General features: G+C 45.4%; 1 protein-coding gene across 1 annotated transcript; it reads right to left on the reverse strand.

Moving 5' to 3' along the window:
- Positions 1–74,486: 74,486 nt before the first annotated feature.
- Positions 74,487–211,789, reverse strand: EPHB1 (EPH receptor B1). The gene is made up of 13 exons (XM_058550348.1): positions 211,645–211,789; positions 186,932–187,267; positions 167,327–167,451; positions 159,924–160,086; positions 156,217–156,325; positions 155,277–155,341; positions 142,361–142,483; positions 130,022–130,269; positions 122,157–122,372; positions 88,444–88,593; positions 81,164–81,357; positions 79,175–79,330; positions 74,487–75,899 (listed from the first exon to the last, which is right to left on the reverse strand). Exons 1-13 carry the CDS (start codon positions 211,784–211,786, stop codon positions 75,791–75,793), a joined length of 2,136 nt encoding a protein of 711 aa, XP_058406331.1. The 5' UTR covers positions 211,787–211,789; the 3' UTR covers positions 74,487–75,790.
- Between the last annotated feature and the right edge of the window lie 56,439 nt (positions 211,790–268,228).

Genomic DNA, 268,228 nt, shown 5'->3' on the forward strand with positions numbered 1-268,228 from the left:
TCTCGCAAGTTTCTGTTGGTACAGCGATTCTCACACCGTAGCGTGCATCAGAATCCTCTTGGGCTTGTTAAAACGCAGATGGCTGGGCCCCACCCCCAGAGATTCTGATTAGTGGGTCTAGGGTGGGGCCTGCGAACACGTATTTCTAACAAGCTCCCAGGGCATGCTGATGCTGCTGGTTGGGGACCAGACTTTGAGAACCATGTTTTTCCTCCTTACATTCTCTGAGAGCAGGTCTTAGTCATGCCATCTGGGTCCCTCTGCCCTTTACAACAGAGAAAGCAGAAGCACTGTCCTATTTCATTTGGTGAAGGCGGGATCCAGGTTGACTCTCGCACATGGGTGCTGAGCAGTGTTCTCCTGACTTCTGGGCCTGGGAATGCTCTGAGGGAAGTGAGCATGGCTGGGAGACACTGGGAGAGACTGGGAAATCGGGGTGAAGTCAGGGCAGATGCTAGCCCTGAGATCTCCTGCACCGACCTGCAGAGCCGCATGGTCACTTTGCATGCTCCTTCATCCCCTTTTTGGTCTCCTCTCTCCTGATATGTGGGAAAATCAATGCCTGCAAGGTATTAGAAAAGCCATCGAATTGCCCTTACCTGCCACCGGGTGACACCTGATATTGATTTCGCTTATGAAAGTGATGCACTGGTTTGCTAAAGCCTGGAAAAGATCAAATGTTAGGAGCCTCATGATCCTGTCTTCCTTCTCTGCTCTCAGCTAACAGTAGAGGAGGTAATTGGGAAATAATAGACCGAAGGAGCTTTTTTGGTGAGCTCACAAGGAGAACAAAATACAGGAGAATGATTTCATTGGGAGAGAAGGGATTTTAGTATCATTCGTTTTTATTTAGGGCAATTTTCTCTTTAAGTACAACATCCTCCAGACTTGACCATTATAGAACAATAATTTTAACACAACCAGTAAATCAAAGAAAAAAATTACCATGGAGGGAAGATTTTTACAGATGTTCTGATGGTTATGTACCAGGCAGTTAGCTTAGAGCTGGCAAAGGCTGGAGTCTGCCAGAGAGTCTGTGCTGAAGCTGCCCAACTCCTTCAAGGAAGCTCTCTCTCTTTTTAATAGGGGAAGTACTGGTGATAAGACAAATATTTACTAGCTTGTGTCTCCAGGCAACTTCAATGTCTCTGACTCTTGATTTATAATAATACATTATAAACTTCTTTGGTAGAGTTGTTGTGCAAACTGAAATAATGAAAAGTGGCCAGTGCCTGTTAGCAAGTGTTAGGTGTTGCCGTCGTTGTTATGGCATTAGAAGTAACAGCTATGGAAATAGCAGCTGTAGCAGGAGGGCGGAGTTTGCATTTGTTGAATGCTGTGACACCGCAGTGATTTGTGGCCTCCATACTATTTTGTCTTCTTGGACACACAGGAGAACCACATGCCCCAGCTTCCTTTGTAGTTAAAATCACGTGACAGAATTCTGACCAGTGGGATGCTGGTGGAAGTGATGTTATGAGCTGGCTCCCAGCTCGCACTTACAAACATTTTATAAAATCCTACAAACCTTTCTTTCCTGGCTGCATTGACCTTGAGATCACGAATTCCGTGTGTTATAGGCACAAGATGGAGGAGGGCTACCAGACCTGCATGGCAACTTATGTGAGCAATAAATAAACGTTTTCATGTTAAGACCCCGAGACTTGGGAGTTAATCTGTTACTGCAGCATTGCTTATGCTATCCTGACAAACACAAATGTCTACTGTGTGTGAAATAGTAAATTAGACACATGAATACACAATATGACCTCATTTAATCCTCACAGAAACACTGCAAGACGCTGGACCCCTAACCAGCAGCTTCCTGCCTCAACTCCCCTCTGCAGACATGCTTCATGTTCACATCTGCTATATATTACAGAGAGCTGCTATCGATGAGAAAGAAGGGTTTCTAAAACTGGCTGCTTTTTTGCCTAGAATTTCTTTTTCTTATTAGTAGAAGACAGATCGGCCTTCCTTTAACCATCAAGGAATTTCATGTTCTTAATCATGCAAGTTCCAGGATGGGATCTCTGTTGATAGTTCATGATTGTTGCATCTTATTTCTAGACTGTTCCTTTTACCATTTTGTGCAACCATTTTTACTCCAATTAATTATTTTGCCTTATATAATATCTTGAGTGAAATGAATATTGCTACATTAGCTTTCTTTTGTATAAAATTTGATTAAATGCTGTTATTGGACAGGGCTTCACTAACTTCCTCTCTAAAATAGTATTCCCAGTTACTCTAGAGTCCCCACAGCACTCTTTTATGTATTATACACGTTTATTTGTTCATTGCTAATTGTCTATATCCCCTCACCACTAGGACCTATGTATGTCAGTACCTACGGTTGAGGTTTTCATAGATCTGTATGCAATTTTAAGTGATACAATCTCTTGTACATTTTTCCAAGTTTTCTCCAATATTTTGCAGAACTACTGTATGATATCACATCCAAGATACTGACATTGATACGATCGACCAGTTGGATGCAGATATCCCTGGTTTTACTTGTACTCGTGTGTGTGTGCGTGTGTTAATTAAGTTCAATATAATTTTATCATTTGTGTAGGCTTGTGTATCTACCACCACAATTGAGATACTAAATAGTTCCAATATCAGAAAGATTCTTTCTGTGGCCCTTTAATAACTACCCGTTTCCCTCCTAAACTAGCCCTCCTCCTGCAACTCATAATCTATCATCCATTTCTAAAATTTTGTGATTTCAAAATTGTTATGTAAGTGGAATCATAGAGTATGTAATCATACAGTACGTAACCACACAGTATGAGACTGGCTTTTTTTTAAAAGTAACATTCATATAACATAAAATGAACCATTTTAAAGTGCACAATCCAGTGATATTGAGTACATTCACAATGTGCAACCACCACATCTACTAGATCTAAAATATTTTCATCACTTCAAAAGGAAACCCACATCTACCAAGCAGTCACACCCCATTCTCCTCTCCCCAGAGCCCCTGGAAACCACTAACCTGCTTTATGTCTCTATGGATTTACCTCTTCTGGATATTCTGCACAAATGGAATCATACAATATGTGACATTTTGTATCTGGCTTCTTTCACAGCATAATGTTTTCAAGGTTCATTCATGTTGTATCATGTATCAATATTTCATTCATTTTTATGGCTGAATACTATCTCCATTGTATGGATAGACCATATTTTGTTTATCCATTTATGTTGATGGACATTTGGGTTATTTCTGCCTTTTGGCTATTATGAATAGTGTTACTGTGAACATTCGTGTACAAGTTTTTGTTTGAATACCTGTTTTCAATTCTTTTGGGTACATACCGAGGAGTAGAATTGCTGGGTCATATGATAATTCTATGTTTAACTTTTTGAGGAAGTGTCAAATTGTTTCCACAGCTGCTGTACCATTTTACATTCTCACTAGTAATATGAAACATTCCAAATTCTCTGCATCTTCACCAACACTTGTTAGTTTTCGCTTTTTTATTACAGCCATTTTAGTAGGTATAAAGTGACATCTCAATATGGTTTTGATTTGCATTTCCCTAATGACTAATGATGCTGAGCATTTTTTCATGTGCTTGTTGGCCATTTGTATATCTTCTTTGGAGAGATGTCTATTCAAGTCCTTTGATCATTTCGTAATTGAGTGGTTTGTCTTTTTGTTGTTGAGTTCTTTATGTATTTTGGATACTAGACATTTATCAGATATAGTGTTTGAAAATATGTTCTCCCATTCTGTAGGTTGTCTTTTAATTTTCTTGATAGTGTCTTTTGAAGCATAAAAATTTTTAATGTTGATGAAGTCCAATTCACCAATTTTTTTTCTTTTGTTGCTTGCTCTTTTGGTGTCATATCTAATAATCCATTGCCAAATCCAAGATTGTGAAGATTTGCCCCTAAAGCTGCCTACATTCCTTGGACTGGCACCTTCCTCCACATTCAAAGCCAGCAGTGTAGCATCTTCTCCCTTCTCTGACCTCTGCTTCTATCCTTATATCTTCTCTCTCTGACTTTGATCATCTTCCCTCCTTATAATGAGGACCCTTGTGATTACATTGAGTCCACTGGATAATCCAAGATAATATCCCCATCTCAAGATCCTTAATTTAATCACATCTATGGGGCCCCTTCTACCATGTAAAGTGACAAATTCACAAGTTCTGGGGATTGGGACATGGGCATCATTGGGGGCTGTTATTTAGCTTCCCACAACTGGTACCAACATTTTACCACTTCCACTGAAGTGTGGAAACCTCACTTCCATTTAGATCACTTTACCTTCTCCACTTTTATATATCATTGTCTTTAGCATGAGAAGCTGTTATAATTTTTTTCAATCAATTATTATTTATAGAACTTATGAGGAAAATGGCTACTATATGTGCCCATATTTCTGTTCTTTCCATTGTTCTTCTTTCTTGAAACTCCAAGATTCCTTCTTTTTCATTTCCTTTCTGTTGGAAGAAATTTCTTTAGCTGAGTTTTAAAGATGTTTGCTAATGACAAATTTTAAAAATTTTCCTTTGTCTGAGAACATTTTTATTTCCCCCTCATTCCTGAAGGATATTTTTACAAGATATCAAATTTGCAGTTTACAATTCTTTTCCTTCAGTACTTGAAAAATATTGTACCACTTCTTTCTGGTCTCCATGGGTTCAGATGAGAAATCCGCTGTCATTCAAATGGGTCTTACCCTACAGGTAATGTGTTCTTTCTGTCTGGCTGTTTTCAAGGTTTTTTTCTGTATCTTTACTTTTAAAAAGTTTAATTATGATGTGTGTTGGCATGCATTTCTTTGAGTTTACCTTTTTTGAGGTTTTCTTAGTATCTTGGATCTGTAAGTTTGTCTCTTTCACCAGATTTGGAAAGTTTCCAGTCATGATTTCTTCAGAGACTCTTCCAGCCCCACTCGCTCCTCTACACCTGGATGGCAATCACTCTATTTAGGTTTAGCATGCAAGTCTTGGCTTACGTTTGTGGGCTGTGTTTCCAAGGGCAGATTAATTAATCAAAAACTTTGTGCTGTTATTTTGGTCTGTGTGGTCTATCTGGTGCCACTTGGGTTCCCACTGGTCCTTGCTGGTGCTGCCTTAGCAGGGCAGAAGGTGCTTCCCCAGGTGGAATCACCAGGTGTCTCTAGGTGGGGGAGGTGTATAATGGGATCACTCTACCAGTGCCCCCTCACTCCTCACTCCCTCACCAATCCCCCATCCCTGGGTGTCTCGGTGAGGGAGGAAAGTCTTGAGCTCACGGGGACAAAGAAGCTTCCTAGATCAGGTCACCTGCTGTAACTATGTCTCTCCTGCTGGATCCACCTGCCCACTCCTTATATCTCTTTGTGGAAAAGGAGAATCTCAGGCCTGGGGAAGAAAGAGAATGTTCCCTTGGCTTCTTATTCTGATGGGGCTCCCAATCAATTCCCCTTGCTGGTGGTGTTGGGCTCATCTGATGTTGTCAGAGGGCCTCCTGTTGGATTCAGGAGAACCTGCCTGGGTTGCCTTCTACTGCTATGCTGGGGACCCGGAAATACCAGGTCTGGGTAGCTTTTCTGTGTTGGGTGGGGGGTGCAAGACATCCTGTCTTTGTGTTGTTTTCTCTAGTCTTGAAGTCCCAAACCAGTTAACCTTTCTTTTACCACCTTTCAGAGTTCTTCTTTGGTTGTCTCTTGCTCAATTTCCAGGATTTGTAGCTGTGCTTAGAAGGGAGGAGGTAGGAAAAACAGGCTTATACCACCTTGTCTGGACCGGAAGTGATTCCACCATTTTTCTTTGATGATTTCCTCATCTTCATTGACTTTGTTCTCTTCTACTGGAATTCTTGTTAACTGCATTTTGGACTCTGTTTCCTTCCTTATATTTAAAAAGTCTCTACTCTTTTATTTTCCATCTCTTTTTGCTATGGAAGATTTTCTTATCTTCCCATTCACTGTTTTGGTTTTAATTTATGTTTATTTTTTTCCTGCTCTGCTATTTAACTTTTACTTCAATTTTTAATAGTTTTTCCCCCCTCTGATTGCTCCTTTTCTTAAATTACTCTAAGAATCCAAGTAAGAAGTACAATTTTTAAATTGCTTTCATTTCCTTGATTTCTTTAACTTGTTGTTATTGTTTTGGTTCATTTTGGCTTCCTCTTCATGCTGTTGATTTTTCTTAAAGTCCTTGTGATCCCTGGCTGACTCTTCACATTGATGACTGACAGACAAGGCTGTTTGGTACAGATGGCACACAAGGGACACTTTGTCCCTGTGTGCAAGGCTTTGGGAAATGTGTTGATGTTGAGCTTGGGCAGACAAGCAGGTTCACAATTCACACCCCTGCCTAAACCCATTGGCCTTGACCCTTGTCACACCACTTTACTGTAGTTTAGTCTTGAGCAAAGCCATCTCCATTTCTGGTTGCTGGTCTGCCAAGGAGGTTGGGAGATGCCCAATCTCTCCTCTGCACATTCTCCAACATCCACATGTGGGCCTCAAGGACAGCCAGGTACAGATGCTGTAGCCAACTTCTTTGTGACTCAGGAAGGTACAGGGCCAACTAGCCCAAAGGATAAAACCCTAGTTGAATGCTAGTAGGTGCTCTCCCTAAAGGTTATGCAAGTTGATCCCCTGGGTGTGCAAAGAAAAGCATAGAACTTTTACTGACATGAATTTTATTGAAAATATGAAAGACAGTAAGGTTTACTAATTTTAACATATGGGTTGTCATTCCTGACATAAGAATAAGAGTTCCTTAATCCACTTATTTGATTGTCTTGTGATGAATTGCCATTTATGTCTTCTTGGTATATTTATGGATAATACATTCCATTAAAAAAATGTAATCCCTGCAAAATGCTTAAGTGATTAAAAATTCTGGCAAGAAAATGTGACTCAAAGAGAATTTAAAAAAATGCCAACAGGAGTAAACAACTGGAAAATAGCAAAGCTGATACTTCTAACTTTCATTCACTGCATTATGTGATGAAAATGATGATTTTATGAGATCTGATGAGAATTTGGTCTCTAACATTCAAAACTATCATGAAGACTGTTTGGAAGATGAAGTCTCACTCATGATCATTAATGATTAATCTCACCTAAATGTAAATTGTGTTGAGATATTTGCTAATGAGTGTAGTATATGTATATAATTTATAAATAAATTTGCATAAATTGTGGATGTATGCTTATTTTTTTAAACTATAAGAGTATGTGACTCAAAATAATTTGGAAACCACTGCTATAGATAGTCCTCCAACTAATGATGCTGATTATCACTCCACAGCCAAACTCAAGCTGGGATCTCCTCTGGGCTCCCCTGGGAAGCACTGCCCTTACTGCTCCTAGAGGCTTCTCCCTCATGGTTTCGAGTTGCAACAATCCAGCCACATCTGTATTCTATTGTCGATAAATTTTTTATCATTTCTGTTCCATCGACGACACTCTTCCTTATATTTAAGGGCTGCCACGGATTTATTCTTTTTTGCCGAATGTCACTGACACTTCTGTGGGATCCTGCAGGGGGAAGGCACCATGCATATGCACAGGCCACCATCCCAAATCTCAAGCCAAAAGGTTGCTATTCAACTTGGTGAACAAGAAATTCCCTACTGAATATCTCGTCTGTAAACAATATCTTCGTTTTATTTTCTGTCGGTCTTTATTAAAACAAAAGTCAAAACAAACAAAAGCAGCCTGACTCGGGAATCAGGGGACAGAGCGTGCAAGCTTAGATTTTGTAATGCAGGAGGAAATCCTGGGGCCTGGACGTGGCTTTGGCATGTTGTCCAAGGGAAGGTGAGACTGAAGGAGGGAAGGGCAGATTGTTATTAATGTTAGGTGGTGTTATTTAAAGAGGAAGGACTATTTCTTCCCACCTAGAAAAATCTCTCCACCAGCGTGGGGCTGACATCAGAATTAGAACCAAGCAACCCCCAACCCTGACCACAATGAGTCATCTCCTGGTGCCCTTCCCCACTTAGGTCCTTGGAGGCCCCTGGGTTTGCTTTTAATGAGGGAGGCTGTTTCTCTACAGCAAGGCCCTCCTATTGCTTGACTTTATGATGCACACACTCCCTCCTAAATATGTCATGTAGCACATTCAACACAAAAATGAATTTAAATTAATTGGGTTTGAGATTCCTTTTTGGAGAATTTCATGAGGCACTTTGAAATAACAGAAGTGTCACAAACATGGGTTGGGAAGCAGACATCAGGTACAAAGAGTACGCTAGAGGAAGATACAGTTGTCAAAAAGGCATTTTTTTCCCCCTGCAGTGACAGGTGGCTCTGACAGCTCTGGTTTCTCATCAGGCAGACACATGAGGATGAGGGGATCAGAAATGAAAGATGCCAGTGAAAATAATTCCTTCCGTGGCTGTGAAGTGATCATGACATTGCTGTATCATAACGCAGCACAGAAGACAGGATCAAAATGAAATCTCTCAACCTGCAGAAGAAATTTTTACCTGATAATACCCGCCTTCCAGCCCCTTCTATATTTACTGGTGTCCCTTGAGGGTGAATGGGAAGGGGCAGATTGAGAAGATGATCTGTCCGTGTCCGTGGATTTCTGGAGGCTGGTGGCTGCTTCAGACAGGGTGTGGTTTTCAGGCTGTGTCCCTGAGGGAATGGTCCCAGGGAGGCTGGGAGCAGGAAGCACCTAGGAGGGTGAGGTAGGTTGTAGTGCTTAGGGCCCAGCACCAGGGGGAGACCTACCTACCAAATCAAGAGGCACAGACACCTCCATGTGATGGTCCATTTGTACTAAGGCCCTTTCCCATCTTCTGAGGGTTGCAGGTTGTGGGAAGGGTGTTCACTTTCTTAGAAAAGGACGTCTTAGAGAAATACTTTCTCCTCAAGGCTTCTGGAAATAGCTGATGGCTACTGTAGTTACAGAGGCTGAGGGCTATAGCTGAGAACATAGGTAGCCACAGAGTCCTGGATAAGTTTACCTAGACACTGGGATGCTTCCTCCATCAGCCAGCCACAATGATGGAAAAGCAACTTCCTGCTGGTCGGAGGTGAGGCAGCTGTTGTCAAGAGCCAGAGGGGCTTTTGGGGTATTAAGCTCAGAATGTGGGTGAGTGCATGAGCCAAGGGCTGTAGTGGGGAAAGATGGGCTCCTGGATGGGTCCTAAACGCCTTCTCCCTTATGTGATCTACTATGGCTCTGCTTCCCAGAGTTTTTCTGAACATTTGGGAAAACAATTGTATGTAAATCAATAGCCTTTTTCCATTCTTGTGACAACGAGTTTTCTAAGTTCGCTGTCTACAACGGGTAGAAGTTCTTCTTTTCACACCTTCAAATTTAAGTCTACTGCTGTAGAGTTTGGGGAAAAAGTTTATATTCATCCTAGCACTGCATATTTTTGGAAAACCTGGCAAGTCTGCATGCTCACTTCCCATTGGTGACTGTGGGCTACCAATTCTAGCCTTAGATATCAAGCCATCATTTTATCTGTCCATTGAAAAAATATAGGAATCTTCTCCAGAACCCTACTTAAATAATATTTTTTTAAAAGGCATAAACCTTCAAGGACAAAGAGACTATGAGAGGAGCAGTAACAACAACATTTTTGAAAGCTGGATTGCAGGTTTACAAGTCACATTTGACTAAGCGTCAAGAAAGCTGAATCTAAAGGCCATGATGGGGAGAGCTAAAAAGCAAACCAGTTTCCAACCCCAAGCTCTCAAAAGGCTCAGGACTCATTGGTCCTGGTAGCCCTGGGAGTGAGAATGAAAACAGACGTAAAATCAGGATGAATGTGGTTCTCTAGATCCCTCCCACTCCAAGAAGGTGAACGACGGCCCCTTCTCCACCCTTTCAGAATACTGGAGGCTTATTTTCTGGAGACAGGAGAAGAGAGGGTCCCTGCCTAGGGGGCATCAGGCCCATGCGAGGGCAAGGTCACCATGATGGAAAGAGGGATTACATGCAAGCTTGTACACCAAATGTGGAGGCTGCCAGTCCCCTTTTCACTCTCAGCTACCAGGACTCTGGCAGCCAGACTTAACCTTTCAGAAAGGAGCTCAGAAGAATCTTCTCTGAGGAATCTGATCAGTCTAGTAGGACAGACCTAAAGATAATGGAATTGAAGTTTCTCAAAGAAAAGTTCAGCCAGCATGCCACAGAGTGACGTCCACAATGGGAAAGTCCTAGCCACTTGCACAGAGCTCCCAATCAGACTTTCAGTTTCCTAATCCTAAACATAGGCAGACAATCAAAGATCACCAGAAAGCTGGAGAAGTCCTCTAATTTAAAACATTGAGATCGAAACAAGTGGGAGAAAAAACAACTTGGAGGAAATGCAAGAATAAGAAAACTTAAAAAAAAAGCCCTATCATTAAGACCTGATAGCTAGTAGAAGATATTATCTCCATGAAAGAAAAGAAGAGAAGGCTATAGACATTAACATCCAGGAAGCAAAAATGTCATCTTGAAAATTAAAAATATGATGACAAAAGTGAAAAACTCTATAGAAGGACCAGAAGATGAAGTTATAGTATCTCCCGGAGAATAGAAACAAACAAAAAAAAGAGATGTAGTTGAGGAGAAATCATAGAACATTTTAGGAATGTCTCAGAGATCCAAAATCTAAATAACAGGAATTTCAAAAAGAGAGAACAGAGAAAATGGAAGGGAGGTGTTCATCGATGAAGAAATTAAGGAAACTTCCCTGAATTGAAGGGCGTGTCTTTCCAGGTTAAAAAGACCACTTGGGCATCTAGCAAGAAACAGAACCTCATCATCATCATCATCATCATCATCACTATCATCATCATTGTCTATAAAAGTGAACAAATACATGTGATTATTTCCAGCATTGGACAATAGGCAGAGCAGAAGTGTTATCCTTGAGAGAGGAAAAATTCAATGCGTGCTGCTCCCAAGTTCACCTGACTTTCCATCTGGGGACACTTTCCTACCGTAGTGCAGAGAGCTGGAGCATTATCTCACTCAACTGAGGAGGCAGGTATTGGGGTTTGAAGCTGCTGACATGGCTCGGAGGGATGGCTATGAACACACAGAGCAAGGACCTGTAAGGCTCGGCAGGGAGCAGACGCTGCAGGGCAAAAGCTGAACAGAGGTACCTGAGGTCCCACAGTGTTGGGAGACATTAGAATTTGGACCTAGTAGGGGTAAAGGGTCCTTGTTGAACCTCTGGAATATTCCAGAGACCCCCCAAAAGGCCATATCTTAGCTATAAAGATCACACACATTATAAGAAGGAAAAAAAAATAGACACAAAAATCCTTAACAAAATATTAGCAAATTGGTACCTGCACTATAGAGAAACAGTAATACATTTTGGCCAAGTGAGATTTATCCCAGGAGTACAAGTTGGCTTAACATTTCAAAAATAATGTAATTTACCACATTAACAAAATAAAGGGAAAATGTGATTATTTCAAGATAGAGAAAAAATATTTGACAAAATTCAACAACTATTCATGATAAAAATTTTCAGAAGCCAGGAACAGAAGGAAATTGCCTCAATCTGATGAAAAGCATCTACAAAAAATTCCTACAGTAAACATTGTACTTGATGATGAAGTATTCAACACTTTTCAGCTAAGATTGGTATCTAGGCAAGGATAGTCTCTCTCATCACCTCTATTCAACAGTGTAGTGGAGGTTCTATCCATTGTAATAAGGCAAGATATAGAAATAAGTTACAGGGGCCGGCCCGGTGGTGAGGCGGTTAAGTTCGCGCCTTTTGCTTCTGTGGCCCAGGGTTCGCTGGTTTGGATCCTGGGCGTGGACCTACTCACCCCTCATCAAGCCGTGTTGAGGCGGCGTCCCACATAGAAGAGCCACAACTCTACAACTATGATACACATTTATATACTGGGGCTTTGGTGAGGAAAAAGAGGAAGATTGGCAACAGATGTTAGCACAGGGCCAATCTTCCTCAAAAAAAAAAATAAGAAAAATGAATAAGTTAAAAAGATGAGAACAAAGCAAAACTGTTTTTATTCACAGACAATGTTATTGTTTGCATAGAAAATCTTGAAGTGTGCACACACCGAAAAACAATACAGAATCTTATTTAAGTTGGCAAATTACAAAATATGTCGATACAGAATGCAAATGAATATCTATATAATAGCAGTAAATAATAGGAAATGAAATCATAGCATACACATATATTATAATCCAAACTTTAAGACATGATAGATAATAAATAGATATATAGGTGATAGATTACATATATAGATAAAAGGTATCACAGGATAGGAAAAAAATAGATCACAGGAATGTATATGAACGTCTCCCCCATGAACAGAACAATTTCTCTTCCACCTTGTTTTTGCCGCTGTAATAAATGGCGCCTCTGTCTACCCAGTTGGCGGCGCCAGAGGTCATTCCTGACCGTTCCTCTCTTTCAAGCACACATCCAGACACTGTGGTCTGGTAGTTCTTCCTTCAAAGACGGCTTTAATCTGTCCACTTCTCTCCGTCTGAGTTGCAATCAGCTAGTCCAAGCCATTATCATTTCTCACTGAGACTGCCTCCTAAACCCTTTCCCCAAATCCAACACATTTTCCACAGAACAATCGTTGTGATCTTTGAAAAAAGTAAACTGATGATTCCCCCCCTGCTTAACACCCTTCAAAGCCTTCCAATTGCCTCAAAAGCCACCCAAACTACTAGATACTCCTTGAGGCAGAGACAAAGGGGGAGAACTTGCCCAGCGTTTCTCTTCCTCCTGGCCTCCACCATCCTGTCAGTCCTCCCATTGGCTGAGCCCTGCCCGAGGCCAGTGGACAAGGGACGGTGGAAGACACACCTGCAGGGACCAGGCTCCCTCTGCCCCCGTCTCCAAGATGCAAAATATCAGGGGAAAGATAAGAAGTGGATCTGAAGGTGCACAGGCCCAGGATCTACTTTATCTAGAGAAGTCGGGGAGCCCTCTCAGGAGGTGACTTCCAACTGAGCCCTGAAGGATGAGAAGGACGGGGGAACATAGGGTCCCGGTAGAGGACAGCACAGGAAAAATACTCAGGCTGAAAAGGGGCACTGTGTTGTGTCTGAGGACCTGAAAGAAAAGTATCATGTCTGGGGTGTGGTGAAAGGGGCAGAGAGCCAAGACGAGGCTAGAGGGAAGGGCCTGGGGCTATGATGCAGGGCCTCGCAGACTGCAGTGGGGCCTCTGGACTTGATCATAGGTGGTACAGTCTGATGAACACCCATTTGGGGAAGATTCTTTCTGGCTGCTGTGTGCAGAGTGGATTGGCCTGGGTCACGATGTGAGGAGGCAGGGAGACCCAGGGGAGGCTGTGGTAGCCTTCCAAGCCAGGAGGTGGCAATGGAGATGATGAGAGCAGGTCGAGTTCAGGTAAATTTCCTTTCCCCCTTGGCCTAGTGAGAGCAGAAGGTGGTCCAGAACTCCCAGGGCATCCTCTCAGTCTAAAGATAACTTCTCTCCGGGCCTTGCTCCTTGATTACTGAGGCTCTTTCCTCCTCATCCTGAGAGCTGCTGGGCTGGAGTTGGGGTAGCCCATAGCCCTAAAACCCCTGCTGATTCATTCCTCCTCCCTGGAGCTTTCTGACTGTCTGGACCTCTTCCTCCAGAGACTGGGGCAAAATTCACCTAGGGCCAGAGGCCACTCACGCTGATTGAGTACGAAGTCTGTGGACTCAGGGGAGGGAAAGAGAGAGTGCCTGACAAGGGCTGGGACTCTCCCAACCTGGGCCTTGATTCTCTCATCTCCTGAAATTCCTTACTAAACTGCCTGTTTTCCAGCCCATTTCTTCTTCTCTCCCAGGAACTGGTTAGAGGCAATGGCCCACTTGCAGCCCAACTCTGTGTATGTGTAACACACATACCAAGGGCACAGTCAGTGACGACAGTCCTTCCACCTCTTGTGTCTGTGAGTGGAGCAGTCTTGACTACCCAGCTCCAACCAGGAACCTTTCATCCACTCAGTCCTCACAGCCCCCAAAAGACCACAAACAATCCACTCACCAGGCCCACTAGCCCATTTCTTGTGCCTGGTTGTACATCTGCTCTGTTTCCAGCTCTAGGCTCCTTCTCTAGGTTTGAAGAGCATTTACTGGGTTTTAAGGGAGGTGACTTCCACAGTCAGGAAGATGCTCCAAGCACATCAAGGAGGACTTGGCACAAAGCTGGGCTATTACAGCTGAGGAATCGGGCCAATTTGGAGCTCACAGATGGCTTAAGGCCGATAACCTTTCAACTCATTTGCATACTGTGGACATTTACTGGGCATTTTCTTTGTGCCCATCCCTGTTCTAAGTGCTATGGGGAATAGAAATTAATCTCAAGGTGGTTCTCACCTCTACACGTGACCTGGCAGAATAAGCCCCTTATTCATTCAGCAAACAGCAGAGTATTTCCTGCCTAGAAAGGCATCCTGCACCTCCTACCCCAGTGAAATCTCACCTTTTGGTGGCTCTAAGAGCTGTAAGGATTCAAAGGAACCCCAAGGGACTGCCAGGGTAAGGCTGCCTTGGACTGGTGAGCGAAGAGGCAAATCTTTGTCAGCCAAAAATTAGAATCCTACCCTAATCTGATAGAATTCCCCTCTAGCATTCTCCTTACAACGTTCTCAGGAAGTGGCTGGCCAAGCATCCTCAGCCCTCCCACCTGCAACATCAGGTTCGCTGTCTGCTAGGGTTACTCACTCTGTGCTTGGGCAGCTCTGTCATAACGTTCTGTCTTATATTGAGCACAAACCTGCCTCCTTGTACTGTGATTGTTCTGTCTTCCCAACTGAGTCAGAGCAAACCATCCCTTCTTCTGCATGAAGTACTGAAGAGAAGGCTGCTCTCATGTGCCTTCTGAATGTTTTCTGGGCTCAGCCACCCATTTCTTCCCCTTCTCCTTCCTAAGACTTGGTTTTGCTTTCACTAACCATCCTGGGGGCTTCCTATGGACATACTCCTTGTGATGGGGTCAGAGCCCAGAACCAACCACAGCCCTCCAGGTTGGGGAAAGGTGCTCACCTGAGTTCACTGGGGTCATCAACCCATCCATGGGACACTCTGCTTCTGTTATTTCACCTCTCTGTGTCTTACTTTCCTGATACATCAAAGGAGGATAAAAATAGTACTTACCTCATAAGGTTGCTTGAGAGTTAAAGTAGATAATCCGTGTAAAGCACTTACTAATGACTAAACATGGTTAATCAACTTAGCATGGATCACTTCTGGAGCCTGAGATAAAAATTTGCAGACAGGAAGTTTACTTTGGGAAAAGATGGCAGGGAAAAGAAATGTGGGACTGGGAGGTCCACTTACTGGTCCTGGGAAGAGTGAACCAAGAAGGAGGGCAGACCAATACATGGTATGTGCTTGGGTTGGTCACCACAGGTGCCAGCTGGGGCTCAGTCCTGCTGGGATCCTCTGCAAGGCAGCGCATCTTGGAATTGTCCACCTGAGGGATGGAAGAGGGGAGCATTTATTGTTGCCCATTGGCCAAAGATGGCCTTCTTGTGTGTTAACTTTCTCATACTTTCTGATGGCACATGGAAGTTACAGCAGGTTCCCCAAATGTCCCACACTCAGGAACTTGAGAATCCCTCAAAAGCAGGAGAGACAAGGTGCAGCTGAAGCAAGGCACTGTCAGGTTAACTTGCATAGAGGTGGCTGACCTAGCAAAATCTGGAGGAAAAGACGGGCTAAAAAGATGTGAAGGACGGCACAAGAAGCGCCCAATACATAGTGCCCAATGAATCTTTGTTACTTTTCTTCTTATCATCATCATCAAAATTAATGCAAGCCCAAGGTCACATTCACTCTTTGTCAGCCGCACGCTGGTCCTGGTCATTCTGTTGGCACAGAACCGGGTTTCCCCACTAACCTCAGATCTGCACATAATGACCTCTACTGTCTATCAGCACCAACTTCATACAAATTACATGCTCAGCAAAGCATTCCATCCTCCTGTCCTGCAGACTGTCTTTGTGATCCTAGGATATCCTATGCTCACTGAAGCTGAGTTTCCTAATCTACAAAATGGGTAGTTAGGAGTGTGAGGAGGGGGGCATCACAGAGCCTTTTTCCAGGTTGGAAGAAAGGGCTTTTCAAAGGCACCTGCAAGCAGGAACTATGGAGCAGTCTTCCCCAGAAGAAGATGGGGCACCCTCAATTTGCCATTGGTTCCCAGAGGACACAGAAGTGGCCTTCGATGGTCTCTTTAGAGCATGGAGAGAATGAGTAGGAGGCATCAGCTCGTAGCTGCTGAGGTGGACACCAAGGGAGATGGTAACACTCTCAGGAAGAGTGTTGGGCACACTGACCACTGGCTGACATACCCCAGAGGCGGGTCACACCCTCCTCAATGCAGGTGAGAATTATGGGGGCCAGTGAGAAGCCAGAACACACCCTCTCCTCCCCACTTCAAGTCCCCCGTGGCCAAAGCCTGGCCTAGGATGAGAGAAGGGGAATCTAAAGTTGCAATCTCAACCGAAAATGACCAGAAAGCAGCAAATTGCCCAAGATATACTTGAAAGATGGGAAAGGGTGATTTGACAAAGCACAATTGAAGACGAGATTGGAGGAAAACCTCTTTGTGTGCGGGCCCTGCAGAGTTCAGACGGTTCAATTAACCAGTTACATTTGTGGAGCCGAGTACCAGAACGAACCACCATGGGCCAGTTCGCAGCATGCCTGCATCTCTGCCTTACTCTCCCACAAAGCGGTCCACGGAGTGGAAAGGGTCAGGGCAGCCTTCCTGCCCAAATCAGAACGTCATGCTTGATTGTCTTCATTCCTTCCCTGGAAACGATGCTGAATAAGAATCAGATGGAGCCGCTGTCGCCTACTTTTCTGTAATTTCACCCGGGAAGGCGACTGGCCAGGGTGGGGTAATTACCCCTGGCCTTCCCATCTGTGCTGGAGATGAGGCCTGGCACTCAGCCACGGGTGCTCCGATCTGTGCTCCAGGCAAAGGAGCTCCTGACAAGCAAACTGACACTTCCATTGCTCTCATGCCAGCACAAGGCACAACTTTAATTAAATGGGGTTGCTTAAAAGTGCGGCAGAAGAGCTGGGGCTCAGACGGCCTCTTCTCCTATGACATCACCCTGCTTGCGGGCGTTCTTTCTCCTTTCCTCTGGACTAATCTTTCCTTGGCAGCCGCTGTTCTCTGACTTCAGACCACTGAGATTTCTTTAACTTCTGCCTTCAAAGCACTCTGCAAAAATAAATTCTGAGGCCAGACCTGGTGGGGAGTAGGGGCAGAAAGAGCTTCCTCTCGGTGAGTTGCCCTTTGGGAAGAGTAAATTCTTTCTGTACCCTCTCCTGCTCACCCCCTACCCCTGTCTGGTTGTGTTTGTTTAATAAGAGTAGAAAATGTGAACGTCCAATTGAGCATTGCACGCTGCCTAAGAGGTATCTAACTTGATCATATTCTATAGGCATGGGTACACTCTATGGGGAAAATAAGCCATGTCTCCCGGTAACCACATGGGTGTGATGTCCACAGGGGCCTGGAGAGTCCTTCCAGGGCAGAGTTGAGGGGAAAGCTTGATTCTTTGGGGCCTTGGGGACCTCAGTCTTAGGCTGCTTCCTCAGCACAATACTAGGAGCAGCAAGGGACGGGGCCTGGGAGAATGGCAGGGTCACATTTCCATACAGGTTTGGCCGAGTTCCACTTGGCTGACCTCCCAGGCATCATGGCCAGGCACTCCTGCATTGCTACTCACTGCCCACTAGAACCAGGATGGGCTTTATTTTTGTATTTAGTTGTTTTAAAAGAGTGTCTCTCTTTGCTTGGAGGTGGAAATGTCTTCCCTCTAAGTACGATATTGTAATTCTGCTCTGGCTTCTTGAAGTTGATCTTTTGTAGGCTGCCATATTTGAAGGAAGAAAGAAAAACCGAATAAATAATCTCACTGTGCTTGATAGCTAGGTGTCAGAGATGGATAGGGGAAGATAAGGCCCTATTCCTGGTGGCTTATTCTTGGTATGAAATTTATCAGGACAGAGAGGAAAGCCTCGGAGAGAATGTTTAATCAGAGGAAGCAGTGAACGATGGGCAGACTCATTACGTCCACCTTCTGCAGCATGATCCTAAGGAACGGGGACAACAGTGCCTTTGCCTGTCCCTCTTAACGGTTTTTAATTTTTAAATGCATTAAAATTCTTTTTAAATAAGTGAAGAGTTCTGAAGGTTTGTTAATAACTCTGACTTGACTAAAAGTTGGATTGAGAACGTAATTTTTTTTTTCTGGAAATTTTCCCCAGCCTTTGAAGTACTCCCAACTATATTCTCCCTTCAGAGAGAAAATGGTTGTTTTGAAAGTTGCCTTTTAAGCAGCAACGCTGTTTTTTCTGTGCTGAGAGCTGCTCTTGTGCACTTCAAAAGCAGAGCATGTCAGCCTTCTCCACCCTGTTTCTCCCCTTTGAAGTAAGTGTGGGGGCAGCCACTGTGTCTTAATCACACTCTTTGGCATTTCCATGGCACTTTACAGTTTTCAAAGCTCTTTCACAGCCATTATCTTATTTGAGCCTCCTGACAACCTCTGAGGTATTCAGGGTAGGTATCTTTAGCCCCATTTTGCAGATGAGAGAGCTGGGGCTCAGAGAGATGGAGATTTGTCCCAAGATGACAGGACCTCCAAACTAGAGAAGACTGGAGCAGTATCGAGCCTTCGATGGCTACTTTAGGGCTCTTTCCACCAAATTACACCACCTTGCCTTGTTGACATTTGGGGAACCAGGGATTGAGAAGCTGGAGTAACTGAGATAGTTGACGTTGACTCTGTCCAGTGTATGAGATGTATGTGTTCTCTGAGGCTTTCTGTGTGCAGTTCTGGAGACTGTGCTAGACATAGACCCATATGAAGACTTATCCTGCTACAATGGAGTGAAATAAAGTCAGAAATAATAAAGTCAGAGATAAAGCTGAGCACTGACAGCTCTTGTTCCATGCTCCCATGCCCCATAAATTCCAGCATCTGGTTACTTCTCTCACCACCTCCACACCCAGCCCAGGCCTGGCCCTGGGAGCAGGAACATCACAAGCTCTGTCTCATAGGCCCCTGGCTCAGAAGCTGCTGGTCCAACTAGTCCATGGTGATATGGTCTTTCAGTGAATGAACTTTAGCTCATTTTGAACCCACTCCAGTACATTATTAATTTTTGTCTACAGCTGGATGCCTATGTGTAGGACAGAATGTAACTCAGAATTCAAGCTTCTGCAACAAGCAGAAGCTTGTTATATATATTCCCTATTCTACCTGTACAAGCAGTAACTGAAGCTTATGGAAATTTCTTTCAATGTAAACACTTCATGCTCAAGACACTTCATTTATTCATTTCATTGACTGGTTTATCCAACAAGCACTTTATACATAGTAGGTGCCCTTGAGACTTTGGCAAAGAAATGAGTTAGTATACTGTGAAAAGACACACAGTACTGTGCGGTGGGAGTGCCAGGATGGGAAGGAGATCAGGTGCTGTGGTCATCTCAATCCAGAACTGGGATCAGAGAAGGCTTCCTGGAGAAAGGAAAGGCCTGATCTGGCTCCTGAAATGTGAGTAGATGTAAGCCAGGCAAAGACAGCATGGGAAAGGGAGCAGTGAGAGACAGGGCATTCTTGGAGGAAGAAGCAGCACAGAGAAATGCCAGAAGGTGAGGGGAGGGTGCACTGGGGGCTAAAAGTAGCTCCGAGAGACTAGAGTATAGATTTGGGGGAAGAAGAGAGAGGTAATGCATGAGTCCAGAGTGTGAGAGCTTAGTTATAAAGGAACACATTAAGAATCTTGGACTTTATCCCAAAGGCAATGTGCAGCTTTAATAAGGGTTTTTAAACAGGATAATGTCATGCTCAGATTTGCATTTTAGAAAGATCTTTCTAGTTGAAGTCTAGAGAATCCAGCACAGATATACAGAGACCCAGCCCTTCCCACAGGCCTGCTCAAGACTTAAGCAATTTGAAAGAGACAGTCAGAACAGCATGCTAGTTCCCCATTTTCCTGGATTCCCTAAGCTCTGTGCTCTTATTTAGCAAGGTAATCAGAAACCAAGATGCTTGGCCTGGGCTGTTTTAGTTCTCTCATAGACATGCCATTGCAGAGCTCGAATTTAATGATATTTCATCTATATAAGAACCATCCATTCGGAAAAGGCTCTGTGTTTTTGGCAAACTGAAGTTGAAGACATTGTCCATCAAGTAATCAATATGCTTTATTTGAGGAGCCTCCCTGTTAGAACTTTGTTTTATCTGGCATCAAGAAAAACGTTCAACACGGCTTTCCTATACATAATATGGGGATCGTGTGATTACCTTTCTGGGCTGTTGGGAAGGTTGACTATGACCACAAACATGAGGATTCTTGGATCCTCTTGAGTATTAAATAAGCGTCTGCTAACTTCTCATGATTTACACATAACCTTTAATTCTAGGGTGGTGGATTGATATGGGCCTGGAGCCAGGTACCCGATCTGAGCTCAAATCCTGGCTCCGCCACTTTCTATAGCTGAGACCATGGGCTAGGTGTTTAATTTCTATGAACCTCTGCTCTCTTATCCCTAAATCTTGGAAACTAACACTCACTCCACTGAGTTACTGAGAGGAGTGAATAAAAGGGTACGTGGAAAGTGCTTGCCACATAGTAGGTGCTGAATGAATATTGATGCCTCTTCCTTCTGCAAATGAACCTGTGGGCTTCATTTCACCAGGGTGTGAGACTATATAAATCTTTACTGCCAGGAACCTCAGAGCTAACTCAGGGCTCAACTACGGGCTCCTGCCAGCATCTATTCTCGTGCTCCTTTTTTCAGATTTCTGTTTTTTCTCATTTTGCATCATTCTCCTTTGTATGTGTTTATGTTTTCTAACCACCTCAAACATGCTTTTGAAGCTGGCAGATTTAAGTCCATCATAGGTTTACTAAGTAAATTTATTTGGTTATCAGCACCATATTAGTAAGATCTAGCTTCTGGGTTTGATCCTGGTCTTTGACCATAAGCTTAAAATCCAGCCTTAGCCCTAAATGTAATGGTAGGAGAAATGGTGGATGATCTCCTATAGAAATAGCCATCCATCTTGTAACAGATCCTACTGTTTGATGCTAGTTCTCTGGAGCAATGTGTTGAGTAGATACCAAAAGCAACAGGGTACGCTGGCCCAGCAAAAAGGGAGCACAATCGTGTTTTGCCTAAGGACCGGGATACGTTCTGAGAAATGTATCATTAGTTGTGATATTGCAGTTGTGCCAACATCATAGAGTATACTTACACAGACCTACATGGTATAGCCTCTACACACCTGGGCTATATGGTACTAATCTTGTGGCATCACCGTCGTATATGCAGTCCATAGTTGAGTGAAATGTTATGTGGTGCATGACTGAAATGTTGTTATGCAGTGTATATGGTTGATGACATGGAAATGTTCTGGGATAATGCTGGTTTTAGGCAAAGCTTGATTGGGGCTCATACAGTGTCACCAGGGCCTGGATTGTCTCTGTCTCAGCTCTGCTCTCTTTCATATGTTGATTTTATGCTGAGAATCGTGTTCCAGCAAGATAGTGATAGTAGCTCTAGTCTACAGATTTTCAGAATCAACCTTAAGCTTCCTTCTGCTCTTATTCCAGAAAGCTTCGGAAAGTCTTCATGCATCTCATTCACTCTGATTGCATTTTGTTACATTGCCTCTTTGTTCTTCCTCATTGTGACTAGAGTGATGTGATGCTCTGATTGGCTTAAACCCATCTAAGCCTCATCTCTGGAGCTGGGGGTGGGTCATTTTACCTAACTTGCATGGACTGAAAATGAGGAAAGGGTGGTTTTCCCCAAAATTAATGTTGTTGCTTTATCCCAGAGAAGATGAATGGATGCTGTGTGGTGAAATGAATAAATGAAACAATGCTAGGGCTACACCAGGATCAGTTATTCACCTACTGTATCTCACCTCCAAGACCACTCTTTCATGCTTTGCTCTGTGATGCTGGGGCTGAGACTCTGCAAACTCTGCTTCTGAGGCTTCCTTGTCTGCTGGCTTCCTATTAAGTTCTGCCAATGGGAGGTACTAGAGGAAGACTGGAGAAGAGAAGAGGGAAAAGGGGAATTTCTTTTCATTTTCCAGTTTCCTTCATCTTGCCTCCAATAATAGCAGAAGGTTGGTGGCTCCAGTCCCAGCTTCCTCTGGCCCTTCCAGTACCATCCCTGCCTGAGCCATTGCCTCTAGTTCTTCATCTTAGTTATTTCTGAACATATATCTTGAGTTATGTTACATGTTCCAGAGGACAGATGCAAAGTCTGTCCCACAGGGAAATAACTTATATGCCAAGATAACTGGAAGATTTTGCTAATTTACATAAACTGAGACCTGGAAAATAGTCTGGTGATGATTTATAAGGTGATAGAGCAAGAAGGATTGTCCATAACTGTGGATCAGACTGAATTTATCTATATGGTTCTTGGTCAGTTGACTGAAACCGGAGCTCAGTGACACTGAGATGCTCAAATTTCCCTGGTACAATATAGAGGAAAGAATCAAAATGCTTAAGAAATAAGAATGTTGAGGTAGATTTATCTTATGTAGCCTTCACGCTTACTCAGATCCGCTAGGTTCACTGAAGGGTCCAGCTTGCACTTCCTTTTTTTTTTTTTTTTTTGAGGAAGATCGGCCCTGAGCTAACATCTGCCAATCCTCCTCTGTTTTTGCTGAGGAAGACTGGCCCTGGGCTAACATCCATGCCTATCTTCCTCCACTTTATATGGGACGCTGCCACAGCATGGCTTGCCTAGCCGTGCGTCGGTGCGTGCCCGGGATCCAAAACAGTGAACCCCGGGGCCGCCGCAATGGAGCGCGTGCACCTAACCACTTGCGCCACCGGGCCGGCCCCTCCACTTCCTTAATTAAGATATTGAGAAGAGCATTGGCAAGGGAACACCAGAAATCTTGACTAGTTCTATTCTGGCTGAATAGAATCTGTAGGCTGGAAGGTGCTGCCACTGAGATGGTTTCCTGATTTCAACGAGGTTGATAGAACTCTGAAGTAGCAGAACTCGAGTGATAACAGCAAACTGCCAGAGACAAGGTGGACAGAATTACCATGATGAGCAGCAAAGATCAAGGGGTAATCATCATTTGTATAGTTTTAACCTGCAGAAATTTTTGGCAGTGGTTAGTTGATCACAATTTCCCTAGGAATGAAATATATGGGCAGGCTATTAAAACATTACTTAATTTATGTAACAGGAAAAACTACAGTCTGGTGGTCAGACACCTGGAGAGAGATGCCAAAATGGAGAATACTGATCTCCTACCCAGTTTCAAAGCCTAAGTCAATTCACAGACCCAGAGTTCCTTGGTTCCAGGGAAGACTGAGTTCTCTTGAGACAGATCCCTACACTATCACCTCCATGTATGCCTCTACAAATTCTCCAAAGGGATATGAAGCCATTTACTAGGATAAGAGTACAGGGGCTAATGGGGCTAATGGGTAATACTGAGACCTTTCAGGAATTAACTAGATACTGGCTCTGATTGAACATTAATCCTTAAGGATTCAAAATGCCACAGTGGTCCACTGGCAGAGTGGAAGCTTGTGGAGGTTTGGTGATAAATTGGGTCTCAAAGCAATCTGATGGTCTGTAGATCCTCCTTGTGTTTAGGTTCCTGGGTCTTTAACATATAATTAGAATAAACCTACTCAGTAATAGTAGAATGCCCACATTGGCTCCCTGATCCAAGGAATAAGGACTCCTATGGTAGGAAAGGCTAAACAGAAGCGTCTGGAACTTGCCCTCCCTAGTAGGATAGTAAGCCAAAAGGAAAACCATGTTTCAGGGGAAATTGCAAAGATTAGTGCCGCCATTAAAGACTAGAAAAATACGGGAGTAGTAATTCTTTTGCCCATATCCCATGGAATTTGATCTGCCTGGTTTCTGTAGAAGGTGAATGGATCTCGGAGAATGACTGGAATACTGTAAATTTAATCATGTGCTAACACCAATTACAGCTGCTGTTCCAGATGTGGGATCTCTCTTGAAACAAATCAATACAACCCTTGGAACCGATTACACAGCTATTTGTATAGCAAATGCTGTTAGCACTCTATCAATTTACAAGGGCTAGAAGAAGTGGTTCTCTTTCCCCTGGCAGGGGCTGCAGTATACCTTCATTGTTTCCTCAGGCTATGCCAACTCTGCTACTCTATGCTATAATCCAATCCAGAGATAGTGATCATTTTGAAAATCCACAAAACATTCACACTGGTCACTGGTGGTCCCATAATCAGAAAGCATCAAGTATCTTAGAAGTTTTAGTAAGATTAGTGCCAGAGGATTGGAGATAAATCCCATGAAATTTCAAGGGCCTATAACCTCAGTGACCATATGCGATATGCCCTTCAATATGAAAGACAAGTGCCTGCACCTTGTACCATCTCCCACTAAGAAGATGGAACAGTATTTTGAGGGCTTCTTTGGGCTTTGGAGGCAACATATACCACATTCGAGTGTGACGTTCAGATCCATTCATCAAGCAAACTAAAACTTTTGAGTGGGTCTCAGAGAAAGACAAGGCTCTGTAGGAAGTCCAGGCCTCAGGACAAGCTACTCTGCTGCTTGGTCCCTATGACCTAGCAGATCTAATGTCACACAAATTTTCTGAGGCTCATGTGTCTTCTGGAAAGAATCACTGTGGAGAGCCTTAGGATTTTGGAGAAAAACTCGTCTTTCTTCTACAGATAAGTATTCCTTTGAGAAATAGCTTCTTGCTTGCTATTTGGCCCTGGTAGTAACTGAATGTCTGACCCTGGGACTCCAAGTGATCTGAGCTGCTCATTATGAATTGAGTATTATTAGACCCTTCAAGTCATAAGGTTAGGCATGCATAGACGCAATTCATTATCAAGTGATCAAACTCAAGCAGCTCCTACAGGCCCCAGTAAGTTGAATTTGCCGGTGACTCAGACTCCTACAGCATATAGTCCAGCTGCATTGCCTCCTCTCCTTCAACACACATCTACGGAATCATAGGAAATTCCCTATGAACAACTGGCCCTCTCTCCCCTCTAAAAATTGGGGCTAGTTTACAGATAGTGTTCTACATGATATGCTGGCACCCAGAGGAAGTAGACTGCTACAATTTTACCATCTAGATAGTTTATATTACTGCTCTACCAAATATTCTGGCTCGTGTCTCCACAGTGTCCCTTCTTGTTTGGAAGTAGGCAGTCCATGATCTTTCTGTTTTTCCTCTTCACCATCCTTGGCAGGTTGACTCATATCGTACAGTGGCAAGATGGCTGCCACACTTCTAGACATCATTCCTAGTCAATGCAGGAAGAAGTGATAAAGTAAATGCCAGCTGGCTTTCCCATTAATCAATAAAACAAGCTTCCAGGGAACTTCTTCTTAAGTCTCCTAGGCCATAACTGAGTAGTATGACCACCTCTAGCTGTGACAGAGGATGGGACAGTATTTAACTCTTCATCTTCTTGTAGTGAAAAGCGGCAAGGGAGAAGGGGTTTGGAACGGCTGCTGGGTGCACCAACCAGCAGCGTCTGCCACGGGCATAACTAGTTGTTTACTGTTCTTAGCGACAGAAACGGCTTCGTGAGACGGCCCGCTCCCCCCTGCCCACCCCAGGGAATGTTACACCATCCTCAGACAATAGATGCTGGCCACCTTTTTCTGCTACAGAAGACAAAGATAAACTCAAATCATCTTAAAACTATCAGAATGAGTGTAGGGCGGAGATATTTTTTATGTCATTGGTAATTTTGTGAGAAATAAGGGCATTTATTGCAGTTGGACTCCTGCATTAAAGTCTTTGAAAGAGAGTTAAATAGGCTTGGGTCAATAATGAGATTGCGCAGCTTGGGCCAGGTTTGATTTCTGTCTGTGGTGTAAACAGTTGATGACAAGATCAATACATGCTTCCAGGTCTTAGGTTATCTTTACTTGCATTTCCAATTAGTACCTCACAGAGTACTTCAGATTGAAGTCCCTCAGCTTATAGTTTATCTAAAACAAAGCTGGCACCAACTCTGAGGATACTTTCAATGGTCTGATGTATCTAAAATTTGGGGGAGCCAGGGATTACCCTCTTTAGATTCATTAAATAGACTTGGGGTCAAACCTGCCCAATTATCTGGAGAAAAGAAGAGAAATCAGAGTCCCCAACCCAGGGCGGGTTTAAGGGAACCCTAGAATCAGAATTCATCTCAAAAGCCTTCTTCTTTGGCTTCAGGCAGTTGATTAGATGTGTGTCCCCATTGAGAGAATTCCGTACCCCATTGGCCTGGAATGGGTGTTGTATTGCCGCATATCTAGGAGCTATGTTTCACCCACACACCCTATGTGATCACTCTTGCAGAGGCCTTGCCACAAGCCACCTTTCTTACATGCATGTGTGGCAACCATTATTAATTGTTTTTATTGGAGTGTAACATACATATAGAAAAAAATCACAAATAATAAATGTTCAGTTTGGTGAATTTTCATTATCTAGACACAAGCATGTAACCTGCACCAGATCAAGAAGCAAACCATTACTAGCACCCCAGAAGCCACCCTCTTTGTGTTTGCCTCTTCCTGTCAATACTCCCCCTTCCAAGGATGACCATACTCTTGATGTTTTTTTTTGCAGTTTTATTGAGATATAATTGACATATAATACAGCTTATAAGCTGTATAAGCTTAAGGTGTACAACGTTTGATGTATTTATATATTGCAAAATGATCACCACGATAAGTTTAGTTAACAAATATGCACTACAGTATTGTTAACTATAGTCACATGCTGTATATTACATCTTCTGAACTTACTTATCTTATAACTGGAAGTGTGTACCTTTTGACCACCTTCACCCAATTCCTCTACCTTCCACCCTCTGCCACAAATCTGATCTCTGTTTCTATGAGTTTGTTTCATTTTTTTTTTTTTTAGATTCCACATGTAAATGAGATCACACAGTATTTGTCTTTCTCCCTCTGACTTATTTCACTTAGCATAATGCCCTCAAGGTCCACCCATGTTGTCATAAATGCCAAGATTTCCTTCATTTTTACAGCTGAATAGTATTCCATTATATATATACACACTTTCTTTATCCATTGATCTGTTGATGGACATTCTCTTGACTTTTAACAGCATATGTGTATTCACCTGCTTTTGAAATTTATGTAAATAGAATCATAGGGCATGTAATTCTCTGTGCCTAGTTTCTTTCACTCAATATTATGATGGTGGGATTCATCCATGTTGATGCATGGAGTTATAGTTCATTCATTCTCATTGATGGGCAAAATTCCATTGAATGAATACACCATTATTGCTTATCCATTCCTCTGTTAATGGTCATTTGGATAGTTTCAAGTTTTAGGCTATCATGCACAGATTTGCTATGAATAATCTTGTACATGATTTTTGATGAATTTTGGATGTCTTTTTGTTGGATGAAATCGGTATGTCACGGAGTATGGGTATGCTCAGCTTTAGTAGACACAAGCCGCTTCCTTCCCAGAATCAACAGTCACTGTTAGCCCTCAGGGCTCTGGGCTGGGTCTTCCTCTGAAAGCAGTAGGCTTTCTGGCTTTTGTGGGAGAGAAAGAGCTTCTAATATAAAATATAATGAGTTCATGGCATCTTCTTATAAGCTCCTCTTAAGATTCCATGTTGCTGATTTTCCTAGATTTTTACTATTTTTGGATATTTCCTGGAAATTCTCATTTAATCAGCCTCTTTACTGCTTATATTTGGGACAGTCACATGCATACCAAATGCCAAACCCTGCTAGGTCCTTAACCTATTTTATTCCATTAAACTTCATAGCAAGCCTCTGAGGAAGGCTTGTTTCTTTTGTAGATGGAAAAACCCAAGACCAGGAAGGGGAGTTGTGGAGCAAGTACAGAGACCCAGGCCAGTCTGCTCATCTCTCTCTGTCATCTGATATTGCTTCCCAACTTATTCTGATACCTGGCTTTCACAAACTTGAAATTTACTAAAAATGGAAAGATGCATTTCATAACTCTTCTCCCAACCTGCTGTTCTCTGTCACCAGAGACAGTGTGAGAAGACTGCTGGTAGAAAGTTAAAGCTTTGAAACTATTTGAAAATCTACAAAGTGGCATCAAGGGAATGAATAAGAGGAGGCTCTATAAAGCTGGCAGTGTGGACCCAGTTAGACTGAAGACAGGAGACTGCGCTTGTGCAAGTCCCTGCATCGGGTCCTGGATCACGGCATTATCCTGAGCACTCAGGGCATGGGCGGCGCCACCCATGCACCCATTCATTCAACAGATGCTTTGAATGACTTTCACCTCAAGCACTAAGCTGGGCCCTCAGGATACAGAAATGTATGGCATCTGCTCTGGAGGTGCTCACAGTGTACTGTTGGGTGGTTAAGCAAATAATTGCACAAAAATGCTAAGGTGCTCTAACAGAAGTGGGGGATAGACTGGGGCACAGATAAGTAGCCAGTTCTCCTGGGGAGAGAGACTGAAGATTGATTAGGAAGGATCTAAAGAGGATAAGTTTGAAAGATAAATAGTGGATGGCATGGTAGCCAAGTGTGAAGGGGAGAAGGAGGCTGGAGTGTAGACAGGGACCGGGCGTGAAGGAAGGGGGAGCCATTATAGGCTTTAGCAGGGAAGTGGCAGGTCAGATATCTTAGAGTTAACCCATGCCATTAAGTAATTGCCTAGCGGAAGATTCCTGGAAGGGCTCCTGACCTGTTTCCTGCCAGCATTACCTGTGGAAGGTAATAGGGTAGAACTGCTGGTCACACAAACGAATCTTTGGAAACTTACAGGAGTTTTGGCCATGGGGAGTTGCCGATCCTCTTCCAGGCTGGGATATGGAGCTTTATGGGTGTTTGTCCTCCAAAGTATAGTGCTCCCTGGAGCTCGTCCTCCCTGTGCAGTGTCTAGGGGATGCATATTGTCAGTGAAGTGAGCTTTCACACTTCCAGGGAGGAAATTTGATACTATCAGTGAACTCAGATGGGTTCAGTCCTCCCAAGAGAGGCTGCTGCTGGTAAAGTGTTGAAAACGTTTCTTGAATGAAACCTGCCCCCTTTCCAAGTGTGCTAAGGGGGTTCATCCAGGGGTGTGTTAATTCCGCCCGATGGAAATAGAGAATGGCATCTTTCCTGACTATGATCTTTTAGCAGGGACGGAAAAGAGAGAGCCTGAATCTCTGCCCCTGCATCTAGGGGAAGAATCCCACCTGGTCTGTCTCCCTGCTCCAGGTTCCTGCAGTGCATGAGATACTTGTTGTGCACATGAAGGCAGGAGAATCTGGGGGGCTAAAGAAGAGGGGCTCAGAGGAATTCCTTCAAGGCAGGGCCAGGATGAGTGACTTAGGGGGTCCCTGTGTCTAGGGTCTCAGAGATGCAAACCTCTCCTCCAGACTAAGGGCCTGCTTATTGCTAGGCAGCCTTGCCCCCCACCATATAGCACTGGCTCAGTGGGAAGAGGAGTGCTCAGGGGAAAGGGGCATGTGGCTTTGGGCTAGGTGAAGGGGTGAGGCTTTCCTACATGGACACCCATTTCTTCCTCTTCTGTTGGCAATAGATTCTAACTCTTCCTAGGATTAGGCACATGGTCTGAGCTGGACTAATCTCTTATTCTATCCTGGGAAATATAATTGTGGGGCACAGGAAGATGAAAAGTTGGCATATGTCATCTGAGAAGGTCTCTTGCTGCTGCTGAGATGCAGAGGACAGCCCTGTCCCTGAGATCCCCTGTTCTGAGGCCAGCTTTTCATTCCTCAGTTCTGTGAGCTACCTCAGGATCTTTCCAATTAATCACACACACAGACTCCCCTCTTTCCTCACAGGTTTTTTTCCCCTGCTTAAGTCAGTCAGAATTGGTTTTTGTTGTTGCAGCAGAATCTTGGCTGAAATAGAAATTGGTTACAGAAATTAGTTGTAGGCAGCAGGCCCTCAGGCTATGTGGAATTGGTCATGGGCCCAAATGGAATGCGTGTATATACAGAGAAGGAGTAGCTACTCGGTTACCTGTTGTGCTCACCTGAGATGACATGAGCCCAATGGGAGTGCAGCGCTAGGGACCAGCAGCCCTGCCATAGAGCACATAAGGGGATGAGAGAGGGGGATGATGGGTCAGATGCTTCTGAGACCATCTGATAGCCCAAGCAAGTGTCCTAATCTCACCTCAAACATCAAAAATCTCTCCTTAATGTAAATAATCTCTTATTACTTGTGGCTATTGGGCTTATACTCCTCCAAAAATTTCAGGGATTGAGTCTTCCAGTTTCTGAATGACAACACTAGTTAATTCACAACCTAACGAACCAGGGGTGTGGGTGGGCAGGACATTGGGATGGGGACATCTGTGAGCACTGGAGAACTTGAGGACACTGCCTCCTGAAACCCCTCTGAGTGCTGCCCTGCCCTTCTCCTGCCTGCGGAAGTGGTTAACACTGCCCCCACCTCATTGTTGCTCTCCAAATGAACAAGAGTTGAACTCAACATGGTCTGGAGGGTGAAATGGATAATCAGGGTACAGAAGAAAAAGTTGTGCCTGGAAGTAATTGCAGGTCCATCATCTGAGGTAACTTGAGGGCACACATTTTGAGAGTGTGTAACTAATGAGGGTGAAATGTAATTTTAAATGAGGCAGAATATATCATCATAGGTGAGACCATCAGACACTGTCCTGCTGTGTGCCTGCATGGACAGTCAGTTGGATTCCAACAATTGGATGCTTTCATTAATGAAAATTTCTAGTGAAGACTGGCACATGCAGGGTGAAACCAAAAGGCCAGGAAGCTCTGCAGTAGTGTGGAGAAGCGAATTCAGAGACCCACCCTCTTGCTATATCCCTTGACAGCGCCCCAAAGACTCTTCTATCTCCCTTGGCTTGAGGAATAGATGGTAAGGGAAATGCCAGAATCTTTTTAAAATGCTCTACTGATTGTCCCCTTTGGGCCAAGAATACTGTAGATGGGGCTCACTCAAAATGAGCCCTTGGTATCCTTTGGGGATGGAAGAATCTTAGAGAGGCATGACCCAGGGAACAGCTAGAAGCAAAGCAGTTTTCGTTCTCATAACAGGCAGTTTTGTAAGTGTGGTAGTCAGGTCTCGGTGAATGGTCTTACATGCAGCAATATCTAGCTACGATCAATCACTCATGTGTCCTCAGAGACTGTGACCACCTCAGCATCTGTACAGCTCAGGTCAGGCCAGGTTATGCTGCAGTAACAAACAATTCCTGCTATCTCCGTGGCTTAAAATAACAAAGATTTAAATCTTGATCATTGAGCACCATCTTCCACTGAGGATTAGTCAGGGGAGGGCTCCAGAGAGGGGCTACGACTGTTAGAGTTATGTACGGGCCCAAGCTGATAAAGTAGTCACCGTGTCAAATGATGCCAATCACACCTAGAGGGAGAGGAGACCCTGGAGGGTCTCATATCAGCAATGAAAAATACGCAGGCTCAGAGGAGGGACACATGATGTCTCACTGGGTAGAACTAGTCACACAGTCCAACTCAGCCAATAGAAGGCCAGGAAATGCAGTCTACTCTGTATTTGAAAGTGGAGAACTTAAAATATTTGGGAAACAAAACTAATTCCTACCACATTATCCTGTTGAACATAACACAGACCTATGACTCCGTGGGGAAATTCCCTGTGACCTTTTAAATAGCAATGGGAAAACTTACAGCTTGACTTTTGGGTGGTTCCAACAGCATCTGTCAGTGCCACCAAGAAGTGAATGTTGGGGAGTTACACCTCCACTCAGAGATGGCCTGAAACACCACTGGGGAAGGGAAGTCCTCCTGGCAGGCCAATTCTGCCTGGAAGGAGAGATGAGCTGAGGTAAGGATCTGCACAGTTCCTAAGCAGTGGCTGCTAGATTGGGTGGGTGGTTAGAATCTTGGAAGGAGCAAGACCAGAAAGTTTTGGATATAGCGATGGATAAACTCTCCAGATGGGTCCAGAGCCTGAAAATACCCACAGCCTTAGGAACACACTCCAGAAGGCCCTGGATTATGTCCTGCATCCATAAATCAGAAGCAGGAAAGAGAGCAGGAATGGCTTGTTGAAGACTCCATTTCAGACACCAGCTGGGAGATGACACCCTGCAAGAGGTGGGCACCATCCTGCAATATGTGGTCCATATGGCATTTCTCTTAGATTCCAAATACACAGGTCCAGAAAGCAAAAGGATGGCACTGCTTACGATCCCCTAGTTTTGCTTTTCATCCTTATGATTCAAAGCTCTGTTATATTTTTAAATTTTTTACACATACTGTAAAATTCACTCTTTGAGATGTAGCATTCTATGGGTTTTGACAAAGGCATAGAGTCATTTACCCACCACCATGGTCATTGTACAGAATAGTTCCATCACCCCAAATTTCCCTCCTGCTGCCTCTTTGTTCTGCTAGATGTTTTATTGTCCAAAGGAAGGATTCTTCCACTAGAGAACACAGTAATGGTCCTGTGGCTGACCTGGCCATGGATGGGGATTCTCACAGCAGCTCGTCCATAATTCTCTTCTATTAGGGACTGGTGGGAAAGGCATTGGCAATGGGAAGCAATGTGGGAGTAGGCTCCGTGTATCTGGGGTGAAAATGGAGAAAGGACAAAGGAGCTGACCTTGTCCCCAGAAACGGCTGAGGGCAGGGCAGGCCTGGAACTCATGGCTGAGCCTTATCTTCTTTTGAGAGGCCAGAAGGGCCTTGGGCCAGGAAGGCGATTCTGCAGGCTGCTGAGCTCAGGCCCATTCTGCTAATACCCAGTCAAGACTGGGCTGTGGTGAAGGGCTTGGCCTTCTTCCCAGACTCTTGAGCCCTGGCCCACCCCAGCTGGCCTGTGGGATCTGTGACTACCGGTGTTTCCAGGGCACTGCCCTCCCTGAGCTATACACAGATCTGGAGCTGCTAGGCCCACAGACCCTCCCCGTACTCTGCTCAAAGGAGGCCCTATAACTTAGCACTCTCACAGCCTGTTGTGCCATTGTGTGGTCTGCAGGAGTAGGGGAACAAGAAATAGCAAAATGAGTGTGTCCCATGATGAACAATTAATCTCGTCTGTCGGCCACAGGCCACCATTGGGCCTGGCCCAAATGACGAGTGAACAGCCTCATTCTAGCGGCGTCTGAAGTCACAGAAATGACAGAGAGAAGAGGGATGCTTAATGCTGGGGTAGCTCTCTCTCTCTCTCTGTGTAGGGGATTGAGGTAGTTGGAAGGGAGGAAGAAGAGCAGGAGGAACTGACATGATGGTGCAGAAGCAATTGTCTCACACTGGCCTCTGGAAGGAGAAAAGAGGCCTCAAGCCCTGAGAGAGAGAAAGATTTCTTGTTGGATGATCAGAGAGTGGGACATAACCCCTGATTAATGATTTGGTAATAGTGGCTTATAGATACCTGCCTTTCTTTCATCAGGGCAAACTTATATTCTACCAAGGTCTAGGTACTGACAGCAAAAAAATAAATACTGTCTCTTGCCCTGGACACATCTTCTTAGCAAAACCTCTCATGGATAAGGATGACTCCCACTTATGTGTTTCTTCATTTCTTCGTTCATTCATTAGTTCACCCCTCGGCGTGTGGGACTCCTCCCCAGTGCCAGACCCTGACTATACTTGGATGACTATGGGTAGGCCTCACCTTCCAGAGCCACACAGTTTCCTGGAGTTGTCATAGCAGGGCCCAGCTGCCAGGGAAGGGACTGATGGGAATAAGGCACCATGTCCAGGCCAGAGCTTCCAATCCACAGCGGGTAAGGAGGCTTCTCTGTCTCTTGGATGACTGGATTAGGATTAGCCCAGAACCAGGCAGAGTGGAGGAAGGCAGCCTCAGGACCAGTCTTGGGGGTTCAGACCTGCAGTTTCCTGCCCAGGGTATGGGGAGCCATTAGAGACCCTTGAGGAAGGAACAAAGATTTCTAGATTGGTGGCTCAACCCCTGATGGCCAAGTGCTGGGTTACTTGCTCTTATAGTGAGGTAACTGTCCTCTAAGCCTGCTAAGGACATTGGCATGACATGGCATGGTTTATGGTCTGAAGGTTCTCTTGGTAAGGCTCAGACTGCTGTCCAACCGTGCACACTTCCCAAAGCCACTCCAGCCCCAAGGAGAAGAGCCTGGCACAGTGAACGTGGAGCCCGGGCAGCCTGTGGGGAAGGTCATGACATTGTGGTGTGTGCTGTCAGCCAGCTCCTGAGTGGCATCCACTTAGGGAGAGAAGCAGAAGTGGCTGGTCCAGGTCAATTGGAGATTGATTTACTTGACACGTCCCTGTTATATGTCTATTGGATTTCCACAGATGGCTGATCTGCAGTTGATATCACACTGGACAGAAGCAGAGTGACAAGATGGGCTGCCTGCTCAAATCCTGGCTTCTGTAGCCCTCCCCTGCAACTGGACTGTTTAACCTTCACAGGCAGGCACAGCCCTCCCAGTCTCAGGGACCATGTACAGCTCCAGGCAGTTGCTCTGTAAGGAGCCCAGGGTCTGTGACTTCTTGGCTCAGGATTCCACCAATCTGGTTGTGGTGCCCTCTCAAGTGTTCTGGATTACAGACCCAAGATATTCACCCCTTTTCTAGGATCAGCCTCTCCCTTTAGCTTCATTTGACCCTGTGGACACCAGCCCCATCCTCTATGTGAAACCTCATCTGTGGGTTCCAGCTCCTCTGACTTGTGGTAGGCTCTGGTTGACCTCAAGCCTTCTGGAGATTTGTCCTGCTCTTGAGTCTATGTCTGGGACCCTGTCGTCTCTCAGCTTTTGTCTTGTTCTCAGCCTTTGCCTCCCTCTGATCCCCACCTGCAGGTTCCATCCCATCCCTGGACCTACCCATTGATACCCCTGAATGCTTGCACATCTGCCCATATTGCTCCAGACTTGAACCCCTGTACCCCGTCGTCATGTTAAATGTCTGCCCAGACTATATCTCGGAATGCTGTACCCACTCAACATGTGCTTATCTCCCTGCCCTCGTGGTCTAGGCTCTCAGCTCCTAGTGGGTGGGTTCAGTGCTACCTCCTGGCCTCTTCCCACCATCCTGCCTGCCGAGAGATATTGGCAAGACCTCTTCCCACCCACTGCTGCCTGCACTGACCCCACAATCTACTGGCCTTGTGCTGTGCCCCATGCCTGTGGGTTGGGTCTGAAAGGTAAGGCCAACCCTCTGGACAGTTACCCAGATGGCAGCTTTATATAGGCCAGCTGGGGAGGGGACACCACTTGCCTCTCTGGAGGTACCAAGAGGAACGATATTTTATGTCAAGAGAACTAAGCTGTGCTTTGAGTTGTAAGGAGTACTTTGACGGTCTCCACCAGCAGGGTGCAGACCAGCTAGCAGGAAGGGCTGGAGCCATGAGCTCTCAAAAGTTGTTTCTATTTAGTAATTGATTACCTAATGCCATGTTACAAACATTGTTAGAGCACCTACCGTATCAAAAACAAACAGGACCATCCTGACTGCAGGGAGGGGTGTGTGGTATCTTAAGCAGCAAGCAAAGTCTCGTTCCAACATTTCAGTCTGGTTTTAGCCATATGAGGTAGGGTATAGGATTTCCATTTGGGCAGGAATATGCAAGAAGAAGTCAGACCACCTGAAACAACCAGATGGAGGTGGCATTGGCTATTAGTGAGATCCCAAAGGAAAGAAGATCCTTGGGGTGAGAATCTGAGAGGACTGATTCCACTATCCCTCCCGCTTGGAGGCCCACCATCCCGAGGAGGCTGGTGGTGGTGGAGTGGTTAGGAACATGGGCTTTGAGTACAGATGGACTCAGGTTACAGACTCACCTCCATCACTTACCAGGTTTCTGATCTTGGACAATTTACCAAATCTCTCTATTCCTTAGTTTCCTCACTTGTAAAGTAAAAACTCTAACACTTATATCACAAGATTACAGGAATTAATTGAGATAATGTATACAAAACAGGACAGTGCCTGGATCATAGTAAATTCTTGGTAAATAGTATCTATTAGATTTAATCTATTTCTAACTGTGGGTGACTTGGGTTTGTTTTTATTCAAGATGGAGGCGATTTCCTTTTACTATACTTCTTGGTCAATCCTCTGTCGCCTGATGCTTGGACCTGCAACTTTCCTAGGGCCTGAGGATGGGGCCAGTCTCTGGGTTATGCTCAGCCCACTGTTCCACCCTTCCCTTCATCTGCTGGGCCCCAGCTTGGAAGATGCCAGAGACCATGCACACAGAGTGTGCAAGACCTTCCTTTTGTGCTCTCTATTCTTTGAAGATGTCTTGATAACGCATTTAAACTCTAACATAGCATTCATGTGAACTAAAGGGCTTTGTGAACTTCCTGTTAAGGAAAATAATATAAACTGAATGCGTGTGTCAAGAGGGGTGGGGAGACATAATAAGATACAGTCCCTGGCAAATAGTGGGAAGATCAGGCTGACACCCAGCTCCCTCCCCATTTCAACCAAGAGTTGGGTTTTGCAGCTTGAGTTTCATCCTCTTTATGCATCCAAGTTGGGCTTTATGCAATCTATCCCACTCAATACTAATGAAATGTGCATGTGAGCTATCATTTTCACACCCTCTCTTCTTTGATCAAAATTAAGCATTTAATCATCTAATAAATGTGTTTGCAAGATAATCAAAGGGAAGGGGATCAGTGCAAGGCCAGGGAGGGCTGTAGGAGGGACTCAGAACCTAAAAATAAATGGGGACACGCAGTGGGGTGCTGGTGAGCCCCTCCACCCCATCAGTGTGTGTCCACCACTGAGATTCAATCTGGAGCTTCATCTGGCCAGCAGCTCAACACACAAGCTCAGTTAGGAATTCCTCCTGACTGAATTAGGTGTTAGCTAGGGATCATTCTCCTCTCTTTTCTTTTTTCCTTTCTCCTTACATCTTTCTCCTTCCCCTTGTGGTAATAAACTGAACAGAAGTTTCCTTGTTATGTCCCATTGTTACTCATGCTTCACATTCACTCATTAAACATATGTTCACCAGGAGCCTACTCTGTTCCAAAGATGTTGGTTATGTCAAGGTGAGTAGCTTTGAGCTGGGGCTATGTATATTTTGACCATTTTGAGCACAGGGAAGAATGCAATGTGTGCTCAAGAAACACCTTCAGTTGATTTACTTAATGTTCCTGTGCTTTGGCCTCTAGAGAAATGATAAATATTTCTCAGATGGTAGTGAAAAAGAAGGCTCACCCAAAAAGTTGGTCTGCTGTTATGAGGGATGAGGACTTATCACATGTCAGAGCTTGTGCTGGCAAGTTCCACACTGCTATGCTGGCCCTTCTTTGCCCTTCCCTTTGATCCAGAGAGTCAGTCACTCAACAAGATTTTGCTGAGAACCAGCTCTATGTGAGGCACAGAACCACACACTGTGGATACAAGACAAACAGGGGACAATATCCACTCTCAGAGACTCACCACGAGAAGATAAACATGTGAAAGACAGGCCCCCTCACCCAGACCCAGGGCAAGGCAGAATGGTGTGGGAGTGTTTCCTGCTTTCCTGTTTTCTCTGTCCTTCGCTGCAGTGTCTGTGAACCACTAATAGTGTGGTCTTTTGCTTTCCTGACACAGTCTTCTCATTCCAGCACCTTAGATAGTGTATGGAAGGACATCAGTCTTGATTAGTCTTAATTCTGCAAAGCATCTCACTAACCTTATACTCAGTTTGTTTTGTAGCAAAAATGATGGACAGGAGAGGAAAAGGCTCTGCCTGGTAGGTTTTGTGTTGGGTTGAGAAGGAGAGAGATGGTTCTAAACTAGGAGAGAGAGTTGTCTCTCAGGACAAAAGTGGTCCAGCTGTAGGATATCACAGACAGAGTGTCTCTCTTCCGGCCACCCTCCCCACAAGGCCAGACTCTATAGCTCTAGAATATCTCTTCCCCTGCTGGCTTTAGCACTGCTCCAATCAGAGCTGGGCCTGTCCCTGAAGCCCCCCTACTTACCCCCTGCCTGCTTCTCCTCTTTCCTTTGCCCTTCAGAAGTTGCCTAAGGACCCTAATAATATTCAGCTTCCAAGCAGAACTAGGACAGGAAATGTGGTGTTCTTCCTTTCCCACAGACACACAGCTGTTCCTGCTCAGTGGGTGGAGAGCCAGGCCCGCCACTTAAGGAGAGGAGTGAACTTAGGTGCCACTGACTTCTGCCAGCAGGAGGATGAGGTGTCTACACTCCATTGAAGGACGTGCCCAGATCCTTCCTGGCCACGTGGTGAGCAAAAATCTGTCACTGAAGTCTGCTGCTTTGGCAGTCTACAGGCTGAAGTTCATGGAGAGACCAAGAGCCAGGAAATGAGTTAGAAAGCGGTGTGACTGCAGGCAGACTTGAAGAGTCTGGCACTGTGAGGGACTCCGAGGCAGAACAATCCAGCCATGTGACAAGGTCTCACTACATATGCTCAGGGCAGAAGAAGGCCCAGCAAGACCCAGAGGGGCATGAAGAATATCGTGGGGACCCCGGGCTCCTCCTTGACAACATTCAGAAGGCTTGTTTCCTCTCGATGTGCTCTCTTGGAAGATCCCCTTCAAGCTGCCACTGCATGTGGGGACATTCATCCACACATCCCCTTTGCTTTGCTGAAAGGTGTCAGCTTTGTTGCTGTGGTAACTGGCCAAGCCAATGTTAGTTTACAGACCCCTAGTTCACAGACCTGTGGAGATAAATGGGATCTGTAAGAAAGTTCTTCCTTATATCAATGGAAATTTTTCCTCCCTACAATTTCTACTTGTTAGTCTGAATTCTGAAGTTCCAGAAAATTGGCTTCTCTTTTGTGTGACAGTCTTCCCAGTATTTGAAGGCACTCAAGAGTCACAACATCCATAGTACCCAAATTACCCCTTGTTTCTCCAATGACTGTTTCTAAACCCCTCTTAATCCTCCTATTTTCACCAGATGTTTATAACTTGCTACTTCGAGTGTGGTCCACCGACCAACAGCATTAGCATCCCCTGGGAGCTTGCTAGAAATGCAGAGTCTCAGGTCACATTCTAGACTTCCTGAATTAGAATCTGCATTTTAACAAGATCCCTAGGTGATTCATATACACATTAAAGTTTGAGAAATACTGGAAGTACCGATTTATAGCATCTTCATAGCAACACACACATGTACATGTTTATACGCAACCTCTATGCCAAACAATAGGAAAATGATTAATTAAATTATTACATATTTAGGCTATGAGATATTATGCATTATGCATAGAAACTGTACAGAAACTACACAGAAACCTGAGGAAGTGCTAATGCTAATAACTAACATTTAAAGAGAGCGCTGACTACACCCCAGACTCTGTTCAAAGCATGTTAGTGATTACCTCCTTGAATCATCACTATAACCTCACAAGGTACGTAACACTGTTATTCCCATTTAAAAAGTGGGGAAAGAGGCTCAGAGAGGGTGAATAACTTGCTCATGATCATACAGCTAGAGCCCTGGTAGTTTAATCCCAGAGCCTCTGTGCCTGACCACTGCCGAAGTCAAATGATAAAGCCGTAGCTACAGAATCGTATATAAGCTATGATCACAACTCGGAGGATATACACTGACTATTCTCCAATGTTGTCATGTTGTGTTATTGTAACAAAAATAATAAAAAGCAGCACACCCCAAACTGAGCACATCTTCATCCAGCCCCAACAGTATTTCTATCACCTCTCTTACATTTTCTTTCAATTTAATCAATGTTTACAATATAAAAATAATATACAGTAGTGGTAAAAAAAATTTCATATACATGAAAGCACATACAATGAAAAGTGAAGAACTCCCTCCCAATGGGCCTCCTCCACTTTGAGATATCCTCTGTTAGCAGTTTCTCGTATATCTTCCAAAAAGTATATCCTGCATTGAAAATAATGAACACACACATATAGGTACACATGTGATGCACATACCATCCACTCTTAGCTTGGCTACATCTGTGAAAGCAGCCTTGTGATTGGCTCCTGTTTTATTTATGATAAATTGGAACACCCAGATCTTTCACACATGAAGTGTTATTAAGTTTTCATCTCTCCATCTTGTATAGTTTTTTTTTTTCTCACCTAAATGTAGGATATTTTATGTCTTCTTACCAAGTTTCATGTAGCTGGTTGTGTTCTAGCATTCCAGCGAATTAAATCTTTTTTACTTCTGCCTCTATAGCACAGAAGCTTTCTCCTCCACAAGTCTAATATGTGCACCCTGATTTTCCAGCCTAAGGAAACAAACACAAGGCTGGGGGGAGCGGGGAGCAGGGCTGGTTTAGGAGGGTCGCTATTAACAGTGAACCAAAAAATATACCAAAATGTTAGCAATGGTGTCTCCAGATGGTGAGGGTTTTATTTTCACTTTTTACTTTTCTATGTTTTCCCAATGTTTAAAATGAGCATGGGTTAATTTTGTCATAAAAAAATAAATAAAAGCTGGAGTTTTATGGATGGGCTATTGTTTCCACCTCTTCACTGTCTTCCTGAAAGAGATGACATGTTCATTCCTTTGGCTGGGAGATGGTAGTGGCCCTAGTAGAGTAAGCAGTGTATACACGTCTGATCTATTGATGCTGGACCTGACCATGGGACTTGATTTGGCCGATGTGATATGAGCAGACGCGTTAACTCATTTGTGTGGTCTGGTTTCATCATCTGTGCTTCTGCAGCCCACCCCCCACCATGAGACCAGTATGCCCTAGGTAGCTGTTGGGCCCAGAATTGAGAGACCTTGGAGCAGAAGTGAACCTGGCCTATAGCCTGAGATAGAGATCCCCATTCCCTCATCAACCCACAGAGTGCTGGATGAGAAAAGCAAAAGTAATTTGGGAATTTTTTTTTTGGACAGCATAATTACAGTAATAACTGACTAGAAGGGAGAGTCGGCTACTCCCATGCTGACTGGTGTGTCCTGACGGTAGTTACCCACCCTCCTCCGGCGGTAGCGGCTGCCATCTCCTTGCTCTGCAATTTTCCCACCAGCCACTCCAGCTATGCTCACCCATTCCTGCTCTTAGTCACCTGCCTCCTGTCACCATCTATAAGACAGGTCATGAGGTGGAGGGCACACTTCCTGGCTAGTCCTAACACTCTTTTCTCCAAAAGTTCCTATACTGTGAAGTAGGAAGGGCTTTGGCCTACAGCTTAATTAGGAGTTGTTATGAGTCAAACTGTATTCCTTTAAAATTCATATGTCGAAGTCCTAACCCCCAGCACCACAGAATGCGACCTTGTTAAGAAATAGTCATTGCAGATGTAATTAGTTAAGATAAGGTCATACTGGAGTAGGGCGGGCCTCTAATCCAGTATGGCAGTGTTCTTATCAAAAGAGAAATTTAGACACAGAGACAGACATGCACACATGGAGAACACCATGTGAACATGAAGGCAGAGATCAGGGTGATGCTCCTAAAAGCTAAGGAATGCCAAAGATTGCCAGCAAACCACCAGAAGCTAGGAGAGAAGCAGGGAACAGATTCTTCCTCACAGCCTCAGGAGAAAGCAATCCTGCTGACATCTTGATCTCAGACTTCCAGCCTCCAGAACTGTGAGACAATAAATTTCTGTTATTTAAGCCACCCAGTTTGAGGTACTTTATTATGGCAGCCACAGGAAGCTAATCCATGTGGTCGCCTCAGATTCTGCACCCAATTACGATGTGTAGGTTTTTCCCTCACTCCCAGCAAGTCTCTGACACCAGCTGGGTTCCTGCAATTCAACACCAGTCAGGAATCCAGGTTGTCCTCCAAGGCTTCTGACAAACTGGCTGTAGATCGGAGGTTCCAACAACCCTGACCCTCTTTGGATTTGATTAATCTGCTAGGGCAGTTCACCGAACTCAGAGAAACATTTTACTTACTAGATTATCTCGGTTTATTATAAAATATTTAACTCAGGGATAGCCAGATGGAGGAGATGCATAGGGCAAGGCATGGGGAAAGGTTGCAGAACTTTTATGCCCTCTCCGCGGTGTGCCACTGTCCCCAAATCTCCATGTGTTCACCAATCCAAAGGTCTCTAAACCCCATCCTTTTGGGGTTTTATGAGGGCTTTATTACATGGGCATTATTGAATAAATCATTGGCCACTGGCCATTGATTCAACCTCTAGCCCCTCTCCCTTCCTAGGAAGTCAGGAGTGAGGGGAAGATGTGAATGAAAGTTCCAACCCTCTAATCACATGGTTGGTTGTCTTGGCACCCAGTCCTCATTCTTTAGTGCTTTCCAAAAGTCACCTTATTAACATAACAAAAGACACTTTTATTACTCTCATCAAGGAAATTCCAAGAATTTTAGGAGCTCTGTGCCAGGAACAGGGACGAAGATAAAATATATATTTCTTATTATAAATCACAATATCACACCACAGCCAAGTCTCTCTGTTCCTTTCAGTGCCCCTGGAGGTACAACTCTGTCACTACCACTCCCTGCCCCCAGCAGCTGGGTCCAGCTGACGTTGAGGGTGAGTGACCAGGTGAGATGTTCTCTCTCCTCTCCTTATTCTTCAGAATTAGTCCTTTCCCCCCATACAGGATGCCATGCCAAAGTTACCCTCACCTCCCATCCCACTCCTGCCATTCAGGAACTCAGTGCTGGAGTCTAGGATCTATTCCCCAAAACGCCTTCATTGTGCCTTCATTCTAGTGACTGCCTTTCTGCAAAATGAATCCCAAGTACCTCTCTGCAGGTCCCATGTGGATGCACTGATAACCCTGTCATAAAGACAGAGCTAAGTACCTCACCTGCCTTCCATGTTGTCACAAGCCCATGACCTTACCCAGGACTGTTCAACCAGGAGCTGGCCTGCCTTCCAACTCCATGCTCCGTCTTACCATGTGCATAATCATGAAAGACCAACCAAATACAAATGCCCTGAGAGCACAAAAGTACAAGTATCTGTGGGATATTAGAAAGTTAGAGCTGAAGAGAACCTAGAGATCGTCAAGCTCAAGCCTCCATTTTACTGATAGGGACCTGAGGCACCAGAGAGGAAATAACTTGGCCAAGGTGAGTTCTTGGCAAAGCCAAGACTAAAGTATAGGTTTTCCAGTTCAGTTTTCATAAGACCACGTTAACAAGACTTTTTTTTTTGGAATCTGTGATGGCTCTAATTGATCACTGCTTTATTTTCTAATTGTTCCTTGATCATTGGTTTAATAATCTATTTCACTTTTTTTTATCACAGAAGCAAACATGTACATTGTTATACAATTTCAAACTGTACTGTAGAGTCCACTATGGAAATTGGTGACCCTAGTTGTCCCCCTTCGCCCCAAACATACAAGTCTGTTTCCCTTGGGTTAGCCACTTATAAACTCTCCTGTCTGTAGCATTTCTGATGGTTATCCCTCTATCACTAAATTACATGCTCTTTTAATTGTTCAAACTTCAGACAGTATTAATTTTAGTTTTTAAAATTGTTACCTTTGTTATTAATATAATCAAACCTCTATTTTTTTACTTTCAGCTTTAGACATTATCTATTTACTCCCCATAATATATGGAGAAGAAGTTAACATTCGTCTCTCTCCTGCACCTTTCACGTCGTCAAAGTTTGTAACATTTATTTTTATTCTCAAGTATAATTTAGTTCTCTTAGCATTGTCCATAAATTAATTCCAAAATTAAATAAATAGCACTTACAATAATATGAATACACAAATATTATTCATTGCAGATCCCAATGCTGTGTTTTCTATCCTCAAAAATATATATTCTCCTTTGTCATTAAGGAAGACCACTCAGAAGGAAAAAGCTATCTTTGCTTACACCCCTTGTAGCTCATGACCATGCCTCATTTCTAATTTGCTTTTAAAGACAAGACCATGTTTTTTTAGGCAGTCTTTCATTTTTCCTAGATGTCCTAACTGAGATTCTTTTCACATTTGAAGACCTTTAACAGTCCTAGTCATGCTGTTGATGGAGTGAAATCCCCTTTTTTGCTTCAAAACATTCTTATGGAAGTCCTCTATGCCCCTGTTTTTATGTGACTGATTATGTTCTAGAATGGCTATACAGCAATTATCTCATTTTGGGAGTCCATGTTTTCTTCTTTCTTTTATTTCCTTTTTGGGTATATGGAATACATCCTTGAGTATTTTTGTTTCAGAAAATATATGTGAATGGAATGTAGACTTTATGAATTCTGGAATGCCAGAAATGTCTTTATCTCACCCTCACATTTGACTGATCATTTAGATCGGCATGAAGTTCTGGATTCAAATCATTTTCCCTCAGAATTTGGAAGGCATTCCTCCTTTGTCTTCTGGAATCTGTTGTGGCACATGCGAAGTTGGGGTCGGTTTCATTTTCTTATTTTGACATAATCTCTTTTATGTCTCTCTAGGAAGTTCTAGGATTTTCTCTTTCTGTTTGGAGTTCAGAAATGTCACTCAGATTTCTCTTAGTGTGAGTTTTAAGCATTAATCCCTGTCGGGATTTGGTGGAGCCTTTCAATTGGAAGAAGCCCGTCTTTCTTTAGCTCCAGATATTTTCTTCTAATAGTTCCTTGATAATTTGCTATTATTCTTTTTTTTTCAGTTTTCCCTTTTAAATCTCTTCTGTATAGATCTTAGAACTGCTACATCTGTCTTTCAGTGACTCAATTTTCAATTATATTTTTCATTTTGCTCTATGTTTTGAGACATTACATAACTTTATTTGCAGGAGGACCAACTTTGTCTTCAGCTGTACTCTTATTATTCAGAATGCAATTTAATGTTTTATTTTTACAATCATATTTGATTACTAAGAACACTTTTTGTCTTCTGGTTGCATGTTTTAAATTATTCAGTTCTTCTTCTATGAGTACAGTTTCTAAGTTGTTAGGTATACTAACAAAAATTATTTTTAGGCGTACAGTATTCTGAACCTTGGTCCTTTTCACTAGATGTTTTATCTTGGCAATTGTTGAATGACAATATGTCGATGTTGGAGGGTTACTTCAATTTGTTTTGGTAGTTACATTGTATTTCATTGTCTATTTTACATACGTGTAACTCTTAACAAGTTCTTTAATAATGGATATCTGGTTTAAAAACAAGAATTGATAGTACACAAACAATTTTGAAATTATTCTCCTTGTATGAATATCTTTGCGCATATAGGTTATTATTTCAGTAGAATAAATTCCTAGTTGTAAAAAGTACTGATGTACTGCATGTACAGCATGGTGACTATAGTTAATAATACTGTATTTTATATTTGAAAGTAGCTAGGAGAGTGGATCTTGAAAGTTCTCATCACAAGAAAAAAAGATTATGTAACTATGTATGGTGATGGATGTTAACTGGACTTATTGTAGTGATCATTGTGCAATACATACAAATATAGAATCATTATGTTGTATACCTGAAACTAATATAATGTTATATGTCAATTATATCTCAATAAAAAAGAAAACTTAGCACCTAAACAGTACACTAAACAAACAAAAAGTGCTGAGTTGAAGTGTATATGCACTGCTCATTGTGATATGTATTGGCAAATTATCCACTGAGTTTCTATCTATTCGCATTCCCACAAAGAGTAAAGAGAGTTCTATGTCCTACCCCCTCCCCAACAAAGTATGCTATCAGTAAAAAATGATATCTTAGTGTAATTTGCATTTTTGCTCTTATGAGTGATATAGATCAAATTATTATACCTTCAAAAGTCTTTTGCGATTCCACTTTTGTTAACTATTTAGTTAAACCTGAACCACATTTCTATTAACTTATTGATATTTTTAAAGTTTTACAGGAATTTTTTTATGTGTTACAGAAATTAGTCTTTTGCTATCATGTGAGTTAAAAGATTTATTTGGATACTATATACAGAGTTTTGGCCACCTGAACTTTCAGCAAACTTTTCAAATTTAGAATACTTTCATATTTAAAGAAAATAGTGGATAGTACAGAGTTCCTATATACCTGGCCCCAGTTTCCCCCATTATTAACATCTCAGATTAGTATTATTCAATTGTAACAATTAATGAATCAATATTAATATATTATTATTAACTAAAGTCCATACTTTATTATTCAGATTTCCTAAGTTTTTACCTAATGTCCTTTTTCTGTTCCAGGATCTGATCGCATTGCCTTTAGTCATCCTGTCTCCTTAGACTCCTCTTGGCTGTGACAGTTTCTCAGATTTTCCTTGTTTCTGATGACCTTGACAAGTTCTGAGGAATATCAGTCAGGTATTTTGTGGAATGTCCTTCATTTGGGGTTTGCCTGATGTTTTTCTCGTGATTAGACTGGGAGGAAGACCACAGAGGTAAAGTACCATTCTCACCACATCGTGTAAAATGAACATCCTATAAACACGACTTATCACTGCTGATGTTAACTTTGATCACCTGGCTGAGGTGGTCAGGTTTCTCCACTGTGAAGTTACTCTCTTTTCCCCCCTGTCCATACTTGACTCTTTGGAAGGAAGCTGCTATGTGCAGCCCACCTCTAAGAAGTGGGGACTTATGCTCCACCTTCTTGAAACAGAGTATCTTCATGAAATATTGGCAATTCTGCATTGCAGATTTGTCTATTCTCCTCCCATTTACAATTTATATAGATATGTACTTTTTTTATTTTTTATTCAATGATTTATTTATGTCAGTATGGACTCATGAACATTTATTTCATACTTTGGTTTATAATTCAATGCTACTTTATTTATTTTCTTACTCAAATTGTTCTGCTTTGGCCATTAGGAGTTCTTTCAGCTGGCTCTTGTGTCCCTTTGACATACCCCCATTACTGTGTGTCTTTTAAGCACTTCCTTACTGCAAGATGCTCCAGGCTCATCTTGTATATTTCCTGCCCCAGTCCTAGAATCAACCATTTCTCCAAGGAGCCCTATTCCTTTCACTGGAGAATAGTATTAAAAACCAAGGTATGGGTTCTAGGTGTGCTCATTTTCATTGGAGTGTTTTTGCTTCTAGGTCCTTTCGGCTGATAGAGCAAGGAAATATTTGTGTGTATACTAACACGTGTACATATACATATCTATAAATATTTCTATATGTAACCATCTGAATATATTAAGCTAAACATGAGTTCATATTGATGTCTTCAACTATAATCCAGTACCACATGGATCTTTCTAGCTTCATCCCTTGCTTATCTGTAAAATCCTACTTTAACAGTGAGAAACCTGGCTTCCACAAGATATCCATTTACTTAACTGTTCAATTCCAGCACATGTGTACAGTGTTTTCAGAATTGTTCACCTGTACCCTCATTGGAAAAACTTCATCAACTAGAGTACGGTGTTTAATTACAGGTCCTTCTGCTTCTCGTCTTACAAATTCTGCTCGTTTCCAAAGTTACTTAGATCAGCACGTTTTCCCTCATCCTCGTCAATGAGATTGTTCCCTGCATTCGCAATACAGTTAGATTCTTTTGTCACATTCTACTTTCCATCTTAGGACCTCCCAGTCTTCTAAATAATTTTTTAAAATTCGCATATGTTAAGGTTTACTCTTTGTACTGTAAAGTTCTATGGGTTTTGCCAAGTGTATAGTGTCATATAGCCACCATTACAGTATCATACAGAATAGTTTCACCACCCTAACTATAATCTCCTTCACTTCACCTAGTCAACCCTCCCTCCCTGACCTGAACCACTAGGAGCCACTGACTTGTTTACCATCTCTGTAGTTTTGCCCTCTCCAGAATGTCATATAAATGGAAAATACAGTAAATAGTCTTTTCAAACTGGCTTCTTTCACTTAGCGATATGCATTTAAGATTCATCCATGGCTTTGTGTGGCCTGATAGCTCATTCCTTTTCAGCAGTGAAAATTATGCCATTATATGGATATACCACAGTTTGTTTATCCATTCACCAACAAAGGACATCTGGGTCACTTCCTGTTTGGGGTAATTATGAATAAAACTGCTATAAATATTCATGTGCAGGTTTATGTATGGACAAAAATTTTCAAATCAGGTGGGTAAATACCTAGGAGTGTGATTGCTGGATAACATAATAAAAGTATGTTTGGCTTTGTAAGAAACTGCCAAACTGTCTTTTTTTTTTAATTGATGTTTTAATAGTTTATAACATTGTGAAATTTTTGATTGTACATTTTTGTTTGTCCATCACCATGTGCATGTCTCCCTTCACCACTTGTGCCCACCCCCTACCCTCATTGTCCCTGGTAACCACAATACACTTTTCTCTGTCCATGTGTTGGTTTATCTTCCACATATGAGTGAGATCATACAGTGTTTGTCTTTCTCTTTCTGGCTTATTTCACTTAACATAATACCCTCCAGGTCCATCCATGTTGTTGAAAATGGGACGATTTTGTGTTTTTTTTTTAATGGCTTAGTAGTATTCCATTGTATATATACACCACATCTTCTTTATCCAATCATCAGTCAAGGGACACTTGGGTTGCTTCCACTTCTTGGCTATAGTGCATAATGCTGCAATGAACATAGGGGTGCATAAGCCTCTTTGGATTGTTGATTTCAGGTTCGTTGGATAGATTCCCAGTAGTAGGATAGCATTTCTATTTTTAATTTTTTGAGGAATCTCCATACCGTTTTCCATAGAGGCTGCACCAGTTTGCATTCCCACCAGCTGTGTATGAGGGTTCCTGGCCAAACTGTCTTTTAAAATGGCTGTACCATTTTAAATTCCACAAGCAATAAATGGGAGTTGCTTCATATCCTTCTCAGAAATTAGTATTGTCAGTTTTTGGGATTTCAGTCATTCTAATAGATATGTAGCGGTATTTCGTTGTTTTAATTTACACTTCCCTAAAGACAAATTATGGTGAACAGCTTTTCAATTGTTATTATCTGTATATCTTCTTTGGTCTGTTCAGATCTTTGGCCCATTTTTAAATTGGGTTGAATGTTTTCTTACTGTTGAGTTTTAAGCGTTCTTTGTATATTTTGGACACTAGCCCTTTATCAGATACATGTTCTCAAATTATTTCTCCCAGTCTGTGACTTGTCTTTTCATTCTCTTAACAGTGCCTTTAGCAGAGCAGATATGTTTAATTTTAATGAAGTCCAATGTATCAATTTTCTCTTTCATGGGTCATACTTTTGATGTTGTATCTAAAAACTCATCACAAATACCAAGGTCATGCAGATTTTATCCTATATTTAGTTTTAGAAGTTTTATAATTTTGTATTTCACATTAAGCCTATGCTCCATTTTGAGTTAATTTTTGCGAAAGGTATAAAGCTTTTGTCTATTTTCTTTCTCTTTGCTTTTTTTGCGTATGAAGTCTATTTCTTCCAGCCCCATTTGTTGTAAAGACTATCCTTTCTCCATTGAATTGCCTTTGAATATTTTTTTGTTTTTAGAACTATCAATTTTTCTAAACCTCCTGGTTTTGTCTTGTGTATAGAAAGGCCTTCAGTTTTCAAGATTATCTTTTAAACTCCTTCATGTCTTTGCTTAGTACTCTTATGTCTTTGCTTAGTATTTTATATGTTTAAATTTTTGATCCAAATTTACATAAATGTAAAGTGAAATTTACATAAATGTAAAGTGTGAAGAAGAGATTCAGATTTATTTTCTTCTGAGGGTGTCAGAGCTGTCTGAACACCATGTATTGAAGAATTCATCTTTTCTACACTGATACACCCTCCTCATATACAAAATTTTTGAATGAATATTGGATCTATTTCTCCATTCTCTCTTCTATTCCATTCAGATTTTCCAGTTGTATCAATAACACACTATTTAATTACTATTCATTTATAAAATGTTTTAATATGTGTAAGACTATTTCCCCTTATTGTTTTTATTTTTCAGAATTTTCTTAGAGATTCTTACATTCTTATTCTTTCATATCAACATATGATTCAACTTACCTACTTTAAAAATAGTCTATTGCTTTCATAGGGATCAAATTGAATTTAGATATTAAATTAGGAATAACTGAAATCTTTATAATATTGATTTTTTCTATCCAATAATACAGTAGCCTTTCCATTATTAAAAACTTATTTTATGGGGCTGGGCCCATGGCATAGTGGTTGTTTGGCATGTTCTGCTTCAGCAGCCCGGGTTTACGGATTTGGATCCTGGGTGCAGACCTGCCACTCGTCAGCCATGCTGAGGTGGCGACCCACATACAAAAGAGGAAGATTGGCATGGATGTTAGCTCAGGGCTAATCTTCCTCACCAAACAAAACAAAACAAAACTTATTTTGTGTCTCTCAATAGTACTTTAAAGTTACCTTCATAACAATGTTATTCAATAATCACATTAAATGCAAATGGTCTAACCACTCTAATTACAAAGTGGTCAGATTGGCTAAAAAATAAGGCCTATAAGAAACGTACTTTAAATATAAAGACATAAGTAGGTTAAAAATGAAAGGATGCAAAATTATACAGCATGCTAAAATTAATCAAAGCAAAGAATATTACCAGAGATAAGGAAGATGATTTCATGATAATAAAGGTATCAATGCGTCAAGAGAACACGACTCTAAATGTTTATGCCTCAAATAACAGAGCTTCAAAATACAAGCAAAAACTGACAAACTTCAAAAAGAAATAGAAAAATCACACAATTACTGTTGTAAATTTCAATACGTTTTTTAATAATTGACTGAACAAGCAGACAGAAAGCTAGTAAAGATATGGAAGACTTGCACAACACTATCAACCCTCTTGGCCTATTTGACATTTACAGAACACTCACTCATCAACAGTGTAACACATCTTTTTTTCAAGTGCACATGGAATATTTACCAAGACAAACCATACTATGGGCCATAAAATAAGTATCAATAAATTTAAAAGGATTGAAATGATTAAAAGTTTTTTCTTTGACCAAAATGGAATTATTATCAGAAATCAATAAAAGAACAATATCTAGAAAATGCCCAAATATTTGGAAGTAAATAACTCATAGGTCAAAGAAAAACATCAAAAGGTAGATTAGAAAACAATTGGAACTAAAAAACTTGAAAGCACCACATATCAAAATTTGAGATTGTAGATAAAGCAGTAATTAGGGGGAAATTTATAGCACTAAACACCTAGAAAAGAAGAGAAAAGATCCCAAATCAATTATCTCAGCTTCTATCTCTAGAAACTACAAAAAGAAGTGGAAATTAAATTTAAGTAAGGAGAAGAAAAGAAACAACAAAGATCAAAGTGGAAATCAATGAAATAGCAAACAGAAAAACGGACAAAATCAATGAAAACTAAAGCTATTTTTTGAGAAATTCAAAAAATTGGTCAACCGTTAACCAGAGAGATCATGAAAAAGAGAATGAAGACACTATCAATATCAACAATGAAATATGCAGCAATACAGATTTTTTTGCTATAAAAATGTTTTTAAAAAAACATTGTAGAGAGTTTATACCAATATGTTTTTTAAAATTTAGATGGTAAATTTCCTTGAAATACACAAACTATGAAAGCTTTTTCACAAAATAGATAACCTGAATAGCTCTATTATTAAAGAAATTGTATCTGTAGTTAAAACCCTTCCCACAAAGAGCCCTAGGCCTAGTTCACATCAATGGGGAATTCCATCAAGCATATGAGGGAGAAAAATACCAGCTCTGCACAAATTCTTTTTGAAAATTTAAGAGGAAGAAATACTTCCTAACTAATTCTCTGTGGCCAACATTACACTAATACCTAAACCAGACAAAGACATCACAAGGAAAGTAAACAGCAGAGTAATACCCCTCATGAACGTAGATGCAAAAATTCTTAACAAAACTTTAACAACCTGAATATATAAAAAGAATAATACATCATGACCAAACTGGATTTATGCCAGGAATGTGAGGCTGATTTAACATTAGAATGTCAATTGATTCAATTCACTGTGTCATAACCTAAAAAAGAGAAATACGTGATCACCTCAATAGACGCAGAAAAAGCATTTGGTAAAATTCAATATCCATTCATGATAAAAACACTCATCAAACTAGGAAAAGAAGTGAACTCCCTCAATCTAATAAAGGGCATCTAGAAAAACCCTATAGCTAACACCACACTTAGTGTGAAGGACTAAATGTCCTCCCCCTAAGATCAGGAACAATGTAAGGATGTCTACTCTCATCTCATCACTTCTGTTCAATGCTTTACTGGAGGTTCTAGGCAGGGCAATAAGAAACAAAAACAAGAGAGAGAGAGAAAGAAAGAAAAGGCATCCAGATTGGAAAGGAAGGAATAAAACTGTCTTTATTCACAGATAACATGAGTGTCTATGCAGAAAATCCCAAAGACATACAAATGCTCCTAGAATTAATAAGTGAATTTAGCAAGGTTAATATAAAAAAATTTAATTGTATTTCTATATAGTGGAGATGACCATTTGGAAATATAAATTAAAAAGTTTCAGGGGCCAGCCTGGTGGCATAGTTATTAGGTTCATGTGCTCCGCTTCAGCAGCCCAGGGTTTGTGGGTTCGGATCCCTGGCACGGATCTACACACTGCTCATCAAGCCATGCTGTGGCAGTGTCCCACATACAAAATAGAAGAAGAATGGCGCAGATGTTAGCTCAGGGCCAATCTTTCTCACATACACACACAAAATTCCACTTACCGTAGCATCACAAACACAAAATATTAAAAAAAATATCCAAAGATTTGTATGCTGGAACTATAAAACATTAATGAAAGCTATCAAAGAAGGACTAAATAAATGGATAGTTGTACCTACAAATCTATAAGTTCAATGCAACCTCATTCAAAATACCAGCAGGCCTGTATGTAGACATCAGAAAGCTGACTCTAAAATCTATATGGGAAAGTAAAGGAATTAGAATAGCCAAAACAATTTTCAAAAGAACACAGAGGACACCTACTTCTTCATTTCAACACTTACTATAAAACTACAATAATTAAGACAGCATAATATTTGTGAATGGTTAGACAGACTGATAAATGGAACAGAACAGAGATAGCACAAATAGATTCAAACATACATGTTCATTGATTTCAGTGAAGGTCCCAATGGAATTTAATGGATAAAGGATAGTCTTTTCAGCAAATATTGATGGAACAGTTGGATATCCACATGCAAAAAAAAAAAAAAGAAAGAAAACCTCAGCCTGTACCTTGTATCATATATAAAAACAACCTAAAGTGGATCATAAACCTAAATATAAAATGTAAAGCTGTAAAATATAACAAAGAAAACATAAAAGACAATATTTTTTACCTTCACTTAGGCAAGGGTTTATTGAAAGGACACAAAAGCACAAATGATAAAATCAAAAAAAGATAAATTGAATTTAACTAAAATTGAAAACTTAGGCTCTTTGAATGTTAAGAAAACAAAAAGACAAGCAATAGACTGGAGGAAAATGTCTGGAAAAAATAAAAATGTCTGATAAAAGAAGTCAATCCAGACTAAAAGAATTTTTGAAACTCAATAATAAAAAAAAATTCATTAAAAAATGGAAAAAAGACTTAAACAGATGCTTCACCAAATAAGACATACAAAATGATAAATAAGCATATGAAAAGATGCTTAACATCATTAATCATTAAGGAAATGCAAATTAAAGGCATAATGAACACCTATTAGAATGACTAAAATTTACAAAAAACAAAAACAACTCCATATCAAGTGCAAGGATGTGAAGTAACATTTTCATCCCTTGCTGCCAAGAGTGAAAAATGGTACAATCACTTAGGAAAACAGTAGTCAGTTTTTCTGTAAAGTTAAACATGAATTTACAATACGGTCCAAGACTCTACTCCAAACTAATTACTCAAATGAAATGAAAACATATGTTCACGCAAGACCTGTACACGGATGTTTGTAGCATATTTATCCATAATAGTAAAACTGAAAACAATCCAAATGTCCATCAACAGGAGAATGGGTAAAGAAATTGTTGTACATTCGTAGGATGGAATACTACTCAACAATAAAAATAAATGAACTACTGATACATGCAATGCCATGGATTAATCTCAATAGCATTGTGTTAAGCGAAAGAAACCAGACACAAATTGCTACTGATCAGGGGTTCCCCGGGGGCTGAGGGTGGAGGGAAGAAATTGACAACAAAGGAACACGTAGGAACTTTTGGGGATGATAAAAAAATATCCTATATGGATTGTGGCAGTGATTATATGACTGTACATGTTTTTCAAAACTCATAGGACTGTACACCTCAAAAGGGTGAACTTGATTGAAATTATACTTGTTGAGAGACAATTCTCCATGTATTTCTTGCATGTCTTATGGGTAAGGCAATGATTGATCTTTGCTCTGGACTATCTTTTCAAGAATGTTTGCATAACAAATAGCCTTGTAGACAGAGATGTGTCACCCTCTGAAGCAAAGCGCAGGCATACTTATGGTGCAGTATAATAAAGATCATGTCTCCCTCTGGAGCAAAAGGCAAACCTACTGTTGAGCAAGTTCAGAGTTCCTCTTCTGCAGTGTAACGTGTGCGTTCAGTGTCATTCGGCCCATGTCATGTCACCCTGTGGGAATTGGGGCTCAGGGACTCGTCTAAAAAATTACGATCCTCTGGTTAGTGCTATTTCTGTGAGTAATAAACTGTCCTTCACCTCTGACCCAGGAGTCTGGTAGAATGGCATCCATGATACTGTGGCAGGGTGACTTGTTAGCTTGCAAGAGCAAAATCTTTGACCCTCCACAATTTTGACACTTTCAGCAAAAAAAATTGACCAAAATGTATGTTCACCAGGCAATAAATTGTCCTCCACTTCGTTGCCTGTTAATGAGAAGGAATTGAGGAGGAATTGCAGGTCAAATACTAGGAAAGAGGTTCAAAGACAGCTGCCTAAACTTGCCCCTGAAGGCTGCAACTCTTCTCTGGTGGGGGGACTTCTTCATCAGTCTGGTGGTCAGCTTCAAGTTCACTCTCTTACAGTAACTAATATTAACATTTTTCCTGAGGGCAAGAGGCTGAAACTTCTATCTCTATCAAATAACAGTTACAAAAACACTGCATACACTGAGCATGAACGGAGGGAAGTTTATGACCACTATGGGCAGAAAACAAGAGAATCTGTAGACTTTTGGCTGATTCATTTGGGAGATGAAGGGGGTGGGATGCATAATTCTTGTTGAGGAAGAACGGGAACAGCTTGATCGTCTTAAGGCTCAGCCCCTCCTACAGTCTATCAAGCCAACTGCATGTCCATTTGGAGATGACAGTAAAAGGTTCCAAGTTTTTTTGCAGTAGGTACTGGCTGCGATAAGGGAGTTTTCCCTAAAACAGACAACCTCCCCTGGGAAACCATAAGTGAGGCATTGACGTATTCAGGGTCTTACTGCCCTGGATTGGTTTTACAATAATGATGAAAGTGACCCACTGCAGAATGAAATACTGACCCGAAGAAATCTAGATAAATGCTTGCTGTCAGCCCTGCCACCCTGGAAAATTCCCCTAGCCCTCATGTGGAAATTGAATAAGAACTTAGGAGGTGATGTCTTAGTAATGGGAAATGATGCCCCAGATTAATGTGGACTCCTCAAAGAAGGTTACCGCTGTGTGAGCCCAGCCCAAGACAGCCAGAGGGCACATCCTACGGCCCCAGCTAGAAATCAGTGTGGCTGTGGGTGCTGAGTCAAGGGGTTCCCAAGGATGAAATAGAAGGTGTCAGCCATGAGGACCTCACCATTCCATATAGTATTGGGTAGGCCAAAACAAGGGAAGTTCGTTTGGTTGAGCTGAGAACAGCTGCTTCACTGCTCAAAATGGAAAGTAAATGTGCCTTGCTCACTGGTGTAGAGCCACTCTCTCTCCAGTCCCCTTGCTTCATCTATCCCCCTCTATCTCAGTTACTTTAGGGAGAAAGATAATCGGGCTTGGAGCCGAGATCTCCTCCTTTCCCCAGGAGTACTGAAGACAATACACACCTGTCTGTGTGCAGGGGAACTTTGGGGAGGAAAGAGACTCAAATTTTTATGGCTCTGTTGGACACAGGTGCCCAAGTCACCACCATACCCATTGCCCGGATGGAGCTAGTGGGGTTTGAGCAAGGTTCAGAGAGGGGCAAGAACATTAATGTGCTTTTCTGATTGGGACCCTTGAGGCCAATTAAATGTGCTATGATTGTGGCTGAACGTATAATTGATATTGATGTTTTACTTGCATGTACTTGAATGCTCGTAAAGTGCAGAGGAGAGTCTCTTGATCAGAAGAGAAGTGCTCAGTGAACACTCAGTATTTCCCCACAGCGCCTAAGCTGTGCTGTGATTTTCCACCAGTGAATGAGTCAGGTTTTAGCATTAGTGTCTCTACTGCCTGATGTCCAAAGCCTTCGCTACATAAGTGATGTCCTGTTCATTGGCAAGTCAGAAGCCTGTGTCTTGGTGGCTCTGACTGTGGGGTGATCACACCTCTGCCAGTAGGAATGGCTGATAAACCCTGGCAAAATCCAAACCCTGTTCTCTGAGTAAAGTTCCTTGGGACTATGTGGACGGATTCACAATGCTCAAGTATACCACTTTTGAAAAGCATGTATTAGCTTGCTCTTGTGGAAAGTGAACACCTGATCGTGAAGTCGTTGTGACCCAGGCTCAATTAACAAGTTGGGTAGTGCCCAATGAGCCTCACTTGTCAAATGGGAATAGTATATTCAAGTACTCAGCTGGGATGGCCCAACAGCATCTTGGATTTACATGAAAAAGTGGCAGCTATCTCTTTGAGAGAAACTTCATCTCCCATTCTACCACTTTGGAAAACTATTTGAAAGTACCTGTTAAAGCAGTACATACAGATAACCTATGACTTAGCAATTTCACTTCTAGGTATATACTAACAGAAATGCATACATGTGTATATCAAAAGACATGTACACCAAAAGACATATGTGAGAATATTTGTAGTACAATTATAATAATCAAAAACTGGAAATAGCTCAACCTTATAATGATAGAGTAAATAAGCAAATTGTGGTATATTCATACAAAGGAATATTATATGGCTATTAAAATGAATGAATTAAAATTATAAGAACGTGAATGAATTTCACACATATGCTTTGAACAAAACAAATCAGGCACAGAATAATACATACTACATTATTCTATTTACATAAAGTTCAAAAGAATACAAAACAATCTATGGTTTTAGAAGTCAGGAGAGTGGTTACCTGTTCACTTTTGCAAAGCTGGGGGCATAGTGACTGGGAGGGAGCTTGATGCTAGTGGCTTTCTTGTTTCCTGATCTGGGTGATGGTTACCTGGTTGAGTTTGCTGTATGAAAATTCATCAAGCTATTGATTTATAATTTGGACAATTTTTTCTTTATATTGTACTTTAATAAAAGTGACTATTAAATAATCAGGGCCATTCATAATAAAATGCTGAAAAGGCCAGCACAAAAACAAGAAAACTACACACTCATCATATTTACTAATACAGAAGCAAGAATCCTAAGTAAAATTGTAACGTAACAGGTCTACCAGTAAATTAAAAGCAAAACATGCCATAATGAAGTAGAGTTCATTTCGGGAATTCAAGTATAGTTCAATATATTATCCTCTCAATAGATGCTAAAATACATTTGAAAAAATAGAATATCTATTCTAAATAATAATTCTTAGTAAAACAAAGATAGGAACTCCCTTATTTGAATATCTACATAATAGCAGCAACCAATATCACACTTCATTGTGAAACAATAAAGGCATTTCCATTTTAAGAAGAGAAAAATATGTATATCTGCCAATACTATTATTGAATATTTTCCAGAAGTTCCAGACAATGCAATAAGGCAGGAAAACAAATTAAATTAAAGCACTGATGACTTGGAATTAATACTCTCCTTTATTGTGTACTGTATTATTATGTGCCTGAATAAAAAACAAATGAAATAATAAATTCCACTGAAGAAATATTTAATAATATAATAATGCTCAGCATGTGGGATATTTAGAAAAGATACATTAAAAAATTAGAAAGTATAATGCAAAAGAAGATTCCCTTGGGGCCAGCCGCGTGGCTTAGCAGTTAAGTACGCGCGCTCTGCTACTGGCAGCCCAGGTTTGGATCCCGGGTGCACACCGACACACCACTTCTCCGGCCATTCTGAGGCTGCGTCCCACATACAGCAACTAGAAGGATGTGCAACTATGACATACAACTATCTACTGGGGCTTTGGGGAAAAAAAAGGAGGAGGATTGGCAATAGATGTTAGCTCAGAGCCAGTCTTCCTCAGCAAAAACAGGGAGATTAGCATGGATGTTAGCTGAGGGCTGATCTTCCTCACAAAAAAAAAAAAAGAAGATTCCCTTAACTACAGCAAAACATAAATTCTAAGAATTTTTAGCAAGAAGTATATGGCATCTGTAAGAAAAGTACAAAACTTTGCAGAGGATTATAAAAGACTACTTGATGAAATGGAGAGAAATGCCATATTTGCAAATTAGAAGATATATCTGGTAAAGATTTCCACTATCTCATATTAATTTAATATTTAGAGCTATACCAATAAAAATAGTGATCTTTTGGAACTTTACAAAATTATCTCATAATTCAAGTGGAAAAATATACAGGTGAAAATAGTTATGAGAGTTATGAAAGTGAATAAGGATGGATGACTCATGTTACACAACATTAAAATGTGCAATGAGGCTGTGATAATTAAGATAGTGCTGTCCTGGAATAAGAGTTGGCAGACTAGTGAAGCATCTCAGATGCCCATAAACAGATATATATATACACATATATATATACACACACACATATGAATCTAGTTTAAAGGCAGTAAGTGAAATAAGTGGGGAATTGGCACCTTATCCCCATTATTCCCAACCATAGGCAAGCATTCTATTTTGTTCAATGCAGATACTTTGGTCATATATGTTCTTGAAAAGTATTGTCATATTATACATCCATTTTAGTTCTTGTTTTGCCCAGTTAGCCCTATGATCTTAAAATCTATGCAAGCTGCTATGTGAAAATCTAATAGTCCATTATCTGGAACACAAGCACTCCACAGTGTGCATCCACCACATTTTGGCTATTGACTTCCCTTGCAACGGGCACCCAGGTTTCCTCAACTCCTTACCATCAGACAACTTCTGCTAGAGTCCTGAGACATCAGTTATCTGGACTAGGAGATTTGAAACCACTTAGAATGGCTGCCTTCTCCTTAACTCTCCTGTTACTTTTTAGGACTTACCATTTTCTCTTGGTCATGAGTTTCACCTTTTCTAGTGTGAGATCATTCCCTTCGGCAGAGATGAATCTGCCCTGTCTGGAGGATGGGCCATAGCTAGTGGGGATGGCCTTGCTGTACAGTCTGTGCCTACTGGCTGTGGCATCTCCCTTGTCTTCATGGCTAGGCTCTGTGTCCCATTTGTGATCAGCATTCCCATAACCACCTTTACACACTAGAAGGCAAGGTAGGTTTCAGAAAACAATCTATGCTTTAGCATCAGTCCAATCAGGATTGGAATCTCAACTCTGCAACCCACTATCTGAACAGCCTTAACCAAACCATGCACCCTTCCTAAGCCTCAGTTTTTACATCAGTGAAATGTTAATAATAGTAATACCTGGTGCATTAGGGCATAGTGAGGCTTAAGTGAGACAGCATATGGAAAGTCTACTTGTGTTCTTTGAAACACAAGGCTGTTTTTTGAACACACCCAGCCATAGCTCCAGTGGCATTTGCCTACAAGACTCTTCCATCCTGGCCCACTTCCTTACCTCCTTCAAATATTTGCCCAAAGCCCACCTTCTCAATGAGTTCTGTCCTGATCACCTTAATTAAAATTGCAAACTACTCTTCCCCTACTCTCAACTTTTCTTTTTTTCCACAGCACTTTCACCTCAAAAGATGTTAGATAATTTATTTATGTTTATGTTTATTGTTAGTTGTCTGTCTCCCTTGCTAGATCCTGTTGAACACCCAGATCTGTGTTTTGTTTACTGCTGGATCCTAAGCACTTGGAAATAATGCCTGTTTCCAGGTGGCTCGGAGTCTCTACTAAGTAAACATTTGTTGAATACATAGTTATATTTAGCAGTGCTAAAATCAGAATAGTCCTGAGAGCCTACCTAAGATGTTTTCATCAGCCAGACTTTCCCAGTTGAGAAAGTCAGTCTTTGGAGAAGGCAAACACCAGGCTGAAGTCTGGGTGGGGTTGGGATCTTCTAGCAGGAGTCTTTATTCTCAGTCACTACCTAGAAGACCAGAGGCCCTTGGGGAGAGCAGCTAGGCCATCACCTCTGCATGGTATAGACACTTAATAAACATCTAGGAGGTCTATCGGCTGGATTTGAAGACAGCATGATTCGTCAACTTTGAACACAGGGACAATTATCCCTTAGGCATCAAGAGCTCCATGACCAGATAGGAAATGTCTTGACTCTTTGTCCATTGGCCTGACAACTTGGGAAAGAGCTTAACTTTTATCTAAAATTCAGCCTGGAAGCTGATCCTTCTGGTAGCTGAAATGAAAATGGAGTGCCCGAAAGGGCTGCTTAGGAGCCCATATGCACAGGGGGAACACTATCCCCATTTTTCATACCAGTGAAATGACCTTGCATCCTCCCCTGGTGCTGGAAGAAGCCTTGTATAGCTGCGGGCCACTGGTGACTTAGAGGTCAGTTCCACTCAGAAACCCACTGGTAAAGAAAGGCCAGGTGCTGGTGTCTGCGGGTCGGTGGAACAGACACGTGTGGGCGGACTATTTGAAAACAGCATGGAGTGAATGAGTTGGGGGACATAGGTCTGGGGTCCCACGGACTCACTTCCACATTGCTCTTCTCTCTCGTGTGCCTCCTTCTCCTCCTTTGCCATTGTCTCCTCCCCTTCTTCTCACTCCCTTCACTGCTCTCCTCTCTTCCTTCCTCTGCCTCGGCTCCTCTGCTTTAGATCGGTGGTCCTCACACTTTAGTGAGTATCTGAATCACTTGGAAGGCTTATGTAAACACAGATCGTGGGGCCCATGCCTCAGAGTTTCTGATCCAGTGCTTCTGGGCTAAGGCCTGAGAACTTGCATTTCTAATACGTTTCCAGGTGATGCTTCTGCTGCTGGTCTGGTCCCCACCTGGAGAAGCACTGCCCTATTGCTTGCTTCGTCCCTACTCCTCAACCTTTCGCTGTGTTTCTCTATCTACCTCTGCCTCCTTGTCTCCTCTCTCTCACCATCTTTGTCACTCCTGTACATCCTTGCTGACCTCTCTGTCTCTCTGTCTGCTCCTCTGAGGTCACTGATTTCTCTTCTTGTAACTTAGAATTAGGAGCAAGGTGGAGAAGGAAGCCCCAGGTCCCATTACCCAGCATCCTGCATCCCAGGCTGGAATTCTCTTCTCTCCTCTTCTCCCCGATGCTCTTTGCAAGTCCTTGTGCTGAAGCCTGCCTGCTGGTGACAGTGACACCCCGAGAGCCACGGTGGGAACTAGAGCCTCAGGTCCTTCCATATGTCAGTCCTTGTGCCTCTGCTCCTCTCTCCCACAGAGAATGCCTGAGAATCTTCAAAGACCACAGAAGTGGGGGAGAGATGAGAGAAAGTGAATCCATTAAAAAGCGTAAAAGCTGACAGTTTCAAAAATAATGATCTGGGTTTCCTCTTATTTAAAACTACCCAGCTGCCCTGCTGCTTTCATTGCTGCTGCAGCTGACACGCAGCTACGTGTGGAATTAAAAATACATAAGTGCTTTCTGGAAAAGCTGCTAATTTGAAGGTCATTAGCAGCCCAAAACATATTTCTCTTATTTATAAAAAAGGCGTGTAATAAAGCTATTAATATTTACTTTCCTCCCAGAGCTCTGGCGTGCTTACTTGCTGCAGCGTAGAGGCCTGCCTTGTCTTGGCCCCCAGCAATGTGCCCTCCTGGTGGCCTTCACTTCCTCACACTTCCCTGACACCTCCCTGGTGGCCTCCAGCACCCAGAGGACAGAGGAGCCTGGGACTCACAGTGGGATGGGATGGATGTAAATCACCATTAGAGCTGGTGAAATGGCCCTGTCTTCCAGGCAAGAGGGCACTTCCGGCAGTTAAGCACTGATGGGTTCAGAGGTACCTGCCTCGGTAATGAGGATATTTGGGATAATTTCCTCTGTGGGCTGCAGCTCCTGTTCTCGCTCCCTCTGGGGTGTGTCACAGCAGCCACGCAGGCCCCCTCCCCTGGGGCCGCTGTCATGGCCAACAGTCGTGCCAGCACTTGGCCCACCATCCCTGCGGTCTGGAGGGAGCCTTCCACACCTCGCTCAGCCCCCCAGGCTGAGGCAGACTTGACTTCACACTGCTGTCAACCGCTGTGCCCATGACTCTTTCTTCACGTGCGCATCCCTCTCTCGCATTTCTCTGTCCCCTTGTGGCTTCCCCGAGCTGGCCCTGCCACACAGCCCCGCCTCCCAACTCCCTTTCCTCAGCTGTTTGTTTTATGAGGAAAATTACTAGAAGACCAGCCTGTCAGCAGCTTCCCTGCAAATCCTACTTGCAAAAGGAAGAGGGGGGTTGGGGAGAATAGCAGAGGGAAAAGGCAATGAGGCTGGGGGCTGCGGTTGCCATAGAAATATAGAAATGGAACTGACAACTGCAAAGCATTCCACAGAGCAAAGGAGGAGGAGGAGAGTGAGAGGGTGTGAGGGGCGATAAACGCGGTGAGAGGAGCAGCTGATCAATAGGCAGTTACACAAACTGTGTTAGAGGCAAGACGTGGTGGAGATAGGCTCCCGGCCCTGAGTGCAGATCCTGCTAGAGGGCAGGCTGAGATAAGGAGGCAGTGCAATCCCTGGGCCTAGAACCAGAGAAGCAAGCAGCACGGAGTCTACAGAAATGCTTCAGTGCACATAGAGAGCATCCTGATCCCCCTCCACCCTCTCCGAGCAGTGGAATCGCCAGCCTCCTGGTTTGGGCGGCTGTGTTGCCCAGGTGACCTTATGATTCCTTCTGAAAACCTGATGTGTGGCAAAAGGAAGCATAGTGGTGCACTCTGGCTTAATTTAGCTTCTTTTCCCTGAAATTTATTCCTTCATTATAAAAAAAGTCATTTTGGGCTTACTTAACCAATTTTCTCTCACTGCTCTTATTTCTTCTAGTTACATGTGTGAGGCAGCCGATTATGCTTGCTGCTCATTGCAGGCTGGGAAAGGGACAACTGCCCCGTGGTACGTGGAGTGCAATGAATCTTATGGAGTCCCCAGGGAAACTCCCGGGGCTCAGAGGCCCCAGAGGTGGGCTGATGGCTCTGAGAGTTGGGGTGAGGGGTGGGCAGCCTCTGGGTCATCAGGGCCATGTCCAGCAAGGCCAGCGACAGAGGACCCTGTGAGGGTGCTGGCAGCTGGACCAGGCTTCTCCAGCCAGCCTCTCTCTGGAGAGGGTCTGCTACTCCCTATGTGCTATGGATAGCTAGGGGCTGTGTGAAAATGGCTGCCTTGTTCTGCCAGATTCTGCCAGATCCCTCACCCAGGAGGCCAAACCTTCATCAATCGGCCCCCTCAGCCCTCCCTCAGGATCCTGCCTCTGTGGCAGTACCTCTCACGTTGTTTTTCATTTTACTCCTGTATCAGACTGTGAGTGCCATTAGAGCGAAGACTGTGCGACATTTATAGGGATTCAGTAGAGATTTGTGAATGAATGAATCAATGATCCCATGAATGAATAAATACTTTTTACCTCTTAGAGACTCCCTTTGAGTCTTCACTGCCAGCACCCTCTCCCGAGTCACCTGCTTGTATGTCTCTACTTTCCCCTGACTCCCTGTTGGTCCCTGGAGAAGGTGCCATCATTTGCCCTAACCAGCCAAGGAGACAGATTCCACGGTGGCCGACTGTCCCCTTTAGTCCAGGACCACAGTCATTTTAACACTGACTGTGAGCCACCTACTTTTCACTGCTCAGTTTTATTCTGAGGAACGTGATTTGTTTCTGTTTCTGTAATATGGGTGGTAATAAGCAAGGTTCTAGTACAATGAGGCTCTCCTGAAACTGGCTTCCAAGAATGACTGTAAGAGACCATTGACAAGGCCTGCCTGGCAAGGCTGATCAGACACTCCCAGGATCCGGGTTTAGTTGGTGAGACTTTGGCTGATATTTTGGATTCCTGAACTTTGCCACAGCCTCCCTGACTCCAGCCACTGCCCCTCCCCCACCGTCGCAGCTTGTGTCCAGGTTGGCCTAACTCCAGAGCAGGAGCTCGTAGCCACTAGTTAGACCAGGCTCAGCAAACTCAGGCTTGCTACCACACGCAGCCCTCTACCTGCTTTTGTAAATAAAGTTTTATTGGAGCACAGCCACGCCCATTCATCTAACTATCATCTGTGACTGCTTTCCGGCTACAAGGGCAGAGTTGAATAGTTGCGACTGACACCATATGGTCCACAAGTCTAAAATGTTTGCTCTCTGGCCCTTTACAGAAAAGTTTTACCATCCCCTGGATTGGATCTGCTGCACTGCAGTCTAGAAGAGATGCTAGATTTTTTTGCTCTCTGTCCAGCCACAGGACTCAGAACCACAAATAGTTAACTAAATCTCAGCACCATATGACAGTTTGCAAATAAGACCAAAGGAATGATGTTCACTCAAATGAAATCAGCTGTACAGTATGCCCCTTGGGCCAGACAAGTTAATGCTTGGCAAACCGCCCTCTCTGTGAAACATCCCAGCATGAGCTGAGCCCCATGGTGGGAAAAAAACAATAAAAAAATTGTTAATTGTTAAATTGGATGTCAGAGAGAATATCTTTCAAAGTTGCAGTAGGTACTTTGCTTTGGGAAAATATCAGATTGTGAGTAAGGCTGGAGGTCACCAATAGGCAAAGGAGCCCTTCCCCCACTGGGCAAAGAGGATGCAAGGCTCGGTGCCATCTGCTCTGTTCTGCAGGGACACCCATCATCAGGTGTCCTGCTCAGCTGCTGCATTTTCCTTTAGCGACATCACAAATGAAACCATGTGAGCAGAGCGATGTAAATATGGCTCTAAAGAGTTGTAGTAAATGTGGCCCAACTTGGATCCTGGGGTGAAATAACTTCAAGAAGAATCAATGTAATCAATGAGTATTGTTGGTCCTTTGGTTTCCTTGATTGGGGGCAACTGATGGCAAAGGTGCATGGATTCAATTATTAGTTCATTTAGTCAACAGATTTACTGTGTGGCGACTGTGCCCCAGGCTTGCAGATTCAGCCGTGAATAAGACATGCTCCCTGGTTTGGCGAAGCTCGCAGTCTGGCAGGGTGGGATACAGACACATAAATAGACCATTATAATACAGAGAGGGAACACCACGATGGTGAGAAGTGCAGGGAGCTGAGGGGCCTCAGAAGAGAAGCAGCTGGCCCCGGTGGGAGGGCTCCAGGATGCCTTCAAATGGAGCTGAGGATGGCTCAAAGGACGGCCAGGAAGCAGTCAGGTGACAGGAGGCAGGCCAGGGTGTATTCCAGCTGGAATTCCAGTGACAGTGAGTGTCGTGGGAGGGGCCAGAACAGGGCTTGGGAAATGCTAAGAAAAGTGAGAAGGATTCATAGATTTCCAAACTTCCATTTTTCAAGTCCCTCCTTCAAGATTTTTTGCCATTTTCATATATTAATTGTACTGTTTGGTTACTATTTTTTCTTAAAACCAAGACATGATTTTACCAGAATAAATTTATTTTAAAAGGAAACTTCATAATATCTGTGAAATAATATATGTATTTTATGTGATAGATACAGTTTTCTCTGGTATACATTAAAACAAATGTATGACTATAATGATTTTGAAGAATTTGGACACGTACGTCCTAAAACCCTCTTGCCCACCGATGGTACACTCAGCAGGCTTCTAGAAACCCAGCAGGTTGACCCCCAAGGATGGCCTTTTGGTCACAAGAAAATCTCTGAACAGTTATTGGCTGAAGAAAGCTCCTCATATTGATAGGCCCAGAAGTTGGATTTTAATCCAAAGAAGAAATTTGGTTTAGCACCAGGAATGACAGGCCCCTGGCCTGTGAGGATGAGCAAGCAACGTGCCAATGCAATGTATTGAAGAAGTTTCCAGAATCCAACCATTGGTCCAATATTACAGGCAGCCTGGGAATTCACCCAGGAGCTAGGCAAAGCTTGATTCCAGTCTCTGCAAACATGCAAGGTGAAGGGCAGAAATGATTAAGATGACAGATACACGCAACTGTGAAGTTCACAAAAACCCCAAATCCACAGAGGTTAAGGATTGACCTTTATCATAAGGCAAGAAGACTTTTTACAACAAACCACAAGCACTGATTTGCTTTCTATTTTTAGGTCGTGTTCCCAAATCCCTAGAAGTAAAATAAACTAACTGATACTAGCCACATTTATTGAGCTCTCCCTAAGAACAGGAACTCGACTGTGTGATTTCTATGTGGCCCTTATTCCACCCCCGCCAAAACCTTAGGGGGTAGATAATATTACCCCCATATTATAGACACAAAGCCTCAGAGTGTAAATAAGCCCCCTGTGCTGTGTGACAGGACTGGATGGCCAGTGGGATTTCCCAGAAGATGCCTAGCCCTGGTGGCAGTATGCTTGGTGATTCAGAGAATACACTTCAGGCAAATAACCTGGATTCAAATCCTGGCTCTTCAGTGTGGTGTAGAAAAAGCCGCTTGACCTTCTCTGAGTCTTACTAGTTAATTCATTCTCAAAATGGGTATAATAATACCCACTGTATAAGTGCTTGACATGCCTGGCTCATTGCAGGTGCTCAAAGAAAAAAGTAGCAATTGCTATTATCAATTATAAAACTGAACTCGTGATTATTGTTTTCGAGAAATTCTCAAGTGGCTGTAATTCCGGCCCCACTCCAGGAGCGCCTCCTCTAATTAGCTGGCACACTCTGTTAGAAAGACTGCTAGAAAGACTCACTTGAAATTTTAAATGTAGACTCTTCCAGCTCTCACTCAGACCTGAACCTGGTATGGGAGCCCTAATCAGCTTATCTGCCTCTGAAAATCTCTTGGCTGTGGTCAGAGATCCACGAGATGTCTGTGATCAAACAGGGGAAGCCCAGTTGATGTGCCAAATCCCACCGGCCTTGAGAGCTGGGCACGTGTATGCTCTGCCTCCCGGATCCTGACTTTCCCTAGTGTGTGCTGGGGGAACAGGGCTGGGCTGTCATTAAGCCCTATTGCTCCAACATGGGGTGGGGACTCAGAGAGTCAACACAGAACCACAGCAATTCAGCAAAAGGTGGGCTAACTGCTCAGATTTGGAAGAAGTGTGTTCTGTTCGTAGAGCTTAGACACTTTCTGAGGTCTTCGTTTCCTACCCATGTCCCGTGGGCAGATAGAGCCCCGAGCTCACATGGAGCTGCCCACCTGCTCATTTAGCAGATGCCACAGCATCTGAAGAGGTAAGACTGCTGTGCACACTCAAGATCGTGTCCTGCAATAGTAAAGATCCTCTGAGAACAGCCCTGCCTCCCCACCCAGTTTCGTTGTTTCCCTCCTGTGTGAATGCTGGGGAAGCCAAGGTTGATGAGCCTGGTGACCTGCCCAAACATACACTAAGCTTGAGTAGAAAAGCCAAGGGTCCTCCTTGATCCATCTGACCTGTCTTCCACGCCCATCTGCTGATGGGCAGTCTGCCTCCTCCCTTCCCTTTTTGTGTGGCGTATCATAGTCAGAGACCTGCTGGCTGCCTGTCTCTCCCTGTGGCTGAAGCCTTGGTCCCCACGTAGGGTTCCACTTGCCCTGCTGACCTGTGGTTTTACCTTCACATAGTTTACATGGCTATACCACTTTTATGACTCCATGGAATATATGCAGCACCGTACAAAGCCCCTAGAGCCCAGTAGCAGTCTCATGCATGTTGGTTGAATGAATGAGTGGAGTTCTGCTTTGCTATTACCAGGGTCTGCTCCCCATCTCCCTACCCTAGTTCCTGGGAGTCTGAGGTCCTGACCCTGGGCTCTGCCCTATGGCTAAGACCCTAACCCTGAAGTATCGATATCCCAATTCCACTACTTGCCTGGTTGGTCCTGTTGTCAGGCCCTTCCACTTAGTAGGATGTCCAAGAACGTCCCCTGGACTTCCCAGTGCTGACCCCCAAATGCCAGGGTCACCACCTGTAGCCTCTCACTACCATCCTAGCTGAGCCTCTCCCCCTGGCACACCTTCCATTCTCTGTGTCTGAGGCTCTCCTACCCTATTCCCAGAGGTTATCTGTTTCTTGACCTCAACTCTCCCAGACAGCTCCCTCCTTGCGGCCTTAGTCTCTGTGGGCCTGGCCATGCCTTCCCTCCAATAAACATTTATTATACGTGGGCTCTGTGCTGGGTGCTGGAGACACACAGATGAATATAGTCTGTTCCCTTCCCTCAAGGAGCTCATAGACTAGAGGCGAGCCAGCTGGGTTGAATATGACGGAAGTGAGGACAATTGTTTAGGAGATAGAGAAGGAGGTGACTGACTCTGCAGACTGGGCCACTCTCACAAGCACTGTGACATTTGAGCTGGGGCCTCTTGGGCTCACAGGCTGGGGAGTGGAAGGGATCCTAGCACAGGGACAGACAGCAGCACAGAAACAGCGGTGGAAAGGGTCTGGGCAGGTGTTGCCTGGCAGGAAGTTTAGCTGGAGAGGTGGCACGGGCCTCCCCTCCATGATCAGGAATTTGGACTTTATCTCATTGGTGGTGAGTAGCCACCGAGGGATTCGGAGAGGGAGAGGGGCCTGTGATGCCTCATGTTCGTCTCTCACCAGATCCTCTCACTGTCCACCCATCCATTTCATCAGAAGTGAGTGTGCTTGCCTTGTCACTCCAACATGGTGATGGCAAGGCCCGTGGGTTCAATCATGGCTCTTCGAGTGTCTGCACAAGAGGCTGCAGGAACTAAGCGATTAGATTGTGAGGAAATTGGAAGGTGAGCTCGAGTTCTGCTAGGAACGCATGTCATTCCTCATTTCATTTATCGTCCAAACCCGATTAGAACGGCTGTGTATTAAGCCGCGCCATCCCTCCAGCCGCATTCTCCGCCTTCTCGGGGCCTGACCCTCTCAATGATCCTTCTTTTCTCTTTCTCTCTCCACGGATTCTTTTTCTTAAGCTTTAAAACATGCTCAAGTCTTTCCTACTAAATAAATAACAACAAAAAGGAGGCTCCTCCAGCTACATCATTTTTCTTCTACCCTTTGAAATCAAGTTTCTTGAAAGATTCTGATGTCCTCTCATTCCGCAATCCAGCCAGCATCTTCTGCAACCACCTCTCTGCTGAAACTGCCCTCACCAAGTTCACCCACGAACTCCTGCAATTAAACCCATGGGCAGTTTACAATCCTCACCTCACATTATCCCTCCTGGGCAGCACCGAGCCCTGGGATGGCTGTCCCCTCCCTGAACGGTTTTCCTTTGGCTCTATGGACGCTGCACGCTCCTGGCTTTTCCTCTTTCCCTGCAGTGGCTCTACCCAGACTGCTCTGTGAGCCTCCCTTTGCCTGGAAACCTTTTAAATATGGCTGTTCTCAGAGTTCTGTGTGGGCCCACTTCTCTCTCCACTGTCATATTCTCATGCAGTAAACTCTTCTACTCCGGTGGCTTTAATTACCACCTAGAAAAAGGATGGCTTCCAAATCTATGTCATCAGCCCAAAGCTCTTTGCTGAATTACAGACCCCTGTATCCAATGGCCCATGGGCAACTCAAATTCATATTGTCCCCCCAATTTTTTCCTCATTTTGTATCCCCTATCTCAATGAATGTTATCAAAATCCACTTAGTTGCCCAAACCAGAAACTTGGGGTGTCTTCCTTGACTCCTCCCTCCCTCACCCTTGGCAGCCAATCTACCTCCACCTTGTGCTGTTCTTACCTTTCGTATTTCTTGAATCAGTCCATTTCTCCATCCCCATTGCTACTTCACACTTTCGCCCAGGTTGCCACCATCCTTTGCCTACATTATTGCACCAGCGTCCTAACTAGTCTCCCAGAATTGAGTCTAGTAACTCCCCACTCCATTTTCCATTTTGTGGCCAAAGTGATTTATATAAAATATAATTACCTTGCTTCAACTCACTCCCCACCCATTGCATTCAGAATAATATCCAGATTCCTTGTGCCATAGAAGACCCTTCATGACCTAGCCACTGCCTGCTACTTCGCCAGGGACCCACATCCAGCACTCTATTCTCAGCCTTGCTGAACAACCTGTGATCTCACAAACATGCCACCTATCCTCTAGCTTTTGAACCTCTGGCCACGCTGTTCCCTCCACTTGCAACACTAGTTCCACCACTAACATCTCCCCCTCCCCAATTAGATAAGTCCTTTCACTCCTCAGCTTTCAGTTTAGCAGGCTTCTTCAGGGATGCCTTCTCTGACCCCTGGGACAACGGCAGTGCCCTGCTCTGTGCTTCCAAAGCCCGATTGATTTCTCTGTAGAAGTTATGGACAAAGTTGAGTTCTACTATAAAGATTGTAGCTGGAACTTGTCATCTGTCATCGTATTCTGTGTCAAAAAGCCATTTCCAGAGCTAGGGCAGTTCCTAAAGTACATGCAAATATGAATTTAAAGACAAGAAAAGGAAATTAAAGTCTTCTTGCGAAGAAGAGAACTTCTCTCTTTTAGGAGAATGGAATAGCATGGGCTCACTATCTTAGTACCTTGGAAGTGGCTTATTTGTCCATAATTTTGTTTTGTTTCCTTCAACTTTTTTTCTTTTGGCGAGTGGGTGGCTACAGGAAATCTTGAAGTGAGGGTGGCTTTATGAAGGCGAGACAACCCTTGGAAGAGAAGCTTGGTGTACAGGAAGTGGGAAAGCACAAATGAAGTCTCCCTGGCCAGGGAAGTCCTGCCCGTCCTCTCTGCCCAGCCGAGGTCAACCTGGCAGGACAGTGGCCCTGGTTCTGCTTTCAGAAGGATGTGCTGTTCACTGCCCTTCTATTTTGCCTCTGTTGCACCAGGGTCGGTGCCGCATTCATTGCTGCATCTCGGGGCCTTTGCACAATGACTGACACTCGGTGGGATGCTGCTTTCCCGGCCGGTGCTCTGGGGAAGATTGTGCCATCGTATTAAAGATGCAGACAGGGTTGAAAAGGAGTGTGTTAAACTTCATGAAACTAAAATTAGAATAGCTTATAATTGATAGCAGTTAAGAGTGAGAAAGATTTCAACTAAATACCTAGGGATTAATTTCTTTAAAAGCTTGCTGTTTAAGGTCATGGACTTCTGCAGGTGAAATAATGACATATTAAACTTTCTCAACTCAAACTTATTTAAATCACCAAATATGTATCAAGCGCTTTCCATGTGTTAGGCAGCATGTTGGATGGTGGGTATAGAGGTGAATACAACATGACATGGGTCCACTCTCACTCTGGGGATCACCAGGAGGTTGTGGTTGGGAATGCTGTGTGCCAAGTCATGACTCTCAGCAACACAGGAACCAATCAAGGGCGTGTGTAACAGGGTAAGCCCAGGAGGGATGCAGGGGTGGGGATTAGGGAGCAGAGGGCTCTCCTTTTCTTCCAGGTGTGTGATAGAGGTTCAGCCACCACTCTTCGAGGGTGTCCATACCACTCACCATTAGTGGGGTCTGCAGAACACATCGACTCCCCCTCCTCCACCACCAGGGCCAGCACTCTCTGAGAGGGATTGAGAGTTTGTTCTCAGTCCTCTGTGCACCTGTTCTCCTTTGGAAATTGCTGGTCTCAGGAGACTTCCTGTTGGTGAACACAGTCACCATTTGACCTCAGTCCACTTGAATGACTTTCCAGTGTGATCCAGCCACCTCCTCTCCCTTTTGACTACCTTTCTGTGACCTCAGAGATTCCCCTCTACCACCCCACCCCTCCAGCCCAACTGATATCTTAGACAATACAAAACTTCCGGCCACTTTTGAAAACGGCCTTGTAACTTCTATGTGAACTGCAAGGCTTCTCAGTGAATGCGGGGGACCTAATCACGCCCTTAGTCAGTTGGTGCCAGAGCCATTATTATTTCTGAAAAGACAGTGAGGTTTCCAGGCTAGCTCACAAAGGTCTTTTTAGAACAAAAAATAGTTGTTGGAATCTTGCATTTTTAACTAATATTTTGTAGATTCTCACGCTTCTGCCTGATGTCTCACTTTTCCTGCCCCCCCATACTCCTTGAGTTCTAGTCTTCAATCCTCACTGGTTTCTGTTCTCTTCACAAATGCATGGTCAAGGGGAACTTCTAGTCCTTCCTAGATTTCAATGATCCTAGGGGGCCTCAGTGAGAGCCCAGTGACCTAGCTCTACACGTAACTTTGAGGGGCATAGGGAAATGGTAAGAGACATGTGATTTTAGTACTATATGTACCTATTTGACATCTATGAGCTTTACTGATCTCCAGATGATACAATAAACACATGCTCTGTAGATGTATCTACTCTCTATCCTTCCTTCCTATCTTTGAGTACTAGAGGGGGGCAGGGAGAAGGCACAGAGAGGTAGGTCATAATCTCCAAGTCTTTCCCACAAATCACCTCCATTCCCATAACCCCTGGCCCAGGAACATTCATTAAACATCTACCACCTGTCTGCTGTGCAGTCCTCACCCACCTGACTCTTAGTGGCTGCAGGTGTGCCCGGCAGAGGCCCCTGTCTGTGAGCAATACCCTGGGCTGTGCAGCAAGGCTGTAGATTCCACCTCTTTAGCCTGGCTCACAGGGCCACAGGCCACTGACCACTGTGCAAAGTGTGTTTTTAAGAAAAGATCTAAATCAGAATTAATCCTCTGGCAGATGATAAGGTAGCATGTCTAACTGAAAAGCAGAGGACTGGGGGCTCACTGCCAGGGAGCGTTCTCCCTGGGAGTTCTTTTGAAGCTGTAAGGTCCCCTGGGACCAAAGTGCCAGTGGGCACAGATACCTCTGCAGGGGACCAGCCTCTCCCATCGCTTCATGCCGAAGAGTGTGAGGGGTCATTCCCTTCTCTCTGGGTAGCTCAAGAACCTCAGGCACTATCATTCCCTGAGTCAAGGGCTTTACATCCGTTACCACTAATTCCAGGAAGGTAGGTGAGTGCAGTGCACGGGTGCTCAGTGTGGTTTTTGGACTCGCGGCAGCAGAACCCCTGGCAACTTGTGAGAAGTGCAAATTCTCAGGTTCCATTCCAGATTGACTGAATCAGAAAACCCGGAGGTGGGGCCCAGCGATCTGTGTTTTATCACGCCCACCACGTGATGCTAATGCATGCTCAAGTGTGAGACCTACTGAGATAGTGGTTAAGAGCATGGAGTCATATGGCCTGGGTCAAAATCCCACCTCCACCATTGTGTGATCTAGGAAACGTCTCTGCCTTTCAACATCTGAAGATAAAGTATCTGCTACTCCTTCACAAGATAAGTGTGAGGAAGAGAGAGAATACACGTTAAGTACTTAGAACGTGCCTGGCACAGAGACCCTGTAGGAAGGTGAGCTAGTCTTCATCAACATTAGTTCTTACTATCTGATTATACGCTGAGGAAAGGAGCCCCAGAGAGGTTAATGACAGTCCCGTGCTACAGAGGGAAGCCGGGACGTCTCACTCTCTAAAGACACAATGCATTTCGCGGCGTGGAGGTGGGGAAGCCTGGCCTGTGAAGCTGCGCTGGGCATCTGCAAGGAGGTGGGCGTGTCAAAAGCTTGGTCATGCACCTCCCACCGAGAATTGTCTGGAGAAGTCCTGGCCTTGGCTCTCTGACTCCTTATGCTTTCCCCTTGTGCACTTTGGATCTTTCCTCTCTCTCTTCGTCAGATCTTGTGGCAGAAGGACATGACCTTCACCTTGACCTTGCTTTGTCCTCAGCCAGAAGGTGGGCTGGCATTGGTGGAGGTGTAGTGAGGATTTTGGGTTAAAGATGCTGCCTGAGGAATTTTTTGACAAATTAAAATTCATTCGTGTGGAAAACGGAGAGCAGATTAGCCGAATTGCCAGGCTTGTAAGACACTTCATGGATTGAGGTCTTTGGGGTAATTAGCAAATTGTGCATGGAATGATAAGTTATTCATATGGGAAGGTTTTCTCTTCTACCCACTACGTGGCTGGATTGGAGCCCTTTGCAACCATATGCGGATCTGCTGAGCAGTCTGTCCATCTCCTCCTATCCCCCGGGGGTTACACGCAAGGGTGGTGCTTTACGATGGGGCTCCCCTGCATCGAAGCTGTACCCCTAGGCCTATGAGCGCCTCTTAGAAGGGGCTTCAGAAGGTGAGGACCTCCCCAAGTAAAAAGTTACCTAGAACTAGGGAAAAAACTCATCTCACCTTAAATCTGTATTAAATAAGCTAGGTGGGAATGGCAGCTGCTCTCACTGCCTCACACCCCTCCCCAACAACTGCACATCCACAGACACACCACAAACATGCAGGCTGAAATAGTCTTTAGTGGCTTTTACAAAATTGGCCTGGATGTGAACTTCTCAAATGCAGTGTGTAAACTGACATCAGGGCTGATCGTGCCTTATTGGTGATTACATTTATTTTCCAGTGATTTCTCAAGTCACACATTGGAGGCCTCAGAGCCTCATATTTATTCAGTTCTTCCTTTGGGTTTTGCATCAGTGAGTGTGACTCTATCATATTCTGCTTCTCGGGAGTCACAGGGTCCGGGATCTGTTCCCACCCTCCCAGATCAGGGGGAAGAAGGAGGGTTGTTAAGGATTCTTCCGTAACTTGGGGACGACCCAGTGGGATCCCGGAACACACACTCTGACACCATTCTATGTAAACCCAGACATGCTTCTGCTCATTTTAATTAGACAGATAAAATTAGCAAGGAGATTAAGGTAAAAGGAGAAATTAAAAATATTTAAATGTTAGGTGGAATTTACAAAAGTGAATTGAACAATGAGGTACAAGAAGGAAAGCAGAGAAACACAGACACATTTGAAACATTCCTCGGATGCCACGAGGCTTAAGCCAGTCCACAGATAAGGTAAGAAGAATTCTCCCTTGCCACCTCTCGAATTGCAGATTCCAGGGATGTGGAAGAACATTCTCCAAAAACACTTTCCTTCTCCTTCTCTTCAGATGTTACCAAGAATAATTGATCAGTCAGTATCATTCTAGAATGGCCCACACTGCATCCAATTCAAACCACTCACCTGTTTCCAGTCTGATTTTGCAAGCTCTTAAGAGTATTTTCTCCCCTTTCATTTTATTTTTCTCCCTACCCCTCTCCCCATTTAAGCAATAGGCCAACTGGGCCAAGCAGAAAACCAAACCACCAGCACGTCCTGGCCCCTTGGAGTTTCCAGGGGCAAAGATTTCCAGTTCTTTCTTGTTTGCATCTGTTACGAACAAGCACAGTCATTTCATAACACAGACATACATAGGCGTGCTCTCGCACACGGAAACAGGTTTTTCTTTGTTTTTTTTTGTTTTTGTTTTTTTTCCAATTTGTGGTTTCTTTTTCCTTTTTGCAGAAAATGCAAACAAAAGAAAAACAAGGTTTTCAATTGAAGGTACATCTCTTCTTCAATATGAAGACATTAATTGAATTGGTTGGATCCCCCATGCAGTGGTCAGCAAAGTCCTTTGGCAACTGACAGAACGACATCTGGAGACTCAGGAGCTGGGGTTTGTTTGAAGAAACTTCCCTACGTGAGTCGGGAGCAAAAGGGAAATGGATGTGGGAGAAGGGAGGGCACTCTTGGGGAGGAGTACAAAAGGGGTAAAGAAAAGAATGTCATTGGTGAGGAAGAAAATGGAAAACGGCTTCTGTTTCTTCCCTCTACCTCCTTCCTTTTCTTCCTACAGATGGATGACTCCAGCCCACGGAGGCCGGAAGCTGAGTTCACTGTTGGTCCCTTGATGCATCTTGTTTTGTCTTCACTTCTGTTGAACATCAACTTTTTGTATTTTTATTATTGTATATTTGGTTTCCCACGGCATCTTAGACATGCTTCTGTCACTGAGAAACGAAGGTGGCCCATTAGAAATAGGTCCAGTTTATTCTTCACTGATGTAATGCATTTCTCAGCTGAGAAGCCAGTCTCTCCAGAACATTCCATAGTGGTCAACCTCTGGTTCCCCCTTGAGCCTTGTCCTTTTCCTTTCTCTCCTCCTCCCAGAAAACAAGAATTCTCATGCCATTGCCGTTGGTGACTGACTCATCTGGACCCTCATAGAATGAATGCTGTTCAGTATCTTCTTCTGATGACCTGCCAAGGTGACCCCTATTCTCAGGAGGTCTCTAGGAGGGGAAAAAACCACAAAAGAAGGCATTTTAGTGTTAGGGCAGCTTTTCACAGATCAAAACTTATCATAAAGGCAAGCTCCTGATAATAGTTGGGTAGGCAAATAAAAGTGTTTAAAATCCAATGAGCCCAGGTTTACCCGAGTCTGTGGCAAACACCTACCTAGATATTTTCTTGCTCAATCTCACTTTTTCCATGGCCCTCATCTCCAATGCTCCCTACAGCTTAGACAATCCTGGATGTGCTGTGCCTTGATCTTCACCTACGGGTTCTGGAAGAGCCCATTCATTGTGTCCATGACCCTCAGGTGGACTAGAACTTTCCTCTGCTACTTTTTTTAACCCTTCAAGTATATATTGTATGGGGCTTCAGTTATTCTGTGAAGCTTTCTGCCTAAATTAGTGATCACCCACTGAGATTGAAAAGATGTGGGGTTTGCCTGGTTTTCTGATGTTTTTCCCCTGAGTTTCCATTTTCTGCCTCTGTTTGAATTTTAATGTCATGAATTTTTAAGAGGGGTGATCTCAAAATAACTTGCAAATATCTACCCAAGCAGGAATCTAAGGAATATGTTTAGGATAGGGGTTTGAAGTAGATTCATCTTTGAGCTATGAGTCTTAATATGAACAAGTTCATGGCTTATATTTGACTTTGGGGAGAGCCATGCATCTTTCCTTAGTTAATAATAACAATACATGGCATTGCTTGAGTGCTTCCCATGTGCCATATACTAGCTTACTTATACCTATGGAAGCGTTTCGTAAAAATTGACAAACCACTTAAAGTCAATGATGATGATTTACCAGCAATCATTTCTCGTGTGCATCCTGTAGGCAGGCAATAGGCCAGTGCTTTGCATGCGTTATTTCAATTACCTTTTACCACAAACCAATGAGATAGGCACTTTTATTACCTGCACCTTTATAGACAAGGCAAGTAGGGCTCAATGAAGTTAAATAATGTGCTCAAGATCACACAGCGCATGGTGGAGCTGGGGTTCAAATTCAAGACTGCCTGGCTCTCAGCCACCCTGCAGGGCTGCTCTCAAAACTCTTCTAAGGTCCTGCCTGTATCCCCCACGAAGCCCCCAGTCCCCAGCACAGCAGATCACTTTGTACACTGTGCACCAGACCCATGAGGAGGACCCTGTGCTGGACCTCCACCCACAATTCCTGGGCCCTCCTGATCCCCCTCCTTGCAGCTGGCGGTCAGTCCCCCACGGGCTGCAGCTGGTTTAGGCTGTCAAATCGCCCATGTCTTTTTAGCAAACACTTTTGAGAGGCATGGTTGAATTTTGAATTCACAAATCGTCCTGCAATCTATTTTATTTAGTTGCTCATGTTGTTTTATGTCTTAGGAAACAAGCTAAATTGCTCCAATATTGTGTGGACATTTTTTACTTTGAGCTAAATCCCTTAATTTTCAGCTTCACTTTGCTTTTAGGCCTCCCCTTCTTCTTTTTCACGTGGCTATTCCCAGACTCAAGGAAAGACTCCACTTGATTCCTTCAGTTTGTGGGGGATCAGGGGACAAGGGCCCCCATACTCAGCCAGGTCACAGTGGGAAAGCAGGAGAAGCCCCGTCTTCGTGAACACCCACTTCTGCCCCAGAACCCAGGCTCTCCGTTGTCTAGGGCATACATTTTAGCTCTGCCAGCTGGGGAAGCTGATTTTCCACTGGGACATGATTCTTCTTTATTTTTTATTTTTGATGTCTGATAATAATTCATAATGGCAGGGACTGTCTTTTTTAGGCATCATCAGGAAATAAACTCAGGTTTTAAAAAATGAATTCTGAAGTTTAGTGGCTCCAAAGCTAGATGAACATTCAAGCCATCTCCCTGGAGAAAGTGGAGGTTCCATCATTTCTGGCAAGAATAAACCTCAGAGAGGTGGAGCTGGGCTCCAGGAAGACTGACGGCAAAGCCGGAGTCTAGGACAAAAGGCCGAGTGTCAAGAAGCTGCCCTTCTGGGGCTCAACTGCTCAATCCTCTAGCATGGGAAATGTCTTACGGACCACCAACCTGGTGCCGTCAGTCCACGTCATCACCTGGGCAGCCAGTGAGGTCCCTTCTAGGGTGTGTATGTGTATTCAAAATCCAACCTTTGCCAACTTTAGTCCAATAGTTCCCAAACTTCGCTGCACATTAGAATCACCTGGGGAGCTTTTAAACATCCCGATGTCCAGGTCTCACCACATACCAAATAAATCAGAAGATCTGGGTGTAGCAATCAGACATCAGCATTTTTTCAAAGATTCCAAGGTCACTCCAGGGTGCAGCAAAGTATGGGCCCCGCTGTGGCCCTGGGTGGACTGGTAGAAGGAGATGGAACCGGCAGCCGGGGAAGCAGGCTCGAGCCCCAGCTTTGCCCCTTATGTGTGCCTAATCTTCAGGCACTAACTTCACCTACTTTCTGAATCTGCTCAGTGCAGGGGTGGAACTAGATAAATATTTCCCAGGCTACAGTTCCATAAAACCCTGCCCCTCAAAAATACGGTTCCATGGCATTTAATAATTTTAAAAGGGTTTCTTTATTTCAGGATTTCTCATGGCCTTTATAATGCTAATATGTGTAGTGAATCTCCAAGAGAGTGATAAAGTGCTCAGTATTTCCCAAATTTATTTGACCGTGGGACCTTTTTTCCAAGGAGAACCTATTAACATTTCCCAGAACCGGTCTACTTAGAACATTCTTGGGGAGATGATGGACTACGTGCGTCTTTAAGACCCTTTCTGGCTCTCATCGTATTTGAATAATTTTAGCTTTTGTATTCCTCCACACTCCTATGGGGGCTGCAGACGGGTAAATAATTTGTGGGGGATGGAATTGTGTGCTTATTTACAAGTGCTGTCTAAGAAGGCATACAAGCTCCACACACGTCCGAGATTCTTGCTGAATCAGTGTGATGCCTCTTCCTGCTATGTTGTTTAAAGTGCTGGCTGGCTGTGTTCTTTCCATCTGGATGCTATCTTTGATGCGTTGAGTTTAAAAACTTAAATGGAGGAGAGACTCTTGGTGATTAGGCAAATGACGTATGGCTCTGACTTTGAAGAGCTCTCATTGGGGCCTGGAATGGATCTCAGCCTCCTCACTGCACCTCCAGCCTCCCCCTCCACCTTTCCAGGGTGCTCCTCCGCCAGCCTGGTTCTGTAGAGAGGCAGAGCTCTGCGGGTGAGGCTGGAAATCAGGACTCACACCATGGTCAACAGTAGAGAAGGAGCCTAGATTTCCACCCACAAGCTGGACAGAGGCTTGCGAGACAGACTTACTCTGATGTCATCTGGGCGACCAGCTGGAGGGAGGTGAAGCCGGCGGTGAGGAAGCTGTCCCTGTACTGGACCATTTTGATGGCACTGAGCCAGTCATCCACGGTGGTAAAGGCCGTGAAGTCTGGGATGGAGCGGTCTAGCAGGGGCTGGGAAGGCCTGCGAGACAGAGAGGAGCATGTGACCCCACAGCAGCAGTGGTGCCTGAGTAGACCACACTTCGAGTGGATGGTAGACTTCGTGGAGGGCAGCACCCCTGGCAGGATGAGAGTTATGGGGGAGCCTTGAGCTGACCCTTCCTTCCTTACAGAATCCTGAATTGGCATGGCTTGTCAAGGCCAGGTGGCCAGTCCCCCTGCCTCTGGGCCCTGTCACATGTCAGTCAGCCAGGCAGGCAGACTGACACAGCATGCAGTCTGAAGGGAAGGGAAGGCCCACAGCTCCTTTGTAAGCTGAAATCTAAGAGCTTCACCATCCAAAGATATGATTCTTTTAAAAATATATGCAGTTCACTAAAACCTCCCCAAACATATTGGTAACATATGTTTTCCTGGTTCCATCCTCAGCGACTTGAAAAAAAATGGAGCAGAGTAGCCCACCACTGACCTTCTCCAGCACATTCTCAAAGCAGACACCCAGGTACCCAATCCAGAAACCAGACACCCTTGACACCTAGGCCCAATCCTTCAGCAAGTCCTAAAGACTTTCCCTCCAAAATCTCTCAAGCTCATCGACTTCTTTGCACACCAGTACCCTGATTTAAGACATGACCTTCTCTCTCATGATTACTGCAGTGTTCTCCCACCAGTCTCTCTTCAGGCGTGCTTGCTCTCCTCAACATAAGGTTCTCACTGTAGCTGGATGCTCTTTTAAAATGCAAATGTGATCATGTCAATAACCCTCACCCCAACCCTGATCCACATCACACCCTTTAGGGGGCGCTCATTGTTCTGAAAATCAAGCCCCAAATTCTTAGCAGGGCTTAAAGGCTCTGAGTGTCTGGTCCTTACCCACTTTGCCAGCCTCAGCCCCGACCCAGTGCCCTCACAAACTGCTCTCCCAACACACTGGCCTTGTCCTTCCCACCCTCGGGCCTCCGCACATGCTGTACCCTTGGCCTGAAGCACCTGTCCCTCTACTCCCATTCAGTTAATGCATCCTTGCCCTTCGGCTCTCAGCTTAAATAATACTCATCAGGGATGCCACTCTGACACCAGACTACGGTATATGTTCTCCAAGCCCCATGCACCTGCCTGCCATGTGGCTTCCAAGGTCTCAATTTTGCATTTCTTTGGGTGATCATCTGATTAGTGTTTGCCACTCCTCAATGATTCCAAGCTCCAGGGGGGCAAGGACCCTGTCTATCTTGCTCATTCTATACTGCCAGCAATGGGCACAGTGCTTGGCACATAAGCACCCAATAAACTTTGGTCGAAAAGATGAATTAATAAATGAGTTAACACTGCAGATGTACATTTGACAGTTGCCGATCCTAGCTGACAGTTGTTCTGTGCATTTGCTCATAACAAATCCCATTCCTTTGTATTTCTCTGTCCCACAGCAATCAGGGCCTTTATCTGCTGATACATTGGCCAAGGTTCCAAGTCTGCAGCTCTACCTGCCTAGGGGACTGGTATGGTTAACAGAAAGGGTGCCTTCTGGAAACAAGATCACTCAGAAGTGGGGCCTCATACCACTCAGATCAGATACAGCTCCACTGCTACAGAGCCCAGTGCCCAGCCCATCTGAAGCCAAAGGAAGGTAGAGACCCAGACAGGTATCTTAACATCTGTCTACAGCCCATGCTGGAGGCAGGGAATATTTTAGAAAGATGGAAGAGAAAAAGGAAAGGAAGGGTCTTGGAACTTCTTCAGTTAGTGGATAAGCTCAGCCACCTCACCCTTGCTCTCAATAGACTGAAAGGCTAGCAGCCTTGCTATCGGCCCTGCCCCTGACTATGAGACCACCCACGTCTAGGTCTACTAGACTCACACGGCGGTGATGGTTGCCACAGTCTTGAGACTTGCTGGGTTCCGGATCATCTTGTCCAGGGTGTTGACAATCTCTGCAAAGCGGGGCCGGCTGTTACGATCCTTCTGCCAACAGTCCAGCATGAGCTGGTGTAGAGCAGCTGGGCAGTCCATGGGTGGGGGCAGCCGGTAGTCCTGCTCAATGGCATTGATGACCTGCAGTGACACACATGATAACAGGTGTGACTGAGTGATGAGCCACCAACAAGTGAATGACTTTTGTGAATTAGCCCCGGAGGATGGAGTCCCCTTGACCCAGGTACCCTCATTCTGTGCTCACATACCTCCCACTGTGATGGATTCTATGTGTACTTGGCTTTTCCCCCTAGAATGTGGGCTCCTAGAAAGCAGGGACAACATCTGATTGTCCTGTTGTGTCCCCAGGGCCTGGCACAGGGTCTGATACACACTAGATCTCTGTAAATGTTTATTGAAGAGTGAGCCCGTGGATGGCTTGAGCTTCTCCTCTCTTTAAGAGGACATCAGGCCCAATTCTGCCTCACTGGCAGCTGGTGGCACCAGAGGAGATGAAACAATGGCACACAGACAACCTAGTGAACACACTATTTATAAAGGACACCCACCAAAGCCTGTGGTGGCCTTGTCCTTTCACTGCTAAGGGAAGAGAAAGGGAGGAAGGAATCAGCATTTGATGAAGGACCTACTCCAAGCCAGGGACCCTCTAGATGCTCCCATGCATTATTTGCCTTAATCTTCATGAGGCAGCAAAAGGAATTGGGTTAAAGGTAACTTGGTTAAACAAATTGGCTCTGTACAATGACAATGGTCAAAATAACAAGATGATCCAAAATGAATATCTCTAATCAGGTTTTGGTAATTTTCACAGACTCCAGTGGATAATTTTGTAAAGACTGTAGGATCTTTCAGTACTTTCGTCTGTTTTTCAGTTTGTTGTAAGAGTATTTGACTATTTACTTCTTAATTTCCAATTCATTTAAATCAATTATGCCTGCTCTGTGCTTTTTGTAATAGCCAAAATAATTGTGAACGACCCAGTGCTGAACATATGAACGTATTATGGTGCGCTCTTCACTCAATGGAAGGCTTGGAATACAACACAGGCCTTAAAGTGATGTTGTAAAAATGTACCTATTGAAATGGAAATATACTCACATTGTAAGATTAGGCAAAAGAGCAGTCTGCATAGCTGCAACTATGGTATAATCTTGCTTTTGTAAAAAACAAAAATCAAAACAAAACAAAAAACAATAATTATACACATGCATAGAAAACACCTTGGAAGGACACATATACCGTGGAGTTGACTGTCGTTGCCTCTGGGCAGGTAGACACATGAATGCTCTGTATGTTTCTCTTTTTGTTTGTTTGTATGTTTATTTTCTATAGTAATTATGCATTGCTTTTATATTAAACAGCTAAAGCACTTAAACAACAAAGGAGATAATTTGGAGTTCAGGGATTTTCAGATGTTTTTTGCCTCTACTTTCAAAAATGTCAGATTCATTTCAACGGATTATTCTTGCTTTTCTTTTTCTTTCTTTCTGTTTTTTTTTACTTTGTAAATGGGTCAGAAAGTGGATATTTTCAATCAGTTTATGTTTTTACAAATTCTATGCACAGTATATAGGACATGATATGGGGCATGAGATACTATAATAAACGGAAGTCATTAGAGATAAGCAAGGTGTATGGTTCCTTCTATTCAATGCAGCTGAAAAACAAATAAGCATACAAACCATACCAATATTACCACTAAACAAAAAACCAGTGAATAGGAACATTCACTTTTGAACAATATGTTGCACCACTAACAAATTTTTATCTCTGTCAAACTGTTGGCAATCAGTTGTCAATCAGCTGCTATCATCTTAGGAGGGCATTTTAGTCCCATTTTCCCCATGAGGAAATGGAGGCACAGGCAGTGGAGTAAGTTGCCTGAGGGCACACAGCTAGTAATGACAGGGCTGGGAATTAATCACAGGGGGCTCCGGCAGAAATAGAAGTATAATGATGTACACCTGAAATTTACACAATGTTATGAACCAATGTTACTGCAATAAACAAAAAATTAAAAAAAAAAATCACAGGGGGGTCTGATTTTAAGTGTTGAATACCTTGAAGCCCACCTAGCCCTCTGTGGGATTGCCATTGTAAGCTCAGCCTGGAGAACAGTCCTTGGAGCTGTTTGATGACTTCATGGCAGGAAGCAGGGGTATGGAGCTAAACCAAGTTATCCATGAGGATGAGCGGCTGGGCATCGTTCCTATCAGCCTGGCTTATCATCCAGCACCTTTTTCTAGCTCCTTCCAGGCAGCCAGATTGAGGGGCCCTGTCGGAGTCCCCCTTCACTGCAGAGACAAGTGGGATTACCCAGGGAATGGCCCCACAAGCTCTTTCTTCGTTGCCCAAAGACAAGCTAGGTGGGGCCAGCAGGACGGGCTAGTGTCTAAGTTCCACTAGGGCCCCCCCAGATCTTCCAGTGCAGGGCAGCTTGTGTTCTCCTAAACTGCTGGCATCTCTGCTCAAATCGTTTGATGCCAGAGCCCAGAATACTGATTTTCCCCACTGACAAGATGACTCTCCCATATGCCTGTGGCAGGAAGGAGCAGTGGAGTCAGGGCATTTTTGTGGAGGCAGCTCCGGGATGTGACCAGCTGGCCCAAGCACTCCTGGCAGAGCATCAGGAGACTGGGGACCCCGTGCACGTGCTGAATCTTCTGCCTCTGAGTTCTAGACTGAATGCTACTTAGCTACTTTTCCCTTGTCTCCTCAGCACATGACCTCATGGGAATTTTTGGAAAACTGTCCTAGCGTTTGTTTTTATATTTCCTGTTTGTTTGGTGTGCTGACTTTCTTTTTAAGAGGACATCAAGGAGCCACTGATTCCTCCTCCCTGCAGGTCAGCCAGGAGCGCAGATCTACGTGCTATGTTGGTGCTGGTGTGGCACTGTGATTAGGGGCACAGACCTTGGAGGCCTGGGTTCAAATCCTAGTTCCGTTTCTTATTAGCTCCAGGACCTTGGGAGAGTCATGTGACTTCCTGAAACTGCACAGATGGGGTTGTTACAAAGGTTAAATGACACAACGAGGTGATGCATGTTGAACACCATACAGGTGAGTAGTAGAAAGAATCTCCACATCACATGGAGACTGTCATTTCTGCCACGTCTATTACAGTACGTGTCTTCTCTGCAAAGAGGGGTGGCTGGTCCATGCTGCTCATGTGGAGGCCCAGGAAGATAGTGTTTGAAAAGCACCAAGCACAGAGTAGGGACTTAGTCAATGCCACCTTTCAAGATAGAGCCTAGAAACCCGTCCCATGCTCACGTTTGCAAAATGGGACTTTATTCCGTTTTCTATTTCTTTTAGATAATTTTGTTTTTATTACTTGAATTGATACTCTGGGGACATTGAGGCTTCTTGCACATATGATAAAAAAAAGCCTTCACCCTCCACCCAAAAAAAAAAAATCCCTAAGTCATTAATTGACGTGTGGGTAGCACTTATCTACTCAAGTCTTTCATTGAAGTGCTACACCTTTGGAGAATTTTATCCTTTTTTAAAGGATCTGGGTGTTGTCCAAATTTACTGAGTGCATATAACTTATAATCAAATTAAAACATTATTATTTTTAGGCCCGGCCCCGTGGCCAAGTGGTTAAAGTTCCGCACACTCTGCTTCAGCGGCCCTGGTTTGCGGGTGCAGATCCCGGGTGTGGACCTACTCCACTCACCAGCCATGCTGTGGAGCTGTCCCACATATAAAGCGGAGGAAGATTGGCACAGATGTTAGCTCAGGGCTAATCTTCCTCAAGCAAAAAAAAAAAAAAAAAAGAGAAAGATTGGCAATGGATGTTAGGGAATCTTCCTCATAAAAAAAAAAACCACATAATTATTCCAAAAAAATAATTGTGGGGGGCCAGTAGTAGTTAAAGTTCGGCACGCTTTGCTTTGGTGGCCCAGATTTGTGGGTTCAGATCCCAGGCTAGGACCTACACCACTCGTCAGCCATGCTGTGGTGGTAACCCACAGGTAAAATAGAGGAAGATTGGCACAGATGTTAGCTCAGGGCAAATCTTCCTCAAGCAAAAAAGAGGAAGGTTGGCAACAGATGTTAGCTCAGAGCCAGTCTTCCTCAGCCAAAAAAAAAAAATAATAATAATAATAATTGTGGTCCTCTAATGGGGCTTTGGGATCATTCTCTGTCACTCCTGCCTCACTAGCAAGTGTGAAAAACAGGGAGGAGGGATGGAGAAACACCTTCAGTCTGGCTGTCTGATGGTTCAAAACACCAGTGACCATGTTTGAATTGTGTGGAAAGATACGGCCCAAGGTTGGGGGCATAGGGTGTCTTACCGAGCAGAACTGAAAATCAGAGTGAGTCCTGGGCCCCTTTCTTTGGTCTGTCACAGGATGAGATAAATGGATGTTGAAAAGACTGGAGATTAGAATGAGATCAGATGGCGCTTCTAGACAGCAGGTGAGGGTGAGGGTGTAGGTTGTGAGAGAACCAGTCTGGGCAACTGTCCCGGAGCAGGCTGCTGGCTCACTTTGAACGGTCTGCAGCAACTCTTCAGGCTACTCCGAAGGCCTTGGGGCTTAAGGGGTAGGGCCTGGGTGGGGTGAGGGGCTGCTTTTATTCACTTGTACCCAGAGATGGCAGGTGTGGGGATTGGGTGGGGACCAGGGGCAGGTGATCTGACCCCGCTGTGGGTCTGACCTCAGGCACCTGGTGAAGCACCTGGAGCTCCGCTGGAAAACAAGCAGGGACCCCCTCTTGCCCTCACGTCCTCAGGGGGCTCCTGGCCGTCCCCAGACATGCATTTCCCGTTAGCGAGTTGGGCAGCGGGCGGCGCCGACTCAACCTTCCACGCGGGAGAGTGAAGTAGAGCTCAGAGCGGTGGAGGAACCAGGGCAGAGGGGGTTAAGTTGAGCTCTGATGTTTCAATAACACCGCAGCTCCTCTCCACAGACACTGCCACTCTCATTATCTCTGTCAATCAGATCCAAGCCGCAGAACTTCCAAGTTCTCTCTCTGGCTGACAAACCCTCTGTACATGTTCAAAGACCTTCCTGGGCTCCGGAAGCCCAATTACCAGCACTCCAACTTACCTCTGCAATTCTCTTTCTTAAAGCCTTTCAATCGTCATCTGTAAAATTCTTTCCTGCCACTGCCTCAGTGGTTTCTGATGAGTGGGGCTGCGGTCAGAGCAGCTGGGAGCCCCTCCTGCTCTCTCCCAGGCCCCATCACAAGAAGCTTTCTGAATGGGCGTGAAGTCACCTCCCACCCTCCAAGGAGAGAAGAACGGCACTTAGGACAATGCTTAGGGGCTTTATTTTGGAGAAATCCAGCAAAATTAGAATAAACTGCTGCTCTGCAGATGTTCTTATCCCTCTGAGGCCCAGCTCAAGCGTCAAATATCTGGGAAGCCTTCCTTACTTCCCCCACCCCAGTGTTCCTGCAGCCCTCTGTGTGTGCCACTGGACTGTAAACCCCCCAACAACAGAACCGGCAAGCACAATGCTTAGTCACAGTTAGCACACAATGAGTGTTTGTTGAATGAATGACTTGGGAATTCTGAAAGTCTAATTTCAGAAATTCCATTTGTTTTCAGCATAGGTGAATGCATTTCCTGAGAATATCTTAAATGCCAAATCTTGCCTGTCAGACAGTTTCATAATCTATTCTATGTGCTGAATTGTTCTTAATCGGATTAAAGTCTCCCAGCAGGACAAAATGGGTCTGCTCTTTCTGGCTAATATTTATTGCTCATCTAGCTGAACGTGTGGACGGAACCAGGGTGCAGTGCATTTCATGCAAGCAGCCTTGGCATCAATTCCGACACTTACTGATTTGACATGCCATGGGGGCAGAGGCGAGGCATGGATAACCATAGGTAATGGAGCACCTAGACTCCACACTTGGCTGGCATCGGGGCCTGGTTAAGGATGCAGCCATTTCACTCGCTCTGGGCTGAAGCCACTCTGCTTATGGCAGCCCGGGGCACTGTCACAGTAGCACCCTGCCTCCTCTTTCCAGTCTCACTGGGAAATGTTTCTGGGCTCCCAGATTGCCACCTTTCTCAATCTTTTGAGCAACTGCCATGGCTCTACACCTCCGGCTGGAGAGAGGGCTGGCCGAGGCCAGATTTCTCAAGTTTGCCAGGGCCTCAGAGCCCACCCAAGCCTGCAGGTGCTTAGGCGCAGCTGGTTGCCCAATGGAACCAGATCTGGACTGGGGACAGCCCTGCCTCTCCTTGCTTGTAAATTGGGAAAGATAAGAACTGCCCCCCAGGGTGATGGGAAGAGCTGGCAAAGAGCAGAGATACATGGGCTTTGCATGCTGTCATCCTCTCAGCTCCGAGAGGGGGTCTATATTCAAAAAACAAAGGAAGAGCCATCCTGGGGAACAGGCCAGGATCCAAGGCACTGTGGAAATCCAGGTAGGACTTTCCATTGGGGCCTTATCAAAACAAATCATCCTCAAGAGGCTTCCCACCTTTTGGTATTTATGGACCAAAGGATCCCATGTGGAACACCCCGAAAATTCATTTCTACTTAAAGTATTTCAGATGACCCTTCTCTTTCCTTTCCCACCCTTGCCCCTGGAGGGCAGCCTGGGGATGTTGATGACCTCCACCCAGACAGGCTCCCATTCCTGGGCCCGTCTGAATCTGACCAGCTTTGGGAAGCTTGCTTGGCTCCTCCTTCACTGAGAGGTGACACAGGATCCCAGAGGGGTGGATTCTCAGGAAAGAAGGGCCCTTTACAATTCCTTTCTTTAAAGCTAGGAGGTGTGAGTCCCAGACAAAAACTGCACCTGGCTCCATGCAGCGCATCTGTCAGAGGCAGAGCAGGCCTGGAAGCCAGACCTGGCCTCAGAGCAGCATGCCTTCCCTGCTGTCACACATGGTGAAGGAGAACACAGCTGGGCGCTTTGAAGCAGGGCAGAATTTCCTGCTTAATTCTGGGCCTGATCTATTCATGGTCCACAGCCACTCAGAACCAGCTCACTGTCACCTGACTCTGCCTGGGCACCTTTATAGGCTTTAGGGTCATTGGGACTGTCATATCTCCATGCCAGGCTCTTTGATTAGTTCAGACATTGGTGCCAAGGGGGTCCCTGTATCCCCTGCTCTGGGCTCCTCGAGATCAGGTTATGAGGCTCTGAGCTGAAAACAGAGAGGAGGGCTTGGGATGCCACTGCCTGCGGGATCTCTTGGATGGGGGTTTGTGACAACCAGGTGCTGCAGACACTCACATCTTGGTTGGACATGTCCCAGTAGGGTCTCTCTCCAAATGACATGACTTCCCACATGACAATCCCGTAGCTCCAGACGTCGCTGGCAGACGTGAACTTGCGGTAGGCGATGGCCTCTGGAGCTGTCCATCTCACGGGGATCTTCCCTCCCTGGAAGACGAAGCCCCACCGTCAGGTGAAAATAAACTCGGTACACATTCCTTCCACTCCCTCACTCCCACGTCTCGTGAATCAGGACAGCCAGGATGGTCCATGCCCATGGGCTGGCCTCCATTCCTGCACCTGAGTTGCTCAAGAAGGATCTGCGTGGCCTGTGCTGATCTCACACCACATGTGGGCACACCGCATGTGAGGGGAGGCTCGTACTGATGCTTCATTTGCCCCCGAGTTCCTTACATGCTGGTTCTAATGTCACTGTCAGGTGGGAGGAGGGAGTGGAACTGTCGTAAACGCACTACAACAGGAGATTCCATACTGGGCGAGACTGGCTACCTGAGCCATGAGATGCAAGTTATGGCTGTCTTTATTCCACAGCATCGTAAAAGTCACAGCATTTGGGTCAGGAGGAAACAAAACCAATAAAAAAGGAAGCAAGTGGTGAGCGATACTTCATGGGGGACCTCCTACTACAGGGTCACACAGCACTGCCCCTCGGCCCCATTTGCCTTGTGCTCCATCCCTGAGGGAAGATTTCCACACTCTACAGCCTGCAGCCAGCTCTGGCCTGCACTGGGTTTGATGGGCCCAGTGAGCAGGTCTCTGTAGACCTTGGCTGCCCTCCCTGCCCTTCCGTGGAGGTCGACATCCGGAGGCTGGAGATATGCTTTTCTAAAGGGCCACTCTTCGGTTTGTTTCTCCTTCTTGACCTCCAACCGCACACTGGAAGTTTCCGGCTTGGCTCTCTGCTTGGCCCTTAGCTTGTCAGCTAGACTTTGGCCTATTTCATTCCCCTAAAGGATTGATATCCATCCATCCATTCACTTGCCCTGTCAACAAATAGGCAATGAGCACCACTTTGTGCCAGGCCCTTTCTGAGGAGCTGGTGTCCCAGAGATCAGTCAGGGGCCCTGCCCTCAAGCTGTGCAGGGAGTGGAGAGGCAGACGAGAAAACAGAAACTTAAAATGTATTGTTTACAAAATGGAAAGTGATGAGGGTGAGGCTGAGGGTGATACAGGGTGTTCTGAGAACCAGACGAGACACCCTAACACAGGCAGGGGTCAGGGAAGGTGGCCAGAAGCAGTCAGAGGGGCAGTTTCCTAGAGCCTTTGGTCAGGTGTGGATACCAGTATTGCCCCTTTCTACCTGTGTGACCTGGGGCAAGTTACCTAACCTCTCTGTGCCTCAGTTTTTCATTGGCAAAATGGGGATAATGATGGCACCTCCATAGGTTGTTGTGGGGATTAAGCAGGTTACTATCCATATAGCACCTGGGACAGGGCCTGGCATAGAAAGTAAGTGCCGTACACACGTTAACTATCATTCACTCCACTCAGCCCTAGAGGATGAGTAGAAGTGAATTTAGCAAAGTGATGGAGGGAGGAAAGTCCGGGCAGAAAGGAGCGTGTGCAGATGTGGGGGTAAGCGAGAGGATGGTACTGCCAGTGATCCAGGAAGGCTGAGGCAGGGATTCCCAAGGGGGAGGTAAGGGGAGGTGAGCCGAGAGCAAGGCACGCTGCGTAGGCCACTGATGCCACTTATAGAGGTAAAGGGGGGCCCTCGCCAAGGCTGCCCTCCACAGCTCATCATGCTCTAGAACAAATACGATCCTCATTTCCAATTCCTCATGCCAAATGCCAGGCTTTCGCTCCCATGGCCCTTTGGCGATGCCTGGACTCTGCCTCCTAATCCATGAAACCCGCAGCTCCCTCACGTCCCTTCTCATCTGCCTCTAGCCTCTGCTGAATGAGGCTATTTTTATACTGACCGTTCTCACGATCTGTTCAAATCACCAGAGACACATGTTGGACTTTAGTAAAAATACCTTAAAAATGTATAAGTGGTTAGTCTGAGCGCAACTGAGAGAAAAAGGAGCAAGCTGCAAAGCGTATTTTTATCTGGTTTCCTCCCCAGGCCTGGGAGGAATAAAGGCGATCTGGCCTGGGTCTTCCTTGGCACACATCCAGCTTTCCTCAAAGAAGATAGTCCTGATTTCCCCGGGGATGATGGCAGGCTTTTGTGATGGGTGATGTCCTCAGCTCAAATGCCAGCAATGTGACAAATGCCTGGAGGGCAGGCTTGGGCTGCGGCTGCAACAGGATGCTCTGTTCTCACCGTCGCCCAGAACATGAATGAATTTACTGGTTTTATCCACACGGTACCCATGGCTGGGAAGAGAGGTGGAAAATTCGTCCAGCGAACCAGGAGTCATCAAACACCTGGAGGCTGGTGTCCAATAGGTCAGGGACCCCATGCTGTGTGTCCCCACTGGAGGAGGGGGTGTTGCCTGGAGAGAGCCTGGGGCTCCCCCAGAGGAGAGGGGTTTCTGCTCGCTCGAAATATCTGGGTTAAGTGAGGTAGAGAGCAGGATTTTAATTAGTGTGGCTCTGTGTGTGTGTGTGTGTGTGTGTGCGTGCATGCGTGTGTGTGTGTGTGAGAGAGAGAGAAGCAGAGAGGGAGAGGGAGAGGGAATGAGACTGTGTGAGTGAGAACTTATCAATACGTGTGTGCGAGAGTGAGAGATACACAGAGAGAAAATGTGGTCGTGTAGGTCTGTGAGTAACAGAGGGTTCGGGCTTCTCTTTGGCGTGTGTCTTTGTGTCAGGAGAGGGGGAGGGGAGATGGAAGTGTGGTCCTTCTGAATTTCAAAGTGGCAATCCGGAGTCTGAAGGTGTCCTCTCTGCCAAGTCTGGAGCAGACCCCGGGGGCTGCCAGTGACAGCTGCTGAGCTGCTCCCCCTTGCATGCAAAGTGGCCGTGCCAGGCCCCTGGCGAGGCGTCTCAGCCCTCCTGCCACCTTGCGCTGTTGGGCCTCACTGAACACAGAGTTGGGCCTGTCACCGCCACCCCCCATCCCAGCAGGTGGCAGAGGCTTCCAGAAGAGCTGCCCTGGACAGGCAGGTGACAGCTTGTCACGACCGGCTCTCCCACTCAGCCAAGAGAGCAGGAGATGCTGACCTCCGAGGCAAAACAAAAGGGAGGCCAAAGTCAGGGGAGCAGAGGGAAGGGTGTTTTCCTCCTGGGAATTTTAAACTTTCCTCCCAGTTTCACAAACATCACATCATCAGCGTTGCCTTCTGATGCTCAGAGGTAATTATGGGGATGATTATTTAACTTGTCTCCGATTATGTGAAAGGAAATATATTAATTTAGAGGATGATGACCAGCCCAAAGGATGGTGTTGCAGGAGGCAGGGTTTCTGCTAGCAAGGAGGGTCCTCCTGCTGGAAGAGAAGTCTGGACCAGAAGGTCCAAGGCCAATGCATTCACATGACTGCAAAGTGCTCTAAGAGTTCCTGGCTCTCACCAGTGCAGGAATGAGGAAGGGCTCAGAGGAGTGGTTCGCTCTGTTGGATGGGAAGGAACATGAGGGAAGAGGAATTCTCAGGGGGTTGAGGAACAGATGAGGCTCACTGGGAAGGAATCTGCATCCATATGGGCAAGGAGGGGCTGACACTGGGCTTGAAGAGACATTGTCCCCAGCACAGGCTTTCTCTAAGGCACCAGATGACTACTTCCCCCAGGGATGCTGAGGGCCCAGGTCTGCATTCTGCAGGGACCAGGATTCCCCAGAGCTGCCACAGAGGGTCACTGTTGGGGTACAGGGGAGGGAGAAGGAGAGAGGAGGGAGAGGCACCTCACCACATCAGGGCACTGAGCTCCCTGCATGACTTCATATGTCGACCTTGCACACACAGCTTGGCATTGAATGGTTGTGCTGTCAAGAAATTCTTGAAAAGTTTGAAATCCACTACTTCAGAATAATCATGCCTTAACTCAGGTATAAGATAAATTATAAACATTGTGTGTGTGTGTTTGTTATCTGACGACCTAAGAGAAGATATCTGGCAGCAGATTAATTCTAACACCGCCATCTTCAGGGTCACCTGCTGATAACCCACACCCACACCTGCCAGCAGCTATGAGGCCAACATGTGGAAAGTCTGTACAGGGGTACTTTAGTTCCTTAGCCTCAGCCAGTCTACAACAATATCTTTGCAGCACCCACTCTGCCCAGCATTCTGCTGAGGACATGGCAATCATGAGACTCAGCCCCACTCTCATGGAGCTATGGATGTCCCCAATGCCACCCAGCCAGTTCACTGTCTTGCCCCAGTGAGATTAGATAGGCACAGCTCATAGCTTTGGTTCTAGAACCCACACAATTGTGGAGTTTTCTAGGCCAAAGTCTGAGCACAGGACTGATCCCCCTTGCTCGTTACCAATCCTAGAGATGGCCACAGGGTAACACTTCTGTGTGTCTGGGCATTGCTACTGTACTTTTCTCCACCATCTTGTGTGAGAAGAAGTCTCAGTCAGTATATAACATGAACCTAGACACTCATAAAAACTGAGTATGGTGATCATGGACTTGTTCAGCAAATATTGGAATCATGCTGCATGAGGAATCCCCTTGAAGTGATAGGTTTGTGACAAAGATCGTCATGCGATGGCTCTGAATTTCATAATGCCCACTGTCTAATAGGTTTATAATATATAAAACATATTGGGGTTGCTGCGAAGATCCAACATGATGTGTATATGTAAACCACCCAGTACATTATTGTCGCCATTAAATAAGAATTTATTGAGAGTTATATTTTGGATTGTGTCCTCCAAAAGATATGTTCAAATTCTAACCTCCTGTACCAGTGAATATGACCTTATTTGGAAATTTGGCTCTGAAGATATAACCAAATAAGAGGAGATCCTACTGAATTAGGGTGGGTCCTAAGCCCAATGACTGGTGTCCACATAAGAAGGCCATGTGAAGACACAGAGACACATAGGAGAGAAGAACATATGAAGATGGAGTCAGAGATTGGAATGATGCATCTACAAGCCAAGGAGTGCCAAGGATTCACAACAACCACCAGAAACCGGAGAGAGGCATGAAACAGATTCTTCCTAGAGCCTTAGGAGGGAGCATGACCCAGACAACACCTTGATTTTGGATTTCTAGCCTCCAGAACTCTGAGAGAATAAATTTCTGTTGTTTGAAGCCACTCAGTTTATGGCGCTTTGGTACAGCAGCCACAGGAAACTAATACACTGAATATATTCAGTTTTATCAGGCGCTAGCTTAAAAATACTGTTGTTAAATTCCCAGGTGGCAGATCCACCGTGGGCTATAATTAGGAGGCAGTGGGATTTGGGAGTGAAGGATACCTCTAACATTTAGATTAAAGCCCAGCAGATAAACCGAGGGCCCTCTGTATTCCTCAGTGCTGTATCAGACCCAGGCCAGCCTACCCCTTGAAGGACTGCCCTTTGCCCAGCAATGTGAGTGCCGTGCAGTGAGGATTCAAGGGGCAGCACCATGGCACGTCCACTGATGTAAGGAAAACAGTCAGAAGGCAGCTCTGATGAGGATCCCGGAGCCACCATCACTACTCCTACTCACTGGAGAGGCCTGACATGCCTGAGGGAGAACCTACCCTCACACTCTCAGTCCCGGACCCAGGTGGCCACTCCAGGTCTAGGTACCTGTATCTTAACTGCACCACACTGACTAAAGGCAATGTCAATACCCCTCTTCTCGGCACCCCAGAAAGCCTCGCCTGGTGTCTCTCAAGCTTGGCTGCCCATTGGAATCACCCTGGGGAAGGGTATTTTTTTTAATGGGTATTCTAATTTATTCAGAATCTCTGGGAGTGGTGCCCAAGCACTGGTAGGTTTAACCTGCTTCAGGTGATTCTAATGTGCAGTCATTAGTCACAACAACTGGCCTGGAGCAGTGGTTCTTAAATTTGAGCGTGCATCAGAATCTCCTGGAAAGCTTGTTAAGACACATCACAGGGCCCTGACCCAGACTTTCAAATCTACTAGTTCTGGGATAGGGTTTGAGAATTTACGCTTCTAACAAATTTCCAGTGTGGTTCCCACATTTTAAGAACCATTGGCATAGATCAACCCAGCATAAGTCACGGATTGTGTGAGGTCTCATCTTGAACACCAGCTCTGGTCATTGTTAGTGGCTGTGTTGAGAAGGATTCTGAGGCTTCATCTGGCCTCAGCAAGGAAGAGTGCCATGACTGATGAGCGATGTCTGCCACGGGTGAGGGAATGGCAGCTATTTCCCAACACTGCACCAAATGTCAAAAGATCTTAAAATCATGGGGGAAAAAAAGGCAGAAAGCTGGCTTCGCCAAAGTTTCCATCAAGTATATCTGTGGCCTAGGGGAAATGGAGGGCGAATTAAGGTGAAGTTCACATTGCATAGCAAGCGTCCTTCTGGAGTGGCAGGATAGACTCTCCCCTTGGAGCAATGACCATGCTGACGGTGTGGTTGACCAGCCTTGGTGGGGCATCTGCCGAGAGAGGGGCTCTGCGCAGCCCTTTGTAGACAGTTCAGACACAGATGGCCCTGCCTTCTTCATGGGACACGTCCTCCTGTTCCCAGTCACTGTCCGCGCTGAACCGAGCCATCTAATGTGGCTCTAAGCGGTAAATTAAGAAGGTATTTTCGAATGAATATCTCTATTTAAAAGCACTCTGAAAGTACACTGACCCATTTTCTCCAACCTAATCAACAAAGTGATATTTTTTTCAGATAAGGCTCGTATCAGCCAAGAAGGAGAAGGAGAAGGAGTTTCTGTCTAAAAGGTTATCTTTCTCTGAGTGTTACCAGCTTCTAACAGCCAGCGGAAATGGCTTCAGGCTGCTGAATTGCGACTGAGTCCATATAATAAAGAGGCTGTTCCTAGTTCCCCAGGACGCCAGGAATTTGCATGAAAACAGTCTCTCCATCTTCTGAGAGAGTTCATCTGGCCTCGCTGCTTCTTTCTTTCCAGAAGCCACAATCTTGATGGTGACACTGTAATTTATTACCGTGCTAAGGATTATGATGCAACATACAGAGAATTAGAACTTTAGGTGGGAAACAGGCTGCAGGAACAGGTGAGCTTTTCGAGAGGATGGTCTTATTTGTCATGCAAATGGCACACGTAACAGAGAAAAGACAACCCAGAAAGACACACTGCGTTGGCTGCAGACAAAATTGTTTCTAAATAGAATGTTTTTCAAAGCTTTTCTTGAAGCATTAGCTGCTCCTCCAAAATGAATGACACAATGTATTTCATACAAGTAATAAAATATGTGATTTGAATAACTACAAATGGAGAGATTTACAGTCAGTAGGGTCCTTGCTGCCTCTCCCCTGAGCTTTGTGAGCGCTGAAACCCTTCTGTGAGATGCTGCAAAAGGTAATTGCAGCCCAAACATCATTTTCCAGCAGCTAGCGAAAGGCCTATTTGGATATAAATTAACTAAAAATATGCGGATAATAGTGTGTGTTTCCTGTGTGAAGAATAGAAAGGCCACTTGGTAATGTTTCCCAGATGGAAAAAAAATCCTGTTCAACCAAACAGACGTTGTTTTCTCTGTACTACACTGTCAGTGCAAACAGCTATCTTTTACTACCCACCCCCAAAAGAGCCCTGATGGCTGAGATGTGGGCGTTATTATTATTATCATTTTTATCACACACCACTTCTTGAGTTTATAATTAAAAAGAAAGAGGAGAGACAAGGGCTAAATAATTCGCTGACTGCCTTCATGCGTTGGAAAGCAGGTGGTGGGTACCCTTTCTGGGCCAGGCCAGGATCAGCTGAGGGAAAGGGAACAATACCACTTCTGCCCTGAGGAGGACACTGTCCAGGGAATCTTGCAGTGGTGATCAGATCTGCCATGGTGCAGGCTTGGTCTCTCCTGGTGCAATCCCTGCGGCCTGGGCCTTGTTCTCAGTGCCCCTGAAAAGTCTGCTCCTGGAGAGAGTGGTTGGATTAACTGGCCTGATGGGCTTTAGGTTCTCTGCATTTGCCTCCCCAGATGGTAGACTGCTGGTAACCTAGGGAGGGAGCCAGTCCCTATCAAGGACTTGGTGAGCAAGGATGTGTCTGCCCAGCTGCTGAAACAGAAATTGTCCCCGCCCCCAAGAGTTGGGGGGAGGGTGAGCCTTGAGGCCCTTTGGATGAAGGCATTGGCAGGGAGGACCAGGGAACAGGGATGGGCAGGGTTGAGGAGGAGGCTACCCAGTCACCCTGCTGTCTACCTTTCACTTCCTGGGCCATGTCCCGTCTGTATCCATTCCTTCTCTGTCCTTGGCAAGAACTGTGCTTTTTCCTGGAGTCCCCCATCCCCACTGCTTCACTGCTGCCCACCCCAGCCCCAGGCCACCCTAAGAGACCACAATTCTCCTCTTCTTTTTCAGCCAGTCCACTTTCCTTGCCAGTGACCCCTGGGCTCTCCCGCTTGTCCCCAAGTCTCTGTGGCTGTCCCTGTCAACAGGCCATGATGGCTCTCCCACCTTTGCCATGTGTCTCCCCCTGACCCTCAGGCACTCGCACAATTCTCCAGTTCCATTTCAGCCCCTGTGAACGAGACACTGGGGCTTCCTATGCCCTGAGGCAGGGCTGCACCTCCCAGGGCAACGCGGCTGCCAAGGGCTCCCCCGGTGAGCAGTGAGGGGTGGAGGCGGCCGGTCGGGTGGATGCTCTGTCTGCAGATGGAGGCTGGCCTCTGCGCAGCCATCTTGGAGACCTCTGTCCAGCTCTGCGGGAAGCCTGTGGGGTTTATTCCATTGTCCTCACTGAGTCCACTAAGGCCTTCAGTTTTTTCCCCTTCTCTTCATGCAATGTGAGCATCTGACAGACTGTCCACGGCAACCCGTTTTACTAGGTATACCGCGTATATTCCTTATTCACAGCGTGATTTTCGGTGCCTTACCCATGTCCACTAGCCACGCCTCTAGTCTCTCTTCCAACCCCCACCCTCCAACAGGTATTTTAAAATAATCAGTCACATTAAATAGCGTAAGCTCTTGCGGCCTCCTGAACTGCACTCCCTTCTTGGCTTGGCTTCCCCCTCAAACAATCCCGGCAGTTATAACCAAGTCACTTAACCACTCTGTCTCACCATCTCCACCTGCCAATACAGATAATAATGCTTAATTATCTCAGAGGGGTGTATGAGGAGCGGTTAGCTAATGCTGGCGGAAGGCGAGCTGTGTGAGTCAGGCCGCTCCACCTGCCTCCCTGCGTGAGCCCTGTTCTCTGGGCCCGTCCTCCTCTGGTGGTGGTGAGGGATGGCCAGGGAGTGGCAGGGCCAGCGCCAGATCATTCAGGGAGGCCAGCTCCCTCCTGCGTACCTTCCCCATCAGTTATGTGACCCGGAAAGGAGAGGAGGGCGGCCGTAGGTCCACACCTGATAAAAGGCGGAGGGGGCACTTGAAACCCGTCCTCCAATTCCACATCCCTTGCTGCCTTTTCCTCATAGTGGATAACAGGGAAGAGGAAGGAAAGATGAATGGAGATAAATGTCCCTGTGTATGGAGGGCAGGTTCCATCTTTTCTCTCTCAAAGAGAAAAAAAAAAAGGATTGGCTCCTGTTTTACTTTCCCAGAGCAGGGAGCCCCAAACTCGCAGCCAAGGATCCGGTCCCACATGTACTGCCATCACCCCCAGGCTGTCCAAGTCCCAGTGAGCTCTGGGATACAAGAGACCACGTGAGGCTACCGCACTTTTGATGTTTGGGGGACATCTGTTGAGAGAGAAGAATATTAAGGTGTTCCTCAAAGTGAAGTGGGAAAAGACATTTATTGCTTTCTTTTTGTAATAAAGCATTAACGAGCACAGTGTACAGACTGGGAATAAGTTAAGAGGATTGATGGTACCCTGTGTAAGGGATGGGATGGGAGATGGGGAAGTCTCACAAACTGTGGCGGGAGTATAAATTGCTAAAAGGTTTTGGGAAGTTAACTTTTTCTACCAAAATTTAAAATATGCAATTCTGAACATCACCAAGAGGGGCAGAGGAACATTGTGTTCCTCCAGATGTGATCCCCTGGGAAGGACACACCATCAGTTGTGTGACGCATAATGCATAACCTGGGTCTAGTCACGAGGATGTATCAGACAAACACCAAATGAGAAGGTTCCATTAAAAAAATAGGGGAGAAATTCTTTTACAATGTCAATATCGAAAAAAAAACAAAGACTGTGAAAATGTCCCAGATTAAAAGAGACTAAATTAACATGACAACAAAATACAATATCTGATCCTAGACTGAATCCTTTAATAGAAGAAAAAAGTGCTGAAAGGGACATTTTTGGGTCAATTAACAAAATTAGGATATAGAGAGCAGATTAGATAAAAGTATTTTATCCATGTTAAATTACTGAAGTTGGTAACTGCACTATAGCTGTGTAAAAGAATATCCCTATTAGGAAATAAGGAAGTACACACTGAGTATGTGAAAATAAAGAGCCATTACACATGCAGCATACCTTCCAAGAGGCTAGAAAAAAACATTTTAGAGGTGGGGAGCAGGCAAACAATAAAGAAATGGGGTAAAAGGATAACAACAGGTGAAGAATCTGAGCAAAGGTTATATGAGTGTTGCTTGTATCGTTCTTATTCTTGGAACTTTAAGTTTGAAATTATTCAAAAAAATTTTAAACACGCAAAGTCTCTGACCCAGCAATTTCTCTTCAAATTTAATTTACAGAAATATCTAGACAAATGTGCAGAGACATCTATATAAGAATATTCACTGAAGCACTGTTTGAAATAATACATCAGAAGGCACCTAGATGGCCATCCCAAAAGAGCTTGTTAAATGGTTTCTACAGTTCATTCATACAAAGGATGCCTGAGAAAGAGCCTGAGAAATCTACAGGGGCAGCAGCAAAAGGTCTCCAAAGGTATGAAGTAAGGGACTAAAAGCGGAAAAGGTCATATTCACGATACATCATGAAGTAGCAAAGCTAGTCAATGAACAGATCAGTATACATAGTTTGAGACCATTTTTGAGACCATTAAAAAAAATATATATATATAAATAAACACACATACACACAATAAAGTGGGAGAGGAAACACATCAAACTATTAATGATAGTGACTTCTGGGAATTGGGAAGGGGGAGTCAGTTTCACTTTTTACTTTAAATCCATTTTTATTTTTTGATGTTTTTAAGCATTGCTTTTATAAATAAAACCATAATAAAATTTTAAAAAATATGACATTCTAGAAATTTCTTTGGGTCACTTTCCTCAGATGGGCTGACCTTACAAGTTGGACCCTTCTCTCTGCCTGCCCTGGGATCAGTCCTCACCCAGGTGTGGGGGAGGGAGTGGGGAGTTATGATGGCCAAAAGTCTGGTGAATGGGGCTGGTGATAAAAGCCACTCAGAGCCACAGGGGAAGGGTCAACCCCGGGGCTGGAAGAGAAGAAACTGAAGGTCTCTTCTTTCTGCTGTGAAGAACCCAGTTGTCTGGGACAGCCATATTGCTCCTGGGTACAGGGCTCCAGCTCCATTTCTACACTGACCATTCTACTTGGTATCTCAGAGCTCCAGGGATATGTTTGTCACTCATTAATTAATTTCTTAATTCACTCCACAAGCATTTACTGAGCAGGACACGAAGGCTCAGGATACTGTGATAAGAGAAGAAGCCAGGCCAGCTGCTGGGAGAGAAGGATGCAGCGCTGGGTGAGAACATGAGGAGTGTGAGAGAGGCTTTGAAGAGCCACTGAGCGCTCTGCAGGAGGGCACTGACGTGAAATCAGGCAGAGGTTGTAAGAGAGTGCTGAGAGCACAGTGGAGGCCAGACCAGGGGCTGAACTGCCTGTGGTTGTTCCTAATCTCTCGTTCTTTTGGCCTCAGATTCTGGTGGCCTGCTTAGGCCTGCATTACAGAACTCTTGTTTGGAGTGTGCTGGGAGCCCTAGCTTGATTTAGACTTTAGCCAAGCTGCTTGCGTCTCATCTTTCCTTTCCTTGCTGACTGATCTCTATTTTCTGATCTACCTTACGATTTATGCTACATTTTCCCGTTCCTTAGAAAACAAACTCCTGGAGTTTCTCCCACATGCCCAGACCTAACTTCCCCCACCCTGGTCTAGACTCCTGGCCTCTGTCTCCCTACGTGTCCTTCTTGGGCCCATGGGGGCCCAGGGATGGGTTTGCCATATGGCTGTCCCAAAGGTAGTTGAGTTCTTCACCATGGGAAGAAGAGACCCCTCAGTTTCTGCTCCTCCAACCCTGGACTTGACCCTTCCCTGTGGCTCTTAGTGGCTGTTATCACCAGCCCCACTAGACTTGGGGCCTTCCTAATCTTGCCACAGCCTCGAAGCTCTGCCTAGAACTATGGGGCCTCCATTTCAGAATTTTCTGGAATTGTGAGAATCATGGCAGCACATCCTGCTGAAGTCCAAAACTCTCTCTTTTCAAAGAGCTCAGAACCCATTTCATCTGGGGCTGGTGAACTGTGAACCCCCCAAAACAATTCTCATTTCCTCCAGGGCCATGGTCTCCCAAGGCCTGGGAACCCGTATTCACTGTTCCATAGGAACTCAAAAGGCTCAAGAGGTAATCCTCAACCACAAGTCAAGAGAAGCCCTGGGAAGTTCCCAAGGTCTGTGGCCTCTGCACATGATAAGCAGAAGCCTTCCCATTGGGCCTTGTTGATCCTGAAGGTTCTATATCCTATAGGAACATTTCAGTATCTCCCAATGCCTGTAAGACTTTCACCTTTCTGGGCCCTCTAGGCCTGTATTTTACCGTCTGTGACAAAGGATGGGTGAGATTAGGACAGGTGAAGAACAGGTCATCCTCATTCTGGAGCAAAAGGCATGTAGGCAGAGAAGCAAGAATTAAAAAGCCAGCATATTTGTGGGGCAGAGAGGAGCTTGTCTGCTTCCCCTCTCATCCTGCTCTTTCCTCCCTTCAAGTAAATCACAGACTGTTTACATCAAAGGTGTGGGCAGAGTGTTAGTGATGGAATAAGACCAGATCTGAAAAGCCGTAGCCTTACAGCATTTGGCAACCTGGGAACAGATGAGAATCTTAATGTTTTTGGCTAAAGGTCATTCCAATACTTCCCAGGCAAAAATCAAAGAGAATGTGATCTTCAGAATGTTATTAGGTTGAGTTTCCAAGCGGGACAAAGGAGCATGTGACTGGATTATGGAACTGCCATCCAAAATATCCCCTTGTCAATAACAAGTGCTGACATGGTGGCTGGAGTTGGAAAACATCATTTTGTAGCCACGATAATAAAGACTGGTTCAGACAAGGCATCATCAATGTATGCTAAAACCAGGGGGGATGTTTTGACGAAGAGCAGGATATTTATATAGCCAGTCTTTCCACAGACTGCTTATCAATTACAAGAGAAAAAAATATGTAATATGTACTCTATGTAACTATACATTGAAGAAATTGGACAAAACCTTGACAAGGTGATCAAAATTAATAATATCAATGAGGGGCAAATGGACATCACGTGTCTTGAGATACGATACCCTAGGAAGGACACAACATCACTTATGTAGGATATGGCCAAGAATGCAGAACTTTAATCTAATTAAGAAGAATATCAGAAAAATTCAAAAGGAAGAATATTATATTAATGAAAAAAAGTAACCGTATTCTTTAAAAAATGTCAATGTCATAAAAGACAAAGAAAGACAGTGGAAATGTTCCAGATTGAAGGAGACTGAAGAGACATGACAACTCACTGCAAGACCTGATCCTGGACTGCAGGTCCTGGGAGGCAGTCACTTAGAGACTGGTTTCCACAAAATTAAAAATGATATCCATATTTTTGATATTGCATCCAAACAAGAAGTTTTTAAATATCTCCTTTTCAATTGATTGGGTATCTAAAGGAGTTCTCTGACAAACAATAGCATTTCCTTTTGAAGTAGTTCTTACAGAGAAGTGATGAGGAGAGCCCCGAGCATTTCCATCATGGCTTCAAATGTAGACAGTAAACCAAATGTGATATGGACAATATCCTAGCTTTGAAGCTCCTAAAATGTAATAACATTTCCCTGGAATCTTTTTTAAAGACCAATATTGGGCATGGTCTGTAGAGTCTCTCCTAGGCCTGGAAAAAGTATGACTGTGGACAGAAATATTGACCACATAAAATGACCTATTATTGTGACATTTGATGGCCTGTATTTTTCAAATACCGCCCTTGTAGCGGCAGAGCCCTGTTTGAAAGGAAACCTTGTAAAACCTCAGTATCTCAAACTGAGCAAAGAGGAGCTGCGTGGTTGAAGCAGGATGGTGGCCTGCAGCCTGGCTAGGTCTCCCATCACCCCAGCAGGGACCCTGACCCAATTCCTATAAACTCTAGGACATGGAGAGAGGAGCATGGACCACATGCAAAGAGAGGCCTTCTGGAGACTCACAAACAAGATTTCCTTTGGTTCACATACACATTCTAACATAATTGTTTTAAGTTTGATCTTATTGAAAACTAAAAGTTTTCCCTGTCTCAGATGGTTAGGCCCACTGATGGTTCAATTATGCCTAAATGGAGTGTATGCTTCTTGAAGGTAATTGAATAGTTTCTAATTTTCTAACACAGGCCTTTCTGCTATAATATCATATATACATTTCGGAAAAAACCTCATATTCTGCAAAATTGCACAATAAAATAACAGAGCCTATGGAAAAATATCATATTGGGAGAAGACCATTCAAAATCTAACAAAAACACAACAACCCTAATAAAAATAGCAGCGCAGGTAAATTACAACTTGCATTTGCACCAGCGTATCAGCCAGTGGATCCTTTGCAGCCTAAACCCCAAATATTGTGCTTCCTCTTAGGAGCTATAGGTCCTGGGGGGCATTCATATCTCATAGAGATCAGTTTCATAAAAATTAAAACTCTGATCCAAAGTGTAGATTTCTTTGTCCCAAAATTAAAATTTAACACAAAGGAAAATGTTTACACAGTTTCCTCGTCTTCACTCTCAGCTTCACCAGATAAGAGAGTGGAAAACATAGCAGGTCTGGAAACCACAAAACCAGCCACTGTTTGCACTAAAGAAAGGCCTTTCTGTCAATGTCCAACTCTATTCTTAAGGTCTTCTTATTATGCTGGGGCTTTCTCTTTAATTGTTAGAAAACTTGCCCTGACCGCTTCAAGACAGAAATATCCTGGGGAAAGACCACAGGAGAACCACAGCACGTCTACCTACACTGACATCATTTCCCCATTTACCAATCATGTGCCGAGTGAGTGCATTGATGAAACAGGCACTGTAACAGAACAGGCGATATCTCCACTCCCATTTTTATGAGGCATCTCAGAGGAGGTAAGGGCAAATGGACATTTATCAGGTATCCACTGGGTGCCAACTGCCCTGCTGGGCACTTTACATATTTAATATCATCCAATTTTCACAATTGTACTGAGGTAGGTTCTTATTCCCATTTTACAGATTAGAAACTGAGGCTTATGAAGTAAATACTTCACAGGTTATATACTGTGCTAGTAGCAGAGCCAGGGTGTAGATCTCGGTCTCATTGCCATAAACTTTGTGCTCTTTATATTATATTGGTTAGATTTTATAGTAGGATCCCACCACTTGTGTATTAATTGAAAGGAACCAGTCACATTCATTGTTAATTATATTTAGCATGCCATGTATTGTTGGAACAGATCTCTCCAAAATCAGGAAAAAGTGTTTTACTAAGATCCAGAATAATTTATTCTATTTCATCAGCTTTTACAGTAACTTTTATTTTGTCACATTTTTATAGGACTTTAGAAGTTTATTAAAGCACTTTCAATACTTTTTCCTTTGATCTTTATAATAATCATGTGCTATAGATTAAGTATAATATATTATTCCCATTCAACAGATAATGGAATGGAGCCCCAGAGAGGCAAAGTAACTCACCCTAGGTTAATAATTGGCAGAGCCAGGATTCAAACCATTTTCTGGCTCAAAATTCAGCCTTGTCTTAAAGCCGCTGAGGGACCACCTTCAGAATTATCTACCGTGAAGACCTGTGCATTGAACCGTCTGTCATTAGAGCTATCGGTCTGAGTTATTTGATTTGAAATGTGATGAAAACATTGAAAAATAAGGCAAGGAAAGAATGAGTTTAGTGTGTTTGTTATTGAAGATAATGATTACTGGTAGGATAATGGGTATCAAAAGCCAATACAAATAAACAACCAAAAAAGCTGAATAATAGGTTTTAAATGATGTGTCTTATTCACTTACTAAAATAATTATCTAATACTGAGCACTACTGTAGAATACTAATCATTATTTTAGGATAATAGAACCATAGCATTTGCCATAGTAATTTAGGAGGAACATAAACTATCTTAAAGTCATACTAAGAGATTGGCCACTTCCCCCGCCCAGGCCGCTGCACGCGCACCTCATACACTCCCTGCTCTGCCCCAGAATTTCCTGCCCAAACTTTTGCCCTAGTTTCTCAGGGTAGACTGTCTAACTACAAAACCACTTCATACCATTTTATTGGTGATGTTGGTTTAAAAGCACATGAACTCACACTGCTTGGGGTGGGGTCTCCCTGGATTTTCTGCCACCCTCTATGATCCCTGGACTGGGCCACATTCCCTTCCAAAGGAGAAATTTCCAAAAGTGACAGAGCCTAGGGGCCAGCCCGGCGGCATAGTGGTTAAGTTTGCATGCTCCACTTCAGTGGCCTGGGGTTCATGGGTTTCGATCCTGGGCACGGACCTACTCACCACTCATGGAGCCATGCTACGGTGGCACCCCACATACAAATAGAGGAAGATTGGCAACAGACGTTAGCTCAGGGCCAATCTTGCTCACCAAAGGAAAAAACAAATGATGGGGCCTAAAATCAGGGCCCCATGATCACTCCTGGCTAAGTCACGAGCCAGAGCCCTGGGGAACGTGTCCGAAGCACTCACTTCTCATAGACACAGAGTAAGAAAATGCGCACGGACAAAAGCGGGTATCTTTGTCCTGTCTGGTGTGGAGTAGCAAGATGTGAAGCTGCTGGGTCAGCCTGGGCACAACTGGGCTGTAGCTTTGCATTTTAATAGAAAATTTTCAGCCTATTAGTGAATAGACGGTCAGCTTTGCTCTTGTCACCTGGGTCCCCTCCCCGCCCCTCTCCCCACTGCTCAGCTCCTTGGTCACAAGAGAATAAAGGAAGGAAGACCTGACAGGTCACTTTGAAAAGATAGTCATTGCTGACCAAGAAAAAAAATATCTGCCTCCAACAAAGGAAAGAGCTGGCCATGAGGAGAGGCGAGCAGCTTGCAACTCACAAGCCGAATCCGCGGACTTTGAACTTTTCTTTATGTCTTTTTTTCTTTTTATCAAACACCCAGATGGCATGTAGTCTCTAAGTGAGCAATATTAGTGGAAGTCTACATGGACCTTTTCACTGAGAATTTTCTTTTCCTGTTTCTTACTCTCTTGCTTTCTCACAGGGAAAAGGTTTACTTGAATGCTTTTGTGGGAGGATTAAAATAAAATCTTCACCTCTAAAACCCTCCCCGCATATTCCCCCTGCAGCTAGAGAATCTGCAGAGCAGCTGTAGCAGAGAGGCCTTTGATCAGCTCTCCTCCTGGTCTTTCCCTTCCTGGCTCAGCTCTCTCTCTCTCCTCCTCTCCCCCTTATATTCCGACTCACTATTCCCTTCACCTCTGGATCTATAAACTGTACTGGCAGAGAGTTTCTCAGCTGCCTTCAGATTTCTGAAAGCAGCTTTCCCAGAGGAAGTGTGATATACTCAGCCTTGATAGTGCTGGTTTTGAGCTACTGGGGTCTTTAGAATATCACTCTTGCTTCTGTGTGCTCTCGGAGGGCTGGGTTGAAGGGCCTGGTTTCCCTTTCTTGGATAAACACCTTGTCCTCCAGAGATTCACTAGACCTACAGGCCTCTTTTTGTGAGGAGGCTCTGCCCTGCGAAGAGCTCATGGGCCAAGCCCTGTGAGGTCCTGGAGGCCCTGTTAGGCTGGGTGCACGGGATGAGCACCTCCACACTCTGTATAACTTCTCTAACAATGTGTGGAACACCTGCAGATCTAGAGAGGGATTTGCAAAGACTCCCCAAATCTCAAGGCTGGTCAGGGCTTTAGAAACCTGAGTAGTCTCTGTTGTTTAACATCTTGTGCTCATAGCTCTTTGAAGGCAATGCTCCTACAAAGACCCACTGCCACTGAGTTTGTGAACTCGGGAAACAGGGATTATACAGTACTTTTTCTTTTTACCTTCTTCTTAAATCTCATGTAGTCAGGTTCCCCTGAGTCCTGGGTAAATTCCAGATGTGCATCCAAGACCCTCCATGTTGTGTCCCACCCTTCATCCTTTATGGTCTGACTGCCCACTCACTGCACAACTGTCCAGTGATGGGGCTGGAGTTGGTCTCTTAGGACTTATATGAGTTCGCTAGGGCTGCCATAACAGAGTACCATAAATTGGATGGCTTAAAACAGTAGGAACACAGTTCTGGAGGGTAGAAGTCTGAAATCAAGGTGTTGGCAGAGCCACACTCTCTCTGAAATTGCTAGGGGAGAATCCTTCCTTGCCTCTTCTAGCTTCTGGTGTTTGCTGGCAGTCCTTGATGCTCCTTGGCTGGTAGATGCATCAATCCAATCTCTGCCTCTGTCATCACACAGCCATCCTTACTCTATGGGTGTCTGTCTAAATTTCTCCCTTCTTATAAGGACACTAGTGATTGGTTTTAGGGTCCACCCTCATCCAGTATGATCTCACCTTAACTTGATTACATCAAGTTAAATACCCTATTTCCAAATAAGATCACATTTCACAGGTACAGGGGTTAGGAGTTCAATGGTATCCCTCTGGTGGGGGGCGGCGGGGGACACAATTAAAAAAAGGCCCTTCCAGAGCTGACACACCATGATTTTACTGGTCTGCATTCTCCCTGACCAACACCAGCCAAATCAGCCTGTTCTCTACCCAGCAAGCACACCAGGTACTTTCTTAGCCTCTTCTGCTCTCATTAGACTGTTACCTCTTTCTGGAAAATCCTCAGCATCTGAGTCCTCATGACTTTATCCATATACCCACCCATCTATCCACACATTCATCCTATAAACAGTTAATGAAGACCTTTTATGTGCCCAGTTTTACCACTTAGTTCATATCGAATTCATCTGGGAATCCATTCCATCTCTCGCTCTCTTTCATCTCAGCTGAAAAGCGATCTCTCTTTTCTCTAAGTTATGGCTCCAAACTTTTATTTATTAAGCACCCAATCAGGAAAATAAGCCTATTCCTTAGTGAATGATTTACAGATACCCCTGCCAATCAGCATATTAAATATAAGCAAAGTTTAATTTCCTTCTCTAGCAGAGGTCCTTGCCTCTTGCAGGAAATCAATGATCCTTGATTGATGGGTTCATTGACTTCTTGACTCACTCTCGTTAGGACCTCAGTTGAGACGGTGAAATCTGGCTTGCCACCCTCTGCAAGGAATGCTGCAAACCAGGGCCTCACAGCTCCATCTTCCCTCTCTTCACAGGGCTCCCAGCCCAGTCCCTGAAGACTTGTGTTCCGGGTCTTATTTCTGGTTCTTCCTTTCCTCCTATGCCCCTGGAGTTACCAGGTTGGAGCAAAGTTGCCGTGTGCCCAGTGGGGCTGCTCACATGGTCCCTACACCTCGATGCTCACTTATGTCTACTTGCCATTTCTCCCAACATCCCCTTTGGCTTTTTCTACAGGAGAGCTGCTTGTCTCCCATCTGTGCTTGATCATAAGCTCCCCCCCAACACCCTTGTCTCCCCACACCCCGTGCTCACTGGGGAAGCAGGGTCTGTGTCCAGCTCTGGGGTGGTTCCATGGGGCACTGGCTATGCTCTTCCCCTAATTATCTCCTCTCTACTTTGGGTTTCAGCCCAGATGTTCCTTCCTCAGGGTCCTGTGATACATGTTTGATATATGCTTCTCCATAGCACTCAACAATTGTAATCACATAGTTAACTGCATAATTAGTTGTTTAATGTCCATCTTTTCTGCTGGGAAGAAATGCAAGGAGCGCAGGAACCGTCTGTTTTGTTAACCGCTGTGCTTTGCACACACTAGGTGCCTCATAAATGCGTGCTGGCTGGGAGAACAGCTCGCAGAGGCATTGCCTGCGCCCATGCCCAGGTGGCCGGCCCCTCCTCCATGATGACAGGCACATGAGGAGGCTTTGCCAGCCTGACCCCACGCACCAGGCTCAGAGCAGAGAGATGTGCTCGCTGGGAAACCAGATCCGAGCCTCGCTCCACTCCCCAGGGTGCGAGCTGGCTCAGGCTCTGAAATCCCATCCTCATCTCGCTCATGCTAATAATACACCGGACTTACTAATAATAATTATGCTGAGTCTCTTTCAAAAGGGCATTTCAGTCGGGGCCTGATATCCCTAACTGAGCATCCGGTGACAAAGTGACCCAGGGAGAGACATCAGAGGAAGGAGGAGGCAGAACCGCCTGAAGAAGGATTATTTGAGTGGCGGAGCCTGGGGTAGAGTGGCATTTGAATTATTCCTCCCTCAGCTTAATTAATGCTACAGGAGAATTTCCAGGGGACCAGGACTCGGTTTCATTCTGGCCGCAATTAAAGGGTCTCCCCTCTTTTCCTTGCTTGTCTTCATTTCTCTCCACTCTCCCACCCACTCAAGAGATAGCCTGTTAGCCAAGCTCAACGATTGAAAGAAAAGCAAGAAATCCTAAACGGAAAATGGCCTCATGTGGGAAGCCATGGATCAGAAAGGGAGGAGGATTTAAATGTAAAAACAGCCAGGAACTCTGGGGAGAAGTAAAGCTGGACCTGGGGTCGCTGGACGGAAAGCCAGCAAACCTTTCTCCTCTGAAGGACTAAGGTCCTCTGAGATGAACGCTGGCAGGCAGGGGGCTCAATCCACTCCGCAGCAACTTCTCAAAGTGCAGCTGCAAAGTGCAGATGGAGGGGGCTTTTTCCTGAAGCCTTCCAGGAAGGATTATCTTTGAGATGATAATTTTCTGCTTTCTTTGCACCTTTTAAGCATTAAATCCATTACAAGAAAAAAGTCTAAAACAGATACTATAGCAGTTGAACTCACTGCTGAGTGGTAATGAAAGAAAAAAGCCTAGCCATTATCCTGCACCGACTCGCAAGGTTTCTGTCTGCGCATGTCTGTCCCTGGGTAGCCCCGCACGTGTGTGTACTTCCCTGTGTGTCTCTGACTGTGCTTCGTGTATTTAGTGTGTATACTGCACTAAATTCCTGTGCTGTGTGCGTGTTGCTGATGGGAACCACTCATCACATCCTTTAGGGAAAGTTCACAGTGCCTCCTTTTCTTCACCACAGAGTCCCTTAATCCTTCTGGCACCCACGAGGGCTGTGCATAGCATTGCTGGCCTTTGGTGGAACTGAAAGTCTGGGCAGCTGGACAGGGAGACAGCCGTGCTCCCAGCTCTGCCCTTGGTCCCCTGCTGTTTCAGGGAACAGTGATGGCAGATCCGCCACTCTTCTGGGATGCGTCAAAGCAGATGGGGTCTCAGATTGTTTGTGGCACCCACCTCTTCTGTGCAGGTCGGGCTCAGGGCCTGGCATGGGGAAAGCGGAGGGCCCCTAAGGCTGAGACTTTGACCCCCTTGATCTTTTCTCCGTGGATCCCCTCTTTGAAAGACTCCCAAGCAAGTTCCCTGGAGAGAAAAGGACTCTCCATCCCACACGCGGGTGACCCCCTCAGGCGCCCTGAACTACCTTCTTTCCTTGAGCACCTGTTTACTTATAAAAGATGGGAGACAAACAAATGCAATGCCAGAAACCCTCTCAGAGTTCAGCCCAGTTTACCAGGCAGCAGGCTCACTGATAACCGTGACAATGAAAGCGACTGAGGTGTTAATGTCTATGTTTTTGATGCTATGGTGCAGAATGTCAAGACTGAGGGTGATCATCGATCTGTCTCAACTCCTTAATACCAACCCCAGGATTTCCAGGGCTGATTTAATCAGCTTTTGCTTTTGTTTTTTTTTCCAGAAGAGCTGATGGATGGGGAAGGGGTTCAGATTCTGGGAAATGGGTTATTAGAGGGGCAAAGTGGCAGGATAAGAATGAGGGTCCCAGGACCTGGAGGCAGATGCTGGTTTGGGGCTCTGTGGTGCGGACACCTGTTGGTACTGTGCCCTCCCTCCTCCTCAGACAGAGGTGAAATGGGCTGGAGGCATAGGGGATCCAGACCAGGCAAAGACCTGGTGCCCAGGTGTGGCTCCCGGACCTTCACACTCCCCTGAGCTTGCACAGGGAGCAGGAGTTCTAATGAGACCGAAAATACTTTTTCTTTTCCAGTCTGACAGGATGGGACCTCCGTGTCGGATTTACTTTGATTTTTGAAAAATAAGGTAATTGATACTTCTTGCAATGCCAGTTTGTGTGGTAAATTTACGTTCCCTAAAATAGTTTCAATGCAGTGGTACTCCAAGTGTGGTCTTGGACCAGTGGTATCAGCATTATCTGGGTACTTGTGTGAAATGCACATTCCTGGGCCCACCTCAGACCTACAGATCAGAAACTCTGGGGGTGGGGCCCAGAAATCTGTGCTTAAACAAGCCCTCCAGGGGGGTCTGGTGCACAGTGAAGTGTGAGAACCACGGTTTCAATGGACACAATAATCTTTGTTGCCTTTCCCCTGCCTTCTCCTGAGAAGTTTTCTTCAAAATTGTTCCATGGTGATCCTGTCACGAGGGCCCTCAATTTTCCTTTGTGAATATCAGCTTTTCCCGGGCTTCTGGGGGCTCTCTGCTTTACTGTTTTCTGTTTTGGAATGACTGTGAATAGGGAAAGTTATAGGATCTTTTTTACTAGTTAGCCTTGGAAATGCACCCCTGAGTGTGTCTTGCCCTGGGCCATGGGTTCTGAGAGCTGGGAAAGCACTGCCTTGAGATGGCAGCATCCACAGCCATCACATAAGCTGTGATGGGAGCAGGACTTGTACCGAGGGTTGTTCCCAGTTTATCACATGGAGTCTTAGAAATCTTACAAATTCCCACAAATCCCATTTCATGGATGAGGAGACTTCAGGCCAAATTTATAAAGCATAGTTTGAACCCAAGTCCTGCACTCTTCCTACCACGTCAAAGAACTATTTTGCCACACTAGACGGGGAGAGAATTCTAGAGAGAGTCTTTTTGCCACCTTCCCAAGAGGGAAAACAGGGCCAAATGGGCAGCATAGTATCATGGAATGAAGGTCAATTTTTTTGTGAAAGGAAAGGCCCTTCAGATTTCAGCATGGAATCGATTGTGGCTAGATGGATGCTCTCTCCCGGAAACACTGTGAGGATGGAGGCTGCAGCTGAGACAATAATTCACAGGGATAATGGGGGAGGATGAGACGAGGATCCTGCATCCATGGTGACCTGGGATGACTGAAATTCATCACAGGGGAGTAAGGGCCTCTGCAGAGCACAGGAGAGGCAGGCCTGACTTCCCCCAGCAGGTTCGGGATGAACCGTGGGGTCATGTACTTGCAGAGACTGCCCTCAGGGAGAGGCTGTCCCTTGTCCCACAGGGAGGATGGACCCTCCATGCCTGGGACCCCAGACAGTGCAGGAAATGAGTCTGACGCAGATGGGGCAGATTCTAGAGGAAGCGGAACAGCTGAGCTGTCCCCTAGCGGGTCCAGGCAGTCAGTGTGGGAAATGAGGGGCAGCAACAGGCAGTGCAGCATGTGAGGAAGAGCTGGTGAAGGGATGAAGATCAAGAAAGGACAAGGGCACAGCTGGCAAATCGCCTGAGAAGATGGTTTCTGTCTCCCACCAGGAGGGGAAGATGCCCAAGAAACAGCTCTGTTTGAGGTTCACAGAGGGGGACAGAGCTGGGCAGAGAACATGAGCAGACATTAGAACAGAGAAAGCAAGGAGGAGGAGGAACAGGCGGGCCGGGAAGGAAGTGAGTCTCAGAAGTGCAGAAACCCAGGTGAGACAAGAGGCTGCAGCAGCAGGAGAGCCACGGAGCAGGGGCTGAGGGAGACCAGAGGCACCTTGAAGACGAGTGCAGTTCAGGATAAAACGGGGAGGCCTGCAGAGAGCAGGGCTCAGGGGGGGCACAGCAAGGCTGGAGACTTCTTAGAGAGACAGCCTGGGGCTCTGAAGGATGGGCAAGTTGACATGACTTTAGCAGAAGGAACCTGGCTGAATACTAAGAAGGGAAGATTTTGCTCACAAAGGGACTGGATGGGGCCTCTTCCTACCGATCAGAAGAGCAAACCACGCTGGAGTAGAGCTTTTGACTTAACCAGCAGAAAGCCGCCATCCAGAGAAGATTTATGGGATCCTGTCGGGGCTCTGTCCACCCACGTGAGCTGACACAGGGTGAAGATCAGGTTTGTGAATGTGTATGGGAGCCCCAGATGCAAAGAGTTAATCAAAGATGCGGCAGCTTTCCTGGTATGTGTGTGCCTCTTTTTTCTCTTGGTAACAGGAGACAGGACCAGTAATTACCAAAATGTCCCCTGTGAAGTCAGACATTGAGAACTGGTCTGTAACTCAAGCATGGTGTTATGGACTGAATGCTCGTGTCCTCCCAAATTTATATGCTGAAGCCCTAACCCCCAGTGTGATGGTATCTGGAGGTGGGGCCTTTAGGAAGTAATTAGGTCTAGATGCGGTCAGGAGGGTGGGACCCCCATGATGGGACTGGTGTCCTTATAGGTAAAGTGAGAGACCAGAGAGTGCTCTCTCTCTCTCTACCATGAGAGGATGCAGTGAAAAGGCAGCCATCTGCAAGCCAGTAAGAGGGCTCTCACCAGGAACTAAATCTGCCAGCACCTTGATCTTGGACTTCGAGCCTCCAGAACTGTGAGAAATAAATGTCTGTTGTTTAAGCCACCCAGTCTCTGGCATTTTGTTACAGCAGCCTGGGAAAACTAAGACACATGGGACTGTTGATTTCAACACCCACAACAGTATTCAGAAATATACCTGCCAAAAAGAAAGTTGTGTAGATCGTACAGGTGTTAGAGCCCAGCCCAGCTCATTTATCTCAGAAAGGATAGAATGTTAGGAGCAGTTCAGAACTCCTCCCTAGTTTACTGGGTTTATTCCAATCATAAGAAAGCACAAAAGAACACATTCTATCTGTTCATTGTTCCAGGAGCCTGGCGGGAAGGAAATGCTCCTGGGGCTAGAAATAGCAATTTAAAATGCAGAAAGAAGACCTGCAGAAAAGTATGGTGGAGAATTAAGACAGAATGAGAGATGAAGGCTGAGGGTCTAGCAGGAAAACCTAGAGAACTTTAATAGCTCTTAATGAGGTCTTCACTAACAGTAAAACAAGATGTATAGGAAGATGATGATGTTAAAAAGATCTTGAAAGAACTGCCTGGACTAGCAGAATGAGGACGGAGTAGAGCGCGGTAAGGACTGGTTTATGGAACTGCTGATCAAGGGTGAGAGGCTGAGGGTTCCGCGTCCGATGGGAGGAGCATGCTGCTAATGAATGGCTTCTCCAGCAAATAACAACAAATACAAGAGAAGAGGAAAGAAAAGAAAAGAAGAGAAAAGAAAAGAAAGGAAAAACAACCTGAAGATTCCAGAGACTGAACAGCACGAAAATAAACTTTACCTCGTGCAGTTTTGCCTTGAGGGCAGTCAGCGGTCGTGGCTAAAACTCCAATGGAAAAATCTACCTTCTTTCTGGCTGCATGAATGAAGGGAAGGAGTCCAGAATAATCAGGGCTGCTTCAGAGTTGGGGAGAATCTCTGGAAATGAGAGAGCCAGGGAAAGAGAATCCCATCTTCTAGGTTTTCCCAATTCTCTGGCTGACCCCTGAACCACACATGAATGAGACAGACAGAAAACCACAGGAACTGAAATCTGAACTGTCGCCCCCTGCAGACATGACAGAGTTTGCAGGTTGAGTACAACAGGTTACTTTCCTGCTAAATCAAAAACATCAACACTCTTTGGATCAATGTAACAGAATTCAGAGTCTCTACTCCTAACAGTCACAATGTATATAATCCAAAACTACTAGAAATACACAGAGCCAGAGAAATGTGACCCATCTTCATGGGAAAAAAAGATGCCAACCCCAGGATGACCCAGACTTTAAAGCAGCTATTATAGCTATGCTCAATAAGGGAAAGAAAAATATGCTTATAATGAATAAAAAGATAAGACATTTCAGTTGAGAATTAGAAAGTATAAAAAAAATTAATAAGAAATCGTAGAGCTAAAAAATACAATATCAGAAAAAAAATCACTACAGGGCCTCTTTTGTTTTAGCAGAATGCAGATGGAAAGTGAAAGAATCAATGAACTTAAAGATAGATCTGAGGGAGACAGAGAAAAAATTGGGGAAAATAATGAATAGAGCCTCAAGAACCTGTGGAAGGATTCTAAAAGTTCTATATACAGGTAACTGTAGTTGTAGGAGAAAAAGGGACAGGAAATAACATTTGAAGAATTGTGGCTGAAAACTTCCCAAATAATAGTGAAAGATACAAATTTACAGATTTAAGAAGCTTAGAAAGTCTCCAACAGGATAAATTGGGAGCAAAAAGCACTTCCAGGCACATCATAAGCATGCTAAAAACCAAAGATAATGAGAACTTGAAAGCTGCCAGAGAAAAAATCATACAGTATATATATATACTAGAACAATGATTCAAATAACTGAGGACTTCTCATAAGAAACCATGGCAACCAGAAACAACATCTTTAAAGTGCTGAAAGAAAGAAAAAATAACCTATAAACCTGGAATTGTATATCCAGCAAAAATATCTTTCAGGAACGAATGCAACATATAGACATTTCTCTGATAAAGGAAAATTAAGATAATTTATTGTTCAAAGAACTGCATTACAAGAAATGCCAAGGAAGTTCTTCAGACTGAAGGAATGATACCAAAGCGCAACTTGGATCTTCAGGAATGAATGAAGAGCAAGAGAGATGGTAACTATTTTGAGTAAATACAAAACATTTTCCTCTTACATATCACATATGACTGCTTAAAAGAAAAACTGTAAGATTGTCTTGTGGGACTTTTAATGTATGTAGACATAACACATATGACAATTATAATGTAAAGGGCAGCAGGGGTGGGATGGTAAAGGGACCTATACGTTTTGATTTTGTTGTTTCTACATTTTATGTAAGGTGGTACAATATTAACCATAAGGGTATTGAAATTTTTAAAAATATATTTATATATATAAATTCTAGAGTAACCATGAAAAAAAAATGTAAAGAAGTAGACCTGAAAAGTCAATAGATAAAGTTAACAGCCTGCCTACCTCTGCATGAAGGTGTGGTGAGGAGAGATTCAATATCCCCTGGCCTCTGTGACCCAAAGGCCCAAAGGCTAGCATAGGCAGTTGGCAAAGATGACAGCTGACTGGGATCTAAAGATAGTCCTTTGCTGGGCCTTTGGAAGCAAAAGGGGAAAAAATAAAGACAGAGAAGCAGGCTCTCTGGGACATCACGGATGACCAAAGTTGGGGCAGGGGTCCAGCATGCTGGGGGCCAGAGAGGGAGCCATGGTGTCCTGTCACTGGACTTGGAGTCTGGAGACCTAGACTGAAGGGCCAAGCCACACTAACATGCTATGTGACTGAGAGTGACTCATTTGACCACTCTGGGCCATGGATCCCTGGTCTGCAAAGTGAGGGAGTAGGATTTACAGCAAATTCTTAGTAATTGCCTCTCTGGAGGAAAGGCACAATTGGACTTCCATGCCTCCTACTTTATATACATCTGTACTGGTAAATGTTGGGCTCCTTCATGGTCAGAATGAGGCCCTCTGCCCACTCTACCCTCTCCCAAGTCAAGTACGTTTACACTCACTGTTTTGATTCCTGTCTTTACGCTGATGACTCCTAAATATACACCTTCATTTGGACTTCTCCTCCATGCTCCAAACCCATGTATCCAGCTGCCTGTTCCGCAGCTCTACTTAGATATCCTACCGGCACATAAAAAGCAAAAGGTTCTAAACAAACATCTTTCAAAATTCCATAGGTGTCAGAATTGCTTGGGAAATCGTGGTCACAATGCAAAGGCCTGGGCTCTATTTTACTTCAGTGAGTCTGTGCTTCGTGCTCCTTATTAGCTCTCCAGGTGAATCTGGTACTCATTCAAATTTGAGAAACACTGTTTTAAACTAAACCCACAATCCACTCCCAACTCTTCTACTGCTCCAACCAGTACCTTTCCAGCATCCTCACTCTCAGAGAATGGCACCATCATCCATTCAGAGGCATAGGTCTGATATCGGGTGTCACCCTTGGACCTCTGTCTCCTTCATCCCTAAGCATCATCCACGAGCAAGTCCTTTCCATGGTGCTCCCTGGTCTCTCCGGGCTCCCTTCACTCCCACTGCCCCATAGCCTCTGGACACATCTCGCTTCTATTGTCATCTCTCCCACCCAAACTCCACACTGCAGCCAGGGTAAATGTTTTTTAAAAATATTTTATTTTGACACAGTTTCAACTCTAGAAAAGTTGCAAGGACACTACAAAGAATGCTTGTACACTCCTCATCCAGACCCCTCATTCCGACTCTTAACAACTGGCCCAGAAACATGCCTGCCTCTCGAACCCCCTTCAATCTGGAAACTTTTGAAGACCGTAGGCCAGGCGCTGAATAGAATGGACCTTAATTTTAGTTAGTCTAATGTTTCCTCATGATGAGACCTAGGTTATACATTTTGAACAGAATATCTCCAATGCTTATGTTCTTTTCATTGCATCCTATTGAGTGTCACACGACGTCTACTTGTCCTGTTGATGGTGGTGTGAACTTTCATCACTTGACTCAGATGGTGTTTGCCAAACTTCTCTGTAAACTTACATTCTTCCCCTTTGTAATAAATATTTTGTGGGGAGGTGCTTTAAGGCTATGTAAAATCCTATTTCTTTCCCCAATTTCACCTCAAGTTTTAGCATCCATTGATGTTTCTTATCTGAATTAATTATTAATTTGATGGTTGCCAAATAGTGATTTTCTAATAATATCATTCTTTCCACCATCAGCAAAAGCTTTCTCTTTTCTCTATTTATTTATTCATTTATATTCAAATCAGTGTGGACGCAATCGTTCCCATCTTATTCAGTAGATCATAAAATGTCACTACCATTATATATTTTGAGGCTCAAATTGTCCAGTATTTTGGACATTGGGAGGCCATTCAAGCTAGGTGTCGTATTCTTCTGACATGTCTCCATCATTCTTTGAGTACTTTCCTACTTTTTGGCACAAAAAGATGTACCGGGTTCATCTCATGCTTTCCCTGCCCAGGCCCTGGAAGAGGTCATTACTCTGAGTACTGGTTGCTTTCAGCGTAGAAGAGAATATAGAATCCAAGATCTGAGTGCCAGGTATACTCTTTGCTACATGGGTGTCGTTGATTTGAGGCTCTCTCAGCCTATATGTATCTCTCTATTTCTATATATTGAAAACCACAAGTTCATACCAATACCTCCAATTTCATTTCAACACCATATAATTCATTTTAGCATACATGCTTTCCATATTTGTACCTTCTTTTTCAACAGCTCCCATTATCTCCAATGTATTTCTCAATCTCCCTGTATATAGCTAATTTCCCACTCTTGCTGGACTGCCAGCCCCCTCACACAAGGGTCTCGATCCCTGCTAGGACTTTCCTCCCTCACTCAGGATGCCTACTTTGATTGGGCCTGCCAAATGGCTTTCTGGTGAAAGAAAAAAAGGAAGAATGCCAATAAATTATTTTGTTTTGCTTTGTTTTTAAAGAAGGGAAGAGCAGAGATTGGAAGGGAAAAGCAAGAGGAAAGCGAGGTTATTTTTCTAAAATGCAAATCCACCCATGCATGCACAAATCTATCTGCATGCACACATACACACACGTACACACAAACAACACCGCCCTTGAATGACTTCCCATTGCTCTGAGGCCATAAATTCCACCACAAGGCTCTGGGAGGCCCTGTGTGATGTAACTGCTGCTGACTTCCTTGGCCACTTTCCCCCTCTTTCTCCAAATTCCCAGCACAAGGGTCCTCTCTCAACTCCTCTAATATTCCATTTTCCCTCTTGCCACAGGGCCTTTGTACACACTGCTTCTCTCTCTGTGCTCTAATCTGCCCCATTCATTTGGGTGACTTATTCTTCAAATCTCTACTAAAGCACCATCTCCTCCTCTGGAAGCCATCCTTAATTCTCCCAGATAAAGCCAGACTATTTGTTATTTATTGTTCCATTCATGCTCTTGCGGAACACAGCAGCTCTTCTCTCAACTGGTAATTATGCACTTATTTGTGTACATGTCTGATTAATGTCCTCTTTCCTCATTAAATCGTGAGTGATGTGAGAACAGAAATGATGTCTCTTTTTGATCATGATTGTGTCCCTAGCTTGTGATCCAATATTGGCACACAGTAGATGCTCAATAAATATTTTTCAGGTGAATCAATTGTAATTTTTGAAACAAATTGTTTAATCAGAAAACATTATAATTTTCTCTATTTTTAATAAAAGGCAAAACGTGGAGGAATAATATGATACATATGGTGAGGCAGGTAAACATATGACTGTGAAAGATCCTGAAAGCTGTTAGGTCTAGGAGTTTATAAGCATTATCATTTAGAAGAAACACAAAATCACAACAAATGATCTAAATAATGTGTACAGAAAAATAATTAGGGAATATTTTATCTAAGGCATATACAAATTGTATATTTTGCTCACATCATTATTTAGGTGACTCCAGGGTCATTAAAATGTGAGTCCTTCCAAAGGTGGGAATAGATTCCACTCAAAATCCAAATTCTGTATGTGCATGTTTTGGAAGCTGATAAACTGATTTTAAATTGCACTTAAAGAAAAGATATCTGAGAATAGTCAAGAAATTTTTTTTTAAGAAGAATGAAAGATAACTTACTTTACCCAAACAGTAAAACTTTTGCTAAAATTATTATAATCAGAACAATACAGATAGTAAAACTTTCCCCAAAGTTATTATAATCAAAACAATATGGTTGGGCACAAGAATAAATAAATAGATCAATGGAGCAGAACCGAAAATCAAAACATAGTTCATATAAAGAACTTAATATATGACAAGAATGACATGTGATTCAATAAAAAATGGATAATATATTTAATAAGTGGTGTTCCATAATTATGTCTTCACCTGGATGAAACAGGGTAAGAATATACGTCCTAATACATATTCAAAAGCAACTTCGGTGCAGTCTATACAGAAACTGAAATAACGTACATCTGAAATTTACACAATGTTATAAGCCAATATGACCTCAATTAAAAAAATAAAAGCAAATTTGAGAACAGCCCTGGGACCTATCAACAAGAAAACAGGTAAATAAACTATAGAACACTACAATAAATAGGAGCAAATTACTGCAGCACGCACAACATGAATGAATCTCACAAACAGGATGCTAAGTGAAAGCAGCCAGACGCATAGAGCACACGCTGTATGATTCCACTTATGTGAGGTTCTATAACAGGCAAAACAAACCTATGGTGGAAAAAAAAATCAGAACAGTGGTTACCTCTGGGGTGGGGTGGGGGTGAGAACTGACTGGGAAGGGACATGCAGGAACTTCCTGTGTGATGACATTGTTCTATATCTGCATAGGAGTTTGGGTTACACAGTTATATGCATTTGTTAAAACTGTAAATGTACACTTAAGACTCATGCCTTTCCTTTTATGCAAATTTTATCTTAAATTATCTTATTTTATTCAATTTTTATTAAATTATTTTATCTTAAAATTCTATCAAATTCTTTGTATGCTTGAAATTTTTCAAAATAAAATCTTGAGAAAAATAAATAAAGTTCAGCTGTGCTAAATATTTAAATATAGAACAAAAGCCTGAATAAAATAGTAAGGGAAAAAAAGCATCTTATAACCTTGGAGTGAAGAGAACCTTTAAAACAAACCAGAAAAGCCAGGAAGACATAGAGAAAAAGGTAGATATTTTTGACTAAATGAATATTAACCACTTTTGCAAGCCAAAGGATATCATAAACAATATCAAAAGATCAGTTGTATTCTTGTGAATACAAAAAAGAATTGTACTTTTTGGACAAAAAAAGGGGGAGAGGGAACTAATTGTATCATATTTGGCAGACAAAGGGTTAACATCACTAATATAAAAAAACTTTCTGTAAATTTCTAAGAAACCAGCAAACAACTCAGTAGAAAAATAGGTAAAAACACGTATAGACAATTAACAGAAGAGGAAACGTGAATCCCAGTAACTGTGTAAAAAGACAGTAATATCTCTAGCAGCCAGTTGAAAGTGTAAATGAAAACAAAATGAGGTCTCATTTTTCATCTTTGGATTAGCAAATTTGTAAAGATTGATCACTTCCAGTGCTGGTGAGGATGTTGGAAGATGCACCGTACATTCCTGGTGGAGTGTGAAAGTTTACAAACTTTTGGCACAGCAGGACAACCTGACAGTAAGAAAGCCCAAGAGACACACAGGACACAGAGTAACAGGCATAGTATGATCCCATTTTTATAAAATAAAAAGTTCAAATTTTTGAACAGAGAGAAAAATATGAAAGGAGACACATTTAACTGAAATTAGTGCTTCAGGACAGGGGTTGGTAAACAGCGCCAAATCTGGCTGGTCATCTGGTTTCTTACAGCCGGGGAGCTAAGAATGGTGTTTGTGTCTTTTTAAAGGGTTACATTTTAAATGGTTATATAATTAACTACATAATATCCTTTATTTTGCCTCTGGGCCAGCAAAGCCTAAAATACTTAGTATATGGCCCTTTAGCAAAAGTTTACCAACTCCTTCTTCAAAGGAATTGCAGTTTCTTAGTTATTCTTTTTCTCCTCTCTGTATTGTTTTGATTTTTATAATAATCATGTACTACTTTTGCAAGTTTAAAGAATATAGGTGGGTAGGAAATCAATCACTTTGGATGCTGCTGGGAATGGACGTAGGAAGACAAAAGGAAACCCTGAGGCTAGTTAGGGAGCTGCTGTAGCAGCCCAGGCGAAAGAGAGTGGTGCTTTGGAAGAGGGTGGGGCACTAGAGATGGAAAGAAGGAGGAGGTTTTATAGGAACCTATAGGAGTGGCTGAGGGATTGCACAGGGATGGTGAAGCACAGAGAGATATCAAGGCTGATTCCCAGGTGTCGGTCATTGGTTGAGTGGTGCAACTACTGAGATGGAGAAACTGGCAAGGGGAAACTGGAGAGTAAGTCAAGAGCTCTGTTTTGGACCTGTGGAAGTTCTAAATGGCATTGTGTGAACTAGGCAGTTGGACACAGATGATTAGAGCTGCTTGGGCTGTGGAGGGGGAGGCTGAGCAGAAATACAAATTTAAGAGTATTCATCATGTAGATGGTACTTAAGGCTATCTGGAAGCAATGGAGAGGGAGAAGAGAAGGGGATCAAGAGTCTACCTGGCAGCACAGTGCCCAACCCAACCAGAGCCTGCTCCCTGCTGACAGCTGTCTTTTATGCCATGTCCAACTGTTTGGATTCCTCCAAATCATCTGTTCCAAAATGTCCTCTTCCCATTGACCAAAGAACACCATGGCTTCAGAGTAGACACCGACCCTTCCTCACAGCCTGTGCCCAAATTCTTGTCCGGACAACCAGCTATTATTGTTTCTCTTGGATGGATGGTCCACCTAGCACCTGAATCCCCCAGTGGAGAGATGAGTTCAGGTCCCAGGCCCTCCCAGTCTGCCCTGCTATGGGTCCCCAGCCATGTGCAGCCACCTTTATTCATGCCACACTTTCACGTGAGAACACCAAGAAGGACTTACCAAGGAGCTGGTGTAGGTGGGATCTGAGGTGTCATCCTGGAGATAGCGGGAAAGGCCAAAGTCGGACACCTTGCACACCAGGTTACTATTGACCAGAATGTTCCTAGCAGCCAGGTCCCGGTGTACATAGTTCATCTCGGCCAGGTACTTCATGCCCGCAGCGATGCCCCTGAGCATCCCTACCAGCTGGATCACTGTGAACTGTCCATCATTTTGCTGTGGTAAGACACAAAGGGCATCAAGATCAAGATGGGCTTCAGTGGTTAGATAGAAGACGAGGTGCCACGGCCCACTGCTGGGCCTCTGTCAGGGCCTCTGTCAGTGCCAGGCCAAGCCATTCACTGCCTCCTCCCTCCCCGACTTCCATCCTTACCCCTCTCCTTGCTCTCTTCTCCTTGCCAAGCCCTGTCGATTTCATCTCCAAATTACATCTCAAACCCATCCACTCATCTCTGTCTCCACTGCCATCATTCTAACCAAGTCATTGTCATCCATCACCTGTAACTGCTGCCCCCCCCCCAATCCATTCCCTACATGGGAGCTAGAGCCATCTTTGTAAGACATAAATCAGGTCACGTCACTCCCTGGCTAAAGCTCTGTAACAGCCTCGCATCGTATTAAGGGAAAGCTCCAAACTCCTTAGCATGGCCCACGACACCCCATGGGATCAACTACTGCCTCATCTTATGCCACTTCATCCCTCACTCCTGTGCTAAAGCCACAGTGACTGGCGACCTTTCAATCCTTTCCCAAGCCAAGCTCTTTTTGCCTTAGGGCCCTCACACATGCCATTCCCTCTGCTTTTTCCCCACAATCCATACCTACCTGACCCTCTACTTAAATGTCGTGTGCTCAGAAATGATGTCTCTGTACCCAGTGCCCTCTCCCAACTATAATTAGCACTTTCTTACTACTATCTTTCAGTGCACGCTCTTATTTTTCTTCTCAGCACATATCACAAGTTTTAGTTGCACGTGTGTGTGTGCATGCAAGCATATATGTGTGTGTCTGCATATCTGTCTGTCTCTGCAGCTTAACTCCAAGCTCTCTGAGACAAGAACTCTCTCTCCTGTGGTCACCACAGTATTCCCAGTGCTGAAAACTTTAATGTAGATAGAAAAAGCTCAATAAACACACGCTGAGTGAATGACCGGTATATCACTTCCTGTTTCCAGAAATAAATGTTTAAGGTGTCTCCTTGAGTGCTACCAGGGCTGTCAGCCTTGACATGGGGATAACCACACCCACCTCATAGGGATCAGAGGTCAGGGGAAGTGCACACCGAGTGTCCAGCACGTGGACCCTCCTAGTGTATGGGAGCTGCAGCTGCTCCTCCTCATGCCGACCTGAAGTGCTGCCTTCTCTCCAATCACAGTTTCTTGCAGGGATGCCCTCCTTGACGTTTAGACAACAGACTTCAGTGAATGAATCTGTGCCTTCCTCCTGCCTCCCCAAAGCCCCTGGGTCTTGGCTCTGCACACACTGGTTAGATCAGTGGACCCTGGGCCGTGCTGTGGAGAACACCTTTTCCCATCTAGTCCAGCCCCAGCTGCTCACCAAAGAGCCATGAGTTGTATTCTGTAAGTAGAGCATGGCCCAGGCATTGAAACGCTCTGATTGAAGGAGAGTCGAGAGGAGGCGAGACACCCTGAGTTTAGTCCAGTTACTGCTGAACCCCGGCCCTGGGCAAGGCAGTCACTCGCTCTGCCCCAGTGTTCCCGCGTGAAATGCAGAAAGCGTAAATAGCGTGAGGAGCTCTCATGTATTGAGCACCTACTGTATGTGAGATGGCACACAATGCACTCACATGCATTATCTCACTTAAATGTGTATGGACACATCGTTTATGCATGTGCTCTGGCAAAAGCATTTTCTATGCAAAAATAAGTGAGGAAAAATAAAAGAGCTGTTATAAAAATACTCTGTTTATTAGAGAAAACACCAACAATTGAAAATTCTAACAATGGTAGCATGAATTATTGAAGACTCTATTCCTCATGCAAGATTGAAAGCCTGGGTATGTGTTCCAAGGTTATGCCCTCCGCTCACTGAATGAGTAGAGCGAACTGACACTCCCTCCACTCCTTCCTGAGGCCCCTGCCAGAGGAGGACCCCAAACACACTGGAATTGACACACCCTAAACTCCAGGCTGTGTCTCACTCAAACCTTAACCACCTCCAACCTGCCCAGAAGCCTTTCCCCGCAATATTTTCTTCTAACCAACTCCAAAAGAAAGTTCAGAGCTGCTTTTTGGAAACTGACGGGTTTTCAGCACAAAGTGCCCATCTGCGAGAGCTGGATGTTCCGTGAGTGACTCGAATCTTCCTTCTCACTAATTAACTTCAATCAACACCTCCTCAAGAAGTCAGCCAGGCTTTCCCCAGCACCATTCATTTCCTCTAAGTTGGTTTCTGGGGATCTGCCTCCCCAGGAAGTCATCATGCAACTTCTGTATATTAGAAAATGCATCTCAGCTGCAACAAGGGTCATGTTTTTTTCCATTCATTTTATTTCCCCTTTGTAAGTGTAGGCAACAATGTGGTTAAAAGGAGTATCTCCCTAAAGAAACCCACTTGTAGATAGATGTTGGAGGGGCACTGGTGGTGATTAAACAACTTTGAGATGAGCAGTGCTGAAAGCATGGGAAGCTGTGTGTCTATGCCTCTACTTTAAGTCATTCAAGACTTCATAGAGCTGCTTTACTGTCTGATTTGTTTTAATATTTAGGTCAGTCATCCTTTCAGTTTCTGGAGTCAACAAAGGCCAAGAAGTGGTTAAAAGTCAAGGCTTTGGAGCCCCATAGACCAGGCTGGATCCAGGCTCTGCTGCTCACTGGCCGCACACCGTTGGGCAAGTTATTTAACCTCCAGAGCAGAGATTCCCACATCCATAAAATAAGAATGTAGTGTCCATTCTTCATAGGATTTTGGTGAGGTTAAATGAGATAATATGTGTGAAAGGGTTTAGCTCAGTGCCCCACGAATACTAAGACGCAGCAGCGATCGCTGGTATTATCAGCAAGGCCATATGTCTCACAAATCAGCTCTCCCATGTACCTCAGATGCCTGCTGAGAAAGACAGAGGACACCTGGGGCCAGAGCTGTGGGTTCCTCATAGCTTCCTGGGTGTGTGGGGGAGGCATCCTAGGATCATCACCCAGGGAGAACCTAGTTCACAATGCATTCTGAGCTCAACAGGTTGGCATCTGTAATAGCGCCCCCACTCCAATGTAGCAATGGATGATCAGGACCTAATGATGCAGACCTGAAGCTTGGCTCAATTAATCAACAAACACTGATTTCTTCCATTACTTGACTTTTGAAAGGCAAGTCATACTTTATAGAATATCTTTTGATCCTTAAAACTGGCCCGGTGGAGTAGGCAAGGCAGGCAACAGCATACTGTTTTTATAGAGAAGCTAAAGGAAGTCCAGAAAGTTTATGTGATCAGCCTGAAATCACTCGTGTGGTTTTGACTTATAAGAATCTAGGTCCAGACCAGCAAATTGCTTCTCCACTGACATTCCATCTCTGATCAATTGGTAATGGCTGCCTCAAATGCTGTGTGGAGAAGAAGGCTATGTATACAAGCTTTGCAGGAATGAGCCATGATTGATTAATGATGTCTGCCATGGCCATAGAAATAGAAAGTAGAGACATGTGTACCACAGATATGCTACTCTTATCTGAATCTTTTAACTGCTGTCCAGTGCCTTTTCCATTGAATATGCTGACTCTGCAATGGACAACACATTTTCTTCAGGATCTGCAGGGGAATCACATACCATGATAAAACAGGGTTATGCCTGGTGTGTTCATAGTCTTGGTAAAACTTAAAGATATGAACATATTAAGATCTTCTGATATGTTCAAATGTTTTATGTCTAGTTCATTGGTATAACTCTCCAAGAAGAACTTCCAGAGATATGAACATTAGCACACAAACAAGACAGAAAGAAAAAACAGATTTCTTAGTGACTTTGGGAAAGGCTCTGAGCACACGGTAAAAACACAGTATAGACAAGAAATACAGGCAGGCCGGGGTGGAGTGACTTAAACTTTCTTCCCTTCATGAAGTGCTTTCTGCTGAAATTGCTTTTCTGAAAATTCACCTAAGCCACTTGCTGGCCCTTTTATTAGACAGGAAGGATTTAGGTATTTCAACTTTCATTGACAAACCCACTTCAGGAAATGAAACCCTTATTTGATTTGTTTGAAGAGAATGAATCATAGGGGTTTTTTTAACCGAAAGAGACCTTTCAAGATCATCCAGCTCAATGCCTTTATAGATTGGGAAATTGAGTTAACAGATTTGCTCAAGGCCACAGGGTGACTCATAGCAGAGCCCAAAGCAGACCCTTGGTCTGAGGACTTCCAATCTGGTGCTCTCTTCCTGACATCTGGGTTGCTGTCGTCCAGCTTCAGCCCATGAATGAGCTTCCCTGATGAGAAACGTCTCCTTTTGACACTGCTCAGTGACTTCCAAGAGTCTTCCAGTTACGACCATCTGTGAATGAACCAGCAGCAACCACAAGGCCACACTTTAGGCACGGAGGCCTCATGGAGCCCATCGACTTTCTTGGCTAAGGCATGGAACATTGATGAGGGCGTCAGGGGTTGTTCCTAAGATTATAGAAGGGCCACCAGATTAAGTCCCCTGAATTTGAATGCCAAGAAGGAAATATTTAATTATGGATTGGGATGCTACATAATCCATGGCATAGACATTTTAAAAAACGGATAATAACGAACCTACTGAATGTGTGGTTGAAGAATAATGGTGTTTCCAATCCCTCCGGAATGTGAGGGATTCTAAGTCCTGTAATGAGAGAGGAGCAGTAAGGGGACTATGAGGAGCTATGTCCGCTGTGCTCACGGGATCCCAGATGCCCAGAGCCTCTCAGACACTGACCCAGCGCTGGAGCTGCGGCCACTCTCCAAACTCTCCACGTCTGGTGTGAAAGGACCAGTTGGAGGGAAGGAAACAGTTGCACAGATTGAGGACTAACCCTTTTCCTTTCTTCTCTGAATGGTGATCCTAAAATTATACCACCTCCCAGAAGATGGACCCTGCAGAACTGAACTGATGACCTACTTCTCGATTTTATCAAGCAGCAGATACATCAATTAATGTTGCTATGCTCCAGGGTTTGGTAGTAAGGCTGAAATTAGATTTTATAGATTACCTGCCTCCATGCCGTGCGAGGAGTCAGAAACGCTTCATTTCCCCTCTCCTCCTGGTACCGCCTGCTCCCGTCGCTCTTTTCTTGCCATCCTTTCTCTTCTGTTTTCCCAGGCTCCTCTCTCGCCTCTGGCTTTTCTATCACCACCTGGGTCTTATCATCATGAAAAATACTGCTGTCCAACAGGCCCCCGTGTCCTGGGCCCCGAATGGAAACAGCCCCATGCAGAGCAACGGTGTGGGGTTTTGATTTTCCGCAGGCTCCTGAGAATGAATCTCTGCTTGCCTGCATGTTCCAGGAAGAGAGTCTGATCATGTTGTGAGTCTTCTGTCAAGTACAGTCAGGAGACTTGTAGAAAATAAATGACTCTTGAAAGGGTCTGGAGGCTGGTTCCAGAAAATACTTTTTATTCTAACATTGTCTCCTATTTACTTTTATTTGGCTGTCTTCATGAGATCCATGAGCATGAATGAATGCCCCCAGGAAAGCATGGTCCGTATCCTGTTCTGATATGAGAGGTCTGGCGACAAGGACAAGAGACTATGTACACTGAAGATGACATTTCTCCTGCCACTCCTGAATGGTTATTCATGTCTTTCATTCAACTAGCATTTACCAAGTTCCCATTGTGCTAGGTAGTGGGGTTTCAAAATACAAGGCATAACCCATATGTTCAAGGAGGCTGAACCAGGCAAAGTATGCGGGCCCCATAGTCTACATCATTGTCCCTCCACCCCATCAAAAGAACGCACTGCTGCCTAATGACCCAGACAAAGCAAAAAGTGTGTGCTCACCCTGCAAAGGTAGCTTCAGTTTGTGCAAATGCAGCCTCTGTACAAGTCCCCCAGCCAACCCTCCACACTGCAGCCCCTAAGCTCTGCCTCTGAGCTTTGGAGCCACCATGCAGCTGCTGACAGATTACCAAATAGGCCATGCTTACATTGGCCTTTGACTACATTGTTCCATTGTCCTATCAGCTACCTGCCCGCTCCCCCGCCTGTCTGGCAAATTCCTCATTCTCCAACATCAGATAAATTCTCTCTCCTCTTTGAAGCCTTCCCTGGCTTCCCCAGGAAGAGTTCTTCGTTATGTGATACCTCTGTACTCCATGCAGGGAAACAAAAAAGCATAATCTTGGCAGATGATTGCTGGAAGCTTTGGGTACTAAGGTCCTTGGGGGCAGGGACCTCTGTGGCATGTTGCATTCTCTAAGATGTACATAAGAGGATTTCCCATCCCTTATGTGTAAGAAGACATCAGATTGCTGTCCCCCATCAAAATGTGGGGCCTGTGTCCTCTGCTTGAATCTGGGTGGGCCGGTCACTCTGGTTGAACAATGCTGTGTGACTTTTCAGGCTAGGTTACAAAACTGATACAGCTTCCAACTTCTCTTCTTGGGGTGCTTGTTCTTGGGACCCAGCTTGCTGTGAGGAAGCCCCAGCAGGCCACGTGGAGAGATGCCAGCTGGCACCCAGCATCAATCATGATACAGATGAGTAAACACGCCTTTAGATGATTCTAGGCCTCAGCCCTTGAGCTGCCCCAGCTGACAACACGTGGAGCAGAGATGTCCCCAATGAGCCCTGCCCAAATTGTAGACTCATGAGGAAGACAAATCGTTGTTGTGCTAAGCCCCTAAAGTCTTGGGGTGATTTGTTACACAGCATTAGAGCAATGTCTCTTTCATCTCGGTAGGCCCAGCCCCCAGCACAGGGCGTGACCAGAGCAGTCACTCCATGATGTTTCAATGACTGGCTATACACATGGTCCTTTGATCTGCAGCCACAGCTACTGTTTGGTAGCTTTGGTGACGTGTGTAGCCTGCTCCTTGGTATTACCCCGAAGTCCTTACTCAGAAGGCCCTGCCCCACTCTTTGATGCTGCCCCCTGAACCCTCTGCTCTCAGGATCCCCAGCAGCCCCCAGCTGAGCCTTTGGTCCCAGGCAGGCGTTGCTCCCCAGTCTATGCTCAGTCAGCTTCCACCCCCCAGACATCAGCATCGTGGCCCTTCTCATTCACCCCTTCCCTGGGTAGCTCTGTGGTGCCCCTAGAAATGACAGCGGTTCCATTGTGGCTCCAGTGGACATGTTCTGACAATGATCTTTTACAGTTCTCCCAGCCACAGGCCTTGAGGTATCCCCATCTCTGCTGCAGGTTGGTTGGGAGTCACAATTCTTCATCAAGCCCAGAAAAGACTTGTGGACACTTGCAACACAGTCTTCCCCTTTCCTGCCCACAAGTGCCTCCTCAGAGGGCAGGTGGCCCAGGCCCAAAGAAAGGGCAATCTGTTTTATCTCTGAGCTGCAAATGAAGAGAGCTGGCTGGGAGAGCAGCTGCACTGGGGGAAAGGCAGAGATGGCCACTGGAGTCTATGTGATCTCTGTGATTCACACAGATGCCGATGGCCATTCTCCGCCTTCCTCTATACATTCTTATTCATCCAACAAGCACTTGTCAAGGCCCTACTCCATGCCATCCTCCTACTGAGGGGTCCTCAAGCTCTGCTTTGTTCTTTCCTTTTAGCAACAAATCTGTTAACCTAGCTAACATCTCCAGCACTGCCCACATTTCATCGGGCGATTCCTGGATGGTGGGTTATCCTGACACGGACACTTCTCCCCAGCCATTGTTCCCCAGCATCCACCAGTGCTCATACCATCCATGCCCCTGAGCTGCTCTTACCCTGAGGAAAGAATCCAGAGCGCCATTCTCCATGAACTCTGTGATGATCATGACCGGCCTACTCTTGGTGACCACGCCCTCCAGGCGAATGATGTTGGGATGGTCGAACTGGCCCATGATGCTCGCCTCACTCAAGAAGTCCCGACGCTGCTTCTCCGAGTACCCAGCCTTCAGTGTCTTGATGGCGACGTAGATTTCCCTCTTGCCTGGAAGTTTCAAACGCCCCTTGTACACCTCTCCAAACTCTCCTGCAACAAGAATGCAATTATTACCCTCCTCCCTCTCAGTCTGTGGAACCATAAGGGGGGGCAGCTGATCGAGAACAGCAGTGCTCAAAATGGAATTGTGATTAAAGTGGCAGAGATGGAAACAGTGTTCTCTCATTGTAACTATGATGTCTCAGCTCTAATCATTTCATGGCAAACACACTAGGAATACTAAAATACGTTCCTTACCTTGGTTCTTAGAAAGAGTTCGGGTAACTGAAGTGGAATTTCACAATATACATGAGTTTGTTTTTCCCCATGTTTGGTTTTTCACTTGTGTCCCAGCTGAATAATTGAAATGAAACGGTCAGTTTCACAGAAACTGGCAGAATCATAATTCATTTTTAGCAGAGCCTGGTGCAAGAATGTCCAAGGGCTAGGGGACGTGTTCAGGTACTTAAGTCCTCTGAATGAGATATATAGCGTTTATGTTCCTACATTGCCCTGAAAGCCTTTGTGTCTATTAGGTCCCCCAGAAAGCAGACAGTGAGAAGTTAGGGACGTTAGCAGACACTGTGCAGGATAAAAGGGGGAGGAAGCAGGATTGGCCAGAGTCTCAGATCACGATGGACATTATGAAAAGAAAGGAGGAAGCGGGGACAGACATGGAGAGCCCCAGACGGCAATGAAGACCTGGCTGATGCAGACATGACAGTCTCATCAGCCCAATGGGGAGTTCCAGAGTAAAGAGCATCCATTCCGGAAAGGCCTGGGCCCTAGCATCCTGCGTGCTCAGTCACCGGCTGGGGCTGCTGGGAAGAGCTAAGCCTCTGCTGGAAAGCTGAGGCAGAGTCTGAAGGCGCTGCAGCTGGAGGGTGGCAGCTGCCTACACTTCTGGCAGTTGAACAGCAAGTGGTTTTCCCAAGCAAACATGAGCTGCATGCACACCTCCACGGGTGCCACAGCATTTAAACATTTCTGCAGCAAAATCACCAAGAGTAAAAACAACTCTGGTGACACTATTTCATAGCTGCTTAAAAAAATCTGTTGAATCTTGTTAAACGTACTTTCAAGTTATGATCTAACTTGGTTTTGTAACTTCCAGTTCTTTCCCATGAAGCAGTTTAGTATCTACTTGTAAGCGCATCACCGAAATGTGTGACAGAGGCTCAGGCCTTCAGGAAAAACATGGCTTTCTGCTGGGAAAACTTTCTTTTACACTTTCAGCTTCTGGGAGAAAATGATGGAGCAAATTGAACAATCAGATAAATGACTGGCCGTATTAGAAAAGCAAGTTAACATCTCCTCTGTGATTTAGTTGGGAGCCTCTTGTGTTTTCTGCTGCAAAAAAGATTGGAAGGGAGCTCCACGAAAGGCCTTTTCATGCAAAACTGCTCCAGCGTCAATGGAACTTGTTAGAATCTAGGGCTGGAGCAAAGGTTGGCTTAAGCACCATTGGGAAGATTTCAACACGGACTTTACAATCCTAAGACATATATCATGTGTAACATGGGTTTTGACATTTAATCACATGCTGCTTTGATGAACTGCTTGAGGTCAGACCGAGTCTCACTCACGTTTGTAACTTGTGCACCCCACTGCAGTGCCTGGCACGTGGTAGGCATGCCAGTAGAAGTTGGGGTGGCATATTTATTATTATTTGTTTGACTTTTGCTTTGCCTACTCTTGGGTTATAAATTGCTGGAGACTCTATCCCTGCTTTATTCAAAAGAAGTAGAAGTAGCAGTATTTAAATTTTTATAAAAAACTGTTTACTGCGGCATCTTCTTCCACAGCCAAACACCACGTGACCATAACCAGGGAATGGCTGGAAACAGCACAGCCATCCTGCAGAACGCTGTGAGCTATGGAAGACTAACAGACGAGTGATGCAGACTGACTTCAAAAGATGCCCACTTATATCGTTAAATGAAGAAGACGAGAAAAGCAAGTTACAGAACGTGATATGTAGTATGTGCCCATGTGGGGGTGTGTGTGCAAAAGAAAAATGATGGAAAAATCCATATCAAATTTATTTTTAACTTCAAATTATTTTTAAAAATGGTTACACTAGAAGGGTGGGAATAAGACTGGGGAAGTACAGATTAGCAAAGTTAATTTAGTTACTTTTATGTTGTTTAAATTGTTACAATAAGCATTACTTTTGTAGTTCAAATGAGTAAAATTTAAAGAAAAGTACTGAACGACAGGGACCCATCATATGTGTGTGTGTATGTATATGTATGTATGTTTACACATGTATCCTGGATACATGTGTAAACATACATGTGTATAGATCCATTTATACATGTGTGTACGTGTATATGTGTGCATGTATATGTATATATGTATGTATGTATATATGTATGTATGTATATATGTATGTATACACATACACACACATATGTGTGTATGTGTATATAGATGGAATCCATCCCTCTGACACCCTGACCTAGTATGTATTCAATAACCATGAGCTCAACGAATATAAATTGCATATTTGATAAGTATAGTAATGGGAGAATATTGGTTAGTATTTCTTCCTTGTTGTCATAATAATGAGTTCTATTTCTCTTAGTAAAAAGTGACAGTTGAGAGTTGAGGGGAAATGTATGCTAATATTTCTTCATGGAGGAGACAGGACGCCAATATTTACTGACCACCTACTGTGTGCCAGGCCTGTGCTAGGCCCTTTGCATGTCATGTCACTAATCCTCACAGCACCCTCGTGGGCTGGGTATTATTATGCCCATTTTATTAATAAGGAAACTGAGGCACAAAGAAAACATACCCACACCCCACAGCTGTAAGGCAGAGCCAGGGTTGTGGTCCATGCCCATCCCTTTTCCTGCCACACCGCCTCTCAGTAGGTGTGTGCAGTTAGCAGTGTCACAGGGAGCCGAGCTGTATGGATGTGAAGTCACAATCGGGACCACTGCACCCCAATTGTGCAGGTCCCAACAGTTCATATGCTGCTACTGTCACAGCAACTCAGCAGCCCGGGACCAGCAAACGCAGTGGGACTGTCTCATAGGCAAATGTCATATTCATCGAAAGTCCTTGCCTGGGAGTCAGGTGGGATCAGAATATTTAGGAATCATAATATTCATCAGTTTCTACGCATGAGTGTGTGGAGTTTAGAAAGTGCTCCAGGTGAATCTGATGTCCCCCACAACGTACACATAAACACCCCAGTTGAGGACTTCTCTTCTATACCAGTGGTTCCCAAAGTTGGCTGCCAACCGCAATCAGCTGGGAAGCTTTACAAAGGACACAGGCCTGGGTCCCACCTCTAGGAATTCCGATTAGTTGCTCTGGGTGCAGCCTGGGCATGGAAATATTTAAAAGCTACCCGCAGGATCAGCTTCATAATTTGAAGGGTCTGGTGCAAAATGAAAATGTAAGACTCCCTGTTCAAAAATTAAGAATTTCAAGACTATGACAGCAGAACATTAAACTAAGTGTGGGCCCTTCTGATCATGGGGCTCAGGGCAACAGCACTGGTCACAGGCCCATGAAGCCAGGCATGGCTGCCCAGGTGGTTCTGATGTGCAGCCAAAGCTGAGAACCACGGGCCTAAACTACCCAAGCATATTTCAAATGGATTAGGGAGCTGGCAATGGACCTGGAGTACCTGGAATTTATCTCCACCCCTTTGAATTCTTTTGAAAGCCATGCTTGCATACGGGCTGCCTCTCCCGTACAGGGCCTGACACAGTGTTGGCTTTATAGACGTGAGTAGAGAGAAAGAAGAGAAGAAGGAAGGAAGAAACAACAAAGGTGCGGCTTTGAAAAATTCTAGCTATCACATTACAAAATTCTGTGCATCACATTACCTTCCTAATCGACAAACGCTATCTCATTGTTTAATCTTTGTGCTGACTGGTCTTCACGTGCAACGCTTCTAATGCTTTAGCGTAAAATTACATCCTCTGTAGGGTCTCACAGTATCATTTTTAAAAATTATAAAATAAAAGCGTGCTCTCCTGAAAGGATCTTTAGGGTGGCGAAACCACTCTATATGAAACTGTAGTGGTGGATACATGTCGTTATACATTTGCCCAAACCCCTAGACTGTATAACACCAAGAGTGAACCCTAACACAAACTGTGGACTTTGGGTGATAATGATGTGTCAATGTAGGCCCATCGATTGTAACAAATGTACCACTCTGGTGAGGGATTGATAATGGGAGAGGCTATGTATGTGTGGAGTATGGGGGTACATGGGAAATCGCTGTACCTTCTGCTCAATTTTGCTGTGAACCTAAAATTGCTCTAAAAAATAGTCTTAAAAAAAGTGCTTTCCTTGGGCGGGGAGAGACGGCTTTGCAGTCGGTCACCGTGGTGGTAGCAGCATTACTATTCTCAGAAATCCGCTCCGCAATCACTGGAAAGTGGTAGCTTAAAGAACAGTGATTCTGTGAAAACAGCCCTTTCCTGTCTCGCAAAGAAATGACTTCATATTCTCCAAGCCCAGAGGTTTTCAAAGCGCCAATTGCAAAGGAAGTCACTTAATCCATAGTCCTTCCTCGGAGGCTGCGTTCCACCCTGTAGTTAGTGGCCCCAGTGCAGTCGGGAGAAATTGGTGGCAGTGGAGGAAGAAGCTCACGTCTACACCAGCCCCACCACTTGACTTAGGGCAGGGCACTTCTCCAGCCTCAGCGTTCTCAGCTCTTTACAATCAAAAGAAATGATCGGTGGAGGGCCTTCCTAACAGGGTGTGGCATCTATGAGAAACCACTTTGTAAACTACAAACATGTGGGTGGTGATTTAAAGAAGACAAGCTGGGAAAGGGGAATCATGGGGGAAAGTGGGGGGTGGGCACTGGAAGAGATAATGGGGGAAGGAGGTTTCTGCAGCCTAGTGGGACCTGAAGGAGGCTGATCCAGCCACAGCAGGGCTTTTGGTCAGGGGTACTGGGGAAGTCCCACTGCTGCATCTGGGCATGGAGGGTGTCCCCAGGTAAGCCCGGAGTACTGAAGTCAGGGGGCTCTGGAGCTCTAGCACCTCCACAGCCTCATAGGGAGTGGGAGTCAATGGGCCGTTATTAGTAACAAGCAGAAAACCAAGGCCTTGTGTCACTTATGATCTAAGAACTACTGTCACCTATGATCCTTGACTTCAGGCTTGTACACTATTCTCGAGAGACTGTTTTTGCTTTTTTGACAACTTTTCTGTAATTAGGGCCAGAATTGTGGTGCTTTGATTTGCCCTGATCTGAACACTAAAGAGCTTCCTTTTACATGAGCTCCAAATCATGGCTGTACGGTTTTCGTTTTTTGAATAAAAATTCATAACACCTAAAAAACCGTTTCAACAAATGCAGCATTAACATTATATTTAAAATAGATGTTTACAGGAAACGACTGGGTAGTGGTTGCGGCTGATTTTACGCAGATCCTGTACTGACAGTAATTGCAGCCAGCCTAATGTGGGTCTGGCTGGACTTTGATTGGCAGTATCCTTGCAGCTGGCCTTGGAGTTTCTCCTACAGAAAAACTTCCCCTTGGCTAGGACCCAGCTCCAGCTTCGGGGCAGTTTGCTGGCCAGTGGCTCTCAGTGGTGGTTCTCCAAGTGTGGTTCCTGCCCAACAGCATCAGCATCACCTGGGAATTTGTTAGAAATGCAGATTCTTGAGCCCTACCTGGACCTACTGGATCCGGAAGATCAGTAGTTTAGGTTTTAACACGCTTCCAGGGGATTCAGACGCCTGGCTCAAATTTGAGAACCACTGCCCTCAAGGCTGTCAGCTGAGGGTAATTTAGCCAGTTCCTGTGACTGTCCTCCCAGACAGCTGTTGAAATTATTCCCTACAAGTTTCAGCTCCTTGCCAGATCCTCTCTCCTACCTTCCCTGACAAAATGAGGAAGAGAGAAAAGTGGTTCAGCAGCATTAAATGCCTCAACTATTATATATAAAATCAGAAGGAAAGAATTTTCAATTTTTGAAAATGAAACATCCAACCTGCCAGCAGGTATTTCGAGCAGTAGCTGTTGGCTATGTGCAGCGCAGATCTACACACAATTACACTCTTTTTTTTAGCAGCATTTTGAAGTCACAAACTGCCTTGGGGGAAAAAAAGGGAATGCAGAGCTTCTAGTTACTAATTCAAGCTTCCACCAGAAAAGAAACTTTTAAAGAATAAATTTCAACTAGATTTTAAAGTATGGTTTCCAGCAAGTTTTATCACACTAGCCTGTGCAAGGTAAATGAGTTACAGCTAAACCAGGGATAGTCAAACTGTGGCAGGCATTCCACCACCTCCTGACCCTGCACCCAAGACAGACATTACTAATTGATAACAACCCTGTTCCTTCTTCTCAGCAGAGTTCCCCAGGTACCCATTACCAGGCTACTGGAGCTGGCAAATGAGATGGAACCTGCTTAACAGCCATGGTGTCCATAATACCTAATACCTAGATGGTGAGAGCAAACTGGTTTTCTCTTTTCTTGTAGCTGTTTGTGGTCCTTAACCAACTGCATACCTATAAATCACTTATTATTTTCATAATATAAGCAAGCACATATAATTAAAAATGCTAAATATCTTGGTTCTCAGTTGTTGTCCTTCTTAAGGCGGATAACTGATCATACTAGAAGTGGAGGACTGGAGGATGGGACCAGGGTATTCTAGGAAGAAAATGCTCTCCCCAGGGATTGTGGGGCATCTTTGCAGCACCACCACAGGGGAATACTGAATTCTAGGACAGTATCATCATTCCCAGCAAAGAAGCTTGGGCATTCCAAACTGCTAGATAGAGTTTGCCATCAGAAGCAATGTCCCTGTACACTCAGCTGCTCTTTTCCTGAAGTGGCAGGTAGTGTGGGGGTGACATTCACCAGACCCAGATCAGCTGTGTCTGGGTTTCAATTCTTGGTCTACCACTAACTCAACTAATAGCACGACCTTCAGTAGGCTATCCTCTGAATGTTGAATTCCTCACCAGTTTAAGCACACACACACATACACACAAACTTTAACTCACAGGCCTATTATGAGGGTTAACTGAGACAATGCTTGTAAAGTAGGTACACGGTGAGTATTCAGTACATGCCCACTATTTTAATTATAATTACTGAAGACATCTATTTGATTTCCTCTTCTAGAAACCCTTCCTGCTGTGACTCCTACTCAGTGTGAGGCTACCCTTATGCTGCCCACCCCCACTCCGAATGAGCTGCCAGGTGGTCTTTCTACCGTATCACCTCCAAGAAACTCATCCTCTTCTTCAAAGAGAGAAATGCTGGCCCCATTCCCATCCATACTCATCACATAGCTCCTCACCCAGCCCTCTCACTGGAAGCCTCCTTCTCCCTCACAATAAGCCATCTGTGGAAATGCTGAATTGGCAGATGATGGAGTCAGAGGAGGATGTATTTATTAAATAAAATACAATTGGCATGTCTTCTCCTGGATGACAGCTTCTGGTGACACCTCTACCTACATTTTCATGCACTTGACAGTCACGCTCAGGGCTGCTGCATATAGTATATAGGTTACACACTGTATAACCCAGCAGTGCCATTCATACTGTAGGGCCCAATCATACATGGCAGCCCTGGTTCCTGTTCTGGGTGAGTCTACTGACCACACTGATCACAATTAGCCAATGCATTGGAGTGGATCTGAGAGATGACTCCTATTAGTCAGACTCATGGTTACAAAGAGCTGATATTCTCCAAAGACACCAGATGGCCAGCTGCCCTCTCTAAAGAGATTTCAGTTATTCCCATTATCCACAGGGAGGAGACGAAGGGTCAGCCTTCCTTCATTCGACTGGGCCACTTTCAGATCACTAAATGACTCATGACCTTACTCCACCTCTCTCTAGCTTTTCCATTCTCTCAAACTCTACCCAGTTCTCCAAATTTTTATCCATGTTATGTTTTTACCCCAAGGATCCACTTTCATTCAACCATATGCAACAAATACTTAATTGAGCACCTGAGTGCTGCACATCAGGCTAGGCATGGGACTAACAAAAACATTTCTATTCCCTCGCTCGCATGGAACTTTGAGCTTGGTGATGAAAGACAGGCACTAAAAAATAATTGCGTAATGATCGATGAGTTAATTATAACTCAGTCTTCTTTGATGATATCACACCTGGCTCATAGTTATTGTTTTTTATTCCTTTGTTCAACGTCCTCAACAACTTTAGAAGAAGTGTTGGCAGTTGATGCAATTCTTCAACCTCACAGTTTCTAGATTTTACTCTATTGGCCTTTACTCACATGCACAACCACCACTGCCCACACCCTGGGGACCAGGCAGCCTTCTTCTTTCTTCAAGGTTTTAACCCGATGCCCTTCTTTTCTGCCCACAACCTCCATGCCATGTGTCCCTCGACTCCAATCACCAAGCCCACTAGTCACTCCATTAACCACATTTGGATACATTCTGGTTTAGACCAGTTTAGGTACTTCAGCGCAGCCTGCCTTACCACCCATGATCCCAGTATTAGCCATCTCAAACCTTCTCTGCGTTTCCAAGCAAAGCTCCATAACTGGTCTCCATGCCTCCGAGGTCTTACCCATCATTTTCCATCACCCCCTTCCAGTCCAATCCAAACACAGCATCTATCAGATTCATCTCCACAGAACCTCATTCCTATCACCCACCCTGCTTAGAAACCTACAGGAGCTCATCACTTTCTGTAGGATATAATCCATACCACAGTCTCTGGGTCTCTAGGCCTCAGCTTGATTCTCCAGACTTGATGCTTGATACCCTCAGGAAACCCCTCCCCAGCAACCTCTTTCCTCCCTGTTCTCAGGATGTGCCCCACAGAGTGTCAGCCCATCCAAAGCCTCCACATCCTCAGGGGGCCCCAGGTCCCTCTTCCCTGGGTCTTCCCTGCCATCAGGCCTCTCCTCCATCTCCAAGGCTCCACGTTCCTTGGGCCCCTGTCTTAGCTTTCAATCACCTACCCCCTCTCACAGAGTGGCATTGTGTCTGTGTTAGATAATAACCCGTGCTGGGCAGGGACTGTTAGGCATTGAGTGTATTTTCCAGCATCTACCACTGTAACAGGCACAAAATCAATGTTTAATGAATGAGGATATTCTTGAACTCTTAACTTAATCCCTCCTGCAACAAACACAGCCCTCTCCTCTGGCTCTATACCCAGCAGGCATATGTTCCTCTGCAACCTCTTTGAAATAGCCTTGCACATTCTGGAAGGCTGGGGTGTGCTGGTAAGTGTTCAAATACCAGCTCTCCAGAAAACAAAGGAACAAATACTCGTTATTTGTAGCATCTGCCTATTTCCATGGTGTACATCCTCCTACCATAGTTGATGTCAAGCTATCAATGTGGCGTCGCTGAACAGGAGGCTGAAAAGAGATGCAAACAGCTGGTTCTTGCAAGCTAGCGCAAGCTGGCTCCCGCATACCACTGCTGGAAGGTTATATTAATTTTCCTCCTTAAATCATTTAATTTTCCTCTACTGTCTCATTCTCCAATGAGTTTCCCCAAAACATACTTTTTCTACTAGTTTTCATCCTCGAAAGTGCAGGCCAAATGTTATCTCCTTTGTGAAGAGAACAAGGGTCTGGACACTGCTCTGTGTTGGGCCATGGTATTGTGGATGCTGTAAAATTGTGAACAGTTACTGGCCTGTCTCCCACTAAGGCTGTCAGACCTGTGAGGGGGAGAGCTGTTTGTTCCTCTCTGGAAGTCCACATCCAGCATGCAAGAAGTACCCAATGAGAGCTTGTTGAGGGAAGGAAGGAAGGAAACAACAAATGAAAGAGGGATAAATGACTTCTGTTTCTTCTTTTCATGTTTTGGTAGCATTTTTCAACCCAGTTTTTGCCCCCTGCTCCAAATCTGCCCGTGGCTAAGACAAATATTGCCAATTACACTATATAGATCTTACCTTACAAAATTCTTTTTTTTTAAAACTCAACCTTCACATTTGCTCTTTTAGCACAAAATGAAGTCAGTCTCAGTGATCTCAGTGAGGCAGGGTGTGGGAGAAGCAAGAATGGTGACAGAGGAGAAAAAAAACTGGAGAGGGTAGAAAGATTGATTCCAGCCTCGAGTGTCTTCTGTTAAAATTGCATCAGGTTACACTTAGTGAATCAGTGCCTGCAGGGATTAGCTCTGGGATTTCTGAATCGCGAGGAGATGGGTGTTTAGGAGCAGGTGGTCAGCAGCAACTAGGCAGAGGTCTTTATCCCATGCTGCTGGGAGTCTGATACACTGCTAAATGTATCAATCCCTCCCGGTACCATGTGAGCCCAGAGAGGACTAAGCCTTCTCTGAGCAGAATGCACAAACACAGCAGCATGAGCAAAGGCTACACAACAATGAAGGTGAAGGATGGAGCAGGGCCATCAATTGTTCCTTTATAGGCATCCAGCAGTTGGTGAGCTCACCCCAAATCATAACTCCCCAGCAGGGTTATACAGTGAGAAGGCTCTTTACTTCTCCCCTGACAAAGGCAGGAGCGGGCTGATGTGTGCTCTCTGGGATGAAATGCAGGCCAGAACACATTGCTCTAAGTACATGATGTAAATAACAACATTAAAATCACTAGCACCGTTACCACATGACACAACAACAATTAATAATGTGGAGAAACAGGGTGCAGGACTGAAAGCCCACCTCCCCAACACTCTTTCAAGTTTACTGGAGAAATCAGAGCCCCTAAGAGTAATCTAATTTATCTGGTATCCAGCCTTCCAAGGCATGATCCTTAACCATATCAGCATCTAAGGAGGAAGAAAAAATTATCTGCACAGAAGTGAAAGTCGTGGTTCAGTAACATATTTAATGAAAGTCAATGGGAAATATGTATAGACTCATGTGGATCAGATTTTGGTCAGCCGGCTGGAACTCCTGAGGGGTTCGCGGGAAGAGAGTGCAGTGTGTCCCGACAGAGAGAGTCCCAGCACCCACCACAGTGATACCATGAGGTTAGAGCTCTTTAAGAGAAAAAACAGAGCGTGAAAATGGTGGCCTAATGGAGCAAGCTTTCAAATGTGATTTCCAATTTCACAAATGGCTTTTTGACCCCTCAGTGCATTAAGAGAGGCAGTGAATGGAAGAACGATGACTTCCCCTTTAAAGATAATATATGAAGTGGCTGTCTGTAAGACTTTGACTAAACATATTTTATTGAGTTAAAATATTATTGGAAGAGGCAACCCAATGGCTCTCCAAATATTGATATAAATAAAGCACTTCTAGACATAGAAGTTAAAAAGAAGACTACAGCATAGGAGTGAAGAGAGCTTGAACAATGGCTAAAAAGCATTGAAGAAGAAGAAAAGACAAAAAATTTTGTAGAAGAAAATAAAAGCAGAAAAGAGGACACAACAAATACATCTTTTAAGAAGATTCAAAAGAGGCAACAGAGAAGACAGTAAAGAGATGAGTTATAAAGTAATGATATTTTGGGATATTTTACTCACTTACATTAATAAGGCTGAGTCTATTGCCAGTTTGACTCAACTACCCATCCATTAAAGAAAGATGAAAATTCTAGATTGGTCCTTAGGTAGGATTTCCTGAAAGCATGTCAGAGAGGCAGTTAGCTCTCTGCTGGCCTGGGTTTCTATTCCAACGCAGTAAGATGGATGAGACCACACATGTTTCTTGGGAGTGAAATTTGTCTTGTGTTATCATCCATATCATAGATCTTTTGTGGAAAATATGGCTATGGATGGGTTTTCCTCTGGAAGCAGTGGTTCCTCTTCAATTCCTCAGGGTCTATCTCCAAATGCACGTATTTGGGAAAAGGAGAACTGAAAGTATGAGAAGAAATCTTGGCCCAAAGCCATGGAGATATCATTCAGTGATTGAGATACTAGGTCAGCTTCTAAAAATTTATATTTCTTCCAAAGTCTTCTCAACTGAATATCTTATGTCTGTCTCTTTATATGCATTTGGTGGTCCATTTCTAGAGCTATTTCTGAATCTTTTAAAACTACACCTGACTTCTCTGCAACACCAAACAAGCTTGGCCACCATGATCAAAGTCCCCAGAAGATCCATAGACACACATTGTAGATGGTTCAGAATCATCTTCTGGGGTAAAAGCTGGTAGAGAACACCTAGAGTGGTGGGAAGAAGATGTTTGGACACCAAGAGAACAGAAACGAGGGGAGGGGAGAGCCATACCTGCTCCGATGACCTCTTCGATTTTCACAAAAGATACATCAATCTCCTTGGCAAACTCCCGGACAGCTTCGTTGGGGTCCTCGTAAGTGAAGGGGTCAATGTAGATCTTCATCCCTGGGGAGCCTTATTGGAGGAGATAAGCAGGGTTAACATCCCAAAGAGGACACAATGGTCATTAAGCACTGACTGCTGTCCCCAGCAGTCAGGGTATGGCCAGGAGGGTCTCTCCTATACCAGGCTGCCTCTCTTTGCCTTGCTGGGCCTCCCCATCTCCCTTCCCTCTGGGCCATGCTAGCCTGGTTCTCTGTCCTCTACTTCTCCTCCATATTTTCTTCTCTTTTTGAGCTCTTGATGAAATGTGGAGCAGATTATTTATAAGTGACAGATCGGGACCAGTTCCCACACCGGGCGCTCACAGAAGGCAAAGAAGCTGATTGATGCCAACCAAATGCATTAGCAGAAAAGTCGTGGTAAAATGGTAGGGCAGATATCAATATTTATCAACTTGACAACTTTCCTGAGTGGAGGCCACCGTTAAGGTTATAACTGGCGGCTGTGTCCAGGGCTGGAAGAGGAATGAGGATGGATTAAAACAAAAAAGAAATTGCTATTAGCAAAACCTCAAGATGGAAGTGCAAAGACGGTATACCAGAAGAGAAAATGTGAGGAGAAAAGCTTAGAAAACACCAATAGAGAAAAGAGCAAAGTCTACGTAGAAAAAAATGCGGCAGAATGAAAGAAAAATGGTAATTGAACCCCCATGCCTTCAGACACACTGAAGTATGAAAAACGAATAAAACGGTGAATGAAAAATACATACAGGAACATAGACTTTGTCACTGATGTTTACAGTCACAAGATAAATAGGTGTGCGAGGGGACAAAATAGAGAATTGTCATTGCAGAAAAAATACATTCAAAAAGTGGAGGAGAGGGGACAAAAAAGGAAATGGATCTCAAGAAACAAATGGATTTGTTCACAATGTAATTTTTCAACATGTTTGACGTGTCATTAGGCAGAGTATAGACATTGTTTTCATGGTGGTGGTGTGCTGGGCAGGTGAGGGCTTCAAAAGCTAAACAACACGGTCTAGCATTGCATCCTTGTGAAGAGGAGGAGTTTCCCTGCCCGCTGCTGCTGTCTGTTAATAGAAGAGTCAGGTCAGCAGGGCAGGCAGGTATAGAAAAGTGTGGGTGCTGAGTGCCCACAGTTGGAGCCCAAGGCTGATGCTGGACCTCAGGTTCCCTGAGCTCTGCCTTCTCAGTGCTGCACCACCCCCCTCCACTGTGGCTTATTCTCCGGTGACTCCCAGCCCTTCACGCATGGTCTAGTTTTGACATTTTTCATCCAAAAATCTGTAGAGCTTTTGGTAGCTCTACAGATCCCCCAAATTAATGTTGCCTTGGTCATCCATTCAGGCAAGGATTGAAGTGTCAGAGTACGATCCAGAAGTAGAAGGAAGACACAGCAAAGATTAAAGGGGGATATTCTTTTAAAGTCAGAGAGCCAGATGCCCTGCCCAGAAGAACTGCTTTTTTCTGAAAGATGAGTTATTCCCAGTCATTAAATGAAATCACTCCTAGCATGCTAGACGGCTGGCTTTAGGATGGTCAGTGCCATCCTGGAAGGCTCCTTGCAAACTTGAGGATGACGACATTGACTTTGGAATCTGCCGACTGAAATTTGGACGAAGCAAATAGAGAGATCATCACCTTTCTATAGAATGTTCTAATCCCTGGGGGATGGAAGGAGGGACGGGGGGAGAGAGAGAGAGAGAAAGTGGGGAGGGAGTTTCTACTTTAATAACAGTGGACAAAGGGGAAAATAGAGATGAGAGTTCATCTCTTCCTCATTTGGTGTGGAGAACAAGTGAAGAGCAAGAAGGACTGAAACCAGATTGAAGGTACTAATGAAGCCAGATCAGCATCTCCAGGCAGTCTTACCTTGGCTTCCCCGAGAAGCAACCCTTGAGACAAGGCTTTGAAAGCCAGTGGCTTATCTGGGAGGTGTTCCCAAGAAGTACCTGTAGGTGAACAGGTGAGTGGGGGAGGAAGGCAGCCCATAAAAGGTGTGCCCTCAAGCCCCGCACCACTATGGGTAACGGAAGCAGGCTAAAGCTCCCGTGGAAGCTCTGGGAGCCGGTGTAGGCAACTACATGCTTCAGAGTTGGCCCAGCCTAGGGTGCAGGGGGCTGCGGTCCCACCACACGAGTCCCGTCAGCCATTGGTTGGGGGCTGCTTGGCCTGCTGTGCAGGTGGATGGGGAGGCTCCACAGCCAGAGAGAGCATTTAGGTGAAGAAACACAGATGCTGCAGGTGGAAGTCAGCCAGTGTGCACTGGGGCGGTGAGGGCAGGAGATGAGGCGACAGCAGACCCATGAGAAATATAAAAGGGACAGCAGGTCCGGGTCAACGACCTGCGACTTTTCCCAAATTCTGTGCTGAGACCAGAGGAGGTTGAGAGCCCAGATGCTGCGGCCCAGAGGTGAGGTCAGAACCGCAGAGCCCCTCCCTAGCCCAGCATAATGCAGCAAGTCCACATACATCTCTTATACCAATTTTCTCCTCCGCCAGTGGAGGAGGTAAGCCCTCCCTCCCGGGGTGGTTGTGATAGTAAAGAACACATTGCCAGTGACATGCCTAGCACAGTGCCTGATGTGCAGGGAGGGCTCATGAACTGATACACTCGCGATTATTTCCAGTAACCTGTTCTAGGAGGTGTTTGGAGAGGGAGGAAGAGGATGCAAGGTGGGATGAGCAGTGGGGGGTGGAAGCTGCTTAGGGTTGTTTTAGTTACTTTAAAAATAACTACCTTGTTATTTTAGATCAAGGGCTTTTAAACGATGTATGCTAAGCTGTCCTACAGGAACTCTTCCATGGAAACTAATTAAACAATCTAGAATGTGCCATAATGAATGGTTTGCAAGTGAAGACATATAAAAGGATGAATGAGAAAGGATTCTGAGTTAATGAGCTTTACAGATATTGGCCCCAGTCAGTTCGGGGAAGGAGCTATTCCCAGAAGGGAATGGCTCATCTCTTGATGGTGCCAGGATTCTTTTAGGTCATAATGTGCAACTAAGTGCACCTAAATGGGAAAAAGTTCCTACTTTAATGATAGGTGCAGTTTACTCACAAAAAGAGGTTTGCTACCTTGCTGGCTTGTAGAATTAAGGAATGTGTGCGCGTGTGTGGGTGTGCATGTGTGCAATGTCATGGCTGCTATTCTGGGGCCAGGGGCTTTGGTTGTCACTGAAGCCTTTCACAAGAAGCCAAGGGGGCTGCATGGAGCCTAGGAGAGGTGATGCGATGTCGATTTAGAACGCCCTGCATCTCTGCAACAGTAGGAGTCAGTGCCTGCTTCCCTGAAATTGAGGATACCATTGTTACATTGAGGAAGGGAAACTGCAATCAAAAGTTTAACAAATGGCTTAAACTTGGTGCTTTTCCTCTGATAAGGGTCTGATAGAGCTGACCTAGGACACGGTCCTGGCCTACCTCTTCTGTTGGGGGCAGGGATCGAGTGTCCTGAATCAGAAGGATGATTTGGCTGAGCACGTGCACATAATGGCTCCCCCTGCATCCACCTCATCTCGGAATGACACGTCTCTCCGGACCTCTCTCCCACATTACAGCCAGCCTTTCTCGAGTCCCAGAAGATGAAGAGAAGAAAAATGCCTTTAGCTAGGCAGAACAGGTCATTTGTCTTTTGGCTCATTTTGTTTCTGCATAAATCCTGCATCAGCCTGTTCCTGCTCCCACTTGCCAGTGAGCAGTTTTTAATTATCAGGAAAATGGTATTTAGTGCAATGAATCACCAGACAGTGAACAAGGAATTCAAGTCAGCTGTCGAGTCGGGCACAGCCAAACATTTGGAGACAGGGCTCAGGAAATGTTCTCAGATTATGAGTGTTGGGGAAATATTATCAGTGGCAGTAATAATAATATCAGATGTAACATAGCTCTATAATGTAAGGCATTTTATAACACTCTGTACAATGCTTCACATTATTATTATTGTTAATATTATATATTTATAATATTTTATAGTTTCTGATTATTTTTAACATAGGTTGCCTACCTTTAAGTGATGTATATATAGATCTAAACTTCTAACTGCTAGTACCTCAAGACAGGAAAAAAATCTTCAATTTTATCATCTTCTGGTTTACAAATTTCTATTATAAAGATCTAATTTGCAGATATGTTTGTTCTTTGACCTAAACCGGTTTATGCTATGGCTGGGGTCACAGCCTGGACTGCTTAAAGCTTTAAAGGACCATAGTCCTAGGAGATTTGCCAAATCTTAAACATGAACCAAGGTTTTATTTATTTATTTATTTATTTATTTATTTATTTATTTATTTATTTTTGTGAGGGAGATCAGCCCTGAGCTAGCATCCATGCTAATCCTCCTCTTTTTGCTGAGGAAGACCGACTCTGAGCTAACATCTATTGCCAATCCTCCTCCTTTTTTTTTTCCCCCCCAAAGCCCCAGTAGATAGTTGTATGTGATAGTTACACATCTTTCTAGTTGCTGTATGTGGGACGCGGCCTCAGCATGGCTGGAGAAGCGGTGCGTCGGTTCGTGCCTGGGATCCAAACCCGGGCCGCCAGTAGCGGAGCGTGCGCACTTAACAGCTTAGCCATGGGGCCGGCCCCAAGGTTTGAAATATGGTAACTTTGGGGAGAAATGACTTAGCCACTGTCCAAAGCTTTCTTGCATGGCATGGAGCAGTCCTTGAAGCAGAAGAAACTCCTAGACATTGCCAGAGACCCCACTTCAGTAGATCAGGGATCAGGGTGCTCTCAAAACGGAAGAGGCTGGGACAAATTCTGGCGTTTCTAGCAGATGTGTGGGGTGTATCTAAAAAGTCAGCTAGATCCGTTTACAAGTGGCAGGGTGTCAGGACAGAGGAGAAGCAGGCTGAGAAAGGGCCAGTTCTAAACAGTAGGTGACATTTGGGGATTAAAAGCTGAAGGAGAAGACTGAAGGAGCTCCTGAAGGCTCCTGTGCATTCAGAAAGTACAAGATCAGAACAAAGGGCATCTTGTGGGTCCATGGAAAGCATGACTGCCTGGTAGGCTTCAGGGGTGCCAGGAAGAGCCGACGCCTTCCCGCTGGTGGAGGATTCCTAGCACCCCACAGCAGGGTTCAGAGAGGTAGTGCATGAGGTTGTCTTCAGTCACTGACATCTGTGTCCCAGCAGGTCTGACAGAGCATGGGAAAAGGGGAAGTGTGCTTCCCTGCTTCTCATTCTGGATCCAAGGTGGACTCTGTCATCTTCGTGACTCACCTATATTTGGTCCAGATATCTAAGCACAAGATGGAAGGTGTTTAGGATCTGCATATATAATCCAGTCCCTGGAAGGGACTTCATCCAATCTTCTGCCTCAGTACATCAATCACCCCTCATTTTTCTCAATGTTCGCTAGACACTCAGCCAGCACTCTGTGCTGGGACTGTGCGAGCTACAGGAAGAACAAAGCTCATGAAGGTCTTCAGGTGACTGAGATATGAAATAACTGGGGAACAGTCCTGGAGAGTCTGGAATCAGAAGCCTACCCTGGAAACAAGCTGTAAGTGCTGCAGAAACCAGAGAAGGCTGACAGCTATGGATGCCAGTCTCCGTCAGAATCCTAGAAGGACAAGTCACATGGTCCTGCACTGGAGTGGAAGAAGCTCAGAGTGTCATGACGCACAGCTCAGAGAGAGGTCCGCCAGTGCATGAGTGAGGAGAGTAAGAGCAGCTTGAATGCGGAGAGAAGGGGGGGTCTGAGGTGGAAGAGTGCTGACCCACTAGCCTGGGAGGGCTTTGACTACCAAACAAAAGCATTAGGATTGATGCCATCGGATACACAGAGCTGACAACTGTTCCATCAGCAGGTAAGGGACGTACTGAGAGCAAGGCATCTGGGAGTTCATTCTGCTGGCAGGCTGCAGCATTGTTGTAGGGCAGGGGCTGGGCGCTGAGAAAACAGCTTTGAGGTGGTTGCAGTAATTAAGGTGTAAGATAACAGAGTTTTCAACTGGGGTGCTGCAATGAGAACAGCAGAAGGGGTGAGATAAAGTTCAAAGGAAGAACTGATAGCACTTGGTGAGCAATTAAAGATGAAGAATTAAGAAGGGTCAAGAAGAATCCAAATCAATGCCAAGACTTCTAGAATCAAGTGGTGCTATTCATCAGGTAATGGACTTGGGGAAAGAAACCCTATCATCCGGAGAGTTTGCACATGTAGTTTTAGACTTTGAATGCAAAGATGAAATGTGCAAGTGCCTAGAAATCAGTCAGAAAACTCAGAATGGAAACAGAGCTGGATGACTGGATCTGGAGTTGTGGACGTGGGAGGCACACAGGTGGTGGTTGAAGCTGCTGATGTGAAAGGCTGAAGACTGGGCAGTTTCTTGGAGTAAACCTACCAGGAAAGGTTGATGGGCACTAGAAACAGTTTGTTCCAACTGCTTTTCAGGACCAAGATCAAGACAATGGGGAGTTGTCTTTTTCCATGAAAGAGTGGAAGTAATGGGTGCCTAGCTAGGGCTTGGAGAAGAATCTAAGAGGGGAGCCCCATGGTGGGCAACAAAGCTGAATGGAAAAGCAGTGGATTTGAGGAGGATCTTCCTTCCACCTTCTGCCTAGGAGTTTCACCATCTTTTCAGGAGTTGTTCTTAAAACCACACTTATTGCCTAATATGTGTCTCCAGGAGAAGGAAAATGGACCACAGGCTACTTTCTATTGAGGAAGGTAATTCAGGAAAAAGAGTTTAATATCTCCCTGCTTCTTGGGTATCAATAAGGACAGGCAGGTCCTTCCAGGCAAGGCCCACTGGCTCTGGGCCGTTGAAGACCTGCCAGGAACCTGAGGGCGACAGCCAACCAGCTCAGGACTAAAACAGTTAACACGGTTTCTAAAGGCTTTGGCTTACGGCCAGCCGCAGACACACGGGTGAATCTAGCTCATTAAATTTATTTGACATTTAATAAGCACCCACTGAACACTCAGCCACCTTTTGCACCTTGGGGCCTTTCCTCCTCGCCCCACAGGCCCTCACTTACTCATGCTCAGTTACTAATGCTCTGTTACCTCCAGAAGAGGCAGCCAACATTTCCATGGTCTGTCTCCCTCCACCAGGGGGTACACCAAGGTGGCCAAGGAGATTTCCAGTGGGCTGGATACTGTGTCCTCTACAGTTCTGAAACACACCTACCACCCAGAGTCAAGAAAGCTGGGTGTGGAGTCTTGGAGCTAGATGCGCTTCTGGGTCTAATCAAGTTCAATCTCCCACCTGAAGCAGGAATCTCCTCTACAACATCCTTTATTGATAGCTATCTAGCCTCTGCTTGAATGCTTCCAAGGACAGAGAGCTCACCTTCCCACAAAGCAGCCTGTCTCTGCGTTGGTGGAGGGCTCCAGTTTGCAGGGGAGGGGATGTTCTTATATGAATCAGTGTCTGCCTACTTTGATCTTTCCCTCAATGTTTCCATCACCCTCATGGAGCACAATAACAGCCTCTCCTTTCCTTTGCCATAATGGCGATATGCTTGATGATGACCCTGGGGTCCCTGCCTGTGTTTCTTCAGCAACAAACTGGTGTTTCCAAGTCTCTTTAGTAACAGATCAGGACTTGGTACCCTCCACAGGCAGGCTGCCCTCATCTGGACAGGTGCTTTGCCAACATGTCCTTCCAGGAAGGGGTCTCCAGAACCAAGAACATCACTCTAGTGTTCTTACCAGCATAGAGGACAGCGTGTCAGTGTATCACCATCTCTGATCCGAACTTTAATTGGGACCACAGAGTTAGACGGACCTGAGTTTAAAACCTTGTTTTATAAATCACTAATTCCAAGACTCTGGATGGATTATGTGTCCTCTCTGAGGCATCATTTCTTCACTTGCAAAATCTGCCTCATAAGATAGATAGTTACGAGGATTAAATTAGTTAATGCACGTCAAGTGCTTAACACAGTAAGTGCTCAAAATCGGAGAATAGTATTATTCTGCACCAGCAACAGTGCTTGGCTTTTTTATCAGCTATTTATCACTCATATTATTAAGCCTGTGGTCAACCAAATACCTAAATTTTTTTCACACAAACCAGTAGCAAGTCAGGTCTTCTCCTTTTGTACTGCTTTATTTTTGTTTTAACCTGAACACTGGATTCTAGATTTATCCCTCTAACATTTCACCTTGCAGGTTTCAAATTAGCATTCAAAGCTGTTGGATAGTTCTGAATTTTGATTCTGTCTTCTGTGGTGTTAGTTATGCTCTCCAACTGTTACCTGCAAACTTGATAAGCATCCCTAGGCTTGCATCTGACTCATGAATTTAAAAAACAATCAAACAAACAAGAGATTGAATTGGACAACGACTAGAATAAAGCTAGTGACTTCCTTCCCAGCTGACAGAATTACTAACCCACTTTCTTTTGCTATGAAGACAAGCTTTGTATCCACTCGACTGTGCTTCCCCTTAGGAGAGCATCAAATATTTTTGCCAAAATAAAAATTTGCTACGTCTACAATTCCTCTTGAATTTACTAAATGTGTAACCCTAGTAAAATGAGATGAGGTCTCATAATTTTTTCTTAATAATCCTGTGTGATTCCCAGTGATCACTGAATTCAGTTTTAAATGCCCAGAACCCATCTGCTCAGTCTTTTCAAATGTTTGGCTGGAACCAAGCCTGCACTCCTGTTCGGTAATCCCTGTGCTCTGTCCTCTTGCCCTATGTGAAAATTAAAGTGTTTGCCAGTCTCCGGTCTTTGGGCGCACACTCTATTTGTTTCTGCTTTTCCCAAAGCTTAGTAATAGTAGCCTTGTGATTATATCTATAGTTGTCTGCAACACGGAGATGGTTCTGTTAGGGTTGCTTTCTAAAAGCTTTGACCCCTTACCAAGTGTTCATCTTCCTCTCCCCACCTACACACTTCACCCAACTCAGAAATCAGTGAGGCATCAGCCACTATCAAATGTGTAGTTACGTAAGCCCCATAAGTACATTTCCCAAATGTAGAATTTCCCAAACATAGAATTGACTGGAATTGTCCTAAGATAGATTCCCCAGCCTATCTTGGCCTATCTGGGTCATCCTGTCCAGGTAATTTTTGGTCAGCCAGCACCTTCTGAGAACTGGCCCACAGAAACCATGAGAACACACCACCTGTCTGCTTCTTCCTGGACACGAGACATCCACAGTCCCACCCACCCAGCCTTGAACATGAGCCACAGGTTCCTAGGCTCTTCATCCAAGCATCCAGCACCACATCCAGCATAATTTCTCTTTCCAACCTGCTTTCCCTCTAGTCTCTTTCACCCAAATCCAAATCCCCCTTTATATGCCTGTTAGCTGTGCTCCAGGCTCAGAGGAGGGACATAAACCAGTGCCCTAGAGCGCTTGTGTTCTCAAATTGACCAGATCTGCCATGTCTCAACAGGATAGAGAAGGTATTCCATTTGCAGACATTTCTGTTGTGTCTCTTTCAGTCTTTGCATCAGCTTGAAAGGAGGGTCTAAGAGGGCAGGGGCAGCCAGCCTCTCCATGGTGTCCTATGTCCTGCCTGTGAGGAAGAGAGGCAGGGGCTCTCAGGCACTGATGAATGAGGCGGGGGAGCTGCTGCAGGTTTTCTGTGACTCCCAGGGCAGGAAGCCCTCAGAGCTCCAGGATGCTGTCCACATCCCACAGTGAGATGCATGTGGATGGCCCAGGTAAAGTTATGTACACAGATTCAGATCAGGCATTATCGACGTTTCTGCCCCCTGCAGTAGGACCCAGAGGGGAACCAACAAACCACCAACCAGGACACCTGGGATTAGTTCTCACCACATTCTCACTTGCTGTTGACCACCAGGCACCTTGGGCCTCTGCAATCTGGAAAGAGCCTGGGCTCCGCAGCCAGCCTTAGTGTGGCGTCTACCTCTTCCACCTCTGAGCCATGTGACCTGCGTAAGTCACTTAACCTTCCTAGATTAATGCCTACCTCCTCGAGGGGCTGTCAGGGTTAGATGAGTTGAAGCGAGCTACCAGAATCAAGTTCCCAATGCATGGCACAGAGTAGGCTTTCCCTAACAAATGATCCCCACCCCAACCCCATCTTGGGCCAGGCCCATCCTCCAGCAGAGCCTGAGTTTCCTCTTCCGTTATACATGTGCCAAGATTTCCCCCAGCTCTACAGTCTGTCCACTGTGATTCTCCAGCAGTAATAACTTTAGTTAGAGTGGCGGATGTCCACAAGTCAAAACGCACTAATGCAATTCAATGCACGAGACCATGAGTTTAGAGAACCTGGGTGCAAAGAGGAGCCAGGTATTACGGGCTGGATAAAAGAGAAAGGTTATGAATAGAGGGAAAGGACATTTCTAAAAGGCGAACTGAATTAAAAAGAAAACAGACTTCTAAGGCAGCCAAGGGAGTGAACTCTGGTCCACGAAGAACTCTGTGTCCACCACGAGTCCCAGAGATGGCGACTCTGCAGCTTGTCAACTCTGTGTCCTCAGCTGTCCTCACTGGTTGCAGCAAGGCCACTATTATTGCAGACTGGGTACTGTTTTTTCTGTGGACCCTGGGAACCAGGGAAGCCTCTTTCTGCTGGCCTTCGAGGTGACCGAGTCCCCCAGAAGGGGGCTGTGAACACTTTGGAAGCATATCTCTGTGCATGTGGGCACCATGTGGTGGCCCAGCATAGCCCACTCCTCTAGAGCAGAAGAATGGCCAGATATCAGGTTTAAGTGCCCCTGGACTTGATACTCTGGGATGCTCTGTGCCTGCCCACAGAGTGATGCCCACGGCTTAGCTTACATGCCTTTAAAAAGGGAACCCCGGGGCCGGCCCGGTGGCGCAAGCGGTTAAGTGCGCGCGCTCCGCTGCGGCGGCCCGGGGTTCGCTGGTTCGGATCCCGGGCGCGCACCGAGGTACTGCTTGGTAAGCCATGCTGTGGCGGCGTCCCATATAAAGTGGAGGAAGATAGGCACCGATGTTAGCCCAGGGCCGTCTTCCTCAGCAAAAAAAGAGGAGGATTGGCGGATGTTAGCTCAGGGCTGATCTCCTCACAAAAAAAAAAAAAAAAAAAAAAAGGGAACCCCATTCTCACCTTTGGGTCATCCCTAGCCTTCAAAACGGCATTCCTCCTTTTGAACTCAATTTTGCATCCTCTGCCTTCAGGCCGACATGGCCATCCCTAAATGTTTCATCCACAGAGTTCACAGGTTGCCAAATCTGAAATGGGCCTTACAGTGGTTCTCAACACGGCAAGGAGTCAGCCCAGAGTAGGGAGGAGAGCAATGTCAGAATCCTGAGGCAGAAGTGGGAGGCGGGGAGATGGAGAAAACCCGTCAGGTAATTCTGATGCAGCCTGGAGGGGGCACCTTCACCTGAAACCCAGAGATACAATCAAAGTCTTTGTTTTCCCCCTGAGGAAGCTAGGGCCCTGCCTAGGAGGGTAAGTGCACAGATTAATAGAAGCATCTGTAGATTTTGCAGTGAGGCACAGAGTTAGGGCATTGTAAGGGAGAGAGAACACATTAATTAAGATTTCCTCTCTGACACCAGTGACGTCTGTATAAAATGGAGGCCCAGGGTGGCCTGGAGGGGGAAAGAAAAGGGAATAAAAGCGACTCTGGCTGCTCTCCCAAATTCCCACCCCCAGTTTGCGCTGCTGATTGTGGGGGCTGCCCTAGACCACTGTGGGAGAGCCTCAGCCAGTACCCAGCCCACACCTTCCTCCCAGCAATGAGTGAGGAGCAGAAACCCAGCTGCCAGGGGCTTAGTCCTCTATGAACCCTTGGCAAGTTCTTATTCTTGGATTGAAAGCCCCCGGGGAAGAAAGCCATATCTACAGACCGAGCCAGCACTGGCCATGCTAGAACACAAGCTCCCAGGTGAACGTGCTGGCATCACTCTCCTGCCTCGTGTGACCCTGGAGAAGGGAGGAGTCTGGTCCATGAGAACTCTGGCCTTTGAGTCCATTTTCACTCCTCACTGCTCACTGGAGGCACACTTAGTGTACGCACGAGGTCTGCTTTCCACGCTCACTGCTAGGTGAACAGGAAGAAAAGGGCTTACATTGTACTGGGGGGATTTCGGTGAGATGCGGCTCACAGAAGAAGCCTGTGACAGAGCACAGCACAAAGTGCTGGGGCAGATTTCTGAGGGCATCTGCGGAATTCAAAAGGAGCTATTTAGAAACAGAACGTCTATGCCGCGAGGGTCTAAGCGTACTGCTTTCTGGAGGTAGGAAGGGGGCCCAACTGACCTTGTGGGACCTTTTTCAGATCCTGCAATGTTGTCACTACAGAGATAAAAGAATAATTCTGACATAGGACTTTATGTTGCACGTTGACAAGGAGAAATTTTAGTTATAAAAATATTATGTATAGATTTTTAAAAAAGAGAGGAATAAGATAATGAGTGAGAAAAACTTTTAAAGGTACTGCTTAAAAGAAAACACTTGGGAGATATCCCAACACGTCGGACTCTTGGGCTCTGCTATCTTTTTAATTCCCTGCATTCATGTTCTCGGGCTTATCTGTGACTTTGGTTAACACATTCCCCAGCCGCTCAATTGGATAAGATAAGGCAGAAGGTGTTAATAGAGAACCCTCCATCTTTTCCCACTGAGTCTCATTTCAGGATTCATTGACTTGCTAAACCCAATCTTTTCCCTGCATTCGGTGTCCTATATGGGCTTATCAATGCAGAAGATAATCTACCCGCCAGGCGACCAATGAGTACCCACAATGGGCAGACAGTAGATGGTTCCTGTGGACCCGCAGAGAGAGGCCGTGGCTGGGGCATTGGGGGCTGGAAGGGGGCTTGTGGTTGGGACCAGTGAATGTGCCCATAAGGAGCGCCCCAAGCACTCATCTCCTCCACTCAGTGGTTCACCAGGGGTCAGGCAGTGGTGTCTGCTTTCTACTCACCTCGGCCCGTGCTGTAATGCTGCAGCTTATCGCTGTACACAGCCTCTTTGCTGTAAGCCCGTTTCCTGTGGGTACAAGGAAAAGGAGCTCTCTCAGCTGGGGAGCAAACCGTCTGCTCTAGGGACCTCCGCCTAGGCCTCCTGTCTTGATCAAGCTCACCCGGCATCTCCGGGGACTGGGAACTGCAACTCTCACTTTAGGTGTAGCTCCTGCTGTGGCCAGCATTCTGGCTTGACCATCACTGTGGGCAGCTGAGTCTGCTTTCAAGTCGAGGTCTTTCAGAGGCCTGGTGGGGACATGGGTCCCCATCAGAGCTTGGGGCAGAGGCTTTGAAGACGCCTATTAGCACTCTGGCTGCACTGCAAAACTGCTCGGGAAGGGCCCATTGGAGCTTTACACAGCAGAATCTGGGCTAACCACTGAAGGCAGTAGCAACAATATTAAAAATTCACAAGGCCTTCAGGGCCGGCCCTTCTGCAGAACTCAGAGTTCTGCTTTTCCTCCTCGGCATCCCTCCTGCCTGCCTGCCTCGTGCCCTCTGCTGAGGGCCTTGGCTCTCTAAGCAGAGGCTGGGCCGTGACACAGGCACGTGACACGTGATGCTCCAGTGGGTCAGATGCAATTTTGTAACTGTCACTCCAAAAAGTCATAGTGTGTGAGGGGGGCTAAAAGTCTTGGCTAAAATGAGGTTTGAGGATAGATGCTGTTTACTCAGAGCTTTGCCCAGCTCTTATACAGGATTTTATCCCAGGCACAGAGAAAATGAATAATTCGGAGAATTCTAGGCTGCCTGTCGGTTGAGATGGAGTGATGATCCTAACTTTGACAGTGTGTCTGTGAATGGTCAGGCCCTGTCCAGTCTGCATAACCTGGGAGGGGTGTGCATGTGGGGCTTCCTGGGTCCGAGGAGAGCAGGCAGGAGTGGGAGTGGAGGGCCTACCTGCTACAGACGATGGAGATGGCCACCAAGGACACGACGAACACGACCCCAGCCGCCGCCGAGCCAGCAATCAGGGGCAGCTGCTCCCTCAGCTCGGACTTGTAATCATCTAGGTGAGAAAGAGGCATTAGAACCCTTCCTGTATGCTCTTTGCATACAGCTCGAACTCAGCGCGTGATACCAAACACTCACTACATATAGATGAGAGAGAGAGAGAGAGAGCACAGTTTCTAAGCTTCAGAGCTGTAAGCCCGACCAAACCAACAAGTGATCTTTAAGACACAAATAAACAAAAACAAATGACAATGACAACAATAAAAACAAAACAGCAGTGACAGAATCTCAGAACTAAAAGCTGATGACATTCATCCCCAGAGCAGAGGTGACTCCCAATTTACATGGCCTCATTCAGAAGGTCTCTCAAAAGACTGTCAGCCACACTAAGGGTAGGTCTAATGGCGGGGCGAGGGTGGTGCTGAAGTCTTTTCTGAAACACAAAGTTGTTGAAATGCAGCAGAGCCAACAGATTCATTGAGCAGATACTTAAAGAGTCTCTGCAGCCAGGGAGCCCTGTACCAGGTGCTGTGTTGGATGAAGACACACCCAAGGAACGGCCCAGCACTCTGAAGCTCCTATTCAAGAAGAACAGGACCAAGGCTTCCACCAAATGTTGGGCCCACGCTGTTTGACACAGGAGAACAGGAAGCCCATGGGTCACAGAGGCAGATAGAGCTCGTCCAAACCCTGGCTTTACCACGTGTAAGCTTTGTGATCTTGGAAAAAGTATTTAGTGTCTCTGACCCTCAGACTCTTTATCTGTTAAAAAAAACATTTTAAATCAAACTATGATGCATATTTCACAGTGTCTGACCTATCATGGGTGCCCCAAATACTAACTGCCTTTTCCTTAATCCATATAAGCCACCCGGCCCAGCTGGCATTATTATTATTGTGGTTATTCTTTCACTTGATGTTAAGGAGCCATTATCTAAAGTTTAGGACCAAAGCATATGGAGGTCAAGCTATATGCGTTCCATTACAATCAGGATTGCCAGATAGAGCAGAAAAAATATGAGAGGGCTAGTTAAATTTGAATTTCATATAAACAACGAATAATGTTTTAGTATAAGTATATCCCAAATATTGCATGGGAGATACTTATTCTAAAACGTTATTCACTCTTTATCTGAATTCGACTTTAACGGGCCATGCTGTATTTTCTCTGGCAGCACTGATGACAATCCTTCTTGCAGTGAGGTTCCCCGGGCCCTGCATCAGCATCACCTGAGCCTGATTATTAAACATAAGGATTTCTGAGCCCCTCCTCAGACCTACTGAACCAGAACCTCTGGGTGAAGAGCAGAGTGTCTGCTCATTCACCAGACACTCCGGGGGATTCTTACGCCCCAGTGTTTGGGAACCATCCGTCAACTCTGTGGGTGAAGAGACTTCTAAAGACAAGGATGTTGTTCTCGAAGGTTCCCACTCTCTAGAAATCAATTTTAAAGACTGAAAGTAGTTTCAGTTTCCCTCTGCTGAGAGCTTTTTGTAACGTGTTTTAAAAAAATTAATTTGGCCAAAAAAAAAAAAAAAATTCAAGGAACCACAGTGAGGAGTCCATAACAATGTCTTCATAAATTAAAAACTTCATAAAGCAATGTGACCTTCAGCCTGTAAAATTGATTTCTAGAGAGTGGGAGGCTTCGAGAACAACATCATTGTCTTTAGAAGTCTCTTTCTCTACCCACAGAGTTGAAGGATGGTTCCCAAACACTGGGGAGAATAAGAACCACCCGGAGTGTTTGGGAACATGCAGACATCCTGCTTTATGAATGGTTTAAAAAACAAATTAGGCAGCAAAGTCAAAGGTTAGCCGGATGTAGCTAAGAGTAGCCTAGGCCCACAGTGGCTCTGCCCCCATGTGGAGGTCACTTGCCCCAAGTGTGGTTATTGACCCTGAGCAGAATCCCATAGGTCCTCCCTGTCCCAATGACCCCATCATAGATCAACCTTCAGACTCACCTTTGTGCTGCTGAGGGGGCCAGAGGGCGCAATGAACATGATTACTACTGATGTGTGAACTTCAGTCGCGAGGATAAACACTCCCAAATTTGGCCACTTACCAAAACTCTCTTACATCTAGCCCCTCTTGGGTTTACAAAACTTAACTGCCAAACGTAAAAGGAATAGCCTTCTTGGGAGAAATTTGTTACTTCTTGATTTGTCTAGCAGAATTGCCAAGAGATCAGTGCTCAGAGCATTTTGAGTTTTGGGCTTTTAATCCTGCGTACCTCCCGATGCCAAAGTGCCCATAAATCTAGATGGTGAGTGAGGTGCAGAGGGGGACGGAGTCCACAAGGAACAGAAGACAGCCTGCGCTCTTTTCACACCAGCAGCACTATTAATCTGAACGAACCGGCTCACCCTTCCACCCCATACCACCGTCCTCAAAAAGATGAGTGAACATTCACCTAAAATAAACTCAAAACGGGTTGCAAACTCCAATCCTACAGGAGCCAAACAGCTCGCATCCAGGTATAAACCACTGGGAAGGGAGGGACACCCCGTGGGGCCGCAGTCCCCCAGCTCGGGGCAGAGTCCTCACGCTAGAATGCTCACCAGCACTGGCTTCTCTTACAATTCTTCACCAGAAAATGAATCTTATGATTTTTATATGAAATCATCTGATTTTTAAATCTTTCTGATGAATTTTTAAATTGTTAAAAAATATGAGTCAATATAAAACCTCAAGCCCTATCAAGTGCCTAGTTAGAAAGTACTGGCCTAAAATAAAATGTTGTATAAGGGCAAACTGTTTTCTATGTAATTCAAGTAACAAAGGAAAAATTAAAGGCTTTCAATTTGGGAGGTTGGGAATAGACTGACATTTGGAAAACTATCAGGGAACAGCTCATAAATGAGTAAATAAATAGAGATAGACAGATAGGTAGAGAGTAGATAGATAACAATACATACACTACTGTAACTGGCGAATGCATTCACAGACACGCCCATGCACAATGCTGAGGCTACAGGGAGATCGGATTTTCATGACTAAAAAAAATGGATGGTCTCAGGGGACTGGGGGAGATGGTTATAAGAGGGAACTAGTAAAGCCCAAGGGGAAGTATTTTTGGTGACAGACTTTCTGGCCTTGGGGATAGTTTGGAAAACAGTGGCTGTTCTCTCTGGAGACACCTGAGCAGGACCTGCAGGGGCACATATGCTGAGAAGCTGGGTGCATGGGACTGCTCTCCCCCAAATTTTGTCTCTCTGCTTCCTTCCTGGAGCCCTCTGCTCGTGCAGTGAGGCTGCGAGCTCAGCTCCCAGCCCCAAAGAACAGAATGAAGTGGGACTCAGGGCGAAACCACAGAGGCATCTGAGCACCAGGAGGGTACACGGACCCTTGACATATGTGTGGGCCTCACTGCTCTGCAAATGCAGGACCACACGTGGTGGCCTCTCTGTACGTGGTACAGAGACCCTTCCAAGGCAAATCCATTAGATTTTGGGAGAGAAACAGGCCAGACTTCAGACAGATGTCCTGCCTGGTGAATAGAGCAGGTCTATTGGGGGCAAAGCCTTCCTAGGGAATTCCACTGGAATCCATTTAGAGTTGGCATTTTTGCTGTGAGTACAGCTTCTTTGGGTCTTCTTCTCCTCCCCCGGCTGCCTGCCCTGTGCCCGGGTCACTGGCCCACCCTTACCGTCCGTCAGAGTCTGGAAGCACATCTTGCCGCTGAACTTGCCGTAGCCGGCCACGGTGCGGGCGCGCACCTGCACCACGTACACCATGCCCGGCCGCAGGCCGTCGATCCGTGCCGTGTTGGTCTGGCTCCTGGCCATGGAGGAGTTGAACTCGTTGTGTTCCTGAAAATGAGCAAGGGAAAGGGGTCAGCAGCCTGTTCCTGAGCCCCTACGCCTCATCAGTTCTTGGTCCTGCAGACCTGCTAGGAGTTGTCACCAGCCCCAGGCCATCCCCCTAAATGGGCACAGATTGGCCTGAACCAAAATAATGAAAAATCAACTCTGGACCATGGAGTGGTCACGTTCTGAAGAGAGGGGTCTCAGCAATGGCTGAGCTCTGAGGGCCTGGCCAGGGGGCACAGGGTCATTTTCTGCTCTGTCCTCCTCCAGAGTTCAGAGGTGGAATAACAAGGCACATCCAGCTTTGCAAAATCCTATCAGGTCTCTGACCTCAGCAGAAGCAAACTGGTCAACACCCTCCCCCTGCCTGCTTCTCTTTGTCTTGCCTCTGCTGAGCCCTGTTTTTTTCTCTCTTCACTCAAGATCTCCCTGGTCACTCCTCACAATGGCTGTTCTAGATCACTCCTTAAGTGCCCTCCAGTCCTTAGGCAAATGGCTTTGCATCCACTCTGCTAAAGAGCTTGAGCCTCTTCTGGACCAGCTCCCATCACTGCTTCTGCCTTCACTGTGTTGTGTGTCTATCTATGTCCCCATCCTCCAGTTCCCTCTCCACCAGCATGTCCCTTCTCCCTGGAGAGCATGGTGATTGTGTTTCTCATCCTTCTGACCCTTCCGCTCGTCGTGAGTGCCCCTAACATACCCTTGCTGCCTCTCTTTGCTGCTGATCTCATGTAACACGTGGTCTGCGCCTGGACTTTTGTAGCCTCCCATCTTTTCTGCCACTCCCTCCCCACCAAATCCAAACTTGTTTTCTAAAAAAGATCTCTGACTTTCCCTAAAACTATTATCAAATAAAAACAAAACTCTTAAATCTAGGTTTATAGGCCCTTCATAATGAAGTTAATTCCAATCTCTCACATCCTCCTAAATCGCCACCTTGCTGCCCCTCCAGGGACCACGTCCCTCTCCACCCGGCCTTCGCTTAGGCTATTTTCCAAGTCTGAAATGCCTCTCTCTGGGGGTCCTCTGTGCCCTCCAGTTTCTTTAAGCCTAGATGTCTCAAGGCCTCCTCTTCTAGGAAACCTCCCCTCACTATTACAGCCCATGGGTTCTCTTCACTGATGTCCTTCATCATTACACCTCACCCTCAGCATGTCCATATACACCAGCCTGGTCTGTAATCATTTCCATGTGAGCCTCATGGAGACTGTGGGTTATCTCTAAGTGTGGAGGAACAGAAGTTCAGAGTCTGGGCCTGCCCCTTCTTCACCACGAATCTTACAGCAAAATGGGGACATCAGTGAAAATGAAGAGCTTGGGTCACTGGGATGGAGGCCCCATATCCTATGTGCAGATCTAGGGTTCTGTGACGAGTTCTAGGCACAAAGGTCCAAAAGGCATGGTGAGAGATGAGGGGAAAGCTGATGATGAGAGGTCTGTAAGCCATATCCTTAGTCAAACGACAGAAGAAACTCGGGGAGTTGAGCCAGGAGAAAAGAATACAGCACAATGACAAGAAATTACTTTGTCTTAAAATATGTAAAAGTCTACTTTGCAAAGGCAAACAGGACCTGGTGTGTGATCATTCATTCACTTGGCCAGGCAGTCACATTTATGACACACCACCACATGCTGGGCACTATAGAAGGGCTGCAGGTGTCAAGGCCTGGTCCCTCTCCTCTGGGGACACAACATCTTGTGGTACGGACCAGAAAATAAACAGATGATGACAGTAGTGTTAACTGAGTGACTTGGCAGAGGATAGCTTAGGGGGCTGTGGGGAACAGCAGAGAGTAACCCAGCCCACACTGATAAGGAGTCTGAGAGAGATTCAGAAAAAGGGTGACATGAGTCGAGTAATGAAAGACGGAAGAAATTAGCCACATGGATGAATGTGGGGAGTGAGAACTGAAAAGAATAATGAAAGAATCTCCCATGAGAACAGAATAAAACATGTGAAAACAAAGCCTAAAAGAACTGAGGCCCCTGCAGTAACTGGGCATATCTGGAGTGTGGGTGGCTTAGAGGATGGTGAGGAATGATTCGGAAGCAGTTGTAAGGGACCACAGGTTGGAGGCCAGCTCAAACAGAGAGCTGAAAGTTACAAAGATGCCCATGCTCACCCTGATGGAAGGCATGTCCATTGGCCTCTGGGAGAGACTGCCTGGGGAAAGACTATCCATCCATCATGTGATCTATTTAAAAAGAGGTGGATCCCATCACCACCACCACCAATCAGGGATTCCACAGAAAGAAGGCACTATAGATGGGATGTCATCTAGGACTTTGGTCTTTACTATCTTCACATGCTGGAGATCTGAAACTATGAAAAGCATCTCATCACCTTCCAAATGAGGACAAAATCCCATGCTACAAAATCTAGAAGACTGCCTGAATTCTCTGGTTTCACTGGAATCTGACGGAAGTATGTGCTGCTTGAAATAAGTGAAGCGTTGACTGGGTAGCTTTTACTGAAAACTGTGTTTTGGTGTGTTGGCATTTGGACTGTGAGGAAAAACCATTAACCCATAATCGCTTTACAGTCCACACATTGAAGAAGTTCAGTGATTAAAATGAGTATCAGTTCTTGTTCTCTTCAAAACCATTAATCAACTTCAAGCAAATGAGCAAGAGCGAAGAGCTAGGATTTTTTTTTTTTGGTCGCTTATGACTGACTGTATAAGTGTGTGGGAGGTAGAGGCTGCAGCTGTTGAGGGCAGAGACCATGTCTCCCTTATTTCTCCTTCCCCAACATGTAGCACAGAGCTTGCACCGCCTGAGTGCTCAACCACTCAGTGCTAAATGAATGAATAAACAGCTCACTTCAGACCAGTTATCTGACCCAATCGATTGAGCACAAGATATTGCCAAGGTCTGAAAGGGTTTCTACTAGAAAATGATCCTAAAATTTTAAGAGTAGAAATTCCAAGGCCTAAACCAGCCTGTTCTGGCCCAGACTGTTATTATGAAGAGCCAGTCAACGTCTAAACGCCTAATCATGAAGACAGCCAAGAGCAGATGTAGATGCTCCTCCCACGGTTTGCCTACAAGCGCTGACACAAGGAGTGAAAAGTGCTACAAGACAGTAAACAAGAGAGAATGATGAATGGAAATGTATTAAAATGGGGAAGGAGATGAACATGGAGATGCTCTGGGAGTGTCATCAGCTCGATGGCATCTCAGCTCTCTATTAATGAGCTGTTGGAGGAGGCGAAGGCCTCACTGATTCTATTCACAGAGATGAAATTGAAAGGTGTCCCAAGCACAAACTGAGAGGGTGATGTGGGGCAGGAGACCCAGGGAGGGCTTGGAAAACTACAGCCTGTGGCCAGCTACTCATTTTTGTAAATAAAGTTTTATTAGAACCCAGCCACTTGCATCTATTGACATATTGCCTATGGCTGCTTTCCTGCTACAAAGGCAGAGCTGAGTAGTTGGGACAGAGACCATAGGGCCCACAAGCCTAAAATATTTACTATCTGGCCCTTTAAAAAAAACTTTGCTGACTCCTGGTTTAGAAGACGTGTCACAGGATGGAGAAATGGTGGGTTTTGTTTCGTGGACTGAATCCAGCACATCTACTGGGCTGAGTTCTGTTTGTGTTTGCATCTTCTAAAGACCAGGATTCCATGGCCTCGTGGAGCAGGTAGGCATACCATTCTGGTTACAAGCATTTGGATTTAAAATTAAGATACAATCTCCTATTCTCAGGGCCAAACTAATTTTGAGATCCTCTGCATCAATATGATTACATCCAGTCCTATACTGAGCTCAGAAACATATTGAAATACAATAAAAATGTCTATAGTTCTGGCTCTGTGACTCCCTAGCTGTGACCTGTGTGGTCATGAGTAAGTCATTTAACCTTTCTGTGACTTAGTTCCATCATCTATAAATTGGTTATACCTGGCTTTCAAGTATCTTTCTTTTATTTCTTTCAGGGATCAGAACTAATATATCTGTGAATATCTGGCACATAATAGGTACTCAATACATGATGAATTATTATCACTGTGGTTATTATTTCAAAAATACCCTCACAAGGTAATGTCTTTTCTTTAGTCATATTAGAAATGGTCAAGGCAATGTAATGGATTTTATAGTCAAGCACTTTGTAAGTGGAGGAGAGCTTTATAGTAATATACCGAATGGTAATCAATGCCTCAGCAAAGAACCTTCTGTGTTCCCATGGAAAGCATTCTATTCTCTGGAGTGGGAACAATAATATGCTTCACTGAGATGTGGAAGCTGCCTCAGGCATTGAGTTGCTGTGTGTGTGTGTCTGTTAATAATTAGTATAAATTACTGAGAGGTAAGGACATGGCCTGAAATGGGAGAATGAGCTTCCTTCAGAGCATCAGAAGTTGAGGTTAATTACAGTTTTTCAAGAGAGGAGGTTTGCATGTAAAGGGGAAGGCAGTGGAGGAGCTTGGGCGTGGGTTAGGCAGCAAGGAGCCAAGGGACAAAGGCACGATGGTTTTGATTCTGAGCCTGTCATTAAGCCCACCCCTGTCCCAGAGTGACTGCCCTTGGCACGGCAGATGAGGAGGAGGGTAGGTGGTCACCTATGCATTCAGCCCCTTCCCAGCACCCCACTTACCTCAGGGTAAAGGACCTAAGCTATGGGCTCACTTCCTAGCTGTGTGACTGTGGGCAAGTTTTTCTTTCTTTTTTTTTATTTTTAACTTTGTGCATTGGTTTTTTTACCCACAGCAATGATACTAACGTTCACCACACTGGGTTGTGAGGGGGAAAGGAGATAATGTTTGTCAAGCCCCTGGCATCCAATAGGCGCACAGTAGGGAGAAATTATTATTTTTCTGAGATGAGTTCATGTGTGTGTGGAAAGGGGGCTGGATGAAACCTTATTAGTGACTCTGACGTCACATCATATATTGGCCACACACGATACTCTATTGAATCTGTAGGACAACTTTGGTGATAAAATGAGGCCATGTGGTCAATCGGTCCAAACAGATTGGTCCAAAATATTTTGGACAGTCAACATTAACTTTATTAACTGATAAAAAATATCTAGGGCCCCAAATTCAAAGCTGAATGGATATAATGGTTGCTTATGAATCCAGATGGCTTAAATTACTCCCAATTCACTGAATTATATGAATCAACTGTCTACAAAACCCAATATTCTCTAAATGAATAGAATGCTACCTAATCCTCACCTTGCTTACAAGTTCAGCTGTAATGGCCGAAGGGCATACTTCCTCACAGACTAGATTGGTGATCCATCTGGCTCTCCACTCTCAGGGAGGTAAATTGCTACCATTTTACAAATGCAAAAACTGTGGCCTAGAGTTGTTAAGTCATTTGACCACACTGCATGGCTGGTTGGTTAGGGAAGGCAATGGAAACTAGGGCTCCTGCTTCCCAGTGCAATTGTGCCTCACTCTTCAACACTGCTGCCACGTTGGAGGCTGCAGGTCTCCATCCTTGATCATTTTCTTATTTCCATTGACCCATCGGATGATCTTACCCAGGCTCAAGGCTTTGATACAATCTACATACTGACAACTTCCCAATGGACATCTGCAACCTGCTTCTCTCTCCTGAATTGAAGACGTATACATCTGGCTGCCTACTCCACATCTCCACTGGGCTATCTCAGAGGCATTTTAGATAGCAAGCTGAACTTCTGTCCCTTTCCTCACTGCAAGCGAGCTCTACCCACAACAGTCCCCTTCCCAGTCAGTGGTGGTTACATCCTTCTAGCGGGTCAGGCCAGAACTCTCCCACATCTGAAATCCAACCTGTTGGAAATCCTGCTGCCTCTCTCATTTGTTTATATATCTGGAAATTGACTATGTTTCACCAGCCCTTTGCTTCCACTTTGGTTCAAGCCACCATCATCCTGGTCTTAGACGACTGTAATCTAGCAGGTCTATTTTCAATGGAACAGCCTGAATGATCCTTTAAAACAGTAAGTCAGATTTTGTCTGTCCTCTGCTCCTAACCCTGCTGTGGATCCCCATCTCACTCAGTGGAAAAACTCAAGCTCTTAAGGCCCAACACGATCACCTTCCCGGATCACCTCACAACCCTGTCTACTATTTCCCCACTCAGACTGGTCTCCCTCCTGCTCCTTGAATTGTGCATCATGGTCTTGCCTCAGGGCCTTTGCACAGGCTTTCTATCCTCCAAATACCTGCTACACAACACCCTTACCTCCTTCAGGTCTTTACTTAGGACTTAACTTCTCCAGGAGGCCTGCCTTTACCAGTCTCTCCACTTCTGTAACCTACTCCTCCCCCAAACCTGACCCTCCTGCTCCCACTGACTTTGCTCTGCTTTTTCATTTTCCCTTCACACTACTCATTTTCTAATATAGTTTATGATTTCCTTATTTATTATGTTCATTGTTCATTGTCTGTCTCCTTTGGTTGGAAGGTAAGCCCCTTGAGGGAAGGAATCTTTGTTTTGATCACTAACATATCCTAGATAGTCCCTGCCCAATAGCAGGCACTCAGTGAACACTTGCTGGACAAATAAATGAATGACTCTGGTGTTTTTACAAATAATGTATTGGGTCAGTACAGAAAATACGGCATTTTCCTGGGATTTTGCAAATGCCACAGTTCACCAACATGGGAGAGGGGCCCAGGCAGACCAGGGGCCAACTCCACAGGGCCCCATTTCCCTGTCCGTGGCAGCCCGTGCCCCACGGTAGCCCCCAGCAGCAGTTGCTAAAAAACAGTCAAGGAAGATAATTTTCTATCTCATCCTTTTAAATTTCCATTTAAATATTTTTAATCTCCATAAGTGTATTAGTGCAGTAGTACATGCATATAATTTATAAATAAGGAATCTTATATTGGAGGTACATGATCAAAAACTTTGAAAAATACTAGTCTACGAAACCAAAAAATCTTGGGAAAATTCAGGGGGCACCTGGCAGTTTTGTAGCATCTGCATTAGTACAGCAAGCACGTGACTGGAAGAACAGGATGGGTCCTGCCCACACCAGCCCCATGAGCTGTCCAGACCACAGGGTGATGGTTTGGAAGGTTCTCTCCTGAGCTGGTACAGAAAGTAGCTGAGCTTTGGAGGCTTTTGCCTAAGCTGACCTGGAGAACTCTCCCAGGGAGGCTCTGGCCTCTGTCACCAGAGTCCTCCCTCCCGTAGGACTTCGTCCAGCTTGTCTCTTTGCGCCCTCAGCTGGCCACCACCCACCACCCCACAGTGACTGGCCCTGAGTCTTTCAAGCCTGCAGGCAAAGCTGGCTCACCTTCTCATAGTACCGGATCTCATAGTCCAGGATGATGCCATTGGGCTGCTCCGGCTGAGGCCATGACAAGGTGATGCTCCTCATGGTGGCGCTGACCTGGTGCATGATGGGAACAGTGGAAGGGGCTGTGGAGAGAGGAAGAGACAGGGTAGACGAACAGATCCTTGATTATGTGAGAAGTGCCATCTTTCAGAAGTAAGAAGGGAGAGAAATGTCACTGGATTTGAACCCTGCCTTTTCTTTCTCATCAGCTGAGCTGGATCTGCAGAACTTCCTGTGGGTTTTGCAGAATGAATGGAGTTTGGATAACAAAGGAGAGAAAAGGTGGTAATTTCGGACAGGAGAGCATGTGTGAGGGCAGGGGCTGGAATGGATGGAGTGTTTTCTGGGCAGGGAGGAGAAAGGCTTGACCAAAACCAGAGATGGTTGGGGGAATCATGCGGAAAACAGTGTGGCCTGGAGAAGCGTGAGCCAGTTAGGGAGGACATGACAACCAGGACAAATTTAGGCTTCAGAAAGGACGAAAAGAGGAGCAGGGGGATGTTTTTGAGCAGAAGATGTTGAAAGATCTCAGTTTTGCAATAATGGGCTGAGCTACGGCAGAGAAGAGAACCTGGAGGCAAGGTATGATAGTGCGAGAGTAGCACTGGTCAGTGCAGAAGAACTGTGCAATAGAAAGGAACATTCTAGCAAACATCTCTTTTGGAGACTGCAGGTAAGGTTTTGCTACACATCAAAAGAAAGAGGAGGTATCTCTCAAAAAAGACATGAACACAGACCAACCACAGAGTTCTTTCAGACTTCTGTCAGAGTTTTCCAAATGAGAACATTGGCGACAAAGAGCTAACAAATATAAATGAAGAAATGATCCACAAAGCAAACATTTGGGAACAGGATAATAATTCCAAAATCTGTGAAGTGATTCCGAAATCTCTCTTTGGAAATAATATTATTTGTTTCCCAATTCAACATTTTTCACAGGGTGTAAGTAAAATGAAAACAGTCTGGAAATAACAAATGAGGGTTGTCCTTCTAGGGGAAGAGGCGGGTAATGGATGAGGCTTCAGTCTGTGCTCTGCGCAGGGGCTGTTTTGTTTAGTCCTGGCACTTTTGCCGTGATGAAGGTCATGTCTTCACGTGAACTCCACTTTACAAGGGTTTCTCTGGGGACTATGGCTGAGTGACATTTACTATCCACAATTTAAGTTTCCCCTCCAAGACCTGAAATTACAGAGCACGGCTAGTGGGTCACGGGAGGGGTGGTCAGTGCATTCTCCACCACTCACTGGACCACTAACTGGAGCATCTACTACACGCTGGCCCCAGGACTGGGCGTGGGACGCAGAGCATTTGTTCTGATGATGCTCATAGTCCAGGGAGCCAAAAGGAGAGCACAGAGTGAGAAGTGGTGTGATGAGGCCTTAGAAGCAGAGTATCCCCCTGGGACTTTGCACAGTTCCCATCAGAGACTTTGTGAAAATGCACCTCTCAGAGCTCCTACTCCTAGGAGCATAATTGACTAATGGCCCCAGCTGCTGCACTCTGAAATCTATCACTGTATTCACATAGAGCCCTACTTACCACAGGCTGCTCCCAGCCAATGACTGAGAGTGGCAGGCCCATTCCTGACTCTTCTGGTGGGCAACTTGGGCTGAAAGACTCCCATTGGCTTTACCAACACTTCTTTGGAACAGCATGACAGTCTAAGGCTCTTCCCACCCAATCCTCCTTCCTTCCCTCTCTCCTTCAGAGGGATCACGGTCTGATGGCTCTCCCAGCCTCCTCTGGCCTCCACTCCATATCCCCAATAAATCTCTGGCACATCTAATCCCAACTTGGCATCTGCTTCATGGAGGACCTGAATTAATGAAGTCCTGAATTCCCCTATCAAGTATTCGCTGCCCGGCCCTGCTGTGTCTCAAGGGATGGGAGGCTCACTGCTTCCAGGAGCTGCTGCTCCATCCTTGGGTAATCTCACCAATTGGCACGTCTTCCTTATCCTCATCTGAAATTTGTCTTCTTCCTACTGGTCTCAGTTCTGCCAACTGAAGTAATATAGAATGTTCCCTCTTCCACAGAATGGTTTGTCAAATAGCTAAAGAAACTAGTTCGGTCTCCCCTGAGTTTTTCCTGCCGAAAAGAATGGCCAGGTGCTACGAACATTTCTCCCCATGATATGCTGCCACCTGAGGTGGCTCTTCTCCAACTGGGGATCATGTTATCTAGGTCTCTCTTTAGTCATGAGGCCCAGAGGTGAACTCAGTTCTCTCACTGATGTTTAAGCAGCAAAGATTAGAGTAAAATAATATCTACCATGACCTGTGTGCTATACGTCTATTAACGTGACCGTTAGCCTTTGTATCACAAACACGTCCCTGCTATTCGACTCTGAAATCACAGTCAAATATGACCTTTAGGTTTTCCCATGGTATGCACCTCATCTTCTGTCTGCAGAGTTGGCTTTTGGCTTTGACTACAGGGATTTACATGTATCTCTTTACCTTCCTGGTGTCAAATTTGGCCTATTAATCTAGTAAGTTGAAATAATTTTTTGATTCTGATTCAACCATCAAATGCATCTTCTCTTCCTCCCAACTTAGTATCATGGCCCAGGTTCATCAATTAACTAATTGAACAAATATTTAATTATATGCCATGTGCCAGTCACTGTTCTAGACTCCAGAGACTCCATAGTGAATGCAATAAATTTCCTGCCCTCATAAGGTTTATTTTCTAATGGAGGGATTCAGAGACTAGATGTAATCAATCAATCAATCACAAGGTATGTTAAAAATATTAAGTACAACAAGAAAAAATTGAACAGAGGGAAAAGGATACAGAACGCCAAAGCATAGGAGGCTGGCTGGGGGAAGGCTGCAAATCTAAATGGTGTCGTCAGCAAGGCCTTGCCTGAGAAGTAGATGCAGGAGTGCAGGGTTGAAGGAGGGGAGGGAGGGAGCCACGCTGGTGGATATCTTGGAGAAGAGCACTTGAGAGGGGAGAGCCAGGGCAGAGGTTCTGATCTGGGAGCAGCCTAGCCTTTCAGGGAAACAGCAAAGAGCCAGTGAGACTGGAGCAGAGACAAGGCCACAGACGGTAATGCCCTGAGGAACACTGAAAGAGGACTTTGGTGGGGCCGGCCTCGTGGCTTAGCAGTTAAGTGAGCGCACTCCGCTGCTGGTGGCCCGGGTTCGGATCCCGGGCGCGCATCGACGTACTGCTTCTCCGGCCATGTCGAGGCCGCGTCCCACATACAGCAACTAGAAGGACGTGCAGCTATGACTTACAACTGTCTACTGGGGCTTTGGGGGAAAATAAATAAATAAATAAATAAATAAATAAATAAATAAAGAGGACTTTGGCCCCTATTCTGAGAGATGGGGAGCCGTGGGAGGGTTGTAAGCAGGGGAATGAGATAATCTGACTTGCATGTTAACAGTATCACCCTCTGCTGGACTGCAGATAGAATGCAGGGGCCATGTAAAGGCTGAAAGATGGATCAAAACACTATTGCAATAACCCAGCTTCAGGATCACGGTTACTAGGATGAGGCTTGGAGCAGTGGAGGTGGTGAGAGTGGGGGCGGTCAGATTCCAAATATATTTAGAATATCTCAATGGATGTGGGATGTGGAAGAAATAGAAGAGTCAAAATGACTCCAAGGTTTTGGCTGGAGCAACTGGAAGAGTGGGGCTGCCATCAACTGAGATCAGGCAAGACATCAAACGAGAAGTGTGGGCAAAAAGACCAGGTGCTCCTGTTAGGTTTGAGACATCCAGGGTGTCCCAGAGTAGATGCTGAGTAGGCAAATGTATATAAGAGGTCCAGACTGGAGATATAAATTTAGAGTCACCAGTATTTCAAAGATATTGAAAGCAGCAGAACTGACAGAGATCATCAGGAGAATGAGCAGAACACAATATATATTCCAAGATTCAGGAGATGAAGGGAAAACAGCAAAGGGGGCTGAGAAAGAAAGGCCAGTGAGGTAGAAAGAAATGGGAGAAAGTGGTTGCCTAGAAATCAAGGGGCAAGAAGGTTCCCAGGACGAGAGAATGTGGGAAACGCTGCTGCTGAGTCACATAAAACGAAACTAGGAACTGAGCACAGATTTAGCAACAGGCTGGATGGTTAAGTGTGGATGGCCCATGACCATCTTTTCCTAGACCTCGTGGGCATTGTGCAGTGCCATGGAGAGGATGAAGGCACTTCAGGGAAGGCGAGGCAGTTTCCGGGGTCAGTCCAGATCCCCGGGGGATCCTGATGGACCCACCAAGACAGGCTGTGAATGGCTCTTGATAAGCCTGCTTCTCCGCCACCCCCCACCCCCAACACACACACAGCTCCTGCTGCCCTTAAGACCTACGTGGAAACACGATTTACATGTTGTTCATCATGTCAGTGCCACACAGGTTTTCAGGATCCTTCTGCCTTCAGAGCTGAAGCATCATGTATTAAAAATTGGAAAGATGAATCCCAATGGCCTGAGGATTTTGATGGACTTGGTTCTTTTCTTTGCCTCTAATCACTAGAAAGCCATCACTCAAGACTCAACATATATACCAAACATTGTGCCAGGTCCCTGCTCTAATCACGGGGGCCAGAAGGATAAGTTAAAAAGTCACAGCCCTGCGCTGAAGATCCTTGAAGTCCACAAGAGGCAATAGATAGCCAAAATCCACTGAAAGGAACACCCCTGTTATGTAGATGACAAGGACCTCCCCGCAGCCAATCAGGAGCACACAGATCTGGGAGAAGCTGCCAGAGGATAACCGTCTCTGGTCACCAGTGCCCACATTTCTCAGATTTATGGCTTTGACACAACGGTCACAGGCCCCTCTGCAAGCTGTTTATCCTCACACAGTTCACCGTAAATGTCCTACATTTTGAGATGGGATTTAGCACATGGACGAAAGCAAGCAAGTATTACTCTTCCTCCCTGAAAATCAGGGGCAGCCTACCTTTGGTGCTCTGCCATCGGTGACCACCTACAGTGACAAATTGGTTTTTTTTTCCTTTTCCAAGTACAAATGCCACTTCTAGATCTGGTGTTTTACATGCTATGAAACTTTCAGACAAAAGCTTCAGAAAATAACAAGTTCAAGTATCCACCCAAACACCAACTTCTTCTAGCAAAACTAAGGGAGATAAGGCAAATTACAAAGGGATGGGAAGATTAATTCAAAGAAGCAGCCCCTGTGACCCCTGAATACACTGGTTTCAAAAGAAAGCCCTGGCCAGTTGTCTTTTCTCCATAAACCTGCACGCTCAGATGAAGGAGCAGTTTTACTGAATGCTTGAAAAACTCTCCCCCTCACAAGCACACAGAATGCTTTCCACTAAATTAAATGTTCTATGGAGAGAAGGAAAAGAAAATCAGGAGTTCAGAAAATTATTCACATTTAGCAAAGAAACAAATATGGAGCTTTCTTTAGAAAAAAGAAGAATAAATAGTTTAGGGGCTATGTGGAAAGAAGCATCAAGAAAGATGTGTTTGGTCTAAAGAGGAAATGCTCAAAAAACCCAAGCATAATCAAAATTGCCCTGTGCTTCTTCTTAGCAAAATAAAGAGGCTGATCAACAGGAAGCCAGGATCCAAAGAAGGGCAGGGAAGCAATGGAAAGTGTCCCGTCGGGCACCGAGGAAAAATGAGCTAAGGTTCAAACAGAAGCAGAACCAGGAATGTCTGAGAAGAGAGTCTACAGCCAATAATAAGAGGCCCTTTAAATGTGTCAGAAGCAGAGAGAGGCTTAAACTGCACTGGTCAAAGGGTTCAGGGGTGGGAAATGCAACAGCAGGCTGACTGAGTGAGTCCTTTGTCTCGGTTTTTGTCAAGGAAGACTTTGGGGAGATCTGACTCCCAAATTGCTTTTGAAGCAGACAGATCCAAGATAGTATATCACATACAGAAAGGAAGTGCACAGAATGTTCTTTCCTGAGCTGACAAATGAGATGTGGATAAATTGCAGAGACAGGATGGCCCCAGCTGCAAGTTATGAAAGAACTCACAGGTGACACGGGACAAGCGTTGGCCCAAACTGGTTACTTCCAATGGCATCAGGGATGGGCGGACCACCAGCCAGCCCTCCATTTGTAAGAAGAGCTCCAAAGGAGATCGTAGGGTCTGCAGTCCTGTGAGACTCAGGCCGGGACTGTGAGGGTGACGTGAGTCTATTTCAGAAGTTAATAACCCCAAATCTGGACCCTGGAGTCTTTTTTGTTGTTGGTGGTGGTGAGGAAGATTAGCCCTGAGCTAACATCTGTTGCTAATCCTCCTCTTTTTGCTGAGGAAGGTTGGTGCTGGGCTAACATCCATGCCTATCCTCCTCTACTTTATAAGTAGGATGCCTGCCACAGCATGGCTTAATGAGTGGTGCATAGGTCTGTGTCCGGGATCCAAACCCACAAACCCCTAGCCGCTGAAGCCGAGCACACGAAATTAACCACTATGCCACCGGGCCGACCCCTGGACCCTGGAGTCTTAATGTGCGGAAGCCTCGCTGTCACATCTCAGGTTCACTTGGACCATACATTTCATGTTTATGACGTTCTTTGACCCTTTAATTTAGTTATTGACTCAGTCGCGTTCAAGGTTTTCTTCTTCCTCATTTTGATTTTCTTATTTGATAGGGGTATTTTCTCCCCTTTTTTTCCCCTAGGACAATTATTAAGTTCTAATGCATTATCTTTGCTTATTAAAAATGACTTCCTAATGTCTTAATTGATTTTTGTGTCAAAATGATTCTTTCAATAGTTTTAACCATAATCCATTTTGGGATATAATAAATGATATAATAGTTTAGTATGTTACAATATTTTATTTAAAACGTCAGAAGTATTTATCAGTAGTTTTAAAGAAAAATAATAGCAAAACACACATACATTCAAAATTAAGTAGATTTATTGCAGTAAAATGTTTGAAGAGGTTATAAAATATGAAACTTGGATTTCAGAGTTCAGCAAATATCATCTAAAAGGAAAAACGCTGTTGCTTCTGCAGGTGGAAACCATGCCTAGGACAGCCTTGTTCTGAGGCCACCTCTCACCCACCCTAGGGGCTGGGGTGCAGGTTATAGCTGAGTCCCCTCTACCTCGGCTCAGGTGACAGCCCTAGCAAGTCTCCTGGAAGATAAATGGCCTAGAAAGTCCAGTTAGGGGGACTTTCACATCTGAACTTTTTAAAGAGGCCCATAGAAAGAGAGCCCACCTGCCTTCCTCACAATAACTCATGCTGGGCAGGGTGGGGGAGCTTCCCCAGTCCTTCTATGTTGTTTGTAGGGGGCGGGGGGTAGGTGTTCACAGTGACCTCTCAGAGAGATGCCGGTGCCCCAGCCTGAACAGTGTGCGTCTGAAGCTTAGTGGCCTCTTCTACCATCCTGGGCATTACTTTTTCTAGGACAAATATCCATCAGTTGATAGACATTTGGGTTGTTTCCGCATTTTGGCTGATGTGAATAATGCTGCTAAGAACATTCATGTGCAACTTTCCATGTGGATGTATGTTTGCATTTCTCTTGGGTGTATACCGAGGAGTGGAATTGCTGCATCATATAATAACGCTAACTTCTTCTATTCTACCCAGAATAGCATTTCCCAGCCAAATCACCCTTGGACTAACCACCTGCAGTCTAAAGCACAGACCCCAGCTGTGAGGAAAACAAGGCAGAGTAAGGAACAGTAAGGAGCCTAGGGCCCCAGCCCAGGGCAGTAGGAATTAGCAAAAATAGAGAAAGGCTATGGTTAGGGCCCTATAGATGCTGCAGAGAAGAGTGGGCTCCTATTCTTGCCCTGCCGTCTGTTTACTGTGTGATCTTGGGCTAAGGTTATTTAACTTCCTGTGGCCTCAAATTCCTCAACTATAAAACAGGAATATTAATCCTTATGTTATGAATTTTTCAAATGTTCTGAGGATGTGCCCTGTGTTACTCCTTCCAATTCGATCCAGTCTGCCAGGCCAGGGGACCTGGCAACCACCTCAAAATCTCCTTCTGGGTCCATCACTGTTCACATATGCAAATAAATCCCTGGGCATAGTTCCCCAAGGTAAATGTGAAAAACATGGTCTAGTGACAGCCTTGGGTATTTATTTGATAAATATCTTTGAGGGGATAAATAAACATGTCAAGCCAGTCAAGGTGGAGGCGATGGATAAGAAAGGGTTTGGAGAAAGGGAAGGCTAACAGTGGGGTTCCCCAGAGGTTGGTGTGATAAATACTCCAGAAGAGAGATGATTTCCTGTGATATCTTGAGATGACCTGAAGTTTTCTGGGAAATAATCTAGAAAGTAAATGGTGAGGTGGCTTGTCCGTGAGGACAACAGGACTTTGTGACTTTGCCGAAAGGATGAGCCGTGGCCCGCCCATCTGATGGTGTGACTCAGGCCCAGGAGTCATGGACGCTCCCTTGGCTCTGCCCTGGCCTTCCTCCTGGTCTTGTCACCTGTATCTCGTTACACCTGATACCCTATCCCAAATCCCTTGTTCACTTCTGGGCCTCTTCACTTCAAACTGCACTCCAGCCACCTTGATCTTTCCAAAGCTCGATTCACCCACATTTCTCTGAAGGTCAAAAACCTTCAATGGCTCCCCTTTGGAAAAAGTCCTAACTTCCTCTCTAACATTTAACACTGGCCGGTCCAGGCTGCTTCCCCCTATTCTCTTTCCGAAACCTGCTGCTCTCATCTAACTTCTCCACTCACTGTGTTCCAGCAGAACTCAGCTTTTGGGATCTCTGCCTGTAGTACTACCCACTCTGCCCGCCTCTCTTCATAACCCCACCAGTCTTCGGAGGCACAGATCAGGCCACACACTGCCCTGGCTTAGCCCTGCCAGACCACGCCCACAAAAGTGCCCCTTCCCTCCTTCCAACTCAAAGCCCTATTTTAATAACTCTCATTGGGCTGTAATCACCACCTTGGGACACAGAGCACTGTTATCTAACTTTCCAGGGGGCTCATCTCTGCTCCGCATCAGTGGAATAAACTCTTTAGGGCAGAAGTCATGTTTTTAGCTTCTTCCCACTGTCTTAGCACATAATAGATGTTCAGGAAATGGAATGACTGCAGGATCTTCTCTAAAGACATTGGAAATAAAAGGGGTCAGAAAATCACGTAGTTGCATCTAACATGGATATTGACCTTCAAAGGAGAAAGATGCAGAGGTGAGGAGGCAGGGTTGTTATTCTGCAGCCTGCACCTGGGGAGGAATAAGGAGCAGTTCTGAATATAACAGTCCTGGGGGCATGGGGACTGGAGTGCTTCTACCTGGCGCAGAGGCAGAAGCCGGAGGCTATGGCCATCCCCATCTCACTGGGATGTTTCAGCTGAAATGTGACCCTAACTTTAGCGGTTTTCTAATTTTCCTTCTTTTTAAGCTGTGGAATCCTTTCTCCCAACAAAATTTTCTTTGAAGCATAAAGTGTGAAACAGCACAATTCAGAGCTGCTCTGGGTGAATCAGAAGCAGGAATCCCAGAGCCCTGAAGCCAGTCCATTTCCTATCTCCCCGGTCGAGACTCAGAAGGTTCACAGAGAGACCCAAAAGTGCTGGGCAGCCTCCAGAAGTCCCCCGAGGCCTCACATTAAATTACACAAGTTCCTAAAAGGCACAGGCGATGAGGCTGGGAGTGAGGAGTTGGGGGTGGTGGGTTATCCTTCTTCTTATATGAAACACGTTCTTAGAGAAAACCCAAAATCTATATTTAAATGTCAGCTAAAGATTTCACACCCACTAGTACTGATGACAAAGAAGAACAGTTTGCACACTGAGGAATTGTGCAAATGATGAATTGTGTTTCCTCTGACATTTCTATTCTAGAAGATAACTTTGTTGAGAAGGTACTGCTTAGATAACAGGTTCTCCCTCTGTTGATGAAAACTCATTTCATTGCACAAATATGCTTGAATTTTACATTAGGAAGCCTGACTCATTAAATATTTTTGGTGCAGTAACACTTCTGGTCAAAGTAGATTAAACAAATAAACAATTAGTTTGGAGACTGGGTATGAATACAGAAGCAGAATTCATTATTTTTCTAATTGTTTTCCCCTATTGTGGACATTGGCTTCTTTGCTTTTGCTCTGGGCTGTGCCCTGAGATGACCCTGACACCGCCTTCGAATCTCCCTTTCTACCCTGGAGTCACCTGGGGACAGAGGACTGCTTTGGGTGGGTAGTATCAGTTTGACGCTGTTGTAGAATATGGGCGGAGTATCATCATGGGCTCAGTGAAGTGGGTATGGGGGAGATAGTGAGGGCTTCCGGCCTGGGTGGCTGAGTCAGCCTCACACCCCCACACAGGTGCCTCCTTCATGGGTCCATCCACTAAGGGTTTGTTTCCAAGCCAAGGGAGGGTGACAACTGGGGGCTGGGGGTTGGGGGCTGCTCTGGGGATGTGGGTTTAGGGCAGAGGCCCTCATTTCTGATATTACCTCTGGAATAGTGGGGGTTCTTTATTGGGATCATCCACCTGACCCAGCTAGTTCTCAAAATGTGCTCCCAGATCATCATCACCTGGGAACTGGTAAGAAATGCAGACTCTTGAGCCCCACCCAGACCCATTGAGTCAGAAACTCTGGGGTGGGGCCCAGCGATCTGTGTTTTCACAAGCCCTCCAGGAGATTCTGATGCATGCTCAGGTTTGAGAACTCTTTGTCTAGAAATCTGGAAATGAGAATGCTAAACTTTGAAAGGACATCCGAGGTCATTCAGTTTTCTGTCAACTCTTACAATTTACGGGTTAAAGCAGTGAATGTGAGAGAGAAAGTGACTTCCCCACTATGTAAGGCCAGCCTGGACATCCCGGAACAGGGGACACTGTGCTGAGGTGCAGGGGACACTGGAGGAGCAAGACCTGGTCTTTTCCCTCGAAGCCCTCAGTCCATCAGGAGAAATAGGATCTATTCACAAAAAAACTAATGCACATTCAAGAACTCACTGTGTCACCCTTATAACTAGCACAGCTCAGAGAAGACAACACACACATCAGGATTTTCTATGAGGCAGATAGGTTCACAGGGGCACGAATGGGCCCTTGTTCCCCTGAGCTCTTCTGGATAGATACGGCATTTGCTCTGTCCCTCAAAAAAAAAAAAAAACGAAAGAAAAGTAAAAGAGAGAAACACACACACATTTTAAAATCCTAGGGCTCAGTTCTACAGCTGATGTTGTCCTGTAGTTCAGCTTTCAGAAGGAAACCGGTCCCAAGGCCTGGGGGGTTGGCAGAAAGTCTCCCTTGCACTGGAAAATATTTGTGGTCCGGTGATGCCTTTATTTACCCAGAACATTTAATGTGCCTTTTTTCCCCATCTTTCACATCCGCTCAGAGAAGATGTTAATTTTCTGAAATTAAACACTTAGCTTGATTACTGTTTTGTTAATTGCTGCATTCAAAAACCCCTGGTGCTCCTGCCTGTTTAACATGGATGGTGCTGTGAAAATGATAGGCGCGGAACTGGCGTGCAGGTGGACAGACAACGGCGTTGGAATGCCCTCGCAGCTACCCCCAACTGAGCTTGCTCAACAGCTGGGGCCCTGCCCGTGGGGGAGCGGGGCGGCCCAGGTCACAGCAGAGTGCCTCCCACAGGGCCATGTTTTGGGAGGACAGTGCACCCAGGAAGTGCCAGATCTCACCAACATATGGGAGAATTAACTCCAATTGCAAGGCCCACCCAAAGATGCTTGAGGAAGGAAAGAGCTCAAGCTGCACTATTTCCTGATCCCTGAGATTAGATTAAGAGAGATTGAGGCATTCATTCATACATTTATCCGATCATTTATTAATTCATTCAATGAACATTTATTGAATGCTATTATTTCAGGCACCTGGCTAGACACTGGGGAACCATAGTCAATAAGATGGATCTGGTGCATGCTCGCTTGGAGATTACAGTCAGCTCACGGGGCTGACGTTTGTGGAGGAGCGTGGAGCGGACACCTCACCGGGACTCCTCCTCTCTCCACCCCCTTTGCTGGGGCTGTGAGGCAAACAGCAACTATCTCGTAATCCAACTAGAGGTTCCCTCTGCAACGAGGGTTAGAACAATCTTATTTGGACTTTGAGCAGGGTAAGAGACTTACTACAGCCTCACTGCCAGCAGTCGCATTTTTACTTCACAAGCCACCTACTTGGCGTGCCTGGCCCACAGTGGAGTAAAATGAGCAAACAGGTCCCCAGGTCCCATGAGCCCCTCTCGTCATCCTCGCAGCCATGCATTTTCAGCTGTTCTCCAGCTGTTAGCAGTGTTGTTAGGCAATGCTCAGGACCTGGAATGGGGAGAATTCCCACACCCAATCACCACATGGCCCAGCAGGTGATATCTGTTCACAAGAAGTTCAAATTGATCAGTTGGTGAACAATGGAATATCCCACCCAATGCTGTCACTGCATAGCAACAACCACCACAGATGGAAATGCTCTCTGGCAACTGCATGTGGTTACCTGCTAACTTTTGGGAAGTGAGAGCTGGAACCACAGCAGGTTGTGGTACCAAGAGCCTGGCTGAGGGCCCCTTGAGGTGCCTCACAGGTAGCCACCGCTCACTTGTGACTTTCTGCGCCTCTGACCCCAGTCTCAGCGAGTACTGTGACTAGAACGTGAGCCTCTCAAGTCACAGTTTTGTTTGTGCTGTTTGCTCCTATGTTCCTGGTGCCTGGAGCCGTGTAAGACCACAGAAGGCCTTGATAAATATGTTGAGTAGGTGGATGGGAGCCCCTAGAAGCAGGAACCAGTAATTCAGCCTGTGGAAAGCAGTCACAAATGCTGTGTTGAATGGATGAGTACATTTCCAAAGTTAAAGTGGTTAAACAAACAAACCAACCAACCCTTTTGAGTGTGGCTGACTCTCACTGTGTTCCTCTGAGTGGAACTGGGCTTGTAGCATCATCCTAAAGTCATTCTCTTAAGTTTCCTTCTAGGAGCCAAGAGGAGGAAGGTGCCTGTTCATCTGGCTGACCTGGAGGGATCACCTGGCCACCTGTGGACCACCAGGACATGTTCTGATCACCATATACCAGCCAAACATTTATATACTAATGCTCATATGTGGGGACTCAAGGACCCTGGCAAATATTTATCAAGGCTCTTCATGCCTAGTGCTGTGTGGTCCCTCCTTGTGTGGGGTAGGTGAGAAGGTCTGATTCTCCGTAGAGCTCACCATCTAGTGGGGAGCCCCAAGGCTGCCAGGGGTGGAAGCCACGACTTTGGTCATGGGCAGTGCTACATACTGACCTGCTCAGCTCAGCAGACAAGATGCCACTGTTTGCAAATGGCCAGGACCTTTCTGAGGACACTTGGAATTTCCTTCTCAATGCCAGGGCTTAAGAAATAATAAAAACAACCTTTTTGGAATTAACAGTGAGAAGAAAGCAATGAAATGAACGATGAAATTGAATTAAGAACAGTGAAAATTTCATTTACTTAAGGTTTTTAAACTTTTCTTTATTAATTTCCACGAAAGTTTTCTTTAAAGTCATTCCAGTCTTTTTAAAGTTCTGACTCAATCTTTTCTCTTCTATGGAGCAAATTTCGCCTGCTAATTTCCAATGAGATCAGCCCTTAAAAATGAACTAGTTTCAGCATATGGATCTTAACACTCTAAATTTTTATAGGCAGCAGTGTAATATTGTTTTAATATTTAATTTTGAGATTTACATAATATCTTTCCTCCAAAGAGCTCAATATATTGCAATATCGTAAAATTCCTTTTCATATTCAAAGATTATTCTTTATGCATGCAAATACTATATTTAACCAAGGAATAATGCAAATTAGGTGATGTGTTCAGAGGAATTGGTGGGCTAGGTAATTCTTTTGTAGAAAAAGTAGCGGCTCTGAGTGACTTTAATTGTCTAAGAACTTCAAAAATGCCTTAAAAATGGACAAACTATAGGGGCCTGTGACTATTAACAGAAGTAATGTAGTATTTTGTAAAAAAGAAATGAAGTAATGGATTGTGTCTGTGTTGTGGGCATAGTGAATATGTCAGTATTCCACCTGCAATCAGAACAGCAGGCCATACATGAACTGTGTGTAAGATAAATGTCAGACATAAGTGCTGCTGATGACATCACGACAGTAAAGGGAAAAGTGTTGTGTCTGCAAACACACAATGAGGAGGTACAGAAGGGCTCCTCTGAGTGGCAGGATCAGCCTGTGCCAGATACACAGGTCCTGGCTCTACTCCTGCCCTCATCGTTTACTCATTGGGACGCAGACTGCTCTGCTCTCCTTTCTCGCCTATTCCTTCCTTGAAGAATGGACAAACCAATACCTCTCATCCATCTGATATGAATGACATCACCCCCAAACAAAGAGACTGAGGGGCCTTGGAAGGAAACAGCCTAGATAGAAAAAGTCCAGCAAATTGCTGTCTGGCTCAGGACATATTCTCAGAAACGATGCTCATCTCCCAGTCCACAGCACGGCTTACAAAGTAATTTTCTATCCCCTGTCTCATTGTCTTGTCACAGCTTCACCAGGAAGCAGGTGTCATTACTTCCATTTTGCAGTTGAGAAAAGAGGGATCATGGCTGTTCAATGAACTTGCATGAATCACATGAGGAGCAGAGAAAGGCACCAGCCCCAGGACTCCTCCACACCTATGCCACCATGAGCCCAAAAGGGGAGGAAGGGGACTGCCCCATGGTGGAAGGAGACTGCAGTAACATAGCGCACTCACCTTTCAAGCTTGGGTCAATCTGATTAGCCCTCTGAATCAGAGGTTGCAAACCACAGCCAACAGACCAAATCTAGAATTGGATTTGTTTGGCTCTCAAGTGCTTTAAAATTTTCTAATTAGTTGTCAACATTTTAAATCTGGATTTTCAGCTTATAAGATCTGGAAGTGCTGGGTATGGCACTACTTGCTGGAGTTGAGTAGGGGCTGCCCCTGTTCTCTTCAGTTCCCTGCAGTCCCCACCAGTCCCTATTGCCTGATACCTGGCCCTGCTTTGCTCCTGTCCATTACCTGCCTGGCCTCATGGGTCTTTGAATTAGTTCTCTCTGGCTTAGATGGTCCCAAATTCACTGACTTTATTTTGTCTTACTACAAGTTGATTATATAGATGTGCTGGTCTGATTTGTCTTATTTATTTTCTCCAAGATTTCCTCTGAGGTCCCCATCCCCAGCTCTGATACTCTGAGGCTAGTTGGCAGAAAAGAGAATTAAAGTTTGTCATTCACTTTAATTCTCTCTGACAGCCAGATGATCTGGCCATCAGTCTGAATCTGGGGCCCGGTGCCAGCGAGTGACTGCAGGAGTTAGTGGTGATAACAACCGCTCTGCAGATCGCTTGGCCACTGGAACAGAGAGAGTTCCACCTGATCTGGTCTATTTTAAACTTAAGGCAGCTGTATTCGGTGCAAGGCTGCATCCCTGAAGACCTCACGTAAATCTGAGTTTGCATAATTCATGACCAACCCTGACCAAAAATGATGGACATTTTTTTGACAGCTAAAGTGGCCCGGCTATGTGGCAATAGAGTAGAGAGAGCTTACAACTTACACAGCTCACCATAATGCGATTTTTGATTAGTCTGAGGATAAAATGGCCACAAACCTGAATTTGAAACTCAGAAACATCATTTGCTGGCTGTAAGATGCTAAGCAAATTTCAAAAGCACTCTGACCCCAGTTTCTTCACCTGAACCACCTCATCTTTTTAAAGAACTTGGTAGGGGCTTGGCACGTTGGAGGTGCTCAGAAATGGTAGTTCTCTGCCACTGCCTATGTGCTGGGTAAGGATCCTATCCTGCTATTTTCCAAGTGAAACAAGATCCTTGAGGAATCTGACTATATACATGACTGAGATCATCATGGAAGGAGATGGAAGCTCTCAACAGGACTCAACAGACCCTTCCTTACGCCCCTAGTCATGCTTGCCTCCAGGGGAAGAACTGGATCTACTGTGTGCCCAACGGACCAAAAGATGATTACAAAATCTCCTATGATCTCTTCTTAGATCACAACTTTAGGGTCAAGAAATGCGTATCGGTGACTGTCTCTGATGGACTGATGCCAACCATAACCATTTTTGTCCAGTACCTAAATCAGCTAAGAGGAGCTGCCTGCCTCCACTGGGCAGGGCTCATGAGAGCAGCATGATGTAACATCAGTGTGGCACATCTGGACAGCCCCGAGAAAGAAAAGCAAGACAACCCTGTGTTTGCTGAACAGTAAGAGCTGCATGCCCAGCCATAGATGCGGACCATAGCTCCTAAACAAAAGAGGAGCAGCCCAGAGCAGCAAGCAGCCGCCCAAGAAAGAGTCTGACGTTCATGAGCATCAGGCGTCAGATCAAGTCCACAACCAGTTGGCAGCCAACTTGTCCAAACCCTTCTCTCAGGTGACCCTTACATCCATTGTCAGGATCCAATTCACCTTGGGAACAACTTGTACCCCTCAGCAAACACACACTCATCATGCATCTGCCTCCGGAGGCAGGGTAAAGCCTTTTATCATTCAGTGTCACAGAGAAAATTATGGAAGGGTAACAGAGGCTGCAAAGTGAGGTCCCCCCTCTCAGCAGGATGGCATCAGGTGGCTCTGAATAACCCCTCCATGCTTGGAGAGTATGAAATCAAGAGCCCAGAGGGTCTGTCCACTTTTTAGAGCAGGAAATAGGAAGGCAGAAACAAAGACGCCACGTCCTTCTGACCCTCCTCTAATCCTAGATTCTCCAAACCCCTTTAAGTCTCTGCTTCCTTATCTGAAAAATGGGAACAACAATGCCTAATTCATAGGGTAATTATGAGGATCAAATGGGTCCATGTATTCCAAAATTCTTTGTCAATTCAAATGAAACACAAACATGAGGTGTTAGCTATAATAATTATTACTCATCTTCTCCTCACTCGGGACCCACTCAATGGTGCCCAGCTATTTCAGTTTGGGCAGTTCCAGACCCAGAATAGGCACTAGATAAACACTTATCAGTTGATTGAATGATTGATTCCAGGATTGCTCTTGGTCAAATTCTTTACCTGCCATCTACCTACTCATGACCCAAACAATAGGACCCTGGGGGCCAGAACATACCATGAGGCTGGGATGGGGAGGCTCACCTGGCTCTCCCCTAGAGTGGAAGAGCTCAGGGGTGCCTGGAAAGGGGTTGGACATGTCATGATTTATTGGTGATACCCGGGCCCAATCCGCCACATCCCTTAATGGATCTGAGTCATTAGAGATTTTATGATGCCTGCTATTTAGTCTCTCTTTCATGTCTTAAAAAATGTAGCTTCCATTCATGTTTCTAAACTGCTCTTGCAGAGGTAAAGTCTCCAGTGTTTATTTTGAAGGTTCTCATCTTTTCAAAAAAATTATCTATTGGTTGAGAATAATTTGCATTCTCATGTGGATGCACCAAAGCAGTGTGATAACACCATGTTCCTCAGAGCCCTGCAGCCCACAGGTCAGGAACCACTGGTCCACTGACATGTATTTTATAATAACCATGTGCCACCAAGAAGCAGCTGTACCATTCTCTCATTGACTGTAAACTTTCTGGCACCCAACTCCAGAATTCCCAAAGATAAATCAAAGATTGGAAGGTGACAATGGGGCTGGGACTACAAAACAGGGAAGATTAAGGATAAAGGACCTTAGAGCAGGAACAAAGGGCAAGAAAAATATGCTCCTGAAGGAGCGAATGGGTGAGGATAAAAAGAAATATTTTGAATGTTGGTAATGCAGGGCCCTTGCAGGAACCCTGGTCTCTCAGCTCCTCTGCAGCCAGGGAAGGTGCAGATGGCAAGGCAAGCAGATGGGCAGGTTCGGGAATAGCAGGGTAAGAGAAGGGAGGCGCAGAAATCAAAGCAAACCAATATAAGTGGCAGGTTTGTTCGCACATGCTTAAAGAGACAGAAAAGACAGCCAAGCCCAGCATAACATGACAGCCTGGCAGGATTATTATTCCCAGAAGCTGGGACACTAAAATATTTCAGCCAGTTTTCTGCCTTAAACTCTCCAAGTGAAATACTGCTAACAAAGGCTGCCCATGTTACACACTCAACATGATGCAGAAATCACCATTCCCGTCTCTTTTGGTAAGATAGACTGTCACAACCTTTGTCTCCATGGCGCTGGGGCTGTGGTCACCAGCTGGAGGCTTCCGCACTTCCACTCTTATTTTCTCACTACACACGTGTGCCTGTAAACACGTGACCATACACATACATACAAACACGCACACACGAACACAGACACTCCCAGCAACAACGCAGCCATCTGGACAGCCACGCTCTCCTATGACACCTTTTTTTCTTCTCAGTTCTGACAGCTTAAACCCAAGAATCATCTGCCATCAAAGATGCCTGGTATTAAAAGCGGCAGAATGAGCTGAGGATGGGGAGGTGAGAAGTAGAAAAACATCAATGGAGTAGGAGAGAGGAGGTCAAGAAGGAAAGTTACACTGAGGGAGAGAAAGCAAAGAAAGATGCTTGGCTCCTGCTCTTCCGCTAACAAGCTCTCGTTTTAGAATCTGTTGATTGAGAAAAATCCATAATTCCAAATAAGATCATGGTCCATTGCCTATGACCCCCATTGCCTATAGACGTGATGTCCACTTCCCCTCTGCAGCCTTGCATCGTCACCCCAGGGGAGAGATTGCTCATTTCTCTCTAACTCCCTTGGTATTTATGGCATGTGTACAGCACATGATGCTTAGAAAACACTACCTTGCAGCTTTGTGCTTTGCGTCTATTTCCTGTAAATTCTTCACTTGATGAGTTCCATGGGAGGAATAACGGTGTCCCAGCATCGCCATATCCCTCACAGTGTCTAATCTACAGCTTGGCACACAGTAGATGCTAAATAACTATCTTTTAATAATGAGTGAATAAATAAATAAACGAGTGAGTGAGTGCACTGGTTAAATGGATATAAAAAGAAAAGAATTGTTGCAAGAGGTGTGAACAGTAATAAAGAGAAAAGGTCAGAAGAGTAAGATACAGAAATAAAGAGAAGAGAAGAAAATGTGTTCTGAGCTGTGCACGCCACAGGATGTACTGGCTATCAGGAACGATCTATTGCTAACTACCTGAGGTCTCTGTAACAGTGTAGCATTCATCTGAGCAAGCTATAAAGTATAATGCACTCTTGAATTACATGGGTTTAATTGAAAAATAATCTATGAAGGCAATACTGACTTTATCACATGATTTCTGGGAAATTTCTTTCATTGGGTTTTCTCATAAAGCAGCACTGATGTTCTCAAGATCATGCAGTGCCTCCATCCATCCACCCACCCACCCATCCATCCCTCTGTCCATCCATCCACCCACCCATCTGTCTGTCCATCCATCTTTCCAATGGCATTTGTTGAGTCCCAGCTGGATGCAGAGCACTATGTCTTACTCTGGCTTGGATATGCATCTTTGCTTTTGTGCTAGGCACAAGAAAATCCCTCAGAATCCAGCTCACTCTCAGGTGAAACACTATACCTGTTTTCCCTATGGCTACAAATGCCCATCACTTGACACTTTCACTCCTGGAAGCAGCCCTGAGGGCAGACTAGCAGAATGGGTGTGGCTATAGCTTTGTTCCCGCACAGAGATGGACAAAGAGCCAGCCACACAGATGGACAGAAGGAGCACAGACGCCTCCATACTTACCAGCTTGGTTTGTGGTGATGTTGACGGAGACGTGCTGTGGGGGGAAGGGACTCTTGCTGGAGACTCCATTGATGGCCTGGATGTCAAAGGTGTAGGGGGTGTGGGCCCACAGGCTGCTGATGGAGACGCGGCACTCTGTCAGGCCCAGCTGCCTGGGCACAAACTCCACGTTGTCATCGCAGCGGGAGCAGCTTCGACGGTCAGCCCGGCACTTTTTACAGATGATGTTGTAGGTCACATCATCCCGCCCACCTGTCTCCCTGGGCGGGTGCCACTCCAAGATGATGGATGTCTCGTTGACGATGGAGATGACGTTGCGGGGACCTGATGGGACACCTGTAAGGAGACAAAGAAGGGCCCAGTGAGGCTGTGCAGCCACTTCCTGACCAGCATCTCTCCATCTGCCCTTGCTGCGTTCCCACCCTCATCACATGCACGCATCTCTTCCCCTCCTTCAACCCCAAATCTCCATGCTCTGATCGATTCTGAGAAAAAGTGGTAGACAGAGACGACAACCCCAAACTCCCCTTTCAGCTGTGCCCACTGTGGCTTTCCTTCTTTCAATCATGTGTGCCAAGGGAGAGGAGGATGCAAGGACCTAGGTTCACATCTTTCTGTTCTCAGGACCAAGCCGCATCCTCCAGCCAGCTTTAGTGTCAATGATATGTATGTATATTGGACACTTACTGGATTCCTTGTCCTAATTGTCGTAGAACTCAAGGGTTGAGGGATATGAATAGCCTGTCACAAGCCAACATATCCTGGCATCCTGCATAAAATCTCACACAATTTGGGATCTATGTGGTGTATGCATGGCGGTGGGGGTGTTTCTCTGTAGGACAGGCTGCCAGAACACTTGGATATGGATAGATGAATATTCACATTGCACAAGCTTTGGTGCATGAAGATAAGAAGTAAAGTTGGGTGGGAGGTTCATGCAGCCACCATTTTTGACCCCAGGACATGAGAAGAGCACAGGGGTTTGTTCCAGACACTCTGCTCGCTAGTTTATGTGCACTTAATCATCCCAAGAATCCTACAGGGAAGATACAATAATTAACTAAATTTTATAGGAAGGGAAATTAAAGATGAGAGTGAGGACTGGCTATAGATCATGTGGTCTATAAGAACTGAAGCCAGTTTGGACACCCATACCTGCCTGATTGCAAAGCTCGTGTTCTTAACTGTAGCTCTGTGCTGCCTGCTAGTGAAACCAGCTATCTTTTCCTACCAAGGGAGATGTTGTCTCCAACTCTAGCCTTACAATGATATCATACTCCAAAGGTTGGTGGTTCGATCCACTCATAGATAACAGGAGACTAGAACAGACTCTCTCTCCTACAAGCCAGCCAGGCTCACTGGGTCTCAAGAAGGGCAGCCTCTTCCCTCTGGACAGCTCTGTCTAAGGCTGATGTTCACATTCCGGCAAAGGTTTTAAATGCCTTGTCAAAAACTCGAGAAAGACTGGTATTTCATAGGAGGGCAAAATGTTGCTGAATTAATGGCCACAGTGCTGGGCATTTTAAGATTAAGTTGGAGAATCTCCTGCCCAAGAACAGAACAGATCACAGCCTCAGATTCCCAAGCTAAGCTCTGCATATCCTCAATGTCTGACTGATGGAAATGAACCCTGCCGGGAAGCCCCCCTTCCTAATGGTAGGTCTGCTGGAGCAGCCGCTCCAGAGAGTAATGCATTCAGAATTCATGCACGTGACTGTCGCCAGCTGAAGGAAGACATGTGTAAAGTGGTTCATGCTGGAGACAGGAATCAAATGCCAACACACAAAATGAGGGAATAACAACGAGGTCGGGGGGCACCAGGGAAGGATTCTGTGTTGAATCAGTCAACAGCAAGCAGCTAGAGCAGAAAGCAAATATTAAATCGGATTCTATTATAACATGAAAGAAAATCAGTACTGTACTATATAAAGCCTATTAGGGCTGAGTCTAAGCACAACTTCCATGCACGCTTGTGACAGGGCAGGATTCATGAAGCATTTTTACTGAAGTCTTGCAAATAGCATTAAAGAATTCCCCACCCATCTGCCCAGGGATAAACATTCATCTCTTTTTGAATCAGCACACGGTTTGTACTGGGAGGGGAGTCAGTACTGCCCTAGGTGGGCTCTTACTTGGCTGGGCCAACCTCACCTCACACTGTACTATTCATTAACGTCTGTATTGGCCAGTGCCTCTCTTGGATATGTCTGTTTGCACAGACTGATGAGACTCAGATCACAAACTCCCAGTGGTCAATGCCATTGCCGTCTCACTCTCATAGCAGACAGCCTAGCCTCAGCTAGACCACTGCTTCTCATACTCAGAGTAAACACATTCACCGAGTGCTTGTTCTATGTTAGGTGTGGGGCAAATACCTTAACAATGTTATCTTACTGCATCATCTGTGGGACATCTGAGGCTATCCCTCAGAAACAGGCCTTGGGTGGAGGAGCAGAGACAAGTTCTGTCTGGGAGAGTGACCACCCATCCCTCTCACCCTGCAGAGACCTACCTCTTACAATCATCTCCTTCCTCCCTTGAGCTTTGACTTCACCCTCTCCCCTGATTCCAGCTTCTCCATAAACTTGCATAGATTGTTGCCCATTTTAAAACCCAAACACCGTCACCTGGCATTTCTCTACATCACACATCATCTCTTTTTCAATCTCCAGCCAGTCTTTTCCAAAGTGGAGTCACACTTGCTGCATCTCCTCTCTCCCTACTCAGCCACCTGCAGCCTGGTTACTTTCCCACTCCTTGGCCATGCCTGCATTTCCTTTGGCCTCCTACTTGACGAATCCAGGGGATGCAATTCAGTCCTTACCTTCCTTGACACCCTGTGTCATTGCCAACTAGACCCTGGGAGTCACATCTTCTGTGTCCCCCGACACATGATGTGTCGGCTCCATCTCTTTTTCCTCAGCTCTTTCCCTTCCCCTACATCCCCACTACCTCATAATGACGGGCTTCGTCAATTTTCCTGCCCTATTGCAAAACCCTCCTAATTAATTCTCCAACATCGCTTTGCATCTCTCCCATCCATTTTCTTCTGCCAGAGTATGAGTTCCTGAACGTACATGGGATCATAGTGTTCCTCTGCTCAAAATTCACCCTCCTTTCCAATGACCTTCAAGCCCCCATGTAGTCTTAATGCTCTTGATCTCATCTCTGGCCACTTGGCTCTTGCTCCTCATATTGTGGCCAGTAGGAAGATTCCTGGGATTTCCTGTGCACACTAAACTCTCTTCATGCCCCTGAGCCTCTGCACAGGGTTCTCTCCTCTGTCTGGAATTCTTTTCCTCCTAGCTACTTGACAAACTCCTGCTCATCCTTCAAGATCCAGCACCCATCCCACTAGGAGGCTTTCCCGATGTCTGTAGTCATGCACTGCCCGCCCTGGGCTTCCATAAGCCCACTTCTAGATGCCTAGCCCAGATGCCATCATTGCATTGTTATGGTCTCTTCCTCTGTGTCGTCCTTACCATGCTGTGGCCTCCTGGTGGGCAGGGGCTGGTGGCTGGTTTGTCTCTGTGATTCTCATGCCTGGCACTTTGCCCAGGGGAGGCCCCTTCCACTTGAAGTTTTTGACCTCTGCTCAGTGTGCAAGGCTTAAAGTCACATGCGGGTACCCCTCTCCAGCACGAGCCAGGGTGCCCTGCAGTGGGGCAGACGGAGGATGCAGCAACAACAGTGAGGCCCCATTGCTTGTGACCCTGAGTGGTAGAGGCTTCGGTGAGATAAAGGCAGCAAGTGAGGAGCTGGTCTGGAGATGCCTGCCTTGTCCCTGACTCAATAGTGTGGTGGCAGCTGAGGAGACCCACTCTGGTTGATGCTGCTCTATGACTGTTCATTTGCTCCCCACTTAGGAAGAAAAGCAGTGGGTTTCCAGGAGGGATTTTTCATATTTATTTTGAAACAGGGCTTCATTCAAAGCAACCACTTCTTCTCATCCATGGCTGCAATCCAGAGCAAATGCATCTGTGGGGCATGAACGGGGGCCTGTGGGAACACGGTTGTTGAGTCTAGGACTGCATAAATCTGAATCCTTTCTGTCTAAGGAGCAGAAATAGACTCTAACGGCCTTCCCCTGGAGAGTGGACTTGGAGAGCTAGGGGAGCCTGAAAGTGCCCGGCTCTGTGTCCTTCTCCCTGGCCTCCTCACCAGTAGTGGGGAGGGTTATCTCAGAGCTGGCCTGGTGCTTGGGCTCACAGTGCATATTTGTGGAGGTGACCCAAGTCTGGGCCACAAACAATGACTGGGACCCCATTCATGATTCATTCTTTCACACATTTGCCCCTTTAACAAATACTCCTTGCACTGTTCTAGGCACTTGGGAGATAGGAAAAAGCAAGACAGAGAAGCTTCTGCTCCCACAGAGCTTACATTCTGGTGAGAGAAAATGGACAGGGAAGAAGAAAACACGGAGATAAATGAGATGATTTCAGATAAAAATAAGTACTATGAAATAAAACAGCCCCCAGGCTCAGACTGCCTCCCATCAATACTTAGGTCATGTCCGTTTTCCCACGAGGCCTGCTCCGGGCCAGGCAAGCCAGGGCCAGTGTCCGGGTGGCTAACACGATGATGGTCCCAGGTCTGTGCTCCATCGTCCTGATGATCAGGGCACATTCCTGTAAGCAGAATTTTTGGCCTCTCTCATGCCTGAATGAAGAGCCTGATCAGAGCAGGTTTGGCCTCTGAACAAATCTCCCTAGAAGATGGTGCTAGGGCCACTCCCTACCCATCCAGGCTGTACTCCCTGGGTTTGGGGCCCTACCCCTGCAGGGAATATTTTTCTAGAACCAGGGCCTCCAGTAGCGTCTCAGGAAGAAGGCCAATTGAGACAACCAAACAAGAATGTTCAAGAGGGAATAGAGAAGGATGCCTGTGGGAGAAGAAAATCTGCCATCTCTGTCCACAAAAGCCCTCAGGAAGTACAGTGGCAGGGCTCAGAGCCAGGTCCTCCTTGTCTAAGCTCCCTGATCTTATGTCCACATCCCCATTTTTTTCTTAATTACATACAGACAGGCTTTTTGAAGCTACTCTGATCTGTTGCCACGGTTACTACTGATGGAAGCTTCCAGTCAAAAGAGCTAGGAAAACTCAGTCTTTTTAAGGGATGGGAAAACTGCTGAGCTGTGATTCTCTGTTTTGGTAGAAGGAACATGGTGGGTCTTGGGTTATGGGGATGAGTCTCTAATGTCTTCTAGGATGTGCCTGAGAGGTTGGCTCAGCCTGCCTGGGGCAGAGTTGGCATTGGCACTTCAAAGAGTTAAACAGAAAAGCTCCTTCCGGAGCCATAGGGCTGGCCCAAGTGTTGCAATATTGAGATAGAATCTCCACTTTTTAATGTGATTTGAGCCAGATGATTTTTTTTAAAGAATGGAGAGACAGGGTGGGTGGGAGAGAGTGGGTGTGTGTATTTGTAGGCAGTAAGCTGGAAATAAGAGCACCCTGAGTATGAAAGGGGAAATCTGCTGAAGACAAGTAAGTCCTGAAAGCCAATTCCTTTATCAGGAATCTTAATAAGGCCAACCTCCTGGTCTCAGAATTTGGATGTGAATTTCAGGCTAGTCCGAAGTGCCGAGCAGGCAGTGTCCAGCTAACTGCACACTGCTGTAGCTGGGTCTATATCCTCAGACCCCTCCCCCTTGGTAGCTGGTGAGGCTGACAGCCATGGTGAGGTGATGCACCCCTGGGAGACCCCTCGAGCAGGCTGGAATTGTGCTGCTCTGCATCAAGCCAGAGATGCAGTCCTCCTCATTGTATGTATGACCCCTTGGAGAATCTGAAAAGCAATCAAGCTTTTCCCAAGAAAAATAAACTTATGCTTGAACACATACATGATTTTTCAGAGACTCTGAGGAGTCTCTGAAACCAACCAATGACCCCCTCTAAATGTTCATAGCAACCCAGTTAAAAAATATTCTCTTGTTGGCAAACCTTGAAAAGATGAACTTCTAAGCTTTAATTTTCTCATCTGAAAAGTGGTAGTTTTGAGGATTTAATGAGATAATATGCCCAAAGAGTTTAGCTGTGTGGCTGGTACACAGAAGAACTCAGTAAATGTCAGCTGCTATTGTTATTAGTATCATGTTTATTGGATGGTTGGGAACCCTGACCTGCTCATCTGATCAAGACTGATCCAATTCAGCCACTCATTTCTTGAGCAGATACCCATTAGCCAGAACTGTGCTGAGCACTGTGAAAGCCATGAAAACACGGAGGTTACAGCCCATGGGGCTGGGGAACCCAGATGCTTATTAGTGAGGCAAGACCCCATACCCATGGAGTACTGGGAATTGTGAACACATCCAGTTAAGGATAAATGTAAGTGATAGGGACACAAAGAGTTACAGATGTTTGGGAAAAGGTAAGACCAATGCAGAACAAAATATTCAGAGATGGTGTCTGGGGATCCTGTCCACAGGTTGGAGCTATATTTGGGGAGAAGCACCTTGGAGGCTATCTGCCCCGGTCTATAGTCTCTAGGCCACCTAACTCTTGCAAGCATACCCAGGAAGGCATAGAATCTTAGTCTTGGGTATGGGGCTATGTCCCCAAAATGAGTCCAGCTCTTTTTACTTCCTAGGCTCATGACTTCTGTGTGCACCTATACATATGCTTCCCGGCATCCCAAGAGATAGTCTAGCTTTGAAATGGTATCTGGCCTTGCTTGTTCTCCCTCTACCTGTGGGCAAGGAAACTCCTCCTTTACTCTTACAATGAACTATGTCCTCTACTCAATCTCCCTTTAGAAGAAAGAGGTGAGATAGGGTCTGGGAGTGAGCTAGGAAGGACATTTGATACTCAAGACTACTGAATATTCTGAGTCAAGAGAATGCAAAGAGGTAATGTTCTCATAGCTGAGAAGAGTCAAGATTTTTGTTTGGAAAAATGACTGCACACTTCAACGTGCACTGAGTGAAGAGGGGATTGAGAAGGAGACCAGAAAATGACACCATAGGTAGAGATTGTGAAAAAAAGTGTGGTTCAAGGGGCCAGGGAGACATGGGTGAGGGTGGTCCAGGATTGGTTACCAAAAAGGATAGTTCTATCAGAACATCTTTTTACCCATTGCTAACTGTGACACAGCTACTTAAAGGAATCATGTCAGAGTGACTGGAAGGCTTCCTGGAGAAGGGGAAAATGTCTTTGAGACTCATGGAGAGATATATGGGAGTCAAGGAGCAGAAGCAGGTAGGAAATGGGGGCTTTGGAGGTCTTCCATGGAGGCAAAATATGCAGGAAACCAAGTCAGGCTGATAGTTACGCCTTTGCCCTCAATACAGCAAGCAGGGCTCAAAGCAGGAGGGGTTGGAGGATAGCATTAGCCAAAAGAGGGAAAGTTTGCAACTGTCAGAAAGATAGTAGAGCTATCAAAGAAACATGAAATCAGCTTTATGTTCAGTGTGGTTTGTTCTTTGGTAACTGGTTATTTGAAAACAACGTCAAAACAGAAAACGTCTCTTTATTCATTCTAGTCGCCATGTGTAGCTATGACACTCGCAGCCTAATTTCAGCTCTCTCTCCCTCCTTTTCTCCTTCCCTCCTGAGACACCAATTCCTCTTCCATCTCTCCCTCACTAGTTGTAGAATTTCCAGGAGAGATAGGACAAGTATGACCGTTGCCCGGGAGGGAAGGGCTGTGATGTGGCTAGTTCAGGACCTTGGAGAGGGGCACGAGCCTGTGAGTTCTCCACTCTGTTCACTGACACTTCCTCCATGGCAGTGGGGAGTGCCTAAAGATTTGATGTCAGGCACCAATAACAACACAATAATAGGGGTCAGTGGTGGCAGGGGTTGTCAGGTATTATCGTTGGCCGTTTGAGGCCATATCAGGAAACCAGGAGTAGTTTATCAGGGACCTGGTAGAAAGCAGTGGCATCAAAGTGGACAGACTGCTGAGGCATCTTCTGTCAACAATGTGAGCTTAGATGGGATGGGGATTTTTAGAAAAAAACAGACCAAGGATTGTCTACAATTTGTGAGTGATGAGCACCAAACATTTGCATTGCTTTGCTCAACATGAAGGTGATGGTGTCTGAAGTTCTGAGGTGTTCCTTCCAAAGAGGGTGCTGTGCTGGGGGCCTGAGGCAGCTGGGTCTGGAAGACCTAGCGGTGCCTGTCAATTGAAAGCCCAGGCATGCTGACTCTTGTCCTCAAAATGTAGGCTGTCCTCCTGGAGCAAGGAGGAGAGGATGTTGAAACCTGGGGAAATCATGTTGCTTTACTTTTTCTAGTGGCACTGAGATCCCAATATTCCAATTTTATGCCACCTTTGGTATCAGTTTAAAATGAACCCCAGGGACATAGGCTTTCTGGGGACAGAGACCTGTGCCATCTGCATGGACGTCAGAAGGACAAGGCTTTGATCTAGTGGAACTCGTTTGTTTCATGCCACTGAGGGAGTGATTAATGTCGGTTGTTTGCCTGGAGTAGATTTCTCCAAAGAACATATGAAAAAGCAAAGAGATGGCTTTGGTTTCCATTTAAATGGAGTATGGAATTTTGAATTTTGTTTTAATAATAAGCCCTACAATGCAAAGTACTATCTTAGGCATTTTGGTCCATTACTTAATGAAATCTCATCTTCCCAATATCCTATGAGGTAGGAACTATTATCCCCATTTTACATATGAGGAAACTATAGCTCAGAGATATTAAGCAACCTGCCCAAGTCATGTGGCTGGTGAGTGGTGGAATCAAGACTTGAGTGCCTGGCTAGTTCCAAATCTCATCCTAAAAACTTTTCTACCCAGGTGGAGGCACTAAGGGTGTAAGGTGCAGGTGTGATGCAAATGCAGCCAGGGGCTGAGGGTTGGGGGTTGGTCTCTCATGGAGGCAGGAAGCTCTTATTCCTGAACTGTTCCAGTAGCTTCCCTGCAGAAATAGAGCAACTGTGGTTCCAGGACCATGCTGAGCATGTCTGCACGTGTTGCTCATTAGGGTCTTGGAAACACTGGGCCTGTACTCAGGCAATTCTCCTAATCATAACAGTTAGTAATAAGAAGAAATGATTAGTCAAAACAAGGAGGGACCCTGCTGAGAGGGATTTCGGGAGCATCAAAGAACCCAGTGTTACACATTTCACCAAACCCCAATGTTTGCAGAAAGTACTTTTTGTTTCTCCTGCTGCGATGGAGCTAATTGTCTGGGAGAAAGGGGGTGGATTTCACTTTCTGGAAAAAGAGACAGCCCCTCTCTCTGGTCTGAGCATCTAGGTTTCTACAGGGTTGCAGAAGCCCTTGGAGGACGGCTGAGGCCCCTGCACCCGGAGAGGAAGTGGATCTCAGTAGGAATGTGCTTAGGGCCAGTCTCACATCACTGCCTATGTGGGGGAGGGACAGAAGGCTGACTCTTCTATTTGTGGACCAAGGTGAGGCCAAAGAGAGGGAAGCTTTGACTTGACTTCCCCTGCAGATCCCCTGGATACTCCAAGTCAGAGAGGGAGATAGGTCATATCGTCTTAAAGACATGGGCTTTGAGACCCTTTTCCTAGTCCTGAAATGAGGCCTCAGAGGCCTTTGGGAGTAGTGAAAGATGCACTGGACTCACAAAGAGAAACTCAGGACTAACTGCCAGCTTTGCCACAGTATGACCTTAGGCAGGTCACTTATACTCTCTGAGCCTAATCATTCATTGATTCTTGACTGGTCAATCCATACGTGTTTACTGAAACCCTATTGCGTGCTACGCCCTATATGTGAGGTTATGGTATGAAAAGTTCACTGATGTCCACCCTGAGGAGCTCAAGGTCTACAGGGGAGGTGGGTACCCACACAATAGCCACACCAATCACTGACTGACCAGGCTAGTGGAGATGCACCCCTGGGCCTGGAGAAGGCCAGGCACTATGCTACAGGGACTTGGAGGGGATACTGCCCTCTTCACATTCACAGGAGAATCAAATGGCAGAATATTCATTGAAGCATTCAGCATAACTTGGTGTGCTCTACCTGCATAAAAAAACTGTCTGGTATAGTTACCCAGGAATCCCTGTCCATCCCTTCACTTTCTAGAAGAGAAAGTGTGATCAGGTGCACACTCGTATAATGAATAAAAGACACAGTTCAGAATATTTGACCTGAAGGCCCTGTGAGGCAGGAAGAATATCTTCCTGCCTACGGCTCCCAAGGCCCCCAGTAGACATCCTCTGTGGGATCTCCCACACTTGTATACAGGGCTCCTACCCCTGCTCATGGCATCTCTGAGCCAGGTAGTCTCTCAGAGAAAGGATCTCCATAGGACTTCCTGCTGAACAATCCATACACAAGGCCACACTCTGCCAGGGCAGGCTCCAAGGTGTCTGCTTTCAGCAGAGGCAACAGTCTAAGCCAGTCAGAGTCTTCTTGAAGTCAAAGGACTTTGGGACACACTTCAGTCTTTGGCACAATAGAAGGGCCTACTTGGGCAGGGCCTCCCATGGAGCCACTTATTTTGTGTCATTTCCAGTTGATGCAAACTCAGACCCTGAACTACTCGAAACCACCTATATGATTTAGCATATCCTAACACAGCCCAGAGGTGGGTAATTCCCTCTTTGCAGGTGTGACTGTGGAGACCGAATCTAGGTCAGGAGTCTAGAACAAGGAAACTGATGCTATGCATCTTGAGATCTGGTTGGCAGCCACTGGGCCAAGGCCCGTTACAAATGGTGGAAGCCTTGCAGGTGAAGCATCTCAGACCCTCAAACCACTCTCAGGAGTGCGGAGGCTGGCTGGTCCCACACAGTACACAGCCTATTGTGAACTCTCAGATACTAGGTGCTGACAAGCGAAGGGCACGGACCTTCAAAGTTATCTTTTAAAAGAAGATAACAATCTGGACCAGACTGGACAAGCCCCTGCTTCATGCAGGAAGCAGAGTTGGTGACAGCTGGGAGGCCTCAAGGCTTTTGCATAATCAGCAGTCCTATCTCCCCACCATCCCCCGAGAGAGGGCACTGCCCATGAAGGAGTCCTGCATCTCCATAGTTCTTCAGAAAGGACCAAGAGCCCCTTCTCTGAATGACAGAATTTATTCCAGTTGTCATAATTCTCCATCCTTTTTTTAGAGGCTGTATATCAGAATGGCATCAAGATAACAGCTGGAATATGGGTTAAATATTCATGGATTATTCATTCCCTTTTCCTTGGGAATACACAGAAGAATCTTCCAGGCACTATAACATGCAGTTCTGAAAGATACATGTGCTGCCTCTCTCCAGGCATACGGAAAAGGCCCAGGTTCCAAAGACAACAATTCAAGGTCAAGGGAACAAAAAGAGAAATAAAAAAAGGTAAGTATATTTCACAGAAAGTTATAGTTCATCCAAAATCAAGTCCTGATTCTGACACTTCACAGACACACTCATTCTTGGACTAGGAAGAAACCTTGGAGGTCACTGTGTGTCCCTGGTGGTGGACGCCCTCTATAGTCTCTACCAGGTTGGCCAGCCTCTGGATGATTCCTTCAGTGATGGGAAGCTCACTACTCCCACCATCAGAGAATCATCTGTTAACAATAATCATCATCTGTTTGAATACATAATGAAAAAAGTACCTATTCACAATAGCCACAAAACCCATAAAATACCTATGATTAAATCTCACAAGGTCTGAGTAATACCCATATGAAGACAACTATAAAACTTAACAAAAGGGCACAAAAGAAGACTTGAACACCATGTTCCTGGACAGAGAGATACATATCATAATGATGACAGTCTTCTCCAAAGGAATCCATAAAACAATGCAATCCCAATCCCAACTTAACAGGATTGTTTAATGAGTTGTACCAAGCTGATTTCAAAGTTTATCTTGAAGAAAAAAGTGTTTAAGAATGGGCAAGATATTTTGACAATGAACAATATGTAGAGACTTCGTTTACGAGTTATTGAAACGTACTATAAAGCTACCATCTTTAGAACAGCTTAGAACTGGTGCCAGAACAGGCAGAACAGTCAAAGGGAAAGAATAAAGAGAAGTATGTACAGGCATTTAGTGTAAAATAAAAGGGGCATCTCACCAACACGTGGACAATTGAGGTGGAGCCGATGGGACAAGTAAGATACACGAGATAAAGCAGAAAACCAATATCACATCCTATACAAAAATAAATTCCAGATGGAGGAAGGAGCTAAACAGAAACATCATCTAAAGAATTAAAAGAAAATCTAAGAGAGTGTTTCCATCCCTTCGAGTGAGAAGGACATACACAAACCCAGGCAAAAAGCCAAGATGCAAATTCCCAAAACCAGAAAGAAAAAAATGGTCTGGTTTGAGTTCAAAAATTAAAAACCCCGATATGACAAAAAACAAATGTACCCAGAAACAGAGTTAAAAATAAGTGGAGAGCTGGGGGGCAGGATGTCACACATAATTAATGGGCATCTAGAAATCAATTTTTAAAATAGAAAAAGGGCAAGGGTTATGAACAGACAACTCCCAGAAGACAAAATAAATCGGTCAATAAACATGAAAAATACACACTCACTTATAGTCAGGGAAATACTAATCAAGATGATGAGAAGGTCAGTCAAACCAGCAAACACTAAAAGTCATGAGAACATCCGCTTGGGCCAGGGTGTGGGAAAGCAAGCTGTACATGCAGGTAGGGGGTCAACTGCTTAAGCACTTTGGGAAAGCACATGGATAGGCTTTCTGAGTGTATGTGCCCAGCACTCAGCAATTCTATTTCTAGGTGCATCTCCTTCACAAATATAATTGTATGTGCCCCCAAGGTATGTCTGAGCATTGTCATGGCAGTATTGTTTGTATTAGTGAAACACTGGAATTAGCCTGCACGCCTACCCATGGGGGACTGTATAATACAGGATAGATTGCTGGTACCCCACCCTCCATTTGCATAGAGATCACGTGACAAGTCAGCCAATGAAATGCAATCTTTTACCATCTTTCGTGGGGTGTCACCATGAGTTTGGTGCCAGGCCACCTCAGATGCAACAGTCCTCCTTCCTGTGGGAAGCAGAGTAGCACCGAAGATGAAAAGCCCTGGACCCAGTCAGGCCTGGATGGAAATCTGGGCCCTGCCACTCACTAATGTGTGAGCTTGAGCAGGTCACTTAGCCCTCGGTTCTCTCATCTGTAAATTGGGAATAACAGTAGTACCGACCTTATATTCTGTGAGGTTAATCCATGTCAGGTGCTTAGCGTGGCCTAACGTGGTAAGACCTTAATCGGTGCCAGCTATTGTGTTAGGCTCATTGTTATGCACTTAACGTTTCTGATCCAAGCGATTGTAGCCAGTGTGGTGGAGCACTATGGCACACAGCACGTGAGGTGCTCTCAGAAGAGGCCTCTGCCCCTTGGTGGTTCACAGCCTTCCCCATGCAGGGGGTGCAGGTATGGGCACGGCTACCCTCATCAGAGCTGAACACAGGCCCTTTCACCAGGCATGGGCACACAGCCTGCCCTTCACTCACAGGGAGAGCGAATTCTCACCTCTCACATAAGTTCCCCTTTGCTGGCCAGCACACAGCATCCTCTTTGGGGGAAATGAGTGGCTCTCTATCTCTGCTCACTGAGCACTGGCAGGGCTTGGCAGTGACCGTGGCTTCCCCCTGCCCACCTGACACCCCCAACCCCACACCTTCTTTGTGTGTCTGGCCCGGCAGAGTCAGCCTGTACCAAGCTTCTTCTTACTACACAGCTGCCATGCAAGCCTCACCCAACTCTGCACTGTTGAGCATCCTTTATTGCCATTTCTAAGGTGAGGAGAGCTCAGAGGTGACACAGACATGTTGCTCAAAAGGCCACCTTGTGCACATCCTGCAAGTCTAAGCCCACAGCCAGGGGATGGGTGGGGGAAGCACAACATTACTACCATCTCCCGACCTTCTCTCTACAGAATGGGGAGGGAGGTCAGAGGGACCTTTGTGTCCAGGTGGCTTCTGTCCCTCTACCCCTCAGTGTCCGTGAGACAAGCCACTCTTCTTGATGTGGCTTCAGAGTCAGAGCTCTCTTGATTGAGTTGGGTGGAGATGGTCCCTGGAACAGGCTGGAGGGAATCCTTGCCCTTCCACAGGTTGACTTCAGGCTGCAGCCTGCTCTTGCTCTCCAAAGTCATCTATGACCATTTATCCATTGAGGAGTCCAGACTCTAAGCCCACAGCCAACCCCATATCATAACAGCTCTCAGGTGTCTGGCTCTGACTGGGCACCTTACAGCCAATCTTGTGGAAAGTTTCTCATGAGACCAGAAACAGTTTCAAAATAAACTACTACAAAATGCTGGTGTCCTGGTCCTATGCCACACATAATTTAGAGAGCATGGACATGCCCAAACCGACTATGACACCCATTTCTGTCCACTTCACCCAACTTCCCACACATCTCAGAAGCCCTCCTGGCAGCATCACCAGCACCTCTTTGTACACTTCCAGTGATGGGGAGATCACTAACTAGTCAGGTAGTTTTTGTTCTCTTGGACAGTGTTCAGAATCTACCCTTACACTAAGTTGAAAGTGGATTCCTTCTAAATCTCTGATGACAGTCAAAGACACCTGGGGCCCCTGGTCTTTGTCACACACAGGTGAAGCCATCAGTGAGATTTATGGGTCTCTGGCTCTGGCTTCCTTGCTGCATCCAAATGTGTTACCAAACCACAGAATCCGGAAGATCACAGTCCTGGTTTGGGAGAGGGTTGGCTGGTACCAGGTTTCCAATATGACAGCTGGAGGGTCAAGGAATGGAAGAGGGGGTGGAGCCAGGGACCCCACCCAGTGCAATGGAGTTGAGGGTGGATTCTGAACCTGGCTTCTGGACAGGGTCAGTGATCAGTAATAAGGGATGCAGTAGGTCGATATGGGTTCCAAGACTGACTGGCAGTGGTGACCTTAAAAGGTGACTGCAAAGAGGACACTGGCTGGAGGTTTAGGAGTGAGTTACTCCCAGACCCCACTATGGGATTTGGGCTTGGCCTCTGGTGTCAGAATTGGATCAGGATCTGATGCTGAGCTACGCGGATGGAGGAGGGGAGACTAGGGGAACCAGGACCCTAGTCTAATCTGGGGACCACCTGTGAGGAAGGAAGGACCAAGAGGGTCTGCACAGATGATACATGGATTTCTGATCACATTGTGATGGGGTGGAGATGGGGGATGATGGTGTCAGAATTCAGCCAACCTAGGATGGCTCTCCAGGAGCACTCGCTCTAATATGCCCATTTCCCCCATACTTTTCTTCTGTTCTTATTTTGAACTGTGCAATTTAGATATGACGCAAGACTCACCTCTTAAACCTTATGGATAACTGCCAAAACAAAGGCAACAATTTTTGAGAACTTACCACGCGTCTGACACTAAGTTAGGTATTTTATATACATCATCACAACTGGCACAATAATAAACAATATCCTCGTTTTATGGAAAGAAACAAAGGTTCAGAGAAGTTAGGTCACCTACCCAAGGCCACAGTGCAGTAGGGGGATGGAGCCAAGAGTCAACCCTGGTCTACCGGACCCCAACAGCAGGGCTCTTACCACTTGACTGTGCTGGGCACCTGCTGTGTAAGGTCACAGAGGGGCTAAAAAAAAAGTCAGATCAGCATGTCATAGAGCTTCCAGTCCAGTGGATGGAGAGAGCGCTGCACCTAAATAACTCTAACCAGTGTGGAGTATTCAGAGTGAGAAAAGCAAGTCATCCTCCTTCCTGGGTACAAGGTGAGATGCTGGCAGAGGACAGAGGATGCACAGCCACTTACTTCTGATTGGCTTCTCCAATGAGGAGGAGAATTGAAGCAGGGAAGATTTAAGAACACTGAGCTACAGCTACCATCAAGTTCCCAGCCCCACCTGGGACCAGAGCCTGCAAATCTGACGTCAGAGCCATTGCTTGTGACCACCAAGGAGCATTCATGACAAGAGAGAGTCCTAAAGCCATGGGGTGGACAGCTTTGTTCCGATTTTCAAAATAGAGAAGAGAATAGATTAAATGAATAAATTTTACCTCCATCCCCTCCTAATTCTGTAACTTCACAGTTAAATCAGTGCTTTGTGAGCCTCAAGGAAAGAGTGACAAGAACCAGCATGTGTCTCTAAGTCAGGCCAAGTGACAGCGTTTCTTTTTCTAAAAGTTTATGAGCCTGCAGAAAAAAAGAGTTAGAGAGCATACCTAGATTTCAACAATAGTAACTGAAAAAAGTACACAGACACTTGTGTACCAAAGGAAGAAATGTTAGCTAAATGATAATGCCAGTGCTTGGGTTTTAGCTGCTTTGCCAATAACATCAAAGTGGGTTAGGCAACTCCAATAATAGTAATAAAATAAAATAACTTACTTTCATTGAACGCTTCCTATATGCCAAATACTGCTCTAACTAGGGTTGCTACATTTAATACCCTTGACAACACAGTGGTGCAGACACCAGCACTCTACACTTGTATGGATGAAACAATGGAGACACAGAGAAGCCATCTCACTTGCCCCATGCCATACAGCTGGCAAGTGGCAGAGCGGGACTTGAACTCGGGAACAGAAACCAGAGCCACACTCCCAACAATTACACTAATACTTCTCATTTGAAAGATAGAAATCAGTACTCAAAATGATCTATACTTGAAAGAGCACTGTGTCTAAATCCACAGGGGAAAGTTACTGAAGTCACATTTGTAAGGACACAAAAGGAGAGACCAAAATGGGCAGCATTTCCTGAAGGGACAAACAAAAACACTCTTTGTTTAGTGGCCAATAAGTCCCGTAGGAGCCCACAGTATCAGGGGCTGCAACCACAGTGAGCAATCAGCAGGATCCAGTCACAGGGGAAAATCCATCACCTTTCCACTGACCCTGCTCAAGTGGGGGGGGGGGGGCGGGTCACGTGTTGCATTCTGGCTGCATATTTTGAGAGTTTTATTGATAAATGTGAGAGATTTGGAAAAGGCCAGCCAGGACAGCGGGGTTCAGGAAATCATGTGCTTTGGGGAATAAATAACATGATAGATGTTTAGCCTAGAGTAGGTGATTAAGGAAGGATGAGAATGTTGTCCTCAAACATTGGAACCACCGGCCTGCAGAACACTGGTCCTCGATGGTTGACCAATGGTAAGGAGGGGAGGAAGGCAGGGCCCAGCCCAAAGTCCAGAAGATCTCTCCTTCAGTGATGGATGATGGCTGCCTAGCAATGGAATGGGGCCACCCTGCAAAACATATCAGCTGTCTGTCATCACAAACGTCCAGAAAAATAAAAGAGGAACGACCATCTCTCAGGCTTGTTGGAGAGACAAGGCTGACAACGGGGAGGAGTTTGGGTGGCAGGACGTGGGAGGCTGCTCTGAATGTTAACAACCTGTGACTCACAGTGCTCTTACGACGAAATGCTGAAACAGAAACGCCAGCGCCCACGCCTGGCCAGGAGCTTAACACGTCGAGCTGTATGAGGCCCCTGAAGGGTTAGACCCACTCGGGTCAAAGAACTGTGAAAAGAAATTGTCGGCTGTAGAAGTGTGAAGGCACGTTTACACCGGCAATGCTGACCCTTCCTGAAACAGCAGTGACAGTTATAAATAGCTTTCAGCTTGTAGTCACACTGCCTCAATTCTGCATCCAGGTGTATAAACCATCCAAATCCGGGCTTGCAGTGAAACAGCCTGTCTGAATCTCACCCCAAGCAAAACACAGACTACCTCCCCATCAAAAACACAAATGACAGATTTTTATGTGCTACATAGATCATGTGTCAGGGTAAAATTTAAGCAGCTCCTCACCTCTAGATAAGGACACCGGGCCTCATTTGCTGCAGCCCTGCCCTGGTCAGCGATGGGTAGGGCTAAGCTTGAGTAAAGCAGCTGCTCTTAATATGTTGCAACCACTAGATTAACAGAGGTAAACAGTTGTGAAAAGATCTACTTTTGAAAAGTATTTAAGCTCACCTGCAAAGTGCAGGCATGTAGATGAGCAAGGAGTCCCCAATTTACAATACTGGATTCCTGTCCCAGGTGGAATAAGGGGGCCTTTCTGCCCTATTGGCCCAAAGGGCCCCTCCCTGCAGTGGCAGCCCCAGAGGCTTCCTCTTGGCCTGTTTCCTGCTGGGATGGAGGACCATCTGAGGGTGGCACCCACCTCCCATTTATATTCCCTGCCCACCTGATCCACTGTCTGAGCTTGGGTGATCCCCACCAGTCACTTTGCTTCTGCCTCAGTTTCTCCCTCAGCCCTCCCTGAGCCTACTCCAGCTAAGTCAGGCCATGCTCCTTGATCTCCAGGCTCTTCTCTCCCCCATCACAGCTCCCAGCTCCAGCTAACGCTGTACGTTGGAGGTCCCCACACTGCTCCAACCACCCAAGAGGGAGAAGGAACTGGAAACCCAGTCAGGGCAGGTGAGGTTGTTCTAATGAGTGAGATCTTCCCTTGAAACGAACAAACACAGTTGCACACACACACTCACACTCACGCTACACACACCCCTCCCCTTCCCCATGCAAGTCTTCACAGCCTTTCAATCTCTCTCTCTCTCCCTCCAGCCTAGCACACTGGATGAGGAGAGCATGCCCTGTGGTTCCAGTCTGCAGGAATTCGCTGGATGGCCTGTCTCCCTAGGGGTCATAAAGCAGAGGACAGAGAAACATGACCTAATTCTAAAGCAATGTTCTCAAACTTTAGCGGCTTCAGAATCACCTGGAGAGCTTGTTAAAACTCAGATTGCTACCTCCCCATCCCCACCCCCCACCCCCAGAGTTTCTCATGCAGTAGGTCTAGGGAGGGGCTGAGAATGTATTTCCAAGTTCCCAGGTGATGTTGAGGCTGCTTGTCTAGGGACTGCATGTAAAAACCACCGCTGTAAAGAAAAACCCACCACTGGCGATCTTCTGGGGCATGACCCAGCAGGCCCTGTGCCCGAGACCCATGCGAGAAGTCTTATGAGCTCATGTCCAAACAGACTTCTCACCATGCCCCGGAGGCATGGCCGCAGAGGACTTCCTTCTTTTCCTGTCATCCATTCTCCCCACTCTCTGGGCCCTGGTGCCCTCTTCTCCATTCCACACAGCCTGCCAGGGAAGACCAGGGTCTGGGCAATGTCACACTCCCGGGCAGCCCATCCAAGGAGCAGCATCCCTGCACCACAGGGGCCACCTTGCTGCCCTGGGACAGTTCAGATAAAAGAGGGGAAGAGCTGGCAGCCCCTTAAAGGATGAAACGTGAGCTTAAGGGAGAGAGACTGGAGTATGAAGAGAAGGGAGAGGGAAGAATTATGCATCTCTGTGGGAGGTAGAGCCAAGAGGGAGAGTAACAGCAAGTCACCATCTTGTGTCGAGGGTCCGCAACATCCTCCTGAGAGCTACCAAATTTTAGCTCCCACTATGTGTGAGGTCGTGGCATTGGAGGCAGACAGACGTGAGTTTTCATCCTGGGGCTTCACTGACATTCTGTCATTTAATTCTCACAACCTCCTAATTTGACTGCCATCATGCCCAGTTCTGAGCAGCTCCTGTCCACAGAGGCTGTCACATGCCCCAGGTCACCCCATTGGGATCCACACCCAAAGTCCCTGCCTTGGCGCTCAGCTGTGTGAATCAGGAGGGAGGTAAGGGGTGGTCTCCGGGAGACCCCAGAGGACTGGCCAGCATTGTGCCCCTCATGTGAGGGGATAGCACGAGGGCCCAGGAGACAAGACAATGACCTCTGGAGCCCCGTCTTCATTCCGTTTATATGAACAAAACTGCAGAGAGAAACCCACTGCATTTGAAGAAGAAATACAGACACAAGACAAGCACTAGCTTGTCTCTGTGATCCACCAAAGTTTCTCTCATGTGGGTGACAGAAAAAGGGTTTTTGTGGTCAGAAATGTAAAAAGGTAATTATTTTTACACCAGTCCTTCTGCATAGTTTTTCACAGACAGCAATTTTATAAGGCATAATTATCTGTTTTCACCTGCTCCATAAATTCCTCCTTTCCATTTCGTCCCCCAGTAAACCAGGACTTATTTAAAACGGAGGACATGCTTTTCCGGGCTTCGTTTCACATTGCCATGCTCTTCCTCACGCCCTCCTGGCAGCTGCCTCTCTCTGGCTCACCCTGTCACACTTCCTGTGTCATCAGACCCTCCTGTGGAAAGAAGTATGTCTGACCCTGAGGAGTCACCTAGCCCTGCTCCCTGAGAACTGAAAGCCAGTCTTGTTGGCCACTGCTCCTGCTCAGCTTCTCAGGCCCTCTCAGTCCAGGAGGAGAGGGCTTGGCAGCATCTGGAGTTCTCGGATGCTTGGTCTGCACCGCCTTTCTCCCGCACGGCACATCAGGTCACAGTGGCCGTCACCTTCTCAGTTGTGCTTATCAGGATCTCCAGGCCAAGGTGACCGTGTGGTCTGGGGCCACACGATGGATGCTGCCATGATGCTCAAGGGCGGCGTCGCCTGGACTCCTCCTGAGGACGTCACTTTTATTTTTAGATCTCCAACATCCTATCATGCTGGAAGCTTCCATATCTGCTGCAATCTTCACACTTTCCAGGGATGTAACCAAAGCAAGTTCTAACATTGACTGAGCGTTTACTATGAACCAGGCGCTGTGCCAAAGATTCCATAGTACTATTTTACTTAATCCTCATAACAACCCAGAAAGACATAAATCACTACGAGGTTGTGAGAATAAAATGACAGAAGGCAAGAAAGTGAAGAAATTAGCCCAAAGTCACAAAGAAGGTAAGAGACAAAGATTCAGACTTCTGTCCGTGAAGCGCCAAAGCCCACCTTCCAATCGCTACACGCAATTGATGATTCAATCAGCTTTCCCAGGACCCACCCAGGACTGGGGCCATTTGGGGATGCCAGGACTCCCCAGGGAGCCTCAGGGCCTCTGGGCAGTGGCCCAGGGAGGCAGCAGGAGGAGGAAGGTGGCATCTTCCTCAGCTGAAGCTTAGTAAGCCCAAAGCTCAACAACCTTCACAACCCCTCTGGGCTGGTGGGGCTGCGCCTTACCCTTCACCTCTCTCCCTTTCCCCTGCTGCCACTGGCCCTTTGGTATCTCCATAATAAGGGTAGTCTCCACCGTCCATTAGTCTGGATTCATTCAGAGGGTTTTATTAGCAGGGAGGGGTGGGGGTCACCTGTAACCTGCTTCTAGTTATCCCCCAAGCTCCCACCTCATCCCATCCATGGCTTAGGTTGTCCCTCTGTCTTTGAGGGCAGCCCCGACATGCTGCAGCATACATCCTAAACCCTTATATCAGCCCTCAGTCTTCTCTTCTCCCCTTCCAGAGCCTGCAGGGGGAAGGCCTCTTCTTGAATACGAGCAGGGATTGGACTACGGCTGGGCAAGGGGGCTGTCAGCCAGGTGTGTATGCAGCAGATCCAGAACTCCAGGTCTGGCAGAGGTGCGAGGAGGATGAAAAAGAGGAAGAAGGGAGCTGGGTGTCCACAGACTAGCAATAGCAGCATCATCACACTCAGACACAGAGCTCACTATCCACCCTCCTCCGCCTTCACTTGGAGCCCCACAAGCCCCTCTGACGCTGCCTCGGGGTGGACCCAAACCCCTGCGGGGTCCATGAACCTTGTCAAGAACAAGGCTGGACACACAGGGCTGCCAAGGCCTCTCAGACATCAAAGGGATCCCAGGCTCTCCCAGGAGATTAAAAAGAAAATAAAGAAATGCCTACCCAGGGCTATAAAAGTTGTCATGCATTCTAAATTTTAGGTTACTTTAGAATAAATTAACACTTTTAACATTATAAAAATACAATAAATATATATGTTTTATTCCCAAGAGATTAACAGGATTCATTAAAAATATTAAGTTTTAGTGGATTATAGGTATTTCAGCCTCGTGAAAAAGCACATTTTAAATCGTAAGATTCTTTATAAAATTTTCAATATTGTCAGTGAAAGAGTGTGACTGTTGATTTAATCTCATTTGAAGACAACGGCAACAGGCCAAACCTGAGGCCCTTCCAGACGTCGAGGCCTAGGCTCTTAGACATTCCCAACATTGTCCCCTTGCCCTCATGCCCACAGGACCTGGACACAGTAGATGCCCACTGTCCTGTACAGTTTAGAAAGACAGCTCCCCTTTGCCTGGGTCCTCCCTGTGCCCCACCAGGCTGTAATTGTTTCCTGATTGGATGGATGGAGGACTGCATTTGCAAAGTGACATGCTCCTGTGCCCTCCCAGCCCCACCCACCCTCTCTCAAGCTGGGCTGGGCCTGTGCCCACCTGCCTTGCTCCACCGGCAGAACCAGCCAGGACCCCCACGGCCATGGTATGGGGCTTTGCCTGGCCTCAACAGCTCCAGATATGCTCCTTGTATCTGAAAATTATTTACTGTGGGGATGTGTGATGCCTTTTTAAGAGAACAGATGGCACCTCCAATTAGAATGCTTTAAAAGGAAACCCTAATGAGATTATAAAAGCCAACAAATTGACTTTTTCATACAGTACTTCCCTGGCACACAATAAATCAAATATATAATGAGCTTCAATAAAATAATAGGTTTATTTACACTTGTTCTGCCTAGCACTGTGCTGCTGCCCAGCCTGGCCTCTGGGGCCCCTCACCACGTGCTTGGCGAGGCGGGGGCTGGACAAGGCATCTAGGAGTCGCTCTCAGGCCTGACCACCACAGACGAGTGTGGTTTTCATTTACTGATTTCTGGTCTGACTCTAGCATTCTACGTCTTGGGGCATAAGAGCACAGGGCTACACACGGGGTAGTAATACACACAGGCACGTCTAGGTTTACTCTGGGTGAGGTGGGGAGATTATGGTGGGACTACAGGGGTGAGGAAGGTGTGTCTAACCCCAGAGCCAGCTGGCCCAGAGACAGGAGAGGAAAGCCTGTGTGGTCTCGTTTTGGTGAGGTGGACTCAGGATCTGTGCAGGCAGAGCAGAGAGAGGGTCTACCATGTGCAGACTGGAGGTTTTGGGAGGTTCCTATTTATTTCAAGAATCAGTCCTGTTGGTTCATATACATCAAGTCAAATGGTTGGAAGACAAGCCTTGAGAGATAGATGGGAGAGGTGCCACATAGCAAGGAGGACAGCCCCACATCGGCATTCTGAGCATGTGGTCGTTAGTTTACCTTCTCTGTAAGTGACCTTATCCTGGGGCTGGATGGATTTACAGGGAGTGTCTGCTGAAGTGGGAAGTGGGAGGCCCCGACTTCTATTTGCATGGTTGATCTGCAGAGGGAGCCTGGCCAGTGGGAGAGGGTTCATGAGCAGAAGTGGAGGGGAATGTTTTCAGGAGGGAAGCTGTGAGATTCTGGCATGTGCTTTGGCAATCATGGAGACTGGTCCTTGGACTGGACATCCAGGCAGCGGTGATTCAGCCTTAAGCAGCTTCTAAAGAAGTACATTAAATAGTGCTTCTCAGGCTCACAGAGACCCACAGGGGAACCTCAGGAATCAGTAAAGGAGATACCACAACAGAAAGACAGGGATGGTAGTCTGCAGAAATGGAATCATTTATGTTCATATCAACCCACTAGAGAGGGAGGTCTGGGGAAAACCAGTTTACAAGAGGGCGAGCTTTTCATCGGTTCAGATCTATAAGCATTGATCGACCTCAGGACCTTGATCTAGAAGACACTTTCCTTCCTCTTCTTTACTCAGCAAAGGTTACAGACACCACAAGGCCAGAATTAAGAAATTCTTCTACTCAGAGCTCAGTCATTTTTTCTGTCCATCAAACTGCAAGTATGTATGAAACGTTCCCTCTGTGCTATCCTAGGGGTGGGAGGAAGGGATTTGGTCCAAGGAGGTGAAGGGAAGGTCCCTGCTCACAGGGAGTCAGGAAACAGCATCCAACGCAGAAGAAAGCTCTAGTATAATTAGAGGCTAACCTGGAGCATTGATTTCCAAATACAAAGGGAATATTGAAAAGAGCAATCATCCTTGTTTCAGGGCTGCAACCCTGAAACTCCCCTTAGGGGAGTAGGAGCAAGTTCTCTAAAGTGCTGTGCAGGGAGGGCAGTGCTTCCTGCCTCCCCATAATTATGCAGGAAAAGCCTGGGAGGAAATTCTTCCCTTCCCCCATCCTACTCTGGGAATGGAGAGCCCCTCCAACATACTTTTGGTAGGATGACTGCCCTTCCCTCTACAGCAGAGAATGGGAGAGTGATGGAGCCCCTAGACTTCTGCCTCAGAGACGCACGCTGCAGCCAGGCCCCTGGTCTTGTCATTTGGCGGGGGCATAGATGCTGCACAATAATGGGCACTGGAAGGGACACCGGGAGATGAATACACAGTCCTGGCACACAAGGACCTTCATGTGGTAACTGAGAGGGTAAGTACAGAATAACTGGGCAATCAGTAAAATTATGAACATCTGAGGACAGCTTGCTCACAGAGACACAGGAAGCTCAATGAAGAAAGAGAATACTCTCAGCTGTCAGGCTCAAGAGGGCTTCTTGGAGGAGGTGACTGGAAGTTACTAGGAATTGCTGCAATATCCTAGTGAATCTTGATTTTGCGATCAGTGAGCTTTCCAAGTTGGCATTTTTACCACCAGGTGGGAAGAAACTGTCTTGTGTCAGTAGGAGGAAGACTCTCCCATCTGGGAGAAGGGAGTAAGAAAGAACAGTCTTGACCCTGTACTACTAAGCAGAAAGAGAGACCCCGCACGCCCAGCACTGGAGCTGTCCGTTTCAGCACCACAGCCAGCATTTTGGCTTTGTACTGCAATCAGAGAATGAGGTCTCTCCTGCTCCAGCCCCAGCCCCACCATTTGCACTGTCAAGGAACCAAACTCTCCAGCCCAGAGCCCTTACTAGACACTTACTAGTGCATGCCACTTCCGGTGGGTCAAAATCCGCTCGGTAATAGCCGGTCCGGCAGGTGCAGATGGGAGACGCCTCTGAAGGGGATCGGCTGTTGGAGGGGCAGTGGGAGCAGCCCTCAGCTTCCTGGCTGGCCTTGAACATCCCTGCAGGGCAGGCTGGAACACAAAGAGACCATCTGAGAATTAATGGAAGAGCAGTAGTCAAAGGCCCTTCCCTGGAACTGGAAAATCAAAGATTCTGCGCCCCCTAAAAAGGACATTGTGATACTCCCTTGCACAAAGTGAGCATTTCAGATTGAGGAGACCCCTATTTAACACTTCCAATTCTTCAAACATCCTTAGTGAAATATACTTTTCTTGTACCAATGGCCTTTCTCACTTGAGCAATATGAATAACGATTCCTTCCCTTCAGGTGTGTCAAGAGATTTAATTGAGAAAATGAATCTAATGTGTAACTCGGTGTCTGGGACATAAGTGCTCTATAAATGGTTATTCTCTCCCTCTTCCACCTGGTTAACAGCCAGGGCCTTACCCTGAGCTACTCACTGAAAGAATTTCACCTAATGTCCTCGGATGGCAAGGGGTCCTGGTTGACAATGGACTGGACCCATGGTTCTTAAATGCCATGTGCAACACACATGAGGGACGCTGTGAGCTGTGTTAACAAGCACTTGTTATGAATGATGGTAAAGGACTGAAATTCATGAGTGATTCCCTAAAAAGAAATTAAAGTTATTTCAAGGTTACTGGCTTAATAACATCATTCTCCCTTAATTGCATTTTGAAATGCTTTGGGGGGTGGAGCAAAAAGAGAATGGCTTTGCAGGCAGTGCACCGGGGAATGTGTCATGCACTTGGTGTCATCTATCATGCACATGGCAGTGGGGAAGGTTGGGAATGCCTGGTACAGCCTGATGCCCACTAGAGGTGCCCTCAGATATGGGGCACTTTTTCTTAGTTCCCTGTGTGGTCAGCCTGTGAAGAGCCAGGCCCAGAAAAGTGGCTCCAGGCCACCCTTCAGGCTTTCACCATGCCTTATCTACAGAGAGCTTCTACTCCAAACATCTGGTCCCTTCCCTGCTGATTCTCAAAATATCACTTCTGCCTGCCCTACTTCCCTGAGGCTTTTCCTCACCATCTTAGCTCCTGACTCTTCTTGTCCCCATGAAACCTTCTCTGGCTCATCCTCCTTTGAGACCAGGTAAAACTTTCTGCACGGTCAACTCACTTGGCTTTCTTACATACCTCACTAATTCATTCACAAACATTTACTGTGATCCTTCTGATAACCTGATCCAGGGAGTTTAATTAATTATAACACAACATGGGGGCTGGCCCAGTGGTGTAGCGGTTGTGTGTGTGCTCTGCTGTGGTGGCCAGGGGTTCACCGGTTCGGATCCCCAGGCGCGCACCGACGCACTGCTTGTCAAGCGATGCTGTGGCAGCATCCCATATAAAGTAGAGGAAGATGGGCATGGATGTTAGCCCAGAGCTAGTCTTCCTCAACAAAAAGAGGAGGATTGGCATCGGATGTTAGCTCAGGGCTGATCTTCCTCACAAAATAAATAAATAAACAAATAAATAACACAATGTGATCGTCGCTGTAATAGAAGTACCCTTATAATGGCTTCTACTTATACAGAGCTCATCTTCCCAAATATATCGTTCCCTCCTGGAAAGCGCAGAGTATTCTTTAATAATAGCAGTAGTCACCATCTGTTAACATTCTTGTCAAGTGCTTTCCATGCATTACTCTATGGGGTAGCTATTATTATCTCCATTTTGCTAAGGAGGAAATTGGGACATGGAGAGGTTAAAAAAGTTGCCTGGGATGACAGTGAAAGAAATGATAGTGATGATATACATATAAACCATTTGAAAAATATCCACAGTACTAAGATAAGAAAGCAGGACTATTTCCTTTGCTGGGAAAGTTTCCTCACTCCTTTGCTGGGTTGAAGTGAGGTATAGGGTTTCAGCTACTTGGATTGAAGGTAATTTGTAAAATGGAATGTTCTAGACTAGCATAACCCAAGAGAGTGCCATGGAGTTCATGATCTTAGAGTTATTAACACTTGTTACTTACAAAAGTGTTCTGTGGCCAGATATTTTGAACATGTGAATTTAAAAAGTTAATTTCATTTTTATTACAGAATTTCTCAGAATTTCCAAAAATGGGATATAGAATGCTATGTTTTCTCACCAAGAAGCCCTATTTTGTGGAGCATGCCCTGGGATTCAAGTTCCATGGAACCCACTGGGGTAAATGTCGTCTAGATGATCTGATAACATTCTTAAAGATTTCTGTTGTAACCCATATAAAAACGGGCCACTTGCTGACCCATATCAGCACATTCAAAAGAAAATTCTCAGTAGAGAGAAAAAAAAAAAACAATTAAAATCTTTGCCGAAGACTCAACAAATAAAACACCATAAGGAAAACCCTGAATGGCACATCTAAGTATCCTAGAATGTGGCTTACCAGTCTACCTTCCTAGCTCACTCAGTAAAGTGTCTCCCTCCATTTCTTTCTCCTCTTTCCCTTTCTTCTTTCCATATCTCTTCCTTGTCTCCTGTGAGAAGCGCTTGGCCCTTTCCTTTGTAAATCTCCCAACATTGCTTGGCCCCATTCAGTCCAGAGCTGAAAATCACAGAGAAATCCCAGGCCTGTGCTGGCTCCTTCCCTGGAAAGTGGGGGAGGGGATAGTGGTGACTCTTGTGCATTCATTGGTGCCCTGCCACACTGTAATTTTCTTAATGTATCACTCTAAGAGGAACAAGGTATTTTCACTTTCTTTCCAGCACTTAAAAGCCTCCTCGCTTTACATTTAATAAGTTAACAGCATAAACAATCATCCTCATAGCCACAAGTGGCAGAGAGATTTAGAAACTGCCTTCCTCTGAGATTTCTGAGGGAAGAAGGCAGAACTGGGTGTCCTGAAGTCTTTAGATGCTAAGACGGCCACAAGCGAGGAAACGGAGGGGAGCAGACTTTAGGGAAAGAAGTTCAGACAAAGGCTGGCAAGAGAGGTCCTGAGAGCGGGTGTGACTCCATTCTCCCCAGGGCAGTGAGCACTGATCTGGGCAGTGATCACACAGTCCTGCGTCCAATTCCGGGCTCTGCTGGTTCCTGGCTAAGGGACCACTGGCAAGTTATGCAATCCCTCAGAGCCTCCACTTGCTCATCTGTATAAGGGATTTATAAAAAAGAAACACACTTCCCACGACAACTACCATAGGTCGTCATAATTTAATAAACTCAAATACGAAAATGTACCTAGCATTAAAGAGAGTTAAATAATGTTAATTCCTCTCTACCTCTGCTTACCCACTCTCTTTTGAAAAACAAGTTTTCTTTGCAGGAACTTTTAGAATTCAAGGTCAGAACATAAGTTGAGTCCCAAAGTAGGCAAATAAATCCTAGAACCAAAAGGAAGAATGTGTTTTTGCACAGATTATTTCTGTTTTGTATAATGGGTGAATAATTATATCTGTAAAATATATTTTACCTATAATTGAAAAATGGATGAATCTCCTTATATTTAGATTCCATAAGTTAATATTTTAATAAAGTCTCTGTATGAGCATTCCCTAATTTACAAAGAAGCAGCATTCCTAGATTCATTTATTAAATTTTTAGATTGTAACCTGTAAGCACACTTGTGCTATATTTTTTCATAGAATTAATGCTTTAAATAATGGTTAAAGTGCCTGGCTAGTCCATAAAGCCTTTTTAACTCATCTTGTATCAGACACCATTTACAAGAAATAGAAGTTAAGAACACTGTTATTTTACTATAAATTTAACATAGAAAAATAAGTAAGAAAATTATGGAAAAAAAAAACAGTTTTAATTAGAGGAGATGCATGGCGCTTCTGGGTAGATTCTAACAGAATATTTAGGCCAAGGGAAGGAAAGGCAGATGGCCTCAGCCCAGAAAAGCCACCTGAGTACGGAAAGCACTGGAAGTAACAGTAGTGGAGAATGGTGGGGACTCTGGCAGCCTGGAGACCACACACCTGCCTAAAAGCTTTACAGTTTCAAAAATTAATGATTAAATACTGCGATAGCCTAACCAAGCACATATCTGCACTTTCAAGCAATTTTGAGGAGGATAACACAGTCCGTTGGTTTAATATTATTTCAAAACTCAGGGGTTGTCTTTCTCTTGATATACAATTATGGTCATTCCTATCACCACAGTTATGAGCCCCTGATTCAACAAATGTTTGTGGAAGATCTGCCCTTAGCTAGTCACCTTGCTAAAGGAACAGAGCAGAGAGCAGGGGGTGGGGGGCAGAAGACTTTGGGAAGCACTATTCCTGCTGGAGGAGGCAGACAGCAAACGTGTGTGCATGGAGGGGGACTGATCAGGCAGGATGTGCATCATTTTGGGGATCCATCATTATAAGATGAGGACCACAAGAAACATCTTCTTGTGGCGACTAAGAGGCGAGATTCAGGGGAGGCAAAGACAAGCAAGGGGGAATAGGTGGAAGAAAAGGAGAGGTAGGAAGGAAAATTAGGTCAGAGAGTGCCCAGCCCCATCTCAGCTGGGAGAGTTTCATTACGATGCCAGGGGGTGAGTGGGAAAGAAGAGCTGCCTGCGCCTTGCTGGGGATTCACACAAGACCTTTGTCAATAGGACACCTGTAACTTGGAGGGCTGTGCGCTTGTTTCTGTGCACCAGTGCAGCCCAGATTGCTTTGTTTCCTTAAGAAAAGGGGGTTTAGATGTCAGCATCATGGCAGAGTGAGCTTCTCCCACTGAACTCTCCCCCTCTAAGACACAACAAAAAGGACATTCATATTCCAACAGAAGCTATTCACACAACACAGGGGACGTCTGAGGCACCCAGGCAGCCATACACCTGAGGACTGAGGTGCTGGAATCTCCAGAGTAAGTGGAAGGAGCTGCTTTGGCTTGGTCTGTGCGCAGGCTCCAGCTGACTCGGTGCCAGAAACTTTGGCCCACCACACTCCAGTTCCAGCTTTTTTGGCCCAGTGGCACTCCAGCTCTCCCTTCTTTGGCCCACCACACTCCAGTTCCAGCTTCTTTGGCCCAACACACTCCAGTTCCAGCTTCTTTGGCCCAGTGCACTCCAGTTCCAGCTTCTTTGGCCCAGCGGCACTCCAGTTCCAGCTTCTTTGGCCCAGTGGCACTTCAGCTGCAGCTGATTCAACCCACTGGCACCCGAGCCCCAGCTGCTTCGGCCTAGCTGTGCTCCAGCTCTGGCTGTTTCTATGCTTCACTCCCAGCAGCCTCCACTCAGCCACACCTCAGATCAGCCAGGGGCCGACAAGAGTGCCCATGGATTGAGGTGGGCCAGAATACACAGCCCTTGACCCCCACACAGCGGCAGCAAGAGGAAACTGCGACCATATATTTTCACTATGAGGAAAGGTAAGCCAACACCAACAGACACCATGCAAAAATATATTAAATCTCCAGACCAAAAGGAAAATGACAAGCACCCAGAAGTCAACCTGGAAAGCACAGAAATGTATAACCTTAATGACAGAAAATTCAAAATAGCCATCATAAAAAAGCTTAATGAAATACAAGAAAACACAGACAGACAATTCAGTGAAATCAGGAGTTTCTTCACAAAAGAGATTGAAAGTATATAAAAAAAAACCAATCAGAAATCTTAGAGATGAAAAACACAATAGAGGAGATAAAGACAAATCTGGAAGCCTTAAGCACCAGAGCTGACAATATGGAGGAAAGAAATAGCAATATTGAGGACAGCAATGCAGAAGTCCTCCAGATGGAGGAGGAAAGAGAACTAAGACTAAAAAGAAATGAAGAAACTCTCCAAGAAATATCTGACTCAATTAGGAAATCCAACATAAGGATTATAGGTATTCCAGAGGGAGAAGAGAGGGGAAAAGGAGCAGAGAACTTGTTCAAAGAAATAATATATGAGACCTTCCCAAACCTGGGGAAGGAGCTGGAAATATCAGTGAATGAAATCAATAGATCTCCTAAGTATATCAACATGAAAAGACCCTCTCCAAGGCATATAGTAGTAAAGCTGGCAAAAGTCAATGACAAAGAAAAAATATTAAGGGCAGCTAGACAAAAAAATAACATACAAAGGATTTCCTATCAGGTTCTCAGCTGATTTCTCGGCAGAAAATTTACAGGCTAGGAGAGAGTGGAACGACATATTCAAAATTCTAAGGGACAAAAACTTTCAGCCAAGAATACTCTATCCAGCAAAAATATCCTTCAGATATGATGGAGAAATAATAACTATTCCAGATAAACAAAAGCTAAGGGAGTTGATTGCCACAAGACCCCCACTACAAGAAATGCTCAAGAAGGCCCTCATCCCTGAGGAAAAAAAGAGAAAGGGGATTCAAAGTTTTGAACGAGGAGGAAAATAGGTCCACAAAACCAGAAAAATTGCAGTCCTCTATCAAAATAGATTAGCAAACACTTAATTATAAAACCAAAGATCAAGGGAAGGTAAGCACCAAACATAAATATAACCTCATCGTGTTAAACACAAACTCACAACACAAGAAGGAATAAGATGTGACAACAATAACATAGAAGGGGAAGAGGAAAGGGATCGAATCAACTTAGTCTAAGGGAATAAGAGGCCATCAAAAAATGGACTATCACATCCACGATATTTTTTATACAAACCTCATGGTAACCACTAACCAAATAATCAGAACAGAATCACACACAATAAAGAAAGAGAAAACTAAGAGAACCCCCATACAGAACTACCAAACTGCATTGGTAGTCTGAAACACATGAGACGAGAAACAAAAGAAATGCAAAAGAACCGGAAAAAGAGTGATAAAATAACAACATCAAGCCCCCATATATCAATAATTACCCCAAATGTAAATGGACTGAACTCTCCAATCAAAAGACACAGAGTGGTGGGATGGATTAAAAAACAAGACCCAATAATATGCTGCCTCCAGGAAACAATCTCAGCTCTAAAGACAAACACAGGCTCAGAGTGAAAGGATGGAAGATAATACTCCAAGCTAATGGCAAACAAAAGAAAGCAGGTGTTGCCATACTTATATCAGACAAAGCTGACTTCAAGATAAAACAGGTAATGAGAGACAAAGAGGGGCATTATATAATGAGAAAAAGGACACTCCACCAAGAAGACATATCACTTTTAAATATATATGTACCCAATACAGGAGCACCAAGGTACATAAAGCAACTATTAACAAACCTAAAAGGAGATATTAACAACAACACAATAATAGTAGGGGATCTTAACACCCCATTCTCATCAATGGATGGATCATCCAGACAGAAAATAAATAAGGAAATAATGGAACTAAATGAAAAACTCGATGAGATGGACTTAATAGATGTATACAGAGCACTCCATCCAAACACAGCAGATTACACGTTCTTCTCAAGCACGCATGAAACATTCTCAAGAACAGACCATATGTTGGGAAACAAGGCATGGTTATATAAATTTAATAAGATTGAAATCATAACAAGCATCTTTTCAGACCATAAAGCCATGAAGTTAGAAATCAACTACAAGGAAATAAACCAGGAAAATGACAAAGCTGTGGAGACTCAACAACATGCTACTAAACCACCAATGGATCATTGATGAAATTAAAGGAGAAATCAAAGCATATCTGGAGACAAATGAAAATGAAAATACACTGTACCAACTCATATGGGATGCAGCAAAAGTGGTCCTGAGAGGGAAACTCATAGCAATACAGGCCCACCTTAACAAACAAGAAAAAGCCCAAATAACCAATCTCAAACTACACCTAACAGAATTAGAAAAAGAAGAACAAACAAAGCCTAAAGTCAGCAGAAGGAGGGAAATAATAAAAATCAGAGCAGAAATAAATGCACTTGAAATTAAAAAACCAGTAGAAAGGATCAATGAAACAAAGAGCTGGTTCTTTGAGAAGATAAACAAAATTGACAAACCCTTAGCCAGACTCACTAAGAAAAAAAGAGAGAAGGCTCAAATAAATAAAATTAGAAATGAAAAAGGAAAAATTACAACAGATACCACAGAAATACAAAAGATTGTAAGAGAATACTATGAAAAAGTGTATGCCAACAAATTGGATAATCTAGAAGAAATAGATAAATTCCTAGACTCATACAACCTCCCAAAACTGAATCAAGAAGAAATAGAGAACCTGAATAGATCAATCACAAGTAAAGAGATTGAAACAGTAATCAAAAACCTCCCAAAAAATAAAAGTCTAGGACCAGATGGCTTCTCTGGAGAATTTTACCAAACATTCAAAGAAGACTTAATACCTATCCTTCTCACACTATTCCAAAAAATAGAGAAAGATGGAACACTTCCCAACACATTCTACGAGGCCAACAGCACTCTGATACGAAAGCCAGGCAAAGACAACACTAAGAAGGAAAACTACAGACCAATATCCCCGATGAGCATAGATGCAAAAATCCTCAACAAAATATTGGCAAACTGAATACAGCAATACATTAATAAGATCATACACCACGATCAAGTGGGATTTATACCAGAGACACAGCCATGGTTCAACATCTGCAAATCAATCAATGTGATACACCACATTAACAAAACAAGGAATAAAAACCAGATGATCATCTCAATAGAGGGAGAGAAGGCTTTTGACAAGATCCAACATCCATTTATGATAAAAACTCTCAAAAAAATGGGTATAGAAGGAAAGAACTTTAACATAATAAAGTCATATATGACAAACCCACAGCCAACTTCATATTCAATGGGGAAAAACTGAAAGCCATCCCTCTGAAAACAGGGACAAGACAAGGGTGCTCACTCTCACCACTCTTATTCAACACTCTAGAGGTTCTGGCCAGAGCAATTAGGCAAGAAAAAAGAATAAAACAAATCCAAATAGGCAACGAAGAAGTGAAACTCTCACTGTTTCCAGATGACATGATCTTATATATAGAAAACCCTAAAGAATCCATTGGAAAACTATTAGAAATAATCAACAACTACAGCCAAATGGCAGGGTACAAAATCTACTTACAGAAATCAGTTGCATTTCTATATACCAACAACGAACTAACAGAAAGAGAACTCAAGAAGACAATCCCATTTACAATTGACACAAAAAGAATAAAATATCTAGGAGTAAATTTAACCAAGGAAGTGAAAGACCTATACAATGGAAACTATAAGACATTATTGAGCAAAATTCAACGATGACATAAAGAAAGGGAAATTTATTCCATGCACTTGGATTGAAAGAATAAACATAGTTAAAATGTCCATACTACCTAAAGCAATCTACAGATTCAATGCAATCCCAATCAGAATCCCAAGGACATTCTTCACAGAAATAGAACAAAGAATACTAACATTCATACGGGGCAACAAAAGACTCCGTATAGCTAAAGCAATCCTGAAAAAGAAGAACAAGGCTGGAGGCATCACAATCCCTGACTTCAAAACATACTACAAAGCAATAGTGATTAAAACAGCATGGTACTGGTACAAAAACAGACACACAGATCAATGGAACAGAATTGAAAGTCCAGAAATAAAACCTCATATCTATGGGCAGCTAATCTTTGACAAAGGAGCTAAGGACATACACTGGAGAAAGGAAAGTCTCTTCAATAAATGATGCCTGGAAAACTGGACAGCCACTTGCAAAAGAATGAAAGTAGACCACATTCTTTCCCCATACACAGAAATTAACTCAAAATGGATCAAAGACCTGAAGGGAGGCCTGAAACTATAAAACTCTTGGAGGAAAATATAGGTAGTACACTACTCGCCATCAGCCATAAAGGGATCTTTTTGAATTCCATGTCTACTCAGACAAGGGAAACAAAAGAAAAAATAAACAAGTGGGACTTCATCAGATTAAAGAGCTTCTACAAGGCAAATGAAACCAGGATCAAAATGAATAGGGAACCCACTAGCTGGGAAAAAATACTTGCAAACCATATATCTGACAAGGGATTAATCTCCATAATATATAAAGAACTCACACAACTGAATAACAAAAAAACAAACAACCCAATCAAAAAATGGGCAGAGGAAATAAACAGACACTTCTCCAAAGAAGATATACAGATGGCCAATAGGCACATGAAAAGATGCTCAACATCACTAGTCATCAGGGAAATGCAAATCAAAACCACACTAAGATATCACCTTACACTCGTTAGAATGGCTATAATCACCAAGACAAAAAGCAACAAATGCTGGAGAGGCTGTGGAGAAATTGGAACCCTAATCCACTGCTGGTGGGAATGCAAACTGGTGCAGCCTCTATGGAAAATAGTATGGAGATTCCTCAAAAAATTAAAAATAGAAATACCTTATGATCCAGCTATCCCACTACTGGGTATCTACCCAACAAACCTGTAATCAACAATCCAAAGAGGCTTATGCACCCCTATGTTCATCGCAGCATTATTCACTATAGCCAAGACATGGAAGCAACCCAAGTGTCCCTCGACTGATGAATGGATAAAGAAGATGTAGTATATGTATACCATGGAATACTACTCAGCCATGAAGACAGACAAAATCGTCCCATTTGCAACAACATGGATGGACCTGGAGGGTATTATGTTAAGTGAAATAAGCCAGAAAGAGAAAGACAAACAGGGCATGATTTCAATCATATATGGAAGATAAACCAACACACGCACAGATAGAACTGTTTGGTGGTTACCAGGGGCTGGGGGGTGGGGGATGGGCACAAGGGGTGGAGGCATGCACTTATATGGTGACTGATAAACAACAATGTACAACAAAAATTTCACAATAAAAAAAAAAAGAAAAGGGGGTTTACTTCCCTCCATTTCAAGTGATCACAGTGCAGACAGGTAATAAACGGGGCTTTGGGGCTGCACCCCCCAATACACACACCTCTTTCCCCGCCCCGACTTTGTCAGAGAGGTAGAGACAAGACCTGAATACCAGGTCTCTGAGTATGTGTGTATTTTCTACTCCCCAGGCAAAACACACAGCATTTCCTTCCCCCTTCAAGCAACAAGGCACTGGTACACGTGACCTCTAGCTGATATCCATAAGGTCACCTTGAAATGCCCACCCAACTTCTCAGAGCCTCCAAGATGTAACAAATTACCTGGTGCTTACAATGCTCTCAAGACCCCCCCTCCGCGCCCGTCCCTGCATGCAGACTTCCGGTGACACTAAATCCATCACCTACAGTACTATTACTTTATAAAGAAACAGATTAAGTGTCTCATAAACAGTGCAGTGATTGAGATAATGGAAAGCGCTTCTCATCTCCATCTGCAGCATCAGGTTATGAAGCATTTCCAAGCAGTCAGGAAGAGGAAATTAATAGAAGCAAGAAGGAATAACCACTTTTATGCAATTTCCTCAGGAGATAGTGGACCATCTAATCTTTATTGGAGCCCTTTAACCTGTCACTCAGCACTCACCAGAGCCTCTTTAGCTCGCACAATTTTTCTTGATATCCAAGGAAGATAAAATGAAAACCTCAAAACATTATTTTATAATTTCGTATGTGGAGGGTTGCACATTGCCTCTGCCCCTCCCCCCTCAACTCAGGCCTCAGAAAACAACATTTTTATGCAGCAGAAATGTGAGCGAGCTTAACTATTCCTGGTGCATGGTCCAGAGGGTCATAGCCACTCAGCGGGAAGGAAATCTCTCCTGGCATTTTAAATGTGATTCTTCCCTCCACCGCTGTCTTCTGTCCTTGCTCTTTCTTTTTAATAATCTGATTACTTCTCCTGATCTAATTTTTTTTCCCCAAATGAGTTTGCAAAGGTTCACGCCAATGAATATTCATCCCTTGCTTAAGAACCGGTGCCTTTTCCTCAAGGCAGGTGCAGCTCAGCAGCTGGCTCAGGAGGTCTGCCTGCCTTGCGGGGCAACAGTGGGAGGGGCAAGGCGCGTGCTCCTGGCCAGGAGGAAAGAGGGTCACAGCCCTGAGCTCCTTGCTCCTAAAACCTCCCCTTCATCTCCACACTTTGCTCCCACCCTATAAGAAAGGCAAGAGAGCTGCTCTCTGCAGCGGCTGAGAACTGTCGGGAGGGTGTGGTGGTGGCAGAGGGGGTAGGCAGAGGTTCCTGCAGGACCTGCACACTGCTCTAGACAGCTCTTCCTTTAGAGCCAGGTTGGGCCCGATATTTAGAGTCACTCCTGTGGCCGAATGTCTCCATCCCCTTCACATTATTGGTGGCTGACACCATGGGTTCTTGACTCTGGAACTCCAGGCATGCAGCTCCCTGGAAAGACGTGGCCCTGGAGCCCCTGTGCTGGGATTCTCCTGTCTGCTCTCACCAGCAGTCTTTGCTCTTCCCAGAAATGGGTCTCCCTGAACAACCCCAGGACATCCCAATGGAACACAGGGCCTCTGAATACTCCCATTTCCCCTTATATTCATGGTAATATGTTGAGAAAACTGACGCAGAGAAGTAGTTCCCAGGCACACCTGCACTCATCCATCCAACTACTGTACGAGTTTGAAAGATCTCTGAAGGCTGATGCCAGGTCTCGTCATCCTTGTATTTCCCTCTCCCCTCTGCTTAGGACAAGCCTTACACATGGGCATATGCATTCTGTGGCTGCGTGAACTGAATGCTGGCTATGATAAGACCCCAAAGGTAAAAGCTGTGATAAAAAATAATAACAACAATAATAATGTGATCTTAATATTAGAGGGTACGAGGTGATGGGCACTCCCACACAAAGTGTAGATTCTTAAAGATTTTCTGTATTAAGACCTTCAAAATGTTCAGAGCTTTGATTTAACAATTATACTTCCAATGACTCATTCTAAAAAAAAGCAAGCAGATGTGGGAACAGATTTCTGTTAATTGATGTTTATCCCAGTGTTATTGATAATATGTAAGAAAGAAAGGAAGGAAAGAAGCAAGAAAGCAAGGATAGAAAAATAGAGAACTTAAACGTCACATAATAGGGTATTGATTAAACAAATTATGGAACATCCACATAATGGAATACTATACAGCCATTAAAATTATGTCATGGAAAATATTTTAAAAGTAGTTTCTAAAACTATACATAGTGTATGAACTTCATCACATACACACACACATACCCACAAATACATATACACATACATATACATGCAAATATATATAAACCATACTCACTAAAATGAAAACTGGGAGTGGTAGCATTACTGATGATTAATTTGTGTTTTTCTGTCATTTCCCAATGTTTTGCACTGAATATACAGGACTCTAGTAATCAAAGAGAATCTCAATCACTCCATTTTTTAATTTGTCGGGGGACATAAAAGCATGGCTGGCAACCTCTGACCCCAAGGAGCAGAGCTGAGCAGGGCAGGCAAGAGTGGGCTGAGATGCCCTGTGCCAGAAGTCTTCAGAGGAAGGGGACAGTAAAGGGGAGCTGGGAAGGCTATCTGGACAAGGTGGCACATGCACAGGCCTTGAAGGATGGGTAAACGTTGATGCAGAAATTGGAGGGTGAGGTAAAGGGAAAAGAGTGCCCCAAGACTCAGAGAAAGCAGGAGGCAGGCTTGCCTGGGGAAACCTGGGTAGTTGTAGATGTTGCCAGGAACACAAAGCATTTATGGAGGCCATGGCAGGAGGTGGGCTGGGGCTCTCACTTCTATGCTACCTGCATGCATGACGCCAAATGGGTCTCTAGTTCCTGCCTCCCTGGGCCCAGTGCCAGCTGTAATGGCCTGTACAGAGGGGATACTTAGCTGTGTCATACACTCGTATCACTCTTGGTGACACTTGCTGAAACTGATGAATGCTGCAGGCACCATGACACAGATGAGACTGTAATTTCCAGTGCTATTAAGCTGCTCAGACAGCAGCAGCAGCAGTGAGCCTGGAATACATCAATCAGCATGGACATTGTTAGAGAGGTGGGGTCAGGATGGGGGCGCTTGGCCTTGGTGGAATGGGAAGATCACTGGTCAGGACTGAAGGATGACGAACAGAAGAGCAGTGTCTCGGGGGGAGGGGCAGGCACTTAGGTCCTTGTCACTGATGGTTGCCGGTCCCCAGATAGCAGCCGGGCACAGCACAGCCAAGGCCAGGTCCAGGCAAGGGAGGCTGGGCTAGGCATCAGAGCCTCTGAGAAGAGAGTTCAGGGCTGCTTCCTGTAATCCTGCCCAAGGTCATTGTGGTTGGAGAGAGAGTGGGAGTGGCCATAAAGCAAACCCGGGTGTTTTCTAAGGATCTCACCCAGTGATTCTCCAACTGTGGTCTCCAGACCACCAGCAGCAGCAGCAGCAGCAGCAGCCATACCACCTGGGAACTTGTAGAAATGCAGAATCTCAGACCCCACCCCAAACTTACTGATCCAGAAACTCTGGGGTGGGTTAGCAAGCTGAGTGTTAGCAAGCCCTCCAGGGGATTCTGATGCAGCTCCAGTTTGAGAACCACTGCTCTTGACCACCTGGTAGAGTGGAAACATCATGGCTTTGGGGTCTGAGAACACTGCCACTTACTGGTTGTGTGATCATAAGCGAGTTACTCACCCCTCCAGACCTCAGCCCCCTCATCTGTAGAAAAGGCTGCTAGGGTAACTTCTTTCCCATAGCATTGTGCAGATCAGTGTAATGCACGCAAACTTCCTGGAATGTAGCATCTCCTCAATAAATAGCAGCTGGATGTTTTCTACAAGGAGCTAGGCTGAATGTTTTCATCAATCATTCATTTTAAAGTATTTTAAAGTATTCAGATTGATGGGATACACCAATGAAACACACAAAGATCCCTCCCCAAAGCTGCCATCCCAGTGCAGGAAGATACTCTCAATTGAGAATCCCAATGGATGGGACCAGTGTGGGGAGGCCAGAGCAGGGACCTAACCCAGTCTGCGAAGGCCTCCAGCAAGAGGCATCTAGTTAAGACATAAAGAAGAAATAAGAGCTGTAGAGGTTGGCAGAGGTAAGGTGGGTCAGTGAAGGGAGAAAGAGAGCCCTCCATGTGGAGAGAGCAGCATGTGCAAAGGCCCAGGAGAACAAATATGACTCAGCCAAGAACCTGAGAGCAGCGTTTCCGTGGTTGAGGTGCAGTGTGAGTGAGCAGGCTCAGGCAGAGAGCGTATGTGGGTGGGCAGGGATCAGCCGGCAAGCAGGAGGCTGAGTCTGGAGAGTTAACCTTAAACCACGTCATCCAGCCCCAGGACTTTATCCGTAGGTCCACAGAAGCCACTGTTGGGCTTAACATTGGGAAGAAACACAACCAGATTTTTTGTTTCTGAAAGATGATACTGGCTTCCTGGAAGAGAGTGGATTGGAGGAGGGGGGACAGTTAGAGGAAGACACAGTAGCCCAGGAAGAGTGACAATCACGAGGGTAGAGGGGATGGAGAGAAGCAGATGGATTCAAGAGTCATTTAGAAGAGGAGCATCTGGTGATTTATTGGGGATCACTCATTCATTGAACAGATATGCACTGAGCCCCTACTGGGTGCCAGGCCCTGGGCCGGGGGCTGAGAGTCAAAGATGATGGCCCATTGTCCGACTTGTGTCTGCTTTCCTTCTGATGCCGGAAAGCCCACCCTCCACTCGGGTTAGGCATTTTCCTTTTCCTAGAGTTCTCTTTTAAAAATCAAATACCATGGCAGTGGGTTCACTGACCCTAGGACTTTGAGGGGGCTGGGAATAACGTTAGGAAAGGGACCAGAGCAGGGAAGGTGGGTGGGGTTCACTCAGAAACCAGGACTGACTTGGCTCCTCTTGGAGCTGGCTGTGTCTGCTCCACAAGTCTGTCCCCTAATGCCAGTCTGAAAACAGGGCTAGAGGAGCCCCTGCACCGAGAAGGGGGTGCCCCGGTCTCCAGACTCAGGAGTCCTCAGAGCAGACAGAGGGGACTTCAGGACTTAGGGATGGGACAGGGAGGGGGCCTCTAGCTGGAGACTCAGCCCCTGTATCTTTTTTATTTCACTGGTTCCTGAAGGTGCAGCATTACCTGAGCCCTTCCCAATAGGCCAACTGGACAGCCAATAGCTGCTGAGAGCCCTGTGGTGCTGCTTCCTAAGCTTTAGCCAACAGAGCCCTTCCCTTTTATACATGTCTCATTCATTCAACGTGACTTTGGGGAGCACTTTCTATGTGCCCTGAGTTAGATATAAATGAGTGGGTCTCTTTACATTGGGAAAGAAGAGGGCTCCTGTTGAGGAGTGAAGGCAGACCTGTAGGGACTCAGAAGTGGAAGGGGCCCTGGAGGAGCCCCAATCCAGAGGCAGGAAAAGGCCAGATGGGGATGGAAGTCTCAAGGTGCTGGGCTCCACGGGCAGGGTAAGGCCTCCTGGAGAAGAGCCGATGTCACAGCCAGGTGGTGAAGGAGGTGGGTGAGCCTGTGCCAGGGGGAACAGGGAATCTCTCCTTTGGAAGAGAGCAGAAGCACCCTGCCAGCAGCCAGGGAATATGGCCTCCCCATTTCCCTCTCCACCACCCGGAGGATGCTTCATGGGGCAGAGGAAGGTGAGGGCCAGATCATTTCAGCCACTCCCAGGGTCCCCAAGGTCCTCTATCCTGCTTGGGCCCACTGGGCCACTAGGTCTGCCAGGCCTGGGCTCCCACTGCTCTGTTGGTGGTGGTGGGGGGGTTGAGGGGAATCCCCAGATCTCCCCTTCCCAGGCCCTGTCTCCACCCGCGTCAGAGCCCAGCTGCCAATGTTCTAAAAACACCATCGATCTGTAGCTCTGGGCAGTGGATGAGGAGGACATATGCTGGCAGTCAGGCTGCTTCCCACATTTTCAAACTGAAGTGTTTACTCTTTGAGAAAAACCTTATTTTTAAGTACTTCCCCTGACAGAGACCTTGATGGATTCCTTTAAAAAATAATTTATAACCAGGTTCTTAACACAAACGAAGGTACCTTCTCACTGTGTTTCTCAAGGCTGGACAACGGTGAGAAGCCACCCAGGGCTCCTGGCACCTTCCCGTGGGCCGGGGGCACAGGAAGGTGTCATCACACCCAGAAAAAGCACTTCTTTTCCCTGCTTTCTCTGCTGTTCACAGAGCCACTATGAAGAAAACAGAAATGAGCAACCAACATGTGTGGATGTGTCACACAAATCTCATTTCCACCCCAAACCTGACAAGGAAAATAGTACTCTTCTCTTAGGAGGGTTGTTATTGTTTCCCACTTTCCAGGCTTCCTCGCCCTGGGGCTTTGGTGAATCCACAAATCACAGGTAGCCAGGGTGGGAAAGACCTTAAAAGTACACTGGAACAGGGTTAAGTACCCAGCACAGCTACCATCACCACCTTCCTATGCTGGCCATGGCAGACATTGCTAATCAATCACATCACTCATTCCCACTCAGCCCAGACCAGACTCATAATCTTTTAACATGATGCCACAGGCAGCTTCTACCCATGGATCAAAGTTGGCACAACCCAGGTCTATGATGGGGAAACTGAGACCTGGAGAAGGCAAGGAATGACTTGGCCAGAGGTGCACAGTCAGCAGGGGAACCAGAACAAGCCACCTGCCCACGTGGCCCACTCATCAGGATAAGCCTGCTGCAACTCTGTGGGGCTCACCCCTACCCCTCGCTTACCTGCCTCAACTCTTTCTCCTTCTCATCTTTGAGGTCAGCCCCACAGCGCAGCCTCCCCTCCGGCTGGGATGCCAGGGCACCTAATTATTCTCTCTGTGTGCATCAGGGAAGAGCTGCATTATGTTTAAGTAAGTGTAGCTAAGAGGTGCCGCATCTCAAGAGAAGGTCAAGTGCTGCATATGTATAATATAAGATTAAGATTTTCCCCTTCTGTGGTGTACTTGATAAAATAATTTTGCTGTGACCTTTACAGAAACTCAGGAGTAGAAATGGGCACAGAGGAATTTGCAGCTTCTCCCCAGGTCACAAAGTCATAAACACATAAATCTATAATGATATCACACACCATTCAAGTGGAACAAGTGAGCAAAAGAAATGATTTTATTTTTGATTTTTATTTTTTGGTAATGATGGAGCAAAAGATTTGAGGCTGAAATTCTCAGGCTGTATTACCAGGAAGGCAGGAATCCTTCCCCCACACTGCCCTGGCCTGGCCTCTTGGCCCAAAGAGAGCGGCATGGGCCTCCCAGCAGAATGTCAGAGAAGAATGGTCTGTCCAAAGTCACATAGGGATCAAAGTCAGGTCTAACTGGCTCTGCTACCCCCTTGCCAGGAGGGTGTGTTGGGCCTGGTTTCAGCTCCTAAATTGCAGTGATAGTGGATGTAGCACTTTGCAAGTCTCCAAGTCAACTCCAAAAAAGTGAAATAACCATGACTAATAATCAATATTGAAATAATAAGGTTACACTCATCCCAAAAGATTCTCCAAGTAGGAGTGAAGTTGACAAGGCAGGACATTTGCATGACATTTATCCAAAAGGCTGAATGCAGACAAATTTGGCAGAATCCCTTTTGTCCAACCTATGACTTTTGCTCAGGAACCTCACCAAATCGGAAGTAGCCTCTGAACAGAGAAATGGGGCTCATGGGTTCTGGAATACGGAGGATGCCCTCCTTCTGAGCAGGTGAGCAGGGCCAACCCTAGACACCCTGGAGGCCGTGTGAGTAGATCAGTGGGTGTTTCACAGCAGAGCGGCTGAGAGAGGGCTCCTGCTGCGGGGAGAGACAGAGAGGGGTTGGACAGTTGTGTCCTCTCCAGTGATCATTTATTCCCAGGTGGTAATTTCCAGAGTGCTCTGTGTCCTCCCTGTTTGCAGTTCCTAGATGAACATTAGCATCATCAACTGCCTTCAAGTTTGTCAGTTAAGCATGATTAAGGGAGAAGCTTGCTGCAAAGATCAGATGTGTTAAGGGTGCACTTAGTGCTTAGATCTCAACGTGCACTTAGGGGAAGCGGAGAGCATGAAGTGAAAGCATCAGGGAGGGCCCAGAGAAGGGGCAGCAGGTGTGGGCCCAAGGGAGGGTCAGGAGGGAGGGGGGCGGGAAAGCAGGGACAGGCCCTGTTGAGCAGCTTGGGAAAGGACTTCCCCAAAGGAAACAAGTCCAGGGCCAAAAGGATGAGAGCAGCCCAGCTGGACAGGAGACCACTCCACTGATCCCTCTGCTGCAGATGAAGGGGCCCGCTCTTCTTTGCCCACCCTCACCCCTCCATCCCAAGCCTACTTAGGCCAGTAAAGGCCTCATTAAATGAGAGACTAGCATGTCCAGCAGAACACAGGATAGGGTGGGACCTTGGGCCAGCCCCCTCCCATCTTCCGCATCCTGCTAAGGCAAGGTCCATGGAGTGCCAAGCTGACCACCACTTGCTAAAATTGTTTATAAAGTTGTGTCGATATTAGTAACAATCATGTTAATAATAATAACAATCACCAGCATTTAAACAAGCATTTATCATGGGCCAGGTCCTCAGGTGCTCAGCATGACCTCACTTCATCCTCATAACAGCCTTAAGAGACATAGGCTACAATACTCCCATTTTGCACATTAGGAAACTGAGGCTCAAATAAGTCAGCAGCTTATCTGAGGTCCCAGAGCCAGTGGTGCAGCCAGGAGCTGAACACGGGCTCCCTGGCTCCGGAGACTTGACAGCTCATTGGTTGGAGTGTTTTAAAATCAAGTAAATTTCCTTGGAACCAACAAAAACTAGTGTGTATCATGTTAAACATAAACTATGCCAACATGACTTCACGGGGAAGGAGTACCAGCCTCTGAGTTATAAACCCGACTACTTACAGCCACAGGAAGCCAGTTCTATAATCTTTTTGAGTCTCATTTTCTTCATCTGTAAAAATGGAATAACAAGAGTCCTTATCTCATAGAGTTGTTTTGATAAGTGAATGAGACAATAAATATAAAACGTTTGATGTAGTACCTGGCATGTATTAACTACTCAATTAAAAGTAGCTATTAATATTATTCTATTATAAAATTGTGTGTTCACTATAGGCAATGTGTCATCACCTTGCGAATGTTTTATATCTTTCAAAGTCAACATTTGTCCCACCACGTGGAACATTCTCATCAAGGTTTGATAATGCATGGGCTTTGGCTTGAATTGCTAAGATCTAGAGATACGAGCAGAAGTATATGTGAGTTCTGGGCAGTGACCTTCAAGAGAGAAAGCCAGCTCTTCTTTCCTCCTCCTTTCTTTTTGCCAGCTGGAAAGTGAACATGACGGCTGGAACTCAAGCAGCCATTTGGACTGTAAGGTGGAAGTTGTGTGCTAAGGATGTCAGCACAACAAGATAGAATATACCTGAGTCTCTAATACCACACCATGGAGTGCCCTACAAGCCTGGATTTATTTTACATGACAGAAAAAAAAAAAAATCTATAATTTTTCAAACCAAGTTATCTTATATTTTTCTATTTCTCATAGACAAATGTAATCCTAACATATCATTTCTTTTCAATGAAACTATAAGGAAGATTGTAGCATCTTCATTTCACTGGCAATGACACTGAGGCTCAGAGAGGTAAAACAACTCGCCTGATCCTTCACAGCTAGTCTGTGGCAGAGGCAGAGGCAGAGGCAGAGGCAGAATTTAAAACCAGGTCTGCCTGGTTTCTAAGCTGATGCCCTTTCCCGTTATTTACTCAGGTAAGTTATTCCTGGGGGTGGGAACAGTCTGTATTTACGGGCATGTGCACTTCGATTTGAGAACGCACACATTCAAGAGCACATGAGTTCAGACGAGAGGCTTGGGAAAGGGACAAGATGTATTTCTTTTCTGCTCACTGAAGGCATCTTGCCCTACTTTCCCTGCCTCCAAAGGGAGGGGGGAAAAAACAACTATGGTCTATGTCATATGCTGGCTCTGAGCCCTCAGAGTCCCTGCCTGCCTGAATTCCTAACCAGATGTAAAAAAGTGATGTATGGATGTGGTTGCTGGGTTTTCTGCAGAAGCCTGCTCTGAAAGGCAAACTCATCTTCCCAGTGGCTTCCAGTAAGCAGAGGGAAAAAAGAGCATAAATGGTGGGATGGGCTGTATTTTCCAGAGGACACCTGGGCGGTTCAGCAGCAGGGTAGGGGGAGTGTTTACTGACGCTATCTGCTCCTACCTCTGGTGGGTGCCAGCTTCCTAGAATATACGATATTTGCTATTCACAAGACATATGGCACCTATAATTATTATTGTTTACTGACACCCCAGTCCAAACAGGCTAAAGGAGTCCATCACTTTTATGCTCACTTCCCAGATAACTTCAGGATGGGTTATAGGGACAGAAGGAGCCAGCCTACTGTCCATCAGCATTAGGGGGCACAGAAGAGCGAGTGCCAAGGAAACCGCATGCATTGAAGTCTGGATTTCATCACCATCAGGCTAATAATCATTAAAATCCTATGAAACTTCATTACTGAATTCCCTCTTTACCATTTCTACACGTAACGCTCATTTGTTAATAACCAAGATAAAGGTCCATAAAACAATATTGCTCCCACGTAACACGTCTTTCTCCTCACTCTCAATAAGAATCCAGAATTTCATCAGAGGAATGTAAGCGCTTCACCAAGATGTGTCAATTATTTTGACAGGACAGGTATTCGATTCCCAAATTCATCAGTGGGAGCTGAAAATGTATTGGTTCATCAAGCAAAGCACATTTCTGGAAGCGCTCTCACCATTTGGGAATCAAATAATAATTGCAAAACCAACACCTTGACTTTCTAATGGAATTTTTCAAGAAGCTAAAGGGTTTTGACACATTCCCCTACCAACCCACTTACAGATTTGTCTTCTTTGTAGGCTTCTGAAATAGTGAAGGCCCTGGTTTTATTTTTCCCATTTTGCAGAGAAAAAACTCAGATTCTCTACTCAGAAGCCGAGTGACTTACATAAACAAAGCATGTTGGGGGCAGAGGAAAGACATGCAGCAGCTCTTTCACTCTGGGGCTCCAATCACTTGAATAGACAGCTTCAGGAACGTCACTCCTTGACCTGGCTGCTGGAGATACAGAGCAGAGTCAGCTCGAGTCCCCATTCTCAAGGAACACAAGCCTAATGGCAGAACCAAATGCTAACATTAACTATAAAATAGCATGATTAATGTGAAAAGATAAGCAGGTATAGGAGTGGGGAGAAAAGAGGCAGTCCCCTCTGTTTGTTAGTTGAGAGAGAAGTAAGGTCCCTTGGAGGAGATGACAGCTGATCTGGGTTTTGAAGCATGAATAGGAGTTTAGTAGGTAGATAAAATGAAGAAAGGCATTCTAGGCAAAGGAAATGGCATGTGCAAAGGAATGGTGGTGGGAAAGAGTCAAGGATGTTTTGAAGCTTGCTAGTGTCCTTGCCGTACGCCCATCGCCAACCTAATGAAGCAGAAGACTTTGTCTTCATGGGGAGAGATATCAAGTGTTCCAAATAGACTGGAATTAGTCTCAGAGGGGGTAGAATGTAAAACTGAGTCATGAAATAAGTAGGAATCATGGATATGTTTCAGGAATACCCATCGCCAAACCCCAATACTGAGTCTCTCTTGATGAGTACCTGTCAGTTCTTCAAGCTCCTGAGTAATCCTTCCTGCCCTCTTCCTTCCCACCTCTCAGAGGTAATCAAAGAAAACCTTGGGCCTGGCTTATTCTGGATAGTGGGTTATGGATGTCTCAGCCCTGGATGGGGCTCTCCACACTTCCTAACTCTGAGAGGAGCACCTTCCTAATGCCCAAACCCACCTGTCTGCATTCTCTGGGACCTCTTTTGTCCGGAGCAGAACAACAGAAGTGCAAAGGGGCTCTTCTGAGGAAAGGGAGTTAGTAGGTGTAGTAGTAGTTAGTAGATGGACTGAATGACTATGTACTCCCCAAATTCATATGTTGAAGCCCTAACCCCCAGTGTGATGGTATTTGGAGGTGGTGCCTTTGAGAAGTAATGAGGGTTAGACTAGGTCATGAGAATGGGGCCCCCATGATGAGATTAATGCCCTTATAAAAAGAGAAAGAGACATGAGATTGCTCTCTCTCTCTGAGTGCAAGCACCGAAGAAAGGGCATGTGAGGACCTAATGAGAAGAAGCGTGCAAACCAGGAAGCAGGCCCTCACCAGACACCGAATCTGCTGGCACCTTGATCTTGTTCTTCCCAGCCTCCAGAACTGTGAGAAATAAACGTCTGTTGTTTCAGCCCCAATCCGTGGTATTTTGCTATGGCAGCCTGAGCTCAGACAGTAGGCAAGTGTCTTCCTTCTCTCCAAGGCCTTGGCCTTTCCTCCAGGCATGTGCTGATTCCTTTCTCCTGTGGAGACTTCCCCTCTGCTCCGAAGCAGGCTGCACTTCGTCCTTCCCAGGCGGGACCCAGTGTGGATTTATGATTTAATTTGTGTGTGTGGGCTCTAAGAAATGATTTCTGGGCTGGTCACTTAAGAAATGATTAAGGACCATCATTTCAAACCCACAGCACTCCCTGGGGGAAGGGAAGTGGTCTGAGACAGGAGGTGTCAGCAATATACTGAGATGGAAGTGTGGCAGGGGACCAGGTCACCTGGGGGAGACAGTGGCAGGGAGGGCAAGACCCGGATGCCTCGTGCTGCCGTTGTGAGGGAGGTGTTTGTGCTGGGGAGCACTGGACAGCGCCCTCAGGACAAGATGAGCCACCCGCATCTGACATTTGCCATGTTATCTTTGTCCAGGCCAGCGGACGCTATCCGAGGCAGGCGCAAGAAAATCCAGGCCCAGTCTCCCTCCCTTGGCATCTTTACAATCTCACAGCAGTAAACCTGGGCCCGAAGGTACCTGAGTGTGAAAGAAAACAATTCATAGAGGCCTCTGTCCTCCAGAAGATTCCATGCATTGACACCGACCAGAAGCCTGCACGCAGGTGCTCTAAATCACCCGACATCTCTTCCAAGCGAACAGCCAAATGTCATGTTGAACCAATTTATGAGGTGTGGCTATAAGGTTCTAAGACCAGGTAATGAGCTTGGGAAGACACACTCAGCTCCCCTCGAGGAATTCCTCAAAGTCGGGGCTGTTCTCAGCACCTCGTGTGTTAATCAACTGACGGGGCCACCGGAAAACACAGCTGAGCCCTGGCCCCGCCTGCTCATGGCTGCACTTTCAACACGTGGCCCCCGGGTGTCACAGGAGGCAGCCAGAGGGCCGCAAAATCCACCCTGAGAGTTGACTCTGAACAACTGGTAAGAGAACCAGTTCTTAAGCCCTTGCTCCCTGTGAGGTCACGGGGAAGTCCCACTGTAGCCTCTCTGAGCCGCAGTGGACTCATCTGTGAAGTGGGGATGAGGGGAGTAAGAACAGCTCCTCACCTTGCTGTTGATTGGTGAACACCCACAGGGCTTGATTTGCAGGTGAATGTCAGCTCCCAAGGCTGCTGACCTGGATCTCTTGAATATGCGTCACAACAAAGGACACTTTGAGTTTTGTAAGCTCCTTTTATTCTGAATAGAATATAGAAAAAGAACTGCAAGACCACATTCTCACCTTTGTTTTATGTCTTTCAGAAGAAGAGACAGGGGCAGAGAGGCCCCTGGGAAGGAAGGAGCTGAACCTCAGCCAGCTCTGCAGCTACTAGGTGTGAGTCTCCCTTTCTGGACCACACTGACCCCTTCTGTGAAATGAATGGTTAAACTGGATTCACTGATGGCCTATCCCTTTAACACAGGCTCGCTCTCATGGCCATTCATCCATCATTCAGCCACTCAACATACCCCCTTATTAAGCAAGGGCCCTGTATAACACAAAGGTAAGCAAGAAGTAGCCCATGCCACAAAGAGCTCACGCCCTGGTCTGGAAACACTTTCCCAGCTCTATGAGGCTGACCCAACCACTAGCACTGTCCTTTCCGGGCTGGACCGATGGGTCAGCTGGGGGACCCAGAAAAAAAAGGCCATGCTCACCCAGCATGTCGAAGGCAAGGTGGAGACTCAGCTCATCTGGATTCAGGCCTCCTAGAGAGATTTTCCCATTAGTCTGCAGAGCTTCTCCATCAATAATGATACCAACCGTAATGAAGATAAATATTTTGCAATGAACTGTCGTTTTTTCACATGGGAAAAAGCTATTCAAATTAAAGAGACTTTGGTCTCTCTCTCCTTTACTTTTATTTCATTTTCTTGGCATATCTCTGAGCTAAAAAAAAAAAAATCTCTTCCTGAAAAGGGAGAGGGAGGACCACATCCAGCAAAGATTTCCCTGACTGCCTAGATTAACTATTTCTCAGTTCTGCCACCACAAATACACACCTGTGTGGGTGGTTGTTGAGCAGACATCATCACCTGTTCCTGGGAAGTGAGGGGGCCCAGGATGGAACTGGAGACCCGAGGAGAACAGGGCCTCAAGGACTGCTCTCGGCTTCCGGGAAGCTAGGGCATGGAGCAAGAGGGAGAGATGTGACGGACTCACTGGGCCTTTACTATCATTATTATGTTTAGTATGTAGGCTTTAGCTAACTCGACCCGCGTAGCACTACCTCCTGCCTAGGACACACAGCAAAAGTTTCAGTTAGAGAAGTAGGAGATGAGCAGGTGGGAGCCTCACCACCTCCCACCTGCCCTCCCCAAGCTCAGGAGACGCTCCTGGTGATAGAGATGACCCCACCCCCTCACTCACTCTCACTGTCAGCCCATTTCATGCCCTTCCTGCTGGGATCAGAGCCTTGCCCTAATGGTTTCATTCTCTCTTCTGTGTTTTCAACCTCTGTCTACAGAAAGTGTCCTGTGGACGGTCCACAAGCAAATGTCCCCAAACTTGTCTTCTCTTTCCCTCCCACCCCTCCCTCACATCCAACTGCCACCGCATCCTGTCATCTCTACGTTTTGAGCTATTGTCAGATCTCCCAATTTCTGTCCCCACTTTGGTTCAGGACCTTGTCTTGTCACCAGCTCCCTGATTTCCCTAACAGCCGCTTGCCTCCTCTGCATACCTGCCAGAAAAATCTTCCAGTAACAGGGATCTGATGGCGCCGCTTTCCTATGTAAAACCTCCGAGGGCTCCCCTGCCTTGGCAGTGAAGCCCTGTGCCTGGATGTGGATTTCCACAGCCCCTCGGGATCCCTGGCCCTGCTGACCCTTCCAGCCTCTCCATCAGCCTCTCCCTGACCCTGTCCACCATGCCCGGTGCCTGAGGAGCTCCCACCCGTGTGCTCAGACTGCTCAGGGCCCCCTCCTCCGGGAAGCACTGCCTCCTCTGCGCCAGTTCTAGACTTCCATGTGCCTCAACTGCAGAACTTCCCACACCGGGTAGACTGTCTGCTTATCTGCTGGCCTCCCTCGCCAAGCTGCTCCCAGTCACTGTGTGTCTTTGCCTGCCAGTACGTAAACAGCGCTCCATACTTGGAATGAATGAGCAAAAAAGTGGGTAAAGGCAAGACAAACTTCTAAGAGCTCAGACTGTTTTTTTCTTACTTTCCCTACTACATGACTGTTAACTATCTTCCAAGATGTTGCTAACACAGATTCCACTCTCTGGATGCCCTTCTCACCCATCTCTGAACCCCAAATGTGCCTGTTCTCTATGGCTTAGCTCACATTCTACTCTATCCACGACGGTGTCCCCATTTCCCAGTTGGCTTGCTGTCTCCTCCCAGAAAGCCCCCTTAGCACCGCCCATGCATTTGCATCCTGTCTTCCCCACCAACACTTCTTGTCTTGTGTTATGGTGCAGGATACGAGTCGGAGGGCCCAGAGATAGATCCCGGCTCCACCTCCTACCAGCTGTGTGACCACAGGCAAGTCACTAACCTCTCTAAGCCTCAGGCTCCCCTCTATAAATTAGGAATAATAATAATTCCTACCTGTTATAATAATAATAGTATATAATAATAGTGCATGATAATTATAGTACCTACCTGTTATAATAATAATAATAATAGTACATAATGATAGTGCATCATAATAATAGTACCTACCTATATTGCTGGAGATTAAATATAATGATCCATGCAAAATGATTTGTATAATAAGCAGTCAAAAGAGTCAGCTCATCCTCATCACCATCATCATCATCATCACCTGGACTCTCTCACTACGCCATATGTCTCTGAGAGCACAAGCTGTATCCAGGTCATCTTTGTACACTTCTGTGTCCAAAGTCCTGCCCAACCCAGGTGGTGGCTTCAGGTACTTGTTGAATTGAGTTCATTATCAGACTGTCTTTACATCCACATTGGCTGTCATGTCTGTCCATGGTGATCCTGCAGTCCTCCCACTGAAGCCCTGGCTTCCCTGGGTTCCTCTGTTGGCCCTGATCCAGTTTTAGGGGTCCTTTGGGTTATACAGGATTTCCTGTAACTCTGAGTCCCACCCACCCTGCCAAGCACGCATGCTGGGGAAAGCCTGCACGTAATGCCTCCCAGCCTGTGCCTCCTGCTCAGATCTCCCCACTCCTGCTGCTGTTCCATCTGCCTTACAGGGAGGCACCCAGGCTTCCTCCTCTCCTTCCCCTTCCTCTCCCAGGAGCTGTGCAACTGAGAGCTCTCTGCCCGCAGCAAAATGGTGATGCTTTCTGTGCCCTCCTGCCGTCCTGATGTTGGCTCTGCCTCTGCATTGATGACTGATGCTTTTTGGGTCTTCAAAGGGTCAGATCCCCACCTCCACAGACTGACTGTTGGAAAATCAGTCCCCACTACCTTTTATGTTCCCCACTACCTTTTAGGTTCACAGGGGCTGGAATGAACACATTTCCCAGAATGCTGGCCTATCGGGGTCTGGATTAGAGCCCACCAGTGAGAGGCTCTCCCACCAGGTATGGAAGAGGGAAGAGAGGCAAAAGCTTTGATGCAGCTCCTGGGCAGGGGTGGTGAACAGCCCATGAGACTTGCAGATGTGAAGTTTTGCAGTGACTTGCAGGTGTTCTCTATGCACCTGCCTCAGTGCTGAAGGCAGCTGTGACCATTACCAACAGGATCTGCTGGCTACCGACTCCCTGAAAATTAGTGGCCAACCTGAGTGTGCTCAGTGGCCTAGCCTGAGCCCTGTCTCCTCATCTTTTTCAAGAGTTTTGTAAGCACCTAAATTCATGTATCAAATCTGATTCTACTTGAAACAACCTGGGATATTTCTATATCAACTCCTTTCCTCCTCCCCACATAGCTTTTTTCTGAAATAGGTTAAAATAATTCTCCCCAAAGACCTCCTTTTATGCCACACATTCTAAGAACTTGTGAGGAGCATATTTAAAGGTATCAGGAATCTGAAATTCCTCAAAGACTTCGTGGGCTTTGCTGATGATAGCGGAGAAGGTAAGGTGAAACCCTAGGCACTCCTTCTCCTCCCCTTTCTTCCTCCTCCCCTCATCTCCTCCACCAGATTCTTCTCCTCACTTCTCTAGACGGAGACAGGATGGGATTTTGGAATGGAAGATGTCTGTTTGAACTGGAAGAAGTTGGACATAAAAAGCAACAGTCAACACTGAATACACAGTGGTTACATGCCCAGTGCTGGGCTAGATGCTGTAGAGAAGTTATACAATTATATCACTTAATTCTCAAAACAACACAATAACCATGCACAATAATAATAGCAAATGGCCATTGTGGGCAAGGACTCACTCACTCTTGGTGAATATTGTGCTAAGGACATAGCATCGTCACGTTCACTTCTCCCACCAGCCTATGAAGTAGGTGCTGTCATTAATCCTTGAAATAGATGCAGAAACCAAGGTACAGGGAGGTTAAGTAGCTGGTCCTAGATCCTACAACTGTAAGTGAAAGCATCAAAATTCAGCCCAGGTCTGTGTTACTCCTGAGCCTGATCCAAGTTTAGAGAAGGTGAGGTTTGAAGCTTCTGATCATGACCTCCAGCCACTTTCACAGGCACTCAAATCCTACAGCTGCCAAGTTGCCCCACTGCCAGCACTTGCCTCTCTGAGTCCTTCTCACACCTGCTGCCCACCGCCCTTCCCTAGGACCACACTCTCCTCAGACTGTCCAAGCACAGCCCTCTGAAGGTTCTGCCTTTGCCCCACCCCAACTGTCCCCAGGGGAAATTTGATTAAAACAATTTACCCCTTCTTGCAAAGAAAGCTTAGCTTTTCCCCAAAACAGTTTCTTTTAGAAATAATCTGATTACCCTGGTACTTAGCAATAGGAATTTTGGGTCTTGGGGAGGATGTTTCTGCTCATCTCTCCTCCTGCTATCTCTGCTTTCTCCCTTGGGCCCGGCTTCCCCTTCTGAAAGAAATCTGGCTCAGGGCCCCTCCACCCGCTCTGTGAAGCTTCCCTCTGAAGCTAAGATTTCACTCTGCTCAGATCATCATGCCTGGATCAGGGATGTAGTAACACTCCACGCCCAGTGAGCCTCCTCTCTCCCCACCCCTCCCTTTCCCAACCTTGCAAGTACCTCCCCAACTCTGGAGGATGGAGCAAGCCAGGAAAGTGGGGTTGCCACAGCGACAGTGCCAAGGGACAGTGTGCCTCATTATCGCCACCAGCCCCCAAAGCCACCCCAAATAAACAGGACCTTTGTTAAAACAGTGTGCGTGCTTCACGGATATAGATTCATACTTCCTCTTCCAGCCAAGGGACATCTCTAAGTCCCTTTTATGCCCTGGGCCCTTATGGACACATGGAGGTGGGTTTGGAGTGACCATTTCTACTAAGACACTCCATGTCATCCCTACACCTTGGAGAAGGAAGATAGCTGGGGTGACAGGTGACAGGAGGAGAGGGAGGCAAAGCTGCAGTGAAGAGTGAGCCGCATCTCAGATTCCCCTGCAATGCCTCTGAGAGAGGGTACACGGGGACAGCAATTAAGGTACACACAGCCACACATGCACAAATTGCAGAACCATTATTTTGTAATTTCCATAACAAGGCCTTTGGAATAACAATCAAGCTGAAGGGAAAGGGAAGGAGAACAGCCCCGAGGGAGCTCAGGACTGCTCTGCCAAGGGCCTCCCTGCCCTGCTCTCCACCACCACTATCTAACTGAATGGCTGATCTCCTAGAGGAAGGAAGCAGATTGAGGCCTCCTCTCACATGAGGTTTAGGGGCAGAGCTTTTCAGAGTACTTGCTCTAAGGGAATCAGGGAATTTGTGGCAGCAGCAGCAGGCAAAAGTCTCCTCACACGGCACCAATTGGATGGAGCATGGGCCCATCAGAATGGAGGCATGGGTGCCTCTTTGGATAGAGGCATGGGCCTTTGGATGGAGGCATGGGATCCAACTGGATGGAGATACGGACCCATTGGGATGGATGTGTGGTTGCCCCTTTGGATGAAGGCATGGGTCCCATTTGGATGGAGGCACGTGTCCCAATCGGATGAGGCATGGGACACATTTGGAGGGAGGCATGGGTCCCAACTGGATGAGTCATAGGACCCATTTGGATGGAGGCATGGGCCCATAAGCAGGTTACCATCATTTTGCAGGCTCAAAGCTCTATGACCAACTCATTCTGGCCTTCTCTGCCCAAACCCAAGAGAGGCATCAATTCTCTAAGAAGATGTTATGGTGAGTAACTCATTAGTCGTTGGTTGGTTTGCTTTTAAACTTGTGTCCATGACTCCTCACCCACTTTTAAGCCAGGCACAATTCCAGGCTTAGCATTGTGGTGTTGAATGCTGGATGCTAGAGATCTGTGGCACCTGCTCACAAGTACCCTTATCCCAAAGACCTTCTCTGGAGAATACTATGGTTGCAGAAATCAGAGAAAAGGAAAGGGGATGCAGAGAAGAGAGTGAGCCCGCCCAGACCTATGAGAAGGCCTCTGTCCACATGTCCAAGCACATAGTAGGTATGCAAAAAGTGCAGGTTGAATCTGAAGCCACACCATGAGAAGGTAAAAATTCTCCTGAATTTCAAGATTCTTCTGTCACTGGATTCTGTTAGGTCCAGCCCCCTTGCTGCTGTGAGCCCCTAGCATCCCTAATAAAGACACTTGATCAGGCCCAGCCCCGGTAGCCTGGCAGTTAAGTTCAGCACGCTCCACTTTGGTGGCCCAGGTTTGGTTCCTGGGTGTGGACCTATACCACTGGTCTGTCAGTGGCCATGATGTGGCGGCAGCTCACACACAAAAAGAGGAAGATTGGCAGCGGATGTTAGCTGAGGGTGAATATTCCTGAGCAAAAAAAAAAAAAAGAGATGCTTGATCAGCTTTCTCTGGGCACAGCACACTCCAGCTCCCAATCTCCCTCTGCTTCCCTCCACCTCCCTCTTTCACAGGCGGTGCCTTCTCTGTCCATCAGCACTCTGGCCTTACAGACTGCTCTTTCAGAAGACCCCTCCCAGCTGTCTGTGGCCAAAGAAGGTGCTGGCTTTGCAAGGCTCTGGCCAGAGTGTGCAAGAGGGCAGACAGAGCTGCTGGCCCAGGCTTCTACCTACATGCACATCACAGATGTATGAGCTAGGTGTGTGGCTACTCGTTCCTGCCACCTGCGGCCAGGGACCAGGCTTGAGGTACCTTGCCCATCCAGCTCCTCTCCCTTCAGGAGACAGGCTCTCAGGACACCTCCCTGGGAGGTCCCATGCCTCTCCTATGTCCCAGGCCATGTCAGCTTCTTCTCCTGCTCCTTTCCTTCCTCCTCCCCAAACTGGGCCCAGTGGACGAGCTGGTCTTGAAGGCCTCCAACATTCTTATATGGAGCCTTTAAGAGACTGGCTTCTTACTCCATCAAATCCACCCTTGGCAGGGACCTGGGGGGATGCAGAAACTAGAGACCCACTGCTCGGGCTCCAATCCTGGTTCTGCTGCTGATTGCTTTTCAAACCTTGCTTTACCCTCTGGACCTCAGTTCCATCATCTGCAAAATGGAGTGAGAATAATAGCACCTACTTCAAAGGGTTTGTGAGGATGAAATGAATTGATGCCTGTTACATGCTTTCTGTAGAGCCTACCACATAACAAGGGCTCCAAAATTGACTCAAAGTTCTGAGGTGCTGGTTCATACTCAAAAATAAATGACTATAAACCAATGGCAAGGATCAATCTTCCAGAGAGTCTCGAGTCTCAAAATGAAGCAAAGTCAACCCAAAAAGCCTTAGCTGCTCCTGAGTGTCCTACTGCCAGTTGCTGGGTTCTGGCCCCAAGACGGGCCTCCATGGGCTACTTCAGCCCTTCCTGCGTGTGCCAGGAAAGTGCTGTGCATCTGTATGTTTCCCCACATCCCACATGCTGCTCCTTCAGCTCCCCCTACGACACCCCCTCACAATCCAGTCAGCTCTTTCTACTATGTCTTCCCCTTCCCTAGGTTTGAGACCATCTCCCAACAAGTCTACGCCCAACCATCTCATGGTCCAGCCATCTCATGGCCCAGTGACGTACTCTAGAAAGCAGGGCATGCCCGTCAGAGGAACCAGGTTCCAGAACAATGGAGATGGTGGGAGGGATGGCTGATGTCAGAGCTGGGAGAGGGTGGAAGGCTATGATGGCATCAGACACATAGGTGGCCAAGGGGGTGAGAGAGTAGGAGGACACACAGGGGGAGAGAGGAAGAGAGAACAAGCTTGGGAGAAGGCTATAGTGAGCTGAGGCCTAAGGGCTGAACTTCAGAGCTGCCTATGGCTACTGCTCCTGGAGGAGGAAGTGGAAGGTCCTCAGGACTCAGCTCAGTGGGCTGGACCAGGTGGGGTCTGTGTCCTTCCTGGAGGCTGAGACCTGTTCCAACTGGTCCTGAGCCCCCATCCCCTTCTCTCCCACTCCTAGGTGGTCCCTTTGGAAAAGCACATTCTAGAATCTACTTCTTTCCCTTCTTTTTTTCTTAAATAGCTTTAGGGAGGTATAATTAAAATACTATAAAATTCATTAAAAGCGTACAGCTCAATGATTTTTAGTAAATTTATAGAGCTGTGCAACCATCACCACAATCCAATTTTGGAACACTTCCATCAGTCCCAAAAATTCCCTCATGCCCATTTGCCGTCAACTGCTCCCATCCCCAACTCCAGGCAACCACTGATCTATTTTCTGTTTCTATAGATTTGCCTTTTCTGGATATTTCATAGACTCATTCTACATTTTCTTTGCATCTGACTTATTTCACTTAGCATAATGTTTTTGAGGTTCATCCATATTGTAGCATATATCAATATTTCATTCCTTTTTATTGATGAATAATGTTCAATTGTATGGATATACCACATTTTGTTTATCCATTCATAAGTTAATAGACATTTGTATAATTTCCACTTTTTGGCTATTACAAAAGATGTTGCTATGAACATCTGCATGCAAGTCATTGTGTAGACATATGTTTTCATTCTCTTGGGTAGAAACCTAGGAGTGGAATTGCTGAGTCATATGGTAAATTTATGTTTGACTTAAGAAACTGCCAAATTGTTTTCCAAACTGGCTGTGCAGTTTTACATTCCCACCAGTAATGTACAAGTGTTCCATTCTTTAAATTTAAAATTCAGAATTATAGCCATGCTAGTGGGTGTGAAGTGGTATCTCATTGTGTTTTTGATTTGTATTTCCCTGCTGACTAATGATGTTGAGCATCTTTTCATGTGCATATTAGTCATTTGTATATCTTCTTTGCTGAAATGTCTATTTAAATCTGTTGCTCACTTTTTAATTGAGTTGTTTGACTTCTTACTATCGAGTTTTAAGAGTTCTATACATTCTGAATATAAGTCCCTTATCAGATATATGATGTGCAAATATTTTCTCCCAATCTGTGTGCCATGTCTTCTAATTTTCTTAATGGTATCTTCTAAAGAGAAAAAGTTTTAATTTTGATGAAATCCAATTTATAAGTTTTCTTGCTTATGGATAGTGCTTTTGGAGTCATACCTAAGAATTCTTTGCCTTAGGGTCACAAAATTTTTTCCTAGAAGTTTTATAGTTTTGGTTTTTCCATTTAGATCTATGATCCATTTTTGAGTTAATATTCATGTATGGTGTGAAGTAAGGGTCTAAGTTTGTTTTTTCTTGCATGTGGCTATCTAATTGTCCCATCACTGTCTGTTCTTTATAAGTGGACACCAGGAGCCCATCTCTTGGGATGATTTCCAACGACCAAGGTGACTCAGACCGTCCATTCCTCCCCAGATGCCTCAAAAGGGAGAAAGGTCTAACACCTCCTACAAGGTGCCGAGAAGAAAGGTGTGGGGCTCCTCACCATGCCAGCCCCTTGCAGGGTACAGAGCATACCTCCTCCCTCATAGATGACCTGCCCACTGCTTACACTCGGGAAGATGGCAGAGATGGAGGAGAACTGTGAGGGTGATGAGGTGGAGACAGGATAGTAGCCTCCTGCCAGCTGCCTCCCACTTCCTACCACAGAAGGCGTGAGAGGAGCTGTGGACAATGCCATATAAGCCACTACACTCCATTATTAGTCAAGCCCCTGTCCTTGGCTAATAAAAAGCCCCGTGACCCCAAGCTGTTGGCAGCTATGTCAGGAAGCAGGAGAAAGAGACATTCCCTCATCTCTAGACACCTCTTCAGGTCCATGTGAGCATCAGATAAGCTGATTTTCTCTCTGGGGGCTTGGGTTGCATGCTGACAGAGACTGGGAAATGTGGGCCCTATGATTGGAGGACAGAAACACAGAAGTCAGCAGCAGGCCTGCTCATCAGAAAGCTCACGGAATGCCGGCTATCGATTCCCACGCAATCTAACCTTGTGGCAGACAAAAGGAAAATGCCAGTGGACTCACTGGCACGCTAAATGTCTGAATTCCCAGACAGGCAATGCTGCCAGAGCAGCTGGCAAGGCTGCCTCTGTTTCCAGGCGGGGCCTCAGGGACAGGTGAGGGATGACCTGAAGGTGTGGGAGCAGCCCTGACAGGAAGTACAGGGTCAGTGGGAGGATGGCTCGGGCATCAGATCGCCATGCTCCAAGGACCATACTTTGAAAACAGGGTCCTGCATCTAGCACCTCGTCTTTCTTCCTTCAGAGACCACCAAACACTCCCAAAAATCTTGCCTAACCTGGTAGGCACCTGCTGCTCCCACCAAACTCCAGAAAGCTTTTAAAGAAAACAGCACACAGAATGGCAAATGTAGTCCCCCATGGCTCCTGTTGAGCAGCTGGCTGAGTTCTGTGTGGTGGGCTCTCCCTCCTGGCCAGTGGGTTCCACCCCTCCCTCCACTCTCCCCCCACTCCACGGCTGCCTTGCTCCTCACCCCGACGCTGTTCATATGGCCTTTACCTAGAGGTCACATGCAGGAGGGAGGCAGGAGAGTTCCTCAAAATGTAAGGATTAGAAAGAGTCTTGGTAATGACCTGGTGCCATCCCTATATGTTCAGATGGGGAAACTGAGGCCCAGAGAAGAGATAAGTGGCCCAAGCCCACAGCATAGGAGTCTGGACCAGGCCTAGGTCACTGTCACTGCCTCTGAGCCAGTGAGAAGCACCTTCCCAGGTGGGAAACACATCAGTGGGTTTCGATAATGAAATGATTCAAGATCTAATTGAAGCTGTTTTGTTCAATAGCAGATGGATAAGACTATTCCTAAAAGCAGGGCCTATGTTTTACTTATTTAATTAAACCCCAGAGTACTAAGTAAAAATTCAAGGAATATAATTAACTCTAGAAGAAAATCTTGCAATGGTTTTGCATGTAAAATCTGGGACTTTAAAATCTGGAAAGAAAAAATTGAAAGCGTATAAAAAGTTCTAAATTTGCCTTTGTTCAATTATAATTCATTCATTCAACAAATATCTATTGATTGAAATGCATCAAGTATGTTTAAATCTATGAGCTCATGATAATACTTAAAATTCCTCATTGGTCAACTTTGGAGGATATAGGGACCAACTCATCATTTTGGAAACTAGACTCAAGCACTTATTTGCCTTTTCTATACAAACTATACTTCAGGGTAACCAAATAATGAATGAGGATAAGTTTCTCCTTATAAAAGTATTCCAGCTAATATATGCAGAAGGAATGATAGAATTAGAATATTAACATTTTGTAAACGCTAATGAAATACTGGATCTGGGCAATGATAATAAACACCACTAACATCACAGAGGGACAACCAGACACGATGTGCCTCCTGATGGAAGAATATGAGACGGCAGTATTCTTTCCAAATAAACAAACCTGAATCTTATCAAACCTCTTACTTCCAAATGCAGGGGACAGAGGGACATGTTAAGCAACACCATTGGAATGCAATTACCAAAACTAGACTATGGGACACTCTACTGGACAAAGTACCTGGTTCCTTCAACAAATAGATTTCAAGAAAAAACAAGAGAGTTAGAGAGATAACCACAGACTAAAAAAGACTGAAAAGACATAATAAATCATTTGTAATTTAAGGACCTTCTATGGAGCCTGCTTCAAACAAACTGAAAAAAGCAAGACATTCAGGGAATTTTGAAAACTCACGGGATATTTGATGATACTAAGGGATTATTGTAAATCATGTGATAATGGTATTGTGGTTATTTTGTCTAAAGAGCCCTTATCTTTTAGAGATATGCCCTGAAATATTTACAGATGAAATGAATGATGTTTTGGATTTGCTTTAACATAGGAGGACAGATGAAAACAGATTGGCCTTGGGTTGATAATTGTTGAAACTCAGTGATGAGCAGGAGTGGGTTCACCATATTATTCTCTCTAGTTTTGTGCATGTTCAAAATTTCTCATTATAAATATGTTAAAAATATATTTTTGAGCTCCTACTAGGTGATGGGTGCAGAGGATGCAACAGTGAACCAGATAGGGAATAAAACTACTCTCATAGGGCTCATGGGGCTCCCATTCTAGCGAGGGGAGAAGGGAGAGGAGACAGCTAATAAATAAGCAAATGCATAAGAAAATGTCACAGATCAATAAATGCCTTGAAGACCATAGAACAGGAAAGATGAGAGGACAGGGATGAGGAGCAGAGGGTGCTTTAGACTTTAAGGTCAGGGAAGGTCAGAGCCAGCCACACAAAAGATCAGGGGAAATAACTTTCTAGGCAGAAGGAGCAGCAAGTGTAAAAGGCCTGAGGCTGGTGAGGCTGCAGCTCAGTGGGCTTGGATGAGCAGAACGAGACACGTCAGAGAGCGGAGTGGGGTCAGGTCACAGAGGGATGGTAAGGAATTTGGTTTTAGTAAGAAGAGGAGAGATGGTGTCAGACTGGGCTGGGCTCTACAGTAGAGATGGAGCAAAGCAGAGACTGGAACATATTCTCAAATTAGAGCTGATAGAATTTGCTGGTGGATTGGAAGCAAGGTTGGGGAAGATGCTGAGGAAAGGAAGCAAGAATGATCTAACTTTCTTGATTCGACAACTGGATCTGTGGTGGTGCCATTTGTTGAAATGGTGCAAAGTAGGGAGCAATCTACATGAAGGAGAAAATCAAGAGTTCTGTGTGGGTCGCACTGAGTTTGAAATGCCTGTTAGCCATCCAGGGGGAAATGTCAAGTCAGCAGGTGAATATATGACTCTTGAGCTCAGGTCTTGCTGAAGCTGTAAATTTTGGAGTCATTAGCATATAGATGGTATTTAGAGCTATGAGATTTTACACTCATTACCCAAATAAAGCATTTAAGGGAGCCCCCTCCCTTTCTGAAGTCATCCCCGGAACCTCAAACAGAACGATGTTGGAACAGAAAGGGGTGTCAAACTGCTTTAAATTTTCCACCCCCAGAGCCCAGCATGTAAGACTCCACACATTGTGGTCCAGCACGGTATCTCATCACTTCACTGAGGCTCCCCTTCATGAACTCTTGGAAAAGCCACAAAAATCCTTCCCCCAATTCAGCATATTTAAGTCCTACCATCTTTAATGACTCTTTTAAAAAGTCATTTTATTCTCATGAAGGCTTCTTGTCCCTCAGACTAGGTGGAAATGATCTTTTCCTCCTCGGAGTCCCTGCTGATCTGTATCTGCCTTTCTCTGAGATGTTACTGCTCTCAGCCTAGTACTGCGGTTATGTGGGCACAGTCACCCTCAGCAAGAGTGTGATGTCCCGAGGAGCAGAGATTGTGTCAGCTCCACCTTTGTATCCCAGCACAAAGGGGATGGATGTTTGGAACCTGAGTCTCCTTATCGATTCTTCCAGTGAGCATACTCTATTATTGAAGGTTTATAAGGCTGGTACCAAGGAAGAGCCAGATCAGGTCAGCAAAGAAAGACGGGCTGGGAGCAGGTCTCCTTGGCTTTTGAGGAGGATCCTATGCAGAGAAGTGACCTTGCTCACTCCCCAAAAGCCTCCAGGTAGATGAGAGGAAAGAAAATGTGGACCAGATAGACCACCCTCTGACCCTACTGGCTACACTTACGCTGTAGTGCAATGAACGCTTGGCCATGTACACCATTTTTGACTATGTGCAGAATCAGAGCCCACTGGCCTCTACTGCTGCTGGAGGTCCTGCTCCAAACTGTCTTCTCTTGGGTTCTAGGTTATTCTACATTAACTCACAAAAGGCGGGCAGCCTGACAGAGAAGTGGCAGACAGCCCTTAGAGAACCCTTGTTCAGAATTTGCAAAACTGATGACCCACAAGAGGATTTGGTTTGGTTGAACTCGGAGGTTTTATTTTGTTTTTAGTTGAGGTGATTGCCTTAAGAGAGTGTGCTATAAAATTTAACCCAAATGGATGAAAGACCTCAATATAAGAACTAAAACTATAAAATTCTTAAAAGAAAACATAGGTATAAATATTTATGATCTTAGACTTAGGTAATAGTTTCTTAGCTGTGACACTAAATGTACAACTAAAACAAAAAAATGATAGGTAAATTGGATTTCATCAAAACTAAACTTTTGTGCTTCAAAGGATACTATCAAGAAAGTGAAAAGACAACTCACAGAATAGGAGAAAAGATTTGCAAATCATATATCTGAAAAAGGACTAGTATCCAGAAGAATATATAAAGAATTCTTACAAGTCAACAATAAAAAGACAAATAACCCAATTTAAAAATGGGTAAAGGACTTGAACAGAAATGTCTGTGAAAATGTATTAATAGCCCCAATAAGCACATGAAAAGATGCTCAACAACATGAGTCATTAGAGAAACACAAATTAAAACTACAGTGAGATACCACTTCACACCCACAAGGATGGTTATAATCAAAAAGATGGACAATAAAAAGTGTTGATGAGGGTGTGGAGAAATTGGAACTCTCATACTTTGCTGCTGGGAATATAAAATGGTGCAGCCACTTTGTAAAACTGTTTTGCATTTCTTCAAAAAGTTAAACATAGAGTTAGCATATGACCCAAAATTTCCAATCCCAAACCCGAGAAAATTGAAAACATATGTCCATGCAAAGACTTGTACACAAATGCTTATTATTATCAATAATAACTAAAAAGTAGAAACAACCCAAGGTTCGTCAACTGATGAATAGATAAACAAAACATGTTATATCCATACAGTGGAAGAGTATTCAGTCATAAAAAGGAATGAAGTACTGCTACATGCTGCGACAGGGATAACCTTGAAAACATCCTGCTAAGTGAAAGAAGCCAGTTAAAAAAGACCACGTGTTGTATGATTCCATTAATGTCCAGAATAGGCAAATCCAACAAGACAGAAAGTAGATTAGTGGTTGCCAGGGGCTGGGAGGAGAGAGGAATGATGAGTGACTGCTAAGGGGTGTGGATCTCTTTTTGGGGTAATGAAAATGTTCTGGAATAAGGTAGTGGTTGCACAACTCTGTGAATACACTAAAAACCACTTTAAGGGTGAATTTTATGGTATGTGAACTATATCTCAATATTGACAGAGAGAGAGAGAGAACGCAAGCACACTGGCACTCCCATCCTTCCCCCTCACCTCGCCCTGGCTCGGCCCTCGTAGGCACTGTGTCTGAGAACTGTGGCCCAGACTGACTCTCATCTCATGCATGAGCACACTGAGGCCCAAACAGGCCATAGGACTTGCCCAAGGTCACACGTTAGCAGTGCTGGAGCAGGAGCCAGAGCCCGTGTCCCCACGCCTCAGAGCCTCTCAAGGCCTCTTCAGCTTCCCTAGGAACTTAAGGCCTTGGGATGCTATTTTGTGTAAAATACATACTGTGCTTTCTTATGTCTACGTTATCACCACCCACATCCACTCCCACTAGGAAGCAAATATCCATCACACCAAAGACAGGTAAAAGCCCCATGCCCCTCACATGCAACGGACACTGACAGCGATGCTGGGAGGCTCAGCAACTTTTGCTCCCCAAAGACCCCACGGGGTGCAAGGCACTGTCTGTGCCTAGCTTTCTTCTCCGTCACCCTCCTCCTTTCCTCTCCTCTCCGTCCCCTCCTCTCTCTTCTCCTCTCCCCTATTTGAGTTGTTTAAGCAGGTGGGAGTTCACATGTTAAGCAATGGCAAATTGAGAGACCTCCCTGTAACGAGGTGAGCTGCCAGGGATCAACCCTACAGGAGAAAAGCGACCCATGTCATGATATCCTGAATAACGCGGTACTTCAGACACTCGCGGGTGACATCTGAATTCTAAATGTCAGCTTAGTGGCTGTGAAGCAGTAAATGATTGTGTTCACTCAGAGACAACTCCTGTAATAAAATTTTTCCTACCTCAGAAGTAAACCTTGTAGAGAACCTGAACATAAGTTACCTGGTTTTATCACAGAACGGAATTTGTATAGAAGAATCTGCTGCACCACAGAGACCAAGCTGATACGTTGCACGTAAAAGGTACATGAAAAATACTTGCTGATCCGATTTGCTTGATAATATCCATAAGGATCATTTTCATGAATTTGAGTGAGGAGTCTGGTTTAAAAACAAATTGCTTCTCCCAAACCACTTCCCCAAACTGTGTTCTGTGAGACGATATTAGGTGTTCTGAGCAGAAAAGCTTCCTGCGGTCAAATAAGTTTAGGAAAAAGTTCACACTAAACGCCTCTGTTGGCGTCTTAAGAAGCGCACTGGCATAGGAAAGGTCTGAGGAGTTCTGCAGGGAAGAGCCCCAGCCACGGGCCCCGCAGCGTTCTGACCACGGACGCCTTTACAAGAGCTCTGTGGAGCATAGGTAGGAGATGCTATGGCTGTGGACTGTAGATCAGTTGTAGACTGATGCATGCCCCCCAGGTTTACGTGGGCAGAGGCCCAGAGATGCTGTTCAGATGAGGTTTATAAAGCCACAGGAGAACCGTGCCCTGGAGATCTCAAATGGTGGTAAAGAGAAGCCAGCAAGGAACTCCCTATTGTGGCCGGGCCCTCCTCCTCTCCGGGGTGTGGAACGGCCCATTGGCAGCAGAGGAGGCGGTAGGGAGGAGAGGAGGACAGAGCCCTGCAGGCAGGCCACCATTCCCATGCACAGCACAGCACAGCAGCAGAGAGGCTGGACATCGGTGCTGCCACCAGGGCACGTCATTCAACCTTGCCACGTTCATCAAGTGAGATTAAGAGCAGAGGAATGAGGCAGTGTGTGTGGAACACACCAGTCCAAACCTGGAAATGCAGGGCTCCAGCTCAGCACAGTGTGGCTTTTGCCCGCCTCTGATGCGGTTGTTCCATTTCTCTCTCTCCCCCTCTGTGCCTGTCCACCGTCTACCCGACTCACTGCTCCTGGGGCTTGGCTGTGTCCCCCCATGGGTCCCGTCTCACCCCAGAGAACCCATATCAGCTTTGGAGGGGCCGACTCCTGAGTAAAATCCCAATGTTTCGGTAACTGATTGCTCTCTACAGCTGATAAATGTGATTTTCCAGTTGAGAGAGAAAAATAAACTCACTAAAAGAAGGAAGGTAAAATGAAGCTAACCTAAAAAACAAAGCCTGAGCAGGTGGGGCTCAGCCTGGCAGCCCAGGTTGTCGGGGTTTTCAGTAAAGGCAGCAAAGGACACGATTTTGTGTATCACTACACACACACGTAGACTATATATACAGTATATGTGTATGTATCGACATGTGCATACATACGACATATGTGCCATATGTCAAGGAATCTGATTCTGAGATTGGAAAATGCGGTCACCACACGCAGAAAACCTGCAAGGAAGAAAGAGTGACCAGCGCCCTGGGGGTAGGGGGCCACAACCCGTCTGAAGAGCTGGACAAGGCAGCCAGCCAGCGCTCACCGCCCAGTGCTGTGGAGAAAGGCAGGACACGAGGGTGCTGGCAAGCATCACAGATGGAGTGACCCAGCAGAGACTAGAGCCCCCTGTGGGTCCAGGAGGGTGTTTTAAGGAATGCATGGGACTGGGGGTTGGCGATTTGGGCTCTGGGGGACTTGATAAGCCCACTGGTAGGGCATATCAGAACCTCCTAAAAGGAGAAGAGAATAATAGAGTGAGAAGAAAGAGGGAAAGGAGAAAGAGAGTAAAGACAAGTGGTGTGTCCCCAGAGCAGGATGCAGAATGAGTCGGCTGGCCTCAGCGCTGGACGCTGAGGGCTCATGGGCTACTCCTATGGAGCCTGATCTCCACCAATTCATCTACCTCTAAAGACCGCTGGCCCATGACCTCTTGCTCTTTGGTCCTCTCTCCTAGAAGCCTTCCTCATCCAGGGACTCCTACTGGGAAGGCCACTCCCCAAAGATACCCTGGGCTGCACCTGGCACCTGGTGCCCGAGTCATCAGGACACCACTGAGCCTGGATTGGTTCATTCCCCAGCCCCTGCCTCACCTGCTCCTGGGAAGAATATGGCTATGATGTGCATGGGGTTTGATGGCTTCTCCAAGGTCCCCAGTAACCACTTTATCAGGTGTCACTGAGCAGGCCCAAAGGGGACTCCGAATCTTGCCCCTCTGCATAAGTGGATGGCCTTCTCTCAGCCTACGTGGGTGGGCATCGAGCAGAGCTGAGGAGGGGCAGGTCGCCCGGAGTCTGGCACTCTGTCAGGAATTTTCTCCCAGTGGGGCAGCCCTTGGGGCTCACATCCTCTATCCCCTGCTCCCTCAGGCTTCCTGCTCACAAGAGCCCTGCCCCCAGGGCCGAGCCTCCCACCACACAGCCACCCCTCCCTCCTCTCCTGTCTGTATGCGATGGCTCCAAGAAACCCCAAGCATCTCTGTGTGTCAAATGCATTTGGAGGCATGAAATCTGTTGGAAATCTAATGAGATCAGAGTAGAAGAGAAAGACAGAATTTAACTTCTTTCTCCCAGTTCTGGATTTGATGTTGCCATCTCACGTCTGCTTGGCGGTGGCCCTGCCTTTGCTCAGAAGTGCCTCAGGGCACGGTCAACACACCTGAGTTAGTCTCCATGCCAGCTCTGGCCCTTCTGGAGACATCTGCTGCCTCAGGGGTAAAACAGAGAGCATGACGTCAGCTCTGCCTATGACAGGCCTTCCAGAGGCTCCAGAGAGTTCATACGCCTGCTGAGGAGGGCACATTCTGGGAAGAGCCAAGCCAAGCTGCTTCGTCAAAAGAGGAGGAGGGCTGTGTTAACTGTCTGTGGAGCCTCTGCAGCCCGGGAGGCAGAGGCGGCCCACAGGGGTGAGCAGGCCCACAGGGGGCACCAGCCCTGCAGGAGGGAGCCTCATCCCTCCTGCATGCAGGAGGTGCTGCGTGCTGCCAAAGCCCAGCTTTGGAGGCAGAAGAGTCCAGCTCTGCTATGAACAATCCAATGCTCCACAGTGATGTGCAGGTTTTCTGATGTTCATGGTCACCTGGCTTTGGTGGCTGAGGCTCAGAAGTGGACACCACTCCTTCTCTGGGGAGTCAGCATCTGATGGGTGGGCTATCAGTGCTAAGACAGAGGAGACGGGAAGAGCTATGGGCCAGGCCAGAGGGGGTGTGAGAGAGCACCTTGAGAAGCGCTGTGTGTTTTTGCTTCCCTGTCCTCTGGGCCACAGGACAGGAAGGTGTGCGAATGGGGACAGTAAGGCAGGGAACAATGAGGCCCATCCTCAGGCCTGGGCTGTAGGGGCCTTGCCATAGAAATGATGGCAGCCATCTCTTGTGGGCACTTCGGAGTGCCAGGCTGGTGCCGGGCCTTAACCCCATTCATCCTCAAAGTCGGGCTCAGCCATTTGCTAGCTGAGTGGCCATCAGGGACAAGTCCCGGTCACCTAATGTCCTTGTACCTTGGTGTTCTCATCTTTAAAAACTGGGAGTCATAGTACCAATTCCATAAGGCTGCTTTAAAGAGAACCAGGCAGCTCCTAGCCCAGGGGCTGGCCCGCGGGAGTGCTCCATAAATGTGAGCCAGCGTTACGATCGAGTCTTTCCTAAATACGTACCCCACATGCAGACAGAGAGTTCGGTACAATATGTTCCTTGAAGTGTTATGCATAACCATTTTACGAAAAGCAGATACAACCCAAATGTCCAACATTGCTGAAATTGTTTTGTACATGGTATTATACCCAAAGGTAGACAGCCAAATGGACAGCCATAAAAATAAGGTTCATGATTTTTTATATCAAAATGCTTAAACTAGATTGCTAGGCACAAAATGACAATAAACTAGATAAAGAGGCTACAAGTTAAAGTAAACATACCAAAATATTAACAGAATTATGGGTACTATTTTGCCTACTTTTTATTACATTTAACTTCTCAAATTTTTGACAGTAGGTATCTGTTAATTACATATTAAACATTTTAATTTACTTGAGTAAAAATGAAAATTGAGAGCCAGAGGAATATTACGTAGATGTAAGGCATAAGGAGGTATAAGGGAATGGGATGCAGAAGGACAAATGGACATCTTTGCAAGAAGTGCCTCTGAAATCAGGAAAAACTCAGAAAGGAAAGGATGAAACCCATGCAGAGAAAAATAAAATTGAATCTACAATAAATTTGAGTTTATAAGGAATAAATATGCAACGTTTGTGGAAATTGTGTTGTGTCTGGAAAAAAGAATGATAAATATGTATACAATGTAAATTTTTTATAATAAATCTGTGAAGATCCAATGAGCTGACATCCATGCTAGCTAGCTCTGGGAGAAGTCTGAGGCTCCCCACAGAGATCAGGGCTCTTGACCACACAATGGTGGGTGTAGGTCGCCAGGCTCTGAGGCGGTGGCCCTCCTTCATCTGTGTGTGATGGCATCTCATGCCCTCCGGGGAAGAGTGAAGCAAGATACTCAGCATACAGCACGCCCACCCAGACCCTTTCTAACATTTCCCCAGAGCTCTCTGAATTTTCCTCTCTGCACCTAGCTTCCCAGCTCTCCGAAGAAGTTGTATCTCATCTTTTGTTCACTCTCATTCTGCTCCAGTTCCAAGCCAAGCCCTACTCCTCTGGAATGGACCCAATTCAAGGGCTCAAAAAGGAAAAGAAATGATCATTTAATAGGAATAAATTTTGTGCTAGGTGCTGTGCAGGCAACTAGGGTGAATTCACCAGCAGTGAATGAGACGGGTTGTGGTCTCCTAGAGATTAAAGTACTGTCAAGGTACCTTGCAGCAGGTCAGACCCAGAGCAGGTGTCTCATGCCTTGAATGAAGGAGTGGGATAACTTAAAAATTATTTTATCCACTGTATTAGACAAGATTCTCCAGAGAAACAGAACCAATAGGGCGTGTGTGTGTCTGTGTGTATGTGCGTGTGTGTGTGTGTGGAGAGAGAGATAGACAGAACAAGAGTGAGAGAGAGAGAGAGATACTTTAAAGAATTGGCTCACACAATTACAGAGGCTGGCAAGTCCAAAATCTGGAGAATAGGGCAGCAGGCTGAAGACCCAGGGCAGAGTTGCAGTTGAAGTCCAAAAGCAGTCTACTGGCAGAATTCCCTCTTCCTTGGGGGATGTCAGTCTTTTCGTCTTAATTAGAGTCTTCAACTAATTGGATGAGGCCCACCCACATTATGAAGGGTAATCTGCTTTACTCTAAGTCTACTGATTTAAATGTTAATCTCATCTAAAAAATACCTTCACAGAAATATCTAGAATAATGTTTGATCAAATATCTGGATACTCTGGCCTAACCAAGTTGACATAATAAATTAACCATCATACCAACCTTATACTTTTATAGATGAGCAGAAAAGCAGGTCCTTGGAGACACTATGACTCGGCTACACAGCTGGCAGAGCTTAAACTCAAATTCAACCCCATGTCTAAGCAATTTCCCTCTTCTACTCTTCACCTCTTAAACAAAAAGCAAATACTTGTTTCTTTTTCTCTTTCTTTAACCAGCCTTTTCCTCCAACCCAGAAGCCTGATTTCCAGAGCTTATTCAAACTCAGAGACCATCTTGAAGGAACCATCTATCATTTTGACAAATTTTCCAAAATCTCCAAAAATACTCAATAAACACACAACAGAGATGCATACAGCGTCCCATCAAGCCCATTCTGTGGGTCTGGGTCAGCCTCTGGCTGCCATCTTTTCACGTAACCCCAGTTTGATGTCTGCTGTGACCAGGGCTGAATATTGACCAGCCCTGTCTGCAAGCATCTGGATTTTTTCCCCCTAAATGCTCAAATAGGACCAATTCCTGCCTGCCCAGGACAGATTAACTCTATCCTGGCAAAGGCACATGCTAAACTATTAGGTTGATCCATCTGAAATTGCTGATATTTGACCTACAGAAATAGCATTTTCATCCAGTTCAAGGAAAAATGAGCTCATCTTTTCCTGGTCAGACCTCACCTTCCCCAGTGTTCTGTTCTGTGCAGAGAGAGAATCTCCACTCTCTCGGTGGACAGGAATGAAAGATGCTGTTATTAAAAACAATCTGAAGTGATTTGAGAAGTGACAGCATCTCTTAGAGCAATGAGGTAATGCTTCCAGCCTGCCTTCTCTGCCGTTTAACTTCCTGACAGGAGGCACGGAACGTGAACAAATTGATTGTCCTGTACAAAGTCAAGTAAATAAATAGCAATGCTTAATGCAATCATTTTCCATATTGCCTCATCAAAACCCACGCAGGGAAAGCTATTTATGAATTACGTAGGTCCCTACAGTTGTCATCTTTCAGCGTGTTGCTCTCAAAGATGGCCGCAGGTGGAGCAACATAGGAAAGCAGGTGCTAATCAATCTTGAAGCTGTGATCAGAAATGATTTAGAAAGATGACAGCTGGCTTGAGCCACTCCTAAATTTCCAGAGGACACCTCCAAGGGACTAAGTCATTAATAGAGTGATAGGAAGGAGTTTGGGGGGTGGTTTATAATTAGAGAAAAACTACCTTAGTGTCTTTGTCTGGCTTTCGGTTTTCAAAGAAAAAAATAAACTTCAGAAAGAGGTGAAGGTGATTAGGACCCAGGCCCAGAGTAAGGGAGGGCTATAATGAAATGACCCTTCCCATCTAGCTTGTTGGATTTCCGATTTCCCTTCCTTTTGGCCGTTCTCAAAGTTAAGATAACAGAGACCCAGATAATCAGGGGTAGAAGGACTCTTAGATATGACTGGTGGTTGGACATTTGAGTTCTTCCATCAGCAACTAGGAGCAGACCAGAGGCTCTGAGGCAAATGCTCATGAATGAGGTGAGGCCCCAAACTGTGAGAGGCAGAATCCCTGCCCTGGTGATCTAAGGCCACTCAGCTTCCCATGCGGAAAGGATGGACCCAGGAAGACAGTGCCCACAACATTGGCTATTAGTCCTGCAGTGTGATGAAAAAGATATGAAAAATGCAATGTTTCAATGAAGATAAGTTCATTTTCATTGAAAGGACTGTCCTTTATTATTATATCCTTGCCATTTTGCGGTTGGGGGTTAAGGTGTCTTCTCTTTTACAGAATTGACAGTGGCTGTAGAGGGTCATTATATTTTCAGTGGCCTCACAGGGGAGTCATAATCTAACTCAAAGGTTAGACTATAAAGTCAGCACATAAGGCAGAAGCCTTAGAGTCTAATCCTAGAAAAGTCCCTCCATTAGCCATTCGCGATGGCCACGCATACATGATAGCTTGCATGCATCCCTGAGTCATTCCCTCTTATTTGTTTTCATATCAGTTTGAATGTAAGTAACAGAAAACCCACTGCATTTGAGCTTAAACTCCGAAGGGAATGCATTGGCCATGAAGGTCAAAAGGCAAGGAGGAAGCAGGCTTCACTCTCAGAGTGAGGCCCTTCAGGTGCTTGTCCTAGGGAACCATCAGAAGCTCAGAGCAGAGCAACGTTGTGGACTCAAGGGACCAGCCAGCTTTGCCCTTTCTCGGGTTTCCAACTAGCAAGAGCACTCAAAACACAGAGTTCAAAGGTCTAGAAGTTAGTCTGTGAGCCCTGAATTACTCACGGGCAGGAAGCATGGCTTAGTCTCCTCTGTACCCACGTAGAAACTTGCACGAAGTTGGTGCTCAGGACTATTGGATCCATGAATGAATGCTCACTCTTCTCTGATCACATGTTGTGTGCTTAGCAACCAAGCCCACAGACGAAGGGAGCAGGAGTAAACTGACTGTTGGTTGGGCGTTTGACCTCCTCTATTATCTCCTAAGACAGACACTCATGGGAGGAGGCACAAAGCTGGAAGAAGCAGAAGCCACAGTGGCCTCGTAATCAAGGGACCCTCATCCCTGGTGTGGAAGCCATGGGCCCAGGAACACAGTGCCCACTACCCACCACATGAGACTAGATCCCAGCCTGTGTGTGCACAGCATGGTGGGTATGGTGACCAGTTGGCTACTCTGCCCCATTATGTCCCATGACACCAGCTTCAATCCTAACGTCATGGGCCATTGGCAGGAGAAGAGACTTCCTTAAGCCTTGAAGGAAGACTCAAAGGACAGACTAAGGGAGGCTTCTCTTCCCTCCTCCCCTGAGACCTTAATCTGTGGTCACCCTCCCTTACACCTTTGCTCTTGCCCTCCACTGACCCTTAGAGAGAACAATCTTCAGTTCCCCACGCTCCCTCTTCGAGCCATCACCCCACTGTCTCATTTTTAACTTCACCGAGGTAGGTTGATATCTGCTGTCTCCATTGTCTATTCACTCCCTCGGTAACCCTCGAATATCCACCTTCCATCTAGAGCAGGGTTCTCGACCTGGGCACTATTGACAGTTGGGGCCAAATAACACTTCATTGTGGGGGGCTGTCCTGTGCACCGCAGGGTGTTTAACAGCATCACCTCTACCCACTGTTTGCCCATACACCCTCCAGTTTTGACAACCAAAAGCTAAATGTCCCCCTGGGGGGAGAGGGAAAAAATCACTCCTGTTTGAGAATCACTGGTCCAGAGTAAAAAGAGGCTGTCACAAGGGTGTGAATAAATGTTTGTTAAGGGAAGGAACAAATGAACAGAGAACTGAATGAATGAATGAATGAGCGAGTGAATCAATGTACTGGAGAGGAAGCATACTGCCCCAGGGGGAAGCTCTGGGTACACAGAGCTGAGATCTGCAGGCAGGGAAGCAGTTAATGGGTCAGCCAGGCCCATTGAGGCCCTGAATCCTCAATGGGCTTTTGCCGGCTGTGCAGTCCTATGCATTTCCAATTAACAAGAAGGCTTGTGGATGCCAACGGACCTTTAATAGGGTCACAGGAATGGGGCCTCTGATAAGCCAGGATGGAGAGTGTGACACGGGGAAGCTCAGGCACCTGTCTGCCAAGCACTGATTCATTCTCTTTGTCAAGTTGCAATTTGGAATGACAGTTTTTCACCTTCTGTCTCCCCAGCTGCCATTTGCAAAGGTTACTTGCTCTAATTTGCCCAGCATTTCTTCTCTCTCGACCTCTCTCCAAGCTGTCACTTCTCTTCCTCTCTCTCCCTCCATCAGGGCCTTTTTGGAGTTCACTGGACTGTTATGTGCTGTCCTTCACTAAGGTAGGACCAGTGCACCATGGGCTAAAGGTCAGCAGACTTTCATCAGGGAGGGAGAAGGAAACGTAAGGTCAGGGGCCTGGCCGCACTCTGTCCTTCCTCGGCCTCCCAGGCCTCTCTGCTCTCTCCAACTCAGCCACTCTCCTTACCCTGATTTCGGGACCAAAGAATGTGAACAAGAGGGCAAGGAAATAGTTCAGTAAGATGGAAAATACTCTAGGCTCCTTGTCCTTTAAACTAAGAACAGGTCCTGCTTATCGAGTGCCTCGGCATTGCTCTAAGCATTTTACGAGTATTATCTCATGTAACCTGTCAGCAACCCCATGGAGTAAGAGTTCTAGTCTCCATCTTACAGGAGATGTCAGAGGTTTAGAGGTTCTCAAATTTAAGGGTGCCTCAAAATCACCTGGAGGGCTTGTTAAAACACAGATTGCTGAGCCCCGCCCCAGAGTTTCTGATTCAGTAGATCTGGGCTGGGGCCTGATAATTTGTATTTCCCAATTGGAGGATTAATACCTTAGACTAGAAATCAAATAACTTACTCAAACTACACATTTGCCAAGAGGCAGATACGTATGGGAACCAGGTCTCTTGGATGGTAGAGTCTGAGGTCATACTCTGACATCATTTCAGGTCACACTGTGACCTGAATGGGGCCAACGGATCCCATTTTTATAGATGGAGAGATAATCTAACATTCATTATCCCATTTATTAAATACTTACCAAATATCCACCACCTGCCCTGCCATGTACTAGTTATTGGGGATACAAACAAGAATCAGAAGCTGTTATCAGTGAGCTTATAGTCCAACGAGGGAAAGAGGCACACACACCAATAATCACAATAAAATGTAGGTAGAGATGTTGTTCAGAAAGAAGAAAGCACTTGCCAGAGCAGCAGTTCTCAATTTTTTTTGGTCTCAGGGCCTCCTAACCTTCTTAAAAATTATTGAGAACCCCAATAATAAACTCATTACATGTTAACACAAATAAAATGTTTTTATAAAAAATAACTATTTTTCAAAAAAAGTGAAAAGACTGGCAATGCTATATGGTTTTGCAAATCTCTTTGTGTCTAACTCAACAGGACAGGTGGATCCTCAGTTCTTCTGTATTCAATCTGATGTATTATGTTATTTTGGTTATAATATATGAAGAAAATCCATCTCACACAGATATATAGTTGGAAAAGAGAAAGGCATCATAGTAGCTTTTTCAGATAAGTGAGGGTATTCTTCTTTAATACTACACCAAAACTTGATAAGTTTAGTTGCATTGTGGAATCTTAAACCTAATCAATAAAAACTTTGCATTAATGTTGCATTAAAATACATTCATCCATTTTGAATTTTCCATGGAACTTTTACCTATGCTTGATTTAGTCACATCATGTATTGTCATTTGGCAAATATCAGTGCACTGAGTTATGAAGATCTTCCAGATGTTGACATATTACCTCATAAAGTATTCAAAAACCATATTCATTAATATCACCTTTTAAGTAATGGGAAGCTGTCAAGTTTCCCAAAACTCTAATTATCACTCTAAAGCTCAAATATTATTGCTAGCAACCAATATTTTCAGTTGTTTTCCTTGGAATGGTAGGCTCACTCCTTTTATTTTCAAGAAAATATCTGCCAAATATCTAAGCCTGAATAGCCATAATTTGTGTGTCTGTTGTTCTTTCAAGTAAAAAATCATGTTCCACGAAAAAAGTGGCTAGTTCAGCTTGCAACTTAAATGATCACATGAGAGTTTTTCCTTGAGACAACCGTGACACTTTAGGATGCTACAGAAGTATTGTATTTGAACTTACCATTTCATCACACAGAATCTTAAAAGAACATGTACTCAAGGATCAAGATTTTAGGGCCAGCCCCGATCAAGATTTTAGGGCCGGCCCCATGCCTTAGCGGTTGGGTGCGTGCGCTCCACTGCTGGCGGCCCGGGTTCGGATCCCGGGCATGCACCGACGCACTGCTTCTCCGGCCATGCTAGGGCCGAGTCCCACATATAGCGACTGGAAGGATGTGCAACTATGACATACAACTATCTACTGGGGCTTTGGGGGAAAAAATAAATAAATAAAATTAAAAATAAAGTGTTAAAAAAAAAGGATCAAGATTTTAAAAAATTACTAATTTTTACTGCTTCATCAGGGACATTCTTTTTTTTTTTTTTAAAGATTTTATTTATTTATTTTTTCCCCCCCAAAGCCCCAGTAGATAGTTGTATGTCATAGCTGCACATCCTTCTAGTTGCTGTATGTGGGACGCGGCCCCAGCATGGCCGGAGAAGCGGTGCGTCGGCGCGTGCCCAGGATCCGAACCCGGGTTGCCAGCAGCAGAGCGCGCGCACCCAACCACTAAGTCACAGGGCCGGCCCCCATCAGGGACATTCTTAAGTGAAAATAGAATTTTTTTTGAGTGACTGTTTGTAAAGGACAGAGTGAGTACTACTACACTTTGGTGCCACTTCTTTAATTCTTGCTAAGGCAAGAATTCACAGTCAGGTATATCCAAGTTTTACCCACCATCTGTGCAAATATCCACACAGTGAAACAGGCAAATGGCATGTAAGTTTTACTATGAAAATACGTCTGACTTTGAAGACCCCCTAAAAGTATCCCCTGGGGGTCCATGGAGCACACTTTGAGAACCTCTATGCTACAGCAGCATTAAATTCCTCAGCATTTCTCAAGCATCTCCTGAACAACTCCCTATCTTGTTCTTACTCAGCCTTGCTTCTGAGATGCCTCAAGAGATTAAACACATCAAGAAAAGGAAACACCAAAGGTGAAAACGGAGGGGCAAAACACTTCAGGAAAGATATAGTCTATACTGCAATGCATGAGCTAAGAATATAGTTGAATTAAGCAGGCAGCTTAATTTAGCTTAAAAGGCATCACTGTAAAAACAACCAAATGTGTTAAGACACTACAGACCTAACTAACATGTTTTCTAATAATAACTAGTACCTTTATTAAACATTTACTAAGGGACAGGCATTGTGCTAAGAACTTTGCCTATGTTATCTTGTCTGATCTTTCCAACAACCCTATGAAACAAATATAACTACCTCCACTTACAGGCCAGGAAACTAAGACTCAGAGAGGTGAACTGATGTGTCCATATTAAGCGGTAGTAAACAAGAAAGCAGAGCTGCGATTATGAACTTGGTTCTGTTTGACCAGGAAGCCGGTGCTCTTAGCCTCTCTGCCCCGCAGTGAATTGGACACAGCTCACCACACAGGCTGAGCTGAAGTTAACTCTGCTGCTTGCCGAGGGCCAGATGCTGGCTGTATCCACGGGGACTGATCTCTCAGGGCAGATGCAGGGGGAGCTGCTCTCCTCCAGGAAAGCATGGCTCTGCCACACCTGTAACCCCACAGGAGGCAGTCTTGCCTTTCGATGACTCCCACTGCCTTTATTTGTTATGGCAGCAATGGCAGCACCAAACTCCCTGTACCATACTATATATGGAAATGTCTGCCCTTTGACATCCTGGGGAGCTGCAATAACTATAGGCAGAACTCTTTTTTTTTTTTTTTTTTTTTGAATTAGTGGTTTGAAAATGAGACAAATTCAGTTTTAATTAGAATCTACTTCCTGATAAATTCACTGCTTGGGACATTCATTATACAAAATCTACCTGCAAATCTGTGACTGTCCTCCTCGCTCTCAGAATGAGCCTGGCCCTGACAGTCAGCCTGTGAAGAGCAGAGTGCTAGGGAGACTCCACGGGCACGGCTGGAGAGGGCTCCATCATTGGGAAGCCAACATGCCCTGACCTCTGGGCTCCCACCTCCCTGTCCTCCTCCTACCCCGGGCCTCGGGGAACTTGAAGGTCAGCCTCTCTCTCGCTTCTTCCTCCCTAGGCACTAAGTAAGGAAAGGACCTGTGGAGCACAGTCTGAGGCACAAGGAACCAACCAGCCTCAAGGTATCATCCACCTCAGGGGCTGCTGTATTTCTATGGGTGCAAAAGGCTTCCGCCAAAGGAATGCATCTTGGAATTTCTGCAATGGAGATGGAGCAGGACCTTCCATAGGAGAAGGCAGGAAGTCCTTAGGGCGTCCCAAACCAGACGTGGGGACAGATGCCTCCCCAAACAGGGAGGTCAGCGAGACCTTCTCCTAATAGGCAAGTCAGGGGAGATGGTGCAGAGGGGTAGAGGGAGGAAGAAGGCGAGCTGACTCGGGGAGCGTCTTCACTCCAGGCTTTGGCCCCAGGGAGGCCCAGGCCCATAAGCATGCCTTACGGAGCGTTTCACTCTGAGATACGAGACAGATATTCGGGCACAACGGAGAGCTCCATTCTAGCCTTGATTAAGTCTGAGCCTGGTTTACTAACAGTTAAAAAATTAGAGAGAAAAGTGCCACACTGCATTTAGGGGCTCAGATATTCCACATTCTTTTTGATATGAGAGTAGGATATAAAGAAGAAAATTAAATCCTAGGAGTTGATTTCTTTAACTCAAATTCAGCAGTGTAGCATTGGCTGTTTGGCGTGGGGAGCTGTTCATATGCTTAAAGAAGGGCATTAGGGGATGAGTCACGAGTTTCTCTAGACCAGTGGAAGAACGCCTTGCTGTTTGGACAGACCAGATAATAAGGCAGCACCTTGTTTACCTGAGGCCACCGACCTCGGCACAAGTGAATTCCTTCAGAGGAAACAATTAGCCCAGTGAAGGCTGCCTGTAGACTCAGCAACCTCAGCAACCTCGGCTCAGTGCACAAGACCCAATCCCCACTGCAGGAGGGGCTGTCGCCCTCAGGGAGGGTTGCGGGATTTAGCAAATAAATTCAAGACGCCCAATTGAATCTAAATTTCAAACAAACAACAAATAATTTTGTATTGTAAGTATATCCTAAATATTGCATGGGACATACTTATACTGAAAAATTATTCCATTTGGGACATATACTAAAAAATTATTTACTGTTTATGTGAAATGTGAATTTAACTGGGCATTCTGTATTTTATCTGGCCACCCTATCCTCATGGTCTCAAATCTTGGGCTTCAAATTTTCACCTTCTTGCCCCCGATAGCTGGCAGCCTGGAGCTTCCTTTCCCTTTTCAGAGGGGTGGGCTGCTCAAGGCTGGGAGGGGAGGATAAGGCCACAGGGAGCTTATGCAAGACTAGTGGGAACACTTGCACCTGAGAAACCTCATTTGAGGTGGTAGTTCTACCAGAAGGCAAAGAACCCAGCATCACATCTCACATGTCTGCGGGCCTCACAAGCTCCCCAGGCCTTCCATGCTTCTCAACATCCTAGGGGTTCTGGGCCACACAAGTAAAACTCCAAGGGTCCCACATTATGGTCTGGGGGAGGACAGGGAATGAGAGGGCCAGGGTTTTAAGTAGTTCAGCCAATACCACCCCCCCTGCACACTGGAGAGTGGGGACAGTCGGCCCTCTTGGTTTACAGAAACCCAGGGAAGTGGCCCTGGGCAGTGGAATACGTCCCTGACCAGGAGGGAACATTTTTGCCACAAAAGAAAATCCGCTCTGAGGAAATTCATTAAGGAAAGTCCCGGCTGAGCCTTTCCTAAGGGGCTCCGGGCCTTCTGCAGTTGGACACCCACGAATCCCCCTAAAATTCCAATGCGGTAAGAAAGGGAAGGAATTACAGATATAGAATTGTTATCAGGAGGATTCAGGTGGATTTCTCCTCATCCACTTCCTCTATCTCCTTTGCCTCCTTCTCACGCTATTGAGAATAATGCCTTGCGCATATAGATTGCTTTACAGCTTAGAAAGAGCTGTCCATGGATTATCTTTGAGGCTGGGCAGAGCAGTGACCTGCCTGGGCTGTGACATGATTCTCTGAGCCTTCGCAGCTCCTGCTTCGGGGCTTCTCACAGCCACGTTCCCTTTGACACACGCACACACGTGTGCATGGGCACATGGGCATGCCTGTAGGTGCAAATGCGTCTTGTCCATGAACCCAATGTCATTCCTGCACTCCTGGCAGGCTGGGACAGGGGCCTCCAGTTCACCAAATGCCCCCACGCCCAGGGCTCAGTGTCTTTGGGTGGCCCTTCCCTACCAACACCACAGGTTCCCAAGAGGACAAGCCAGGCAGCTCTGGGGACATCACACTGTATGTGGGGGAGCTATTCCCAAGACACCCTCACCTGAGGGGATTCTGGCTTGCTGAAAAAAATTTGAAGAAGAGCTTGAATTTATGGCACACCTACTGTATGCTAGGCCCTTTATGCCATACTACGGTGTATCCTTCACAATTCTTCTGAAAGGAAAGTAGTGTCACTCCACTTTTATAGCTCTTGGAACCAAAGATCAGAGAAGATCAGCATTTGCCTGAGGTCACACAGCCAGAAAGTGGCAGAGCTGGGATTCATACCCAGGAAGTCTGACTCCGAACTCACATTTTTATTATCTATGAAGATTCTGTGGGTCGGGAATTCAGACAGAAGTTGGTGGTGCAATTCCTCTGCTCCATGTAACACTGACCAGGGTCCCTCAGTGGTATTCAGTTGGTGGCTAGACTGGGCTGGAGGGTCCAAGATGGCCTCACTCAGCTGCATGGCACCTTGGCAGGACTGGCTGGCAGGCTGGGCTCAGCTGGACCCTGTAGTGTCAGGGTTTCTCCATGTACTCTCTCTAACAGGGTAACTAGACTTCTTACATGGTGGCTCAGGGCGCCAAGAGACCAAGGCGGAAGTGGCACACGCTCTTAAAGGTAAGGCTTGGAAGTGGCAAAGTGTTACTTCTGCCACACTCTGTTGGTCAAAGTAGTCACAGGCCTGTCCAGATTCAAGGGGAGGAGAAATGACCCCCATGTCTCCACGGGATGAATGTCAAAGAATTTGCTATGATTTCTATTCCACCACGGGTGATAAGTAAACCTAGAGATGTTACATAAGCCAGGACTTGGCCCGGCTACCCCACTGGAGCTACAAATGGCCAGCTTGCCCCTCCTGCCTTATTGCGGCGAGGATGATGGGAGGAACATGCTTGCAGGAAGGGGACACACCAGAACTCTGTGGTAGGACCAGGTGTTCCTCGGGCTCTTAGGCTGGGGGATCTGGTAGCTGTAAACAATGGCCATGACAAAAAAGAGGTAGGATCTCATTAGAGGCACACCAGAAAAAGTATTCTAACACTAACTGCAGAGTTCCTGTAACTTTTCTTCATAAACCATCCAACCAGTCAAAGGCTGAGGAGGC

This window comes from Diceros bicornis, chromosome 2 (assembly GCF_020826845.1).
Source record: "Diceros bicornis minor isolate mBicDic1 chromosome 2, mDicBic1.mat.cur, whole genome shotgun sequence".
NCBI classification, from domain to species: domain Eukaryota; kingdom Metazoa; phylum Chordata; class Mammalia; order Perissodactyla; family Rhinocerotidae; genus Diceros; species Diceros bicornis.

Excerpts from the sequence above, each read along its gene's own strand:
- EPHB1 (XM_058550348.1), bottom strand. The coding sequence starts at position 211,786 with ATGTTCAAGGCCAGCCAGGAAGCTGAGGGCTGCTCCCACTGCCCCTCC. Across the intron at positions 167,452-186,931 it reads CATCACCACAAACCAAGCTG|CCCCTTCCACTGTTCCCATC; the intron begins GTAAGTATGGAG and ends CTCTCTCCACAG. Across the intron at positions 75,900-79,174 it reads GTCGCCCAGATGACATCAGA|AGACCTCCTGAGAATAGGGG; the intron begins GTAAGTCTGTCT and ends TTCCCCTCCTAG.